The sequence below is a fragment of the Xiphophorus couchianus genome, chromosome 17 (assembly GCF_001444195.1).
Source record: "Xiphophorus couchianus chromosome 17, X_couchianus-1.0, whole genome shotgun sequence".
Lineage (NCBI taxonomy): Eukaryota > Metazoa > Chordata > Actinopteri > Cyprinodontiformes > Poeciliidae > Xiphophorus > Xiphophorus couchianus.
This window is the reverse complement of record NC_040244.1, coordinates 7827466-8115823: the sequence shown is the minus strand read 5'-3', so window position 1 is coordinate 8115823 and position 288358 is coordinate 7827466. Positions and strand designations below refer to the sequence as shown.

Genomic DNA, 288358 nt, shown 5'->3' with positions numbered 1-288358 from the left:
AATTTATTCCTTTAAATCACGTGTGTTGCGGCAGGTACACAGTGAAAACATGCACAATATTGAGTTTCAAAGGATAAAGAGCTGGTGAATAACTCTCTAGACAGTATTTGGGATTTACATAGAAATATTCAGGTGCATTCCACCAGAAAGTCAGAAATGTCTCCACATGCCTTTTTATTATTTACCCCCACAGTTAAAAGAAAATTGCAATTTCCATACAAATGAAACTACAACACAGGTAGTGCTAATGTGAAAAACTAACTAAACGTAACATGCTCATGGAAGTAGAACAGAAGCTCTTAGGCCATCATCTACAACGGATGTTAGGTAGAAATTGTCATGGATTTAAATATTTTATGGCTGTATTATATCTTCTTATCCATGTTCTAAAACTGGCAGATTCATTTAATGGTTTTTTTGCTTCAGATTTTTTCAGAACATAAAAAATGGGGCTAATTAAAACAAGACATTTATAGCCATCCATCCATCCGCTGTCTGAAGGCTGTTATCCTTATAGGGCTGCGGGATGACTGACCATGTACAGCGGTCATTGGCGAGTAGCTGGAAAAACTTACACAGGCATGGAGAAAATATGTAAACTCCATTCAGAACATCTAACGGTCAGGATTCAAACCAGGAGCAGGAAGGCAGCAATGATTTCAATGCAGAAGATTTACTGTGGTCAGAAAAATAATTTGATTATGACCTGACTATTTTCTATGAGACACAGGAATGTCTATGATTCATCCAGGCTGAGAGAGACAGTAAGACTTACAGCAGATAACAGGAAGGCTGAACCAGAAAAGCCACAATCTTCAGGTTAATTAGTGAGTCTGCCTGCCAGCTGGCTGCTTTGCGGACATGGTGTCTGACGTTTAGCAAGTAGTTATAAAATAGTTAGCTTAGGTATTATTGGTAGCGGTCCTTTAGTATTCATGCCATGGCTATCAGTTCTTGTCTGTCAGGTAAGAGAGGGAATGTGTTTTTTTTTTCCAGAAAGCTGACCAGCAGTATGCAGCAGCAGCTAGAAGGGAAGAAGTTTTACTGTGATATGCTATGGTAACAAAACTCCAGCAATATTTTTTGCATTTCCTTAAACACACGTTAACCATAGAATAAATTTTCTTTTAAGAAATTTAGGGAAAGTGAGGTGATAGTAAGTCAAATTTAGTAATGATTTACTATTATTTATCAAATAGTAAATGACTTTTGTCACTGATTTTATATTGTTTCTGTGCACCAAAGAAATCCACCTACTATCCTCATCTAGCAGTAACAATGGAAACAGAAAACAATAGTTATGGTGAAACAAATCATTTTCATGCAGATCCGAGGCCCACGCTTTAGAGGACAGTTCCTCCTTGACATTGAAGTGACACATAATGAAGTTCCCATTGTGGAGCCTCAGTGCGTGTACTCATGTGTGCCACTATGCTTGCCAAGCCATGAGATAATAATGTCAGTGAATCGATAACATGGGGAAACAATGCCATCTATTCAGAAATCCTGTAAGCTACAGTGTAATCTGTCTGCATTCACCAGCAAGGTAAAGGTCACAGGGAGCTGCTGGGGTTGAGATACAACAGGAAACAGGAGAGCAAGTTCAGGACTGCAGAGGCACAGATGGTTAAGTCGTGCATCAACTTGATGGTCGGTTCCTCGTTGGCCGAGACGTTTGGATCACCTGTGCGACGTAGTGTTCAAAGACAGATAGGAACTCTGCAGACTCAGTGGAACAGTTGCAGTTGGCATGTTTTCCTCTTGAGGTACAGAGGAACACAAAACATCTGAGGCTCGGGATAGAAAGCAAGTCCAACAATTTCCTTTTCAGGTAACGATAAAGAAATCCCAGCAGTTCCAGGGAACTCAGGATGGGCAAATGTTAGATTTTAATTGTATGGATAAAGTTGACTAAAAATATCACAATTTCACAGGAATAATAAGCAAATCTAAAATAAAAATGTATACCTTAATTTATTGTATTTGATTTGAAAGCTTGCCAGCCAGCTTGTTGCTTTCCAATGTTAGTTTTAAATGACGGCATCAACTTCAGAATGTTGTGCAGAGGGTGGAACCACTTCCACTCAATGGGTTTTTCACATATGGAATAATTCCCAAATGTGGAAAATAGTTTAGTAGTTTTGTTTCGGTCAGCTGCCTGGACATGTAAAATAACGGGTGAGAAAGGGAAAGTTGAGATCTCTGGTTAATCCAGTGGATTTTCTGGAAAACGAACAATTCTTCCAACAATACGAACAGAAAGATAACATCGTTTGTGGTTTTGAAATGAGCTGCAGCTGCTAAATATTTTAGCAAACAAATAGATAATTACTTTCTTTATACTAGAGTAATGTGATTTATGCATGCATCATCTACAGTAATGAGTTAACTTGTACATATCAGAAACATTTTCTAGGATATCTCCTTTACAAAACACAAACAGTCACCTTATTCTTGAATAACACTGTGCATAGAGGAATCTTACAAATGACTGTAGCAGTAAAAGCTATTTATAGTAAGGATAGAAAATGAGTATAACAATCAAGCAGCACATTATATCAAAGGTCTGGTATATAATTCATTTGATGTAAAAGATCCAACAACAGCATCTGACTGCTTTGTGTTTGTATCTTTAATTTTTTCAGTTCTTCAAACGTATTTGCATGATCTTATTCAAAGTTTGAGTGAATAAAAAATTATTTTGAAATTTTTCTTTTCTGTCCAGAATTTCACAACCGTGTACAAAGAGTTTACAGTTATCCCATCAGGGGGACAGAGGGGGATATAAAACATTTGGCTATAAACTGTTTACACTGCCAACAACTAAGCTTTTAAAAAAAATTAAATACTGAACTCTGTCAAAGCACATGTGCAAGGGGAGAAAATTATTTTTAAGGCATTTAAAGAGCAATAAAGAACCAATCAATATGAAATACCAGTCTGGAACAGTCGCTACAGTACTGCAAGAAAGATCTCAGTCAAACATGTACCCACCCAGACAATGAGTGCCCTTGTATGTGGAAACAGGATTACAGCAATCAGTTCAACAGCATCAGTCCAGTCAAGCCTTTATAGTAGAAAGGCCGGAAAGAATCAATTTTCTATCAAACGTCACACAGCAGCTCGGTGGGATATTGTAGAAAAAAAAAGAAGAAGTAACAACAGGAGCAATGAAACAGACTGAGAATCCCTTCCAACGTGCTCAGAGTCTTAATAAAAGGAGGGATGGCCCAACCATTTTTTACATTTCAAACAGATTCCTTTGCCTTTACAAATTCTAAATCATAACTGCTCTCTTTAAGAGCCATAAAGAGGTTTCTAACCTCTTTGCTGCTAAAGTATTACATGCAGCAAGGAGGTTAGAAACTCATCAAGCAACTTTTCTAAAAGACACAAAGAAATGTTAAGAAAAATAAATAAATAAAATAAAAGCAACCACAGAAAATAAACAGCCCATGTTGTCTTAGCTATTTTTGGCAGATAACAAGCGCTGATGACTCACAGGTACAACATTATGGAAATTAAATTCACTAATTGAAATTCAACTTCATTCAAATTCTTTTTAACCCTTAAAACTGTTTTATGTTTTTCTGAAACTACATTTAACTGAAACATATGTGAGTTTTTGGAGGGGGGAGGGAGCTGCAATCTGCACAATGTTGATTACACATCACATAACATGCAGAATTTTGAATAAGGAAATTAACAAATTTACTTGATGCAGCTGCAGAAAGTAAACTCAGGTACATCACATCATAACAAATACGTCTACTGATGGCTTAGAAAAGTTTTTAAAGGCATATCTACATATTTCCATTATGCTAGCTGCAGACAATATCATGATTTTTTAGATTTGTAAATAGACAACATAAAAAGAATATGATGATGAGCAAATTTCTTATATTTTGATATTTAGCTATGAACTATTTAACTATTGGCTCTGTAATATGAACAGCTTTTCATCAGACCCTTCAAGAGTAAAACTTATGATCTGCATGTCTATTTATCAATACTACAAATTAATGTTCTCGTAGACAAGCTCAATAATTCCAGCAGTAAAAATCTGGTTTATAAATTACACCTTTTACATCAATAAAACAGCTCAAACTGTGTAATGGAAAACCATCACTCTTGGGGTAAATGGATTCAAACTGATAGGTCGGCTTTAAATTGTTAATTAATGGTGGAACAAAACAGGGAGACGTCAAACCCGTGATCTCCTCGAGATCAACTTCACTGGTGTCACAATAAAGTCACTTCAAACGTGGAGAGTTTTTTCTCATCACATCAGAAGTGGAGCAGTGAACCTCCCTTTGCTTTGAAGCATTTCCGTCAAGTTCAAATGAGCAGCGACGGGATCTAATGAAGCTGGATGGAACTGAACATCTGGGAGCAAAACAGCCATGACAGGGTGCAAAAATAAAAGCTGCCCATGGATGCCATTGTGATCTGCAGAAAGCATGAACAGGGGAAGAAATCAAGAGAAGCTCACAGAAAAAGTGGAATGCCTGATATGAAAAACATATGACATGTTATTTCCTGTCAACCGGATAACATCACAGGGAACAAACAATGCCAACGTGAGAAAAAAAAAAATAATTTGTATGGAAATTAATACAGAGATGGCCACTCAGCTACAGAAGACCACATACCAATAACCTGCCATTCATCCAGACGTTTTATCTCAGCTCACATGTCGGGTTCACATCCGCTCCACCACATCTTTCTATAATGGGATACATGCAGTCCGGTATATGACAGTTCAGCTTCACAGGTGAAAGGATGACGATGATGATACACCCATTAAACACTGCTGATTGAAATACTTGCACCATAGAAAGTATAAGTTTAACCCTTTTCTCCTTTTCTCCAGTTTAACTCCTTTACTTTGATACCCCTAAATACAATCCAGTGCAAACAACTGTATTCGGAAGCACACTATACAGAAAACAGACCTGTGTGTAATGCATTCTCTATATGATTCTGAAGTCCTACATTTGTTAGCAAACTAAAAGCATCATGAACAGAAAAAAGGACACAACTGGGTTATGAGCAATTTTTGTCCTTCATGAAAGAGTGGGAAAATAAAAGTAATTATTGAAAGAAGTAATGCATAGTCAAAGTTGAACTTTCTCTATTTTGCAAAGAAAAAAAACAGTCTTCAGCTGAAATCACAGTAATAAGTGGTTCTACAAAGTATTGACTTACAATGCTGAACACAAAGACAAGTTGTTACTACAAAATAAATAGAAAACCAAGTTTCCTTCTTCATCAACCTCACAAATATCTGCTCCTTTGGTCCATCAAATAAAACACTGATGAGTTTTTTGAAGTTGGTGATTGCAACATGAAAAATATGAAAAACAAACTATGAATACTTTTTGCTTTAGCACTGTATCCTCGTGAGGAAGTACAAGTTTTCAAATCTTTTCAATGATATAATATTTAATACTTACTCTACTACAAGTTAGGTTAATGTTTCCCAATTTGTCACTTATTTGCCTCCAACTCTGTTGAAGTCTCACTTTTTAGTGTAAAAGCTCCACATAGTTAATCAGACACTATTAGATCAAATGTGTTCAAATGATTGAATGGATTTCAAAACGGAAATGGACACTACTAGAAAACATTTGTAAAATTAATCGTATGTTGTTGTTTTTTTATCATTCAAGAAAGCCTTCTTTACTTCAAACACCAAGTGTTCTCTGATCTTTCTTAGGGCAATGTTAACAAGTTATCCAAAAATACCAAGAAACAAACTGATTCCCAAATGGCATAACAGAAGCAAACATGAATGCTTCATTGTTTTGTTCTTTTTTCATAATGATCAAACTTTTTTCAGACTGTTGCCTCTGACAAATGTTTGAAATCAGATTTTAAGTAGCGAAACCTCTGAAAATTGGGTAAGTGTTAAAATACATCTAATGCGCTTTAAATAACCATTCGTCCAACTTAATTCCCATCATTTCAATTCTGAAAATCAAAAGCTTTCCTTTTAACATTCATTAGCTTTAGTGAAGGAGAAAATTATGTTTCCTCCGCTCACATCCAGTTGTAACCTTGTTTCAGAAGTTGCTCAAACCGAGTATATTAAATAAAATGTCTCGTGTCTTTGATTATATTATGAAACACATACTTGTCTGCATTTAAACAGTAATGGGATTGAGCAAAATAAAGGGAGCTTTTTTTTCCCCATTTTAAAAGGGGAAACACCGTAACCCTGTTAGCTAATTAGTGTGTTAAAGCAAATCCCATCATATGTACTTTTCTATTTCCAAAAGAAGATGTTCCCCCACCCCCAAGACAAAAAAAGGGTTTCACTGGTAGACTGGTGATAATCCTCACTTAACACTGATTCTGTTTGTATTGCTACAAGAAGCAACTATGGGTGCTGTTTTTTTTAAACCTAGTTAGTGCTTTTTTGTTTTCTGTTATCAATCATATTTGATTCATAATTATGTATTTTTGCAATGTCTTGTTTTCTTCCAATTTTAAAAACTAAACACTTTTTTAAATATTTCAAATGCTAGTTTCAAGTTACGAAACTTTGCAATGGTGCAAGACAACTGATTTTCATTCTAAAAAAAAAAGAAAAGAAAGTATTTTACTTTTCCCTCTACAAACCTTTTTTGTAAAATTGCTCTGAAGAAATTGTGTTTTTGATGATGCTTCCCTGGGCAAGGTACTTTAGTTTTCTTTCTGTTGATTAGATGAAAATGCATAAGATCATTAAAATTATTCTACTTTAAGAATGACATATTCTTGCTCAAAAACAGTTAATGATTAGTTAATTAAATCATCATTCTGTATTTCTTGTGGCAATTTTCCGCCAAAGCATTTCCAGTGATTATCCCAGACTGATTCCTATCAACCAATCAAGACAATATCCTTCTTCAAGGTTAAAGCGATGGTACATTAGTGTCAAGTCTCATCAAGAGTGCAGTGAGGAGAACTCTCTCTTCCATACACACACACATGAACGCAAAAATGCAGTTTAACACACCCAGAATTCAACAATACCACACTGAAGCATCCACAAAAAGTCTTTGACTCACTGCAAGGTGCAGCATGTCAAAGGAAAGAAGTGTTTTTTACAGAAGAGACAGAAAGAGTGACAGTACTTGTTAGAAGAGTTATCAACTAAAGACCTTCAGCAAGGTTTTCAGGAGGAAATGTGTGAAAGAGGGGAGAAAAGGTATCAGTTACAGCGACGAGTCCTCCAATGAAAGTGCAAAACCAAGCAGTTGGCTGAGGTCTATTCTGACTGAAATTCATGCTGTGCAACATTTATTTAAAATAATGAGCATCTGTTAATTTACAGGTAAATAAAGTTTCTTCTACAGTTTTCTACAATTTTCAGAGATGAGGTGCAATGTATGGTCAGGGATTTCACCTCGTCCCTCTGGGAGGTTAAAGTCCTGGAAGAAGATCTGAAACTGCTTTCAAGCAAAAACTTCACTGCAGGAGTACTCCGGAATACTTTGCAGAATACCAACGAGGTTTTGTCAGATTACATTGTGCCTGCAAACAAACTTTAAAGTGACACATAATCTCTAGTTTGGTATCAAGTAGCCATCGTGTTGTCCAAAAAAAAAAAAGAAAAAAGATATCTAAATATCATTGACAGCTCCCTTACAGCTAGCTTGTCAAACTAAAAGTTCAACAGTAAATGTTTGAGTGGAGCAAATCCCAAATCACTGTCTCAAGAAAGTGAAACAAGCACAAAGTAGTAAAAACATTAGGACTATTTTATATGTTAAGCTAGTGGGGTTTTTTTTGTTTGTTTTATTTTTTTTTTTGCACAGATGTTGGCGTTTTCCTGTCCTATATTATATGAATTTGCTGCCTTTTGCAGCTGCAAGCATAGAGACAGCAAAGCTCCCTATAAAAGGTCAGAAACAAAGCAAAGGAGCTTCCTGTTCTCGTCACACACTAAAAGCCTGGCCACTAATGCAGGAACACAACATACAATAAGCATTGTAACCGCAAGCTAAGCTCAGAGCAGATTTATGTTTTGAGGCTGTCACAGCACACATCTCAGGATTTTCAAGAGGCAGCACTTTGGTAAACATGGTCATCAATAATACAGTAGACTCTCCCAGACATAGGATGATCTGGGTCAGGTTCCTTGTCATTTGAATTCCAATAAGTGGCAGTAAAATATGATTTTATCAAACTTGGTCTTATGCAGCACAACCCTGAACTCCAATAAGGAGAAAACATACTGGTGAAACAGGAAGCTCCATTTGTTATACAAAGAAATTAACTACAATGAGCCACAGATACAAGCCGGAAGCTGTTTTGTTCAATCTGTTGGAGGAATATGGGTAAAAGCAAAATGCTTCTTTACTACAATGGTTGGATCAATAGATAATCTTGATAAGTCTCCCTAATAACAAATAAATGACTCAATATTCAAAAGAAAACGAGGATACATCCAAACTAGTTTATCCAGAAAGATTTGAAAAACCGTTTCTATTTCTTGTCTCATGGTTTTACAGAACTTCGAGATTTAAAACTGGGTTTTCCTAATCAATAAGTGTTTTTCACTTTATACAATGACATTCACAGTCAAGAAGAGACTGTATTAGCTGTTGCAGCTCTCTACCCATCTGTGTAACTGTTATGCTCTGACATTACCAGACAGTGAGCACAGAAGGGAGTTAAAACAGAAGGTATTTGATTTTATGATGTTCACAGCAAAGTGCAAAGTTTATTAACCAAAAGAATGACTTCTTCATGATAACTGGAACTAAAATGAAATGTGTTAAAGGCTGAATCATCAAGAAGTACAATCAAAACATAATGGAAACGGGACGTGCTGTGGTGGCGTAGGGGATAACGCGACCCACGTTTGGAGGCCTTGAGTCCTCGACGAGGTCGTCGCGAGCTCGATTCCCGGACCTTTGCCACATGTCTTGCTTGCTCCCTCTCCTTCCCCCTTTCCTGTCAGCCTACTTTCGTATAAGGGACACTAGAGCCCACAAAAAGACCCCCTGGAGGGGAGAAAAACAAAATGTTACTTTATGAAAAACTGCATATGTCTTGTTGGCTATGATTAAGTAATAAATATTTTTATGAGACAAGTTATATTATCAAGAAATTTCTTAACCTGTTACCTAAAGTAAATGGCAAATGGACTTTCCAAGTCATAATCAAATGACTTCACACTGGAGCCACATTCACCCAATTATACCCACATTTCTACATCAAAACTCAGGTCATTGTGCAACTTGTTGCAGGAGGAACCAGGAATCAAAATGTTCTACAAAAAGTCCAGCCGGGACAAACATCTGTTGCCATCAAGTGAAACAAATATTGCAGCGTCTGAAATGCTGTTAACGAGGCCCAAGTGTTGTACTTTTACTTCCCCATAAATCTACAAGCTTTCCAGCACAGAGTTTATTTCACTAAACTGAAGGTTGTATCGATTTTCAGAATAAAACAAAGTGATAAATCACTTAAAATTAAAAAACAACAACAAAAAAACACTGGTATAATTCTTCCAAGCTAATTTACCTTTAATAAAAGAAATACTTAGTTTAACGTAACACTGACAAGCCTCCAGAGGGTGAGGATCCTCTGTGTTTCATTGTGAGCAATAAAAATGATTTGACTGTGACAGTAGATTCCTGTTAAAAACACACCATCTTCTGTGAATGCTAGAAGACACTGTTCTGCTACATTAATATTGTAAAACTTTCTGTTACACAAACCACATATATCTTAGTTTTTAGCTGAATTGTATAAGGCAGAATAACAGAAAATTATACACTTGAAATCACCAAAGTTCACCAGGCTATTGGTTATTCCCCAAGTCCTCTCTACCCATACATTATATTTATATCAGTTTGGAATGTCAACAGTATAAAGACACTACCATTGCGGTTTGGCAATTCTACAGACAGTATAATTACAATCGCCAGCTTGAGCATGCATGCCTGCATGCTAGTTATGCAGCTTTTCCTCAGGCCAGGCCTCCTGGCAGAGTGAATAATGATCTGTGTTACAGTCGACTCCCAGCTGTAATAATTTAGCAACCTAAGGAATAATTGTGCTTTTCTTGGGCACCCACAGCAATCTGTTAATGACATGACCAAAGCCTGCAGTAACAATCCTAGCAATAACTGAAGAAAATACCTGAACAATCTATCCGAAAACGATCAAAACACAGAAAATGGAAATGAAGAATAAGTAAATTGCTTTTTAATTTAATGTGAAACAGGTATGAAGCAAAAAATAATAATCAAACAACATGCCTGTTCAAAATAGGTTTTCCATCCAAGTATAAATCTTACACATTATTCTTTCCCACTTTTCCTGTGAGCCCTCCTTCCTTTCCCTTCCCTTCCAGACACCCATGGGTGTGGCAAAACTCCTCCACCAGCTTGAGAGGGGATGAATCACGGCTGTCGTCTCCACAGCAACCAAGGGTGGATGCTGAAGTCTTTGCACGAAGGGATTCTCATGTGGCAGGTGGTGCTCCTTCCTCCAGTGAGAACTGGAATGGCCTGCAGGGCCTGACCCGAGCAACGCCACGGCTGGCAAGCTGTCAGCTCAACTTAGCATAGATCACAAAGCTGACATGAGTCAGTGGCGTGCTCTGTGTTGGTATCAGGGATATTAGATTGATGCAAAAGGCCCCAAGCCAAGGAAAGTTAGAAGAAAACGTTTCCTTTCCTTCATTTATTGTAACTTGCTTTAGAACAGATTGATTATTGCAATAATCATAAACTGAGATCTTCAGGAAGAACTCGTTTTGCATATTTGCAGGTTATGTTTGATGTTAAACATAAAGCAACTGCATCCTTTCAAGAAAGTGACAATTTAATTGGTAATGATTAGGTTTTTAGTCCAAAGAGCAAAGTAACAAGAGGCAGTTGATCATATGTTTGGATCATACTTTTCAGACAGAGGCACTAAAGCTAAACTGACACAGAGAGAAGCTCAATATCTGTGGCCTGCAGCATCAATCAAACTCTGAATAAAATAGGATTTATAACAGATGAAAAAAAGAGAGCTGTGATTTATAGTCAGACAGCACATCTGTTAGATCATTGTAAAAAAAACTAAAGTTCTGGCCATTTAATAATAATAATTATTATTAGCCAGTCTCGCTTCATACAATATTTTTTTAACACAAAATGCCCCTTAGAAGGTTGCAGATAAAGCACACATACTTTTTCTAGCAAACAGCAAGCTCGTGTCATAATTCTGGCTTAATGTTTGAATGTTCTCATCAGAAATTGTAAAGAAAATTGAAATGTAGATTCTGTCACACTTGACCCCAGGGCTCCCATTAAGCTCAAACCTGTCATGAACTGGAAAATGACATAACGCTTAAATAGGCATGGCCTGGGGCAAGGTATAGCAAGGTTTTAAAAATTTAACTTTTCAAAATCATAAAAGGAAATAAAAATTTATATCGCTCCTAACTTAGAAAGTCAGTCTAATAAAATTTCATTGAAAGTTTCAGAGTGGCCAGAGTTTTCTTTAGTTCACATCTCACAGGACAGAGGACAATATGTCCACAGTCACTCCATTAAAGTCTAGACGTCATTCATTACATGTAGCCACTTATGACAATGTTGTTCTGATTTAATGGTCTTCACACTAAACTTTAAGCTTAATTTTACAAAAAAAACAAAAATTTTACTTTACATTTAAATTCAATGTCAGATAAAATAAGTCGCTTAATTCGTTGGGGTTTTTTCCACTGATGCATCTAACAGGTAAAATTAACAGTCAGTTGAGAAGAGTTTCTAAGGAAACAATTATTTCTCTGAATATTTTCCCTCTTAATTATGCTGCTCTTTATGAAAAAAACAGTCTAATAAACCCAGCTTTCTATTCATGTAAAACATCCATTGCTCCTGAATCTTCTTGGTCCTTTTCTGTTTAATTTATATACGACTCCCCTCAGATCTATTATTAGACATCAAGACATCTCCCATCATTCTTACGCAGGTGACACACAGTTGTATTCATCCATTTTCTTCTGACATTAACCGTCTCTTTCAATGCCAAACTGATGTCAAGGAATTTTCCAGGAATTTACTAAAACAAATTCTTGTTTTAGAATCCTATAATCTGAAAAAAACTCACTCATCTTCCTTTGAATCTTTTGTTGGTTAAACCCTGTGAGGATTTTTAAAAAAGGTGTCACATCCATAATATACCAAGGTCTGAATCTTAGAATCATATTCAACAGATTTAGACAAACTAATTCATGTCTCTATTTCTAGTAGATTTGATTACTGTAATAAGTACATAATAGCCCCATGATAAAATTCAGCTGATTCAAAATCCTGCAGCAAAGCTTCTAACCAAAACCAAAAGATTTGAGCAAATCACTACAATCTCAAAATACCTTCACTAGAAGTAAATTGGAATAAAACTGTTGAGTTTTTAAAATATGGGCATTCATACCAGTAACAGGTCAAAGTTTTATTGGTAATTGGTTAGCGAAGATGTGCTACAATGGCAAGGTCTTCATCATAAATGTATTCTTTGAAGGTTTCTGTGCAGTTTGCATGCTTTCCTGTAGGTTTTCTTTGTTCTGTCTGGTTACTTTTTACAGCCAAAGAAATTCCTAAATCTTGACAACAGGAACAAGTGTGTAAATGCACAGATGTCTGTGTTAGCTGCCCAGGCACTGCTGTGCTTTCGCCTATTGAGTAAAAGGTTTTGGTAGCAGATCTGGTGCATAACATTACAGAAAAATAAGCAACAGCAGTCCTCTGCGTTTTCTAACTTATAGTGTGCTGGCTTGACACGGCAATTATATTTCCAGCAGGGAGCAGGATATGGCTTTGTAGCAGCTGGATGTATAAAATTGGATGTTATCCTTGGCCCAGACTAAAGACTTCACACTTTAAACCAGAAATAGATACACAAAGCCAGGAGGCAGGTTATAACGACTGAGAAGGTGAGCTAAACATGTTTTTATTGCCATAAGTCATACTCAGAAACATTTAAGTTGGTGATTCAGGTAGAATCAGAAGCTTTCTTAAAATAAAATACTTCCACAGTACAAAATAAAAAAAACTAGGTAAAACAATCCATCTCTTTGTAGGTTTATGCAGTAGTTTTCCCCTTAAAGATTTTGTCCAATAAAGCAGCTTTTCCATTAGTCAGAATGGGCAAATTTCATATCTGACTCCAACAGGCATTTTTTCAGGAAATTAGTTATATGACTTGTAATGACAATAGTAGTTTTATATTTAGTATTTAATTCCCATCATTCATTTCTACAGTTTTATTTTAAATCAACATGTTAAATCATCTCCCTCCACTTCCAAGTCACGTCAAGTTTATTTGTACAGCGCATTTCAGCAACAAGGCGCTTCAATTTACTCCACATCTTCAGGTCTCATTTATTCTTGATAACTAACTTTACCAGGACGCCTTGTATAAAGTGATGTCTGTTTCATTAAAATGAATATCGGTTGTTAAAGTAACTGCTTTGCCTTTATGCTTCTCAGAAAGGATTATTCTCCCAACTTTTTGTTCACAGTGTGTTCAGGAGCCATTAAATGTAAAATTCCCCGCCTTTTAAACGCTTTCCAATTATTCGGCAACACTACAGTTTTTCCTACCAACAAATAAATGCAGACTTGTAAACTTCAGGATGTGTGTGAAGTTGCATGTCTTTGAATGAAGGATGGTAAAGATCAGCAGAGCTCAAAGATTTTAAATGCGACAGCTGAAAAAGGGGAAAAAGGATCATATGTAGTGAACAGTAAATTACGTGTTAAATATAGCAGAGTTATTCTGAGTTTTTTTCAGGCTACATGAACTACTGTTTACAACCAATTTATTACTAGAGTTTCCTTCAATTTGACAGGAATTAGTCTGATGTTTGAGTCCACTACCTTCTTATATCAACACACACAATCTGACAAAGCTGCTAACAGAAACAGTAGCAGTAAAATAAGAAAACCACAGTTAGAGGTGTAACTTAATGTAAAGATTTTATTGCCACTTGAATATTAAAAAAGGCCTCTGCACTGAAATGTTTTATGAGCATGGCTATGAGGGACACTAACAGCACACTGTGTGGGTCAGAGAAACGCTTTTTAAAGACTAACATTTTCTGAGCTTTTCAATGAATGAGTTACTCTGACGGTAAAGTGGAAACAAACTATAAAATGCTGCCCTTTAATATATAAACTGATATAAATTGAAATGTATGTTCCAATGAGACAGAGGTTGTCTGCATCCACACACCCACTGCTTGAATTAGACAGCCTGTTTGAGCCAGACGATTTAAAGGGAAATAGAGGAGTGCCTTATGGACGACTGCTTCAGTTTCAGCACCATGGACAGGGGACAGCCATTTTCCACAAGGAGAAAAAAAGAGAAAAAGAAAAACTGGAAATCAATGACCTCAGTTACTGCACATGTAATGGGACTATTCTACAGAAAATAAGGAAAACAAGGCGAAATAAATGTGAGGATGACACAAGTAAGCAGCCCCCTTCTTTCCCAGGGAGTGTTCTTTTTTTTTCTTCCTAAAACTACAGTATGAAAAGGTCTCTGTCTACACCACAATGTATTTATAAACCCTACAATCAAAAGTTTCCCATAACAGTTTGAAACGATATTACATTGGCTGTTTAAAAAACATGAAAAACCAAATTGAAGATTTGTCTATTATCTGTAAACAGTAATATTCAAGCCTCATCTCATCAGATGTAGATCTAAACTTTACTCATTCTAATATGAACATGATTTGATATCAGGAATTCTACTGTAACTTAGAGTTAAAGCCATCACTACCAATTACTGGGAAAGATATGCAGATTTCTTATGTTGAACATTAATAACTACATCTGAAAGATTCTCATTATTTGTGGCATTTAGTAAATGCAACATGTTGGTAATTCAGACTGATCTAACCAAAAAAATCTTTCTGACTTAGTTTCAGTTAAAGAAAAAAAGGTGGGGATTTTTTAAAAACAGACATTAAAATTAGACTTGGTGTGTAAGGTGCGTGTGTGTGTTGAATCTTGTGGAAAGCATACAACATCAGTGGTGAAACATGAAATGAGAGTGGATGATCATTACTGTATTAGGAATTATTATATCAATTTCCTCTATGTATCTGTTCTGAGTAATTCCTCTCAACATAGCATGCTGGTGTTATTTCCCTTCGGTCTACTTCAGTTTTATCTACAGTATCACATTCTCAAAAACACCAGCATACAGTAATTAGCTTTGGTTCAAGTTCAGGTTTTACATATACATTCTGTCAAGCCACAGAGTGAAAAAGACCCAGACCTGAGCGTAACCATGCCTCTGCAGTGATCCAGGCAGAAAATTACATCATAATTGCACTAATGTTGGAGGTTTTTGCTTTCCTAGAGTCTCCTGAAGTGAGAGTTCTAGCCTGTGTGTACCCTGTTCAACTCTTTCTGGGACCAGGAGTGTGTATTTACACACATCTATGAAGGTTCACCAGATACCAGCTCAGGAACTTCTATTCTGTGCTCGCTCTCAAACAGATCAACATCTCCTTACATGCATGATGATTTAACATCTAGAACTGCACCACTGCATTCTGCTGGAAACGGAAAACCTTTTGACAAAACTCCTCAGCCACTGTAAAAAGGACAATTTACCCAGGATTATGAATTGAATTCATGGCTTCAAAGGAGGAAACAACCCAAGATAGACAGACAAGGACACACCTGGTCATGCCATGGTGATGACAGATTGCTCCAGCAGTAAACCAGAGCATTAAAGCAACCATGAATGTCAAATTTCAGTATATAGATATTTTATGTACTATGTAAAACACAATTTCAAATAAAAACACCACAGCTAATGTGAAAAGGATGTTGTCTTTCTGCCCTCATGCAGACACTAACCCACCACAGCATCCCCTGGTATACATGCAGGGGGCTCTTGCTTTCGAAAGCACGCTTATCCTTTTAATCGGAGATGAATCCATCAAAGTGGGTCAAAGTCTTCCCCATCTGCCCCGGTCAGATTTTAAATGCACAAGGGTTGATTAAAAAAAGACCAAGAAAATAGGCCATAAAGCAGAAGCGTACTCAAAACAATAAAAATAAATAAAAACGATCAGTCTAGAGAAAAAAAAATATTAAAGGTAAAGACTCAAAATAAAGATGTGCATGTTTAAAAAAAAATCCCACAAAATAAAACAAAATCTCTGATTTGAATGTGCAGTATGAAAAGAAACAGTTTGCAGTTTTTGTATAAATGAGCCAAACCAACTTTTTGTTATCCATCATATATACCCTTAAAAATGCACCGTGCAGCAGGCAGGGCAACATGGTGGGGAGGGGAGAGTGTGCAGCAGGGTGCTGGCTGCAAAACAGCTGGGAGGATGGGGGTGACGGGTGCTAAGCTTCCCCGTAGTTGTGTGTAAACTTTGCATGGCTCTCTGTGATATGTCCTAATTAGTCCTGAATGCCTTTTTTTCTTATTATTGTGTATTTTTAGCTATGGAAATGGTTACATGTAGTGTACTCTCTTGTTGTGGATCAAAAATGATGGAAAAAGAAAAGCTCTAGATAAAATTGCAGCGGGAAAGATTACAGAAGTCGGCTTCTCATCTGCAGATCAACCTACAGCAGCATTCTGATGTCATGTGATGAGCAAGCGTCGCTACGTTCTGCTTCGTACAGGCGTGGGGATCAAAGAAGAGGGCAGGCCCTCACATTTAGTCCATCACTATGCAACGCAGCGGGGGAATTTCCTAGATTAAGCATTGGCATGCACTGAACAGAGAAGGGTCACTTACAGTGCACGGTATGTTTTGCAAAAATAATTTTTAAAAAACTACAGTGAAAAATCCTGATACTATTTCGATTCAGAATTGAATTCATGCCAACTAGCAAGGGAGAAAAAATGGTCACAAGCTTATGACGATTGTAATATACAGCATCCCCTCTAGATGAGTGGGACAATAAAACGTTGCCTTTTTTATTATATTATTGCATCACTAAAACAGTCACTGATCTTCATTATACAAAGTTGTAAAAACCAACACTGTTGGTGCCAGTGACATTCCCCAGCAGAACAAAAACACTGAACAAGCAGCTCTGTTCTTCCTGAATTATGTTCCATCAGTTCAGCGTAGGCCTCAGTATAAATCTCACCATGTGGAGTGAATTACCAAAATAAATGAGAAGCAGCACATTTTAATCATCATGGTCAGGAACTCCATTTATCTTTTCTGTCAACTGCTTCACATCAACAGTTGAAGGAAGGAAAAAATGCACAGTTTTAATGTTAAATGGGTTAGGATATAGTTGGGTTTACAACATATAACTGCAAAAAGACTCTTTCTCAAATACATCCTGGTTTGATAGTACAGAATGACTGGGCAGTCATGTTTTACTGCAGTGCAGATAAATATAGACATATACTTTTATTCATCTAATGAATCTTTATAGAAGGTTACAGTCATACTGACGATTAATATGCATCTGACAATCTGAGCTGAAGTCGGCTCCTAACTTTGATTTGACTTTGCCTCGGCTGTAATTAGAGAAGATAGTGAAAGTTCCTCACATTATGGAAAGATTTTGCTTTTGTTTTCTTTCAAATTACATTTTCACTGTAATTGTGTTGCTGGCAGGCAGGCTAATATGTAGAGTATTTATAGAAAATGTTTTGAGATGCAATCACCCTTTATTTGACTGATGCAGAGTAATGTTAAAAAACATAGAAAATAACATTGAACAGTTTTCATTTAGATTTTTCTCCATATAATAAAAGCTAAAAACTAGAACTCCACCAACCGTCTTCAGAAAACTATGAATATCAAGGAAGCTATCCTATAGCAACCACTATTCTCTTTAGAGTTTCTTTGGCGATATGATAACATGAACACTTCCTGCTTTAAAGGAAAAACTTGCAGCAGATGTACTGAACTCATCTCTTGGACTTCATAAGGCAGCAGCGTCTCTGAACACTGAACTAGTGTCACATCAAAGAAACTAAGAAGTTAAGACTCTGCTCTGAGCCAGCTAATATGGCCCAGTGCCTTCAGAGCTTTGAGAACAAGCCTTCTCTCACATCCAGGATTTGAGTGAATGTCACTCTTTACCCAGACCAATTCAGACATAAGAGAGGTCTGAATAGAGCATGCCTTATTTCTTTTCCCAAATAGTCAGTGATGAAACTGTATATGTAAGTTGTGGTTCAGAAATGCAATTCTAACATATTTAGTATACAACTGTGGTTCCCAAAGAAACAAGAGAATAAGATCAGGACTGAATGAATTATCCAAACATTTTACTAATACTGTAAAGGTCAACACACACAGGGTTGATAACCCATATTTATCAAACTATCCACAACAGCATCTGCTCAGTTGGTTGCTGACAATATAAGATTCTGTGCTCAACTTGTTCTACCAAAAAGCCACAGCGGCTCAAATAAAACATCACAACTAAAGTCCAGTGATTGGTTTTCTTACAGCAGACTTCAGCAAGATGTATCCATTGTGATGCATGTAAATTGCTGATGTGTATCATATGTGCAATCCCTCAACTCAGTGCATTCCTTCAGAGCTGTTTCTTTAACCACAAGCCAGCAAGTAAAATGTTACATTTATTTATGGTTTAAAACCAATCACTAGATTCAACCTGTATCTGTTGCAGCTGAAGTAAAACTGTGTGCAATAATGTGGCAAAACAGTAAGATAAAATATCAGAAGAGGACACAAACACTTCCAGGGAGATGTTTACTAAAGAAATGCTAGTTTGTCTCGACTATGGTGGAGATGGGGGGAGCTCAAAGTTTGATTCATTGAATTATAAACAGACTTATAACTGCAAACTAGTCAAGAAATTGTGTATTCTTAAAATTACTTACTGTTTGAATAGCTATCTTACTTACAGAAAAAATTAATTAAATAATGTTTTGTGGACAAGACCTTATTACCAACTTTGAACATTAAGAACATCAATGGCAGCAGAAAATGTTGCTTTCACTGATGTTTACCTTAGAGGTATTTACTGAAACTACAAGATTCTTTTGATTGAGAAATGTCAAATAAGTTTACAGGAATTCAGGAAGTCTCTGTTCCTCACTTGACTTCAACCTAAGAGCTGTTCAAGAGACATCCAGATGCAGACAGACGTTAGAAACTATTTATTGTCTGAGCAATAAGACAAAGCCTGGTGAAAAGCTCACTTCCTTAAATTTTAAGCTCAGATTAAAACACAACAAAAACCTGCTTCAATATATTGTTTTGTTGTTGTTGTTTTTAAAGTAGCTTGCAGAACAGGCCTGTATCACTTTCATACTAGCATAGATTAAAAAAACACATTATAACAACCACTGATTATCCTTCCATCATTACACCTCTCAGTGGGTGGGATATATATGCTGACCCATGTCCACCACTGAAAACACCTATAACTGGCATGTGAAGATCTGAACTGGTCCATAAAGCAATAATCTACTGACTCATTATTTCTTTTAAATCAAGCATCTTGACTCTTTCATGGAGACAGTGCTCCACATTGGCTCTGGTCTCATTCAACTGGATTATACGACCTGCACAAAGCAAAAATGGTTCATGCATATTTTAAGAAGCACAACGACTTTGAGGTATTGACTAGGTTTCCAAATTCCCCAACTCTCCAACCCGGACTCTGATGTGCTGGGAAAACAAGTTCAATCCATAGAGGCCTAAACGCGCATTAAACTTGGTGCAGATACCACAGCACACATTCTGGGTTCTAGTGAAGTCCATCCCTCAATAGTTGTTTTAACAGCAAAAGGCGGCCCAAAACAGGCGGTCATAATGTTATGCCTGACTGGTATATATTGAGGACACTTTTTTTGCTCCATCGACACAATGAAGCAAAAAGTACTGTCCTGCTCACACGAGTAAGGCAGACAATCAATATCCCAACACAGCTTCATTGCCATGCATTCACTGGCTGAGCTAAAATATGCACAGGGGGTCCAAACACAAATCAATGTGGGGCTCTGCATGGGGTGTCCTTATTTTCCTATGAAAACAGGAAAACTGAACAGAATCCAAAACAGGACCAGCAGTAAAGATGGATAAAGGTGAATGTTAGAATAAACCACACAAAGATTCGTCCTTAAGCTGCAGATGATCATTATTTTCATTGTAATGAGTGTTTCATTTCTAAAACGGCAATGAGGCATCCCATTGTACTTTTCCATCTTAACATATCTGTAAACAATACACTGAACACTCAATCATTTCCTGTTTTACATTGGTGAATTCAAAGGCAATCAATGTTTCCGGCTTCCCTGAAGGGGAATCAAGTGAAATCCCGCAATCAAGAAAAAGCACCAATTACAATTCTGCAACAAAGTCTTGCATAATACCATATTAAAACTAGAATACACAATTTTCATTTTATATATATATATATATATATATATATATATATATATATATATATATAGAGCTAAATGAGCGTAACCAGAAAGAAGAAACAATTTAACGCACGAGCACCACAGGGACACAGGAACGAGCGGCTCCAATACCTGAAACGTGTAAAATCTCGTCCCATTCGGTGGATGGACCTTCGGGGAGTTTGTCCCCGTACTCACATCGGAGAAAATCATAATTCCTTCACGAAGAAAACAATCCAAAACTTATCCGTTTCCCCTCCTTTCTTCTGATCAGGCGAACTGAGAAATCGTTCGAAGGAAACTCGAAGAACAATCCGAGACAATGACTCGGATCAGCTGCTGACCCGACGCTGCGCTCCCGACATTACAAGGTGGAGAGCTCCGGTGAGATGCGCAACGCTCCTCAGAGGGAACCAACCCCCCGATCATGAAGGTGGCTGCGAGGAAATCCCTTGGTCTTTACACCTCGCCCCCTCCACCAGCAGGTGATTAATCTTGGTGGGCTTCTAGCGGGTTGAATGGAGAGAAGGACTGAGCGGAGCCATGCTCTCTCCACGCCCGCTGCAAGCTGCTCTGCTGGCGGCGCGGATGGCTCAGTCTGTGCGCGGATTATCGCCTCCCCCCTCCTCAGGCTTCACCAATAATCAGTCAGAGCATCACAGCCGCGCTCAGCTGACACAACACAGGGTGCTCAAATTAGGAGAACACACGTTCCTCGTTTATGCACTGTAAAGCTGTACTGTTGTTACAGAACAAATAAAATCCAGTTTGTTTGGGGGGTATTTTCCGTTATTTGGTAAAGTAGAGTAATATTTTTAAAGTCAGTATTAAGGTAGGAGGAAGAAGACAATCCTGGGTCACATTTCTGTTTGATTTGAGCCAATACATACAGTATTTTGCATGAGGGAATGGGTGCTTTAAATTTTTAGTTTGGTAAGGACCTCCAACACAACTTAACCATGATCCAGTTCTTAATTCCAAAAACAGTGACATGTGTTCACAGATAAACTATGAATGCTGATAGTTTGTTATTTTTGCACTTGTATTTGTGCTGCTGTATAAATCCTACATTTTTAAGAACTCAATTGTCCTGTTTGCTTATGGCTTGGGCCAGTTCTGTTTCAAACTTTTCATAAAAACACAAACTATAAATGTGTTTTTGTGTCACATGTTTTTTGTATGAGTAAGGGTGAAAATACATAAAGATTGACAAATTTTGTTGCGTTGAATAAAATATGGATTTCAAAGTGACTGAATTCTCATCATTTATATTTTGAGAGTGTAAAATGTCTTCAAACCATTCACTGGCCTCCATCCTAAATGTTTACATTTATTTTTGTTTTGTTAAGACACTTTCCGATTCTAGTCAAAGTCAAATGTTTAACCATTTTAGGGGAAGTTCACTGACCACGTGCAGTCCCACTTTAAAAATCCTTGAACGTTGTGCAGTAATTAAGTTTTCTTGAATCTGCACTATTATACATGTGTATGTCTGCAGTACATTACATTACACAGTTACATTATTTTCTTTGGTTTAATGAAGTATTCAAAGTAACTCAAGTATTCATATTAAATGCTGATGAGGAGGGATTTAACTATTTGATCAAATTAGTTGTGATTGAGTTATGAAATCCACTTTAGTCAGGAAAGGAAAGGAAAAACCCTTCAGTTCATGCTGTAGCTTGATTTCGTGTTGTTAGACACAGCTCAGATTAAGTGGTTTGAACTTGAAGCTAGCCCTGAACTCTTTGGATTAGACTTCAAAGAGATGGTCTTGATTTAGTGCCTTAACAACATTTTATAGTGGAGAAGCAAAAGTTTAGATGAAGTCACTCTCATAAGTTCATCCACACTGCTTTTCAAATGCACCTAAAGGTGCATAACCCTTTTACACCATTTGCAAGGTGTAAAAACATTTACAGAAAATTCCACACATTCACTCACATGCAAAATAATGAGCTAAAATCTGTTCATGAAACAGCTTGAACCACAAGAGGAAGGGTTGCTCTCACTTTAACAATGTTAAAAATCACTGCACCGATTTTTTGAGTCATTTAGCAGAGAGCAATGTTGGGATCTGTTGACGCCAGGAGAACGCCAGGAGACAGGCCGCAGATGGGCCTAACGCTGACTTTCTGATTGGCTTATGAAATCTGAGGACAGTACACTCAGAGGCATCCTCAGGGCAGCAAGGTCAGCTCAGTAACAACTGTCATAAACTTAAAGGACGGATCACAATTTGCAAAGTTAGGGGAAAAAAGCAGACAGGACTAAAAACTGTACATAAAAAGAATGTATATTAAAAAAAGTCAGGAAATGATTTCATTTTCTTTGAAAGAAGGAGAAGAATTGACTAAAGTCAGGTGAAAGGTCAAATATTTACAGCAGCTACAATATTCTAAACTGCATACCGTTCTAATTTGATGGCGATTTCGTGTTTATCTTTGTTTATCAACTTAAGATAAAGGTTGATAAATCTGAGAAAACAATTATTTTTTGTCAAATAAACTGTTTTTTTGTGTGTATTTAAGAGGCAATGATAGTATTATGGTTCAATTTAGAAAGATGAAAAACATCCAGATGTATTGCCTATAAATGTAAAAAACAACCTTGTTATGCTTTGAAAGCTTTTCAGGTGCAGTTTATAAGAAAACGTGTCCTCTTGCACATCAACTACATGAGGTTTTTTGTGCTTACAGTGTACTGGTCTATGACGTAATTATACAGATGTGCAGTGGGCGTGGCTTAGTCACTCATTGGTTGGAGGCTTTCAATCCTCTCAGTGTTTCCTCTGGCTCTCACTGCTTTGTGTTTTACGATTCCCAGAGCTGCCAAAACCTCACAGATAATAAATTACATTTGGCAAAAAAGACTGACACCATTAATGTAGCATTATGCAAAATAAAATATATTCCTATTTTAAAAAGTGAATGCAAATTCTGAGTAGAAATGTTCCATCTAAACGTTCCTCTTCATCTGGTCCAATCAGAGAAGTTTGTGCAAATACGGATGTGTTTTCATTCATTAAAATTCATATTGGTTACGTCACGCATGCCTACATCTCTCCTTCCATTTAAATCCTTAAAGAAAAAAAATCCGTACATGAGCCTTTCAACCTTTTGATTGAAAAGCCTGTGTTTGAGCCATTTGTGGGGCTAATCTGTATAGCCAACCTGCTATTCCTCTGACAGAGAAAGTGATAGTAAATTGGGAGAAGAGTGGTGTTTTTATCAAAACAAAATACGGTCAATGCTTTCTTTTTAATAACTCTCTGCAGTGACCCAGAACAATGAGGTGAGGCCACATATAAGCATGACGCTTGACTGCGGTTACCTGAGGAAATGCTGTTTATCTGGATCATGTGTTAATTTCTTCCATGCTGCATGTAAGTGTTTCTCAGAGCGTTTAGCTAGGAGCCTGTTTGGTCAAGAAACCACTTAAGCTGCAAATGGGCAGCAAACGACACAGAGAACAGCAACACTTAGAGACTCAGCGATCGCAGCTTCATCTCCCAAGAAAACACAAGTTGGAGTTATTTTCTTTCATAACCCTAATTCATTTTTATATCATCCCCAAATTCAACAAAGCACAAAGAGATACTGTACTTCCCTTTATTCTGTCTTTTACTTTTCTAAACTTCATTACTGAAGTTTAGTTCAACACAAGATGATATTTGTTTTAAAAAAGCACAGCGCCACTCTCTCCTGCACGGTTTAAAAGCCCCTAGGAATCCAAGTTATTCAGTGGAAAATGTGACATGTTACAATTAGAATACTTTGTTGTCAACGTAGATTGCACACAGTGTTGAACACAGCATGCTAACAAGCTGACTGGAGACGTACTTTAGGTGATGAGGCTGTGCAGTCATGAACTGTAGTTCCTCGAGATCACAAGAGAGTTTCACTGTCAGCGCAACCAAACGGTGACTCAACAACCTCCTTTAGCTGGTGTCAGATCAGAGAAAGAGACAAAAAACTCAGAGAATTTACAGAGACAGCAGTAGAAACTAATTGTGTTGATTTTTCAGTGGTAATCTTTGTTTTCTTTGCAAATAACTTGCATTGTAGTTCAGTCTCTCGCAGAAAATCCTTCCAGGCTCTGGAACATCGTCACCTTTCACTAACAGACATACATATTCCTAATTGGGTTTTATGTTCTGCTCTAAATTGGACAAACTGTTAATGATGTCAAGAATATTATTCATGCCAATTAGTATGCCAAATTGTTTTTGGCATCAAAATTCGTTGTGGTAAAACAACATTTTCCTGAAGGAACGTCATTCCGCAACACCAACTCTCTTTCCTTTAGTCAGCTATGGTTACTGCAATAAACCAAAGGAAAAACTTCCACTATATGCACAGCTTTCGGTAATAGACCTTCCCTGAAGTACAGGCTTCTGGAAACAAATGCCTGAAGCAGAGCAGCAGATGCATATTGATCGTGTCGGAAGGGATGTGTGGGCAGACAGCTGTAATGGATGCCATGCCTCCCCTGTCACAGCTGAAACATTGGGGAGGTATCGTCAAGGATACAGTTTGAGTGAACAAAATATCTGCTGCAGTCAATAAAATCCACCAAATGCAATAAAATACTGCTTGAGAAAAAAAGACAACACTTTAGAAGTTTTTCAAACTAAACACATGTGGTTTCCTGTAATAAAAAGGTATTTGGCCACAAAACACTGTAACTGGTGACTATAGAAAATGGATAAACTTTTTTGACTTTGGCTTTTGTGAGTGGTGCACTAATTTGTGAATAATCCTTCATAAAACTTTCTACTCTACAAAATGTTTATCTATATATCAGGACTTAAATTCACTGATAAATTAGAATAAAATGAGAAACATAATTGTGATGGATCATGGAAATAACATCAGCTCACCTAATAAGCAAGCAAGTATAAGCCATACATTATGATAAAACGTAACAAGCTGATTGAAGTTATAAATAACTCAAAATGTGAATAAAATCACAGTAAATATCCTAACTTATATTATTATCAAGGTTTGGCAATAAATAAGCAAATCCATAAATAATTAAATTAGAAAGAAGGTTGAGGTGAAATGCCAATGGGCATGAAATGGAAATTTAAATTACCAGAGAGGTGAATTGACCCAGAGTTTGTAAGCATGTGTGCCAATGGGGAAGGACAAAGACAAGCGGGAAAAAATTAAGAAGCCAATTTAGATGATTAAAATGAGAAAAACACATGAAACTAAAATTAGAGATATAGGCAAAGGGATTCTATTCTCCAAATACAACAGAAAGAAATAGTGAGAAACAACATTTCCTGCTAAGATTTAGCACAATTCAGCTGATACACTTTGTTGTTGTAGTTAGCTATGGTTTCAGGGTTTAAAGTTTATAGTTTGGAAACTGCTGGAATCTTTTCTACATACAGTTACTGTAGTTTGAAGTCCCTTTAAAGAAATGCCAAAGTCCAGGAATGATATTTGCTGGCTCCTCCATAATGTTGCATTTTGTAGTAAATGCACATTTACAAGCATATATTAGTATAGCTTCAATGTAAGTTGTAAATTTTCACTTCTAAGGAGATGTTTATATAAATCTGATGCCATTTACAGTTTCAATATAACCATTGCGCCATGAAAAGAAAGATAAATATTTATGTATTTCAGTCGTTGCCTGGATGTCATGGATTTGCTTGTTGCCTGTGGGAAATCCTAATATTCCCAACAGTCAAGTTGTTTCCATCAACTCCAGTAGAAGCTTGAACCACTGATGACATGTTCTCATTGAAATCTGGGCTCAACGAACAGATTTTGACAGTTGGCGGTCATTTGTAAACAACCTTCTTTTATTCTATAGCTTAGATGGAGACAGGTTTTGACAGGATTTAAAATCACTCAAAATGGGCCACAGGGAATCAAACTCACTGCTATATTTAGTGTTTAGGGTCATTTAAGGTTTTATCAGGCTTCATGGTCCCTGGTTGACACAAACCTGCAAACCTCACTCCTTCCATATCTGACTACAAATATCAAATGGATCTGACTCCTAATGCTTAAATGTTTCCCAGGGAGACTCAAACAGCCCCACTAAAAAAAGAAAACTGGAATAAAAAGGTTTCTAGCCAACGATTTAAAAAAAAATGTTGGCAAGTATCGAACAAACATATCGTGTCTGTTTTAAATTGGCTTCAGTATTTTTGAAGCACTTATATTTAGTTTAATAGGGCTGTATTTAGATTTCTAAGACTACCCACTGTGCTAGTGGCTCACTTATGCTTAAAATCACAAACATACATACAAGGACAATCTCCTGGAAAGTACTCTAACTCATAGTGAGTTTGGCAGTGAAAGTGTTGTAGAAGGTTTTCAATCATGTCTGAGTAAAATTACATGGCACTGGAAGCGAGCGGCTCTTGACTTTCCAGACCAAGCATGAGGTGTCGCTTAGCAGTTCCAAAGAAACATGCTGAGTCGAGAGAATAAGCTGTCATATCACTTTTTTAAATGTAGTTATTCATGAGTATGTGCTGACTTGTAATATCTGGAGGATGTTAAGTTATCTTCAGCATGGAGAAAGATTCTGAGTCACCGCTGCAGAGTGGATGTACATAAATTGGCTCTTTTCATCAGTTTTTTTCTTTTTAGTTGCAAAGTGGATCTGATTAAAGAGGGCCTAAATATTATACAGTGCCTATAAAAAGTATTCACATCGTTGGATGTTTTATCCTTTTTAAAATCTATTCATAATCAACAACATAATTTGGCTTTTTTTAATTTTACAACAAAAAAAAAACACATTATTGTCGCAATGAATACTGATTTCCACACAATTAATAATAATAAAAAAAAAGAACATCAAATAAATAATTGCTAAAATATTCAACCTGTTAAAAATGACTAATTCATCAGAGGTCCAGCCAATTGGTACTATGAGTGGAATGGATTTCACCTGAGTGCAGTGATTGTGTTTCAGGTGATTGCAGTATAAAGACAGCTGTGTCAAAAAGGTTCAGAAATTTCTGAATTTTGGTCCCATTGACCTAACCTGAATCAAAATGAAATTACATTAAATAAAATATGCCATTTGGTGTGATGAAGGTGGATGTAACAAAATAAAACTAAATCATGAATCTTGTCAAATTTAAAAGCAAATTGAGAAAAGTAATTACTGCACCAGTTATATTACAGCCACATGCTGAGTGCTATTAAAACCTGCAAAAAGGATGTTTGACTTAGTTGTTTTAGCTAAATGCACTTTTGCAATGACAGCTTAATGACAGTTTAAAAAGCTTGTCTGCTGTTGTTTACTTAAATTTTCATCCAAAATACACCCAAAAGGTTTGAAAAAAAAAATCATGCTTTTAAAAGCCAATTTGATTTATTTATAGGGGAGGACTTAAGAGAAAAAAAGCTTGAGAGCATTATGTAGAAGTCTAAAGTCTGCATACATAGAACCATGTGTTGTTTTTTCTTCAGAAATATGTAAATAAAGTATTATTTTTCCATCCATAAAGATCAGTTTATATTCAAGCCCTGAAATTGGTCTTGCGAGATGTTATAATTTACAGATTTCTCAAGTTGACTCCTTCTGCTGACCCAAATATGGCAGGAAACTAAATAAATACACCACTTTACATACTATTTCAAGCTGGTTGATAAGAAAAAAAAAGATTTTAATTAATACCTGAATGGAAAAACATTCTTGGAATGAACACAGACTCTAATTTGGTTATATATCTGGTTAAGATCACACACAAATTTAAATCTTTGATTCTGCCTGAATGAAGCTTCACACAGATAAGCCGGTAGCCTTCAGGGATCTGAGAGCCTGTGCTGTGCTGCAGCCAGTCAGGCTGCTCTGAGGGAGCCGACCCATCTTACATATTAAGTTTGAGTTCATTCCTCAGCATAGCTCTCCATACCTGAAAGCCCTGTCTGCAGCACTTCTGGGAATAACCACAGTGATGACAAGTTGGTTGGCAGGTTAACTGGAGACATTATAGAGCTTTAATGAGCATTTATAAATGCACAAACATGCAGTGTGCTGACAGCGCTCAGAGCTCTGAGGGGGCGGATGATACCTCCCACATGCTGTCTTGAGCAAAAATAACTAACTATAACACAACACTGTTCATGATGAGGAGGTATAATTGTTCTCAGATACTAGAAACTGAATCCAACTAAACTCCCAAGCAGCATCCACACATCACTCCTGCAGGCCGTAGGGCACTTCAGTTCTGCAAACGAGACCTGCAGAGGAGGCGCTGATTTACTTATTTAAATACATTTAATGTAGAATTTTACAAAAGTACATTTAGAAATTCAAGTGCTGAAAATGAGCCTCAAATAAATTTCTTTTACCACTTAAAAATTGTTCAATTTTAAAAATAGTTTTCATTTATTCATTGTGATTTTATTTTAAAATTGCCTTTACTTGGTTATTTTCTGGGAAAGTGCTCTCAACTGTTGAAAAACGGCTCTAAACAGATATCTTTTATTGTTTGAATCCTCAAACTGTTTATTTAATCTGAACACTGATGTATACTAACCTACCTTATTGTGGAGAATTGTCATTCTCTGATGTTAATTCTCATGTTTTTCTTGTTTATAGATGCCAAAATTATTTTTGCTTTTAATAAAGGTCCAACCAAGAAGTAGGTTTGCAAATTAGCCTGTCTCTAGAAAACCTGCACAAAACAACAATTGCTCCATTTTTCACATATAACATTGTTTAATGTGCTGTCATTTTTTGTAATTTAATTCAATCCAAATAAGACCAAACACCTGGACTGCAAACATCAATGAAGTCATTGACATCTTCTCTCAAAACACATTTTAATCCTCAATGCCATAAATCCTGATTTATTAGAGGTTCAAACTAAGTAAAAGAAACCCATTTGAGCCACTAGTGGAGATTTTGCTATCTACCTGGAAGCTGAGGGGCTGTAATAGGAACAAACCGCGCCACACAAATGACCTCGATATTGACACGATCAATCTTCCCAGCATTTACGAGCGCTTTTCTTTTTATTTGCTAGATGTGCGTCTTTTCTCACTCCCACCCGTTTTTCCCCTGATTGTTTTTACTTTATTTGCAAGTTCAAGCTCATCAGTCTTCTCCTGCCACGCAGGAGGAAGGAACAATCTCATAACTCTCTCATTACCGCCCCCAGCCTGGTGGAGAATCCTGCTGCCACCGCTGCTGCTCACGCTTAATGGCAAACCTCGCTTTTGGGACATACGATGCCACTTCTGCATCAGTCGTGTCTCTGAAACTCGTTAAGTAATGCAATAGGAGCGCAAAGAAAACAAGGTTAAAGTTCCGAAGATGATGAAAAAAAGGGTTTAAACTGAGCTCTTGTAATATTTAGGGGGTGTGCTTGATGAGGGCGGGAATAAAAGCAACTTTTATGAGAACTTTGAGAAGAATTCACACAAGCAAAACCAAAGTCTCACATCCGCGTTTAATTAAAAGTCTGTCCTTAAATAACGCAGACATCATTAGGAGGGAAGATAAATGCTGCAGAAATAATCACATCAGAGCTGAAGGATAGGAAACAAACCTGTCCTCACTGTTAGACAAAGAGGGAATCCAGTGTTTCTAAATGGACCATTCGTCCTGTGTAAGTTCTATATCTTCAGCCCTGTCCTACAGGTAATTACCAGCGTTAATTAGCAATCCTGACATTCCAACAATCTTATTCTAAAGCACAAAACATCGTTGGAGCCCCTTCTACCCATCAGCATTTTCCTGCAGTTTCAAAAACAATCACACCTCCAAACAATAGATGCAGAGAGGCATCTGTTTCCCTTCTTATTGACAGTGGCTGTTGCCGTTAACCTGATAACTATGGTTATGAATTCACAAAGAGTCCGCTCACACAAATGACCTGTGATTTATGGCTTTGATTTGCACAGTAGCGGAGAGGCAATTCATTTTCTGCAGCCGAAAGTGTCAAGAGAATTACTCTCAAGAATTATCACAGACTGTTTCCCTTTGACGAGATCAACAGATCTGCTTGATAAATGCTTGAGGAGACACAGACGGAGAGCGGCAGTATGTTGGGGAATAAAACAGCTCCTTTTATCGCATGAGAATCATAAATGAAGGTTAGTTGTGCAGAGTATCTGAGCAGATGTCTTGTTCAACACCACCACCTGCTGGGCAAGTTTTTACAGCAACTTTATGTAATCTGGAGAATGTGATGGCAAGGTCATCATTGCTAATGATTAACACAGAAGTTTTCCCTCATGTTTCGGGGATTTGTGATCTCCAAAGAAAAAAGGAAGATGATCAAAATTAAGAGCAAGTTGAATGTAGATTGTTCATCTCATTGTCCTAAAGTTAATGTCATTAAGACACTTTGAGGGGGGAAAGACAGCACAAGAATTAAATAAATAAATTGCAGCCACTGCAAATATGTCAAAATGTAATAAAATGAGTACATGTAGTTTTTCCTGTTGTATTAAATCAGAATATCACAAAACAGGCATTGCAGCAGTTTTTCTGGGACAACATACTTTAAAACGTGGCGCTAATGCCACTAAACACTATATTTATATTTGTGGGTCTAGTTTCATGTGCAGCTTCTGCTCCTGTGTTTCTAAATGTACCTGTAAATTTTCAAAACGCAACCTGCTAGAAAGTCTGTCTTTACTCTCTCCATGCTCAACAGAAACACTGGATCATCTCTTAGAATCAAGAAGCTAAGGGCTGAGAATTATGTAAAAGGACCTTAATGTTGCCAATCCAACTGTCTAATTTTAATTTTTAAACAAATGAAAACTTTTAAGTCAATTGAGCCCTCTCCAAAGCATCCTTTTATAAAACTTTGACAACTCCTTACTTGCTTCATATTTTACTTTCATGGAATAAGGTTCTCTTGTATTTGCTATTAGCTTGGGGAATTATAGATATTTCAGTTTCTGTCAAGCTGTAATTTTTTTTCTACTTTTTATTGATTCAATAGGAACAAATATCAGCTCTTTACAAACAGCTAAAAGATACAGTATAAAATTGCTTCCTAATTAGTAAGCTATGTGTAGGTATTGATTTATATTTATACCTTTGCCTTGGTATAAATATTTTTTTCTTAATTTTTCCATTTGATTTCTTTTGACTGTGATGCCCCTTTTGGTCACCAGATGGCGGAATTGCACAACAAGAAACAAATTTAACAAATTTGCTCAGATTGCAGCAGCAGACAAAAGCAGAATTAAGAGATTGCTAATTAAAAACAGTCAAAGATCTGAGGTTCATGATAACTGAATGTTATCATGAAGCTTATGGTTTTAGGTTGGTTGCAGCTGTTATAGGAACAGTTTAAAGCAAATATCACAGTTGATGACTTCAGATTTTCAACTGCTGTTTTATTTCTAAGTTTCACTTTTGCTGCTCGCTGCCTTGAGGATGTCTTCCAAAGCTTGAAACGTGACACACACATAAAATTAAGTTATACATCTATGGTCCTGCCTAGTATATCAAACAGGTCAACCTGCTAATGAATGAAATGCTATATGGTGTCATCTAAACTTACATTAGTAAGTTTAAATAGCTATCAGAGTTACCGACATCCTATCAGGAGCTGAAAATCACAGCATCTCCAATAATCCTGACCAGAAGATGGCTCTTGACTTTTATATTTGTGGGTGTATCGTTTTTGCCATAATTTGCCATCACAAAGAGAAAAAAAAAAAATAATCCAACAATCACAGTTAGAGAACTACAAAAATATATCAGTTATACCACAGTTAACTAATTAGAGATTAATTGATTTTTCTTTTATCCATCTTGGCCAGAAATGCCAATAACTGTAGACGGTGCTGAATGCAGGTCATTTGTGTAAATTGTTTTATAATACTTTTTATTTTTTTAAGAAGAGAAGGAAACAGGAATGATTGAAGCTTAGAGACTCAACACTTAACAGGAATGATAGAAGGTGAAAAGTTATTTACCTTTGATGAGAAATAACGTAGATCCACAGGAAGTGAATGGAGAAAAAGAGAGAGAAAAACGAAAACAAATGTTCAAAAATATTAAATTATAAAAAGATTTTAAAGTCTTAATTTGAATAAAATAATCTGAATAAATGTGCGATAAATGTAAGGCTTGGCAGCTGTTATGACTTACTAAGACTGGCAAAGTTTAACATCTATTTTCTATACAGAAGTATTCAGATATGATGAGGCCTGCAGATGTAGAGCTGTCACTGTTTCTAAGTGTCAAATATTCCACTCCTCTTAACTCCTCCAGCTCCTGATTGAGCCATGTCTTGATTATTCTGCACCATATCATCCACATTTGTTCTTTGAAACCATGCTTGAAACAAAAACAAATGGTGTTATAACTAACGGCATCCATCCAGCACTGAACTGATGTTACAGATTCTACAAATAAAATAGGAAAAAAGGTTTCTGTTTACTTTGAACAACAAATTACTGAAGTTTTTTTTTTTACAGCTTTAAACTTTGCACTTTAGTTTTCTTAAGAAAGGCTCCCAATCTGTCATCTTCTCCCTCTACGATCAGTTCTTGTCTTGTAAGTGCTTGTTTGTGAAGTTGGACATGAGCAGCCCGTCCACAGGGGACGGCGGGAGTGGGAAAATGGGAAGAAATAGAGAGGACGGAACCAGAAGCAAAGCACACACCTAAATAACTAAGGGCCAAAACCAGGCGTGTGTCATTTCTGTGTCAGTTTGTCACGCAACCTCTGAACCTTTCTGGACCTATAATGACTTAATGTCAGTACAATTCCAGCTTTTTGTTAAAGAACATCACTGTAAAAACAACGTCATGAAGACCAACACATTCCAGACACATTGGGAGTAAAGCTGTGGAGAAGTTTCAATAAGGTTTATATTCAGTGATGCAGCTTTAAACAAACATTTCTGGAGGAAAACCACTGATTTAAAATAAGTTAGACAGGACCAAAGTCTAGGTCAACATCCAAATGACTTTTTACAAACCACTCCATGTGTATATGTTCTTTCACAGTAAATGAAATCTTGTTCACTTTAGTACACTGAATTTTTATTTTTTTAACATTTCTGACTGGTGACGTAATCTGAAAGTAAACCTTTCATGTGGTCTTGTAACAAAAAATGTTATTAGTTTTAAAGTAAAATGACATACAATTAGATTAAAGAGAGGAAGTCCTGACCTCAACAGGATTTAGTCTGATATCACATGAAGACAAACAACTCAGCGAGAAAAGCTGTTGGAATCTTGGTTTAATGGTTAGAACAATCTTGAATGAGAATTGTTTAATAAAACTAAACAAAAACCCCTGAAGCACTGTTTATTTTTTCTTTTTTAAAGAAAATTACATAAATACTGATAAGCAGCACTAAACAATATTCCTGGAAAGAATTATAATATAATAAAAAGGATATTTATATAAACAGCACAATGAGCTTTTGACCAGAGGGATTAATTTTGACGTTTGCTCAGATGTGATATGCATGACTTCTGTACCTCATGATGCTACAGTTCTGTCACATGATGATTCTCATTAAGCACATTAACAAATCTGCACTTTCTTGGATCCGTTCACATGTTACTGAAACTCTACTGCTTAAAATTAACTATGAGAATTTTTCTAATCAGCAGCCACAAAAACAGCAATGTTCCCATAGTGTGGAAGATCCTTTATTCTACCATCTCTTCTCAGAAATGTCAGCCTTTTCACTGATACACTGCTTCACATACTTTAGACTATTTGGCATTTAAAAACGGTGTTGACATGGATACCTGAGCCTTCCAGACTCTTAGGATCCAGAGTTCACATGAAAGATTAAATGGCTGAAAAGAGCTAAAGTGAAGAGTTGTGGATTGCATGCATAATGTATCTGTAATAATGAGATGAATTTATAAAATGACCAATGTCAGCACAAAGATCAAGTTTCGCTTTTTACAACATTTACAAGCTATATATGTATAATATTGTAATATCTAACATTTCTAGTTGGTTGTGGGGATATTGAACAGCACTGGAAAAATAATTGTATAGTTACAAGTGTTTAGAACAGTACAAGTCTCACTAAAACAGAAATAAAATCTTAGTAGGAGACAAAATTTTATATGGTTTATAGGTTTTAACACAGTTCAATAGAAAATGTCATGTTTTATTAAGAAAGTAAAAATTTGTGGGTTGTAAAAGTGATTAATCCTTTCTGTTTAGGCGTCCCTATTATTCACTAACTGAACTGCAAGGACACCGGGGATGCAGAAGAGTTTCAGTGGCGCTAAAGAGGTCGACTTTATGGCGGGCCAATTCATCACATGTAGTTAAAACAGATATTTTCATACACTGCATTAAAAGACAATGGTTTCTCAGTGCCTGACAGTAAATCAGACCAAACGTTTCCTGTATTAGGTTAGCTAGGATTACCAAAATAATTTGTATTTGATAATGCTGGAATAATACAAGATAACTGAAAATATAAATTATCTTTCGCCTTGGTAGTTTTAAAAATATAAATGTTTTTAAAAATGTGTGTATTCTTTAAACTAAAGTATTAATCAAAATATGACTTCGATAACTTCTAAGTCATGATGGATGCAGCCATCGATGGCCAAGCTGAAGGAAATGGTAACAATAATGAGACCAAATCTGCTTCAATTCCTCCTTTCATGTTTTAATTGGTGCATATTTGCAAGTTTTAAAATTTGGATATGACGCATCCTGTTCGTACCACATGGCATCTCAACCCAAACATCTGTCTTTTTGACTACAGAGTGATGTGATGATTTTTCCTAATAAACTCAGGCTCTAGGAAATATTATTGGTGTAATCTTAAAAAGAATTAGAAAAGGAAAGGTAGTTGGATTTTTCAATGTTTATTCAAATACATGTTGGTGGGGCGAGATGAGGCAGAGATGAGTCATGAACCTCACCGCTCGCACGTCACTGATGCTCCGGCACCACAGCCTGCCACCGTTTTCTGACAAATAGTTTAGACAAATAAATTCAGTTTCCAAGTCCGACATGGTGCCATTTGGTCTAACCATTAACCTCTTAATATCGACTGACTGAAGTCGTGCTACTGACTATTTTAAACTTATTTTTTGGAATTCAAGCCATATCTGGGAGGCAGTAAGTGATACTGATCCACTAATCTTTAATGGGCAAAGCAGAAATGAGAATTTTTTAAGAATCATGTTGGAAAAATGAAAATCAAGCACATTCAAGAGAAAACACTCCTTCCAGTGTTCTTACATGCAACGTAAGCATATCCACACTGCTGCCAAGACAGCCACATCAGTGAGAATATACTGTCTGTGTGTGTGTGTGACAGAGACAAAGACAGCCTAGTGTGTTTGTGCTTTGCCCTTGTTAAAGGCAGAGATGAGAAATGTCTAAACAGAGATGGTGACATTACTTCTTGGCAGGAGGCTCCAGGGAGACCACAGCGCCTTGACCAGTTACACATGCTCATCCAATAGCGAGCCGCTATACTAGTGCTGTTCAGGCAGCACAGGCCTCCAAAAGCAACTCCTTCATCACTAAAGTGGAGGTCATGCTGTAGAAACCGGTGCCGTTTGCTGCCTCCCTGTTCCTTTTTTTGTCCTTAACCACAAACCACATGAGAGAGAAACGTTGCACTGTTTGATTATGGACATGAGTGTGTAAAAGAGATAAAAAGGTGTGTGTATTTGCAAGACAGAAATTGAGCACTGGTAAACAAATCGGCTCGAAACAGAACATCACAAAGGTCTTAGAGGAAGGCAGTTTGTTTTCTCGTTTTTTGGGTGTGTAAGTAGTGAGCATGCTTTCAAGCAAATGCACCGAAGAGAGTGCTTAATAGGTACATGTGTGAAAAAGAGCTGGAGGAGAGGTGAAAAGGATAAAGGCAAAGCAGAGTGAGGAAAGAAAAGCTGGTTAAAGCAGGGTCATAGTTGCATTATGTAATTTACAGGTCAGGCTATACTCATACTTTGTTGTCAGTGATTTTGGTGGTATTGGTGATATTACAGTCTGTTTAAACTCATTTAAATTGGTGGGAGGGGTTATGGCTTGGTGCAATAGGAGAAAAAAATCTGCAAATGATGCCAATCAAATATTTAGGAATGCAATTCCTCATGGAGCTATGCAGACCTCCTTCATAGCAGTTTAAGTCCCAAAACAAGCAAATATATATTCAGTTTGTATTTGCTTTACAAACTGAATTATTGTTTTGTCTCCTTTTTTGCCCCTCAAATCTTTCTCAAAATATGCCGCTACAATAATTGTAAAGTGTATGGTGGAAACAAACACCTATTGTTTTAAAGATTTCAGAGAATGTCTTGTTTTACTAAAGACTATTTAATATGCTGTGAATGACAAACGGAAAATGAATGGAAGTGAAATAAGATGAAAACCTATAGATACTGTTTTTAAAAGACCAAAATGATAAAAGCCAAGTCAAAATTGGCCTTTCACAACTGGCTATCATTGTGGGAGATGGTAGTTAATTGTTAATTTGTCAGTGTTGTGGTAGATAGGATAAAAAAGGATAAAAACAAAAACTTTTTGATGTGGAAACGGTTGAATGAGTGTCTGGCAAATTATTGGCGACAGAAAAACAATCAGAATGTGAAGCGTTACGTCTGGCTTCTGGGTTCAGAACAAAGTACAGAGAAAACATTGATTATGCTTTGGGAGAGAGCTTAAGCATGGAGTCAACAGCTGGATTACCAAGGCGACAACAAGTTTAAGTAAGAAAATGCATACTTTATACTTTTTATGTTAGTTTTCATTGATATATAACTTCTCCTGATGCAAAGACGTATGTGTATATAAGCGAGATTTGCAAAACCACTGCATTGGATTTTAATATAAATGCCATCGTGGTCAGAGCACAAACTGTTTTTTATTAGTTTGACTCAGAGGCTGTCATTGTCCAATGGTGTTTATTTCCATGTAGATCAGGCTCAGCTTTTAATTTACTGTTTTTAATTTACTGGGTGCAGGTTTGTCTCAAATCTTCTGCCCTCAAACAAAATGTTTTCTGACTTCATTCACCTCACTCATTAAATGCTTGGTGTTCACCATATGAAGTAAAATACTTTTCTATTGCTACTTTTGTTCAGGGAGGCTTTCTCTTCTGGATTTTTTGCTTACATTTTTTTAACACATTTCTCTGCCTAGTCTATTGACGCAATAAGTGCTTGTGCTCTTCAGTAAGTTAAAAGCACAAACACAACTGGAAAGAAAACATTGTAAATGCAGTCCAGTGGAAGAATCCAGGAGAAGCAGAGGGTGAGCAGCTGCAGCAATGCAAACTGTGTCAAAGGCAGGTTTCATTTCAATATTCATGAATCCACGCATATCAAATTCTACAAAGGTGCAGATCTGACATTTTTGATGTTAGGGTATAGATTTCATTAAAAAAAAAAACAACATTATTCTAATGAAGAGAAAGATTTTCTATGGGTTTAATAAATGCTCTTAAGGGATCATTCATAAGATCTGTTGCTAGAAAATTACTAAAATTATCACTATTGAATCATTGAGCAATCTGACTGATTAAGATAACCACATGTTCATCTTGTTACTTCTCCAAAAAGAGCTGTTTTTTACTGTCATGTTTAACAGCTAGGATAAAAAGGGATTTAAATTTCAAATAGCGCATTTTTTGATTAGCCTTTACTTAAGTTTGGAAATAAAACTCTGCTAATCTGAACTGTATCCAGGCTAAGAGCTGAAAGTTAAATGACTTCACCTCAGCCACTCCAGAGCTGTATTTTTTAAATTTGGTCTTAAGGCTGAACATGACATCAGATATAAAAGCCACAGTGGATTAGATCAACTTATGCTTTCACTATGACTCATCTCCACACAGTATGGAGACCCATATTTAATTAGAGAATATGTTCAGCCTCTGTTCGACTTTGGTCGCACCAAGACCTAAACAAATTGCCAACTGTAAGACTAAAATGACATAACTCACTTTTGTCTTGCATGTTACAATGGGATCTTCCTTTCAACTGGAGAGAATAAGTGAGAAAACACAACAAGCCCAGAGAGCTGATGGGGAGGCCAAACGAGAGCTCTGCTACAGCAATGTCCAAAAACCCCACATCTTTCTGTATAGCCTCCAGAAATAATACATGAGAGAATGACTTTGACAAAAAAAAAAAGACTTTTAAGCTTTAAGACATGAAGTCAGTTCAAAGCCGTCTGTGTGTGGGATGCAACTATTTTTAGACAATTCTGAAAGAACAAAAGTCAAAAGAAGAGAGGAAGAAGATTTACAACCTGAAAAGAAATGGACCAACATTGAGATGGCTGGTTTTCACATAATTACTTCACTTTAAGACTTTCTTGTTTCAGTTTTAAATCACAGGTAGGTAGGCTTGGTAAAACAGTATCAGTCTGAATTTAACATTCCGTCTTTAACTCATTTTTCCAGGATTTGACTCTGAACTTCAAGATCTCCAAAAAATGTGTTTTGCTGTCCTCTTTAGAAAAAGTACATCAAATATATTTTTGGAATCTGGATGAGATTAAGGATTTTGTTTTGGAGACAGAAGTGAGAAGACACCTAAAAAATAAGTTCTATTTCATGAACAATTATTTAGTCACATATATCTTTAATTTTCTCTTCTGTAAAATAAAATATTTTCCTCTAAGAGAAGAAATTCCACAAAAGATAAAATATCTCCACCAATAATTGTGTTCAAAGTTGTTGTTTTTTTTACATTTACAGTGGAACATTTTACTACTGCAATAAAAACGACTGATTGCGTTTTTATCCATGTTCACCAGAGAAACCTTGGTCGGCATGGTGCTTATTCATTTTTAACAATAAGCTTGTATGAGTGGATTCCTCACTGCATATTTCAGGGTTAAGTATGAGCATTAAAGCTAGCTACTTAAATGAGTACTGTCAAGTACAAATGTGCGACACAACGAGCAAGAGGAAGGAGGTTAAAGAGTGAATTACAGCCTGGCTTGTCTGAGTGCCGGGCAATAAAAGTCTGACCTCTGAATCATTTAAAGTACATTCGTCGCAAATACCCTCGAGTTCACTGGCATCAAGTCTCTAGCTGCCAAACTCATTCTTCCTTTTTTTCTTGGTCTTTAAAAATGTGTTCACTCTGCTGAAAAACTGGATATGAATACAGGGTTTTTGCCAGTGATTAGTAAATACAAACCTCTGGCCAACATTATATATTACCAGTGCATTGCATAGCACCAGCTTTTCTTTTTCTTTCTTCTTCTTCTTCTTGGATCAAGCCAACGTTCAAGCATTTGTGCCTTTTTATTTTGCTCTTTATGAAAAGTAAAACAATAACCTCCCTGATAACCTTTAGAATACAGAACTCATTAGAAGGCAAGCTTGTAGTTTTCATGTGAAATAAATAAATAACTGCAGCCTCTTGAGGCTTTATGACGGCAATCTTCACAACATATCAATAGCACTTATTTTGCTCAGAGGAGAGTCAGAGGTGAAACTAAATGTCTTCTTTATGAAGAGTAGAGGTGATTGGCTTATAGAAAACCTGATGCAAGTTGCAGATTTGGGGTTGGCTATGAAACTGTTGACACCGAGAGAGGCTGTCATGTCGAATACCATCGTGTCTTTTACATATAGCATCTATAAACACAAGAGATTTATACAGCAGCTGCAGCAATTGTTGGGGAAATTACAATCAATGCAGGGAGCAGGCAGCAATGTGTGTATATGTCCTATAATATGGTTGAAAAGGCTAATATATCCTGCAGGGGATCTCTGATCATGCATGCACCAATCTACATTTTACATCTGTAATGCTGTCAGAGATGGAGAAAGATTGCTTCAGACTGGCCAATCAAGTTGGTAATTAGTTGCATTAGACATTTCCGTAGGAAGGCAGAGTTAAAAGGCATGCAGATTAAAATGAGCTGCTGCTAATCTCAATTCTGTGAGCATTTTGAGAGGAGGGAATTATTATGCTCCCAGAAACAGAAAACCTCTAAAGAAAAGGTTCTGTAAAATCACATTTCAGATTCCCTGAAGACATTTTGAAGAATCCATAAAGCACAGGACCTGTGATTCTCACATGCTACAGAAGCACAGAACAGTTCTTTCAGACACACAGGAACCTGATTGTCGCAGCCAAAAGCTCCTTTGTTGGAAACGATGGAAACCTTTCACTATAAATGGATACATTCTGAGTAATTCAGTTAGCACTGCTTTGTATGAGCAGTTCCAGTTTCTCTCACACAACAGAACTATCTCCTCTTTACTGTAATATGGACAAATAAGCAGCAAGTGTTTGAAGACAAAGTGACTTAAATAACTTAATCACAATTTACTAGATTTTATTTTCTGCAAAAACGCACACACATAAAATCCCTACAAGAACTAACTGGTTTAAAATGTATTTGGATCAGGTCTAACCTGCTTTTTACTTTAATTATGAGAATATAGGGAACATAAGTAGTGTTCAAATTGGACCCCCAAGCACTGTACGTTTTTTCTGTTTACGACTTTAAACTACCAGTAAATGATGTGCATCCTGGGGTCCCACCATGGAGTCCTGATCTCTCTAAAATACTTTCAGTATACTTTCAGTTTGTTTGCTGGTTTCACACTATTATAATTCAGATTTATAACAATTAACATTGACAAAAAAGGACAACTAAACTAAAAAATCTGCAAATATCTGAGATGAACCAAGACATCATTTGTACCTCCATGACATAATCAGTTATTTAACAGTCAACTGGTGCATATTGCTGCTATAAAACTCCTTTGCAGCATTAAAAAATATGTAATTGTGATTGCAGAGCTGAGTGGCAATATTGATCATTTCATTTCTTTTTTTTGGTTCGTCATAATGTACTCAGAACTCTTTACCTTTAGCATCTTAGCAACCAACCTGAGCATCAAGTGAAAGCATTGGAGGCAGTGGAAGTCCATCCAAAAGGCCAAATTTTAAAATATAATATTATATCAAGTATTGCATTCAAGCTATATTAAAAAAAATTGGCTAACCATCCCTGAAATTTCAATGCCCTATGCTTTTTCCAATGACATTGTGTCATACGTAATACGATGGTAAAAAGCACAACAAAATTAAGACAATTAGAAAGACAACCTAATTCATAAATTGTGATATTTCAATCATTTCAGGCATTTTGTGGAACTTAGAATTTAGGCATGCTGCCGCCTACCCTTTAGACAGCAGTGAAATGGGTTCAGTCAGTTCTGTGAACCATTGGATACCTGTGAAAGAAGCTGGCTGGGTAGCAGCTGGCAACAAGAGGCGGACAGTAAATGACTCCTCAGCACTGGGAATAAAACAAGTAGCTGCTTGGGCGGTGGGTGGTTTGGCCTGTCTCTGAAAGAAGCTAGGCTGTGATTATCACACTGCCAACACAGGCTACACGGTGATGTTAACCAGAACAACTAGCTGACTCTTAGTGCAAATTAGCTACTGTCACCTATAGCATGGAACCCTAATAGAGGAGGGATAAAACAGTAGCATTTACATTCCAATGTTTCTGCATTGAATGTATGTTAGATGAAATGAAAATTAGCCAGTAGCTTCAAGGCTTCTATCCAGGTCGGCAGTTCATTTGAAAGTTAGTCTACATTTGTTATGTTTTGTTTGTTTGTTAATACCAACCTAATTCAGAGTAAAACATGTTTAACCTTTCAGAATTTCCTTGGGGATATGCCACACTTTAACTTTGGAATTACAAAGACAGAGCCACTTAGCTGACGAATGCTTGACTAAAAACAATAAAAATTGAAATTGAACTGTTTTATATTAGTTATGTTGCTTTACACAGTTCCCAAAGACCAAACAGAAACCCCCCTAAGAACCAAGAGTCTAACACGTTAAATTGCCCTTCTGAACCTGTTGAGTGATTTGCCAAGTTCTACAGGTTTGACAAGGCTGCTTTATACCAGATTGTAAGCTTCCCCTTGTAGATTATAGACCACAGTAGCTTCAGTGACAGTAACATGGAGTCAAAACATACAAGGTGCTTCTAGGAGAGATCAGCTTGTTACACAAGATAAAGTGGCTGTCAAGAGAGAAACTCATATCTGTGCTCCTTTGGGGAATCAATAATTGCACAATTTCCATTCAAAATTGCATGTGGCATTAATGGCTATGCTGCATTTGTGCAGCAGAATCTATTTTAACTGCACATGCACCTACAACAGCAACCTGAAACATGCAACTGTATGCTAAAATTCTTAATGAAAATTTATTATTCATGTCGTATCTCACAGCTGCTGAAATGGAGGTTTATTTTAGCCAACGCAGGACATTTGATGAAAAGATGCATGAAAATGCACCATACTGTGATGCACACTGTTGGCGCAGGCAGACATATGGCCCAGCAGGGGAGCTGAGTCATGTCAGTGGGCTGAATGTGGGCTCTTTGTAGGTCAGAGGTAAGTTGTTGCCATGTCTGCCAGAGAAATGACGAACATCCAGCAAGTCAATGAAAGAATAGAGATTTAAAGACGAGGGAAAACATTACAAAGGCATTGAAGATTTTAGTTCTCACTTTCATACATGTTGGAGTTCAAGAGAAAATTTCCTCCCAGGTCATGTGTTAACGCTGCTGTATGTTTTATATATAAAACCCTCTAACTGAATGCATATGTTGCCTTGGAGATAGCCCAGGGCAGAATTTGGTATGTGCTTCCATTCAGCAACTTGTTCCATTTTAACGGAAGCAGTATGAGAAATCAAAGTCATAGGGATCACTTCTTCTGGGCAACATTTATTTCTTATATATGGTCTTCATCAGGTTTAATCATGTGTCTGTTTTTTTTAATATATATTAATTATCACTACACTGATCACCCATCTATCTTTAGTAAAACAGATACATCTATTTTGTTGTTAATTAAACTTTACACTGTCTTCTCCTCTAACACAAACTACACAGATATCCCCGCAGACGCCTAAATCCACTGAGATGGAACAGAGACAATAACAGGTGCAGAGACAGGCTGGAAAGAATAATATTATGATGTTTATAAGAGAAAAGCAGTTTTAAAGAACAGAACAGGCAGAAAGACATTGTAAAATGATATTATAAACTATATGAACTGCTTAATTTGGTCCTATGGAATGGATGGTAGGGTCAATGACTGATCTTAACCTTTTTTGTGGCCCTAATCCCACGTTGGTGTTACAAATACAACTTATTACACTGATAGTTATAAAACTGTATAGGGACAAGCTGACTTTTCAGGCTGAAGGCGTTCTGAAGCAACTTTGGTGATTTAGATTTAGATATTTAATTCTAAGTCAGAATCCTTTGCTTTGATAACAGAATAGCTTTCAGAAATTCATTTGCCATTATTGTTTTGTAGAGAACAGTATGAGGAGATGAACGACTCAGATTTTATTCGTAGTGCTGATGTTGATGGTGTAGAACACCTCCATTCACATTTAGCATCCAGCTGAATGTTTTAACTCACAGCTGTGCAGGATATCATCGTATCCCCTACTGATTTATTAATGGTCAGAGGGAGCACATATGTGACTTGTCTTTGCAGGTTTATGACAAAAATGTTTTGCAAATGAGGCTATTGTTTTGGATTCAGGCACAACAGCAGCATGATGGGATGCATATAGCAGCTGCACTGGAATTAAATTGAACAATTGGTTGGAGAACTGGCAGCCTGGAGTGGGTGTGAAAAACCTCTGCAAGACACTGAAAGCTATCTATGATGGAAATGTAAGGTCATGGTGTGATTTTATTAAGTTTTGTGTGAAGAAGGCCTAAAGGAATGTTCATTTAAATTTTAGTTTTATATCAGTAGATATGATTTCACACCAAAGTCACAATAAAGCGCAAGATCCTGCAACTGTAGGAGGGGTTGTTCAAGTGTAGGCCTGCTTTAAAGCAAAATATGCACTTCCTATTGATATATCAAATAAAATAATAATTTTGTGGAAGATCTACTACTAACTACTGCTGTTGTTAGAGCTGTTAAACAGCTTTTTCACATGTTCTTCTACCAAGGGATGAACAGGTCTTAACCACGGTGTTTTCTTAATATCTGTTAGATAAGAGATGACACAAACGATACAGACAACATGCATCCCTGGAAGAGCCCTGCTAATCACAGAGAGGTCATTAGTGGCAATGAGCAAAATGATTTTAATGCTCACAGATGTGTAATGTGGCAGAGGTTTGTTTTATTTTCAGACTTGCCACACTGCGTATTAAAGCGTGCTATAAGTGTGAGCTTATCATGAGATTGGCTCTCTTAGGAGAGCTTCAACAAGCTTCTTAGTTGGTGCCAAGAGCTGGTGACATCATGCTCTATTTCTGGCTTTCAAATGGAGCATCAAGAAGCTAAAAGGTATCCATTAATGGGGAGCAGCTGCATTGTAAAGAAAAAGAAAAAAACACAACCAGTCAATACCAGAGTCCTGGCTGAGGACTCAGAGGAAGCTTTAAAATAACCCAAATCGAATTAGAACCTTTTTATTCGACATGCCATTGTTGGAAATTAATGTCTGAATCCCAGATAATCCTCAACCAGACAGAACTACTGGTTTACATTTTGAGATGCTGAAGTATACATCTTGTTAATACGCTGCACTTATCACAGCTGGAATCTAACTAACCAGGCTTTGGCTTTTGCGGGTAAAATTACATTTCCAGGTCAGCATAGTAAGGAGCATTAAGTATTGGTCTTAACCTCATTTCTTTCTGCTCACTTTAGAAGATCTCGGGGGACCAGTCCTCTAATTCATTCAGGAAAAGCCAGCAAAAAGAGTGTGTGTGTGAGGACAGGATAATGTATGTGTGTATGTGGACGAAGGTTTAAGAATTTCTTGCCTCAGGCTCTGAGTCATAACCAAGTTTTTTTCCCGCAGTGATGCAAACGCAACACCCCGCTCTGTTCCCACCTACACAAATATAGGCTCAAACACGTGCACTTCTGCTCACAGGAGGAGATGACATCAAAGAGTTCAGAGTGCGTCAAACTCAGCAATGTAGTTTCCAGTTATTCAGGCTTTTTGGGGAACTAATGCACATACAACATACTTATTGACATATAGTATTTTATTTCTAAAGTAATTAAAAAAAAAACTCATTAAAACACAAAGTTTTTTTTAATGGCCTTTTATCAAACTTATTAATCTCTCTTCATCTCTATTCACATTTGACACTGCAAATACTCAAGAGTTCTCTGTAACAGTTAAGAACAACTGCTTTTTTTTATTATTAATTTTTAGTACTATGTGAGACACAAACTTAAGCAGCTTAGGAGAGATAAATGAAATACAAGACACCCGACATCCTCGTAAGAGGAATTTACAAGGCAGGCTATGCTTAGCATGTCAGCTGGAGAATATTAATAAAAGCTGACGAGGGTGGCAAACAAATAACTGGCTGCTTATGAAGCTGAAAAAAAATACAAACTCCTAAAATTAGACAACAATCAGCCAGATGCAGTCTCTCCAGGGACAGCAAGAGGGACGAGACTTTCTGTTGTTAGATGGGGGTTTGATGAAACACAATGACAATTATAGCAGAGCAGTTGAGAGGTTAGGGTCAGATGAGAGAGCAATTTCTAAATTGTATTAAGTTGCTAACTGAGGTTCCTATCAGTGACTAGACACCACATTTGTTTTATTTGGTCACCTCTGATTTGGTCAGTTTTCTTCTACAGCTGTCAGTCAAAGTCCAATATTTTAGTTTTAGTTTACTCATTTATTTGATTTAATCTTTCTTTTTGCTTTCCATGTAGTCCAAGTCCTTCCCTACTTAGCAACAGCCCTCTCTGGTTCACAGTCATATCTTTCCAGTTGTCTCTTGTTTGAAGCTTAGTTCTATAAAGAGTTCTGTGTCTGCAGAGCCACAGTGTGTTTTCGGTTTTTCAACACAACAAATACAACCATGGTTAAAGGAAAAACTACCTCTGTCAATTCAAGGGTTTCATATTTTAGGAGACTTATCGTCATTGTAATCATCGTTGTTAAGGGTCATAAAGCACCATTTGGAATAATTGTTGGGTAATTCAAAGCGTTAAGAAGTTGAATTTTATATGCTAATGTAATGCTTAGCCAATTGAACAGAGTATAACAGACACATGACATTGCTTAAAATGTTAAAAGATCACAGGGTGATGGATGCAGTTTATCTCTTACATCTTTGGAGCTTTAAGATTTTAAGATTTAAGAGGGAAAAAACAGACTAACTGAAACCAAATGCACTGATCATCAATCTATAAAACATTTAGATTCATAAAATTGCAAGAGGCACAAAGTTTGACCGGATATACTGCAATAGTTGTCAAAGACTCATTATGCATGGGCCAACATTAGGCATCCAGGATTTGAAATCACAAAAACTTTACACCGCATTATTTCTATGATGCCACAGTGACCAGAGTTTTCTCCAGCTGTGCTGCAAAGATCCTGTGTTTTATTGTGGTTTTCACTTTTCTCTCATTTACAAGCAACAAAGCTGCTTAGAAAGAGGAGAAGAAAATATTGTGCACTATATTCCAGCTATAAGGCTAATACAAAATGTTGCTGGTGTTTGGTCTATGTTTTATCTTTGTATATATTTCAAAATAACTAAGCAAAAGGCAAATATATTTTTTAGAAGTGTACTGTGGTCCATTATTTTTGCAATGATATAAATAAATACAGATTTACTACTACAAAAGAAAGCAATTACATCCTGTCATATTCAGGTTTAATCCAATTTTAGGGTATCTAGCAGGATCTCACTGAAGCTATCGTTTTTTGAAGTATATACTGGTCCATACCTAATGCTGAAACATTACATAAAAATTTCTCAAAATCATTTTAAAAACACTACTGAAGCAGATTCAGTTTTCCAGAAATCTGACAACTGTTAGGTGCAAAATAGTCAACCTTATCTTGTCTTGGTACTAAAATCTTTGTGGTCATTTTTATTATAATATAACTGGAAAGAAATGCACAAAGTGCACTGATTATGTGTGAATAAATGTAGTCTAGTGTTACTCTGCTGCTGGCTTTAGTCTCAAATAGCCCCCTGTGTTTTGTTTCAACCTACAAAATTGATTCCTTCCCTCTTATGTGTAGTTTTATATCCAACTGATTTCTACAATTTAGGCTATGTGTTGAATATCTGAGGCCACAAGACAGAGCTGAAATAAATAAACACCCAGATGCTGCTGCCTTGTTAGGCTGATCTATGTTCCTGCTACTTAGCCACTTCACAGCACTATTACAGTCTAGTGCAAAGATCATCAGCGAGGTAATTACATCTGCTATATGGCCATGAACAGTCTCTTCCCAGATAACAGTCGACCAAAACCATATGTTGGACGCCGGTACCAGCAATGACCCACCCATAGGACTAGACCTGTCTCATCTTCTCATCTGACCCTGACCTTTGGAGAATATTGATCAAGTATCTCTGATGGACCCATTACAGTCACTCTGTATGGCTCTGCATAGCGTTTATGTGCCAAGAACCTGTCCATGTAACCTGCCGAAGATTAAAGGCAGACAGGAGTTAAAGGGGAAGACGAGAAACAAGGCTTTCTGGGTAAACTAAGCGGTAAAAAAAATAGACAGGTTCTACTTTTTAAATCAATATTTACAAGCAAGAGACATGGTTCAAATGTGTTAATGACAGTGTTAACATAGTGAATTGAAAAAGCATCAATAAAATGTTAACTTTTTACATTTGTAATTTTATAATATCTGGTTTTTAGTTTTTCTTAAGAAATATCTCAAAGTGGCTTGAATTTGGATTTGTATGACCTCCAATAAAATTCAATGTAAATAACTGCTTCCTAAAATCACCTAGTTCATATTTATACTCCAGCTGCGCACACATTATTAAAAATATAAGGGTAAAAATTCAGCTGTTCTACAATGACGTCAAAGGTTTGTTAGATAATAGTCAACATCATGAAGTTGAAACAACATAGAAAACAGAACAGAAATACAGTTGAAGTTGAGGTTATTAAATAAAAATCAAAACATTAAACATCTCATATTGCACTCATCCATCATCTGAAGTACCAACAAAAGTCCATCTAAACTGACAAGACAGGAAAGTCAAGTAAAATCTGTATGAAGCACATTAGCAGTTGTGGTTGTAACTTGAGAAATGCAGAAACAGTTCAGAGTATTAATCCTTAACAAAGCCACTGTGTATAGAACAAAAGATCACAGTGAATAGACAAATGTTATGTTTTTCTGCATGACATAGTCAGTCTCAGATTTATTGTATGTGTTCTGAAGACTGTCAGCACTTGACTTTAGAGGAGTTGGCCGTCATTGCTTTTCCTTTTTCAAGGCTTCTCCTCTCATCCTGAGGCGCATCAACCACACATCTAGCCTACAGGCGCCGTGAACTGGGGCACAAACAATAACAGTAATCATGGAAAATCATGTGCTGCTCCGGCGTAGAAGACTAGCTGACTGGCTGCTGAAGCCCTCGGGGTTTGCAGTTACAAGCAACAGTGAGAGAAACGGCGAGCAGAGAAATGAAGGGAAAACGGTGGATGGATCCAGCTCCCCATCCATCTTCTGGACAAGCTTAGTCATCTTTATTGCTACACACAGCTTTCGTCATACGCTCTTCCTCCTTCCTTTCACTGAACGGACATACACTCTGTATTCACTAATCACCACCAGAGAGATCCACAGATTATCACAATCTGTTATAATAAATGCTAATTTTTGGATGTAAGCATAAAAGGGCCTATATTAAATCCTTTTGAGGGATTGCATTGTATCTTTTTTTCTAAAATGTTTGCCAACTATAAAAGCAAGTATAATGAATTAAACTACAATTTTGCTGCCAAATTTAATCAGCAATCATGGCAGATATATGCAGAAAACAGACAGGACCAGTGCGTATTACAGCAGGTGCACAAGCTATGAATGAGAAAACCACAGATCGATTCTCTGTTCTATACAGCAATTTGGTCCAGTCTTAGCTTTCACTACAGCAGTGGTGTTGGCTGGTGTCTCATTACTGCATGGCTGGCCAGATAACAGCACTCAGATTAACATTTGGAGGCTGTAAGGTCATGCCGAAGGTGCTGAGAATCTCCATAAACAAGAGTTTTAAATCTTCTAAAATGCCAGCATTTTAGAAGATGTCCGAATCGAAAATTTTAAGGGACAGTTCCTTGGGAAAAAAAAAAATAAATAATTTTGTCACCTTACAAACATAATTCTCATAATATCTTATTGATATTTTTGTCTATTCTTTCCCTTCCACGTCAGCGGTCCATCAAATAAAACTGTTCTAAAATTAATCGAATTTTGTTTGTGTTTGTGTTTTCATCATCTCCTAAGATATAAATATCAGTCTTGGCTTGTCAGAACACCACACAAAGACAAACTCAGAGCCTGTACATGTTGCATTTACAGGTCAACGAGAGCCAGTATTCCTGCTCTAAAACATCTGTTCAATAGGTGATAAGACGTGTATTTCTGGAGGACTGCAGCTTGGTGGCAGTGAAGAGGATTAGCTGTAGCATAAGTCTTCATGAACTGTGTTTGGCAATAGGAAATAGCCAGCATGGGAAGCTGGCTGTGGCCTGCGGGGCCTTTCTACAGTAACGCACAGATGAGTGCTCCGGAGAATGTTGTTGGTCCGCCAGCTCGCTCGTCTGTGACACGACAGGGGTCACTGGGGGATGAAGGAGGGTTCCATCGTACTCCAGGCAACGGTTTATCTACACGCTCTGTGTCTCTTTTCCTTCCACTTTGTCAGAACCGAGTCCATCGAGTACAAGTGAGAATGAAATAATTAAAAGGAACAAGCTATGGGTAAAGAAGCGGCATCACAAGCATTTAAACAACCTTTAGCCATCACACAAATAGTTTTCAGTGCTCATTTTAAATTATTTCATCCAAATTTAATGCTATATTTAGCCTTTGATGATATATTAGCATTTTCTCTGATGCTATGGTCATCTGCTGTGTTTCACACTGAACCAAGGTCGCACTGTAACATCAATCAGAAGATTTTTCAAGTTTAGGTTAGTATATTACTAGATAGCTGTTTAGCTACTGAATGTAATAAAGGCAACTAAGGTGTCAGATTTTATGAAATATTGTTGAAAAAAGAAAATCCAGAGAGAAAGACATTGTGGATTTGTGTCATTAGGACATGCTTCCTTATCCGAGTAGGGTACAGAATGGCAGCCATATATTTTTTTAGCTATTAAACAATGCTTACATAAGGCAATGCGACTAAATATCATTACAAAGCAGCATTCGATTGGCCTTATAACTGATTCCTTCTATCACAAGATTCATAACACACCAATAAACTTGTTCTTTTTTTTTAAACAAGCACTACAATTTTGAGCAGAAATATGGCTCAACAGCCAAGAAGAGTAATTGTGAAAATGGGAGGTTACGGGTTCAAATTTGTTTCAGCTGGTGCTGCAATGTAATATCTCACATAGTTTTGCAATGTGTCTGTGTTGCTTTCAGATGCATTTGCAACTGCGGCTTTCTCAACATACCCAAAGTGTGCATTTAATTAAAGGGTTGATTATGCATGGAGATTGAATTTTAAGTAGACATTCACAACAGCTCTTCTGCAATAATTGCAGTGACTTGTAAAGCTAATGGTGCCTTCTGCCATTCCTCAGCTTGGTAAAAACAAAAACAGAAAATATAAAAGCATGAAGATGAGGAGGGGAATGGATGGGTACTGCTGGATTGTTATGCATGAAATTGAGGATGGGAGGGGAGTGTCCCTGGAAGTGTCTAGTGGGGATGGCAAATGTTACTCCCATCAGTCGAAAGTGTCACAGTGAGCTGGAGAGCCGTGACCTCTGTTGGAAAATGAAAAGAAAGAGACATAGGGCATAACAGAAAAGCCAAAGACGGCAGAAACAGAGAAATGAAGGCGAGGTGGGGAGACTGACAGGAAAAAAGGACGTTTATGGTACATCTAATCATGCTAGAGCTCTAGACTTTAGAAACAAGGGAGTGATATCAGTAAAAGCACATTTGCAGGCTGTCTACTGCCTAAATGAGACTGGTTCTGTCCCCTCCAAAAAATCTGCTTCTTCTCGTTCATCACCTCCCCTGCTACCAAATAAAAGAGAAGGACCGGAAAGCAATCTACTGGGCTCTAATTCAACAACAAGTCTACTAAAAATGTGCAATATACATCCATTTTAGTGATTTCCACACATAGAAAAAATCATTAGAGTTTAATTCTAAATCAAGATATTCACATAACACCCATGCAGTAGTGTTGGCTGCTTCCATCACATTTAAATAAAAAAAAAAGCAGAAAACTCTGTTGAAACATGTCCCTGGCATAAAGCCTCTGTATGATTACCAAGGTATAAAAAAATGGAAGCACAAACCATTTAACTAAGATGGAGATTATACAGGCCAATAAGAAAACAGCAGATTAATTAACAGAATGGTTTGTGCCAGGACATTTCTAGCAGGATCTCACTGACAGCTAATTTAAGCCAGACACCAGGACAGGCGCTTGAGCAGTATGTCAGCTCTGTCATTACACTATGACGAACAATACATCACAACAGTGATTTACTGCCAGAGGAGATCAGAGAAATTGTCTGATAATGGAAATGTTATTTCACTTTGACAGGATGGAGGACCTTGGCTGGGGTGTTAAGCTGTAGTAAATTCTTCAATGCTGCAGATCTGAATAAGCTATTTCAAAATAAAAACAGTGTCTCTGGGTTAATTTAACACAGATAGATATACTTTTCATGCTAAACAGATTAACTGTTTGAGGTCATGGATCTTTAAAACCATGTGGATTAAATGTGATGCATCAAAAGTGAACAGAGTCTATTCTCTGTCTACAAGAAAACTCCCAAGTGTCCAGGAATCAGAGTGAAAAGACTTACTGGATCTCTTTTTAAAAGTGCTAATCTCCACTTCCCAAAGGAAATATTATGTAAGATCTTTCTCTTTCCTCACATTGTGCAAAAATGAACTTAGTGCACACACATTTTCATCTTATCGCTATGCTCTACACAGATTTGATTCACAGCCTGAGCAACCAACCAACACAGTGATAGGTCTGTAACTGTCTAGTTGTATAAGGGTTAGCAAACTTCACAACTTTAGGGATTGACTACACTACTAGCTTAAACGCACTGGGATCACCCAATATAGAAACATCAAGTGTTGATGTTTCTTCTGTTAATGCAATGTTTTTGCTCTATATACAAGTAAGGCATATTTAATTTCTAAATAAACCCACATTTTAGTCATACATAGCAATAAATCTTACCCAATACATGAGAATAAATTAAAATACGAGTACTAAACTAAGTACATGACAATTCTTACTAAAGGTTTTTTCTGGATCTCTTTTTAAAAGTGCTAATCTCCACTTCCCAAAGGAAATATTATGTAAGAAGTCAAGATGCCTAAAGTCAAAACTTTAGGCATCTTGCAGATGAAGAAACGTGCTGACTAACCAAAGTCACAGAACTGATTCAGATTTCAGTTTTCCAAAACAAAAAAAAGCATTGCTGCCCGACCTGCATAGCATTTAGAAGTGAACAGTAAAGAGATGCAATGAGGGGTAAAAATCTTAAGAGTATAAACATATCTTTGGCTGACAATGTGGAAAGATGGAATTAAGGATGATTCTCACGAAGTAGAGGCATTGGTCAATTTACCAAACCAAGATTGTTTGCAAATGTTATTTAAGGCATAAAAAGGACAACGAGTATTTAAAAAATGACAGTATGCCCTTCATATGCAGTGATATAATCCTAATATTATTGCAACATTTAAACAGCAAATAACCTACCCCTGCTTAGAATGAATCTTGCTTCTCAGAGAATAAAAAATAATATAATATAAGGGACTATACTGCTGCAGTCACAGCAGCATTCAAACATAATATTATACATAACATGCTCATATATTTTGGAATGTCAACTATTTCATTTTAATAAACTAACTGAATTAGCTTGAAAAAGAGGGTCACCATTAGCTCAGAAGCATGTAGAAGTCAAAGAGAATGCTCTAGTCCAATAACGCAAAAAAGAAAACTCATCAATAAAAATATTCTTAAACAACATTTTAAAATACCTATATAAGATTAAGTATTTGGTAATAAAAATAAATAAATGACTCATTCATGCATGCACAACATTCAATAACAAATTTAAAATCTCCAGTCTTCTGTTCCATCGTTGTGACCTACCTGTGGCAGGGCAGAGCTGAGCTGGCGCTGCAGGGAGTCTCGGTCATAGATCACGTCCTGCAGATGCTGCTGAGCCAGTCCCAGGCTCTCCTGGGTCTCCCTCAGCGTATCCAGGAGTCGGTCCCTTTCGTCCAGCATGTTGACCATCAGCTGCTCGAAGTGGGAGTCCGGATCTGAGGCGCTGCTCTGTGAGCCGCGCTGGCTCAGCGCCGTGTCCTCGCTGATGGTGGGCATCACTTCGCACATCATCTTGGCTCTGGTCAGAAGAATAAAGAGTTGAGTTTAACCAAAGATTAAAGCACCTTCCATAGGAAATGTAACTTCAATTTGTTTTTTTCCCATTAATTATGCCAAAAATGTGTGTTTTTTTTTTTTACAAAAGGTAAAAACTCCACTACTGTTTGATATTTTCTGGTTCTTTTTTCACATGGTTAACATCATGAGTGCCCAACCCCAACAAAGAGCTCACATGACAGGAGACAAGTATGCACATTCGGTTCCGAGTAAAGCAAACATATGTGTGTGAGTTTGTGAGAATATCCACATGCTGTTGTTTAAACTGCTGTGCGTAATTGCTTGGGCCCGACACAGTTGGAGCTTGGCTCAGCATTACATCGGTATCTCAAAGCTCACAGAGACGTCTTGGGATGCTGGGCATTCTGCCCTAGATTTCACGCTTGTGCTGTTTATTGGGGCAGCTCAGATCATGTTACATAATACACTACATCTACGCTATAGCGGATATGGGAGTCCATATTCCGAGCTCCCTGCAGGGTCTTCCCATGCGCAGGGAGCCATTCTCACCGGCGGGTTGGTGAGTGAGACAAAACTATGTTTGCATCAGTGAACGTCATAATCATAAGATGAAGCAATGAGCCACAAAATGACACACATTATGAATAATTCAACAGTTTAAGAAAAAACATGGAGAGAGAACAAGTGGATGTTCTGCTTAATAAAGTGGAGCTAGTTTAGCTGGCTTACAACTGTAAAAGATTGGTTAATTTAAAACAAAATGAATATATGTTCTAACAGTAAATAAATGCATATTTGATCGTATTTATTTATATGAAGGAAATCCTCATATCGATATGTTTTTATGTTATGAACTTGCTAATACACTAAAATGAGAAAGGATTTAAGGAGGAAAATATTTTAGTTTTACATCCACTTTGCCCAGCTGAGTGGTGTTACACTAACGAGCCACTCACCAGCAGGTTAAAGGCACAGTGTCAAATGTTTCTGATACACAACTGTTAGCAGTGGTAGAAAAGATGTGACTTTAACAGAGGTAGTTATTTATCAACAGACATAAAACATTCCAAAGTGGAATATTGACCAGAGTTCACAGATTCGAAACTGCACACAACACTGGAAAACATGACAAAGCAAAAAACTCGTTGAATGTCATAATGATTATATTTTTCTAGCCCTTGAGGATTTAAGTCCTTTATTTCTGAAATTGAGGCAGTTTGTGCAAGGAGGTGGGACAACTTTACTCAAAATAATAAATAGTAAGCTTGCACATATCCTAAAATATGTTCCCACCAGAGCAATAATGCTTTAATTTCTTCTTAAAATGTATAGTTCTCCTTTACGGACATTTCAAATGTCTCATTTTTTTCTTTGGAAGCCAGACGTTCAGCACGCAGGCGACCATGTTCCTCAATGTCCAAATGAGCTGGATGAATTTAGCCTTACGTATTCCCTGTGATTTGACCTAAGCCAGGTGTATTTAGTGAAATTTCAATATCCAATTGAAGCGTCCTCGTTCCCTGTGGACGTGTTACAATGCCGGCTCTGTGCCTCAGCATGTTCTGGCATTAAGATGGGCTCTGCCATATCTTCTCAAGGCGACGGGCCAGGCTCCCGATGGCTCCCCATTCAGACACCATCCGCTACTGTTTAGCCCAGAGAGAGACTGTGTCTGCACGCTGTAGCTGGACCGGCTGCTCATGCAAGCCTTTCGCTTGGGGAGGAGACTTGTTGGCAGGGAGTCTAGGACATTGGTTCTTGAATTTTAAGTAGAACAAAGTGATTTATTCGTGTACATGACTCAGTGCTTGAAACGGTGTAAAACATTACTTCTTTTTAATCTGACATGCTTTAGTAAATTTCAAATGGAGGCATTTAAGGCACCAGCATGCGTAATAACACCCGGCATATAATAATAGTGGTATATTTGTGTACTTAAATCAGAGTGTTGTGCAGATGCTTATGTACAACTTAGCTCACACGGTTCCTTTATTCACATTCGTGCCCCTTTTGGTTTGATCTCAGTCACTCCAAACCTTTCAGTGCAGTGAATCCTAATGATTTTTTTTTTCAAAGCCTCAAAACCTATAACGTTTTTAGTTTATTTACTTAAATCAAAGATTCAGGAACAACCTCTACAAAAAAATGCCATTTTGTAAGAGCATTTGATTCATTTCCTGAATGGTTCTACTAAAACACTGAATATTAAGGACATGCTGGCAAATTCAATAAACCAGAATATCAATAAAAACAGTTATTTCACAAATTCAACTCAATAGAGAAGCTTATATTAACTATACACAAAAATAAATACTTATTTTCTAAGAAATTGTTTCTAATGAAACATGGGTCCCCAGGAGTCGTTTGGTTCTGTACTTTTCCTTCCACTTAACTCTACAGTGAAATTCTTTAAGACAGCCCTGGGTGAACAGTCCCCTAATTTAGGGAAGACCTTTTCTAGCTTATAGACCTTCCAGAATTAGACTCTGGATAATTATTAAATCAGCCATCTTCCCCTTGTTTGTGCCATAGGATTAGCAGAAATATATCTATCTGAATGTAATTAATGTACCTAGTGGGGTTTTACTTTTTGTATTGAATTATTGAAATACATTAACATTTGAATGATATTCTAACTTTGACACACCTACAGACACATGACAAGCAATAAACATGTGTGACTTTGTCATGTTCAATGGCTCATAAGAGCTGAAGGTGGAAAAAGAACTGCAAACGCATAAACATGCAAAATTATTGGGATTTTCACTGCATGCCATATGCCAATCAGTGAATTATTCAAAGGCGTAGGAGAGTTCCCCTCCCCAATCAGAGCGGCAGATCCAGAGAAACTTTCTAGCCTTGCAGCCTTATAAAACTCAGAAACCTGACACCAGAAGAAAGTTTGGGGATTAAATGAAAACTACTAAGCACACTTTGACTCAGCACCTACAAATTTCAATGCCATACACGTGAAGTGGTGCCATGGTTTTCTACATTAATTGCAGGTATAAATATAGAGAGTACAGCATGCATATGTCGTCAACTCACTTCTTTCTAATACCCCTAAATAAAATCCCATGCAAGCACTGAAAATGTGACTTTGATCCAAATCTACTGTAACTTTAAACTGTTTTTTTATTCACTATGATGGTATTTAGCATTATGTGTAATATTTGATTGGAAATTGACCACAAAGTCTCTGATATGTGCGCCTTCATTTTACACCAGGGCTGCATAAAATATTCTGAATATGTTGTCATTGAAATATCAGTATGCACAATATTATTAGCACAACAGCTGTTTGGAAGCTTAATATTTTTTAGCTATTACATTCATGTCATAAACACATTTTGAGTGTTAAGATACTCAGCTTGTTGGATGGATTCTCTCAGCGGTAGTTTCCCACACCTGGCACAGTTTTCAGCTTGTTGCATGCTAAAGGTCACAGACAGAGCTGGAAGTACAGAAGAATTTCAATCTATATCATCTTTGCATTTCACAATGATATCTAGTCATATGTTTTTCCAATATGCTGCAGCCCTACTTCAGGCTTTGCTAAGTTGTGCTTTGCTGCAGAAAAAACAAAAAGGGCTTATGTGCTGTTGAGACGTTTTCATTTAGAAACTTAAAGCTGCCTGGTTAAAACATGGATTCAGGAGAGTAGGCTGAGAAACTAAGAAGAAGATTAACAGAAGCATGCTGAGAATGATAGCTAAATTGTTCTCTTTCCTTGCTCAGACATTACATTTTGAACAAAAGTAGCACACAATGCATGGTTTCACAAATTTATGTCCCAAAATTCTTGTACAGCAAATGTTTTATAGCTTCTTTTTCGACTGATGCTCTTTCTTGCAGATGTGATAGTAAAAGTGGACTTTACTTGTGAAAAGTGCTGATTGATAACCTGAAATGTTGCTCTTTCAAACAACTCAGAGTAGAACTGCAGTTACAAGATAGTAATGCCTTTCAGAGATGTTCTGAAAAACCAAGCTGAGATACTTCGTTTCCTAAAATAAAACTCAAGCAGCCAGTGAAAAACAGATGTAAATTTAGCCAATAATAGCAGGAGCAAATCAGCGTGATGTGGTTAATTTCCCAAAACGACTTCAGTTCATCTCATTTATGTGACAATTGTGTGAGCAGATAAGTGGTGCACAAAAAACAGCTGTATATTCTTGAGCTTTCTATAACCAAGTGAGGCAAATTCAGCACAATTCACCACCTGGAGAACATCAAAAGATGTGCTAGCATGCGAGGGTGTGCAGAACAGAATGTAGGACTCTGTGGCTTTGGAGATAAGCTGTACTGCTGCATGCTTGTTGAGCTGACTTTGGAAAGACTAATATAAATCAAATGTGTTTAAGGGGTTCTTATTACAAAGAGGGGCATAATTAATGCCTTAGATTGATTAAGTAAGGGGATGGTCATTTAAAATTTTAATAGAATTACAGAAAATATAACCAAATGCCAATTATAGGACAAATTGTTATAAATTTGAAGTCTATCTTTAGAAAACATTTGCGAAAATCTTATGATTCAATCATTAATGTTAATATCCCCGCAACAGGACGAGAAATTGTTGGATATTAATCCGCTCAACTTGCATCAGTACAAGCTGATTACAAGCCCTGCATCAACGGGAGAGACTACGGGGAAATTCCACTTTTAAATAATACCCAATTTCTTGGCAAACAGTCAAGCACAAAGTGCATCCATTGATTTCATTTGTGAGCTCAAAGGGTAATGGGAAAATTGCTGCTTGTCTTTCCTTCCCAGCCTGGCATACATGTCAGGCTGGCAGGTGGGAGAAGACTTGTGCAGATTTTTTGTGAATGAAACTGGCCAGATTGGACGGTACAACTCATGGTGCTGTGAAATCTGATTCATATGGCATCCTGCACCACGGAAGCCTCTGACAACAAGGCCGACATGTCTGCCAAGAAAAAAAAAAAACAAAACACTATTCAGGTGTATTTTGTTTTAGAACTCCCACTGGAACACACTTCAGTGATTCAGCAAAGAAAAAGCTCATGTCTGCATCACAATACTGTCAAATGAACGATTACAGGCTGATATTAACACTGACTTATCTGTGCTTATTTAAAGAGCAGCCACATGCTAGAGGTGTTCTAATAATATGCCATCTTCTTCTATGAAAAATAACAAGCACATCTTTGTACTTTTGTCATTTTGGTATTCCAGACCCTGGGACAAAATAGTGAACCAAAATGTGAACAGAGTGAAAAATTTTCACATCTTTTTTTTGTAGAATTTTTTTTATTCTACATTACTCTCCGAACACCATTGCTTGTTGTCTTTTGTGTTTGAAGGGTGATATTCAAATAAGCTCACATATTCTTATGAACACTAATGGTTACATTGAATTACATTTTATTGAAATTAAGTAGTATCAGAGTGTAACAGGTTGAATACAAATGCATGTCACACTTTTTGTGAAAAATGCTCATTTAAAAAAAATAAAAAAATTAAAATAAAGATTTTTTTTACCTTCCATTAGGCAGAAATTTAATTTGGTTTTAAAGGTTAACATCTAAATAATACCCAATTGTGTATGTAATGTGCAAAAATTCACATTATAAATTATATTTTTTGTATAATGCTGTCTTAGAGTCAGATAGTCCATATGGTTTCAACTTAATCTCCCTCTGCAAAAACATAACACAGAGAAATAATATCTCTCTGATATTTTTAACATGAGGTCAGTTTGAGGCCAGAAAGCCATTTTTCCCAAAAACTAAAAAGGAACCTCAAAGGACAATGAATGATTTATGAATTTTCTCAAGTAAAAACGCAACCTCAAGTAAGATTCTCTTAGTATTTATTTTTTGTTTTTCTTTGGGGTTTGCACCTGGAATACATGTTTTTGGTTATTGTGGTTCAAGAAACATCAGAAGGTCATCTGAAGATATGAAAAAAAATTTAAAGATTTCTCTATCACTTGTGTATACATAAAGATAAATGTACTGGAAAGAAAAGATATAAATAAACAAAATAGGGCATCCATTTTTCAGATAGCTCCTGGGAATATTTTTTTTTAGATTCCCTAAATAGAATCATGACATTCTGTTCCTGAATGGATTGATTGTTGCTCTTAGGTGGAGGACTTGCTAGGTTTGCCACCCTAAGGTGACAACAGGACAGTTAGAGGTTTATTTTGAATGTTCGCTATTTAAGAGGGGATCTAAGAAGATTTGCTGGTTCTCCACATTATGTCTGGAGGGGTAGTTTGAGCCTTAAAGTACCCCAGGGGGAACTGCTTGAACATGTCCCACTAGGAACAAACTGCTGTGAATATCCGCTACATTTTGAATTATTCACTATTTTACGCTACATTTCACTGGCATTAGATTAAAAATAAAGTTACTGTACTTTAAAAAAAAATACATGTCTGATGATGAACTTTGCCTTCATGCTATATGTTTTATGTATGTTTCATAATGGAAGCAGAAGAGAGAATGGTTATTTTTTATGAACTAGTAAGAAATGTAATGTAATCATATTTTGATGCTCGGCACGTTTCATTTAAAACTGACAGAGTCAGCAAAGCAAATAAAAAGTACATAAGATGTAGAAGCACCAGAAGGAAAAGCACACCGCAAAGGCAAAAAATACAGAAAAAGTGTAAAGATTAATAACATTTTTACACATGTATTTGTATTTACTAAAGAAATATGAACTTTCATCTGTCCTGGTCATCTGTTTCATCACGATTCTCTGCAATCTGAAAACAGATGACATTCAGCTCGTCATAGGAGCATGTTTCCATGTTAGTGTGAACTTCCCCATTACATTCACTGTTAAAAACTGAATGAAGCAGCCCAGAAAGGTGCAGAAATATTTACGTCCAAAGGTAACTGGACTGGTAAAGATGTGTGTGTTTCCCCTCACTGACATGTTGCTTCCCACTTCTGGTCAGCTGGCTGAAAAAAAACGTTCCTATTTTATTTCATTTACTAACAGAAACATATAGGAGGGGGAAAAAACCTTCAGGTTCCTGGTAATTAAAACTTTAAAACAAGAAGGTTTAACTGGACCCACTACTGTCTTTTAAAACATAAAAGCAACAATTCTTCATTTTGCTGTAGACTGAATTGAAAATTTAGGAATCCACAACAAAAACTTATCAGTTCTCAAAAGCCAAAAGGAAATATTTCTTTTTATCTTTACTACATTCAGCAGACTATTAATATGTATATTTACTTAAATCTGTGTTTCATATTGTCGTCAGTGCTATTCTGAGTGGAGTTGTAAGATGTGAATGACATAGATGGGAGGAAGAGGATGGATGTGAATTTCCACCTGCTGCTAACGGAGACAGGAAAAGGGAGAGAAGTAACATTATGTGTGACCCTTTTTTTGTTGTTCTTAATAGAAGCCAGAGATCAAAATCTGATCATTTTCCATTGATCGGTTCTGATTGGTGCAGGTCAATCGTTGGAAAATCAGTTTTTCCTCTATTTATTAAATGCATCTAAACTGAAAATTCGATTTTCTATTTTAACTGTAAACACATAAACCAACAGCCTATCCTTAATGCATTTTTTTTATTTATTTAAATTTAGATAAAGGTTACAGACATACTTTTAAGAATTAGTGTCTTTTTTCTCTATCAGAGAACATTTTCTTGTATGTTATGTTGAACAAATCTAACAAGAAAAAAATAAATCATCAGGTCTGATCTGAAAGGAAAACGGTTATCAGCCTGGAAAAGCTGAATTGTTGCAGCTTTACTTCTGAGTGCACCTTGAAATCTACCTGCAGGGGAGCATCTGTGGGACTGATGAGGGCTGCATGTTCACTGATTGTGTGCTCATCTGTAAGTAAGTCTGCATGCACATGAAAGGATGAAGAGACCATGTGTAGCCTTTAATGCTGGCCACAATCTCAACCCTACAGCAAGGTCATGCAAAGCCTCAATCGATGGAGACTGAATAAGGTGAACATAAACGGCCAGTAAGGTCAACCTTGAACTTATTCCAACAAAACTGAATCATCAAGAGCATTTTCAATCAGCTTTGCTCTGAAAGTCTGAGCAGTAGTCACTAAACGTATAGAAGTCGTAAAAGCAAGAGCCACAGGTAGCCACTTCTCTACTTCAAGGCAATAAACATTTTCTGCGCTCCAGACAAATTAGGCAGTTTAGATTGTAAGGGGAGTGCAATCCTGACTTCACATAAAGCCTCTTTGAGCCATTTACACAGAACGTCCACGCTGCTACAAATCCCATGTACTCCCTGAGTGGTGCGCTTGCAAAAATAATAATAGCAAAGAGCAGATTTACCATTAACCTTCTAACAAGATGCCAACACCTGCAGGTGTGTGTTCTTCCATTTCTGCATTTGTTTAGTCAAACGTGGCCACCGAGAAACAGGTGGCTGAATTCAGTCTCCACTCCACCGCTCTCTCTGGCTTTGAATCACCATAATAGCCGGTAATAATGTGGTTTAAAGGAGGGGCAGCTGTGCCTCACATGACACCTCCTCATCATGCTGTCATTAGCCGCGCAAATACACACACACACACACACACACACACACACACACACACACACACACACACACACACACACACAGATAGGCCTGACTGCGGCGCTGATCACATCTTTACACCGCTGCAACAGCTCCGCCTCGCTCTCTGAAATGATAATTGGGGAGAATCCTTGGCCATTGTCTCAAGCACATTACATCATGCCAGCCTCTCAGTCTGCATCCCGCCCACCTTTAACTCTCTCCGCTGTCTCTCTGCTGTGTGACAGCCGCCGGTTCTGTTTCCCCCCTGCAGTGTCTTGCAATGCCATTAACCGCAGATATGAAAAATGATTGCTTCTAGAGCATCCCACACCTCCAGCGGAGCCAGGCTCCAGAGTTCGCGAAGCAAAGAGGGCACCAGAAAATCACCTTGAGCTTGCAAGAACAGGGGCAATGTAGGTCAGCACAACACCGGCTGCAACAGTGTGCATACTCACATTTGATCCCTTTACTATCAGCAGAGGCTCAGGCGGCGGATCAGTCACAACTGCAGTCCCTACGAGCTACAGCGTGAAGCGGACAATCCTAGGAGGCTTCCTCAGAGGGAGCAGGCAGCGGCGGCAGCGGCGCCGCGGATCCGGTGGTAGAAGAGGAGGTGCGGCTGGTCCCCGCCGCTGCTGGCATTGTCCACACAGAGAAACACCAAAGGAGAAGCAATAATCATCTAAAATTAGCCGCGTCGAGCGATGACATCTGATTTCCGGGGTCAAACGCGCGCGCACACACGCATGCACGCCGGCGAGGAAATTATGGCACGTTGCGAATTCTGCTGCGATAAGCGGAGCTGGAAAAGACCATTATGGGAGCTGACGGAGGGGGAGCAAGAGGATCTTAAAGTTGCAGCTGAGCTATTCTTCCTTCATTCCAAACAGACCAAAAGTAATAATAATAATAATAATAATAATAATAATAATAATAATAACAATTTCCTATATAGCAATGTTTCAAATGGCACATATGATATCCAGTGCTCGACTATAAATTTAAGATTTTATTTTACTTTTTTAAAGGTAATTTTTTACAGGACACCCATGAATGAATGCAAATTTAGGAGAAGGCTTAGTTTTTCCCAAAAAAACACCTGAGGTTTTATTTACCTTCTTCTGCTGCGTGATGGTCTCCAAGTTTCCAAATACTTCATATGAATTCAGTCATATTCACGAGTGATTTTCATTTATTTACTTTTGCTCATTTACAGCATATCTGTTATTAATTAGCTGATCTTTGTAGTATTTTTTTTATACTCCTAAAATCTGACTCAATTCTTTTTCTTAGATATAAACATAATATATAGATGCTTCTGAAAGTGTATTTACAAAAAAGATGATTTTTCTTATGTAATTCTTTTTTTAAAAGAACGTGTTTTGATTTATTTTCTGATATTCTAACTATTACGGCTGTGAGTCTTTGACCTGAATTATGATTTAATCTAAACCAGATTCCTGCAGTTTTGATGAAATGTTTAGCAGTGTTGTCTCGATATTCACCCTTTATTTATGTTTTACAGTCGGAATGGTGTGTTTTCAACAGTCTGTAACAATAATGGTCACATTTGACTGCAGTACCTTCAAATAACATATTTGTTCTTGTTCATTTAATCTGTTATGCCATTCAGCTGCAGGTTGTGTGCTTTCTTTTCTTGTAAATGCTTCCTTCTGTTCTTTGCATTAAAAGCGAAGAGTTGTTGTGATAATTTGATTCAAATAACCTCCTCTAGAATACAATATGCACTGTGAGCAGAAAGGTGAAGCAAGATAAGCAAGAGCAGCGCTCACACATTCAAAACAGACAAACACCACTAAAAGAAACAATATCTATCTCTTAATCTATCTCTTCATTTCTAACCATCTGTTTATTGTGTGTATACTGCCAAAGCAAATGATTTGCACTGCAAAGTCTAAAGATAAAAACCTAGACAGCAAATCTGAGTCACTCTTCTGGTTCTGGCCTGCGGGCAATAAAACGCTGAAGTGTCACCAACTAATGAGTCTATACTCAGTCTTGGCATTAAGAGCCGATTTCTTCCCCCAAGGGTTTCTGATGACTAAAAATATGACTCACTTTGTATGCAAAATAAAAACAAACCTTTTAAGAATCAACTTCATAAAATACTGTGAACAAACATAATTGAGAGAATACATAAAAAAAAATATATGTAAATGTGTTATTTTAATTTAGATTTTTATTCTCTAAAAATAGAAATAGTGAATCTGCATAATCTTGACCCCTGGGAGCACGCTGCCTTGTGACCGTTTCAGAGCTGAAAAAAATAATCCACTTTTCAGCTCATCAATTATTAAAGATCTTCAAGTGGTTTTGAATGTCACTGAGATCCGCATTGTGCTGATCAGCATAGCAGAGATTTATGGAGAACAGAGCATAAACGCTACATTTACTCATACAGTACAGCAACTGATAACACACCAGTGTGGGTGATCTTTCTATCTGACTTCTCTTTAATACTCAGCTTCAGATTCTTCTAATGAATGATGTGCTTTGATATGTCTTTCTTCTCGGCTGTCAGCTGAACTTTCCAATGAAGACGGAGCGAGCAAAAGGCCAAACAGTACACCCTCCCACACATCAGAATAAATAGAATGTCATTATGACTGCATCTTTGATTTAAGTCTCTTGTGTCAAGATTCTTAGAATAGTATTGATGTGGAGATATTTCTTCTTCTCAAATATTTACACAAAGCCCGGTTTTTCTTCGTATAATTTCCTGGTATGAATGGCGAGGTGAGAATCTGATGTCGAGTTCAACGCAGATACAATAATGCCTCGCAAGTGAACTCATGTCCCTTGGACATTTTCACTGTTTATCACATTACAACCAAAAAATTCAGTGTTAGTGTTATTACATGTTTTATGTGTATGAGACAGAACATAAAGTAGCCCAAAAAATATGAATTGCAAGGGAAATTGCGGAAGGCTTTCTGGTCAGATGAGACAAAAACTGAGTTCACCTTCTGTCAGAACCTGCAGTGGAATGTTTTACATCAAAGACACAAATCCATTTGAGAATCTGTGGCAAGAGATGGAAATGTTTGAGCAGCAATTTGAGCTTGAGATATTTTTCAAAGACGTTAAGCCCAAAAGTCAGCCCTCAGATGTGCCATATAGGAATTGTAGCACTGTAAACTGCAGCAAACAGTGGAAACGCACACCACACTTTACACATGTACTGTCGATGCAAAAATGACAAACAGGGCACATATGTCAGCACTTTTGATAAATATACTGTTAAAATGTAATGCAAACAAGGAAACACACCAGAAAAACAAGAAGGAAGCTCCCTCTTCCTGTCTTGTTGAGAATCTCTACAAATCAATGCTTCGTCCCAGTGATTGAATTCTCTCAGATTTATTTTATCACCGCCTCTTCTATCTTTAGCTTGAACAGTTTGCATCCTAACTTTATGACTTCTTCAAGTGTCAGCAGCAGCAGCAGGATCAATCAGAGGCTCTAAATAATTGCCGACTGTCCGGGGCTTGATGTCACTGTCCGTGGTGCTGAATCTGTTGTGTATTATTGCTCTGCGGTCTTTTGGAAAAGATTCGCTGTATTTTGAGATAAAATGAATTTCAATTGGTTCCTCTCAAATTTCTCTGCAAATGAAACTAAATTAACATCCATGAGCCACTGACTTTATCTTCTGCCTCATTTTTCTATCTCTGGGCTGTGTTTTATCTGACAAATAAGTAAAACCACTACAGTACAATGTGTTAAAATGCTCCATGTTTCAAGCTAACAGAAATAATGAGCCAGGAAAGAAACACTGTATTTGTAAAAACATGCACTGTACTTGATCCTCATTGCAAAGGAGCATCCTTCATTTGTGTGACAGTTTAATGCAGAGCAATTTGTTTATTATCATTTCATTATTCATAGATGAACAGAGCTCATTCCTTGCAGCCATTACAGTGACCACAATGTGATACACTTGCCTGGTTATAATGCAGATTACCGCTCATATTGCATCCCACCCACTATATTGACCCACCATGTGTCTGACTGCTACTACACTCCCATATCGCTGAGTCGTTCCATATTAATTTCCCCACAGGAGTGTGTGTAAGCCTCTGCATATGAATGGGTGCAACGTGGCCAAGTGATGAATATGAAAAGGCTTTCATATCTGAACGCCTTGAAGCTAAGGAGTCACATACTATATTGACTTTTCTTTCCACCAAGATGGCTGTGCAGGCCGATGTGGAAACCTCAGTCTGTTGTGACGGCTCATTTGACTGTTATCTCTAAAAACAATGCTAAAATTAGCTCAGGTCAAATAGCAGCGATCAAAGGAATAAATTGGAACTCATGAAACCAGATCTTTAAATAGAAGAACACCGTGCAGTCTTCTCCTTCTTATAATGTGGCACACTCCACGTCGTTCCCCCACCTCATCATGCAAATATCAGTAAACTAAAAACAGTCTATAGAGGAGGCAGGGGGTAATAATTACCTATACAGGCTAATTATGGAACTTTACACTCAGAAAATAATTCAGGTTATCTACAAGTCTAAATAACTTGTGAGCCTTTCCAAATTTTGGTCTTTTCACAACCAACATCTTTAATGTATTTTAAGAGGTTTTCCATAAACCAAAACAAACAGGTGCATAGTTGTGAAGTGGACGAAAACGATAAATGTTTTTTTACATTAATTAAATCCCACAGACCTGCTTCCCTGATGCTCCCAACTGAAAACTTTTTTGGCCCCCATGCAAAGCTTTGTGTGTTGGCGAAATAAACCCTGAACACAACATTCCCACACACAGTGTGCTCCCATTCAGTACAGCTGAGTGGGAGCATTGAATTAAAAACAGATTAAGCTAAAACCCTGAAAAACAAAACAATTGCAGGCTGCAAAAGCCAAATGACTGGGATGGAGATTCAACTTCTAACAGGCTAAACACGCAGCTCAACACAAAGTGCAAATTTTTAGCAAACAATGGCCAAGTCAAAGTCCAGACATCCATCCATTCATTTATAATATGTAGTAAGACTTCCATGTTTATGGATACTTATCAGTGTATATTTAAGCTATTCTTTAACAAAACACGTTTGACTTTTCTTTTTTAAGCTAACAGGAAAAAAAAGATGTTTTTGATAATGGCAATGCAAAATGAAGACAACCAGGAAAGGCATAAATTAAAAAAGGCATGGGAAAAGGAGGGCCTGAGAGAGACTGAGAGAAGATGGAGGGTTTACACACAAACTAGGAGGAGGTAATTACTGTAAAAACAACAGGTGTGACTAATTAACTTGATGCAGAGCAGCTGGGGGAGCTGAGAATAAAGCACAGGGATAGAAATGAGAAAAGTTTGTTTAATTAAACAAACTTTGTGAATGTGACTACATAAACAGAGTAGCTTTGTAAGGCCGTATAAAAAGCTTAAACAACCAGTCGGCTGTGGCAGAAGGGAAGCTGCTCCCATCACACCCAGGCAGAGACATGGAAGTGTTTAACAGGTCGCTCTGCTGCTCCTGGTTGTTTCACTGAAGATCAAAGCAAGTGTGCATCGCAAGCCTGACATTTCCAGCATCTGATAGCACGCTTTCTCCTTTGTTTTCATGTCTTTGCCGACATCACTATTTGACAGCCCATCACCTCTGTCTATATGCCGCCTGGTGCTACTCCTGCAGGGGTTTGAAACCCATCCTTATTAGTTGGCCCTCCCAGAAAATAGAAACCTGAATACATATCAGAGCAGCAGTCTGTTACCGTTTGAGGGCTGCCAGAGGCTCGCTATCGCTTTGACTCTTTTAAACCAGCGACTGTGTAGAATCCAAAGTAAAGCGGGCTGCCAAGCTCACGCTGCTTGATACACTGATAAACGAGATGAGTTTTGGTCGCACGGCGAGATGCAGCAGAAAGACAAAACTTAGAGGGATTACAGGTGGCTGGAGTTCCTCTCCTCCTCATATCTGGCTGGCCCACCATCACAGAAGTGAAGATACTGCATTTTATCACACAAATATTTGTCTGACATCATGAGCTGACAAAAAATAAAAACAAAACATCCATTTGGGATAATGAATGGGTTGAACCATTTACTGCTTTACTCAGATCTTTTCTGTGATACTCATTTAAAGACTCTTCATCCCTCCAATTAAAACCTGCTGTGTCTTTATTAAACATTCACATTGCAGCATATTATTGATTAGTTTGTTAATCTAATTAACAAACTAATTAGTTTGTTACAGATTAGTTTGTTAATCTAATTTTGTTTGGATATATTCCTGTTTCTTTCTCCAGATAGTTTTTCAGGATTGCCGTCAAGTAAGAAAACAGGGTTAGGAATTCAAAAGACTCTTCAGGTCCACTTTCAGGAATCTGGAGCATAAAATTCCCAACTGAGCCAACATAACTCAGAATTTAGTTGCAACTTTTTATTTTATGTCATGGTTAATTATAACCCTCATTAAAGCTCCAATTAAAGTAAATGCTAGACTAGCACATCTTGTGTTTTTTTTTTTGTTTCATTTTTTTTGTCTTTTTGCTGGAGCTCCCATATTAGAATACCATCAAAATATAAAGGATGTGATTTGCACAACATAAAACTAAAAAACAAAAATTATTTAATGAGATAATAGAGGGACTTTCTTGTTATATTAGGCTCATTAAAATAAATAACAACAACCAGAATGGACAGTCATGCAGAGTACAGTATTTTAAGGCAACTATAAGTAACTATGGTTAAATGAGTGTTAAACAATTTTAACATATAATTAAAGAATTGACTTTTTCTATAAGAAAAAAAGGCTTAAAAAATCAGTGTGGGGATGAAGTAAATAAGGATGAATTTACTTATAGACTTTTAAACCCTTTTCTGGGGTGTCAAATGTGGCTCACACCATGTTCAAAAACGTTTTTTATTGTGATTAGAAAATGTTTAATTAATTCTGCAGTACTGAATCTAGGCAATATTGAGCACTAAATGCTTTCAGAAGTTCAACCGTCTTATACTACTGATGTTCCTTGTATTTTTAAGGACTAAGCTACATGGGAAGTGATGATCATCTGGAATCAAGCTTTTGTTTTCCTGCCAGGTTAACAAGATGGAGGAAGAAGAATTGTGTTTCTCAGCATCAGAAGAGGCAGCTCCTGCTTGAAGTGCAGAGGCACCGAAGGAGCTTTGAGATAACAGCGGCCTCCTGGCACGGCGTAGCGTTTGCCAGAAGCAATTACAGTCTTTTATGCCACCGCATTTCTGTTCAAACTCTAATCTATTTTTAATGCTGCAGCGCTTAGAACACTGGAACATTTGTTCATGCAGCAAAGCGACTGTTCATGTCCTAAATGTATCATAGAAGAAGCGGAGCAACACGCTGGGAATAGATGTATAGAGAAAGATTTGAGCAAAGTTTAAAAAGAATCAAGAGAAACACCTACAGTGAGTCAGAGGAAGAAGAACAAATCTGTCAATGCTTTCACCTAAACCAGGCGTCTCCAAACTGGAATCATTTAATGCATTGATCGTCTGATCTCATAACATTTAGGTGGAATGTAAAATATTAGTCATTCATTTACTTTATTTTGCTTTAATTTTAATTCAGAAGTAAATAGAACCACAAATATCCAGTGACTTTTACTCAAAACCAGATTTGGGCTCACTTTTTCATTAAATGTGTTTCATACCAGAATGTCAATCAGAACCCAAACAACAAATATTTCCTTTTCCTGAGAACAATTTAGGAAACTGAATGCATGTCTTAATAAGACAAACATGGGTGTGCCGTGGTGGCGTAGGGGACAGCGCGACCCATGTTTGGAGGCCTTGAGTCCTCGACGCGGGTTCGACTTCCGGACCCGACGATATTTGCTGCATGTCTTTCCCCCTTTCCTGTCAGCCTACTTTCATATAAGGGACAGTAGAGCCCACAAAAGACCCAATGGAGGGTAAAAAAAAAATAAGACAAACATATCAGAGCCTTTTTATTTTGGGTCTACAGTGATTTCTGTGTCCCTTTTTAGACCAACAGCAAAAACTTTATTTGTTTCATTAAAATTTACAAAAATACAACAAATAATTCACAAGAAAGATTTTTTTTCAATTTCCTAAATCAATTTTAAAAAGTGGCATTTCAGTACTTTCATTTGCTGATTTTTGCTCATATTTGCACAACTCTGACCTAAACCATCACACTGTGGTTCACTGTGTGTTTTGGATTGTTGTCCTGCTGGACAGAGAATCTCCACCTCAGTCTCAAATAATCTGCAGCCTCTAACGGGTCTTCTTGCCGGATTGCCTTGCATTTCTCATTCCTTTGGTGATTGGAGCAGCAGGTGGCTCTACAGCTTTCTCTGCTCCGTTTGGGACAGAGCGGGTCATTTCCTGAAGGTTACGAGAGCCAACTTGGAAGGGAAGGTTCTCCTCAGCAGCTCGCTCATATCGACTGAGTCCCTGGCTCTGCTGTAGGACTCTGCATCTCTTTTGCCCTTGAAGAGAATAGCACTGAAGCGAAATCAATTGAAGTGGAGCACAAGTCTGTTTCTCTCTTTTATGTGTCAAGGAGAGAAGTCCTGTTGCACCCGGTCCTGATTGGCCAAATGAGGTCCCAGTTGCCAGGCAACCATCCAGCGGCCTTGCTGACAGACAGCTGCTAATGAAGCCTGGGTTGTAGGTAGAGGGAGCACGCTGCAGAAAAGGGCAACACAGCCTCTCTTTCTCATGCTTAACACATCCCTGGAACCTGCTGCTGCTCACATCCACGAGCCGCCACCCAAACACCCACTCCATGAATACAGTCATTTCTCACTGGCGTCCCCCCGAAACACCCCTCTGATTAATATGTATACAGTAAAACAAGGACGGATTACAGAAGGCTTCAGAGTAGGGGCTTTGCTTATTTTGGAAATGGAAGTGTAAAAAAACAGATGGCAGCGATGCAACCACAGCAGCCGCGCTGCAGAGTGGTGATGGCTGCGCATGACTCACACTCAGGTCACACATACAGATCCTGCGCAGTGTGAGCGTCCCACCCGATCTGTCTGGACACACTGAATGAAAGCCATGGCCATGTATTGTATGTCTACTTTTCCCCTCATTCTTTCACATTTAACAGTTGGGCTGTTTAAAAGAAAGGTAGAGCATGGCAATTTTCTGCTAAGTCGGGGCAGCTGGAGCATGTAGTCTTCCTGCTCTACATGTTGCTTTCGCACATTTTGGAGCTCCCTCATGAAATGGACCACTTATTCGCTCTTAATGTAGCTTCACAATGTCTCTCTGCTGAGCAGTTGAGCAGCTAATGTGCTGCCAGTGGAACAACTCCGCTGAGCTGAGCTGTAGAAGCAACTGGTTGCTCCGCCTGGCTGCGATACTTCCGAAGCAAAGGTTGTATCTCTCTCCAAACTGCTCTTTATTCAAGATTTTAAATGCTGTGTTTGTCAGTTTGTACTTGATAAACACATGCCTACATCATCATCAAATGTTTTAGCTTTTTTAGAAAAAGGCATATAGATAGTTTTGCTGGATTTTATTTAGGGTAATCATAGTAAAGGGGGCTGAATAAAAATGCACAACACTTTTCACATTTCTGTTTATGAATGTAAAAAAAATCTTTATTTTTCTGTAAAGCACTGTCACTTTAATAACTTTACTGCAGCAATGTATCCAGTGATGTGATCAACATATCAGTATATGATGATACATAAAGTACCAGTTATCTATGTTATTCCTGCCAGTGCTGCTGATAGATCATATCAGGTATGCCAGGTATGAAATTGGCAGCTGCAGTAAAGCTGTATGTTTTAGTATTCAGTCATAGTAATCTGTATTTTTTAAATAACTGGTCTAGCTTGTATTTTATAATAATCACACATTAAAGGACATGTCCTTTTGAAGCTTCAACATATCCTGAAATTATTACTTCCAGAGCTTGTTTCCTGTTTCAGCATTTATCAGACAAAATTTAATCTTTGGCCGCAGGTTGAGTTTGTTGATACACAAAGAGACATTGGGGTTATACCTGCAATCAGATGAGGAATTAGGACAACTGTGGCTAAAGAAGCCAAGTTAAAATCAACCACCAAAAGCCCTGCAGGTGTCCTGTTCTCACCTGTAAACTAACTTCCAGGGAGGAGGAAGACCCTTATTACACTTTGCTATGGCAACCACTGGAGAAGAAATGTCTGCTTCTGAATGGAAATATGATATGGAAGAAACATTTTGTCCTACTAAAGTTGGATGGTACGTTTCTGAGTAGTACGTGTATAATTTTTTATTCAGAAAGACGTTACAAATTCAGCTGATATACAATTGATTTTCATTTTAAAACCGCTACCATCCTGCAGTGTTGTATCATTTCTTCCTGAAGGTTCTTTTCTTTATATTTCCTGGGCCAAGTGCCTAAGCTTTGCTGAGGGGCCAAACAGGCAGAAGGCATTAATAATTTAGAGACATGGTTGCAAGAGCTGAATACTTATTGGATGATTGGAAACTCCCCCTAAAAAATATCTAAACAAACAAAAAGTACCAACGCTTGGCTGGTTATTAGGAAGCTAAACTACAGAAAAAGGGGAGACATGTTATGCTACCTTAGTGCAGTACAGGCTGTATTTCTAGTTGAAACTTGGTGGTAAAACAAAGCATGATAGAAAGCTTTGCTAACAAATACAAAATGTACTCAACAAAAGGATTTCCAGTACATGATTGAGAGCGCTGCGAGGAACTTTGAGCAGCATTCTGATGAAAGGCGTTTTCTAATTGAACCTCTGAAATTGAGTCTCTTTATTTTTCTAAGGGACAATTGAGAATGGTTTTCAAAGAAGGGTCAAGACATAAATCTTTGAAATAAGCCAACTGAAAGCACTAGGAAGTGAAAAAAACAAGGGAGAAATACTGAGTAATGACTTAATTACAAAATTCATTACATTAGGAGTGCGTCTATCAGAAAATCTGTTTTTAATGAGAATGTGAACCATTTAGTGAGCTGCTATCAGCATCTTGTTAGTAAACTGCTCACAATAGATGTGGACATTTGGCAAAAAGTGACAGTCTCTTACTCTCTGCATATGTTTTATATTGAATTTATAAACAGCCCTAAAAAAATGACATGCTTTTTAAGTAGTTCTAAAATGTTTTAAGTGTAACCTAGTGTTACACTTAAACAAAAATATTTTTGTTTCAATGCTTAAATTAAGCTAATCTAAATAAGCATCTGTTTGAAGGATTCATGTCTTCAATTTTTTTAAATTTTCTTGTTGGTTTGCACATCATACCTCCATAGTTGTGTGCAGAGATCACAGCTCATCATATGAAAACAAATGAGCTAAAAATCAACTTCCTTCTCATTAAAACTAGCATAACATATGGAGCAGCAAAGGTCAGCTGTTGCCACCAATTTGACTGACAATCTATCAGCATAAAGCTGCCAGCAGAACAATTCAGTATTACCAACAAAAACAGCAAAACAAAAACATATATAGCATAAGAATGAGTGAAAAGACAAATTCGGTCCCAGAGGAAACTATCTAACCAGCTGAGCCCATTGAAGAAACCAGAACAAAACATGGTGGTTTTTAGGAAGATCAATATTCTGTGCTCAAAGTCTTCTGTGAGCGTACCATAGAAGAAGATCTAGAGGTTTCTGCTCACCTGTAGATATTCAAATCCTCATTTCGATTTTCTTTTCATGCCTTGCTGCCCAATGGTTTATTCATGACTTCTTGCTGTTCTGAGCATCTTCATAGATATGCCTGGAAGAGAATCAATAGAGGCCAAATAAAAATCTCTCCAAACGAAAATATATTCTCTTTTTCATTCCTGTGTATGACTTAGTTTTGCGGGTTATCAATAAGGTTGAACAAGCATTTTAACAGTTTTTACAAGGAAACAAAATGTGTCCATCCCTTAATATTAGAAGAGTGGAATGAAGGAGATTTGAAATTGAACATGAAGTAATTGTTGTTTTTCTCCATAACTTTGTTAATCACATAGAGTTGTTGCATTTTGGCAAATTTGGCAACCTGACCCTGAATGTGCTGGATGATTATTGTAAATCATCACAAACAAAAAGCGAATCATTATTTTATGCTATGGGGCTGTATTTTATTTTTTATTATATATATAAAAAAAGTAAAGCAGGCCATTTGGTTTAATATTAAATAATTCAGTTCCTGAAAGACAACCTGTTCACATTTTAAATCTGTTGTGAATATTTTCAGTAATGAGTGCACTGGCAGGACGTTGGCCAGGAAGACAGCGATGAAGTTCAACACTGCTATCGATCTGAAACAGATCAATGACGGATGGTCGGTCTGTACGACCACCAGGTGGTTAAAGGCTGCTTTGAGGAAGGACCTCAGCCTTCTGCAAGTCTTATTTAATTATATTAAGGTGAGGAACTGAAACATTTACACTTTCACATTAAAGAGTGTTATAGTATGTAGAGTCTATCACAATTAATCAAGTTCCTCTCAACTCACATCTTCATTTACTCAACTTTGATTTGTTTTTTCACCATTTAATCTTTATAGAAATCCAATTGAACCTAATAATAACAAAAGGTTTTTGCAGTTTTTCTTGAGCAACAAAATCAGCTTTCCTCTAAAACATCTTAAATCTGGTGTTGTAAAGTAGTTTCTAGCACACACAGAAACATGTAATAATGTGCTTTAAAGAAAGATAAAACATGAATACAAATGATGCTTCCTCATCCTCCTAAGTCTGTCACACATTCACACTTGAGTGTGTCACCTTCCTTTCACAGATCACTTTCCTCCCTTTAGAATACACATCATATATAGAAACAAACAACATTCAAGGAGTCAAAACCTGACTCACTATTTTCCTGCTGAGTCTTCTGCACCAAACTCAAAAGATCTACCAGAGAAATGTTCATGCTGTAGCAAGTGGTTTATTTTCTAAATCAGAATAAATATATTTGCCTTGACTGTTTGTGGGGGGGGGGAAACAAAGAATAACGTCATGTTTGACGTAAAGACCAACTTCTCTCATCCCACTGATCACCTGATATTAATAGCATGTTAGCAAAAGAAGTGATGATTTCTCTTCAGCAGGGAAACCGATTGTAACTCAATAATGAAACATGTCTGATAAAGCTACTCTGTTTATGAGCAGAGTGCTCTTCGGCCACCTCTCACCAAAATATTACAACTTGCAAATTACATCAGAATGTAAATATGCTGCCTATACCTGCAATATGATATAGAAGCCACGCAGAACATGTATCAAATCTTTTTCTTGTTTATTCACATGTGGCTTTGTGTAGTTTTAGCCTTAAACTGTTGCCCTCAATTCAGAATATAAAGTAATTAAATCACTTCTTCATCTTAGGCGTGACATCATTATAATTGCCTGCAAATTGTAAAGGAAGACTGCTCTTGGTTCTTTATGGGCAGGGAATGACTCAAGAGGTCACTTACTGAATTCAACATTAACTGCCCACATGCGTCTCCTCCCTCTGCCCACACTTTCTTCAGGCAAGATCACTTTAAACTGTTCTGGCTGCAGGAAAACTTTTATTACAGTTCATTCTGCAGAGATCATCAACAGAATAAAAGGTAGCCTTACTGTTCACAAACAGAAACTGAGGCTGTGTACCTGGTCTTGACCTCAGGAAAGGTGAAGACATGGAGGGAGCAAGGTCACCACAGAGGAAAATAAATCTGTTTATCTACCAGATAAACTGATTTTCTGTGACATCCACACCTAGTTTAATTTCTTTTTTTAATAGTAAAAGATCAACTAACATTTGAAAAAAAAAATTATAAATTGGTGCTCTATGAGTTCTCACAACTGGTCAGATAATTACCTGGTCAGATTAGTCAACGAAATAGGTGATGCCTTCAGTGTCCTGAGGTGAAGAGATCCACCTTAAATCTTAAACCAATGATGTTTTTAAAAGCGTAAGTCAACCTTAGCTGCACGTTCACCCTTCAAAGATTAGCAAAATGTCATGAAGTAAGAACCTCTGATTATTTACACTAATATTTAGATGCTTCATTAACTCCACTGGTACAGAGGTTAAAACCAAACACAATTTAATTAGATATTGATCTGGCATTTTTAATTGGCAGATTTTTTTGTAGACTGAGAACACGTCAGGAAAAAAAAGATTATGCTGTCATACATTTATGAATTATTACAGAACATAAATCATTAAATTTGATGTTTATTTGAATGTAAAGTCATACCTGATCCTCTCTCAGCTGTGCCTTTAATCTTTTTCATCTTGTTTCTTCCCCAGTGGTTGGTAAAATCCCAATCAGGATGTAGAGTTTCTCTGTGGGCTCTTATTGACAAAATGAAAGAAACAAACATGCAGGATTTCAGTTGTTGCTTCAATTACAACCTCAATTTTCTTAAAACAAAATGGGCTACAAGAGTAAGGCAACTCATACTAGCAAGCTCAAATAAATTATTTATACAGCAATATAAATGACCTTATGTTTACAAAATCCTTGGGTGACATTGTTCAACCTACATTTTATGGTTAATTTTGTACGTTTCATGTTTTTTTTCCACATGTAGAAAAATTATCAGAATTAAAAATGAAAAGCATAAATAATTTAAAACAACATTTCTCTCAACTTGTTGTCTTTTGAAAACTGATGGAAAATACTCCACTGATTGGAGGAATAATCTTGATACCCTTTGGGTGCATGTTGAACACACGGCTACTTCAGCTCAAACTTTAGCTTTAGTCTGATTATAGGTACAGCAGTAGCACTGCTGGTCTTCTACATCAACACAAGTCAGCAAAGATCATTCACAAGGAAATGTTTCTGATCACATTTCACTTAACTCTAGGCAGAACTAGAACTTGCTTTAGTGACTACATGTCAGGGCCCTCCAAACTCAATGTTCCACAGTCTTTTTGGAAAGATATGAAAAGGAAAATAGCAAGCTGTTAAATTAACACATTTAACACCAGGTGGGTTTTAGCACATGAAATTAAACCAAATCTGTCAAATTACTATACACACACTCACATTTTTACAATGGACACTCCAGGTACCCAGTGGGCAGGGAGATGCTGTATCCTAGCAACTGCAACTGCATTTTTTCTCTACAGAATTTTGCCAGCTAGAGTTTTGTGGAGTAGTAGAGTAACTTGGCAGAGCATGGTGATGGATTTATGAACTAACATAAAACAGAGATTAATTTCACCGGTGTGTGTGTGGGGAAGTATGCGTGTATACGTAGTTAGTTGGGTATAAATCGAGCGTTTTTGAAAGGCATAATAAGATCAGCATTAGACCTTCCAAGTACAACAATTGGCAACAGAAACACTGGACAAAGTAATTTGGAATGACTTATGTCTCACTTCTTGATGGTGAAAATGGTGTCGCTGACTACATCATAGCCCTGACAAATTAATGCAGAGCAGTAAAGAAAAGCACTTCATCATGGGGGACATAAATTCCCTAGCTGGACAGATTTACATTGATTGAGCATACAGAGATGAGCAGAGCACGCCCCTTTAGGTAATAAAGTGCCACAGTCAATCACCCATCAGACTCTCAGTGCAGCTGTATTCCTACCACCTCGGCCTATCCAGCAGGTTCCTCAACAAGCTGTCCACTGATGAGTTGGCCTATGCAAAATGAGAGGAATACAAAGCCTGGGGGGAATGGATGCGAGGATGGAGGGCTGAGGTTGGGAAAATTGACCTATGTTTGAGGAAGATAGGATGCAGAGCTTCATTGAGCAATAATGGAAAATACACATCCGATGTCTTTGATGAGGTTCAGTTATAAAACACCATTTGAATCTCATAGAAGAGCTCGATATGTTATCAAAATCCACTTTTTATTCTAATATCAATAGAGCAAGTGAGAGAGTGCTCATAAAGATGCTAAATAGCAGCTATTGAAAATAACTTGTAGATTTTCACTCTAGAGATGATGATTTCTGTCTGGCTAGAGAAAGTTACTGCTTGACTTGTAGTTTCAGGTCATTATTTTTGCTGAATTTAGATTACAGCAATATTTTGTTTTAAACTTGTAGACAGTTTTTCTGCATGTAATCTAAGCAGAAATCAAAAAGGAGTCAGTCCAACTCGGCACATCCAAACTGAGGAGGATAGTACTTAACACGCAGATAATACAGCTAAAATTTTATTAAAATCTTTGATTTTAGACGGAAGAATAAAGATTCTATTTTTTTCCTTTTACAGACAGATTCAACAAAATGTTTACATACACACACTGAAAAGAAATGGAAGAGGGACTAATTTAATCTTTTCTTAGGGATGCAGAAAAAAATATAGGAGCACATAGTTTTGAAAATCAAAAATACGGTTTTTCTGCAGGTTTTCACACAGAAAAGACTCGTCCACAGACAACATAAACTGCAATAATAACACACTTTTTGAAACTTTAAAGCATCAAGGATTTGAAGTTGGAGCTCAAATTATTACTTATTCTAAAAGCTTTCTTGTCCAGTTCAGTTCATAATGTAGGAACAACAAACTGCAGAGCATCCAACTTCCATGTTTAATTGTTAAACGGGGGGACAGAGAAGAGGGTAGTACCTAGTATAAGGCCTTAACCCATGTACAGTTAACTTTAGAATATAGGTATGCACTATCAGGTATGCAAGACAATGGAGTGAAGCTTTCATATATATATATATATATATATATATATAGTACATCCCCATAATGGGTAACTAGATTGTTTCCACCACTTTCAGCTTCTCAAAAAATAAAAGCATGAACTTTGAATTTCTTGGTTTCCTAACCGTTACCTTTCCTCTCTAAACACACTGCTTACACTTTCAGTCAGTTTTTATTACGTTTTACTCTTGCAGCTCCCCACATTTTATTACAATGTAGGTTAATACATTACCATTAATGCTTCCCTTAGACTAAATCAATATCTGCTGAATGAGCCATTTATTGTGCTGTAATGAAATAGTCACTGTGGGTTCACAGTTGCTTTTAAAATGCTCTTGTAGAGTAATTAAGTAGTCTTATGAGAAATACTTTAAAGACTGACAACATTTAGTAAAAGCAGTAAAGTACAATTAGACCCATCTTCACTCATGCTGTATATTTGACGTAACAGTTTCTTAATAAGTTGTTAAAGAAGCCAAATGAATCGTTAATTTCTAACAACATAAGCATGTAATTTGGGAACAGCCAAACATTCACAAAATTCATTTACATTACCGTATTTTCCGGACTATGAATCGCAGTTTTTTTATAGTTTGGCCGGGGGTGCGACTTATACTCTGGAGCGACTTATGTGTGAAATTATTAACACAATATTGCGGTATATCATACCACATGTTATTTTCACACTAAACCGCAAGAGGGCGCTCTAGGCCTGTGTTGATAATATACAGTAACTAATAAAAACAACTGAGAAGGGCTTAACAAAAATGGCACCAAAAAGAAACTCATATTCTGTAGATTACAAGCAGAAAGTAGTAAAATATGCAGCCGAAAACGGTAATCGAGCAGCAGAAAGAAAGTTTGGAGCTAGCGAGAAACTTGTAAGGGACTGGCGAAAAGCGGAGGTTACTCTTACTGAAATTAAGAAAACAAACAAAGCCAATCGCGGGCTAAAAGCTAGGTGGCCCCAGCTAGAGGAACGAGTTCGCACATGGGTGCTTGAACAACGTGCCGCCGGGAGAGGCTGGTCAACAGCGCAGTCGCGTCTCCACGCCCAGGTATTTGCCAAGGAGATGAATATAAATGACTTTGCAGGAGGACCTTCTCGGTGTTATCGCTTCATGCAACGCAGTCGCCTCTCTATGTCCCAAAAACTGCCAGCAGACTTCCAAGTCAAGGTCGACAGTTTCCGTGAGTTTCCCCCCAAAATGCGACTTATATATGTCTTTTCCTTCTTTATTATGCATTTTATGACTGGTGCGACTTATAATCCAGAAAATACGGTACTTATTTTTTAATATGGAGCCAAAGACCAAATAAGAAAAAAATACCCTCAAATGCATGTAAATTTGGCTCGGTTTTGTTTTGACATTTAGGTTAGATGAAGACCAAATTGCAGAAAGGCAGACCGTTTGTTCCACTAAACTCGTTTTGATTTACGAAAACAAAACTTACCAGTGGGAGTTGAAGAGCAGCAGCAACAAATCCACAGAAAACTTAGAACCAGGTGTGATTGCATCAGCAAGTTCTGGAGATGCTTGAAGCAAGAGGCTCGACAACGGAAGGGTCTGACAAGGGAACGACCGGCTGAATAGAGAGGCTGGGAATGTTAATTATTGGAATGCAAACCAGGTAAGTGATTACTAACGCAGCTGTGGGGGAAATGGGAAGCTACAGAACCAAAAAGACTGGGTTTCCCTTCCGTAAATAACTCTGTTTCTATTGCAAATGTGCATGAAACTTTGTTAATGTTCCGCTAACAACAATCGCGGTGTTTACAATAAATAGGAGACTCAATTAAAAGCAGCCGTGAACAGGTTTGTTCGCAGATAAGAAATTAAAAACATGAAGAGCCAAGATCCTCCAACTACTTCCTGTTGTCTTCTTCTTCTTCGTGGTTTGCGCTAATTGCAACATCCGGTTGTTGATCATGTGACTTGTATGATGTGAAAAAAAAGTGTTACCGTTGTAGTTTTGCAAAAATAGATACGGCTAAAAACATCACTTCATCCTTGCGCAAAAACTTTTTAAAATCAAAAGTGTTTCAAAAATGGCGTGTTTCCATTTATTCTTGGAACATCAAATTGCGCAGGTATATACGGTCCATTGAAATGCAGTTAATGAATACGTAGGAATTTGTGAAGCTAGTAAATGTAAAACTCCAGATGAAAAGAAGGCTGTATTTTTAAAAAAAAAGTGTTTTATGATAAGTTGACCGTACATAGCTAAAGATGTTCTAAAGCGCTGTAATGGAAAGGGTTTTAAGGTTTTGTATATTTGCAGGTGTGGTGGCATAACAGAAGCCTTAAAGCGCACACTGAGAAGAGTGGCTGCTGAAAGTATCCTTTTAATTGTGAAATATTTTTGATGATTTTTCTTTTTCTATTTATAACACTGCATCATCATCAATTTTACTGTGAGAGCTCATGGTGTCTGTATTGTTCCTGTGATGTGCCCTGCCACTGGCCTGTTGAATGCTAGGGTTGGCTCCACCGATATATCAGTACAAAATGATCCTGAACAGCTGTCAGTGTCATACTATAGTGTCTTGACTGATTAAACAGGCTGATGGTGGCTCAAAACAGAGCAAACACTGACACAAGTAAATGCATAATTGATGGTGGATGTTCCATGGAAATAATTGCCGATTGTGAATGTGATTAACTGCTGTTTGTACTCATTATGTTTGATGCACACTGATTGCAGTCCACTCCAGTTACATTCTGGAGATTGTTGCTTAATCAGTGACTGAAAGATACTGATACTGCTTCACAGAGAAATGTTGCAAAAACTTCTATTGTGTTCACAGCAGTAAATAATCACTGGTATAATCACAATCCAATAATTGTGGGTGAATGCATATGTTTTTCTACAATGTACAATGTAATGCACATGGGAAGATTCAGAGACCTGTTAAAAATAGTCTTACACAGCTGAAGCCTTAGTGAGGTTTTATCACAGTACATTTGGAAAAATATATCATTGCTAGTTTTAACATCACTATTAACAAACTGAATAACTATTTTGACCCTTGTCACTTTTCTCTTGTTACTTTAAAGTAACAAGAATTACAGCTTCACTCAAATTAGGTCTCCTTTAAATTTGCTTCAAATAGACAGTTTTTAAATAATTGAATTTAAAAATGATTTAACATTCTTTAATTCAATTTGTGAATGTCTAAGACTCTATAGATCCAGAATGTGTCTGTATGCCCTAAAATAAAGGGAAGAAGTAAAGAATAAACAGAGAAAAAATTCAGAGCAGCAGACATTGTCTTCTGGGAGATCCTGAGTCAGACTAGCATGACGCATTGCTCTCCCCTCCATGCCCGCTTTCTTTTAAAGCAGGGTTTTTTGTGTGTCTTGGCTTCCAGACAGTAGGGTCTGTATCATCAAGCTGCAGAGCCGGGATTGTTTATTTACACTTCAAATAGTCTTAATACCTCAAGTCCCAAAGGCTTTGAGATCCTCCGAGCAGAGAAAAACCCCATGGCATCATAGTTGCATTTGGCCTCTTCCACATTCCTATGAATGGATGTCTTCCTCTCAGGAGCAGACATGTAATCTGAGAATGGGCCGTAAGACACTCAATCAAACTGCATGCTTGAGCACTCTGCCGTAACCTGTCGATTGGGTTTATCCATGTAGTATCAACCACCACTATCCATCAAGTGTAGTTCACTGGATTTTCATCTCATGTAATGATCTTGCTGGAACCTGCTGCACAAGTCATGGTTGAACGGCTCTGTGGGTTTTAGTGTGTGTTTCTTTCTCAGGTGGGTCAGAGTCAGTGGTAAAGGTCACTAAGGTCAGATCTGATCTAAATGCAAATGAAAAGTTATTTATTGTGAACCCTGACAGCTTTTTTTTTATATTCAAACAAGAAAAAAGTGAGGATGTGATTAGTCATTTGTATAAATATTGATATATACTGAACAGACTGCTGCTAAAGACTGTTCCATCAACAGTTATAGGCTGGCTAAAATCAAATTTGGGTGACTTTGAATGAACAATTGTTGTGAAAACAAATCTCTCCAGTTTCATTTGAATCATGTCCACCTTGTAGTTAAGTAGATACCAGAGAGCTTCACATTATTTTGCAGAATTATTAGCAAAATCAGTCAAATAACTTCTTGTTTTAGTAGTTCAAACATCAAATGTACAATTAATATGCATTAATACACATGAAGGAATACACACAGTTGAATATTTTAGATATGTTCTGTGAAAAAAAAAAAATCCATGAATAGTTTAGTTTTCCATGAATATTTTGGAATTCTGAGTTCCACAATAGAATTCAGTACAGAGGTGAATCTGCAAATAATGAAGTGTGAATAGCTGTAAACAGTTTAAAAAAATATCAAGGTAAAAAGAAAAGATAAAAGTAGCTTCTGAATGCATATTTAATCAAACTCGAGATGCAAATGGAGTACCTTATCTTCTGCCAGTAACATCTTTTACTGATCATAATCTACTGCAAGAATCCATTTTTAAAGTATAAAGAGTTACTGCCTTGAGCTTTGAGGATCTGTATTGGGAAAGGCTAATGGACTTTCCACACATTTTTCATGTACAAATACCATACATTTCCAGACTGAAGTTTCAAATGATCTCAATAAAAGTTTGCGTACAAAATCTCATCCTTCTACTGGATCAAATGAAGCCTTCATATCAAATTTCAGACTTTTTCCAGTCTCCTTAGGAGCCTTATGTAAATTAGTCGATTCCTTTGCAGCAGCTAAATACATCGTTCAAATCGAGTGAGTGTTGACTAAACCTGTAAGTTAATTTGTAATCTCGTTTAGATACTCTTTTTGTTTTCTTGTCTATTTAAAATTCAAATGATCCATCTTATCTTCCCCAACTTGTTCCCACCTTGGTCTGTGCGCTACCTGATGTGTGTATTTTGAGTAAACATGCACTTGTTTATGCGTGGATATTACACCCTTATGTGGTATATGTGCGCATCTGTGTGTGAAGGTTAATTAATTCCCAGGACAGCAGCACACACACATAAACAGGCCTTTCATAATAATAGGTTTGTAAATGGGGGATTCAAGCTGCCAGATCTTGTACTGCGCATGCAAAGACCTCAGCTGGTTGCCAAGGGCGATGTTTCTATGACGGCTACGTGGAGTATGACTTTCCTATATAATAATATAATAATCAACTCTATTTTAAGGAAAATTCTGAATCAAAACACTAAATTAAAAAAACAAAAAATACAAAATTTCTCAAAATCAGTTTTATCGTGTTATTGTTTCTGTTCTTTTAAAAAATATTTCTCTTGCTTAGTTTTTCTTTTACATCTTCAGTTTCATGCGAATGTCTCATGGGGAATACTATTTCATTCACTTTTTGTTATGTTCCGTGCAGGTTTAGCTTATGGGAGACATAGACTCTAAGGAAAGGTTAAGACCGGTTTGGCCTTGACATGCCAAGACATCTGAAGAAACACAAGGTGGAGATGGATTTTCATTCACTTTGTAGGATGCCTGCTTGTTTCAAAGTAAAAAGAGAAAAAGAGAGGCTCAACTGAGAGCTGTCCTGGGATTTCACACTGAGATACCAAATATGTCACCAGGCCTCATGGTCACAGAACTACAGCTTTATATATATATATATATATATATATATATAAATATATATATATATATATATGGCAACATGGCAATTCTGAACATGGCAACATTTCTTAGATGAGACTTTAGCTCCATCTGCTGGTCAAAGAGAGAAAGAGTAACAGTAATTTGACAGCAGAAAATTCTCTAAAGATGCAATACAATAAGTGACTAAATCATTTTGAATTCTCATTTTATAGCACACTTTAAAAAATAGAATGAAATAAATACAAATGGTATCTTGTTTCATGTTGCTCTGCCACAGCAAGGAGTTGAAAATGACAAAAGTGCAGGAACATGGACCAAAAAATAACTCATTTGCATTTTAAATGTAACCCAATAGGTTCAACTTTGGTCTTGTCTTTGTTGCATGACTTTCTCAAACTTCAAATGAGATTTTTCATTTATTCTTCTCTATTGGTTGCACTAGATTTTATTTAGGGGTATTAACATTATAGGGGGCTAAATGTGCACTATGCTTTCTGAAAGCCAAGTGTCTGTCATTATACTTGAAGACTTATACGTTTTCAAAGGAAAGGTCAGAAAACTCCCTTTGTCAGAATAAGTACTTTGTTTTATATCACTTTGAATTCAATAAAACGGATAAGCTATGTATCCCACCATGACAGTATATCGTCTTTTTCACTCTTGTTGCTTTCGTGTTCAAATAGCAGATAGCACTCCCTCCTCTGAAGGAGCCTCTGGGTTCATACTGTGCAGGAATTTTAACAAGCGGGCCTCCTGTTGATGAGATGAAGCTGACATCCATACAGTGTTCAATCGAGTGAAAAGAGGCAAAAACAAGCTAATCACGTGGCTTCTGTTTGTTTTTGTTTACCAGCTGAGCTGTTCTGAGGCCTCAACATGAAATCTGCATTGTATTTTTAGAGTTTGTCAGGGGAAAGAAAGTAATGGCATAAATGAAATCAGCTTTAAAACACTTTTTTGAATTAGGAAAATGTCACACGGTGTGAATGCTGTAAGAATTGGCTCTCCTGCTATCTGTGCCGTTGTTTTTACACCTTTTTTTCTCAGAGTCCAAAAGTGCACACTTACGTTAAAGCATATTTACCCAGACAAACATTACTCTACAGAAAAGTGTCAAGCACTTGAACCGCTTTAAATAATTCCTGGAGCTTGGAAGAGTGCCGGCTTTGTTTTCTGCACCCGGGGCGGGTGAGCCAAGAGCCAATGAGAGTAGAATGAGGGGGGGTAGAGTGGGAAAAGTTCTGGCCTACACAGTGTGCTCCCACTACAGTTTCGCTCAGTGACCTATAGACACACACAAAAATGGAGAGGACACCGATAAAGAAAGAGCAAGATAAGGAGAAGACGGAGGAGGAGGCGGTGCGCCTTCGGAGGGAGATTGGGCTGCTGCCTGCTGTGTCCTTCATCATCGGGACGGTGGTTGGCAGTGGGATCTTTATCGCTCCGAAGGGAGTGTTGATGAACAGTGGCAGCGTGGGGCTGTCTCTGCTGGTGTGGGCGCTGTGTGGCATCCTGTCCCTGTTTGGTAAGACCATGCTCTTCTATATCTATAATAATATACCTATAAGGAAACTATTGCATGAAAGTTAAGGTGTATTGTATTATTTTTTTGTATCCGAAATTGTTCGTCTTTGCATGCCAAATAATATCTAATGTCATATTGTCCTGCTTGTCCTTTGCACTAGTAATTTTGTCTGCATTTTACAAGTCATATGAAATTTTGAAGGAGCTGAATTAATCAGCAGTTTATATTTTCAGTGGGACAAAAGTAATTTATAGCAGGGAAACAAGCAGCAGAGCAAGATATTATCAAAATATCTACAATATAGAACATTTCAGCAACAAGGCAGTTCAAAGTTCTTTACATCACAAAAACACCAGACAGTCATCGGTTAACAGTCAATCAATATTGCATTTTGTCAAATGTCATCATTGAAATGATCAAATTAAATATGAAATATGCTGATCGATGTTCCACTTACTACTAGTCAAAGGCAACTCTAAACAGGTGGGTTTTAAGCACTGATTTAAAGGAGCTCAGTGTTTCAGCTGTTTTGCAGTTTTCTGGAGGTTTGTTCCAGACTAGTGGAGGATAGAAGCTGAATGCAGCTTCTCTATGTTTGGTTCTGGTTCTGGGATCCAGGGTAGAGCAGAACCAGAAGGCTTGAGTAAAAGATCAGCAGATCTTTCATATATTTTGGTGCTGAAGCGTTCAGTGATTTATAAACTAACACAAGTATTTTAAAATCTATTCTTTCTAAAAAAAAAAAAAGAAAAGATTAAATGAACTACAAGTAAATATGAATCTTTGTTTTCCTGTTTCCTCTCAGGGGCCTTATGTTATGCTGAACTAGGAACCACTTTCACAAAATCCGGAGGTCACTACACTTATCTGCTGGAGACACTGGGGCCCCTACCGGCCTTCTTAAGACTCTGGGTTGAGTTCCTCTTTATAAGGTATAAGTTTTTTTTTGCTTTCTTGGGGTAACTGAAGAAAAATCAGAATAACAGACGCCTTTAAGGTATAAGTACTCTTTTTGTTTTTTCAGACCAGCTGTGGCGTCCTATGTCTCCCTAGCTTTTGGACGTTACGTTGTTGAACCTTTATTTGCACCTTGTCCTGCTCCTTCAGCGCTAATCAAACTCGTCAGTATCCTCGGAGTGAGTGAGTGAGTGGTATTCCACGCCTTCTTGTCTACTTTATATTTGGATCATTATTTCCCATTCAGTAGAGACATCATTTGTGATTTGTGTTTCTGTAGCGTTTGTTGTTGCCGTTAACTGCTGGAGTGTAAGCATGGCCTCCCGCACTCAGATCACCTTGACCTTCATTAAGATGTTTGCGCTGGTACTCATAATTATTCCTGGGGTCATAGCTCTAGCAAAAGGTATGAAGATGGAAGCAGTAATACTGAATAAGATGGAGTTCCTGGGAACATTTTAACTTTTCAACTGGTCTTTGCAGGAAAGACAGAAAATTTCCAGAATGGATTTGAGTTGGAGTCCATAACTCTGGACAGGCTTCCACTGGCTTTCTATAATGGTTTATATGCATACGGCGGATGGTAAGTCAGCACAGTTTATATTTTGTCAAGTTATATATACAAATGTTAACATATTTGATGGGATTTTATGGGTTGGACTGACAGAAAGTAGCACATAACTGTGATGTGTTTCTTTCAGGATTGCTCTGCATTTCCTCCATCTGTTTTCCTATTAACCCTGCATATACTCCCCCTGCTGAAAAAAAAAACTTTCCCACAGCATGATACTGCCAACACTATGTTTCAACCTGCAGTGAATGTGTTGAGGGTGAAGTGCCAAAGTAGTTTTCCACCACACATAACAAGCAATAAAATTGTGCTCTCATTTGATCGAAGCAATGTCTTCCACATGTTTGCTGCATGGCCTGTGAGAAAACATGGGTGGGTTTCTTCCAGCAATGGTTTTCTTCTTGTCGCTTTAAAGGCCAGATTTATGTGGTGCACAAATAATGGTTGACTGTAGTAGTTTTTCTTTAGGGGTATCAGAGTAAAGTTCAGTTTCTCCTCCTTCTCCTAGGTTTTATCTGAACTTTGTCACAGAAGAAGTAATAAATCCCAATAGGTATTTTGTATATTTGCCTCAGATTGAGATAATTCCTTTGAGTGAGTTGAAAAGTAAACATTCATATGTTCTGTGTGAATCATATGCTTTCAGAAACATCCCTTTGGCAATAATCTGCTCCATGGTGACGGTGACAGTGTTTTACGTGCTTGTAAATGTGGCCTACTACACCGTGATGACGCCCGCTGAGCTGCTGCTGTCTGATGCAGTGGCTGTGGTCAGCAAAGAGCAAAATGTTCCACAGACGAAGAATGTAGAGAGAATATGTTAGCACAGCTGTGTTCTGATGTGACGTTTGTTTGCCTGCAGACGTTTGCAAACTGTGCTCTTCAGGGCCTGGCCTCAGTGATTCCCATTCTGGTCGCTCTATCTTGCCTTGGAGCTCTCAATGGCGGCTTCTTCGGGTCACCCAGGTATTATGAGAGCAAATGCTGGCTGTTCTTAATGCTTTCTGTGCAATTCTGAACTTATGAGATTTGTGGCTGCAGGATGCTGTTTGTGGGTGCCAGAGAAGGCCACTGGCCGCCGATCTTTTCCATGATTCATATCCGACAACGCACACCTTCACCTGCAGTGCTCCTCCTGGTCAGTACCGTCCAAAGACCACGAATCAAACAAAACTGTTCCACCATAACAGATGATGAACAGCAACAACTGCCTATTATCATTCTTCTATTTCTTTTACTCTGAAAAGTCTTGTTATATTTCTTGGTGTGGCGCTTTTAGAATGAATCTCATTTTAATTTATTAATCGTCATCAGCCAATATACATACAATGTGACATTTATTTACACGTCGTTTTTTGTCAAGCTTAAAATGAGATTTGATTGATTTTTTCTTATTATTAGTGACATGTTTTTTGACTTATTTCCTGTTGTTTTGCAGCACTTTGCTCCAATTAACATGCGTTACAATGTAAGCTCATCTTGAGTCTCTCCAGTTGTAAAACTCCTTCTCCTCCAAATACTTAAGTGTCTCTGATTTGGAATTTTTATTAGTTCATTCTGCAATTGCTGAAGCAAAAAGGGTATTTTTTTTTAAATAAGTAAAACTTTTTTCCTTTCCTGTCAACAAAGAAAGACAGTTTGCATTAATATGCATGCTTCATTGCACCGTCTGCACACCCTGGACAGAGCACTTAGAACTGAATCACCATTGGTGTTGTATGCTTGTCTTGGTCTGGCAGCTTTATCCTCCTATCAACACACAGCCACAGTGTGGCTTTACAATCTCCCTCTAGAAGACCTCTGATCTATCTTCTCTAAAAACAAAGGCAGACTCAATGTTAGTGTCTCAGCACCTAAGATATTTCACTAAACCATTGTGAAAGTTTGTACTAAACTGGAGTAGGAACATGTGAAGGGTCTGGAAAAAAGAAGTGCATCCCAGAGAGCTGTAGAAAGCTGGGTTGCTGACAGTCTTTGTGTGTTGGCCGCTGTAGCAGCATGCGATTAAAGCTGCATTGTGTGTGTCTCCAGTATCCATTGGTGGTGGTGATGTTAATCACTGGGGAAATCTACCAGCTCATCAACTTTGCCTCTTTTTCACGCTGGTTCTTCATCGCCCTGGCAACCTTGGGCATGCTCATCCATCGATACCGCTTCCCCCACCACCCAAGGCCCTTCAAGGTTAGTGTGTTTTTCTGAGTCTTTCAGCTTTTCTTCTTTCACATTACATGACTCTGATCATCTATCCTGCTTGCTCACCCACCTTAAGGTCCCTTTGGTCATTGCGGTCACCTTCACAGTGGTTTGCTTCTTCATTGTGGGTTTCTCGCTTTATTCGGACCCCTGGAACACGGGGCGGAGCTGTGCCCTCACTCTAACAGGAGTTCCAGTTTACTACATGACTGTCCATCGCTTTCGGGTGCCACATAGATTAACGCACATTTTCAGTAAGTTATGCCATTTGTAGGTCACAGTGACTCAACTTTGAATATATGTGACTTGAAATAAGAGTGTTTAGCATGTCAGACTTTAATAAAAAAGATCTGACTGGTGCATATGTCTAATTTTCCCAGATTATTGCAGTAAGCAGCTGCAGATCCTACTGGAAGTGGCTCAACAAGACGTCCAGACATACTGAAGACAGTTAAGACATTTAAGTTTCCACTGACAATCTTTGTGGATTACACCTTTCTGAGAGAGTCCAAACTAACTAATTAAATACTTCTTTTTGTACAAGAAAACATTAAAAAGAATATTTGTAACAGATATATGTGCATTTGTCTGCTGCTTTACCAAGATACATTTTCTTCCAGTATGAAGAACATTGAAAAAGCATCAACAACCCCTAAGAAATCTTAAAAAATGTTTATGCTGAAATCAAAAATTTGCAGAATTTTATAAGCACGGTAAGCCAAACAAAAACCTTTGCTGACCTTAGAATTAGTAATAAAACAATGGCGTATCTTTAAAAAACATCTTGCCCAAGATGGCAATGTTTTACATTTCTACAACATGAAATAAAGCTTAGGTTACAAAAAGAGTTGTATTTAAAACAAAGGTTATCCATCCACACCTTGCAAATGCCATGTTATAAAGACCACACAGTTACAGCAATAAAATTAAATAGAAAAATCCTTCAATTTTATGAGGATCTAAGGAATTTATTGTAGTCTTACTTCAGAAAACAACCTTTCTTCATAAACAGATGGATTCATAGTGCTGAGATTAAAAAGCTGAGACAACAGAAGGACCTGTTCTTAAAAACACACATTATTCAGTGGTACAGAAATAGGTCACATCTCAACCTCAAAGATGATACTGCAAATAATCTTTTTTACTGAAGACATATACTAAATATTCTGTATTTTCTGCCTTAAGAGGTAAAAAGAACAGTTCGCAAAAATTCCTCTGTTCAGATAAAGTGCCCTTCAGTTGACAATGGCACGTCCAATAATTACAGTGAAGATTTCTGAAAACAGTTTTACAATCAGAAAATCCTATTGTTGTTAGTGCTACTTGTAATACTTTTTTTTTAATTGCTAGTAAGACTTTGGGATCCGACAACAGAGTTTACCAAGTGATCAAATAATCTATTGTACAACTGTAAGTCATATATTATAATGTGCAAATCAACATATGTATACACTTAAATATTTCTCTTCTCATGCAGCTCCTATAAATGACAGCGATGCAGAGCGGCTGAAAGATGAGACAAAAGAGGAGAGCCACATGCAAGAGAAGAATTTGACACAGAACAGTAAAAGCAAGTGCAAACATGAGAAAGTTACAAAAAAAAAAAACAGGCAAATACAAAGTGGAAGATGAATGAGTACAGTCTCTTTGCCAATTAAAGCATCATGTGAGACCTTGGTGAAGCCTTCTGAATATCCTACTTTGTTATTTGTGCTGGAGTGAAATTAATAAATTATATTCAGACAGAAATCAAACTAACCACAAACTGAGATTGATCACACACCTCCAGCAATAACCATCAAAAACACACAACAGGTGGATCATGACCAGACGAGAAATATGTCTGTTTTGCTGAGTCGGTGCGTGCGTGCTTTAGTGTTCAACAACGGATTTCTAGCGTTTTAGCCTTCGGGCTACATGAACTGACCGAGGAACTCTGACAGGCTGATGTTAGCGATGCCCAGGTCTTCGTCGTCCAGCGCGGAGAAGCTGATGTCCACCAGAATCTTGCTCAGGCTGTCATTCATGGTGTCCAGGATGAGGCCCTCCGTGATGGAGCGGTTGGACGGCGAAGCGGCGGGCGCATCTGCCAGCTGCGCCTCGGTGGGGGAATCCGTCGACGGGGCTCTGCAGGGGGCCGGTGTGAGCAGCTCCCTGGGGGAGCTGAACAGCGGCAGCTCTTTGAAGGGAGTGCTGCTGAAGCTGAAGGTGGTGTACTCCTGTCGGGGCGTGACAACGGGACCGCCCGGCGTGCGGATAGGACTGAAGTCCAGGACGCTTTGGCTGTCTTTACCGACGGGCGTCACCTTCCAGGGTTCAAGTGTGATGCTGGGAGGTGGCTTGCTCGGCGTGGAGGAGCTCAAGTGGCTATGACTCTTTATGGGCGTCTTAAAGTAGAGTTCCCGCTCAGGGCTGCCCTGGAAGTGCTGCTGCTGCTCTGTGCTGTCAGCTTCTCTCACGTCCTGGGAGGTGGACGCGTCCGAGACGACGCCAGAGTCAAAGAAGCTGTTGTCGGGGCAGAGGAGGATGGGCTCGTCCTGCAGAGAGTTCACCAGGCTCTGCTTACGGCGGGAGCTGCTGGACTGCCTCTTCGGAGGAGGTTTACGTGTCTCGCGTTTTGTCGGAACATTTACGGGTTCGACCTTCAGGTCGACCTGAGGAGCCAGAGCCACGGCTGGACTGTCGCCCTCCGTCACCTGGGAGACGACAAGAACAGTAGAAGAATCCCAAACTTTTCACGTGAAAAATTCGATATGTCACATTTTTTATGTAGAAGACGTTTCAACTATAGTTTACTGTGAGTGTAAGGAAAAAAAGGGAAGGAATTAAGGAAAATCCAGAAGAAATTATTCAAATAAAAGTAGGTTTTTTAAAGATATATTCTATCATTTGTATTTTTTTAAGAAAAAAAGCAAAGAAAAAAACAATTACTTAAAATTGGAGATCAAATTTTGCATTAAAAACCTGAAATGTTATTTTTAAGTCATATGGTCCAGTATCTATGTTCAGCATGACTTGAAGTAGTTTTTCAGGTACACCTGACCGAATGTGTACCTTGGGGGCAATGCGGACTCTCTTGGTCCCGCGTGAAGCATTTTGTTTGTGCTTGGAGCCAGATGGGCAATAAGAACCAGACAACGACGGCAGATACGCAGAGGAGGCAATGGGCAGCTGGATAGGAACCAAGTAAGAGTCTGTACGGGGCAGCAGTGGTTTTATCCTCCTCTCTGAAAACAAACAGAAAAACACTTTAAGAAACATACAGTTACACTAAAAAACAAACATTTCTGTTAAGTTGTGTGGAACTCACCAGTGGAAGCTGGCACTTTTCTTACAGCAGATATATTCTTCTTTTCATGCTGCGAAAGCAACACAGAGGATCACTTTAGACAATACAGCTTTAGTTTGACAGAAAAACACTCAACATTTCAATCGGTGCATGCAGTGCCTCACAAAAGCTTTAAGATCTCTTGAACTTTTTCAGTTTGTCACATCACAACTACGAATATCTATGAAATGTGTTCGAATTTTATTTTATGATAGAACAACATATCTGAAAAGTGTGGCATGCATTTCTTTACTGAGCAGCCAGAGTACACAGTTCAGTCTGTGAAGGGAGCTGCATTTTAAAAGGGCTTTTTTCAAATGCATGCCACACTTTTCAGAGATTTATTGGTAATAAATGTTGAAAACCAACCGTCCTTCAACATGTCTATCAAACAGTACTTAATTTTGGTCTAGGACAATAAAATATAGAGGTATGTCATGGTAACAAGACAAAACATGAAGTGTTCAGATGACTTCAGTTTTTTCTTCTGCTTATAAAACAAGATCTCAGTTCTTCAGCTGCAGCTATACTTTGAACCTAAAAACACAAGTTGTTAATCAGGTCTCAGAAGATATTAAACATTTGACTTTCCATGCTGTTTAGCCCTCTGCGGCCTAACTGTGGGATGAAAATAGTTCTTCAACAAGAGGTGAATCGGTCTTACTTGGTGGGGACATGGAAGCAACGGCACAGGAGAAGAAACGGTCCCCGGATCACAACAAGGCTACAGAAAGAACAGAAACTCAACGAATCAGACAGCAGTCGTATTACAAAATCACAGAGGACTATGAGGAAAGAAGAAAAAAGGCAAAAGAAGATGAGAAAAAGAGCGTTATGTATTTAATAAAAGCAACATGTACGTGAAAATAGCGATGCTCACCCTGTAAACCTGATCAAGGGTCAGGCATCGATTGATATCTGGTCGAATTGTCCAGAAAGAGGTTTTACCATCTGGCGACCGCTCACGGATGAACATGTCATGCAGAGAAAGATTGTGGCGGATTGAATTCTGCAAAGGAACAAAACCAGTGAAATCCTTCATAGTTTTGCTTTGAGAATCTAATCTAATTTACTCTCTTAGTTTTCTGACTCACCTTCCATCCTGGTTTGGCCACTTCTCTGTAATAAGGGAAATGGTCCTCAATCCATGTGTAAATTTCTTTCAGCGTCATGCCTCGGTTCTTCCTGCTGTTGATGGCGAACTGGATCATGGCCGTGTAGGAGTACGGCGGTCTCTGTAACGTGGGCTGATGAGAACCTTCTGGGTTTGAATTTGTATTGTGGGTCTGGAAGAAGGCAAAGAGAATGATAGACAGATCCAATAACTACTGAAGGATAATAATTCCAGACTTAAACATGTACATTTGAGTCCATTTTTGTCATATTGTTAAGACTTTAATAAAAACATTGATTGTTGTTGCTAAGTTTTAAAATGAACATGTTGTGCGAAAAACCCGAATGTAAAAGGATGAAATTCAGAATGCAATCCCAAAAAACCCCAAAAGATCTTTGCTTTTCTTATTAGTAAAAGGACCGGTTTAAGGTGTTCGTCTGTGCAGGATATTCCTTTTGCAAAGGTTTATGTCCATTTATTGAAGATACTTAGCGGCTAATTTGTGAGCTTGAACCTCTCAGCCACTAAAAATACACTCATATACTTCCAGACTGTTTTTTGTGATGACGATATTGCATTCACTGATGTCAGATCGATGTTTGCAATTTGGTATGTTGTGCAGCTCTAATGAAATGCAACTAAAATCAAAATTTAAAATGAATTTCAAATCAAACACCATAATCTGGACCTTGATCCTGTAGTTATATAGTATAAGTCATAGTAAAAATATTTTTAATTACACAGATGTGTTGCTTTTGCAAGTTTCTAAAAATGTAAGACATTTTGAACTCTTTTAAAGACCAGTATGAATAAAAATAAACTTATAAGCTTAGTTAAAAACCTTAGCAAGTCAAAGATAGTCACATTTGTGTTTTGTGGCATTTGACTTATGTGCTTTTACATCTAGGTTTCCTAACAATTGCTCGGTTTGCACTTCAACAGTGAAAAAGTAAATAACAGAAACAAGGCTGACCTGTAAAATCTGTGGTGCTTGAAGCTTCTTCTCCTTGTCAATTGTCTGATTTGCAAGGTGTGGCTCCAAGGCACTGGTATTCATTTTGCCCAGCCACTGGATATTGGTGAGGCTGTCATCTAGAGGACTGCAACTTGCACCTATGTTCATTGATGCGTAAAGGAGAGAGAACGCTTTGACACCTTAAAACGGAATATTAATGGGGGGGGGGGAGCTATTGATGAGGGCGAAGCTACAGCTCTTAATTCATACATACTTGACTGATTTCCAGTGAGAGGTTTAGCATCTGGCATATTGTGGATAGTATCTGACTTCACTGGTTGTGTAGCTGTACTTCCTGCAGGAGATGACTCCTCTTTGACAGTAGCCTGGCAGAAAGATCCATTGCCCCTGCTGCCACTCTCACTGAGAAGGATGAACTTGTTTGGGCCTTGGACGCCACTCTCTTTGCCCTTTGCAGTGAGCACACCGATGATGCTTTGCAGATCTGCCTCTTTAGGGATGACAACCACCTGAGTGTCAGACATGGAGGGGTGATTCATGATGGGGATGCCATGAGGAAGGCACTGGCTGGCTGCTGGTTTAGTCGGCTCCCCGGTGCCTGCTGCACCGTGCTGGGTTTGCTTGTCAGCCTGAGTTGGTTCATTTTGCAGAAATGGAAGTTTTCTTCTTTTCAGAATCAGGGGTCTCCTTGGGCTCCGTCTCATGGTCAGATCGCTAAAATTACCCTTCACAGGATTGCTGTGCAAAAACAGCACACAGTAAATTAGACATGTCAATAAAAACATACATAAAACACGATCAGTATGTTTTCTACAAATAAACATTTCATTTTTTAAATATTACTCCTACCTAAAATCACCGCTAGATCAACGTTCAATACTACCGGAAGAAAACTGACAACATCGAGGTAGTCAGTGGGCTTAGTTCAATAACCGTTCCACATTAATAAAACAAAAAAAAAAAAAAAAAAGCACTTTCGTAAATACGCTAGGAGTCACAATAATTAAACAAGATATGTGTTTTTTGTGTGAAATTCAAACCCCTTTTGTCGCTATGTTCACTCAGTCGCTCAATAACTGCTCAGTTGCAATCGCTGTTTCCTTAGCGACCTGGGCCTTCTAGAACAGCCGTTTCTTAATTTCACTTTTTTTTTTACCGTTTAATTGGAATACATTTAAAGTTTATGTTCATTAGTTAATAGTTTATGCACATACAATTAAATTTTCGGAGGATGTGTCTCTTTTTAAAGCACCGATTATCACAACTCCCAGGGTAGCGGAGCATTAAATAGGCTATTTTCATAAAATGAATCCAAACCTTCATATTACTGCAAAGTCTCAGGCGATCCCACTTGGCTGAACCCCGAGTCGAAGCTGAAACATTGCGTTCATAGTTGTTGTTTTTGATTAATCCACTGTAACTGATACAAAACCATATAATGAAGTGTTATTTACATATCTTCAGCTCGTTTTAGAGACGTTTTTGAATTTTGGCGCTGTGGGCGCTGCCTCCTTCCGTCACTTTGATCACGTGGTAAATATTGACCAATAAGGAGCCAGGGGATACCATCGCTAGGTGGCAGTAATGTAACTGCAGGTTGGCGTTCTAATCGAACCAGAGGAAGAAAAAGAAGAAAACCGGGAAATACAACAATGCCTATCAAGACAACAAGCAAAAAGAGCAGGACAGATAAATTGTATAACTGAGGTTTATTTGCATATGTTAATTATGAAGACGATGTCTTACGCAAAGAACAACGTGACAGAAAGAAGACTATAGAAAGTAGGCGCTTGAAATGAAAACATTTGAATGTATACTTCTTAATTGATACTCTAAAACGTTAACTTTTCGTATTTCCGTGTGGACTTTTACTCAGGCTTACTTTCTGTGACATATCTTCCTCCAGATGTTCAGGAATGATTTATATTAATGCCCCGCAAAGCCATAAAGGCGGATAAGCCTGCCCTGCAATTTATCGAACGGCCTGTAGGAGGAAGCAAACTTCAACATGCGCCTGAAGTCCGAGCTGCAGTCAACCCCAAGGGATTTATTCCGGAGTCACTAACACATAACAGCTCAGATCTTAATTCGTGGGTAAGTTCTGTTGTTTATTCTTTTAAAAGATGCACTTTTTGTGATGGAAAAAATGCATCCAAATCAAAGTCAATTGCTTTGTTATGAACTCTCACTAATATCACTTTTTTTTTCTCTGCATAGTTTGTAGTTAAACAATTCATTTTGTGTAACTACAAATGATCATATGGGGCCACAGGGGATTTGATTTGTTAAATCAATATAAAAAGCAGATTGATCCTGGAGATTGCAAAATAAAGCTAAATATATTTATAGCTGCCTGGGTTTTTACATTGCCTGCACAGGTATGGAAAAGTCTGGGATATTTTAGATCTAGACACATTTTTTTTTATACGTTTTCATATTTAAATCTTCACCACTGCTGAAATATCCACCATAAATTCATAGTGAATTTGGTTCTCTGGTAATTTGAGTTTGGACACAGAATTTTGATGTAGAACCCATGGCCATGTTAGTACTAGCTGTATAAGATTACTGCGACTCTTATTGTATCATTCATTTAACTTGGTGTTTCAAAATTTCAGGTAAACCCACAGTTTGACTGCTCATCTGCAGCTGCACCTCCAAAGAGACGAGGGAAGAGAAACGGGCAGAAAACCTCAAGTTTACTTGACCGATGTAGTCAGTTGTCCAGAAAAAACAACACACGCAAATACCCCTCATTGTCATTTTGCATTCGGTTAAAGGACCAGTCTCAGAAACAGTCAAGGACCACAACCACAACAAAAGGTGCAGTATCAAAAGTCAAAAATCAACCTCCTGCATCCGTTTGCCACAGCAAAACGACTGTAAATTCGGCTTACTCAGACAGTCCAAAAAAGCAGTTGGTCACAGCTGGAAAAAGGAATGCTGAAGCACGTCCTGATGGCACTGCCTCCCACAGTAGAAGTTTGGATAAGCTTGGAATTCAATCTAAAGAAGTGACAAGTAGATGCAGAATTCCAGCAGAGGGAGCTTCGATGCCTACCTCCACCAAGTTGATAACCACAGAAGTCAGCAGTGTTTGCCCACCACCTGATGTGGACACTACGGAAAGGATGTGGGAAGAGGTAAACCGTTCCTCTTCTTCCCCTAGATTTTTACTGTTTGCTCAGCCATGTACATCACCATGCAGCGGCCCACCTGAAACCTTGGTGGCTGACACACCACAGAGGGACTATGGGGTGAAGGTGACATGGAGGAGGAGAAAAGGGCTGATGTTGATGTTAAAAGAAAGGGGACTCCTTTCTGACTCAGATGTACTAATTCATTGATAATTTTTTTTGTCATTTTTTAATACATTCTGATTTATTGTATAGATTACTGTTGTACATTACTGTAATAAATCAAGATAAAGCATACTCTTATTTTACAAACTGCAAAATACACACAGCACTGATTAAATCTATTATCTACATATAACTGTTTACTTTCAAATTTTACTGTCAAATATACCAATATTTTGCCCACTCCAAATATAACTCATAATACATAATTTTTTAAAGAACATTTTTCTTTGGTGACTGTCATAAATCTTATTCAACTGTTGCAGAACAGAATATAAAATAAAGGGGTACAAGTGAAAGACACAGCTTTATTTTCCATTTTAGGCAATGTATCATTAAATTAATTATGATTTTAATTATATAAAATATATATTTTATTTAAGGCATTGTTGATTTAAAATGCATTATAACGGCTATTAAATGTGCAAAGCTACAGTATTAAAATCGGTATGAAATATACAGTTTTGATACGAATAAAATTCTACTCATTGTTTTCAAAAGTACGGATAAAATTGTTACTTATTTTTGAATGATCCCAAATTATTAATCTTGCTGTTATTTGGTTATTCTAATGTATGCGTGTAGTCTAACGATTTTGTAAACATTTCAGAGATAAAGTTTTTAAAACTGCACTTGTTCCTCCAACAACCCAACTCACGCTAAAATGATCATTTCCTTAGGAGACATCTTTTTTTTTTGAGTTCGTGACTCACCTTTGACTTGTCTGTCGAATATTTCATAATAAAATCAAAATAAGAAACCAGGCATGACGTTGCGCCCCTCTTCAGAATGTCATCCAATTAAATCCCACCTAAAGAAAGCGCGGACCAATAAGAAGGCAGGTTCTTGTTATGGTCGGTAACTAAGGACAGGGTAACTGCTCTCGACAACAGCGTCCAAGAAAAAGTGCAGTTTCTCCGGATGGTCTTCCCTTAGCAACAGTGCTCAAACATGAGTTACTACAGTATAAGGTGAGCAGAATTCATAATGTTGCTTTCGGGTTGGTGTTCGGAGGCCTTAAGTGTTTTCAAATGTAAGATCTGAATCCGAGTGTTGGTAACACATTTGCATCGGCACAAAAAACTTAATAGTCGCCTTCAACTTTTCCATAAACAGCACCGCGTATAGTGGAGACAGAAACAGCTAACGTTAGCTTGTAACGGTAACCAGCAATATCTAACATCCTGCCACTGGCTTTTTAAGACAGTCGCGTTTTTTTTTTCTGTGTGAATATATCTTGTTTTAATCAATAGTTGTAGTCAATAGAGGGATGTGAACCGTAGCAATACTTACCCGTAAAATCGCTCCTGTAGCATTATTGACAAGAAAGAAGAGAAGAAAAAAAAACCTCGTTATTGTACAAAATGAAGGAAGAACTATAAAAAGTGCAAACATTGTGGTACATACCCTACTGTACATTGTGTTTTGATTGTTGAATTACTTGACAAAAGTAAAAAAGCAAGAATGTTGTTACTAGTTTGTTTAAACCAAAGGGTGGATCTATTTTTTATTTTTGGGAAGACATTTTGATTCACAGCTTCATATTTCAGTCACTTTCTGATTACCTACTGCGTGTAAATGCATTTTACAAGAGATGATATGAAAATATCCTCAAAGTTCTTCATAGCTTTGATTTCGAGAGAAAAGAATCTTGTCATGTCTGAACATGCCTATGAGTACAGCAGGGTTTTCTTAGTTTTTTTTTTCTTTGTTGTAAACAACAGTAAGCTGTTAAATTCACAAATTATTATCTAGGTCAATTTTGTTTTGATAGTTTGTGTGGTTGATATTAAAATTATTTAATTAGGATTAATTAGGCTGCACAATATGATTGCTAAACACTACATTGATAATATTGTTTACATTTAAGCCACTTTTTTGTCCCTCCTCCCTTTCCTTTCCATTGTTTCGATGTCCACAAACTCTTGCTGAGTTTTTGGCATCTCTGTTGGTGAAGTCTATCAGATGTGGGCGTAAAGGTCATTGAAAGTTCATTCAACTGGCTAAATATATTATTGGCTAGACAAGTTTGAATGCAAGGCATCTGAAATTTTAAAATCTAACAAATATCCCATCCAAGGACTTCTTTGCAGTTGTGATGATAATGCACAGATTGATACTGTGATGATTTTGATTAAAATTATTGTGCAGTTCTAATATGAACCTGATCAGATTGAAGGGAAGTTTTGGGATGAGTTAGAAAGTTTGTGATGAGAGCTTGGTTTTGTTTTGAGAGCTGTATGCAATTAAAGCTGTGGAGCACAAGCCTCACATCTTTTATTTTCCTGATAGAAATCAAAGTAATTTCAAATCGTTTTCTGTTGCAATGTCAGTCCAGTTTAGGATTCAAACAAGTTTGTAATTTAATCTCTTCAGGAATACTTTTGCTATATGCCTGACATACAGACGCTACCATCTTGCATATTATTTTCTGTTTTTTGCATAGCATCAGCATACCAGCTGGATCGCTCAGAGCGTCACACCGCTCTGCGGACTCACCCAAACTAGTCAGCTTGTGTGATGATTCACAAATTGCCAATTCAGTATTTCCAGAAGAAGAGGATGGATGTTGCTTTTTATTCCAACTCTTGCATACCAGTCATAGAGTCTCAAAACAAGCGCGCCATCGATGGTTCTCTGATATTCAGTGTGAAATATTTGACTCTGAATCTGGGGTTCTTACGTTTAAGCTGCTGAATGCTGAGAAACTTGGCAGATTTTCTGCTGTTACAGATCCCACGCTGTGCATGCTGGTATGAGCTGGTTAAAGAGCGACAGTTTTCATAACAGCATGCCTATGCATCTCTTACATCAGTCAAGAGATGAAAGTGGAAGGTTGGTGTAGTTTGTTTGTGTTGTTGGTTAGATTGCAGTTTAAGAAGAAAAAAAAGAAGTAAAAAGGCCTCTGCATTGAATCCTGAACAGTTTCTTCCATTTATCCTCAAAATTTAAACTGCAGCACTGTGTAAATCATTTTGAAATATCTGAACTCGAACAGTGGTGTACCTCGGCAGCTGGAACTATGACTTGTGGTCGAGTGGTTTATTTATGCAAACCCCACACACATTTAACCCGATGAAGCTCATTATCAAATGCCTGGGGAGTTGTGTAAATTTGGGGTATTTTTCTTATGCATACTGCTGGAAAACTATGTAAATTTTGTTAAACATTTTTGGTTCCCTGCGGCGGTGAGTCACTGTTCCAGGAAGGACTTTGCAAAGAGCGCCGTCGGTAATCAGCAGCTTACATTTCTTGGGTTTCGCTGAAACACAGCAAAGGATCGCTGCTGGAGAGTCGGTGGTGGAAGGTGATGCTTCTGGGTTCCCGTGGGAACCGGTATTTCTATCAGCTCTTGCAGCTTCTTTCCATCGTTTGTTTGGAGCTCAATAATTACTCCCTCTGGTGAAAGAGTCCCACGCTTATCATCACTAGACGTATATACAGTTTTAGACAAACACACACAACGTACTCCCATTTTCTTACTTTGGTAAATAGATGTCAAAATAGGGAGACTCTGGTTTCCTAGCAACTAGATTATGGTTATACATCATGTTTTTTAGAAAAGGGGAATCTGTCAGTTGCATTCCCTTTAAAAACCATGCATGCACTTTTCCAGCGTCACAATGACCGACCTGAAAACCTTCTGCAGGCAGTTGAGCTATAAAAATATTAAAAGGGGAAACATTTTTTGGAGACATTTGTAGTTTTAAAGTGCCACAACTTTCCAATAGTGCTGCAGTTAATCAATTTATTCTGACGACTGACTGGATAAAAAATTATCAATTTCTGCAGATTTTTCATTAAACCACCAAAGCTTATTTTGTAAAGGATTAAAAATGCTAATTTCAATTCCTTATTTAAATAAGAAAATAAATGTTTTGCTTCCTAAAATGCAAATAATTTAGCATTCCTCTAGTATGGGTTGGTCATGTGTCGAACTTTAAGCAAATTCCATGTTTTCAGAGTTTTTATAATCCAGTTAATGATTACTTGATCACTAAATTAGTTGACAAATATTTCAGTAATCAATTAATCATGATTCATGCAATTAATTGTTCCAGCCCGACTTTCAAATATAGCATTTTTAAAAGATGCCAGACAGACTCAGAATCTGTTCTTTGATAGATGCACTAGAATCTGTCAGAAACTTACAGTATCTATACTTTTCCTTTCTCTTCACAATTATAAGCTAATTTATGTTTTTATCTTTTTATAGGCAACTATACTTGAAAGAATTTTGCTGAGGCACTTTCTATCTTTTGTTTTTTTTTTTGTTTTTTTCAGTACATTGACATTTAGCGCTGTCACTTCTGTACAAATTCCATCTTGGCTTCTTGTGCATTGTCTGAAGTGTGAAGCCATGGTAACAGCACAAGCCTCACAACCTCAGTCTACCTTAGTGCTGGGTAACTGTCACTCCCATGGGTGGAAGATAGCAGAGCTGCTGTTTCTTTGTAATATCTGCCAGAGATCTCGGAGCGTGGAGGTCGAGTGTGTGTGTGTGTGTGTGTGTGTGTGTGTATGCGGGTTGGGCAGAGCAGAAAGTTTAACCACAAGTTTGAGGGAAAGTTTCTTCACCATTGGAGGAAAATACCTGAATTAGCATTCAGACATTTGCCACCATGGAGTCTATGAAGACTGAAGAATCTCATCCGGTCTACAGCCGCTGGTCGTACAGGTAGCTGCTCATACTGACAGATAAAAGAGCGACTCTTAGCTTTGTTTTCCATTTGAAATTTCTGTTTCTATAGAGATGTGGTAGAAGTGACATTCTAACCACTCTCCTGTCCAACTAATTTGTTTTCTGTCTTTTGTAACAGACGACTAGAATACAAAGTAGCCTTTAGCAGAGCTAAAGCATTGTTTTGTCCATGCGTTGCCTTATCTTCCTGACCAATCAGCTGGCAGGTGGTCAGAGCACCTTGCAGTTCGCTCTTGTACTTCTTGCTCGTGTTTCTGCCACCATGTCGTTACTTATTCAAAGCATCAGCTTGTGACTGTGCTTGTTGTAACTAGAGTTGGTGATTTGTGTCTGTCCAGTCGTCGGGTGTGTGTGTGTGTGTGTGTGTGCTGTTGGCTGGCTGGTTTGAACTGGCATGTAACTAACAACATCCTCAGTGTCCTTTAAATGTGTCTTCAAAGAAATGGTGGATGCTAGTAATGCAGCAAAGATTAGCTCCTGTTCCAGTTATAATACCATGTAAAAATCTGATTATTGAACTAATTTATTATTAATTTGACATCTTTGTTCACAGCAATTTAGACTGCTTGTATTAAACTACTTTGCTTTTCATGTGGGGAAAGATTTTATATCACATTTTTCTAGTCCACAGTCACAGTCTGTGGTGACAGCATATGGAAATGGGTGCAAGTACTGCTAGAAATTTCTGAAGAAAATCAATTATGCATTTATTTGTCTATTAGACAGTGCAGTGAATTGTACACCCCTATTTAGATTACATGTTTATTTACCAGTTTGTTAAAGATATATTTCCAGACTTCACTCTCAATGCCATTTGTTTACATTTAATATTTAATTAAAAGTCGTCTTGCTACAGGTTGCCTGGTTACGCGTTTCGTTTCTGGACACATCCTCACAACTCAAGTCTGTAAGTCTTTACAGCAAAGTGCTAAAGGCCTCCAATTACTGTAAAGTACAAGATGTGACCTGAGGTTTTAGTCAATGCTGCTGGAGGTGTTCTGATGATGGAGCTACAATCTCCATGGTTACCGTGGTCTGACACATGATGAAGGTACAAGAGTTGCTTGTCCTTCTCCTGTCACCCAAGCTGTGAGAGACTAATGAAACATTGATCACTTCCCGCGCTGATGAGGCTCCGTCTGACTTTGTATGGATAAGAGATTTTTACTAAATGTCAACCAGTTTAACTTGTAATAAAAACAATGCTGAGGAAGGTTGTACTTCTTGGCCTTTTTGGAAAGACATTTCTAAATTAATATTTTTTTTAAATTGTAAAACAGTGAAAGGATGTGTTACATCCCCAAGGCAGTGTATGGGTTTTGGAGGGGGGCTGTAACAATAGATAAACCAGGGAAAAATGAAGAGACAAAACCAGGAGGATAAAGTTAAAGGTTTATTCTTTAAGTGGGATCGGAAGAAGTCCCAAAGGTGAAAATGAGAACCTAAAAGAAAAGAAAGGGGAGAATAACAACAAAAAACAGGGTTTCTAGCAGACAAATCCTCTATCACAGCACCACAAAGCTGCAGCACACATGCTGCCCAATAGGCCAAGAGGCCCTGAAAGTCAGTTTCCCAGCTAGCCTCATACTCTGCTAATCAAGAGGCAGCGTGAAACCAGCTGGGCCTGCTTAACCCGCCGGAGCTCAGCAGCAACCTGAATTGGGGGGGAAATCCTACATGCAGCCACCATGGCATGTAACAGGATGTATGTCTTTAAATGATTGAATTAAAGATAAAACGTATGATATTTACTGTTTTGTGTATTTAGTCATTATCTGCTTTCCCTTTCCCCCTTTGCTCCTTCATCAAAATGACCAGTTTTAGCAGACGTATCGATTTCACAGATTATCACAAACAGTCCTAGTCTTTCGAAATGGAATGGTCTTTGCTCTGGCTGACAGATATAAATATACTCGTAGAGTATTTTCCTCTAATTATACGCACAACACATTTAAGTGTTTGCCAGGTAGTGTCCTTTAGGAGAGTTAGACTCATTTAATGCCAATTACTTTGTGAATTTGGCCTTTTATTCACTTTTCTAGAATTATTTTTTACTATGTTGTTGAACTGACTTGTGTATTTTTCTCTTCACATAATCCTTTCTTCCCTTTTTCGCTGAAGACCTTCCAGCTCTACCAGCTTCTCTTCCAACTCCACATCCAGGTAAACCACAATCCACATGGCAAACTTTTAACATAAGCCTTTATCTTTAACAGCTTTCAGTATGAAACAAGAAATTAGGATTATGGATATCCAGAGCAGACATGGCTAAACGTTTTTGGTTCTTTCCAGAAATCAAAATTACTTGAGAAATGGCTTCAAATAATGTTTTGCCGTAATTGTTAGAAGAGATCAAATTTGTTGGCCTAAATGGATTGAGCAATTAAATTTGTTGTGAAAACTGTGTTTTTTAAAATCTAACCTTTAGTAATTATTATTATGTGACACTTCTACTGTTTTGTTGGTCAAAAGCTGAAAAGGTATCAGAGCATCTAATATTAGAAACCACTTAAAATGCTCTTCAGAGATATCGAATTACACATTTGGAACCCAGAAATTTGTTAATACTCGTTACTACAGGAAACAAGTTTCACAGACAGTCGTAATGACTTGCTAATGAGTTGGCCAACATCTCACTACTTTGTCTCCTTGCAGGTCTTAATCCCGACTCCTTCCCTTTAAATAGTATTCTCATATGTGTAATTAAGAACTACTATCAGTCTCCACTCCCTTCCCTCCGTCTCAGATGCCAGATGGACCTCCCAGGTGACCCATCTGCTTACCTGTAACAACACTGAGGGATTTATTAGTCAATACATGGCACTCACTTGTGCAAGATGATCAATTTTGGCAAAGGGTAGCATAATGACTGTATGAGTCATGCTTGTGCTGACGAGGCTCCACGTTGTGCTGAGGGAGACAGCCTCATCAAAGCACTCATGTCTGTTTTGTGCGTTCAGAAATGGCCATCCAGAGCCCTTCTGTGATGTCAGTCATCAGCTGAAATCTGCAGCTGGAGGAAATATATGAAAATGACAAAAATAGTTGGAAATTCAGTGTATCTGATGAGTTCACATCATGCTGTATTTGAACATGTGGCTTTGATCCCTCTCTACAAACAAAGTCATTTCACTCCACAAGAACGTGTGATATTTAAAGGTTTACTCAACAGGAACAGATGAAAGAGAAATGAGCGTCATAGGACATCAGCCTGATTTGTGAATCACTCTTGTGAGTTTGACTGAGTTTTGATTTGGGTCTGTTTAGGTCTTAGAGTTGGGGTTGACAGTAGTGACTTCTACTATTGTTCTGCTCTCTTACCACTGTAGCTTAGCAACATGTCCCTTTAGAAAGGTGCTGAATGTAAATGCACACCAGCTCCTACATTGCAGGTTGTCCTCACTTTCTCTTCATTCAGATTCCTCTTTTCAGGATTAGATTTTTCAGAACATGATAAATGTCTTTCTGCTCAGTAATTTTAAATAATGCTTAATTAATAAAAGTAAGTCTTACTTTGCAAAAAAAGCTGCTTAAGTAGGACATTACATTCATTCTTTTTCTGTTGAAAAATGTGTAAATCATTCATGTTTGCTTTTCTTCTACAGTGGCATTGAAGATGACGGCAGCAGTTTAATGCAACAGAAGCTGGAAAGACAGGTGGGAACTGGAATTTTCTTCATAAAATAACGATTGACCAGTCACATGATTTCTGTTTGTTGTTTTCTTGCAGTGTAGCTCATATTGTATGTCGCGTTGATGGTGGCTGTGATTCTAGCTGAGTAGAAAAACAGATTCTGGCAGCATTCAGGTTGACGTTGGGATTTCTGATCTGGTTCTGACCAGCATTGTGACTCACAAAGCTGTGCTCTGATGTGAACAGGTTTGATCAGAGCTCTCATTTCTCAAACAACTGTCTCGCCAGGATAACTGATTTACAGTTTTATGCATTACCTAAACGTCAGCAGAAATGCTGTAGTTACAAAGGGCAAATAGAAAGTGACACATTTCCCACTTGAAACACTTTATTGCCCACAGACTAACTCCACCAGAGCTTTCTGCTCACTGTGGCATTACTGGTGGCAGCCTATCCGTCGTGTGTTAGCTTCTTCTTTTGAAGGAATGTTTTCTGTGTCAGTTGTTTGGCAAGAAATGTTTTAGATAAAAACACGGCTTTTGGTGGCTAAGGAAAGATTTTCTTTTGTTTCACAAATATCACAAAACCTTTTCCTACATATTTATGTCATGATGGGTTAAAGGTTTCTAGCCCACATGCAGAACACAAGACAGGAGAGTAAGAATCAGTTTAAATGATTTATTTAGGTACACAATTATCAGTGTGGGAAGGTGGTCTGGTCCTGGGAATCAACTGTAACGGGCAGCAGTGGTTCACTGCGAGGGGAAAAAGCAGAACTGGTGAGTTCAGGGGTCGTGGGAATATGGAAAACTCAAATGAAACACAGGTTGTTCTTACTTGGTGGTGGCTGGATCTGAATCTTGGAGGGTTACTGAGTATGTCCAGGGTCTCGGTCTCTTAGTGGGTCCAGGAACAAACGGAGGAGTGCGGCGGAGAACGGACAGGTAGGCTCGGGTGCAACGGAGACACAGCGGAGTGGTTCGACCGCCAGCCGTGGGGTCCAGGAGATACTTGCAAAACAACGGAGAGGTGAGTCTGGGAACTCGGGCAACCAGTGGGTATCTTCCACGGCGTCACGAGGGAGGTTCTGAAACCAGGAAAGCTGCCAGGCTCTGGTCCACGGGTCCAGAGTGTCAAAGGGATCTCCTGAGGGCAACAGAGGAACACAAAGAGAATCACTAGAAGGCTCAAGGCAACGAGGAACACAGAGACAGGGCTCAAGGGGGCTCAGAGGTACCGTGACTGGCAAACACTCAAGCGACGCTGGACTGGCGGTCAACTCCTTAAGTATGCTCCGCTGATGAGGGTAATAGATGACAGCTGTGGCTGATGACACCACCGCACTCCAACCGGAACCTGTCGCCATCTGGTGGTAAGAGGTGGACAGGAAAACCCCACCAAGAGAACCAGAGAACCCCGGAACATAACAATTTAGGGATTGTGGGAATGTTAAGAGAGTTCACTCAGTTCTTTACTGTGTGGAAAATGATTGGATTCATCCTCTGCACGTTCTCTTTAGAACAACGTTTTCGACTGGCAGAGATTGCCTTCCTGTGTTCTGTAATACTGTATTGAATATGGTAAAGCATATTGACATGCTTTACAATAATTTTCTTACTTTGAGATATTTCACTTTGTTTCTTTAAACTTTTAATGCTTCCTCATTCCTGGAAATGCATTGTGTCCCTTCACAAACATTTCATACAAATGTAACTATTCCTTTTTCTTCTTTCCCTTCTGAGCCACTGCCAAAGTCTTCATAACAAACCAAACTGTAAAGTTACAGTTCAGAGATTTTATTTAACACGGAATCTGCTCTCTGCTTTCTCAGACTTTGCCCTGAGCATACAGTTCAAAACGAATGAAGGATTTCATTTCATTGACCCACTGCAGACCAGTTCTGGTCTACAGACTTGTATAAGGAAACATATGAACTGCTTTGCTTAAATGTGAATACATGAAAATTATGATAAATGAATGATATGTAAAAAAAAAAAGGTACTTGTCAGATACATGTTATGTGAAAAAGTCCTGAATCCATTTTCATATAGACAAAACTAAGAAAGCATTTTTCACTCAGAGCCCCCTTTATCTGTCTCCTCCTTCCAACCCTAATGACCGCTCATTCAGTTAGCAACGGTGACTGCACAGACACACTCTGCTGCTTGTCATAGTGAGATAGGCCTTTTCTGTCAGAGGAGCACATTATGCAGACGAGGCCATCAACTTTTCGATTGTGAGCTTCAGAAAAGGAGACAAAGAAAAGCCAGCATTCATTTGGTCTCCTTCCTTTATTGTCTGACCTTCTGGAAAAAATGGACTCTGTGTCATTTTTTGCTCTAAAGGATCAATAAGTTTGGCAAAATGGAACAGGTTTGTACATTTAATCTTTGTTTTTGCTTATCTGTGTCAAACAGGAGAAGGCTGCGCTTTGCAGGCAGCAATTTTACCAACATTACTTTAGTGTTTCATTGTGGGGTTTTGAACAGTCTCCTCTTTTATCCAGAAAAGCTTAGGCAAGTGTGTTCCTTGAATTGGACTTAAAAAAAAAAAAACTAAACTCATGCTCAGTATCTGCTTTAAACTCTGTCCAGTGTTTTCATTTTCCTGATGTTTTGATTCGCACAGGGAGGACTGTGAACGCCTTAAGTCACTTCCTGATCTGTAAATGCCCAGTTCTGAGTCATGACAAAAGAATTGGACCTCACTATGGATTAGTTCAAAATAGCTCCAGAATGGCAAAATAAACTACTGAGTCTTTATCGCTTCTTTAAAACGCTTTACTGTTGTTGAATAACAAGCACAGTGACAGATTGATTTATAATAATAGTTTTTGAGATTTATTTTCATATTGATTTCTTAAATAAACTGTAGAATCCTTGACATTTTCTGTAGTAAGAGGATCTTATGAGGAGGTAAGATCTTCCACACATTTAAAAACATTTTTTGAATGTAACTGTGCTAAAGTAACAAAACATCACAAACCGTTATGAACAACTTTGTTGGTACCTGGTGTGTAAAATGTATTTAGGAAATATTGGTGATTCCAATATTTTAGTAGTTCTTAGTGAACTTTGGCAGTTTCTTTTTACTTCCTTTAAAATCCTATCGAATTGTTCGTAGTGCCGAAATAAACTTGAATCCTCCAGCCTATAGTGGCCAGTGGCTGAAAAAACTATAATTTTTATAAATCTGTACAAAATAATAAAATGCTTCTGTAGATTTATTCTAAATGAAATTTTATTATTAAATTTTACAATTTTGTTACCCTAATGAACACGTGAGATGTGTAACTGATGCCTTTTTAGTTCACTAAAAAGGAAAACGGTTAAACAGATGTCGTCTAGTTTTTGACTGATGAATTATGAAAGCCCTGTTTTTGGTTAGCCAAATCTGACAAAAGGCTTCCTGGTGTCGTCCAGCTCACTGAACAGCATCCCTCATCAGGATGTGTTGTTGTGCGTTTGGCACACTAATTAATCTGCTTGCGTAATCCCATTGGCTGCTTTGATCACAGTTGGGTTAGGAGAGCAGAGGTTCTGTATGTACATCATAATCACAAGGAGTTTTCAGGAGCACTCTCATCTGCATTAAATATCTCTATTTTCCATCACAGACAAGTAGCAGGTGCAATGCAGACCAGTTTTAATTTTTTTTTATTAGGCAGACTATTTGCAGCACTTACTGGGAGACACAGGTTGCATCTCATCATGCATGTAGATGTAATTACCTTCCACTGTGTAATGTTTTCCACCACAACTGCATTCAACCTCTTCACATCAAACATTGAATAATTAGTTGGGTTTTTTTTATGAGCACGTGATCAGCTGTTTGGGGAAGGTCATGCTGAATGTTATCTGAAAGCCTGAGGTTCCGTGATGCCTTGCGTTCACAGCGGGCGCTGTTGGAGCAGAAGCAGCGGCGGAAACGACAGGAGCCCATGATGGTCCAGCCCAACACCGAGAATCGGCCCCGCCGCAACAGGACGCAGCACTGCGATGAGCAGGACCCACTGGTGGAGTCTCAACTCAGCGTCAGCAACGATGTCATCCTTGATGGTGAGAGAATCAAACGCAGGAATCTCTTAAGTGGCGTTTTTATGTGGTCAGTGTCGCATAAGAGTGTTTTTTTTAAAAATAAAAAGCAGCATAAATTACATAAACTTCTTTCAAGCTATTCAATCATTAAGGACATAAAGTAATGCTAGCTTCCATTTTATATTTACATGCACCGACTTGATGATTCAGATTATTTTTTCCTAGGGACTACGCCACATTCCAAACTCAATTTCGTTAGTTTTATTGTAATTCAACAAATGCATATTCCAAATGTCAAAAGAAAATAAATCTTGCAGGTTCTTTAAATCCAATATAAAATGAAAGGATTACAAAATAACCCTGTCATTCATCAATAAATACAAAATAAAGTGATGTTCGTACTGGTTGTTGATGCCAGTACGATTATCCAGTTTCTGTTTTGATGCATTAAAAAAATAAATGAACCATTTTTTAGTATTTGACCTGCAGATTATTGGTTAGATTAATTCAATTTATTTGTATAATCACACATATATTCCAATTGATCGAATCAAGAAGTCCAGTGAAAAGTTATCTTTTAATCATTGATTAAAACAGAGAATAGAGTTTCCCTCTATTCTCTATAAACAGAGAATAGAGTCTCTCGATGTAAAAATAACAGAATAATAATAACGTTCCCCTGTTGTAGGTATTGATGGACCAGCAGCTTTCCTGGGATCAGAAGCCGGCGATCTGGGAACGAAAATCCAAGTTCGGTCAGTGAGCAAGCCCTCGTCGCCGCAGTCCCGTCATCAGTCTCCGCCTCAGCTGCAGAGTCCTGCAGCCGAAGAAACGGAACAAGACGGCGACACCGCCACTCTGCTGGAGCCCAAGACAGACATCCACCAGCTGCTACAGAAAGAAGGTCAGCTTGGTGCCAAAAGGTCTCCTTTCATTCAGTTTTCTCAGTAAAACAATGGATTTTGTTTGGTTGGTTACTTTTTTGAAAGATTTGAACTATTATATATTTTTTACGTTGTTAGCTCTTTGTGTGTGATGTTTTAATCTGAATTCATAGCCAGTGTTTAGAAGTGATCCTTGAACCAGGTCTTCCATTAACCAGATCGTATCGCAGACTCCAATGCTTCTCTGCCATGAGACTGTCATACAGCAGCAGTCTTAAGTCAGAGGATTCTTCAGATTTGTTGGAAGACAGACTGCTACTACAGACCCTTCCAGCCCAAATCCACAAAGATTCTTTATATCTTCTTTGATTATATAAATTATGACATTTAATTTCCCTTTGGGATAAATAAGATATTTTTGAACTGAATTGAGCAAACTTATTTATCACTTTGTAATGCTATAGCGAGTTAGAATATTCGCTGAGCTACAAGTACTGTATCTGTCTGTATTATAATTGCTGTCCTTTCCTGAGATGCTTTAGCACCAGTGGACCACCACTTCTTTCTAGCAGTGTATTAAAGTTGGGTCTAGAAGCAGCCAAGAGATACATCTTGGCTGATAAATCCAATTATCAATGAGCAGACAGATGCCTGAGGCCTTCCGTCTGCTGGAATCATTTTACATCTGCATGACTGCCTGGCTCCCAGTGTTAAGCCTCATAACAAAAAACTCTGGCATTTGCAGAGTAAGCAGAGCTGAGTCATATTCATCCTGTTTGTGATTTGAAATGATTCAGTAATTATTTGAATTTTTAGATTTTTTTTTGCATAGAAGAGCAGGCAGCCATCTCTCTGTGGAAGAAGAAATGCCCAGTAGATCATTCCAGAGAAACAAGTCAGTCATTTCCCAAGTGTTGCATAATACATAGAAATATTTTTTTATATATCGAAGAGCAGAACAAACCGTCTTCTTTAATCCTCTCCAGAGATTTATTTAAAAAGAAATCTTGTGCTGGAGGATTTCCACCACATTTTCTGCCTTCATGTCTTGGGTGAAAAAGCTTCCCAATAGGAATTCCCGTTTTACCGATTTGTGCTGATGCTTTTTCCCTCATGTCGTTCAACAGGTCTGTGTGGAAGCATGAACTTTGATGAAGCCAGCGAACACGGAGACGAGGCAAATGAGGAACGGACGGGTTCTCTGTTCTCCAACGCCGACGCACTCAGACCCGCATCGGCTTCCAGTGGCAAAAACATTCCTGTGAATTTTTCACCAACTTATACCACTCACTTACCATCTCATTCAGATAATTCCAGGAAATTTAAGTGCTGCATTGCTCCCTTTTTATCCCAGGAGGCAGTAATCCCCGGATCACTTTCTGCAGAAAGTGTCCTTGCAGATGCTGCCAACCTGGAGGAGTTTGTGCTGCTGCCGGCTCCTCGTGGCGTCATCTTTAAATGCAGGATTACTCGGGACAAGAAGGGCATGGACCGCGGCCTCTACCCCACCTACTATATGCACATGGAGCGAGACGAAGAAAGAAAGGTGAAATCCAGACAAATTTGCTTATTTCTGTTACTCATGAAGTCGGGTCCCTATTTTTAATCTTACAATATCTTTGTCTCTGCAGGCGTTTTTGTTGGCTGGAAGAAAGAGAAAGAAGAGCAAAACATCCAACTACTTGATTTCAGTGGATGCCACGGATCTGTCACGAGACGGAGAGAGCTTCATCGGCAAACTGAGGTGAGCTGCATTCTTTTTCTTAGTTTTCACAAATAGAGTATATAGTTTTAAATTGTTTCTAAGATAGCCAAATAGATGTAGATTGATAAAAGTCAGGTATGTGTTTTTTTAGTCCATTTAATTTTAAGATGCTGCTTATTGATTTGGAATTAAGAGGGAATGAATTTAAAAAAATTTCTAAAAAATTTGGGAATCATTCTGTTCAGGTTTGTTCTCTCTGAATGCACAACTGCAGTCCTGATTTCTTATAAAGGTGAAATGACCCTTTAGCGATTGAGTCAACAATTAAATGCTCCAAAAGCACATAAACAATTTTACCAGGAAGTCTCAAAACATCCCAGAATAACATCCAAAGCTCTAAAGTTAAGGTCAGAGTTCATGATCTAACAATAAAAGAGCAACTGGGCAAAATGGCCGCCACGGGAAAGTTTCAAGGCTAGAACCACTGCTGACCTAAAAGAACACATTTGCTAAAAACATCTTGATGATTCTTGACACTTTAGGGAAAATATTATGTGGACTGATACAATAAAAGTGTTACACCACATGCAACTGCTTTTAGTATTGATCTGAAACAAGTGTGATGAAAAAGCTGTAACATAGAGGGAGAAGTAGGGAAGGTCTAAACAATAAAATGAATGAGGGAGGATGAGACCAGAACATGAAGACAATGTTACATAAATTTTTATTTTTTTAAATGTGGGCATATTGGTTTAACAGGAATAGTTTTAAAATATAAGAAGTAAATCTGCAAACCATTCATAAAAGTTGCATATATATGTGCGTGTTTTCTCCTTAATCAGGTCCAACTACACGGGCACTAAATTCACAGTGTACGACAACGGCATCAATCCTGGCAAAAACCTCGGGACGCTGCTGGAAGAAAGCAACACACGACAGGAGCTGGCTGCAATCTGCTATGTGAGCCAGTGGCAAAAAACCAAGATGCTGTTGAGCGTGTCCTTTATGGTGAAATTATCACATTCTTTTTCCAATCTTTTTTTGTGTCAGGATACCAACCTGCTGGGATTCAAGGGGCCACGTAAAATGACCGTTGTCCTTCCAGGGATGAACATGAACCATGAGCGGATCCCTGTAAGGCCTCAAAATGTGAGTCCAACAGAAAAAAGTATTTCCTCTGAACTCTGAAGTGTTGGCTGTGTTGTTAATCATCTTCAATTCTCCTCGCCTGACCTGTTACTTTAGGTGGACGACCACCTAAAGTATCTTACTAAATTTGCAGTTGTGTCATACATACTGAATTGAGGATGTTGTTTTATAACAATGCTTTTAACATTTGAATCAGCTGCTCCCACTTTTAAAAACACTTGTTACCATGGATATGCATTATGACAACTGTCTGAAAGTAAAAAAAAAAGTGAGAGCAACAATTCTTCCATCCAGCATCCGAAACTGAGGAAATAACTGCCCATTAAAGCAACGCCTCAACCAAAAAGAACAGATCAGAATGAACTACCTAAAGGAGTTCTGTTATGTTGCCACCATGCTGCAACCATGAACGGTGCAATTCTAGAACAATTTGCTGATTAGATGTCTTCTAAAGACAAATTGCTGCACAGGATATTATTTATAAATTCATGATAGTGAGGGGTATGCATATTTTCTAAGGCTCTGAAGCATGTTTGTGTTTGTGTGGCAGGAACAAGAGAGCCTGGTGAACAGGTGGCAGAGCAACGTGATGGAAAACCTGATTGAGTTGCACAACAAGGCCCCTGTTTGGAACGAAGACACCCAGTCTTATGTTCTGAACTTCCACGGTCGCGTAACACAAGCTTCAGTGAAAAACTTCCAGATAGTACACGACAACGACTGTGAGTGTTTACTTCAATACGTGTCATCCCTGTTGAGTCGTTTTTTGTGACCGTCGACTGAACACGTTGTTTCCTCTAACCACAGCTGACTACATCATTATGCAGTTTGGAAGAGTTGCCGAAGACATCTTCACCCTTGACTACAACTATCCCATGTGTGCTCTTCAAGCTTTTGCCATTGGTCTGTCGAGCTTTGACAACAAGCTGGCCTGTGAGTAATTGGAGGGTGTCCTGCAAGCAAACCACCTGGTGTGTTTCACTCGTCTTTCTTTTTGTTTTTCATGCTGTAAAATAGCTTTACACGGGTAGTTTCATATGATTTGAACCATCTGTGTTCAGCTGCTGTTAATATGTAAAAAATGTACAGGCTACAGGAGAAAACTCATTCCATCTTATGAGACACCATGTACAAGAAGAGCTGATGTCATGCTTATAACCTCATGTAAAGATATATGAACTGATCTTTCGTTTCTGGTTCTGTTTTACTCTATTTAATCATGTTTCCTCTGGCGCCATCTGCTGGTACAAAGTTTAATCCCCTAAATAGAAGAGTGGTCAGTTATTTTTTGTTTGCTTTTATATTGTTTACAAATTCAAACATTATAATTAATATTATTATTACCACCTATTTTAATCTCCCCCCCATTGTGTCTAAAGTGCATTTTTACGCATGGATGTTTTATTTTTGTGACTGAAATGTTAGTCTTGGCGTCACAAACACCTAAATGCAACATTGCACATTTTAAAACATACTGTACAATACACATGAATAGTTTTTGTGTTGTTTTTTTGGGGGATTGATTTACACCTTTAAACAGAATAGACTATAAAGACAATATTTTTTTTATTATTCCTGTTAAAACACTGGTGAGCTGTTATTTTGGCGAACAGATGCACAAACTGTGATTTTTTTTATTTTGTATTAATTAGAAAAGCCAAACAGAAGTTAAATGAAAATTTCTACTGCCCATATATAATTTCTCTCTACATGGTAAACAGCCATGTGTAGGTGCCTCACTTATTTCTGAAAAAGAAATAAGAATTTCACACAAATCCACAAAGATTATCGAAACTACACATACAGGCTCAAATATATACATACATCTCGACTTCATATTTGACAGCTCTGCTCAGCAGAATTTTAAGTTTACTTTAAATGGCTAATTAGTCAAGACTAATTTAGCTAATATTATTGGGGTGTACAGTTATATTTGAGCATATATTTACAATTTTAATCGCGGACCACAGAAGACTTTTTAAGAAGTTCAAACTTTAATTATTTGTTTAAAAATGTTAGGTCTATATTGTATTATTTTCTCCTGAAATAATGTCTCAAATGGCCTACTGGAACTCTCCACCTCTTGCACTCCTCATGTGCTACATAGTTTGTTACAAATATTTCAAAAATCACTTTTGTCCAAACTCTCTAAATGGTGGATTGTGCAATAAACTGTTGGAGGAATATAGATTTCCATAAAAATTTACAATTATGTTTCTCTGTTCCTGCAAAGTGAGTTTAGTGAAACATTTTCCAGTCTGAAATATTTGACAAACGCAGTCAGATATACGGTTTTATTAGAACCAATACAAATATAACAATTGCTCAATTCCTGTTTTTATATTTAATTATGTGTGAAAAAGAATTTTATTGACTGAAAACTTTTCAGAAACATTTCAATTTGATTCTGGAGAATTTGAAAAGGAAACTCAAAAGTGCTTATTTCCACTGATGTACGGTCTTTTAAAGAAGACGAAATAAAGAACTTGTAAAAACAAATCAAAGGTTTCTAAAGATGCTTTTTGTCAATCCTTTTTGGTGAAAACTTCATTGCAGAACTGTATAGTGTATGTTAACCAGAACATTTTCTAACATTTCAAAATGCTGCATATTATCATGAACACTTTCTGACAGACTATTTCTGATTTAATTGTCATCAGTCATGAATATTAATCTCTTCAGATAACTTTTTGTACTTGATCAGGTAGTATGGGTAGCACTGGCAGTTGTCAAACACTATAAACATCCGAGGGCTTTGCTTGTTGTCGACGCAGGCATCGTAGAGACTGACCTTGGTGTTGGGTGGTCGCCGGTAGTAATGTTTTCCCAAGCAAACTCTTCCCACCAGGACTTTGGCCAGAAACATGTAACCAACCTCATCGGACTCGTTTGCTTCTGTGTATTCGTGGGACATGAGCGCGTTGGTAGCGAAGTAAGAGCCAAACCCGTGAGAGTGTCCGTTGAGGCCGGCCACTCGGGGGTCAAACCCGTGGAGGCAGATGCTCTCTGAGGCGACCTTCCTGGTCCCATGGAAGAGATGTCTCTCCAGAGGTCCCTCGGCTTTGGTGTGTTTCTGCATGTGTGTTTTCTGTCTGTGATGACAACGCAGGTTTGTTACTTTTTTATTTAAATATTAATTGAGTACAGTTTTGATCAGTACCTTTGGTACTTGTCCCAGTGCAGCAGGTTCTGGATCTGCTGGAGGCTGATGATGTCGATCTTGGTCTCTGGCAGGTTTTCGTGGAAGAACTTTTTGATGCTCCGGTAAGCCTGAGTCCCGGCCGGAACATCAACCAGGCGGTAATCCTCCTCTGAGCCTTGAAGCCAGACCGGAGGGTACCAGGAGCTGAACTCCTGTAGAGGATCTATGGTGAAGTTAGCTGCAGCAGCGTTGGGGTCACAATTAGCAAAGTCAGACTGGATTCCACTCCTAAAAGCAAGAAAAGATTTGGAAAATATAAATATATTTCAAATTTCCTTACTTTCAGCTCCTGGAATTTTCAAAACAGACATGATGGCAAGCGGAGCTAAGCACCAGGAGGATTCTCTGATCTTTAACCAGTTTTGATCAGTAAATCGACTTTTTTTTTACACTTAAATTTCCTTATTGGGAACAATTAATACTTTTTCGTATCATAGACAATCTGGATCTATGAGAAAAAGCACTTTTCCTTAAACTCAATAGCATTACCGATCAAAAAAACATTTTTTTAAGAAGGCCATTTTTATCATCATTTATCATTTTGTCAAATCAGAGACCAAGCATTGTGTTTTAGGATTTGTGGAACATGCAGAAGGTTGTAAAGATTTCGTGCTGAAATATTTAGTGTTTGGAAAATTAAGTGGAAACTTACGAATGGCAAGTATACAGGAAGAATTACTACATTTATGGTTCCTTCTTAACTCTAATTGTTGCATTAATAGTTTGTTTCTACATCTGTGAAACAGTAAAATATAGTAAGACAAGTATAAGAAAGTACTTCCAAACTCATCTCCATTTTAGCTTGTATTTTGCTGGTATTTTTAAATCAAATGTAATGCTTTGTCTATGAAAAAACAAAGATGCCGTAGACGGAAAGGGAAGGATCCAAAATACAAACTTTAGGTGAGGATACATGGACTCTGGTGAGCGGTAGGCAGGCCTGCAACAAATTTGTCTCTGGTAGCCAGAGATGATTCTGGTCTGGGTCATATTGGTGAAGTCCACCTCGTACTTCTGCACACCGATGTTGAAGAAAAATTTTAGCTCCTTTTCACTCATCTTTTTCAGGAGTAGGGCAGACAAATCCTAGAAAGAGAGGAACATGAGCATACTTCAAGTTCAGTCACTCACACAGCGACGGGGAAATTAAGCTGTAGTTGAAACAGCTGTAACTCAAAACTGGAGCAGGTCAGAGGTGAAAATCTACAGCAGAAAAACCTGCTGCTATGCTTTAAATGTTCTGCTCTTAAGAGCGTCCAATCATATCTGTGTACATATGTACAAGTCAGTGCTTTTCAGCAGCAGTTGGATTACAACACGACATCCCTCAGGATTCTATTTTAGGCCCTTTGGGTTTTCTGGATATACTCTACCCCTGGTGTAATTTTTTTTTAAGTATGTTTCTTTTCATTTTCTTGTTGAGGACTTTCAAATTTACATCCCTCTGTAAATGAATAAAATTGCATTCAAAATCTTGAAAAGCTGACTTTAAAAAGACAAATACTGAATGGAAATTAATGTCGCAATCTTCAGGAAGGCAGTGACACTAACAGGAAGGTTAGTGTCCTTCTCTGCTAACCTTATGCTGTAGCTCCTTTAATGAGGATTTTATCTTCCAAAGTGGGTTCCTCATATTGATCAATCCACAAATTGTCACTTCAACTACAGCAAGCTGTGACAAATACATGTTTATTTTACCTGTTACTTGTAAAATAAGAGCCATTCCCACATCCAAGTTGCGACTTCAGAGGTAAATGAATGGCAGCTCAACGTTTCCCTACCTCATGCACAGCTGTTTTGGACAGCCATTAACTGTTTGAAAGTCTACTGTATCAATGTGGTTTTGATACACTGCAAACTTAAATCAAATGAGAATTAATGAAACAAATAAAGCAAAAGTTACCGCACTGTACTCTTTGTAGTTGATGCCCTCACACCAGTAGATTTTGCTCCTGCTTGGAAAGTGAGGATTTTTTTCTATGCTCTCCGAGTTAGTAAGTCGCCTAACTGCATCATACTCTGAGAGATCATCCAAGTCCATTGTATCAAAGTCCAGGACGCAGCATGTTTGCCTAAACGGAAATTCAAAACAATCACATTCATTAGAATCCATAAATTGATGTCTTAATTATTGGTAATTGAACTAAAACTCTGTGACAGACTGGCGACCTGTTGTTGAATGTTAGCTGGAGAAAGGCACCAGTACCCTTCCCGACCCCTCTAAGGGATAAAGGTGTACAGAAAATGGATGGATGAACTAAAACTCACTTGTCTATGAGGGTAACATTGCTCTGTTCAGCACAACAGTAGCTCCTCTCTAGTAAGACTTGAGCACGAGGTGATAGGTCGATCCATTGGTGGGTCTTTATAGACCGCAGCTGCCAGTGAAATGGGTAAGGTGTGTGGTGCATCTTACACTTTACCCCTGCATCACATGTACCCAGAAGGAAGTTGTCACAGATGAGGATGTCATGGGAGACCTTTGTGTGAAATGATGAGAGATTAGGTTTCTTGGGTTCAACATCTAGGTCACCGGAAACACTTGTAGGTGCTTGGACAGCAGGTGGGAGCTTTATGGTTGCCATGGTGCCAGGCTGATATCCTTGTGGAGAATGAGTGATGATGAGAGGCAGTGACACAGAAATCGGGTTGACAAGACTCTGGTTTGGTTGATATGTGTGGGGCAGTGTTGGCAGGGAGTTGTGGAAGAAAGTCAGCAACGCACAGGAGGTGTTCTGGATCTGTGGCTGAAGGCTGGAGGTTTCCGCCACGCTGGATGTGTTTTCTCTCTCACAGGAAGCGGTGATGTCTTCCTGCTTCACAGTAAGAGGTGTTATGTTGATACTGATGCCATAAGGTTTGACCGTCCAGGTGACGCCGACTTTCAGGGATCTCAGGGCATCCCACACCGGGAGGCTGGTGTTGGTATCTGCAGGTACTTCCAGGAGGAGAAGGGATGAATTGAGCATTATGGCTTTGGGACTGTCAGATGGGCCCTTTGGGGCTTTGGGTGCCAACTTTCTTTTTTTTCTTCTTCCACTTGAAACATCAGTCATCTTGTATTTCCTATTTGACACTGGAGAAATTCATTTTGGAATAAACAGTAGAAATAGTTAAAAGATGTGATGAATAATTTAGGAAGAGTTCTTGGATAAATATAAAACACATTTTTATCTTGTTTTGCAGTGAATGACTTCGAGTTAGCTCATGAAATAATATAAATGTAGCATCAGCAAAATAAATGTATGCGCTGCACTAATTTCTAATTAAGCTAATAGCTACAATGTAGCACTAGCTGTTGCTGGAGATAGCTAAATAAGACACAAACGCGGTAATAATTAATTAACCTACCGTTAGCACCTTGTCGTGGATGAAGTATTGAGAAGTCAACGCGTCTCTGTTAAGAAAAAACTCCCGAGGTTTTTATTGTTGAAAGGTAACTTTCCAGAAGGTTAATGACGACGACCTTTATTCTAATCAGGCGAGTATGGAAAAACTTTTTCACAAAAAAGACGTAAAATGAACAAGTCTACAAAATAATATGAAACGGTGGAAAATTAGAAATGATTATCTGCGCGTTCTGGTAATTAAATTTTTCAGTACGTGTAATGAAAAACAACAAAAAAAAGAACAAGTTGTGGGTTTGTTTTTGTTTCAAAATATAAAGTAAAAGTAAAGCATGGAAATACACGTTGTTTTTCTTTTTTGTGTTATCAAACTGTTGGGAAGGCACTTAAGTTTATTTTGAGTTTGGTTTTTAGCGTTGAAATCAGAATAAAAACACACAATTGCCGGCAAAAAGTAATTAAATATAGACTCTTAAAACCTCAGCATGTTCTATAGAAGAGATTTTTATATAAGAAAAGGCGCCTCCTACGTTCATATTGCATGTCTGCCATAGAATTAGGTCACTGCCTGAGATAATTTCTTTAAAAAGGGCGCATTTTTCTTTTTCTTTTAAATGTGATTATTTTTATTATTTTGAAAATAAAATAAAAAATAATTAAAAAATTTATTTATCCAAATTTAGACACAGAATAGGTAAATTACTTGCATTTTATTTGTTGGTCATTATAAAGTAAAAAAAAAATCCAACCTCCTTAATAATAAACATTTACTAACTTTATTCAGTTTTCCCTTTAAAAGTAAATGCAACATCAAATAAAGCAGTATTATTTTAAGAATTTTATTGATAAATATATGATTAGCATTTGCAAATGAAGTTTGATTGGCGTTAACACATACCCAAATATGATTTTCCATCTGACTAATGGTAGCATAATTACATTTCAGTCATACATACATGAACTGTAATCTTTCAGGTGATTTATTTCCACATGACACTATCACCATCGTTAGAAAGAGAAATCCAAATCATCGTTTCTTTGAAAACACTGTTACGAAATTAGTTTTTTGAGTAAATTTACTCTGAAAACATTAAACTGAATGACAGACAGTTTAGATCAACAAAAGTTAGAGTTAAAAAAACTGTCACCTAAGTTGAGATCTTAACAAAAATCAGCAAGTTTCAGGAAAACATCCACTGGTTCAACCGTCAAAGGGCACTTCTGACAGCCTACCCAGAGGTAAGGAAACACCGCCTCAGTGATGGTGTGTTTGAAGGTGTAGATGTGTGTGTTGTTATGCGGGTCATAGAACGACACTTTGCCCTTTTCACAATCCAGCTGCACTCTGATCCTCTGCGGATTTCTTTTCAGATTCAGCCGAGTCAAAGGAGAAGTACCGGCAAAGTACATTTTGTGGTAAAAGTACACACACAGGTAGCCATTGTTCAGGACCGAAGACACTTTCTCCTTCCTTTTGATGAACTCCTTTGCAACGCCGACGACCCACGCCGTGTTGTCTCCCACGTTCACCTCCCAGGCGTGTTTGCCTGAGGTCAGGCCGTTTCGGCCCAGAACGGCAGTGTCCGGGTCAAACCTCTCCGGATTGTTGGGCAGCCTCTGTTTCTCATCGCTGTCATGGACCGTGGTGAGGTCATCTGACAGGACAAGCCATGGGGCCGCCGTGTTGGGATCCAGGGTGACTGGAGCTGAAGAGAACATGGCAGAGTTCAGGTAATAGTCCCACCTCAGGAATATATCCAAAGGAAGCTGCTTTTCCAAGAGTAGTGTCAGAATGGTTTAATACATCTGCATAGACTCACTGTACTTGGCGATTTTATGCATCTTCTCCCACACCTGGAATGTTAAAGAGCCGACGTATTTGGCCACATCTATTAGTGCTGCTGGAGCCATGACTGGCTCTTCTACTGGAACATTTGCCCTGCAAAAGATACAATTAGAATTAGTTGTTTTTTTATGCGAATGTAGTGCAATAACAGAAAGGGAAACATTTAAGCAGAAAATGTTTCTTTTTACCTTGCAAGTGTACGTTTGCATTTCTGAAAAAAGAAAAAAAGTCATTTAGGATTTGTAAGCAATACGCATGCATGCCTGCACACCTATTCTTATCATAAACTAGCTTACATGAAGGACAGAGAGGTCCTCCAGAGCCATCTCCTCCTCCAAAACTCTGATAGTTTCAGACATGGACGATATACTTCTCTCGATTTCCTCCATCATCTGCCTCATCTGTCCTGTCTTCTGCTCTTCCTCCCTCCGCAGCATCTCCATCCGGGATTCCTCCTCCACATGAAGGAAGTTGTGGAGTTTTTCAAACTCTTCATGAGTCCGTCTTTCCACGAATCGAGCCTGAACCTGAAAGAAAATATTCCGTCACTACAGCGGCACAAGTACTTAAAAAGGTTTTTTTACATTTTCACTCTACAACCACAAGCTTGAGTGTAATTTGGGGCTTCTATATAGTTTTGGATTTTTTGTTTTTCAAAAAAAATCAAAAATATCTGTTCAGCTACAGTTAGCCTGACACCAGTACAACCATTTTTGTTAATCAAAAGTAGAAATCTGACTGCTAAGGAAGAATTGCAAGAAGTAGTTATTTAAAGAAACCCATTGGTAATTTACCACAACCCAGATAGGATATAAACTTTACATGGAGAAAAACTAAGAATGTGCATTATCATATCATGTTAATGCATGAAATTATCATATCATGGTGGTGGCAGCATCATGCTGAGAGAATATCTTCAGCTGGGAAGATGAGGTACTGCACCTGAATGTGTGTGACTGTGTCCTCACAGTTTTTCTTCATTTTGTCAAATGCTTCCCTCTTCTCCTGCAGTGAGCTAATAGCCGTCTTCATTTTCTCCTGCATGAATAATTAAAATAGCAATAATGAAGCTTCTAATGGGTTCCTTAAGCAATACCTTATAATATTAGGAGGAAACATGTTTGCAGTGGAACCTAAAGCCAGTATTTACCTTCACATCCAGAACTGCTTCGCTGATAGGACAGCAGTCGTGCTGCTTGTGTTTCCTTGAGGTGTGGCAGACCACACAGATGGGCTCTTTGTCCAACAAGCAATACAGCTTGAGCTTCTCGTTGTGGGCAGGGCACATCTCTCCTGGATCACAGTACAGCTCCCCTCCTGTCTCCTCCACAGGGAGGCTCTCCTCCTGCACACACGACTCACACAGGTTCTTCAGGGTCAGACTGGGCACGGGGTCGTCCAGGTTCTGGGTTCTACACAGCGGGCAGTCCCGTCTTCGTCCCCTTCCAGTCCAGTACTGTTGCAGGCAGGGAGCACAGAAGCTGTGGGTGCACTTGAGGACCACCGGGTCCCTGAAGATGGCGCAGCATATGGGACAGGTCAGGTCCTCCTCGGGCAGAGACAGCCTGCCTGCCATTCTGACTCTCTACTCCTTGTTTACCCTGAAAGAGAAAGTAGGGCAAAGGTGCAGAAAGTGATCAAACACAGGAGAGTCAGAGGCAGCAGCTGCAAAGTGTTAGCTGTCTGCAGGGAGAAGAGATGAAGCTACGTCAGAGGCAGTAGCCCTTACAGAGAAAATGAAGATTCACAAACAGGCAAAAACAAATCAAGAAAAAAGAAAAACTGACAGAAGTACGAGTCTGACTGTAAGCACTTCCTGCTTCCTGTTGTGCTGAGTCACCCCAGAAGGTGGAGTCAGATAGAGCGAGGAGGCAGTTTAACCCTTTACTACCTTATCTCATTCTGTTCAGTCTCAACAGGAAAAAATGAAACACCTAGAAGCTGATCTTACATTCATTATCTCTGGGTTTATGCATAATCTTGAAAAATATGGAATTCAATGTATGTCCATTTCCTTCCTTCTTATTTTTTTCCTCCAATCTTGTTTTCATCCTCCCTTTTAACCTTTCTAAACATTGCACCCTCCTGAAATGTAAAATATTGTGTGTATATTTTTTAAAAAGTCTGAAATTTTAAACATGGAAAATATGTAGACGGTGACAAGCAGAACGTTCTCAGCGTTTAGCAATCAAATCATGCCGTAAGGAGGGAAGATTCAGCATGAGCTTAAGTCACCTGTTTTTCCACCTGCTTTGTCCCACTGTTGGTAATGGGAAGGTTGAAGCCTATTCCAGCTGTCACCCAGTAAGAGGCACGGCGCACTCTGGAGGCAACTTGTCAGTCAGTCACAGAGTTGTCAAGGAGACAGAAAAAAGAACTGTGTGCCAGGCATGGATCGGTTACTGGTATGAAGAGATACTAAGATGGGAAAAATTTCAGTTTTTTGTCATACTGTTTCTAAATTCATTTTAATGAGATGCCAGGAAGTGTGTTTAGTTCACAGGATTTTCCCCATAACTACATGGTTTGTCAGCTGACTGAAAAAAGGCTTTTACATTCTCACTTTGCTTATAAGACAACCACAAATTTCAGGTTTCCTGAAACACAGTAAGATTCTTACTCTAGATCATCCTGCCATGACATTCTGATATCAGCCTATTAATATTTGTTTTAGACTTTTGAAGGAAAACTGTTTGCAGAAAAGACATGCAGGCATGAGCAGTAAAAAACAGCAAAATCCAAACATAAAGGCTGAGAGAATACTATCCAAACATGTTGTAAGACTGCACATGTACTCTGTTTCTTTCCCTGGCTGATCTCATTATTGCAACAATGGAGCATAAATAACTGCTACCACTTTACAATCAGACTCTCCTTATAAATAATTCATGATAAATAATTCATGATTTTGCTACCGAATAAACTGTTGAGACATTTAAAAAAAAATCATTAATAGATTCTGGTGAAGCTTTCCACAAATATGGAGAGAGCAGACATTACTTCTGAACAGTAAGTCTGCTGTAGAGAGTTCAGTCTCTTCAGACTTTCTCTGATTTTACAAAGAATTATTCTTCATAAAATGAGCATCCGTGTTATGACTTTGTCAAGCAACAACAGAGTGTCTTCAGTCAGAAGCTTTTTCAGACTTGCTGTAATACTGACTGCTATCCTTCCTACTTACAGCCAACACCATCTACAGTGACTCTCTAAAGGAACTTGTAAAATTTGAGTAAAAATGTTTACTTTCCTGTTATTATTAATAATATGCCAATGAATAATTAGTGATAAATGTAGATATAACTGTCTTCTCATGTCACTGACAAGGCTTTAGTCCCTTTTCATTTCTTTCTCCCTCATTCTCCAAATAATACTCTCTAGCTCCATTTTAATGTTTGATAAAGTTTTTACAACTTCAGCAATTACTGGTTTACTCCTTAGAAGAAACATCATGTCATAAATTGGTACCAAATAGCTTTGTGTAGTTAAAGCCTGATAAATGTGTGGTAAAATCTCAGAGCTGAATGTGTCTGTCTTTATTTTAAATTTTCCTCAGGTAGGAGTCCAGTTTCACTTCCCCCACCCATCAGTGAAAGCAGAAGGAACTCCTTCTGATTGCCACCGTCGCTGAGTTGAGGCCTGATGAACCTGCTGTGCTGCGTTCCCGTTTTCCCTCACAGGCGTCTGATTAGCGCCGCTCACTCCTCAACAGGTAAGCCCCACAATCACTTGAGTTACAGTGAACGGTCTTACAGCGAATATGTGCCAATATTTGCTGAAATATAAGAGCTGGCTTTGTGTTTTAGAGGTCCAGGTTCTACAGGGGTCTGGCCGAATAAGTTGCAGGATAAATCTGAGGTGTAAATAACTTATTCAGGCTCCATATGATTTAAACAATCATGATACTGAATTTTTTAGCAGTTCAGATGTTTCATCTCTCAATTCATGTTTTATTCAACATGTCCAGAGCAATAGAAACCTACTGGATGACAAAGTTATGATAACATTCCATTATTTACTGTAATCCAAACTTAGTAAAGTTAAAAACACAAATAAGTGATGAATTGAAATGAAATTGCAAGTGTTTGTTTTAATTTCAAGAACCACAAAGAATAGCAATGAGTAGATAGCAAATTTTGGTGTTTTGTTGCTATTTTTCATGTGAAACTTTGATCCAAATATGCAGACCATAACCTACCATTTCCCTTAAACTTGTCTATGAAGGAGCTCTCTTTGCAGTAAAGTAAAACTCTGCCATCACATTCAGCTCACCAGAAGTTCTGTTAACTATGCTTTGTTGGTTCAGTTGGCGATGATGGGAAATATGTGGTTTTTGGACTTGAAACAAGCAGCACAGATGGCTTGTTTGTCACCGTACAGGAGAGTTTGATTTTTGCAGCAGATGTTCTGCTTCCCGTTCTCCCTCCAAGTATGACTTTTTTTTTTTTTTTTTTTTGCTTTTGAGACAGACTGAGCTTAACTTCATCTGGCCACTAAAACTGGTAACTTTATTGGTAGGCTGTCTAAGATTTGGATGCGACAAGCAAACTGTCATGTCTTTACAACCCTATTTGCATTATCTTATGAAGATGACAGAAAACTTTAGCAAATCTTTTATTACATATAGTAAATAAGGTTATAGTTATCTTTATGAGCCATATGTCAAGTGCAACATAATATTTTCTCTGATGTGTCAACTACATCCTTTCATATTAGTGTGAAATGAATTCATCTTTAATCAAACAAACATCATTAGACAGTGCCATAATTATTAAATTTTTTTATCACATTACAGTCACAAATGCTATTGTCTTTCATAAGGAGAGGAGTGGAAGAAAATTGAGAAATGGTTTTATTTATTTATTTTACCAATAATACAAAAACATGTGCTGTTTGCTTGAATCACACCCCTTTTTGCTATGATACCCCTAAATAAAAACAAGCAAACCCATTTGCTCTGCCCCTCAATATGTGCCAAACGTCTGAGGATGTTTCCCAATTGGCCGCTAACACCAACTCTAAATAGCCATCTAGTGTCGGTTTAAAGTGCTAGAGATAATGAGCACACATCCCCTCTTTCTATTGACCCTGGCCTGGAGATAAATACCCAGCAGTCCTGGAAAGAAACCTGTTAAATGCTGCAAAAACTTTAGACTGTATTTAAATGACCTAGTCAAAGTCCAGACCTACTTTTAATCAATGAACTGCTTTGAAAGTGATCATTTACAGACAATATACATCCAATCTGATTCAGCCATCTTGCAAAAAATGATAGGAAGAAGTTTCAGTCTAGATGTAAATAACTTTCAGCTTTCCTCACTAGTTTGTTTTGATCTATGACATTAAGACATGGATGTCATATATCTATGACATTTTTTCTCTTTTGTTTCTGGTCAAAAGAGAAAAAAGATTCAAGGAGAATGAATAATTGGTTGTAAAAACTGTTTTAAGCATTTAACACCACTAGGTGTCAGAATGTTCTCACTTGTGGCAAAAGCGTCAAACAGTGAGAAAGAGTAGATTGTGTTGCTGAAGTTATTTGAAGGATTTATGCTGAGGGCTTCTTAATAGCCTGAGGTGAAGGTAAATATGGAGAGATGAAATCTTCACCTCTTATCTGAACTTACTTTAAAAATGCATCTGCATCACCTCAGGATGAAGTGCTTAAACCCCAACATTTATCTGGAGGTCAAGCTTCTTCTACCCCATAAATTGGTTGTCAGCTGGTTTGACCTGCGCTAATAGTGATTCATTATTGCCTACGCCGAGTCGGAGAGGTCCGTCTCAGTTGTGGGGAGTGGGTGAGCCGAACGGGAGGGGATGGGGGCGTAGGGGATGACCGTGTCAATCTCTCAGCATCTAATGAGGACAGGCAGGAAAACAAACAAGATGGACAACCTGTGTGAGACCTGCCTCTCCACCTGAAGGTCCACAAGGAGGGAGGAGCAGCACCAGCATAGCTGCTAATCTTCTCATTCCAACTAAAAAAAGCACATTTTCAAAGTCAAAACACTTTAATGTTTTTAGTCTCTCGCCAACAAACTGTTGTCCTATTGTCTTGATGAGTACACGTGGTTTGTGTCAACATGGTATCTCAGTCCTGCACATTTAGATTTCCTCTAATTTTAATAAATAAATAAATCAGCTTTTGTAATTCCTGCAGTGACCTCTTGGGGGCACCAGGTAACCTTGTTTCTCTAACTAAATATTATTTACTTTAAAGCAACATAATCAACTCCAGCCAACTTAAAAACATAGTCATTCTGATATCTAGTTTTTTCTAAGAACATGTTTTAATTGAACGTTTTCTCCAGATTATTTTATACGCTCTAAGCTAACTGTTTCCTGTTTATACCATCTGTTCACATTCGACAGCAGCAGCTGATTGGTTATCACCAGGTGCCTCTAGATGAAAACTTTATATGTCGAGCATAATAAATAAAGCAGAGCTTAGGATAATACTTAAAGGTAAAGAAAAGAAATATAGGAAGAGTTTCATACCACCCTGGGCTATTGCCTTATTGTTTTTGCCTGCCTCATGTCGTTAGTCTGTTTCGTGTTTCTCTGGTTACATTAATAAATGTCTTGGATGACATGTGAATAAATCTAAATTTACCAATTTGCATCCATTAACAATTTTCACAAAACCATTCTCGGAGGGGCTTAGGCGCGTTTTAGCATCTGTGTGTGTTTCCTGATAGGACTGAAGCAGTGAGGAGGAGGAGGCTGCCGTGTCGCTCACTTGCCAAGTCAGGTTTTCTCAGCTCCATATGAGCAGCTCTGTGTGAGGATCAATGCTTGTTGCAGCTCGAGTGTGTGACATGGCTGCTACCAGCTAGCAGTGGGACTTATGGAGGTCCAAAAGGGGCGCAACATAATAAATGGGTAATATGTGAAATAAATATTATGCTGTAGCCTAAAAAATCAGGAATAAATGTAGGAAAAATGTATCAACATTCATTTAAACTGTTTATGGAGGCAGGAACGAACTGGCTTATGCTACTGAGGTCAAATGTTTTCCAAAGCAGTTTTTTATATTCAGTATTAGTGCTAACTTGTTGCAAATTAATGTCAATTTATTTTTAATCGTTGACCAACTTTTTCAACTTTTTTCACCTAGCGACACCTAGCCAGAAATCTTACAAATGAACACTTCTTATAATTTTTTAAAATGTATTTATTAAGAGTCACAATCATTGCTTTTTGTAATAATCTATATTTCACACAGCGCCACAAGTTATTCCCAAACAGTGCCGCTTGAGGAAATTAGATTCACAAATATGTGTTAGATATTAACATTTCACCGAACACTGAAACACTGCAGTGCAAACAATTACAGCCAGTAGGCATCAGCTGAGTCAGAGCGGAGTGTAGAGAAGACTTTATAAGATTAATCTCAGATTTTAGTCACAACTGTAATTGCCACCCGCGAGAGAAGAATTTATTTTTCATATATTTGATCCTTTCAGATTAAAATGTGACAGACCTAAGTCATTTACATGCTCTTCACAACATGACTCATGAGCTGCGAGCCTCTTCACTGCACATCCATTTCATCAGAGGAGGCTTTCATTTTGTCTCTGCTTTCACACTTTAATTGAGTTCCCGGTACAAATTGGATTAAATGCACAATTTCACAAAAGCTTGAAAACCAGGTAATGTTTTTTTTTTTTTTTTATGTTTGGGCACATTGATTTCCCCCTTAGTTAAGGCTCATGCAGTCGCTGCCAGGCATGTGTGATGAAGTATGAGAGTTTAGGCCTTTTTCCTCCAAGCTATTTTCAGCATCTATTTGGAGGCATGTGGGAGCCTGAAAAGACACACTTTGCATGTTGCTCAAACACACACCCACACGTGAAAGTACACACGTCGATACACACACACGCAGAAATACCCTGACATTTCCACAAACGCAAATGTGTACTGAATTGGAGGTAAATTTGATCTTTTTGGAGAGGCTGCTGGGGTCTTTGAAGGCTCCTTGAGTCTCTGGAAGGTCGCCAAGCCCTCCAGATTTTGCAGGAAAACCTCTGCTAAGTCGTACCCACACCGCTAACAAACATAAACACCTGCACACAATAGGCCAGCCCACTGAAATTTTCAGGAGTGACATCAATCCAATAAGCCCAGCCTATCAGGGACAGAGCAGCGCACCACAACACAGCTGCTCCCAGCATCTCTTTGCTAACCCATTTCCCTTCCTGGCTTCCTTCTTAACGCCAACTCAGCAAAGCAAAGTGATGACAATTATGTTTTAGCCGGATGAATCTGTTGATGAGGATGACCCAAATTTTTGTTATTTATTTTTTTCTGGTGGTATATTTCGAAGAATATTTCTAGTGATAGTCGAGAAAGTGTCTGTTCTCAGTATTTTTTTGTTATCTTGGTGAAGCAGTCGGTTTTAACTTTTAACTTGAATATTTTCAGAACCACACAAGGCAGTGCTGAACACATGAAAATTGTGCTGATTATATGGGTTTATGAGGATCATAAGGCTCAGATCGGGGTAGACTTGTCAACATTGATGTGAAAAATGAGTCATCATAAAATCAAAGCAACCTAACATCCTGACATCCCTGGTTCCCTCTGTGTTTCTATCATTCATTTCCTTCATCTCCTCAGCTGAACTTCAGTTACCTGCCTTCCCTCCCAGCTGCACCCGATTCCTAATCAACCACCTGCTCCTTGTTCAGTCATCACTCTCCCAAGTGCTTAAATTCCCCACTTTTCTGTCATTCTCTGCTGAATGTGACTGCTGATTTTAAATTCCATCTTCTCATGTGCTGTAAGTTTTTAACTTTTTATCCATTTGACTTTTTCTGATCCATGTGTATCTCTTAGTACAGCTGTAATTTGAGTCCATAAATGACACAAATATCCATCCACATTAAACTCACAAACTTGTTGATTTCCACAAAATTCTGTGAGGGTTTCTAGTATGGATGTGCTTCCTTTCCAAGCAACATAGCGAAAGGTGCTCTGTCACATGATTATAAGATCATTTATGGGATGGATTCCCATCTCCACATAGCACCGTGCGGTGTAAATTATAAGATATGGATTGCTGGCTGGAGGCCACACACTCCCACTGTCGACTGACCCCTTGTAGTCCACTATGAGTGAACATATGCTCACATGTCAGTATGTGACACTGATGGGGAGAAGGAAAAGCACGTGGCAACATACTGAAGAGCATGTGATGCACATCATTGTGTCAATAAGTGACCTAATGGTCACGAAATCCACATGGAGAGAGGACAGAGAGCTCTTCAAAATAAATCAAACATCTGTCTTGGTTGGCATTGGATGACAACATTTCTGAGAAGCGACACACATCAGAAGGATTTCTGCCAATGTCACGTCTATGAGATTATATTTACGTATTTTATCTGAGCCGCAAGGAGGATTTGGCTAATATAAATCTCCATTGCCAGAAATAGGATTGGAGCTTTCCCCCCCTGACTTAAAGGTGTCAAACAGTCCACGACAGAAGTAATCCTGTAATCTGGGCAGTCAGCAGCACTGTAAAGATCCTTATTGCTGTACAAGACGGACCTAACAGAGAAGTAATGCCGCCTCACTGACCTGCCATTAAGGCCACAGCTGCCACCAGCAGCTCCACCACCCACATCTCATCTGTCATCAGATCCCACCTACTCACATTTCACACCTTGATCCCAGCAACCTTTTGTTTGCAGCCAAAATCATATTTTATTACACTGAGAGGTTAGTAAAAAAAAAAAAGTCTGCCTTTTTAAAAAGGACTACACGACTTTTCACCCATATTTATTTATAATACGCTACATGCCTTTCGTTTTCTTAAATGGATACAACACCCTCCATATTTATTGCTGTTTAACATAAATTCCTTTTTGAAGTGTAGCATCACAAACACACACTAATATATTTAGAAAAAAAACATTACTTCCTATAGAATTATTGGAATTGCTGAAACATTTTAAACATACATTGTTTTTAGGTTGATCAGAGTGTCTTGGTACTTTTCATTTGCAAACCATGACCTGCTGTTTTCCTAGAGTATTATTAAACCATCAGACAGGACAATAATTGAAATGTTAAAACTTAAACTGTGACAATAAAAGATGGGCAATAACCCTGTATGTTCCTTGAATGTTTAAAATACCTAGAACGTGTTGTGAAACTTCCAAAAATTATATTTGGTAAGTTCTGAAAATTAGTTGGTAAGTTTTAGGAAAGTCCCTGGTAATCTCCTTAAAAATACTCAGCTGTAAGTTACCACAGAGAACAATCCAGTTCTTGAATGCACATAATCAGTTCCAGGAAAGTAACCAGCAAGTTCCATGAATGTCCAGAAAAGTAGCAGGAAAATTTTCTAAGGCAATAGTTGAATCCTGGAATGTCACTTCAAAGTCCCAGAGGGTAGCTAGTGATTTCTGTAAACGTGCTAGGAAGGTTTCAGAAAGTACTTGGCAGTTATGGAAAGTAATCTCTAACAGCCAGAAAATATGTGCAGTAATTGAGCACTGGACATGGATACATGTTTTCAACCAGGTATTTAAGGATACTGCAGTGAAAGTAAGATACAATTGGTACATCAAATTTGCCATCATAGACGTAGCACTGAAAACTGCTACAAACAAACAGCCAAAAGGTTATGTAATCTTTTAAGTCTCATAATGCGTACAACGTACCTTTTTCTGAGTGAGTTTTGACTTATTTTCTTGTCTGGCCTTGACTTCCTAAAGCAACCCAGTAATTTCTAAACAGTTCTGCTTTAAAGTGTTTTGATATAAATAAAGAAATGTTTTCCCCAGCAACCAACAAATACACAAAAACCATTTGAAGACACAAGACAAGAAGTTTGTTGTTGTGATACGAATGTCCTGAATGTATTGATTGCATCCTTTGCTTAAAGATGAGCACTAAATTGGATTACAGTGGCTCTTTGTGCCTTATTAGTCTGACATTTCGACAAGAAGAAGACGGTGTCCTTGGCTGACTCAGAGAACTCGCTGCATTTAAATATCAGACAGCAAGAGCTAATGATTTTCATGTCTTGACATCTTTTAATACGCTTATGAAACAGTGAAAAAGAATGGTTTCGGAAATCATGGATTATAGAGCAAGCGGAGAAGCTGATGAGACTTTTGGTTTTTTTAATGCGGTTTCTTTCAAGGCAAAGAGAAACAGCAAGTCTTTAACAGAAGCCCTGACTGAGAGCATTTGATGAAATAAATTGCATAATGAGGCTATCCTGAGGCTTTCCTGAGAGCTCGGCTTGAAAAATCACAGGTTTATCATGGGCGAGGTGGAACAATTGAAAGTCTTTGAGGTTCCTCTTTTTTTTCTTCTCTTCAAAGATTATTAACAGCATGGCAGCCTAAGCCTAATGAATGTCACATCTAGTTGAAGGAGGCTTCTCTGTTCTGCATTACATCTTTCTAAAAATACCACCACAGCAGTTTACCTGGCATCTTTTAAAGTGAAATAGCCATTGATAGACCTACAGCTGCATTAATATTGTAGCTTTAGTTTAGTCTATAATACACACAATCTACTCATGACTCTTACAGCAAGGAGTGGACTTGTCGTCCAGGGAGAGGTGCTTAAACCACAGCAGGGTCTGTAATTGTCCATTGATCCACGGACAAAGGAGATATTTGCGGCTGTATTCATTTTGATGAAACTGTAAGGCATGATGAGCGACCAAGTGGAATCAATGTGTTGGTTTCCCCGCTTCAGGACGATACACTTAGGACATGTGTCATGACTTATTGAGTGTTTGGTTGACTGCAGCTCTGCAACAGCAGTGCTGCAGTGCTATTGATCATGGCTGAATGTGGTGCTCCAGCTGTGAATTTTGCATGTGTCTGCATGTACTATACTTAAGAAGTATCTTATTTTGAAATAAATGGGGGGAAGACAATGGAGGACTGGTAAATTTTATAACCTAAATCTATTGCAATCTGAATTACCGTACTTTGTTTTTGTCCAGCTGCAACGTTTGTTAAATTAGCTCAGAACTATTTGCTAATAAAACTATCTGCAAACAAAGCTGCAATTTTTTTTGTCTATTTCATTTGAATATAAACGGATAATAAAACAGATTTGTATGGATTTTATGTCTAAGAATAAACAGATTATTCTTGCAAGTTTTATGTTAAACTTAAATTAAGTTTGATAACTTTATATCACTTAGATGTTCTTTTTAGTTTTCAGACTTGGTACAACAGTGTCAGAGTTGGGTTTTATTTTTTCCTGTTTAATAACTTGGAGACGTTTTCAGTTAAAAGAATATTAATCTTTTTCTGTTGGTTCCCTTATTGCAAAAATGCATTTTTTATTCTACCATAAACAGTAAATTTTTCACTTTAGCTAAAAGTTTTGCGAATATTTTTATCCCAATTTAAAACGGGGAGGAAAAATGCTTACTGATCTGTTTATCTTGATAAGTTTATTTTATCAGCACCATTACAGTCACGGATTTTAGAAAAAGCCGAAAAAAATATTTACTTTTAAAAGTGAGCCTTAGAGCTAAAACTCTGCAACTGAACATGACATAATTAAGCAGAATCTGGGATCAATGTGGAGGCATCGTCTCTGCCTTGAGAACCGATTTGCTCCATTTAAGTGAAATGTGGAAAGCACAAACAAATTTAGCTTCTTTTCCTCCATTACCGTGACAGCCATCTTCAGTAACTCTGTGTTCCTTGTTTGTGTCTGCTCTATCCCCTCAGCAGCTGTCCACTTGTCTGTGTTGTTCATTGTCATTTGGACATGTGATGTGCATGAATTGTTTTGTATCTTAGTCATTTTATTTTCTCTGTACATTTTGGTTTATTCTCTTATGTTGGTGTCTCAGTCCAGCTCCTTCTGTCTTCCTGCTTTTCTCTCTTCCACAGCTGTTTTGCATCTCTGGATCATATTCACCTCGTTTTCATATAAATTATAAGCTCATTTGTTTCCCGTTTCTCCTTTTAGACTTTCCTGGTCTGATGTCTTTTATCTAGTTTTTATTATTAAATCCTCTTTAACATAACACCACTTCTGGTCTTCCTACAATTGGGTTTAACTAGGAAACCAAAGACAAAATTATTTACTTAACAACAGCAACATTAGGATGAAACATGGCAATGTGCAAAATCCAATAAATGGTTGCTTTTGCACAACTATAGACAGTGCAAAAGATTTATCAATACCGACCCCAGTAAGGATTAGAGTATCTGCACCATGACTGGGGTCATGGACTACCACTTGCACAAACATCAGTCAGATAAAGAATCAATGAATGAGGCAGTCTAGACTAATACTTTCAACTACATAACCCTTCAGACCTTCATTCCTGCTCACTGATTTCACCATAAATCCCAGAGTTGGAAAAGTGTCTATGTTTTTGTTTTTAAAGACGTTTGACGGTATTTGTTGTTTTAAACATTTGTGAAGAAAAATATTCATCAAAAATGATACTAAAGGGATTCTTTAATTATTGATTACAGTTTAGAACTAGACTGTTTCTAGTGTATACATTTCTATCCTGGGAATGCATAAAGTAACATTATCAATGACTATTCATCAGACTGGCAGATTAAACACAGACTAATGCTAAAGCGAACTTCGAAATAAAAATAATTCTTTGCAGGTTTCTGTGATGATTTACATAAATAAAAGGACAACATAGGATCACATGTCTAAAGATGTGAACATTTTATTCAGACATTTCTATGCAAAGGGAGGAAATGAAAGAGGTTGACTGACAGAAAAGCTAAGCAGACTCGCATGCTGTTCAGACTAATTTACTTCAGGCCTGGTGTTGCTTCTTCTCAGTCTATTCACAGAGGAAACACTCTACAAAAACTAAACTCAGATGACATCAGTTCACAGCTGTTTCAGGTTTGTCATGATAGGTAGAGGTTCAATTTTCACCGCTTTTAATTACCAGCTGTGGGAGGTCCATCAGATAGGAATAACAGAAGCATTGGGAGGCAGGTTTTATTATTTAAATGCTTTATTTTCAATACAGACCATGAGAAAAGGACATCAGTTAGGACTGCACATTTCTGCTATTAGTTATTTCATTCTATTTACTTATTTCTTCTCGTTGTTGCAGCAGCGCCCCCTCCATCAGTCGACGCCTGAGGCAGCCGTCTGTGTGGACTGCGCCTGAGCAAATCGTAGATGCTGAGGTGAGAATGGAAGACTACAAGTTTGTCAAGGCATTGCACCAGAATTGAGAGGCTTACTTCAATGAATTTCTATCTAATCAACCATCATGTGATTCATTTGCTAAACAGAGAGAACTGCAAGATAAAAACTCAATGCACATTAATCAACATGTCAGCAATGTAAATATGTAAGAGTTAGTTCAACAGCTAATTTCCATCCGTTGTCTTAAGGCACGTAAAAGAACAAGAAACGTCCCACAAAGGAAAGCAAAGACTATAATACAGACGTCACCCATATAGCATAACACAAACATAAAGTTACAATAAGAATAAGAAACCATAACAATCCAAAGTAACCTCTCTTTGGTTTTCAGTCCATATATCAGAGTGCTTTTAAAGGTACCACAGTTCCTGATTTAAGCTGGCAATGTAATTAAAATGAAAGTTGGTTTTACAAAGTACTGACCCAGGGAAGATGGAAAAAACATTCACACCACAGTTTTCAGGTTTTTATTTGCAGGAAAAAACTTAAGGCGTATGAAAACTGTAAAATCCAATGGAATCTGGGTTATCCTCAAATCAGCACAATTAAGCCTCTGGACAGAGCGGTCTGGAGCGTTGGTCTGCTCTTTGCAGTCTGTCAGGCTGCAGTGACTGATGGTTATGAGGTGTAAAGGTCAACAAGACCAGCTTAACCTGCTTGGACTTGGGCTTTGCTGAACCTCATTAAGAGAGAATCACAGAGCTCCTGCTCAGACCAGACACATTCTCATCTGTATGCTGGGAGGCGTTGATGTGGCTGCCGCTCCCCTCTTTCTGCTCAGCTGAAAATCCAGCTAACTAAAACATGACTGAAACATAGATCCCTGCAGCTGCTTTGTTTGGGCCATTTTTCATATATAGGCAATCAGAAAATGTCACGTCTGAATGCAAGTAGCGTACAGTGGTTAATTTTTCATCCTGGGATCAATATTCATGTGCATGACAGAACTTAGAAATAAGACTTACGAACTAAACACATGCACACATTCAGGCAGAAACAAATAAAGAAACGGAAAATGACCAAAATGCTTTTGTTGCCAGATGAGGCAATTCAATAACATAAGCTACATTTAGGAGGAATAGCTTTAACATGCACCACTACATTAGCTTGAATTAACTTTGCAGTCAAAGCCAAATCACCACTAAAATGACCATTTTAAGACGTCCACTTCAAATGATGATGAACCCCCTTAGTGCAGGGCTAAATTCTCTTCAGGAGGACCCATTAAAAATGGAAGACTTTGGAATCTGACCCCCCATTAAATTAAACTTGGTCTGTTCTACCCTCTATTCTGAACAAGACTTTAATTTCTCCACTTAAGGCAGTAAGGTGGCAGAGCACCTTCTGTTTCTCTTTAGAAATTTGGTCAATCTGTTTGAACTTGTCTGAGAAGCTTCTGCATCATTACAGAAAGCTGTTCTTACTTCAAAGCTGACTGCTTTCTTCTTTAAGGAGTGAAGAAAGCTGTAGATGTTTATCATTTACCAAGAGTTCACAGGTTTGTTACCCGCCACACATTTTGTATCTTTTCTGAATTTTAACTTTTTGTTTGAAAATCAATTACTTTTGGTCAAGTATGACTTTATCTATATATTTTAATCCCTTAATTGTTGCCCAAAACTATGCTTTATAATTCTTCTTTGCATTTTCTTTCTATATGAAATAAAAAAAGCCCAAACTTAAGGTTTTCAGGGGAATTTCCAAGTTGACTCTGTCTTTCTGGTACAGGTTCAAGTAAACTTTCAGGTTTTGTGTGATCACTTAAATAAGCAGGATTAGTTCAACACTAGTCACTTTCATCAGTGTAACACTGTTTTAAAATGCAGTTAGCAAGCTACAAGTAGCATGCCTGTTAAGGGGCTGACTACAGACCGGTTACTCAAACACTGTGCAGATGCAACACGCATCTTATGTGATGGGCTTATCAGAAAAGTGACGGTATCCAGTCTGAATCTCCAGCCTCCATCGCAGTTCACAGGGTACTCTGGCTTCCTCTTGCAGCGTCATATTTTATATTACCTAGTTCATTCATGTCTTCCAGAATTTTTCTTGTTTTCTCAAATGTTCATGCATGTGCTCACTTGTTTGAAGTTTTCTGAAATGTTGCCTGGGTAGTTATTTGGTGATCATTTTTGTGCTGCTTTAGGGCCTCCTCTTTGCATCATCATTAAGCCTTGTGAGCTGATAAACATACTCCTAATTAACAAACAAGAAAACAACATTCAATCAAGACTGATTATATTTTATCAACTAGAGGAAATCATTTGAAATGCTGCAGGTAGACGTGACGTGCATGCATTGTGGAATTTTAATAGCTTGCGACACTTCCCTGCTGTTTTTGTTTTCTAATCATGCACTTCACTTGATGATGACGCGCTATGTCATCATGCATGTAGCTAAGGACGAACAGTAAGGCTTCAGTCTGCAGAGTGCTGGCTGCAGATGGTCTGAGCTCTGTTGTCATGTGGACTTTTATTTACTTTACCTCTTCCTGAACTGACAGTGAGCACCTGCAAAGGGCAGGACAAGCGCCTGCTAAGCTGATGTGTGTTTAAACGCTTGGATGATTTGCAGAGAAGCGCACAAGTGGAGAAATGAGGCAGAGGGCCCCCTGCCATTCACAAACCTTTAAGCTGTCTCACTAAATGTTTCTTACAAGAGAAAGTCAAAATTTGAGACAAATGTTTAAAGTTCCTATCAGTCAAACACTTTCTGATACAAAACTGAGTTATTTTTCTTCAAAGTTGCGAATGTGTGTGCGAAGATTGAGCTGCAGTTATAGTTGATCTTCAGCCCTCTGCTCAGGGTGTCGCTGGTAATTTATTTTCCAATCGATTGAGGTTGCATGGCTGTCCTTGCACTTAAAAAATGAGATCAGGGTGAGTGAGAGAGGTATTTTACTCTGACGTTATTTGCTGCTTCTTTAATTCACAAAAGAAAGCCACAGTAAGAACAAGTTCCATCCCACAGGACTGGGTATAAAGTGCTCACAGAAGTATTTATACTCCTTTAACTTAAGATTTTATCAAGTTTCAACCACAATTATCTCTGTGAGAGGCAAACATAAACTAGAGACGTGTTGTGAAGTCTAAGGAAAATTTTCTGCAAATAAAAACGATAAATGTTTGTGTGCATTATTAACTCAGATACCCCTAAATAAATCCACTTGTGTGTAATTTAGGGTACATTCACACCAGCCCTGTTTAGTCTGCTTTAATCAAACTCGAGTTTGTTTGTGTGGAAAGTCTGTTTTTTTTTAAGGAGGTGTAAATGTGTATTGATGCAGATCCAAAAGAACAAACTCTGGTCCGCCAAACTCAATTTGGTTGATATGAACTCTGGTGGGATTAGAATGGATATCTGGATGTCAAGCAGAAAAGAGACTGGGAAATGGACTGTAGTGCAGGGAATTCTGGGCAAATACAACTAAAACAAGCGTGCGATTCCAGCACTTGTGAGAGAAATGACTCATGAAAATTGGACAATTGCTAAAAGTCAATGCCACTCCTTTATTGTATACATTTTGTGTAGAAGGGAGTTGCGTTCAAAGGTTTTCATGTCGTTTCCTTCAGTGGTTTTTGTTGCTGTGTCATGAATGAGGTACTACTTGTGTTGATTTACTGCAAAAATCCCCAAAAGATACACAGAAATATGACAAAATGCAAATGGTTTCGAAGGGATACAAACACAAAGCGCTGCATGTGTGAGAGGAAAAACTCCCATCATCATCACAAAGGTTCAGGAACATCAGATTTGTAGCAACCAAACTGGATCTCTTGTCAGAGCCACTTTGGACAAAGCAGGTTCAGTGCATGGTCACAGAGCTATTTGTCTTACTTCTGTCTCTCAATCGGCAGATAAAAGGCCGGAGCCAGTGCCAAGCAAACATATCGCAGCCCACTGGCTACAGACTGGATGACAAGAAAACAAATCAAAAAGAGAGAGAAGAGCACCCTGAGGGGCTCAGGCTCCATCAGTGATAGCAGTGATCCCTGGCCCTTTTCTTCATCCTCGACTCCCCTGCCTTTTTATTTTTTTTCCCCCACTATCCAGCTTGGCACTAATCCTATTGTTAAAGGTGACTGCCGAGAACACACAAAGCGCTTTGAGCTTAAGAACAGAGCCCCATGTTTTTTTTCTTATTTTTGAATGACATAAAGTTACTCTTAAAGAGCTGGGAAAATGATATGTCACTTAGGTTTTTCTTCACCTCCCTCTTAGTGTCGCCCACGTCATGCCGTCTGTGTAGTGTTTTCTTTCACAGCGATTCCCTCGCTAATAGGCCTCAAAGCCATTGTGCACCTGCCATCTGAGATCCATTCAAGTACACGCACTTTCTTTCATTTTTGAGGCGCCGGGTTGTTTTGACAACTGAAATTCTGAATTGGACAGAATGAAATAAAATATGGAATACAGAAAGAAAAAAAAAACATGCCACACAGGTCAGTTAGGATCCATATTCCCAACAACAGTTGAGGACAAGACTATAACTGTGTGTCACATAAAAATGTCCTATTATGTTCTCCAATAACTCCTGTTAAACAGTAAGAATGTAATATTTATAATATGGTCCTACTTTTCAAATTTTTCATTTTTTTTCTACAAGGCTACTAAATCACACTGATTATCTTCATTTCTGCAACATCATCATTATGTCCAAGAAACCTCGCATACAGAACAAACTCTCTTTAGACAGAATGACTTTATAAAATAAAATTTAAAAAAGACATTTTCTAATCTTGCCTCTGCTCCACACCGTAAGATTGAAAAGTCATTAATGAAAACATACGCAAGCCATACTGGGAACACGAAATTAAGCCATTAGAGATTAATGAGTTTTTCGAGGAAGCGTATGGAGGCAGATAAATGCTGGGCGACGGGGCCAGAGCGTTGGCTTGGAGACGAATCGGGTAAGGGGCGTTTTCGCCGGCGCCGTCATGCTCCATCGCCCGTGCTGGAGTGTTTTTTGGGTCCTTCAGATTAATTGTCAGTCATAAATTAAGTTCTGTGTTCTTTTAATGGGGCTTCACCAGGACAGGGTTTCTTCCCTGACATTCTTACACACAAGTACAGGGAGAGTCTGAGTTTGATTTATCTGGTCTGAGCTGCATTATTATTCAGCTAAGAAAGTCCTGAGGCGTGGACTGAAAATTGAACCATGAATTGATTTTGTATTAGTTTGACTGGTACAAGTTTTCAGACTCTGACATTTAAAAAGAAACGTTTTTGTACTCAAGAAACAGTCGTTTAGTTTCAGTCTGATTGTCTTTCTAAGCACTAGTGTTCACCATTGCAAACCTGTTGCAAGTGTGTCATTGCTAATAACCATTAAATTGTTTTTAAATGAGGTTAAATATCCCATAAAGATTTTAATATAAATGTACGTGCAGTTCTGAATGAACAAAAGGTGATTCATTGCGTCATAGTTTGCAACATCTAATTGTCTTTGACTTTGCAAAATATAGTGATGCATGTAAAAAAAACAGAAAAGATTATTTGGAAAAACAATCAATTTGCTGTTATTTGCAAGGGTCCAACAAAGATGCATGTTTTTAATCAAAAGCTTGTGATTTATTAATGAAATTCAGGATTTTGTGAAGTTGAATGAACACAATGGAATGGATTTATTACTGATTAGATGAAGGTGTTAGACTATAGATGGAGATAAAGAGTGTGAACTCAGAATTATTATGCTGTGATGGATATTTCATTTACTGAGGTGTTTGTTAGTTATTATGCATTATTAGTTGAAGAAATCAAGTCAAATTATAAATCATAGGCATAAAACTGTAATTGTTATGAAACTGTACAAAAGTAAAATATCACTAAAGGGTTTAATGAGTAGGAAATTAGTTACTGGCACAACAAACACTGAGGCTGATACAGTTTGATTGCACACTTCTCAATACATCTATAGTTCCTTGAAAGACCTGATCATTCCCCCCCAATTTTAAATGCAATTAAATTTTTTAATAGTTTAGCTAAAGACAATAATAAAAACAATTTCTGGAGAAATTTTAAGAAAATAAATGCAACCTCTTACATCCTCAAACTAATACTTTGACAGATAATCAGTTGAGTTTATGTGTGCCATCAAATCTAGTGAATCTCATTAACCTGAAATAAAAATTAATCCCTTCATCAGTCAGTTCATGATTTCTTATTTCCATCATTTTAATTAATTTCATGCATGACTGAGCTGTTCAGTTTTCTTTTAATGAATGGAATATACATTTAAAAATGACATTGCTTATTTACTTAGTCTATCTTTGTTTAATATAAAAAAATAGTCTGATTTGGAACATTGAAGTGTACTTTAAATAAAGCAAAAACTGTAGAAATCTGTAAGGTGGCATGTACATTATCACAGTACTGTTCATACATAATATGAAAACAATTTTTTCCATTTAGAAAGACTCAGTGGTACATAATCTACATAAACTTCTTGAATCCTTTCTCACTACATGTCATAATAAAGCAGGTAGACGTTTCCAGTTTTTTTCCCCTGTAAGTGTGCCTTGAAAATAAAGCTTGAATTTGATTTGGGTCCAGATTGAAGTCTGAACTTTGAGAATTGCTTTTCCATCCTTTAAACCAGTGGTTCCCAACCCCTGGGCCGCGGACTGGTGCCGGTCCGTGGACCAATTGGTACCGGGCCACACAAGAAATAATTAAATATTTGCGTTTAATGTATTATCAGAGTCTGAAGGATCTTTTATTTTGAAAATCCTTTAACCAGCAAGACGTACGCCAACATTGAGCCCGCAAGCAGCAAAATGAGTAAGAAACAGATCAGATTTCCTTGGAAAGTTTATTTGCGAAAGGGAAACGGCCCAGAGAAGAGACAGGAGAATGGATTTATCCCGGTAGGCGATTCCCACATTCCAACCCCGTTCTGCATGATATGGTGACCGGCTCCTTAATGAGGCAATGAAGCTTCAAACTGCTTCGCTATGTAGAGACCAAATACCCTGTGCTCAAGCAACACACCTCGGGTGTCATCGTCTCTCATCACTCCCAGATGGGTCCGTCTCTTTGCAGACAAATAAGCTCAGGGTTCCCATTGGTTTGTCGTTATCGACAGTTAAAATTTTCATGAAAGTAAAATGTTCGTTTTTGTGGCGCATCTGTATCTTATTTTGAAGGGATGTGTAAATGTTACCATAGCGACCAGAGTCAGAGAGCGTTAGGGCAGTGGTCCAGACGAGAGGAGAGGAGTAGAGCTTGTGAGTCTTAAGTCTGGTTGTTGCACTAGACCAGGCTCTCAGTTGCACCATGTCAGCTGTTTGGGATTCCCCTCCGTTCTTACATCACTGCGCTGTCTGATTGGCTACCTGTCACATTTAACAGGCTGCGTTCACTGTCAGGGAAAACCCCACAGGCTGCGATAGTCGGGCCTTGAATAAGATTTGATTTTATTGAAGCCCGATTTTAGATCGGAGCGGTCCCAACGTTCAACCGACTGGACCAGATCAGTCGTGACACTCCGCACAGTACAGGAGGATCAGTTGGTCGCTTGCGATAATGCCCCCTCCCCCCCGGACCGCAGTAAAATTGCCAACCCTTGACCGGTCCGTAGTGGTAAAAAGGTCGGTGTAATGAAGAGATCTTCATTACTGGGACTATTTTACTGAAATCACTGTATTGCATTTTTAAAGTATTTTTGCACTTTATTAACAAGCACTTTATTTAGCACTGCACTTTAAGCATAGATTTGCACATCAGTAACAATTTGCACACAAGAAGTTTTAATTGTATTTATTGAGTATTTTTAGACATTAGCATGTAGCCTTTTGTTCTGGGCTCTGCACAGCTGCTCCTCATTGACGAGTGAGGTGGTTGCCTGTGGAGGGAGGATAATTGTTACTCGGAGCAATGAGCTACTAGTGGGTAAAACTGAGCAAATGTGTTGTGCATAATCTGTTGGGTGTGGAGTGCTAATGTAGAGTGACTCACCTGTCTTTTCTGTGTCCTCTCCAGGGTGTTTGGACAAATACTGCCCCGGGGGTCCAGACACCATATATAGTCTCCGGGAGAGGCCATTGAAAAGTGTGGGGGGGGGGAATTGTTTATGGGTTTTGTGGTGTTTCATTTGGTGTAATGATAAAACATAAAATATTTATAAAAAGTAAATAGAAATGTTTATATTTAGTAAAAGGTATTTTAATTAAGTAAGTGGATATTGATGAATTGAGATTCCCCTGTGAATTAAAGGTGGTTTGATCCGTCACAGCTGGGACTATTTAAGACTGCAGTTTTCACCTGTGAAGTGTTGGTTGATGTTGTGTGAAGAATAAAACCACTGCTGTTTTCCACCTGACTCTGCCTCAACGCTTCATCGTCACTGTAAAATCCTACCACGAACGGCTACCTTGTTACAGTCGGGGACCACTGCTTTAAATGTTACAAGTCAGAAACTCCCTTCAATATTAACTTTCTATCAAAGTCAAAATAAATGCGTTTGACTCGTCTTATTAAGCCAGAATATGGTTGACCTATGATTTAAATGCCGGTTAGGGCACTGCAGATAATCAGTGTGTGTGTTTGTGTGTGTGTCAGCATCTGTACTTTGAAGCGCAGCATGTTACTTTCTTTGAGGCAAACTATCAAGACATTTGCTGCTCTATTTGTTGCTTGTGCACAATGTTCTTACGGTGAATGAATCCCACAGAAGCATGATATTATAAGAGGTGCCAATATGCTGTGTTTGATTGTCTCACAACGGAACATTTTTTTGATTCTCAACCAGTTATTTTTCCTTTCTCTTGAAGTCATAAATTCAATCTTCATTTCCTCCCAGACATGTTGCACAAATTGAATACTTGCTTTTTTTTTTCTTTAAAAAAGGGTACAGAAAAATGACTTTTCTGCCAATTCCTGGCACTCTCATCTGTGTGTTGTGTTAGGGAAGGATGGGATGAAGAGGGAGAGCCGTCGGAATCTGTAGTTGGAATGTGGTGAGCGACTTTGACAGGCTGATTTCATTCTGTTTCATCAGACTCGTACCAAAGAGGAGCCCAGTCACTGCCATTCCTGTTATTGAACTGCCAGTGGACATGTACTGGATGAAAGGCGCTTCTGAAGCCTAACAGACGCTCCGTCCTCCGCTCTGTTCAGACTCATAATGACAGCAGCCAGTTAGAGTGAATAAAAGTGAGGCAGCAGTTGGACTTAATATAAAGATTGTTTCTGTATTTAGTTTTATTTCTAAAGCGTCTGGTGGAACTTTCTTTGATCTTTTGTTACAAGAAAAACACTAAAAAAGGCAGATAATGGTAACTATTCATGAATTTACTGTCATTTCCATGCAGTGCCCAGCATACATATTCATAAACAGTGTGAACTTTTTCGCATTGTCATTCTGTGACTAAAAAGGAAAACCCTTTCACAGAAATCAAATCTAATTTTATTGATAGAAGATTTCAGCAAGAGGCATTTCAAAGTGCTTTGCATCATAAAAACACAAAAATGCAAAGTTTTAGAACACAGTCAACAATTGAAACATTACATTTAGTTAAGAGTCATCATTAAATTTTTCATTGATTATATTTCAAAAGCAACTTTAAACAGCTGGGTTTTTAATCTAGATTTAAATATTAAGTAGTGCATATTTGCAAAAGGAAATGAAAATAATATAACTACAAGTCTTATGTTTCTGTCACTGTCACACAACCAGAGACTGAACGTTTACACCATTGTTTGAAAAATTGATAGCTAAATTTGAAGTGCTCTCAAGACTCTTTAGTTTGGGCTTTGATTGTTCCATTTTCATGGTCATTCTAACATTTGCTTTGATTTGAACCACTGCATTGCAGCTTCAGGATTGTTGTCCTTCCAGAAAATGAAGTTCTGTTTTAAGTTGTTTATACAACTTAAAACTAGTTTCTTCTGAAATTACCTTATATTTAGCTCCATTAGTTTCCCAATCATTCCAAGCACCTCTGCCCCTGCTGAAGAAAAGCTTTCCCATAGGTACACTTTATAGTGTGTGGTGTTAAAATTAAACTCTGTTCAAATTTAGTTGAATGTAATGACTATTGTTGGTAATTTATGAAGTGATCCATCAGAAACTGATTTGGAAAAGATGGTTGAATTCTTGCTTCTGGTGCATCTTTGCCACCTTAGCAGTGTCATTTTGATATAATGCTCTGATTTTTTTGTTTTGCCTTTCTTTTCTCTTTGGACCTGGATATATCAAACCTCTTTATCTGAGATATATACTGCATATTCTCTATGATTTACTTTGTAAGCCTCATGATATACTGGTGCCAGGAACCTACATTAGCTAAGTTAATTATCATAAAAGATAGAATCCAAGCAATTGCATAACTGCAGGCCTGAGAGGGTAAGTGGTTGGTTTTTGAGTCTGTGTGAAATCAGCCCACTTTCTACAACCTCAAAAAGTACATTTAAGTTTGTGTTTGTAATTTACCTTGGTCTGAAAAGGTTTAAGCGGCGTGAATATAAAGCAGGGATTCCCAGTCGGGTAAAATATCGCCTGAGATGCTCTGTGTATGTTGGTGGGGCTGAGTGGGGTTTTAAAATCTATAATGTATGAGTTGACAGGAAGTGTGGATGATTGTGGGTTTATCAGCAGGAGGGTATGAGTCATACTAATTACTGACCATCATGGAGTTGATGGTGGAATCTCCAGCAGTGCAATATGATTCTCCACTTCCCAACACTTTTCACAGCTCAACTTCACAATTTACACCCAACAAAAATCTTTTGTAATGATTTTAGAGATGGACGTAAACAGTTATGGATTTTGTAGCTAGACAGCAAGTAGCTGCCATTCTGTATTTCAGGAAGCTCTGAAAATGTCCTTTTTGTTGCCATTTGATCATCTGTGTCATCTTGTCAGAAGCTGTTTCAGTTTAACCCTGGTTTCTGCTTTCATTTTATATTTAGTTAAGGGCAGTCTTGTTTGGATGCACCTTCTTACTCACCATTTTTGTGACACTGACCTTTTGCCAAGTAATTAAACTTTTTTTCAACTTTGCACCTGTTTTGCTCTCTTTCAAAATTACATTTTATTTCTGAGGGGGGGAAAGGCTGGTGTGACTCATGTTTTTTTTTTTACTTAATGTTTTATTTTTATTTTTATGTGTGAGTCCAAGCTTCTTGAAATACATGGCGTCAACTTTCACCGCAAACATCCTCATACTTTTTTATAGTAAAAGCAGCAAAATTACATAGCAGAAAATAGGACTTGGAAAGAGAAATAGAATCCACTTTAATGCGATCATATTTTAAATCCTTTTCACATTAAATAATCACAAAAAAAAAAAAATAAACATGGGAAAAAACTGATTTAAATACTGATTTAAATAAAGCTGAAAAGTTTCACTGACAATCTGTTTGCTGTAGGTTATGTGATGGGAACTTACATTTTATTTTACAGTGTATTGGCTTAGTTGGATCTTTTTGTTCAGAAGTTTTTTAAACAAAGTTGAGAAGTGGTTAAAACTCAGTATCTTTGATGCCCGATGGAATAGGTGACACAAAGTGTACACTAACAGAAATATTGTCATAAACTATTATCAAGGCTTCAGAATATTCTCACCTGAGTTTGCTAAAAAAAAAAAAATGCAGTGTCTTCACAATTATTGACACCCTTGAAAAAAAAAATGACTAAAGATTTGGTGATATCCTAGATGCCACTCTTTGCTGCACTGTAATTGTTACAGACAGCAGCAATAAAATATCTGGATGTTTTTAGATCTAACATGGCAGAAACTGAAAAGAAACTCCATAGGGGCATAAATTCTGTTGCAGGACTTTGTAGAAACATCAACACACTAATGCCTTACATTTTCTCTTTCCTATTATGAAGAGTGAGCAGAATAAATGGACCTGTACATCATGGTACTTTTTACCAAGTTTATTAAGAATTACCCAACTCTAAATCACTTTAATAACAACACACAGGAAATGCTTCCATTACACGTTTTTTTTTTTTTTTAGGAGCTACCAGAATTGCTACACTTGAGGCTTTTAAAAAAATTATCTTCTATTGTGTTTTTCTCACTTAATAAATATATTATATTTCAACTGTAAGATTATTGTTTTAAAATAACAATCCATTTTTAATTGTGATGTATGGGGAGTGATGTACGTCTCAAATCTCAGACCAACTTCAGTAAATATTACAACAAATTCCAATAGTGATCAATATTTACATTATGAACAGCTGTGCATAGCTTCTAAAGAGCAATCTTAGCCAGTATTGATTTTTCAGTCCTAAAGAGGTGTGTTTTATGACTCTTGGAGGCATCCTAATCCACTACAGAATTAAAACATCCAAAGCACTCAATCAATACCCCAAGGGTGGCGAGACAGCCTTATCATGCCGTATACGAGGCCGTTCCTCTTTGTGTGGACTTCAGAGAGTTTATGAAGGCAAACCGACATCAGTATACTGGGCTCTGTGGACAGAGCTAATGGCACATGTTATTGATTGGGTGTGTCGTAATCTGTCAATCAAGGCTTTCACAGCTGTAACAAAAAGCTCTATAGGGCCATTTCCAGCCATCTGCTGTTCCCAACACCTTGAGAGCATCCTGTATTTATTGACATGCTTCTTTTACAAGATCTTTGGGAAGGAATAAGAGAGGAAATATATGAAAGCAGCAAATTTAGATCATTTAATAAGCAGCTCAAAGTATGAGACTAACTGAATGAACACGATTTCACTTAATTAACTGATTTAAGTTGCTAACATCTGCTAGATCTAAATCACATCTAATGCTAGATTTCTGTTTAATCACCTGCTCACTTATTGCTTATATGAGGCCTGTCCCAACAGTCAACACCTGAGAGCCGAGCTTCGCCATCAACGAGGAATGTAATGAGAAAGTGGGACAAAACTTTGCAGGATATGTGCCTGTAAGAGACTTGATGTAAAATTCAAAATGATGAATCTGTATTTTAAGAAAAAGACTAGAAATGATATGACTTGACAAAGTATTTGTTTCGTGCTGACCATCCATAGACAAACCCAGAGATTTGCTCAGTTTTTTTTTTCTTTGTTTGGTCAATATTCTATTGATTGACTGGCACCCACTTGTCCATGGATCAACACCATATTTTATGTAAGCGCGGTTTGACTCCACTGGTTCGTGCAGCATTTTGTTGTGTTTGCTCACGCCTGCTGACAATCTGCCCTCTCCATTGGCATTTGGATCAGTGTCGCTCATTGTCTCACTTTTCCCTCTGCTTATCTGCGTCTCTTCTCTGCCAGCTCCTTCTTCCTGGTCCCCATGGATCTCCCTGTGCACCCGGGCTCATAGCTGCCCTTTTTCTCTCGCTGCCATTTTTACTCTCATCCTGCCTCTCCCGTCTTCTCTCCGGTGTCTCGGTGAGTGTCAGGCAGGGTGTCCCTGGGGGTATTGAGCTCTTGATCACGAGTCAGGAAACCCAGAGTTTAACACCCCACACCAGAACCCTCCCCTCAACCCAAGCAGTACTAACCAAAAAAAAGAAAAAAAGACTGCACAGCCATCGTGTGCTCAGCCCACAAAGGGAAATAGTATTGGAGAGAAAGGACAGCAGGACAGAGGTGCAGATAAAGAGTCTTGAGAAGCTATTGCTTTAAAACCCTGACATACAACGACAGACCTCTAGAGCAAAGTAAGTGGATTCTGTTTTTCTTTTAGATGCACACAGAGAGATGTTGCTTTTACAGGTATGATGAGCTGGTGAGATTGTTACTTGACAAGCCACAGAAGCAGAAAAGTTCTAAGTGTAAGAGTTTGTGCAAGTCTTGGTTCTTGCAAATGGTTTCAAGGCTCCCCATCTGGATCTTGGTGTTCAAACTTTTAGATTTTCAATGTTCCAACCGTGTCCGTAATTACTTAAAAAAAAACTTTAACCAAATCTAAACAAGGAAAGTTTCTCTTGTGGATCTGTACTGATGTCTCGCCTTTTGGTCAACTGTGTGGACATGCTGCTAATTGGTTTTTGCTGTTAGTCCGTGCTTAATTTATCCTTGAGGCTGTTGATACAAGATAATAAACACATGAAAATAAAAGATTATTAAGCTTAAATGTTGAGAATTACGGTCGCAGATGGAGAATGGCTTGTAGACAAACTGGGTAAACAATTGGAAAGAGCTAATAATCCGGCAGCCATGGGCTAAAGAGTGTTGTGTTAAATCATTAACAGGCCCTTTTTCTCAGTGATTAGACTTCAAACATCCATATGTTTGTTTATTATTGCTATCAGCCAAAAAATATGCAAACCCAATTAAGTCGGTTTGTGCATGTAAGCTGGTAGATGAAGACCACTTTTATTTTCTCAGGATATTGTAATTTGGGTCAGGCCTGACTAGAATGACAAACCCTTCTCTTCTGAATTGCATCAGCGCCATGTGATCCAGGAGACCTTCTGCTTACGTTGCCATGGCGTTATTCAGTGCCTTGTAAAACAACCAAAGTCAGACCAAACAGGGTTCCTCTCTGTCAAAAGCTTTCTCTTGTTCATTCTTGCTTAAAATGAAGTGTTCGCTTCATTTCTTTACAATCAACACATGGTGTGGTCCTAATGAAAGGCCAGGGAGAGATTAAACATGAAGTGGAGATGAGATTGAGAAACCTGCTTTGGTCCACAGGAAGTTGGAGCACAATGTGGATTAAGCTGGATGACAACCAGCAGGTTCTACCTTCTAAAACCGCTTTACTACCAAGAAGGTCCTGGCATTTTTCCTCCATGATGGTCTCTCAGAGCCCTTTAAGTGACATTTTGCACATTCTTGTCTATTCTCTTGTTAATAGCTTGCCCCACATACCTCACCACATGATCTTGCCTATATGTCAATGTGTTTAAGCACAAAGTCAGTTCATTTCCTTCTGTGTTCTCACAACCCCTTTGATTGAACTGGTCTTCATGGAGGAGCTGGAGCAATAAGGCATAGAATTGTGCTGTTAGGGCCCAAAGAAGGCCACTCCAGGGGGGAGGGAGGCACCATGAAAGGAGCCAGTTCTTCTCTATAGGGCATAAGTAAGTGAAAAAGAGAGAGGAAGAAGGGTAGGCGGACTCCACACATACACAAAGGTCCTCACATTGAGAGACTGGTTTATTTTTTTGTGAGGTAAGCGCTGACCCTTCACATGTGAGATGAACAGAATGGGGTGTAGAGGGCCTCCACCGAAAAGGAGGATGGGAAAAAGAGAGAAATGGAAGAAAGGAGGAGGTGAAAAAATCCAAAGAAGAGACCTGTCAATGAGCCATCCATCTAGCACCCTGTTCCCAAAGACATGCTGCAGAAATGACAGAATAGCAGGGTTGGAAAAGCAAGCTTTGTGAACTAAAAGAATATTTGACAATATATTTCAGCTCTTTGCTTTTTTGTGTTCATTTGGCCAAAATAAAAGCAAATTCTCCAATTGTAAAAGGGTAAAAATTAAAAAGGATTGCTAAGTGCTAGCTAAGTGTTCTTATAAAGGGGTTTTAAAAACAGAGTTGTGGTTCATTAGCATGTTCAAATTTTTAATGTCTGCACTTTATCTTCTTTCCTGTGCTTTTAAAAGTGCTTTTAAGAATAAACAGCTGAACTGTTTTGAAGAACATTTGTTAAAGCATTTAACAATTATGTCAAAATTAGACGTTCTCAGAGATGAATTAAGCAGCTGACCATTACGATCAAGTGTGACACAATGAGTGTCTTGAACCACAAAAGCTGTCTTGTTGATCTCCTATTGTCTTAAGCTGTAATGTGAGAATGCTCTGACATTTTTAAAAAATCACATGAAGTAGGTGTTTGTAAAGGGTATCTGTTGAAGTAAGTCCCTGCTATCTCTCAACTTAATTTTTTTTGTAGAATATCTCCAGTTTTTCCACTTTTCCCATTTTTTAATCATACCTAGCGTTTTATCATAGGTTTTCACCTATTAGAATAGATGCATTCTACTGAGTATGTGTAATCAACCTTCACCAACTCACCCACAGCTAACCCCCTCACCTCTCTGGATTAGCTCCAGGGTGCTTTTTCTCCCCCTGTCATGTCTCCTGTCCTCTGTAATGAGTCAGCTCATTAGTGGTTCATTCTGCAACCCCATACCTATACACATGCCCAGATCCAGGCAAACACTTCCCAGACCTCCCAATAAATGACTAAAAAAGAGAGAGGGTAAAAGTCTCAAGACTGCATGTAAGGTTCGGTACTACCAAAGAAGTGCACATATTGCTGCAATGTAATATTTAGTTAATATGTTAGATTTTTCTGTTACATTAGAACGCTCATTTCCAACAATATCAGACAAACCTAGTTTAAGACTGGTATAATTTCATTTAATGGAAGGACTTCTCTCAGACTTCTCATTTTTGAGAGCAAGCTTTAAGACCAGGATAATAGATTCCCTTTGTTGGTATTTCTTGCAACTCAAAACAGAGGTCGACTGATATAAGCTTTCAATCTGGAAAGACAATGGCTTGTAGTCCACACATTATCTTTTTTGATTGATATTTTTCATTGGGGTGATTTGGGATTGCAATTTTGTATTTCTTTTTGCCAGAAGATGGATGAAGTAAAGGTTTCTGTCTCATTCTTTGCTTCTATAGATTTTGTGGTGGAGACATTTATAGAAAGCTAGATCAGTGGCTACTGCACTGGTGAAATGTACAGTTTCTCTCTCACTCCTTGTCTTTATAAACCTGGTGGAGACATTTTGGAAGACTTGCATGCATTATATTTACAGGTTTGCATAACTTTTAAAGGAGTGATTCCTTGTTAGAATTTAAAAATCAGTTACTTGCTCTAGGCACTGACATCGGTCTCAACACAAAATACTCATTCAGCTACAACTGACTGTGTGTTGAAAGATTTTTAAAGGGTTTTTAGAGATTCCCCATGTGGGGTCCATCTGTAGCTGCTTGAAGTGAATTGGGAAAGTTTAATTTGTTTTAACCAGAGAAACACTGTGCTGGTCGAAAATTCATGCTTTTGCAGTATGCTCTATTGAGCGTAATCTCCTATTGAGCATACTGAAAAGTGAGCTCAAGTGAGCATACTGAAAAAGCAGTATTTAAAAAATTGTAAACACGATCTGAATGTATTGGATGGTTGAGGGAGTGGCTGTCGTTTAGTTTGAAATGAGGTGATTACGTCGTCTCTCTGTTCTTAAAAACAGAAAACCAATAATGAGGCTGCAACCTAGGAGCATTGAAAAGTGTTGTTGGAAGAGCAACTAGATAGCACTAAAGTATTCTATATTTATTCATTCCTACATCTTGACAAGTTTGATAAAAGAAAGAATGGTAGGACTGTATCTGAACTGTCTGTACTTTATATCAGAACATGCAGAAATATTGTATGTCCAAAGTTTAAGCTTTGGAATCAAATATAAAGTTGCAAACTGCTATTTGGGCTTTTTGGACTTACTTTTCTTTGTGTTGTTTGGTTGTGGCAAAATAACTGGCAGGCAGAGGTAGGGGTTCAGAGACTATTTTGTTGAATACTTGTTACTGCTGAAAATAAGACTAGTGAGGTCAAACAGAAGTGCTGTAAAAACAAAACGGTGAGCCTGCACAGGTGAAGCTCTGCAATCGAACACAGCAGGGCATACTTGACTCTTGACATATTCACTGATCCATGTTTTTAATAATATATGCTGAATTTCTACTTAGATATCAGCCAAAGATGTGATATTGTTCATGTGGGCACATATCCAAACTGTTTGAGATAAGCAAACGTGCAGTATGAGTACCGCACATGGATGTAATAGGGTAATATTTTTAGCAAAACTGTCCTGGGGGTAATATAAGTACTGAAGGGGCTGCCATATTGTTTGTGAGGGTTAAGACTTAGTGTGGGAAACACCTGGGATACAGAAGGTACCAAAGAATACAGTCAGAGATCACTTTTAAAACATCTGTATTCCAAGAGTAAGAGTAAATTAACTGCAACAGTTTAATGGGACACGTGACCTCTCCTCTGTGAATACAGCTCTTGTTAAAATGCTGCAAAGACATTGACTTGGAAGCATGCAGCAATTCCTAATGCAGAACCCTGCTAAATTGTTCACAAGTAAACCCTAAAGGTATTAAATCTCATAAAGCCAATATGCTGCCAAAGCTCCGCATAGCTGCTGCACTCTATCGGCACAATCAATGCACCCTTGTTTAATTTGGAGAATGTGACTGCTTTTTAGGTGGGAGTGAGCAGCAGCCCACCAGCAGAGTTTTAGTGATATTATAATTGTTTCTGCAGAGAGATTTTTAACCTCACAAGGCATCAAAATTTGTGTGGGCTATAAAAGAGGCAAAAAACAAAACGGAGCTATTCACATTGAAGCTGTTCAGACTGAGATGCAGTGCCTACTGATAGAATTCAACCTCTTGAGCTTCTAGACAGACAGATTAAAAATCACAAAAATGACCAGATTGTATTAAGTATTTTCCAGATATGTAGTGCCATTTTATAGCATAATCAAGTAACTGTTATCTTGAGTTGTGTTGTTTACAACCGTTCTTACAGAAGCAGTTTGTATGATGAGCACAGCAGATGTGCAGTTCCACCAATTGCTGCTGCCGCTAGTCTGAAGGAGCTGACAGGGGAATGCATGGGTGAGAGGTGTTTTGTGTGGTAAAAGCTCAGTTGGAGACTGCAACTAGAAGGAAGATCTTTGTGGAAATAGGTGGTGCTTTGTGAGAGCAAGTGTTTAGGTACATTTCAATGGTTGCCATGGCAGATTCAAGAATTTCTCAAACTTGTAGGAAAAAATCAAAGCAAGACTCCATGTATTTTTGATCATGCAATAACAATTCTGTAAATAATTCTGTGTTTTCCTCCAACTCTTTTAGCCATTTGCATGCTTGTATATACACACGCGCACACACAAAGAGCACATGCGCACGAAGCTGAGGTTAAAGGAAATGACAATTATTACATGATATAAATAGTTCCTCTTTAACCAATAATGTTCCACTCTACTGCAACATTTTTCTTGTCACAATTAACACATGTAATGTAAATATGATTGCTAATTTGACAAAAATTCAAACCTTTCTTTCCCTTCTTTTACTTTTTTAAAATAATCTGGACAGTTTTTTCAAGGCACATTCAAGGGGCAAATCTGAAGTAGTTAATAACAAAAAGATTAAAAACAGTTCATTCCTCCTCTCTGGGGTGTAATACTTGTTTAAGTCTCAGCAGGTTTTAATCATCCCTGTTGGGGGAATTGCTGTTGCTGTGGGATGTTTTCTTATTCCTGTGGGGCAGCACAGATAATGAGGCACCAGGATTTGATTAGTTAAACACCTATGATGGATGCAGAGAGGATTAGATGGGCCATTGATTCCAGACAGAAAGGATTGCTTCATGTCCACCCACCAGTGAGTGATCAGAGAACAGGACCATCTAGCAGAAGTGTGTTATCGGCTTGGACTAAATACCCTTAAATGTGCGTGCATGTCACAACATAGTCATGGGTAAGTTATGTATTTTGAGTTCTTCACTTGTAAACACTTTATTCATGAGAAAGAAAAAGGTAAAAAGAAAGAGAGTAGTATGAGAGGAAAGGCAAATAAGATTTTGGAGAAATGGAGAGCGAATCATTACTCATGTGCATTAGTATTCCTTCCACAGCTTGTGCTGTGAGACAGCCGGTCTGTCCAAACAAACAGCAAACAGAGGGGGGATGCCTCATTATAACTTCTCCGTTTTGTTTCACCCAGAGTTCACATTCCATCTGACCATAAACACTGGGCCGGAACTTCGACCTTGCTCTGTGTCTATGCTGGAGCTTAGAGTTGTACGGAGCAAGGAAAGCTGCGGTTCACATGCTGTTGAGTCCATGCCGTCGGCTGTGCAGCAGCCTGGGAGAGGGAAGCAAAAACATATTATAAATTTCTATTATTGAGTCCTTGAATCATTTTAGGTCTGCACTCGGCGGGGGTAACCAAAAGGGATGATAAATGAATCTGACCACAATATTCCCATAGGTAATAGCTTAAATGTCCATTTGGACCTGACTCAAAAACCAAGTAATTTCTATAAGCTACTACCATCAAAATTGGGCTTTTAAAACTTATTCCCATTTAGTAAAACTTTGGAGGAGTTGCATTCCCTTGCAAAAATATTCGTACCTGAAAGTAGTACACATGTCACAGTTCAGGGGTGTTTGGGTTTCAGCAGTGTTTGAATTTTGATTATTTCCTTATTTACTCCAGTCATTAGCTCATTTGTCTCTTCTGGATGTAGTTCCAACTGTTCCTCATCCCCTTCATTAGTCCTGTGTGTATTTGTTCTCACCTTTGTGACTGTTCTATTGAGTCCTCTCCTTCATCTAGTCATGCTTTACCCTTCATGTGTTTAAACTTTATCAAATCATCATGCATCTGCCAAGCTATTGCTTGTGCTTCGATCTGCCTTAAGAGCTTTAGAAAACAGCAGGATATATACTGAAATATCCACAAAGGTGACTTCTAATATTACATTTTTGTAAAAGTAAAAAAAAAGTTCTAAATTTATTTTCATAATTAACAAATAATATCACACTAAATACATTGACGTAACATGCTAACATGTGACTGTGGCATCAATACTTTTACAGGGCACTGTATGTAGTTTTACTTTCAGACCAGTTCCTAATGTGTATGAGGAGCATATTAGTTAAAAAAATGAAAAAAAAAAAAAAAAATCACAAACACACTCACAAACCTCAGGAGAGATGATTAAAAATAGACTCCAGAAATCAACAAACTGACACATAAAGCCAGGAATAATGGCTGCAATGAAACCAAGCATTTTTACATTTATGGCCATGAGGAGATGGAAAAAAGAGTGAAAAATAAAAGGAAAAATTGATGAGATTTTTTTGTAGGTTTCTGTTCGAATGCTGGTGTTTGAACTTGGGCTTTCATTGATCTCGCCATTTTAGATTTTTCTCTTGTGTTTCATCTCTTCTGTTTTGCATTTGCTTCCTTAGTTTAGCATTTCTTTCTGTTATTAAAGTTAGTTTGAGACCTTTTATATTTCTTTACCTCATCTGTTCGACCTTTCACCTTTCAGTTTAGTACTTTGTATATCTTAACTGTGATTTATGTTGCACAGCACTTTGGGACCTTTGTGAACTCAGTGAAAAGTGTTTTATAAATGAACTTTACTTCGCTGCACAGCTGTTATTCATCTCCTCATTTGCCTCTGACTGCATTCTTCCTCAGCTGTGCACTATTTTCTCTGACTAGTCTGGTTCTCATTTCATTCTCCAATCCTCCCTCAATATTAAAGCTTGTCTATCCTCTTTACTGCTTCACTGTTTCCTTCTGCCATGTTGCCTTTCTTCCAGTCGTCCATTTTGGTCGCATCTTTGCTAATCTTTTCATTAAACTTCCTGCTTTTACTGTACAAAGCTAATATGCACATTTATCTTGAAGATGGACTATGCAAGAATGCTTCTGATTGAACAATTTTGCTATTACTGAAGGACATGGAATCCTTAGCACATCCTTACTCAAAAGGTCATTTTCTCGTGTTCATCCTAAAACGAAGATGTAAACAGCCAAATGTCAGATTTCACTGCCGCTTCATTTATAGTTAAAATATATTTAAAACACTGCATCCCCAGCAGTGTAATATGTTATCTGATGGTGATGACATCTTTCCACCTTTAAGGAGTTGTATAAAGTTTCTACATAAACTTTGACAGTATTTGCAGATGTTATACTGAAAAGGCCTGCAGAGAAAAATGTTAATCAATTGGCCTTTGGTGCTTTTACATGAAAATGTACATGAGACCACGACAAGTATTTGTTTGGCATCCCTCCAATCTCTGATAGCATTTGTGTCTAAAAGGACAAGTGTCCCTTCTGCCCTGCTTTAGCGTTTTCACATAAACATGGATTCTCCCCTCTGGGACTGAACTGCTCATGTTGTGGTGAAAGTCGTCCACTTAAGTTTGATTATTTTTTACAAAGATTTGTGCAGAAAATACATGTGAACATTGGAACAAATATCACTAAATGAGGAGCAACATTACAGCTCTTTTTTCCACCAAAGTGAACTTTTTTAAAAAAATCTTCATTTGTAGAATTAAAAAGTTCAATTTAGTAGCAAAGTGACCTTATCATCTGAAAATACAGAAGCTAATCTGAGTTCAGCATAAATCTGAAGGGCTCCCAGCCCTTGTGGTCCTTCTTTCTTCCATGTTTGGCTTCAGGAGACAATAAACTGACCAACCAGAAGAACATGTCAGTACTGTGACAAGGACATCAATGCTCTCCAGCTACCAGCATGCAAACTGCATTCCTGTGGGGAATTGAACCCGGTGACTTTACTGCGTGAACCCCCCTCTGTTCATGATGCATTATTCAAAGATTTACTGACTTAATGCTTTTTAATGACTTTGCTGGTTTATTGGGGCAGATTGAAATGTTTTCTCTCCACTCTGAGTTATTGGCAAATTGACTGAATTTATTCAGCTCTTTTCTGGTCACACCGATCACTCTCAGCTCTCTACACCAGAGCCACTTTATCCCAGTTACACACACATTCATTCACAGATCAGTTGGACAGTTGGGGTTCAGTGCCATGTGGCAGGAGGAAACTGCAATCAAATCCACAACTTTTTGGACTGCAAGACAAACTACCCCCTCTCGAGACTTTATATAAAAAAAAATTGCCTGTGCTAAAATTATACTTTATTACACTTTAGCTCCAAGGGGTCAGGTTTTGCTGCAGGCATTCAAAGTGGGCTTGATCAATAGTAATTTAGATTTACTGGTTGTGGTTTGGCTGCTTTTTCACTTATTTTTGTGGACAAAAGAAGTACTGAAATAATACACAAAGATCTGACACATGGACATCATCATTGTCCTGATTATCTACTGGATGCTAGGTTTTATAATAAAACTACCATCCAGACTACCATTTGAACCCCCATCCAGTGCGTGTCAGGGTTTGAAACTCCTCAGAGTTTCCACACAGTGAAACTGCTGCTTTTACTATGAAAATGATTGGATCTGTCCCTGCTGCAAAGTAAGCTCCCCAACTTATTTAGATTTTCTGTCACATTCAACATGAGCTCACTGATGGTCTGGTAAATAAAGCTGGAGCAAATATATTTTTTGGACAGATGAATATGGCCATTAGTGTTACTTATGAGAGGAAATGGGCTTTTCCAGAGGAAAGGTAATGGTGAATAGTTTCTATCTGTGAGGTGTAATTTTCCAAACAATGAAATGGACTGTGTGAGCAAAGTAGTTGGCTCACAGAGAATAAGCCATGCCTCATTGTGCATGCTAATTTTAAAGGTTCAGAATTACAATGTAAAATGGGGTTTAAAGATTAGACTTTTTAACTCTTAAATGCTTAATAGGCTCTTTAAGTGGAGGAATAATTATTTGGGAGAATTAAAAGAGATACAGTGCCTTCGAAAATCATTTTATCCTCTTTTCCAGCATAAGATTTTAAACTTTCATCTGAATTTTATGTGATGGTTAAATAGAAAGAGGCACATGGATTGGAGTTGATATATCATTTTTAAATTTATTTACAAGGAAAAATTTGAAAAGATTGACAATTTGTGTACAACTCCTTTATCTTAAAATCTTGAGGGTTATTGATTCACTTCAGTAGTCAGTAAGTATTTAAACTCCACCAAGAAAGAAATTAAAAATGCCTTAGTTTGCTTCCGCCCTGCGACAGACTGGCGACCTGTCCAGGGTGTACCCCGCCTCCCGCCTGGAACGTAGCTGGAGATGGGCACCAGCAACCCTCCCGACCCCATTAGGGACAAGGGTGAACAGACAATGGATGGATGGATGGATGGATAGTTTGCTTCCATTTCACAATTATGCACTTAGTTTGGGTTTATCCAATACAGTTCCATTAAAGTCCACTGAGTTTTGTGGTTCTAATCTACAAAGTGATATAAAGTTCAGGAGCCAGGAATACTCTTCTTCCTCCAAAATCTTATTTGCCTAACCTGTTGTTAAATTTATCACCTCTAGCAATCAGTGTAATGGCAAGCAAAAATGAGGCAGGCAATTTCATTGTTGAATATATTAGGCAGTGTGGAGGCATTGTATTGGATTCCCATCAGCCGGTCCAGCTGACGTCAGAAGACCTCAGGCGGCGGATGTCTGTGGTGCTGCACATGCCCTCCTGGGTGACCGCTCCGACCACTTCCACACGCTCACAAACACGCAGACACACAGACAGCGCCGCGTTTTAAAGCAGTGTGTTAAGGTCGTTTGTAGATTTGATGAGTGCATTGTCGCTCACTGGTTGTTTTAGTCGGCGTTAGCAGCTTCCTTGCAGATCCTGTTGGCATTTGTGACTTTTCAGGTTATAAAGTGGACGGCAGGAAAAGTCTGAGAGCGAGGCAACAGGCCATGCTGGCATCTGAGTTTGATGCTGCTGGTTTAAACAGAACAAAAGAAAATGCGCTAGTGGGGGATTTTCTTTGTCCAAAAACTGAAAAAGTAAAAATAATTAATGCCCTTGACATTTGTGATGATCAGTCTCAATTGATGAAAAAACGGAAAAGTGCCTGTTTTAATAGTTCAAACTACCTTAATATGCATTAATATGGACAGTGGAAACCTTCAGAAGACAATATATACAGTCATCCATGTTAGACATGCAACCAATCAGAGCCTAGGAGCAAAATGCAGCTCCTGGATTGGCTGCTTTGCAAATGCCGGCTAATGGCAATAAAGTATCTCACCTTTTCCAAGCTACATTTTCCTTTTAGTATTTCAGATTTCCTCTATGAAAAGAATCATAGAGGATTTCAGTCTATTCACAGACTGAACTGTGAATAGATGAGGATGATTGTACCTCCTTGTCCATCTGTCCGTTCGTCCCTCAATCAACTCTATTTATCGGTGAGCTACTTGTCCATCTATGTCTCCATCCATTGGTCAATACCCAACAGAAACATCAGCCAAAAAAAAAAAATAGTAACGATGGGGCTGGAGAAAATGAACTTTGACATAAAAATATACATCACTTTGATAATCTCTTGATAAGTTGGTTATGATGCTCCAGCTGGAAACTAAACAATATAAATTAGAATCCAAAACAAAACCTATAATACATGAAACATTAAGTGACTTAATTTAAATAATTTGATGTATAATTTGTGATTTCTGGAATTTTAGTTTGAGAATAAAGATTAAGTGAAGTGGAGGCTTCTTGCCTCAAATATAAGTTTTGACACCATTTGTGAAAGAGTCTGGATTGTTGACATTTGAGAGGTTTTTGCACTTTGCAGATGTTTCATGTCTTTCATGGAATAAATTGTGATGGGCTGCTGTGGTCTGGGCATCTTTAACACCGCCAGGAAGCCTTTGTTCTTTCTCTGTTTTCATGTCTGATCTCCGCCAGCCCATTGAGGAAACTCTGCTGGCTGTGTGCTCCAAAAAAACCTGTTTCTGTTTGATCAACTTCTAACATATTTTAGCAATTTAGGCAGGGATGAGTGTAGATAATTCAAAGCCTGCCAAAAGGGGTGTTTTGGGGGAAGATGAGAAGATGCACAGGTTCACAAGCAGTAACGGAGGATCTCGGTTTTCTCATTTCTGTGCAAATGCACACCCTAAAACTACCTGTCAACATGGAGGAGACTTTCAAATGAAGCCCTACTATGGCTGACATCTTCCATCGACAAAGACCAGATGAAATTACCTTTTAAAATCTCCCTTAAAAATCAGTTCTGCATTTCCTCTGCTTTTCACCCTCAGGCAGTAACTATTTTCCCCCAGTGGAGGCCAGTATGTAGCTGATGAGGTCACTGAGTGAGTTTGATTTCGACACTTCAACCAAACTAAGATTTAGCACACCTGAAGCAGAATGACATAAAGCTGCAAAAAATATTGTAACCATTGGGACTTTTATCAACAGAACAGACTCCAAATATAGACAAAAAGAAAACGGACAGTACGTCTGAGTACGTAGGAGCCTTATGGGTTAAGAACTTGTTAGCTGTTAAACTTACTAGCATGCTAACATGTTCAAGCTTTAGCATCGCTGCTGTAGCTAAGCAATTAAAACTGGACACAAACTCATAATAATAAATTATTCTTATACCTGGCAGATTTAATTTGGAGTAGCAACAGATCAGGGTTGTGGTCAGTCCAATACAATTTTTAAAATACCAGTGAATGTTTGCAAACAAATAACTCAGTAAATATAAGAAATATCATCCCCACTGCCCAACAACACACAAAATGAATGGAATTTTTTTTGTGACTAAACCAACATGTTAAAATATGATAAAAAATGTTTAGACAGGATTTGTTACAAAATTAAACCAGCTATGTTTTAACTATTTTTGAACCTTTCATGTCAAATAAAACCAAAATGATTAATACTCTTAGAAATTACTTTTTATAGTGCTCTGTATGAGCAGGGACAGGGAAAGTGTGCATGTTGGACGGTGTGTGCTGTTCAATACTCTTACTACAGAAGAGGTCAGAGGCATTACAGATAGATCATGAGAGCCCTCTGCTGACAGCTAAATCTAAGGAGACCAGTGCAGTGAACATCCCAACCAGCTCCCCTCATAGTAAAAGGCCTGCTCTACATTAATAAGAAAAGTAGATTTTACTCGACATGTGTGATAATTCTGCATCAAGTTGTCTAAAGTTAGTTGCTTTTTCACCTTTCATCAGAAGAATTGGGGGTAGGACTGCGAAGTTATTAACTTCCCCCACCCAGTGTTGTAAAGGAAATGAAATAATGATTTACTGATCTGGAGAGGTGTGGAGGTGATGAAGATAACAGGATGAAGGAACAGGCTAAAATTTTTTATTTTGTCTTCACAAGTGACCAGTTAGTCATTTCTTACCATTTATTAGCTGAACCTGAGCAGCTTTACAGCTTTCATTTCAAATGTTTTCTGCTATAAAAAAATGTCTCTGCCTTAAAATTAGACCCTTATCTACTGAAGGTTTCCTTTAACTTTGAGAGTCCTTACATATTTAGTATTCAGTTTGAGTAAAACTCGGTAGAAGTTTTAAATAAAATTCTTTGCTGACCTTGAAGCACCAAAGAGTGTGCACTTCTGAAAAGAGGCCAGTTTTGATACAGACTTATGTGAATGGATTCAACTGTTCTGAGAGTTTGTCAGAACAGATTTAGTCTAAATGAATCTGTTAGCTACATATTACTAAGTCCAAACAGATGTTAATTATCTTGATACCAGAAAATGCAAAGGGAGATTAAAACCAGTGAATAATGGAGCTAATATCATGTTGTACAGAGCAGTAGGACATTGTACTTTAACCCAGAGGAGTCCAACTGCAGTCTTTAACATCAATTTGACAAGCCACCTTAACTTATCCTTAACCATTTACTTATACTTAACTGTGCTACAGTTAAAAAATAGACTATTTAAATAAATATTGAAATGGTTACTCATGATTGCAACACGATTCTATGTATTTAATACATTTTATTTATTTTATATATTTGCTGAAATATCTTTCACCTGCACCTAATTTTTCCTCTAGTTGTGCTGGTGTGCCCAATATTTAACATAACTTGTCCTTTTTAAGGCAATTTAAAACAAAGATTTATAACACAGGACTGATTTTTACTTCTGATTGGCTCTCACCTTGCCTCACTATATACCAGTTTTAGTTAGGACCAGGATCCTAACAAACCATGTGGTATTTTAACTCAGTTATTTTTATAGCATTAGCATGTTTTTTTGTCACTTTCTTTTTCTTTTAGAATTCAAAACAGCCCCTGACATTTTACCCAGGTTATGACTTCTTTCTATCTGTACAAAAATCTGAACAGAAGAGGACAAAAGTGCAAATGTAAAAAGAAAAAGCTCCTCTCACCAAATCACTGAAGTTAGTCATTAAAAGGTTTTACTCGGCAGCGGCCATCCCTGAAATGTAACGGATTTTCAGATAATGTAGCTTGTCACGCCGCTGCAGAGAGCATGCATCGCTGTACTTTTAAAATCAATAGGGTGTTTTCGACTCCACATGCAGGGCGTCCGACAGGTCAGGCATGTGTGACGTGCATTTCACAGATGTTGAGCTGTAAGTTTTTTGGATTTTTTTCTCCCCCCTCTTCCTGCTTGTGCTGTGTGATCTGAGGTGAGCCTTAGCCTGGAGGAAAGTTTACTCCTGTTTGCCAATGTCCAGGTTTTGTAATGCTCAGTCAGGCTTTGTTCTGCTACCACATGATCTAAAAGCGGGCCACGAGGTTATGGTGCTTCAGTAAAAAAGAGCAAAGAATACAGAATGATAGTCACTGTAGAAGACCGTCCGATTAAACCTGTGAGGATGTAAAGAAACACTTCCAACACGCACCACAGTGTGTCTCAGAAGAAAATTGTCTTAATGATAGATATATGAAGCACAACACCCACGTTCTCTAAAGTCTTTCCCTGCAGTGACAATAATATTGTCAACATTTCTTCTCCTTGACACAGCTGGAAGAGCTGTCAAATCTGTCCAACAGCATTTGTTTTGCTAAAGTGAACGAGCGTAATCCACCCTCACCTTTTCTCTCTTTTTTTTCCCCTCCTCTCGCGTCACGACGTAGAAAAAAAAGCGTCTCATCAAGTACACGTCTCCGTTTAGCCTCATCGACTGTCTGCCTGGCTTCACTGCAAACACACGAGAAGTTTTGCAGTCAAATTGCAACATTTTTGAATTCTTTGACAGTTTTGCATTGTAGGTTTTTTTGCGTAACTGTACGACAAACTATATTTTTTCCCAGATAATGAGATGGAAAAACAAAACATATCACTCAGTATGAATGAGTCTACCCAGGTGTAGTGACTTAAGATGTTTTGGTGAAACGTCCTGCATTTATAGGTTATTTACTGACTGCAGAGAGATAAGCGTGAATAACTCCTTGGCATAAAACCCAAATAAATCAAATTTTGATTGGTTTTATAAGAGGCAAATCCAAAAGTTTGTAACAGAATAAATTATAGCAAAGTTGTTTTCTTTAGATTAAATGACAAATCCCACTAACCCTACAAGAACAAGTAGGTATAGATAATGCTATGCAAAAGAATTCAGAAACTGTAGCAAAACCTGCTTTATCTGCCACTGTTTTCCAGCCCAGTATTTCATTAAACTGATGCAAGTTGTGATAGTTTGATATAACCACTGAGAGTGTGTACTCTCCTGGGGCCACACACACCTCTGTGGCTAATGATCTACCAAAGATCTGAGTAATCCTTACTTTTGATCTCTGTCAGCTTCATCTAAACAGGTTTTCATCTCCAGGTCAAATCCAGAGGAATGTTTTTCACAAAATTTCCAAGCTGGGAGTTATATAATTTGCGTCAGCACATTCCCATGCAAAGACTTACATGTTAGCTTCAAAAGTGCTGTAATGAATGAAATAACAGCTTATTATGATGTGTGGCAGTGCTGCGTCGGCTGCTAGCGCCGAGTTTCATTGAGACCAATTTGAAATCTGAACGTGGAAAAAAGTGAAGCCTGTTGGAACGAGGTGACACAAACTGGAGGTAATCACATAAACCTCCATTCTCCGTAAAGCGTAGGAGTGAGGCAGAACATTAGACCTCGGACGGCAGCAGCCGGGGATTGAGGCACGCTTCAGCCGTTTGAAACAAAGCTTTTGTTTTCTGCGGAGCCGAGCAAATCCTTCTATGGATGATGAAATCAGGAAATTTGACAGAAATCGTGATTCTAAAATTTACTGAATGAAAATCTCAGCTCAGTGGCCTTTTCTTCCTCTCATGCTCCTGCTGAGGTTTTACTCAGATACTTGAAATTGACCTCTTCAAATGAACAGTCAGACTGTTGACGGCTGCTGGAAAAATGCAGAGCTGAACACATGCATTTGCAGTACTTGTAAAGATATGTAAAAAAACAAATTGCATTGCAGTTCCTTTTTTTATTACAATAGTATGGTACCATTGTAAACACTTTGAAACACTTGACTGTACTACATTAAAACATGTTTTACATAATATTGCTCTTGAACAGGTTTTGATACATTCCAGTTCTTTATTTTGACTTTTTTTGTAGATTTTGCAGTTTAGTCATATTGCTTGTGTTTGTCTTTTAGTCTTTGTTTTTAAGTTTTACATTTGGTAATTTCTGTTTTGGCCATGTTTTGTTATTGCTTTAGTTTTTTCATATCTCTGTGTTTTCCCTTTATGTTTTTCTCCTCAGTTGTCTGCCATTAGCTCTTTAGCCACATTCACCACTTCATACCAATAATCAATCATTCATTTTCTTTAAGGTCATTCATTCAATGGTCTGTTCCTCTTATTATGTACGACTCCTGTTTATTTTAACCTTACTATATGGTAGCTTGTTTGGATTTTTTATTTCCTGGAATTTATGCATGTTTTTATTTAATCAGCTACTTTCCACCTTTGCAATGTCTCTTCCTGTTTGTGCCCTTCACCAAATCTCAGCATGACATTTACTGGCAGGCAACCAGAGATTTATTTAAAATGTAGAGTACATAATGTAAGTTTCCTAAGGATGGAAGAGAAACTAACCCATGACACAAATCTTCCACCATGCAGACAGAGTTGAGGTGTTTTCCTATCACTCATTACCCAGTTTTACACATAATCAACCCTTTAGTGTTGATTAAAATCCAAAAGTTTACATTTGTGATAATAGGACAGAAACCATTTTTCTACACCAGGTAGATGACATTTAGTTGTGCAGTCTGGAAAAGTCTGAATGTTAAATTAATTATTGTTTAAGTGTGGTTTAGTGATCTTAATTCTCATGATACTATGATTTCTATTTTCCACTGCATACATGTACACCTCCTAAACCTTAGATTTTAACTTTTTCCCCATGTTTACCAGGGATGCCAATAAATATGCCTGCCACTGTCTTTATTCATGGGAGAAATGTTCGCAGCCGCAATTGGTCTGTTCCAGCCTTCAAGAGGACTATGAATAACATGAGTGTATTTACTGGTAGCATTTATTAGACATCTGCATTGCAGCGCCCAAGTGGAGAAGGCGACAGCTGATGTATGATTCTCAGCTAAATTTGTTCCCAAGATTTGAGGAACTGAAGAGGCAGAAGCCGGAGAGGGGGAGGCAGACATGAGGAGAGGGAGGTCGGACGGCTTAATCAAAAGGCGGACAGGACTGCCCACGCTGTGTGAAAAAGCTTTCTTGTCCAGCATTCTTTAATGAACAAGTGACTCAAGGTGCTTTCAGTTGGTTCCTGGGAGGAACGTGCACACATACACTTAAGGATAAACGTTGCCCACTCAATTAAACAGACACCTCTAAATTGGCGCCTTTGGAGAACAGGCAGGAGAGAGCGTCTCGGAGAGGAGAGACGGGGGTGGTGACTGTTGATGCTAACAGCGAGGGGGCTTTAGGAAAAGAGTGGGATGGAGTTCTGTTTCTGGGCTGTCAGCGCGCTGCCAGGGGGGATCAAGGCTGCGCAGGTCCACCAGCCGGCCTGCCAGCATCTGAAGGGAACAAGCCCGGCTATTTCTAGCAAACAAAGAGCATCCAAATGGTGAGGGAGACGGGGCGGAGGGCGGAAAGAGGACAAAGAGCGGTGATAAGACGTCCCCTGAAGCCAGGTGCTACACAGGTGTCTCTCTGTGGCTGTCTTCACTGAGAGGAATGCAGATTAATAGATAGGATGAAAATAGGCGACTGTGAAAAGCGGCACATCTATGTCAGTTATCTAACATCGTCAAAGTTTCAGGCAGAAACGCTGCAGTGGCTCCATGCAGCATCATGTGTGCAGAGGGAAGAACTTGTGAGTAGCTTTTAAATTTTATGTGTTGATTGTGACTGAATCCTGTTTGTTTTTTTAAAAATAAATCTCCAACTGAGGTGTGTTGATTGCACAATGAATACTTTTCCTTGAGGACAAATAGTGGAGGAATATTTGCATTTTTTAAATTAGTTCAAGAAATTGAAACTCTTAACATTTCCCACAAGGACATTTGGACAGTGGTCCTTTGTGCCAGTCTTAGATGAACTTCGTGCATGATGTGCATGGAGCCAGTAGAAGCAGCAGCGTCTACAATGTAACAGAAACTGCCAATGCCTGGCTAACAAGTTTTTATCATCTTTACTTAATGATCTTCTTCTTAAATTTATTTGATGCCTTGTATTTAAAGTGAAGTAGATTACAGTCACAAATGTATTCGTTTCTTTTTCGGTGCATTTCATGGACATTTTCTGTGACGGAAAATAAAGAGTTGGCGAAAGAAGGTGCTCTGATCAGATCAGATCAATGCCCTACATGCACCACTGCTAACGTTAAACATCGTCTCCATGGTGAAACGTGGCAGCATCGACAAAAGAAAAAAATGGGTCAGAGGTCATGAATGTAGCTGAATATAGGTTGGAAAATTATAGGATGCAAAAGACTCGAGTGGAACAGAATTTGACAAAAACTGGACTAGCCAAGGTCAGACAGAAATTCAGATCAGAGTATCAGAATAAACCTTTACGGTTTAAAAAAGTGTGTTCACAGACAGCATGTGTCATAGATGTGACACATTTGGATAAAACATACAACCAAAGTGGTTACAAAATGTCTAAAGAACAGCAAAGTAAATGTTTAGGCTTCACCATGACAAAATCCTGATGTCAATCCCAGACAATTTATGAACAGATCTGACAAGGCGTGTGTGTGTGTGACTGAGGTGGCCTGCAGACTCACCCAGTTAGTCCAGTTTTGGCAGCAGGAATTGTCCAGAACTCCAACAAACAAATATGAGAAGCTTTTATGAGGAAATCTTAAACACTTGACCCAAGTCATATAGCTCAAAGGCAATTCTAAATACTGAGGAAAGGTATGTAAACTTCTGATTCTGAAGACATTATTAAATAAATCTTTGATAAAATTGTGGCATTTAGCAAATAGAAATAATTTTGGTATTTTTACTTGACCTAAAACAAAAGAAATGGGTCTAAATAAACTTTTGTTTCAACTGTATGATATGGCATTCACAATACAAAATTAGACAAAGTGCAAGTTTAAAAACTTGATAGAGCTGGGAATAAAAAAATGCATTGAGATGAGTGTGAGGATAAACAAACAAGAGGTTTGGAGTTTTGAATAATGTGATAAGCGAAATGGAGGCATTCATGTTTAAACCCAGCTCTTTTCAATTTCAGCCGTTTCAGCTCCGATGCTCTCACAGACCGACTGCTTTTCGTCATTATTATTATTATGTTTTCATCATTATAGAGGCCCAGCATTGCTGTTCAAACTTAGTTCTGTTCTCAGCACCTGGCCTTCTTAAACACACTCACACACACCGATACACGCCGTGCCACACACAGCGTGCCACACATGGTGTTTTTGTTCCGGAGCGTGACTCCCTGGGGGCTCCTCAGGGGCTGTTCTGAGAGATAGCGGGGACCCACTCCACACATCCATCCCCCCACTGTCTGACCTTTACAAAACACAAGTCAGAAATGTGTGGCATTTTGCTCTAATCATCTGCACCTAAACACATGAGAAATGGTGCTGCGCCTCAATTAAGGAATCCCTCGGCCCCATGTGGGATCGTTTTCTTCAATGACAGTCATTATGAAGCCTGGAGGCATTATTGGACTCAGCAGCGTTTTCTTTGCTTTCTCTCACATGATGATACATATGATTATTTATATTTCTGCCCTATGCCTCTGCATGTAACTGTTTATATTTTATTTTGCTCTTTTTTTCTGTTTTTTTTCCCCCCAACTTTACTCGCCTCTGCTTCTTTCAAAAGACCCTCCACGTTTCTGTCGTCAATATTCTTTCCGTTTCATCTGAGCTGGCTCTGTTCAGAAAAGACGCAGGCAGAAAAAACTGCCGAATAAGTCTCATAAGTGTTCCTGCTGCTGTACATCTTTGAGACTTTTTCTTTCTTCTTCTGAGTCACAACAGCTGAGATGGGAGAGCTGTTCATAACTAGATGTTTCTGCCTGACTTTTCCCTGAGAACTTACTGTTGTCTTCCTTGTAAATGAAGATAAACAATGAACCACAGAAAAACACGAGTTAGCATGAATGATTTCTTTTCATTTTGATTTTTCAGCACGTCAGAGGTGACTTTACAAGATGCTGGGGTCCAAAAACAAATCATCGCCATCCAAAGAAATAACTTTTCCTTTTTGTCCCCCCCCAAAGTTATCCACATTAATTTAATCATCACTCTCTAAAGGTCGAAAAATCCCCACAAAAGAAGATAAATGCTTGTCCAGTTGACATTTTAATGAGCCCCGGCAACACTAACATACAAAAAAAAAAAAAATAGCTTAAATAGACGATGTGTAACAATTATCACATCTAGCAGTCAGCTTGGAGATAACAACCATCTCAAATGTCAACCACCATCTTGCTACAAATTGAATCAATATTGTTTGGCTAAATTACCTGTCGAGGAGAAAACAATCAACTCCCGCGTCAATCCAAAGACCTTTGTTTTTCAACAGCAATAAAAGCTACGCCAACATTTCTATTTTGCCTTTTACTAATCCATCTTCTGATCGTAAGCACCCTTAGGCAAGTGTAATTTCTCATGTGACACACGGGCGTCATAAAACAAGGGAATTCTGCAATTTATTCAGCAAATTAACAGCCGTGCATTAAGTAAAGCATTAAGATCCTTTTTACCAGATCAAATTTTACACACATCAAATCTATTATTAATCTTTTTCTGTTGCTATGCACTGTAATTAAAACTGTTATAGCAGAGACAAAAGTAGACAGTGATTATGCTGAATTATTGCACACTAAACATATAACAAACATTTTTATATTAAAATTGTTTATTTCAATGTTTGCATTATTTAGAAGACTTGCATTTAGATTCCTAAATGGTGAATAAGAATGTTTTAGAAAATGAGAGTGGAGAATTTTAGAGCAAAAGCAAATAAGTTGGTCGATTAATTTCTCGTTCAAGTAGGAGACAAAACAAAATGCAGGTTACTCACATCCTATAAAGGTACAACACTTACAGTCACTGAGTTTGTAGAAGCGTTTTGCATTCAGGGTATAACTTTTATACCTCTGGCCATTGAATTGATTGGATCACAAAAGTTAAATGATTTGGAGGGATGCCTCAGTAAATCATGTTGGTTGATTGGTTTGCCACATTTGGTTTTATGCCATCAGAAGATGCAACCTTCTTTTCTGTTTAGAAGGCCAATGCCCGCCTGAGTGTAACAAATGTGCAGCTGTTACCCTAACAGTTTATGCATTTTTGCCTCATTACTTCTTTTTCTAAACACTTTGGAAAGGTTTACAGTAGCTTGTTAGAAAGCAGGATTCAGGAGGAGCAGTGAACTTCACATGCTTCCTGTGGGAAAATGATCCTGATCTTTAACCCCCAAGAGATTATGGAAGGTGATGGAAGTTTATATTCATCTGGTTCACAAAAATCACACCAGAAAATGTAGACTGGTCCTTCCTGGTCGGGGGTGAACATTTACCTCAAGTCAAGTTCCAGTATCCTGGATCTTTGTTCACACTCAGCCTAGGATTAAGTGAGAAGTGGGTGAATGGATGAGAATCTTGTCTACCGAAATGCAGGCACTGCAATCTCTGTTACAATGAAGCAGAAGCTGGTAGTCTGGCTGAAGCTTTGCAGATAAGGGAGGGAGCTTGATCATCCAGGATGTGTTTGGAGCAGAACTGTTGCTCCTCTGCATCCGAAGGAATAAGCTAAATGGTTTTAGTCTCTGATCATGATGACCTCTGGATGTCACCCGTTGGAGGCGGCCCAGCCTTTTACACTGACGGTGACAGGGAGGTTTCTTCAGAACTCACTGGAGGTACTAAATATTCTGACACGAGAGCGCCTCGGGTTCCTCAGAATGAGCCGGAGCGTCTCTGGTAATCCTCTTAATAGTGACTCTTTAGGCAAGACTCCAGGTTACCTACAACTTAAAAACAAAGACAATGGATGGATGGACAATGACTGGCCAAGTGTACCTGAAACATCTATACAGACTTAAGTTGGTGGAAAACATTGCTGCTGTTTTCAAGTGAAATGCTTTCACTGATGACTAGATCTATTAGTGCTTGAAGTTTTAGATTTTGTGCCCAAAATATTATTTACCTGGGTTTTGTCAAAGAAATGGTTTGTAAAAATCTACTGTGGAGTATTTTTGTGGTTTAATTTGGGTGTAAGACTTATTGTTAGGTTATTTTGCAGACATACATTCCAAAGGTAAATGAAGGCGAACAGACGAGGCTCTGCTATTAAAATACATGTGAATATGATGATTCTGTCCAAGTCTGCCGAGAACACCCACCAAAAATGTTAAAGAAAATTCAGTCATCAAACAAATATATACTTATATTTAAGATCTAAAACAGTTGCATGTTTTAATGATCAAGATAATGAGACAGTAACAGACATGGACACAAACACATTGTTGAAATTCTTGATTTCCCAAAGAGAATATATTCCCCACTACTGTTATCCATTTAAAAGCTTTAAAGCCTGACAACAAATCATAAAGATTTGCTTGGCAGGAATAAAATATGATCCACTGAGTGACTTAATATCATAAAACCTCAGCACACTAGTTTCCTAAAGTTAAGAACTAGTGTGGAGATCTGCCATCCAGGATTTCTTAATAAGAAAAACAGGATGTTTAACTTTAGATTTGTCATAAACAGAAGATTTTATGAGCTTTTGTTAAATTGCTGCAGCATTTCTTGACACCTGTCACTGATCATTTGGAATGATTTATCTATTGTGCTAAATAAAAAGAATCTGGCCTGTTTTATCAGTTTTATTGCTTTATTTTAGTGATGCATCAGAACTGTGAATTAGCAGGTGACTCATGTATTTCGCTTTTTTCCCCAACTCTTCAATCAATTATCGTGTCTCGAGTCATAACGTCGCGTAAATCAGATCAGTGTACTATCTATTGCTGTTGGCAGTCCTTGTTCATTTTGAAGAGTTTGGCTTGTGAGTTGTCCCTCTTGTCGTTTTCCATGTTCCCTAAAGCAACGCTGAGAATGATCCAGGAGGAGAGAAGACACTTTGATGAGCAACGACCTAATGATCACTGAATATGACATTTTGATTCTGTTCAGTTTTAGAACGATGACTTTGCTTTCCTCAGAGCAACAGAGACATTTCAGTCTTTACTGATTGTTGTCTCTTCAGACATTGCTAATAATATCTAATATTACATTGTTGCACTGCATCAACGCAGCTGTTGTAGTGAAGAAGCCAGGTGGTTGAGGGCGTTCTTTTCAAGCTGGATCTTAGCAGATTTCAGAATAGTAATGGTGCCGATCCTGTAGGTTGTTCACCATATGCACAGCTTGCTAAGCAGCAAACAGAATTTTTAAAATTAGGGGAAAATGGTCAAACCAACACAGAAGTGATTCACCAGACAGAAAAAGAACAGTTTTCTTTCACGGGCATCTCAATTTTGATCTGAAGTCACTAAAATGGCAAAATATGGTCAAGATTTTTGCATTGGGAGCAAGTGTCAGCCAAAATCCACCTCCTGTAATTTAGAGCTCTGTTGTACTGAAAGCCTCACGAAAATGTTTTAGATTAGGTTCAAAAGGCGAGAAAGAAAAATAGAATGAACTTCTGCAGAGGGAGCATATAACTCAGATGTGCAAGTGTGCTTTTTCTCCTGCAAGTCCGGTCGATTGGCCACAGATGAACAGCGCAAAACTAATGTCTCAGCCTCTGGTGCTTGTGGCATGTAAACACTATTTATTAGGTTTCAGACTGTGGCTCCTACTTTCAGAGTTAGCAGGAGAGGCAACATTTTGTTTTTCTTTCCTTTTTTTTTTTAGTTTTTGCAATTTGTTTTGCAACAGATTGTGATCAGAACATCCCCAGGAGTCATGCTATCAGTGTTTCCTTTAAGGAGCTCTGGGTTTTTGCTTGGATCTGCCTCAGACCATCGTAATGTGTAATATATATACACCTGAATACAGAGTGTCTTATCTTTCTGAACAAAAGGTTGACTTTCTGAAAATCTTTTGAAGAAAAAAAAAATCTACATAAACTCTGTGAAAATTCTTCCAAAGTTTTCTCTCTTCCTGCAATCTTCAGGAAACTCAATGACATTTACTTATGAGTGTTTCACTTTGCTACACCTTCAGCTGCAGCAATTTCCTATATTTTTTTGGGATCCACGGAAAGCTTAGTCATGATTAATGAGTGTGGTTATCTTGTGTCATGCTTGTTGGGTATCAAATAAGGCAGGTCATTAGGATATCTTAGCAAGTTATGATTTAGATCAGAATCTTGGCTGAAACTCTGGACAAACTAAAAAAAAACAAAAAAAAACTTCCAGCCATAAATCAGGAAAATGTCTTCGGTGTTTATTTAGGTTTTTCAGAATAAACAAATTATTCTTCCTCTTTTAGGTACCATTCAGCATCAATCATAATTTGATTTTTCTTGTTTACTATTAAAAACATAATTTTGTGTAGATTACAGGAAATATCTTATAGGTTCATCTGTACACACAGTTTGGTTTCTTGCCTTTTTCCTTTCTGAGAGCCATTTCGATATATTTCAGCACATTGTGTGATCCGAACACCAACTTTGTTAAATGCTTTAGAAAAACTGCCTTTTTTCACTAAAGTGGCTATAATAACAGCAGTGAGAGCAGCCTGATGCCACCTGCTTGACAGGTAGTAGGAGTTTCTGATGGTGAAGTAAAATTTAAATAAACATTTATTGTTTACGTCCTTTAAATCCACCTTCTCGTGTCTCTTGTCAAAGATTTATAACTAGGTGAATGTCCGCTCACTCACTCATCCTTTATTGCGGTGGTAAAGCTGCAGATGGAAACTATCTGGTGACTTTCACCTAATTGAGAAGGAGACCTTGTAACCTTGAGGGACTCTCCAGCTGCAGCAGTAATATGCAGAACTCACTCTCTTCATTTAAAGTCATTATTTGTCGTCCCTTACTGTTCCTCCTCTGTCGCTCTGCTTGTGACTAACTGAGGAAAAGCTTTCTTATCTTCTGAAAGACTAAATTCCTTTTTCATAGAAATGGATCCTTATCTGGAGTCTTTTATTGGATTTTTTTATATGAAACTCTTAGAAGTCATTTTATATACTTCTTTCCACTGGAGTTTAATGCTTCCTTTTTTTGTTGTTGCTTATGAAGAAGAACAGTTTGGACTACGTTACAGTCAATATTAAAGTAAGAGCAGGAGACAGAGCCTGAGTATTTAATCAAAGCTGGATTTTCCTGTGAGCTGCCAAAAATAGAAAAGAATAAATTCCATCATACGGAGGATTCAAATGGCTTTTCAGGAGCAGAAAAAGTCCCGGCGCCACCTTACAGTGCAATATGAGTTTCTTGAGTTCTAATGAGAATGTGTGCTTAAAGAACTGGCAATAATTGAATTTGAGGTTTAATATATGCATAGTCAGACTAAAACCTTGAAACAAAAAGTCAAATGTCTATTCAAAGTGCTAGAATGAAATCACAAAGGACTGAGACCCAGCTCTTGACGGATTAAAAATGACAAATGCACATTATTTCCCTGCAAGGCTCAACTGTTCTACAAGAACATGAAAGGAAAAGAGCATTTTTGGTGTCAGACTCTTGGTAATTGCCCGAGTCCCATGCTGTCTCCCTCTCAGAGAGCCCTGTCTGCCGGAGAATCTTACTAAGAAAAGAACAAATAAGGAAAAAGGAAAGGGCAGTACGTACAGAGGCAGCAGATTCTTTCTGGCAGTCCCGTTTAGCAGCTTCCTGGCGTTCTCAAAATCAACAGAAGAATCAAGAAAGGTAAGGGATTTACTGCAGTTTTCATTTCTGTATCCTTAATTGGCAGATTGTAAATGAGTTATCCTGGCTGATGGATAACTAGGGGACATAAATCCAAATGCGTTCTGCTTTTTCCTCGATGTTTCTGGTTCTGTCGTCATCGCCGTGGCAGTAGAATTTTTCCTGGAGCAAAATCAGAACGGGTCAGTGAGCCTTTTGGACGCCAAACCTGTAAAATCTCCCGACATACTTAAACCTTACGGCTACTTTGCACTTTGTTGTATGCAATAAGCCAAGACGGGCAAGTCATTAGGTTTGATTATTGGTAAAGGAATATACATATTAAATGTACCATATCTTAAACTACCACAACAATAATTCACACTCCTGTTTAATGGTTGTGTCTCTACCAGCTACAGAGTCGCATTTTGTCTCATTTTTCTTTGCAAAACACCTCAAACTCAGTCAGACTGGATAGATGGCATTTGTGAAGTCTTAGCTAAAGATTTTTGATCAAATTTAAGTCCGAGCTTTAACTGGACCATTCTAACACATGAATATATTTCGATCTAAAGCATTGCACAGTAGCTGTTGCTGTATGTTTAGGTGCTGGAAGTTGAAACTCTGCCACAAACTGAAATCTTTTGAAGCTTCTAACATCTCTGAAGTCTTTCTTTCACATTAAAAATCATCGTAATGGTCAGAAAGCTCATATTCTTTTAAACAGCAAGATTACTCACCTGGCCTGCGATGCGATTGTGCAAATGTTGCACACAAAACTAGGCAGGGCTTTTAAATAATACAGTTGTATGTCTAAGTGACTGACAGCAGTAGGAGGAACAAGGATTGAGAGTTTTCTGAGTTCTTTTAAAAAACTGATTTACCAATCAGTTTAAAGAATGCTGTGGTTAGAAACTTGATCTTACGCTTGTGATCAGCCCAGAATATAATTTTGTCAGTGAGGGAAAGGAAGTGTATTTCTGTTAGTTGAATATTCCGTAATAACACATCTTCGATTTGAATTGGTTGTACAAAGACCTAAAAGTTTTTGGTTCTGGTACTGAAAATAGTTCATTATTGTTTTTATTTCCATCCATCAGCAAGACTGATGGATGGAAATATCAGCAGCACTGATTGACCAATCAGTGGCAGATCAATAGAAAATCTGGAAATACATTCATGCTTAAGTTGAACCTAAATAAATAGATTAAAAAACGATGAGAGCTTTAATAACTTAGTTGAAATGCATTTTTAAACTCTTCAATTGCTCTATAGGATGAAAAACAAAAAGTAAAACACTATTAATATTCTTGTCTTTGTAAAATGGTTAAATGGTTCATGTCTGTGTAAAATGTTCCACTACGCTAACTGGTTAGCTTAGCCGTTGTGTTTCCGGGCTGTGCGAGGAGCTCAGGTACATGGAGAGAGCATGTTAGGTCCCTGCAGAATCAGTCCTGCTGTAAGGCAGTAGTGCTAACCACCGAGCCTCCACCCAGCCGCCTCCAACATCACCGGATTAAAACCGATACAATCCAAAGCTTCATGCAGTTTTTAAACTCTTACATTCCATTTAGCCTGAGGGCAGGCGAAGGTTTGTAATGGGACTGGTGTGATGGCTTTATTTGACAGCGACAAGCTCGGATCGACAGCACACACACACAAACACGCACATGTGACTGTCATTGCGACTGCTGTGCAGACAATCAAAATGTTGATGTTAGAGGCTGGCACAGTGACGGTGGCTCCAGATAAGATGGAGAGCTGGAAACGCTCCAGGCTTTCCTCTGATCTCTAAAGACTTTGGACAACCATCGCTTCTCTGCTCACCTCCATGTTCCTCCAAAACATCGACCCTCTAAAGTCCATGTTTGTCTTTGGGGAGGCTGTTAAAATACTTTTTATGTATCTGTTTTCAAGAATGCCTGGACAGAAGCTGTGGACACGGGTGGCTGTACTGGCCCTCCTGGTGCTAACGGTGATGGCAGCCGTAGGAGGGAAAGCAGAAAAACAAGGTGATTACTGCAACCTGTCAGCACACTTGTGTTATAACGAAGCAATTTGGACCGAGCAACTTCAAATTAAGAAATACACATGCAGGGCTTCCACTTCCTGGGTGATTAATTTACCAGGGCACAACTTAAAAAAAAAAAAATCCCCAAAAAGTTTTAGGTTGAAGTAATTGGTCTCTTGTGAAAGTTTACAATAAATCGTAATTTGCAACAAAGCGGAAATAAGTCTGAAACGTTCCTCCTGGGAAAGGAAATAAATTTAAGCTGGTTTAAATTAGAGGGAAAAAGTTTATTTGCATTGGAAATTAGTGCAAAAACCTGAAGCAATTACAAAAATACAACAGAGGAAATTAATGTTGTTTTTATTTTCATTTTAAAACATGAGCATTAAAAACATTGTCTTAAGAAGAAAGTTAGAGATGAACAAGGAGAACTTCAATCTTGGATAACTTTTTGTAAAAAAAAAAAAGTCAAAGAACATCTTTTTTTTGCTAAAAATAAACAAATTAAAAGCTGAAATAAGTGCATTTATTTGGAAGGGATATGGACAAAAATATAAAAATATACAATTTAAAAACTACTTACTTCAAAACTATAAATGAGACTTGAATCTGATTTCTCCTGCTTTGTTGCACTGTGCCACAAAATAATTCAGACGAGAAGCCACTCAGAGTTTAGAATATCTGCGTCTCCAAAATCTGTTATTCGTACAGGAAAGAAGGAACGCAAATCTGACTGTGGGGATTGGCAGTGGAGCGTGTGCGTCGCCAACGAGGGCGACTGCGGCTTGGGCACCAGGGAAGGAACGCGCACAGGAACCGACTGCAAGCAGACCATCAAGACCCAACGCTGCAAGATCCCCTGCAACTGGAAGAAGAAGTTTGGAGGTGAAATATTTCTTCTTCAGAGTCTAGAAATGTGGACAGTTTTGTTAGCATCAGTGGAAAAGACATGTAAAGCCCTACAATGGATTAATCTTTAATTGCAGAAATGTTATCTCACGCCAATACATTTAGAAAAATGCAATTATTACTTTGCGCACATTTATTCAGTTCTTTGCTGAGAAATAATTGCTTTTAAAAAAATAATTGCTTACAATTCTGCTGTTACTACAAGGACAGGGAATAGTGGATCCAAATCTAATAAGATTATGAAAAAAGGCCCTTAAAAGAGGGCCTGAAGTGCTTTCCCACAAAATTATTCGTTTTACCTGAGCAAAGAAATCAATTTGCAGTCCCAGCAGAGTTTTTTTTTAGACCTTATAATATTTACAGTTATAAATCAGAATATGTTCTGACAGGCTGGGGAAATTGTAAAAATCATAGGCTACCTTGGGAAATTTGGATCAACTTAGTTAAAGTAAAATATAAATTTAAAAATGCCTCAGTAAGAATTATACTTTAAATTAACTTTTGATATTCAGCTATTTATTTCAAGTATTTTGGTTTTTGTATTTTATTGTGTCTGTTTTTTCTTTACTCCTTTTTGTATATTCCTTAGATTCCCTTTTTGTTCATTCTTGTCATCCATTTGTTTTGTTGCTTGTTGGTTTTTTACCTCTCACTCAGCTGCAGCCGTCCTGGTGAATAAACTCAACTGGTTCTAGTTTTTCTAATTACCTCCACAGCTTTTATGAACTTCCTCTTCCTCAGTTCCTGCTGTTTGCTATTGCACGTGTTGTCCTATATGCGCCTAATCGCTGGGTCCTTTCATGTTTATGTCTGTAAATAGTAATAATAATCATCATAATAATCTGCTGTTATCTTGACTTATTGTTCATCATTCAGAACCTACTATGACATTATTAAGAATACTAACACATTGGCCACAAGGGATTTTTGTTTGTATTTTCTGCTGAATTAATTTTCTGTTGATTTTTATTTAGAGAAAATACAAGCAAAATATAAGATTTTTTCTTTTAAAGGCTTTTTTCCACAACCTTTTACTTGTGTTGGCATCAAATCTAAAAATTGTGGAGAAAAAACCAGCTTAATATTCATAGTATTTTAGTTATTGACTACCGTACCCAGAGAATTCCACCCTTGTACAAGTACATGATTTCCATTTGTTGCTCCACTCCTCCTCATAATCCATTGTTGCGTGTCATTCAGACAAACAATGGCCTCATTTTCAGAACAGGAATGCATAAGCTAGCTAATTAGAGGTAGAACAGAAATGTCTGCTGAGAATATGATACATTGTCATGGAAATAACCATCCAACATCGTCATTGCCAGCACAACAGAGTAGCAGGCATTGTTTTTACCTTGTTTGTGGGGGCGTGTAAATGGAACCACCATGAATAGGGTTTGGCAGGTTCATAAATCTCTGGACAAATTTTGTCAATCCACAAGTGTCGCCGCTGTGGAAGGCACATTCATTCACCTTTTCATAGTTCTAGCTCATCTAAACAGCAGTTTCTAAAGCGGAATTTGTCCAACACATCGTTTTTACACCAAGGGAGATCTCGGTGTGAGATTTCTGAAGCTGAAATCTCTTAACAGTGACAACCTTGGGGTGACTTTTGTTCCCAAAGTAAAACCTGTAAGGCTTTGCAAGCAAACCATCAGAAATGAACAGAGTAGCAAATGTTTTGAAAGGATAGCACGAAGTTACATAGATCCAGACTTCAGAGGAAGGTTGCTTGAGAAAATGAAGTGGATGTAGATCAACATTCCCATGTTTGTGGTAAAGTCGCTGCAGTTACTGGATCTATGATAAAAACCAGTGTGTGGCACTGGGGTCACCCCAGCTGGAAGGCCTGTCAACATGGCAGCATCCTGACCTGGAACGTTTGCAGCTCTGTTCAACACAGCTCTGATGCTGTCACTTTGACAAAGTTTGTCCACAGACACATTTGGATTTTAAAGGTTTTTTAAAACAACTTGGCCTGAACTGGAAGTGCCTGCAGGGTCAGGATTTACCATTATGTTAACGCCACACACATACAGAAGGTGAAACTATCACCACTTACTCTGATATACTACAACATTCCAGTCCTGCTTGCACAAAAAAAATACATTTGGAGTCAGCAATTCCACCGTGGAGCCTGGAGCAGCATTTAGATTCTGTGCTGCTAAGCAAATTATTCTCGTCAGAGTGTAATATGTGCAAAAGTTTTAAACCATCATAATTTCTTTTCATTGTGCCTTCAAGGGGTGGTGGTTTCCTAGATGAATGAACCCCTAGGAAAGTCTTATTTCAGATGGGCTTCGGCCTTTTAAGGCTAACGCTAGTCACTTTAAGTTCTTCTGCATGCATAATCAGATACGACAGAATGAAAAGCAAAAAAAAAACTTGTCTTTAACCTGTCTGACAATGAAAATCTGAACTTAATTTATTAAACAGGATCTCCAAAACTGCAGTTTAACCTGCATTTTCCGAGATACTGACCAGCTGTCAGGCCATTGACATTTACCTTTTGTCAAAATCACTCCAATGCAAAGGCTGGTTAATTTTTTTATTTTAACATATCAGCTTTGAGGAAAAGTCGTTTACAAAGGAGCAGCGGCAAAAATATAATCAGTTTTATTGACTTTCTGTCCGTTTTAATCAACATATTTACCATTTAAAACAAGCAGAACATCTCATCTTACCCCTGTTGGCCTATTTGTTATAAATATCCACTTTAATGTTTTTGCTTTTCTTTTATTAGATATTTTATTGCCTTTTTTATTGCCTGCTGTATGGCTGCTGTTTTTTATTTTTAAGCTACAATTGACATTTAAAGTTTTTAAAAGTACAACACGACATAAAGTCAAAAGAGGTAGCTGTTAATAATTCTGCAGAGTCATTGTTTTCACTAAGTGAACCCAAAGTAAGGAGTCACCTTTGGGACTACTGACAGAGGTTACAAACACTCTCATTGCATCGTACAGAGAGAAACCGCTCACACAATGCACCGCAGCCACTCTATGAATTTTAAGAACAAAGTTTAAACTTAATGATATTTATGTATTCCTGGTTTGTATTTTTTTGTTAGATATCTATGAATATAAAGTGAACACAAACTTCCTAACCCCAACATTTAATTATATACATATAACAAACATTCATTCATAGACTTCAATTTCACTTTTTATGATATATAATAGTTAAAAGAAGATAATGGAATTCTTTTTAATTTGAGATTAGATCAGCAAAGCTAAATAATTACATGCAGAGAAAAGGTTTATTACTCACTGATTTAGAGGCAGAGGTATAGAAACTCTTTGGCACAACAGAAATATTAAAGTACTTGTCAGAAAACTGTAGAAAAACATTTGCATTCATATTTCACATTCATGAAGGTAAAATAAAGAACTATACGGGCATGTAAAGTACAACAAAAGTACTCAACAAATCATATTTAATAATTTTCAAACCTTTAATTCATTTCTTCATTGAAAAAACAGGCAGCGTTATGAAGCATATATTCAGAAATAGTAGTGTATCTTTGGCAATATCTTTGATTTAAATGATGGGTATATGATACAAAAAGGGTGTAAAGTATTTCTGATTTCTTTTCTTAGAAACTGAGCATGATCCTGCCACCACAAAGTTTTTATAAATGGTAATATGACAAAGCAAATGTATGACAGAAGATGCCTCGCTTAGTAGAGACCATAATTATGATGCTGCCTCCACCCTATCTCTATGGTGACACTGGTGGTGGCAGCGTCATGCTGTGGGGAGGATTTTCATCGGCAGAGACAGGGAAGCTGTTCAGAGTTCAAGTGAAAGCTTTTACAAGATCTAAAAGACTTGAGCTTCGGAAGGACGCCATCTTTCAGTCGTAAAATGACTGTAAATAAATTACTCTCTTTTCAATTCATGTCTTATTGTGGCTCTGTGAAAGTTCAGAGCTAAATGAATTTGAGAATCTAGACTAGGACTTGAAAACTGATTTCTCCTGAGATAGTCTTCTGAGCTATTATGCAAAAAAAATAATAATACATAAATAAAATAGGAAGAAAAACCTCTGTGTCAAAATGTGCAAAGCTTATAGAGACAAACCCAGAAGAACGGCAGGGGCATCTAAACGAAAATTAAACGATTTACAGATTTCCTCTCAGTGTACATTTTTGCACTATTTAAAAAAAAAGTCAAAAAGTTCTAGAGGTGTGAATACCTTTACAACCCAGCATTTTGCACGTGGCACTTCAGAATGTCGCACAGCTTCCTGATAAATTCGGTACAAGTGGGATATCTCTGTCTGTCTCTGACATAAATTATGGTTGTGAGGGGAACACGGCTTTCAAAGTTGGTTGCTCAGGAAGTCCCTGTTGGATTCCTGCAACAAAGGCCCTGTCACTCCCTCTCTCTGCTCTCCTGCCCTGCGCTGCCTCGCCTCTCCTCTCCTCCCGCCTGCCCCCCGCTCTGATGAGCACTCTGGGATTTCGGCTGCGGTGACACGGCCTTTCATGTGAGAGGAAGCTGACGAATGAGTGTCACAGCCTCAAGGGAGCCTGGCTGGACTGGCAGCAAAATAATGCAAGAGGAGAGATGAGAAGCTTGGCCTTATAGAACACAAACACTTATGTGCACACTGCGCACACACACATCCTCTGTAAGCCCACTTTTACAACACACAGCAGCTAATGGCATTTTCAGAAGCAATCTTGCATCTTTAAATGGTCCCTCAAATATTTGCTTTCATAGAAAGAGGCTTTCACAGGGCTGTAGCTATAGATTTCATCTGTGTTATTTCTCCAGGTGGAGCCAGATTGCTTTTGATTACATCCATCTGTTGTTAGGTTTCATCATATAGCAAATGTAAGATCAAAACACAGAGGTCCCGTCTGCTTCTGCACTGGGAATCATCTTTTGTTGTCGAGAAGAGCTCCACGAGGTCACTCTGGACCAGTTACTCATTAAGCAGCCATTAAACACAAATCCATGAGCTCTGAGAGGTTCTTTCAATCAAATTCATTTTATTTTACCAGATTTTCTCCCTTACTTGCTCTTTGAAATGTTGAGATCCGATTCCTGCGTTTTTGCTTCAGGGGAATGCAAGTACGAGTTCCAGGACTGGGGGGAGTGTGACCTGGCGTCGGGGAAGAAGAACAGGACCGGGGTACTGAAGCGAGCGCTCATGGATGCGACCTGCACTGCCACCGTCACGGCGACCAAGCCATGCGGAAAAATTTCCAAGCCCAAGCTGCAAGGTAAGCTGGGGAAGCGAAGAAATGATTGCTGGATAAAATGGGAGCCCTCGCTGGACACGATGAGCCTGTCAGAAGCTATAATGATTCTCAGAAATCATGTGGAACAAATGTCTGTCTCTGGCAGAAAAGAAAATTAGGTTACTGCTGAGTTTCAAAAGCAAAAACGAAGCTTGGGTGGAATCTAAATGAATGTATTAATGGAGGAACTTTTGCAGAAACCTGACTTGGCAAAACAATTGATCAAACTGTGCAAGATTAGCTTTTATTTGCATTTCTTCTATAGCATCTTGCAGGTCTTCAGTCTCCAGTGATATAAAAATTACAGGCATCTTGTACAAGTAGGAAAAGTATGGAGAAGTATGGGATTGTCCAGAGCTGGATAATTCTGGTTCTGTTTTATTGAGAGCTAATCAAGAGGTAACACAATTGGAATGAACCTCTGAAGTTTTATCATGCTACTTTTTAAATGGATCAAAAATATGTGCTGGTAGCATCAGTTGTCAACACGAGCGGTCCTGGATGGGGGCTGACAGGGGCCACTATCCCCTGTAGAATCTGTCCTGATCCAACTTACAGCCTCTGTACTGAAGAGATTAAACTAAATCATTCTCTTGTGATTACTTGCGCTGGCACAGAAACCATAATCCCATGGATCAATTTCATTTTTAGCTTCACAGTTCTAATTTAACATCAAATTAAAATTGACGTTGTTGCACTTTTAGCTGCAGCTGTATTGAGATTTTACCAGTGAGATCAGAACCTACAGCTCTGGTAGTTTTTTTTATTATTATTCTTTTTTCCTATGAATAATAGGAAAGATTATTGCTGGCCCCTGCTTGTAAATTTGGTCTAGAAGCGACACTGGTTGTCAACTTACAGTGGACCACATGAAAAAGGTTGTTCCGCAATAAAGCAAATTTGCACCTTTTTAAAAAGAGTGAAAGTCCAGCATTGTGTTTAATCTGAACGAGAATCTATTTCTTAAATTACATTTATTCATTTTATCAAAAAGGGTTAAATCATAAGAGTAGCAAACAGATCATTTGGAAGTTGTTTAAAATCTGTGAACTTCAATAGACATAGTCAATGTTGAAACTAAGAAATTTTCTTGTTTTTCTTGTGAAAATATTTTTCTACTCTATATTTTTGTCAACACATTAAAAAATATGAGACTGTTCCATGTTTACCACAGTGTTACATCACTCTTACTTTGAGCAACACTTCAAATAGGAACAAAGGACACTGCCTGACTGAAGCTGTTTTGACATATAGGATAATACATAACTATATAAATCTCTTTTTTCATTGAATTAGATTCTACAGGTGAATATATCAATACAATGAATGAATCTCTATTAAGTTTCAATATAGTGGATTTTCCACATTTTGTAGTTGATTTTAAATGTTAGGTCAGTGGGTTTACCGTTTGTTTTTCTCTCTTTCTTCTACCAAAGTGCTGAGCAACGGCTGCTGATGACGTGTTTATGACGAGGTTTTGTTTTGCTCATCACACGTCGGTCAAAAGGTTCCTGGATTTCTTTTTAATTAGAATGATTATGCATCAGAATATGTAGCAACTTGCATCAGGACTGAACCTCCATCATCTCTCCTGATAATTACTGTGCGAGTTCAGTAGATTCTCGCCTTGTCTCCTCAGACATCGCATGCTGATTGCATCTTTGCTAAATCCAACAAACCCTTGCAAATGATTTAATCTCAGGCAATGTCATGTGTGATTTGCATTCACATTCAATTCTCCGTCACGCAGAAGGAAATCCTCCTTCTTTACTGTGAAGCTGAAGCTTTGAGTGACAGGATTAAACCCGGACTGAGATAGTTAACTCACTATTCAGCTGTAATTACAGGCTTTTAACTTTCCTCAGCCATGTCAAAGTCACTGAACTCTGGAACAATGTGAGTTTCTACTTGTGATTTTCTGTGGTAAATGGAGAGTAATCAAAAAAACTTAAGTAGCAACAAGTATTGACCTAATGGGTAAAAATGCAATCATGTGAACACTCGTAGGAAACATTACTGTCTGGTAAGAAGCAGTTGATTCACTGTGGGTCAGTGCTGCTTGTAAATTCTGCAAACAAGGATGTAAATTAGCCACTGCCAATGCCCCATTGTCTAAACAGAATTATTATGAGTCTGGAAATGTTGCCAACGGCAATAAGCCGGGTTTATCACGCTCAGCAGCTGACGAGAGTGGACACAAAGTTTGCACAAAGAGTTTGCCTAACCTTACTGTCGCTTCATCAAATAACCACAATCAGGGAGGTTCATTTCAAATCCGAGGTGATGTGAAATCTTCTGTGGCAGTTTGCAGAGCTGTGAGCCATTTAACGTCTGTCCTCTTTGGGTTCAGATGGGTTGGGTTTTATGGCCATGTTGTTTGAGATGCTTTTGAGGAAATTTGATCTACTTGCCATCTGTGTAAGTTCCCTTTTTCTTTTCATAAAAGTTTTTTTACAAACTTTAGCATGAAAAAGTTTCTGTGGAAAACCTCCCCAAAAACTAAGTACACCCACGGATTAAGTAGCTTGTAGAATCCTGGTTTGACTTTGTAAGCCTTATTTTATTTTTTCATGCAGTCCCAAAATACTGTTACTTTTCCTTCTCGCCAAGTTCTCAATGATCTCATAACTTGTCACAGATTGGTGGAAAGTTTTTTCTATTGCTTTTCTGAGATCATTGCTGATTGGTAACAGTTTCTCAAACTGCGAAAAAAAAAAAAGAAACAACAAAAAAATGTTTTTAGGGTTACTACGTCCTTTCATAAGCATTACCTGACTGCTATTTTTTTACTTAAAGCCAATGGGAGCAAGGAGGTTCTTAGTTTCTCCAATGTATCTCTGTAAATAGATTGATCCGAAGTGGAACACAGAGTTAGATTTAATACATGAATTGAGAATGCACCTATTTTTCCATCTAAATTACAGAGGAGCATGTTCAGGATATTGTAATGCACTGGAACTTGGGAAAAGAAAAGGTAAACCTTTCTTTATGCCCGTAAGTGTGACTGAAGATCAGACTGAGTTTGAGTTTGTGTTGCACTCCAGATTCACCTGTTTACATCACTTCTTGTGAGGGCCGACTGCCTGGATGCAAAGTGACAATCTTAGAGGTGTAAGAGCGGAGGTGAAAGGAGAAGCAAAGCAGGGATGACAGAGGTCCAGACAAAGAGATGCAGTTGGTGGGAAGCTGTCTGCAGGAAGTGTGATTTCTTGTAACTGCCTGTTGGAAGATAAGCTGTGGGAAGCGGAAAGGCTACTTGTTTAAAAAAGAAGAAAAAAAAAGAGAGTGTGACGATATTACAAATATAATCTTTGGCAGTGGGATCAGAAAAAGAAAATGAAATGTTTGGCTTCCCACAGCTGGACAGATCCGCTGCGCAAAACCCGCGATTCTAAGCATCAACTTTGGGGTTTTTGAGATAGCAGCAGGTTGCTGTGAAAGGGGGCAAAATTTGTCATTTGCACACTCCAAAGGAGAATATGCTCGAGTGTCCCACGGGGGTCGTATGAGACCCAGAGTGGCACATCTTTCCTGTCCGTTCCAGGTGAAAGAAAGACCACATGGAGAAAAAACAAAGAACAGACACTGACAGAAATGAGACATGAGTTCCTGAAGAAATTTCTTCTCATTCAGCTGAACAGGAGAGCACACAGCATGGGGCGGGCGAGAACATTTGGACACCAGATTTGGTTTTAGATTTAACTAAAGTCTTTGTTTGGATAACTATGGCAATCTTAAAAATTGTGCAGAGCACACTTGTGCCTCCTTCTGAATAAGCAGGTGGTGCTCAGACTTTAAAAGTCAAAGACATGCTTTTACAACCAATGCACATTGTATCATTGCTTACAGAGCACCTGGTTACAGAAGGTAGTGAGCCATGGCCCTGGAAACCGCCAAGAGGGGGAATAAAAGCTCTAGTTTAATTGTAATCAATTTTAGAAAACTTCTTTTTACATCATTTAAAGCATTTTTATTGTAACGAATAGATGTGATGTTCCAGTTACAGAGCCAAGGAACCATTGGGGGGGAAATAAAGCTCCTGTTAAGGCAAAGTTCAGGCTCAAATGTTTCCACTTTACATTTATAAATCAGTTAAATTGGCCTTTAATTATAGTTGGCACTTAGGTTTAGCTCTAATCTCCTGCCTCACTGTGACAGCCTAGTGGTGATCAACATAAAATACAGCAACTGCAGCTATAGCACGTGTCTGCTCATTTAAATGGTTCATGTTATCTTAAATAAATCTTTTTTAGCACTTCAACTGGGTTTATAGGAAAAGAAATGGCCAACAGATGAGAATGGACATTTAATATCCCCAGAACACTGCATAATTTTATCTTTGAATGTTCATACTTTAAACTGTCTATAATCTGAATGGATGATTGGTTTAAAGTTATGAAAATCAACACTCTATAAAAAAAAATCTGTAAGTTTAAATATTGAAAATGAATAGATTTCCATGATTCAAAAAGTGGAACATATTAAATCAGTATACAAAAAGTGACACGTTAAGGGTTTATTTTTTCTCAATTTAGTTGATTAGTAGCTCGCACGTCAACAAAAATATTGTTTATTACCAATAAAGAAGCTATGAATATAGGAAGGTTTTGTTGTAGCACACAGTAATTTTGAAAACTGTTCAATATGTGTGTTCCAGCAGACAAACTCCATTAAAACAAGGGCTTCAGATTGCTGAGCCAAGGAAAGTTAGGTGGAAGAAAAAGGTGCAAAGATAACATTTAGCCTTGAGAGGATTAGGAAAGACAAGAGTCAAGAAGCACAGAATCTAATTTGCTTGAGGTTGTCAGTAATTTCAGAGTCACTGACAATTTCTGGAGGTGTTGGCACATGTTGTTTTATCAGTCCAATCAAAGTTAATCAAGATTTTATAAAGAACTTTATAAGATATTTCTCAAAAACCATTTGAATAAGACAGAGCCACTTTTCAAAGAATTTTAGTCTACATAAAATAGTTTGTATTCAAGTAAACAATGTCCAGTTTTTACTTTTGTCTTTCTGAAACGACAGGAGGAAAATGTCTGGCTTCGGACATGTTTGAGCTGTAAAAGGTAACACCATCTTGACTCCCACTTTGAAAAGCAAAGAGGAGCTGTGACATCCGACTTGCAAATGTGGCAGAATGCACTCGAGCCTCCTGAGTGAGAGTCCCTATCTCACACGGAGTGGAGAGAACGAGTGAGAGCGAATCCTTTCCCTCTCCGGGGAGCAGAATATCCTGACACAAAAAAACGAGAGGGGGGAAGAAAGGTACTGAAAACATTCCAACAAATTAAAGCAAGCAATCAAACGGGACACCGTAACAATTTCAGTATTTGCATGCTCCAGAGCACCTTGTACATCTAAATTCTGCTCCCCGCGGAAAGTTGGCAGCCGAAAAGAAAAGATTTCCTGGAGATTTTCTGAGCGACGCAGGCTGAGAATGTTAAAAGGTGGAGGCACCACTGCTTAAATCTCACTGACGGAGCATAAGTTGTTGCAGTTCCAAACTGCCTGCTAGCATGTTATGAAAGGATTTGCTAGTTGTGAAGGTGTCCTTTCAACGTAATCCCTGCATATGAAAATTAATTTAGGATTTAAGTATTTATATATTATGACCATGTTTCCAGATGATTCCATACATCATCATCTTTCATTAGTGATTGAAACTCATTAATTAGATCCGCTCAATTTATTCCACTGCCGGTTGGAACTTTAAAAGACCTTAATGGAAGTACTACACAGTGACTCATTTGGCATTTCACTCATCTGCCAGTGGTTTGTGCTAGCTTTGGAAAAAAATTATTAAAGAGGGAAGATGCGATTTAAGGATGAATCATTATAAAAAAAATGTTAGTATGGTGAAGGAATTCAAACAGATTGTGGTGTGAAGCTGCAGTGTTCTCCGTGTTTTATAAACCACTTCAAACTTTGATTTAAATGGCTGCAGGAACTTCTCAGCCATTTAAATCATCAAGTTCTGCAGGGAACTGCTAATGACCCAGACCATAGAAACCACTGAAACATCCAGCACACCGACCCAGGACTGACTTTGGACGTCTCTGAAGTCGATCGAAGAGCATTAACACGGCGGATCTTTATGAGGCGACAGTCTTGACACCAAAAGCTTCCAAACAGAAATCTGATGACACCTGTGTTAGGAGAGGCAGCCTCAGCGACGCCATGACAGTTTCTGAAGTAGAAGGTCTTTCTCACTGGCTTTGTCATAAGTTAATGTTGTTTCAAGTAGCTGCTTTGTGCAACAACCGTAACCAAACTTGCCTAAAGTCGTATCCAGATCTCCAAATGGAGAACGTCAGTGTTTTTTTTTCATTTGCTTTTGTCCCGTCTTTGTCTCTGTGCTTGACTTTCTTGCTGCATTCAGTTTACAAAGTGACACTCTGTTGCAGTGATGGTCCTGAACGAGGGCAATATTACTCGCCATCTCACTTCTCACGGGTGATGTGAGTGCTGGGAAAAAGAAAATAAACTGTTCAACGTGATTTATGACTCGCCCTTAATTGAACAAGTTTTCCGTTGCTTATTTGCATGTTAGTCCAGAACTAGTGCGCACCTTCTGGTGTGCGAAGATGCCCTTCTTCCCTGTGGAAGGAGAAAGAGGGGAGAGGATGCAGAAACAATTTCCATGATGCTGCGCAGTAGCACAGTTGTTATCACTGTTTCCTCGCAGCAGGAAGGTCTTCCGTTCTCAGAGTGCTAGCTGAGACCTTTCAGGCTCTCTCACCTGAGCTGCTCTCAGTCCAAAAACATGACAGTCGGGTCAGACCACTCTAAATCCCCATTGGTGTCCTCATAGTTGCTGGTCCTATTTGTTATTTGTCTGTTGTTGCCTGATGATTAGTTCAGAGTGTAGCTACTGGATACAGACACCAGTCCTTCCTTAACGTTGCAATGCCGACATTGCAGTAGAAAATGTATAGATTAATGTTGTAAATGGGGATTTCACAAAGTTCTATGTTGTATTTTAGCTTTCCAATTAATGAGTTCTTACTACTGGTGGAAACTCAGGAATGCATAGAAAAATTCACTGCCTTTTGTTTTCCAAAATAAACTCTTTGAGTTTGCTGATAAAACTGCCAATTTATTTAAATCAGTTGAACTACAAATATTTTTTTGACCATTTTGAATTTTTTATTTGCGCCACTAACAAAACAGAGAGCACTCTTCAAGCACCACTCAACAGTGTTTATAATATTTTACTTAATTTTACTGATGTATTGTGGTAAAACCTTTGTACTGCAGCCAGGTATTTTTGTTGCATGAGATCAGAACCAGTAAACTTAAAAAAAGTGGATTTATTTTTAATGCACGTCATTTTGCCATCCTTAAAATGTCTGTGTGTTTTTTAAGATTGGACGTACAGGACTTAAACTTTTTACATATCCCTTTTTATATTTCCCTGGTAATAAAGTCACTTGCCTCTAGATAAACTAATTTTTAGAAATTGGAATAAGATGACATGCAAAAAACTTCATATAGTAACAAACTTAAAGGTAATGACTCGAAGGTCGCTATCTATTTACTTGAACAGAGAGCTCACAAAGTAAAAGACATGGCTGCCAGGTGCCACTCAACACTAAACCTCTATTTTACATAAACCCAGTAGATCCGTCTCATCAGTGTAAAGTGGGTCACAGTACAAACATTCACAGAGGCAAACTAGCTGATTAAAACCTGTATGGTTATTACGATCAGAGACGGAGCATGGCTTCTCTTCATGGAGACAATAGGATTTTTCTCATTTCAAAGGTGTCACCTCTGGCAGTGAAGCTGTTATGGGAAGGACTATAACTACATTTACTCTATTTGTCTTTTCTTGCAGATGCAAAGAAGCAAAAGAAGGAAGGGAAGAAGCGAGAGAGCACCCCAATGGACTGAGATTTGTTTTTATTTCATGCCAGCAAAATGGAAGAAGACTGTGGGAAGACGTCCACTGCCCCATTCCAACCTGCTTCCTGTTTATCTGTACTGTAGGCTGACTTTAGGACACTCTGTAGTTTTGATGAAACCAGTAAAAACATGAATTTTAGAGCCATATTGTACTTTTTTTTTCTTTTCTAGCACCCAATAAGAATCATATTGCTGTAGTAGACATAATACAATGTGCTAGGGACGGATAATGAGATGATTTGTTTACTAGTGCTTACACCTAATTATGTTATCTCTTGGATTACTTTCTGATGTACAAATTGCCCACAATTTGTTTTACTGTTCCACACCCCAACTCTAATTTGAATTTAAAAAAAACAAAAGAACAACTTTGTTCTGTGCTCTAATGAGGCAGTTTGTTAAAGAAAGTCCTCAAACATTTTCACCTAATTAATTTGAGTTGCCAAAAAATAAATAAATCAGCTTTTTCAATGTTTAGCAATCCCAATTTAACTGAATGTCTTTTAGTCTGTGGTAAATTTCCATCTATAATTTAGTCTAAGAACTTCGCCATGAGCATATAAAATGTATTTTTCCTCTATTGTACCTTAATTCACATATATTACTAACGCTCTCCTCTAATATATCGGGTCTGCTTGAGGTTATCCCTTCGTTTGCTTCCTGGTACATTTCCAATACTAAAAAAGTGAATAAAATGTAGAGAAAAAAAAAATACCAAAAGCTTTTAAACTTCCTGATGTCACCTCTGTCAACATAATGCAAATAAAAAATAAACATCTCAAAACACGCATATTTTACCCAGATTTTATTTAAACTCAAAATCATATGTCAGATGAGATCAGTTGAAATTTGTGATAAATAAGGCTTTATTTCGTCCCCACTGTAAGGTGTGGTAGTGGCAGCATCATGGAGAAGATGCCTGGTGTAGCATACATGCAATACTGGGAAAAAAAAAAGAAAGGAGGTTCAACGTTCCAGCAGCACGACGAGCCTGAACATCAGGATACAGCTAAAATGAAATGTTTCTGATTGAAGTATGTTGATGTGTCAGAATGGCCAAGTCAAAGTCTGGGCCTAAATCCAACAGAGAACATGTGGGAGGATTTACGAACATTGTTAGCTCAGTCCTGAATGCATAATTGCTGCTTATAAAAAAACAAAACAAAAAAGCAAAATCTGAGAAGCACCAATGGCATTACATCTTTATAAAGTAACTTTCAAATTAGAATCTCTTAAGGAATGCATACATGGTTCATTTTGACCTATCTGAAGAGCTTGTTGTACATTGTGATATTTGGTCAGATTAGACATGCTTGTAAAATGCAATGTGTGTACAGGTTAACTTGAATTCCCACTGTGAAGCACGATGGTGGCAACGTCATGCTGTGGAAATCAGCTCAGCGCTGATGTCAAATTGTCTGAAAATCAGCCTATCACAGGCTGCAGGCCTTTTTATTCATTTCCTTTTATTATTAACATTAATTGAATGCAAATTGCATTAAATACTGATAATATCCCTTCTTCTAGAGAATTTTAAAATAAATAAAAAAATAAACATACAAGCATTACACGTTCACAGTGTGGCTGTTTGTAAGTCAAACGGAACTTTAAAAAACAACTGTCTTGAGAACATAAATATTTTAATGTCAATTTTATTTGAAGAGGTTATTATACAATGTAACCACTTAATGCAGTTCATCTTACAGTTTTATAGGTGGCGAGTGATTAAAAACACTCCAGATTCATTGTTCAGAACAAATAATCAAGAATGCATTAAAACAGAAATCAATACCAATGTTACTGTACAGAAAGTATTAATAGCGAAGGGGAGGGGGACATTCAGATAGTAGCTATACCACGTGTATGTACATATAAAATGTACCGCATCAGAGTTACATATAATGTACTGTCATAAAGATATATATATATACAAGGCAGACTACAAACTGCTGAATTATTTTTTCCTATTGCAATAGAAGCCACGAGCCACAGTGATTGAATACACAATGAACATCCAAATATGTAAGAAAAATGTAAAATTAACACTTGAATGTGTGCTGAGCATCTGCAGCAGGCTATGGATTTATTTGATAAGTTTTATTTGAAACGCAGGTGGGTTCTGTCACCCCCTCCCCCTTGAAGTTCAGACCAGGGCACACAACCACTTATGGAAAAAAAAAAGGTTGTGAAATTGCAAAAAGTTATATAGTGTGTCCATTGAGTGAACCGGCTTCTTCCCAGGGTGAGGGTGAAGACTCATAAATTTACAGGTGAAAATCAAAATGAAAGCCATCGCCTCTGGGCTTTTCAGCCACACTGAAACTAGTTTTAGCTTCTGTCATCCTCCAGGGTTTTCTCTCGCTCTCACACTTCTTTTCTGACTGCAGAAATCATTCTTCAAATCCCCTGGACTCCTGCGCTCACATGTGGAAAAGTTACGGTACAGTTTTCATATTGCACAGCAAGAATGTTTTTTTTTTTTCTTTGCAAGTCATGAAACTCTAGAAATGCACATATAATTATACCCTCTGTCTTTATATCGCTCATATTTCACAATATTCATAAATTCAAAATAACATTCTCTAAAAAAAAACAAAAAAAAACAGAAGCAACAAACGGGTTGTACACAGATATTATTTCAATACTACAATTTCACTCTATACAATGATAAAAGTCGCAGATTTACAAAATGTGATATAAAATGTACAATATTGTGTAACTACATGTAACACAGAAAATTGAGTCTTTGGAAGCTTTTTTACTGCGACATTATTTTACAGCGGAAAAGAATGAGGACAAATTGGAGATCTTTCTTGATTTGTGTCTTATTTTATCCAATCTGATGTTTTCATACAGAGGGTGCCATTTATGAAAAAATGACCAAAACTGAAGAAATCTAAAAATATTTTACAGCAAACAATTTTCACACCCAACCACAAACATCTCAAAGGGATCTGTAATGATGACACACACACACACACACACACACACACACACACACACACACACACACACACACCCTGACTAACCTGCACATTTTCAAGTGCACCCCTTGTGAACACGACCAAACCAGCCCAGTATATTACTGATATTCTTCACCCCCATGACTGTTTATAGTTTTAATGATGATAAATCTAAATCCATTGCGATTATTATTCTAGTTCAGTTTCATCTTTTCATTTCCTCAGCATTGACTTAAATTAACACTAAATAATAGGAGCTCAGAGCTGGAACAGGAAAAAAAACAAACTCTTTAGGTTATATTCAGGAAGACTGGATTTGATTTTTCCTAAATGCTCAGCAAACGTCTCAGCAAACTCTCACTAAAAAATGCCACAACAATTGGAAGATAAAAGGAGCAATTTATTCTTGTCACTCTTGATAAGGCACTTGAAATTGCTCTGTACAATCCGGCGATATACCATTGTTAAACGTAAAAAAAAAAAAAAAGAAATCTCCAAATTTGGAGAAAGTGCTTCTCTATCCAAGATTGTTGAGGATATTCTCAGCAACACCCACTTCTTCTAGAACAAAAGCCAGAGAAAGTTGTCTCTGATTAACGCTAGTGTCACAGGTTCTCCATAAAAGGGGTGCAGTAGCCCTTTGACATAAGCCGTACGAACAGGAGCCCAGCTAGCTCTCACGGCACATTATGATCTGATGACTACACACACTATGTTTATTTCAGTACTATTTGACAGACAAACGAATGTATGGACATTTTTATGGAATCATAAAATGCGAAGCTTGTGACCATAAAACCACAAAAAAGGAAATTCTGTTTGCAGGAGCCTCAGTAAAAAGAGGAGGAGGGACGGTAAACAACTGTGTAACATACGCCAGATGGAAGAATTTGCCTGGAACATTAAAATTCTTGGCTGACCCCTCCAAAGGCAGAGCTAAGGCTTCTCCAAACATGGTCCACTTGCCTTTAGAGTTGGAAAAAGTTTCTGACAAACTGCACTTCTCTACACATTTCCTGCTCATCTGTGCCTTGCAAAAGTATTCACATCCCATTTTCACAATTTGTCATTTCATAACTCCGGTCTCCCGTGTACTTTGTTTCACTTTACTAGGATTTTATGTGGTAGACCAGCACAATGTAGTTCATAACTGAAGTAAAAGAAAGCATACAAAGGATTTTGGATTTTTTTAGCAAAATAAAATTCCAAAAATTGTAATCAACATATCTATTTTATCAACTATCTCTGAACAAAAATCTAACCCATTGCATTGAGAAGTCACCTAATTCATCAAAAGAGTCTGCTTGTGTGTAATTTGTTACACAGGCAGGGGTACAGCCAATCTGCACCCAGGAAAATAACTGCCTCTTCTGGATTGGCTGCTTTGCAAATGTCAGTTGCACCTAAATTTGGCTCTTTACTTTTTATCCTGATCATCTTGGATATGTTCTATGAAAAGATCCACAGATCATTTAGAGTTCCACAGACAAATCTGCAAATTGGTGAATTTGCAAACTGAACTCCGATTCAAGGGTCCACAGGACATCCTGGAAGAAAACCTGTTTGGACATTTGCCTTTTATAAGTAACAAAACCCCAAACGTACCGCCATGTTTTCCAATTCAGCTAAGCACTACTTTGTGTTCGTTGGCCCCCAAACAGTAATAAAATATATTACAGTTTGTAATTATAATACAACAAAATATTATAAACATAGTTTCTCCTTTGCATGGATGGGAGCCATTTTTACCGTCGCCAAACATCTACTCTCATCTTTTGCCATCAGAGCACGTCTTTCAAAGTCAGTTCGACACAAGACCTCTTTGTCTTCACCTTCACCACAAAGTGAACAAAATAGTTTACAAGAGTGTCGGTCCCTGCTGTGAGCATTGCTATTTTTTTGATGCAGCCTGGCCCCCTTACACCGTCGCAGGAAGTGATAAAATGCCATCGCTTTTCATCACGCGTCCCTCAGACCGAGACCCTTCGACCACCACTTACTCTCCTGCTGGTATCTGTCAAGCAACAGCTAGGCTGAGATTAATCGAATGTTTTCGGAAAGCTTTTTAGTCTCTATTTGGATGTGTGACAGATGACAGACAGAAAGACAGAGCTCCACTCCTCCATGTGAAGGATGTAAATTCACAGGGGAATTTATTTAACATCTCCTTTCCATCCACTTGAATAACCAATAATCATGGTTTTGAAACTAATGAGTCACTTTCTCAGTCAGTAATTAACAATCTAGCAAAGTTGCTCCGTTCTATGTTTTCCAAGGAGGAAGTAACTCAGTTATACTCAGTTGAAATCAAGCCATCTTCTTCCCAAGATCAGTAAGACTGGCAATACACTTGTGTGTAATTCGTCAACATCGCTATAGATATTTTTGAAACAGTGGAGGCAAACGGAAATATAAAATTTGTAAAAGAAAAAGACAAAATAATTCCCTCTCCGACCCCTTTCATTCATCTTGATGCATAAAGCTAAAATAATCCTCTCATTCTCTTATATGACATTATACGTAATTTTTCACATTTTGTCAGATTACAACCACAAACTTCTATTTATTTATTTGAACAAAATTTATATGGATGTGAATTTTTGTCAAATAAATAATAAAATTATTCTGATACACCCGAATAAAATCATTTTTAGAGTTCACTCAATTAGTAAAAAAAAAAAAGTCCACCTGTGTGTAAATTTGAAATGTTTACAGTGAAAAGCCCAGTGGTATTTCACGAGGAGCCGCAGCAGTGAGGAAATCCTTTTTATAGCACAACTATACCTACACTTCAGTCATCTGGCCTTTTATAAGAACATCATAACAAGTGACTATCTGCAGTGTGCCATAAGCCATGCAGGGGACACAGCAAATATGGAGGAAGGTGCTCTAGTTAGATAAGGCCAAGCAGAGCTGTTTAAGATAGTCAGAGTTGACAGGAAGGTGGACGGAGCTAAATACAGAGTAAACCTACTTCAGGTCGCAACCAACTAGCCGCTGAATCAGAGGTTCGCCTTTCAGCAGCACAACGACCCTAAACATGCAGTCAGGAGTTCAACAGAATGAGTTGGATCAAAGCATGTTCATGTGTTTGAATAGTCGAGTCACGACCAGAGCAAAATCTAACTGAGAATCTGAAGCAAGACTTGGAAATCGATGTTCTCCATGTTGCTCTCCATTCAGTCTGATTACGCTTAAATGTTTTATTTTGTTCTATGGGTAGCCATTTCTCTTGATGTTCAAAACATACATTCTCCTCTTTAACAACAGTTTGTGGTTGTAATGTAAAAGAAGTAACAAAAACTAAAGCGTAATATTTATTGTGCCATGCAATATGCTGGAGTTGACTTGAAAATATAAATGGACTGAACCTCAATGAAAAGCTCAGACTAAACACTTACGCTAGAAATAGTATTTCTAGTGTTATCTAGCTGGGAGAGGGATTTTAGGGGCAAAGCATTAACAAGTAACAGGGTGCTCAACACAATTGTACATGTGATATTTATGTTACACTCGTGACCTTATGGAAATTAGAGACCATACAAAGATAATGTCTGAGAAGAACCATGCTATAAGTGGGGCACTGGATTGCAGCATGCAACCACAAGCTGAGCGTGTAATGGGCAGCCTTTAATCTAAAATGTAGGTGTTCCACATCGGCCCGTAATCTGATCAGCCTCATGGTGAGTTTTCATTATAGGATCTGTCCCAGATCTCTCTTTAAAGCCGACAGCCTCAAGGAGCTATCCGGTGCAGGCGTAAATCTCAGCAAAGCCCCCCTACCAGCCACTGTGGCAACCTCCTGATGGCAAACGCTGCTGCATATTCATCACTCCAATGAGCAAGCCGCATTACTGTAACTGAGAATGGTCTAATAGGCTGAAATGATGGATGACATGCATGAAAACACGGAACATGCCTCTTGGTAAATTGATATTTTGCTCATTTCTTCTGGCGCTAAAGTAAACACAGCAACTTATCACTTTTAATTTAACTACGATGACTCGGAATCAGTTACAAGATCAAATGGAGAGGAGTCGCAACAAGCGTATGGAGACGTAAAAATAGCCCTTTTTGAAATCACGAGGCTGAGGCCTGTGATCAGAAGTAAACTCCACACTTGGAGCACACAAGCATACATCAGCAGGTTTACCCACACGCATCCAGAAGTTCACGAATTTCATCCTTGCGATACGTGCTGCGACGTCCATCAATGAATCAGAAAGATCAAATAAAGTTATCCACTCCTCTGCACGCTCACACACATCACACACCACAAAATGCCCTCCCACAGACCCTAATACAGGACAGCTCTGAGCTCCTACCTCCTGTTTGACTCACTGAGTTCTTAGCAAACTGACAGCAAACATAAATATCTTAATAGCTGCCATAAAAATCAACACCTGACATCCTGTCAGCAGTAAAAGCTGAAGTGACGAGGACTGCGGCAAATGAAAAAGTGCGACTGAACGATTTCATGCCGTATATAAATATTATTTTTTTCCTCTTCGGTTGTCTGGTCAATATGTTTTCATTTATTCACTTTGACTTTCACTTTAATAGTACATGACAAGTTGTATTAGCTAGATTCTTTGCAGGAAATATGATGAGGCGGTAATATAATCATAATCTCTTACTATAATCCTCACTATACTTAATTTGATAGGTCCAAATTGTGAGATTTGGTTGAGTATGCCCTAAATGGCGGATCATGCAAATAAGAACTTCATATGTTTTTATCCACAGTTCACACATTTTCAGTAGGATACAGAAATTCGGGACTTCACTTTACAAATGGCATATTTTACAGGTGTGCATGCTGTGCCCATCTAGAGATAACATCCCAGATAACCTTTAGGGCAGATTGGCCATTTCCAGTCGCTTAGCTCCAGCAGTGTTGCATCTTTTAGATGTTTTCCTACTTCAACATGTGATTGAACCAATTGGGTCATTACTGGACCAATACAGAACCTGATATCATGCTAAGAAGGTCATCTAGCCATGTGATTTTGCTGTGTTAGAGCATTTCTAACATGCTGGGCTCCTTGCCCCCGGGATGGGATTTGAACAGCGGTCAAATAAAAAAATGTTCAAATTTCAGTCACTGGCTGATTTCTTGCTGCATCCCTAATGTTGATTGTCTTGAACCATCATCAGAAAGTGGTTTTGAAACCATAAAATTTGATGTTTTTGTACCACCCACAATTCTCAAGATGTCCCTTTAAAGTGGCAAAATGCTTAGTGTCATTTTAACAACGAAAATGAGATAAAAGTTAGGAGACTTATTAGGAACTTTGTATAGTAATCTTCCAAACACCTCACAAATGTGAACAATATTGATTAAATGTTGAAGTGAAATAGACTTATTTTCAGCTATTCTGAAATCACAATAGCTATTTGAAGCAATATTTTCAGTTCTTCTCTTTTGTGTGCAAATTTGACAAGTGAAACTTTATTGCATTAATATTTCATGAAGTTTTGCCTATTGATTTTTACTGAGGCTTTTTGTTAAATTGGACGACTACCAATCAGGATGAGAACCTGTCAGTGAAAACCTAAACAAAACACTCAGTTTTCTATATATTGCTGGTAGGAAGAGCTGTGATGAGGATGATCACACATCGAAAGAAGGCAAGCAAAGAAGCACAAGTGGGTGTGAACACAGACACTAAGCTAGCACACACCCACATGTGCACGCAGAAATAGAATATACACCATTTATATACAGATATCTACAAATATCTTTACTGAATTTCAAATTGGAAAGGTTTGGAAATTCAGTCAGCCCTATTTTCCCATTTTGAAGCGTTTTCCATACGGCACAGATCGTCTTCTGCCTTTTAGCCTGCTTTCTTTTCAATCAGCTCAGCATCCCTCTCTGTTACACTCCTTATGTTAGCTGATCTTTTTTTCAAGGTTTCAAATCTAAATACGTTTTTACAACCCTCGTTTTATACATTGCTCCTGCACAACACAAGTGACAGCAACTGAATTCAGTTGAATAAGAGTAAAGTGCTACAACAGCTTATTGAGAGAAATAGGAAAACGAATGATGAAATGGTAGAAAGTGATTTTGAAATGTTCTTGTCTCATTCTCACACATTTTTCACATAAACATGTATACATGGATAACACGCAACACCCATACGTATGACATATACACATTTCAGTGCTTCCTCCAGTGGGGGCTTGTATTTATCTGGCTGATCGAATGTTTCTGTATTGGCAGAGGAGGAGATGTTTGAATGTCTTTTTGAACGTGACATTACACAGAGCATAGCAGGCTGGATTGATGGTGCTGTTGATGTAGCATAGCCAGTAACCAATAGTCCAAACAGTGTTGGGAATGCAACTGGAACAAAAAGTATTAATGAGCACCATCACGTTATACGGAGTCCAGGTAGCTACGAAAGCCACCAGGATGGCCATTATCGTGCGGGTAACTTTTTTCTCCCGCGACGGGGCTCCTTTCTTCTTCTTGTTTGGTGGTTGCTTCGTCATCTTCACGATCTTCCTTGCCACGTGGTTCTGACGTTCTGTGGTTGGCACAATCTCAACTGTGGCATTTGATGGTGTGTAGTAGTCACCCTTTGGGGACTTTGTCTTGATCTTGATGCAGGTCAGTTTGGAGCCCCCAGCTTTGGCTCGTTGCCGTGGAAGCTGCTGTGTAGCCTCAGAACAGGAGTTTACTGCAGAGGCGACTGGTTCTTCATCCTTCTGGTTGGAAGCCGCCACACTGCCGGATGTGGAGTCATTTGAGCTGTCCTTCTCTTCTGCAGGAGCACAGTTCTCCTTTGCAACACTGTCACCCTCCATTTCTACGTCGGCAGTAGATGATGAAGGCCCTTTTCCATTCTGCAGTTTTCCATCATGCTGGTTGGCTCCATCATCTGCACTCTGGTTCTGGGAATGCGCCCCATCTTCCCCAGGAACATTGTTATTGTTGGGTTTCGGAGTGCTCTCTCTCCTCTGGCCCGGTAACAAAGGTTCTGGGTTTGATCCTGATGGCTTGCGGTTGTCCTTCTTCACTCGACTTTTGCTCGCTCGCGAGATTTGCCAGTACAGCTGAATCATGATAATGACAGGCAGGTAAAAGGCGGCAATGGCAGTTCCAAAAGTAACAGCGGCATTGGAAAAGAACTGAATGTAGCACTCTTTCTCAGGCACAGTCCGCCCACCAACAATGAACTGCCAGAAGAGGATAGCAGGTGCCCAGAGGATGAAAGAAAGGACCCAGGCAGCAGCAATCATCATTCCTGCCATTTTGGTGGTTCTCTTTACAGGGTAGCTCAGGGGCTTGGTGACACAGAAGTATCTGTCGAAGCTTATTATGAGGAGATTCATGACAGACGCATTACTGACAACATAGTCCAAAGCCAACCACAAGTCGCACACGACTGGCCCCAGGGGCCAGTAGCCTATTACTATATATACTGTGTACAAGTTCATAGAGCACAGTCCAATAATTAGGTCAGCACATGCAAGGCTAAATAAAAAATAGTTGTTGACAGTTTGTAGGTTCCTGTTCACTTTGATGGAAAGCATGACCAGGATATTGCCGATAATGGTGACCAAACTCAGGGAACCAGCCACCAGCACGATGAACACTACCTCCACGGTCTTGTAAGGACTGTCTCTCTCTTCCACGACTTCTGTCTCATTGCCTTCAGAGGCATTCCAGGATGTAAAATTAAAGACATCCATGGCATTTGGTTTCTTTGTTGCCACGTACAACTCGGATGGAACCTGAAAGAGAGCAACAGACACAAGAATTTCTTAGAAAAAGCTAAAGACTGTGACACAACCCACAAAATTCTACATATAGCTAAAATGTTGAGGTTAAGATGAAACAACAATATGAGCTTTTCTAACTGGGAATACTTGTAGTGAATCTATTCATAGTAACATATGACAGGAAATGGTGTAAGTAAAATCATCTTCAACAAAAGGGCAAAAATACAAAAAAAACCTAGAGTTACATCAATCCACTTGAATCAGCATTGTACCTTGTTCTGCATTGGGCTTTTAGTCATTTAATTCACCAAATAACAATAATAAATTTGGCCTTTAAATTGGTAATGACGATGATGATTAGAGGCACCTTTATCTGGCACATTTTTAGAATCACTGCAATCAACATCTCACCATTAGGCAGCTGCGTCATTTTAAACAAAAACAAATTAAAGGAAACTAAAAACTAAAAGGTTATCATCTAAACAGATAACAGATAATTACATGATTTTTAAAAAAAGTCATGTAAAACAATTTAAAACATCCGGTCATATTTAAATTAATGGTCTTGACATTTTACATCACATCTGAACACAAAATGTATTTCATCCTTCTAGAAAATCTAGTTTTTCATATATTGGACAATTGGATAAATTAGAAAATGGGTATAATTGGGCTTGTTTGTCAGATATTAGATTACAACACTGGAAGCCAATTGATGTATAAAAGGAGAGTGATCACTGCAGGTTTACTTGAAACCCTACAGATAGTCTGTGTAATAAGCCTTCAGTTTATGAAGTACTGCTGTGTTTATTTGCCACTGACTTCTTTGATGTAAGCAGTGATGCTTTTGATGTGGTTTGCCCTGAGTATGGTCAAAACGCTGAGCTATTTAGTTGTTGTGGAGACTTATCACACTCCAACTTGCCATAAATGTCATCTTGTTGAAAGATTAGTTATTTTCATTTCGCTCCTTTCACTCCTAGATAAGCTTTATTCTGTTAAGAGAGCCGTTCAACATGAGCTCAAAGTGAACATAAATTCCTGTAAGGTCGTGTTCCGACAGGGATTTATTTCTCAAATACAACAATCTGAGTTACTTGCAGAGGTCCAGACCAGATTTGTGATTTTAGGTTGTGGCTCACATCTAAAGACCAAATATTTGGGCTTGAAACTTAAAAAAGATAAACAAAAACATAATTTTTAATCAAAATGTAATCCTGTCACTCAAGTATAACTGTTTTGATTATGTCTTATCTTCTACCTTTCTGGTAATAATCTGTAGCATGCCCTTTTAAATATAAAGAAAGATGTGATTCAACAGATTATACATATAATCCTATTTAGTAAACTACAATATGTCTTCCAATGAAGCTTGTTTATCAAATTAAAGGTACCTTTAACCAGGTATTAAGCCTACTTTTCACTAAACCCAAATTATTATATCATTTTCATTGGTTTTATGCAATATTCGAATCTTGAATATTGTGTTTTCATTAACTGTAAACAGAAGATCCTTGTAATTAACAGAAAAAAATGGCCTGAAAACATCAGTCTGTGTGTAAATAATCTATATAATCTGTTTCTCTTAGTAAATTGAATGATTACTCTAAATTAACTTTCTAATAACATTCTAATTTGTTTATTATGATGGTATTGCAGCAACATCTGCATAAAAAAGGAATGAAGAGAAAATCATTTGCATACAAGATGAAATGGAGGAGGACTCAGAAACAATCTGTGGGAAACTCCTCTAGTAACTTAGAGAAAACTGCAAGTCACGTCTTTGAAAAGACAGTTTTCAAAGCAGAGCATCACATGGCCGGGTCTTCTGGTGATTTTGCATATTTCTCCAAGATTACCTTTATTTTAAATTATTTGATTTAAAAGTAATGATACTTCCAGAGTGATATTAGCTTCCCAGTGAACATTTCATGAAATCAAAGTAAAAGAAGGATTGTTCTGTGGCTTGGTTTTGCCATTTTGACACAAAGTCTTAAACCAAAGAGGCTAGTTGCTGAGTAACTAGTGAGCATTCACTTATCTGCTGAGCCAGAAATCCCTTATCATTGCATTAGCCATGGAGCTAAACTGGCCTAATCCCCATAAAAAAGCATAAATCCACTGATTAACATACAAAAACATGAATAATACCAATGAGACGCATGGATTAGAGAAGTGAAGTGGATCATTTTGTCCCTTAACAGCTCTTCGTCCAAGTCTGACTTCCATAAGCTTTGTCCCACACCTGAGATTTCTGCCACAAGTCAGAGAAAGCTTTAACACGCCAATCCTATTTAAGCTAACTGTAGGCAGCTGTAAATGTGCAAAAAGTGTGGAGAATATTTACTCTATGTTTCATTGATGTAACAGGAAAATACAAGTAGTCGACATGGGAAGTCAGTGCTTTGATTTTCCATAGCCGTCAAGCCCTGTTTTGCCTATGATTCTGCAAGTTGCAAAGCTGTTTTACTGGCGCTAAACAAAATCATCCTCACTTTAAATCTGGCACTGAAACCTGCTGAGCTTGAGTGCAATTGTAATCACCTGCAGAGAGCAGCAGCAGAGGCATTCTTAGTGTAGCTATCAATCATGAAGCTGAAAGTTTTAGGACAACTGCAGTCGGTGCCTCTGCATCTGGCAGAGCACTACCAGAGAATGAGTGGCGTCACCATTAATATTCACCTTTCATTGAATAATACAGAATTCAGTAGAGTTTATGAAACACAAACAGTTGAATGTTTTCCTTAACCATCCATCCTACAAACATTTCACTCCAAAAAAAATCATTTAATTGAATTTAAGACCCTCCATACAGTAATCCTAAATTCAGCTTTTTTGTTTTGAGTAAAAATTGTGACAGTCAGTCTCTGCCATGGGAGGATGTGAATAAATGAGCTTGAATATTGTTCTGTGTTCAGTGTTGGGTATTGCTGGAGCAGGCTCACTAGAGCTGAAAATTGCCTATGCCCTCAGGGAAACGGAGAAGGCCAACTTCACCATTTTTCACGACTTCTGTCCTGACTCTGTCTATTGCAATGGATTCCAGGCTGGTCAGATGGACAAGAACATCCAGCAAGCTCACTTTTTTAAAAGTCACATATCAGCAGTTGAGTCAAAAAACTAGACGTTTCAAATGATGTTGCTTTAAGTATGTATAGGTGTTACATTTTCACTAGTGGCATCTGTGTTTTTTCACTTTGCTGTGTGCACTTCACTGCCTTTCATATCCTATCTGTCATTGTTGAACAGGTAACGCCCAAAGCACCTGCCAGTGCTTTTGATGATTACATGCATTTTCCCTGCTGGCAGGCTCCACAGGAGTGTGCAGGCTTAGGGCCCTCATCTAGCTTGTGTTTGTGATGCAAAACAAATCATTGCTGCTGCACAGGATCTCTGTAGGGGAACCTCTGAATGATTTTTACATTTCACTTGAATGGCGTTAATCATTACTTACACAACATTGGCTCAATACTTACATGTAATACCAAAAGTATGTATTTCAGTTTGGTGTCCAATGAAGAGAGTGTCTTGGAAAACATTTTCCATTTTTAAGAATTTAATTCATTAGACAAAGCAGAATAGTGCATTGTTTCAAAGTTAAAATTAAATTAGATGTATAATAATAATAATAAGAAGAAGAAGAATAAGAATAATAAGAATAATGGGTTGTAAACAATTGATGTAACTATTTTTGGCACAATAACCTAAAACCTTTTACATTCCCGCTTGCAGGATATTGTTCATTATTTTTAAAATGCTTATAAGCTACGCTGCTGTTGGCCTGTCATCCAGACAGGGATTGTAACAAAATCCTAAAGGAGCGGCGCTGAGGCATCCAAGTTTGTGCAAATATTCTGAAAAAAAAAACAAAAAAAAACGTGACAGGAAATTAAAACTGTCCTGACAACCATCAAAGCAGAGAGAGATTCTTACGTACACAACCAATACTCTACCCATCTCTGTGAGGTGATGAAACATGGCTAAACAATCTGAGTCTTGAGGTGGAGACTAATTGTGAATTTGCATTAATTTCCTCGAGCTCTCTCTTCTGTGAGGCGTGGATTATTTTTACCGTTTAGTGCGCCCAGTTATCAGTTAGAGTTTCTGCAACTGGAGCCTTTAGCTTCTTAATTTCTTTTCTTTTTATTTAAATTTTGTATGTACTTATATTAGTGAAAGCACAACATTTTAAGCTCACCCTTACTAAAAGAAGTTGGATGAAGCGGGTCCTAAAGACTATATATTGGTGCAAAACCATTTACTTAAACTACTGTCAGAGAGATGCACACAAATAATGTGACACACTATCGATGTGAGCTCTCAGAAATGAATGTCACAGTGGACTTTAATCAACATTTCGGATGGAAACCTTCTGCCTGACATGACATAATTAATGGTAAAACCTCTCTTGCGCAGGTGTGACAAATCCTTGAAAAAGCCTGAGCTCTCTTTCGTGCTCGTGTCAAGTGGGTATGAGGTAACAGACGATAATGGAGAGTTAACAAGCAGGAAATGACATTCAAGCAGGTGGAGAAAAACAAGCTTTAATCCGCAGAGCCAAAGAGTTGGATTCCCTTGAGAGCCTGTAGGTGGCCATGTGTCACTGTGCCCCAAGTGCAAACAATGACACTGTCATAAAAATAAAATTATATTGCTAGAACATATGAACGCAGATCATCTTTTCACCATTAGATGCCACCATACATGAATTATATATATAAAAAAAATGTCTGTCAAAAGTGATTTATGTAACTCTTGAAGTTTTCAGAGCATTGTGAAGTGGAAGATAATAGTACAGTTTTCATCCCGATTTATTCTGCTACCACTATTGGTAACCTCTGAAAGGCTTTCTTTTCATCTCAGCCTGTAATTTTATTCATTTCTTTAAGTTTAGCTTCTTAATTCTGATGTTCTGTTTGTGCATTTAAATTATTCTCTGTTAGTTTCAGTTTTGTCATTTCTTTGTGTTTTGGTTTAGATATCTTAGTATTTTAGTTCCCTCCCCTCAGTCTCCACTGCTTAGCTCTTGCTCAACATTGTCCAAAATAAGACTCACCTGTTTATGTCATTAATCCCATCTCTTGTGAATGCAAGGACTGGGAGCTTCCAGTTCCTAGTTCTGTTTTCCTCGTGCTCTAATTTTCTGTTGTCTTCGTTACCAAACCCTCTAACATACAGTTCCCAAGCTCTTGTTTGAATTTTTGTCCAGCTTCAAAGTCACAATATCTGACAGTGCCACACATTTGAGTGTTTTATGTCGGAAATTGTGAACACCGTGCATAATTTTACTTTCATTTCACAAACTTGTGAATTAAACAAATTTAAATCTTTACTTTAAAAAATGTGGAAAAATTGCAAGGAGCATTGATAGCCATGCTAAAGAGTACTTTTCTATGGAGGCCCTGAAGGGACATTGAAAAAAAACCCCTAACTTTCTGCTGCACACCAGATACTATCTCATGTGCACCTGATAGTATCTTGTGCGCACCACATACTATCTTGTGAGCACCAGATACACTTTCTGCACTAGATACTTTTCTGTGCACAGCAGATAGTTACTTTTCATTTATGTCAATCTCTGCACCTCAGTCACCTCTGATAATTCAGCAATCGAGCAATTTGTTGGGCAAGTATACTACATATTTCCATTTCAGTAAACACAGCTAGTCCCAAATAATCTGAAAGATCCCATGAGTTACCTAGTGTACACGCGGACGTTTATCTGGTGAACACAAGACAGTTTATTTATTTATTTATCCTTCAGTGTCCATTTAGGGGATCCACACTTTTTCCAGTGACTGTGCATGCTTATTTAAATTCAGTTAACTTAAGATCCCCAGGAATATCATTTTAAAGTCCCTCTTATAAACCTTTAGAGAATGTTGATCAAATTCTCTATTAATTTTTGAGTTTTGTAATGGTGAACTCTACACATCTTAAGTGTTGCATTCAACTGCTGCTGTTCTAGAAAGCTGTTGTATAAACATGTCTAAAGATATGTTCTAGCTATCTGTGGAGGAGAGATTAAAATAGCCACGTGGGCCAACTTGTTTTTGAACAGATCCAGCTCAACGAAAAGATCATATATTGTCGTAACTGCAGCTGACAGTTCAGAAACCTCCCTGTCTGGAAAACATCACAGGCCTTCTGGGATGCAAAAATTAAAGAAAAAAAAGGAAAACTGGAGTTCAGCCAGTAATGAATGTACGATGTCCTCAAGCTAGCTGGGATAAGGTAAAGTGGGGACGAGTCAATTTTCCCTTGACAAGGAAGAGAGAGCCTGCAGCTTCTATATGACTTGACAAACGCCTTCATGCTGCCTCCTCAAAGTGCACACTTTTCCCTCTCACTTCACATTAAAGACTTTATTTCATACACATAAAAACACATTTTCTGATCCTGTTCATATTCATTGGCCTTTTTTTTTTTTTTTTAGCAGATTTTCATTTTTCTATCTGAACTGTTTCTCAAACTAAAGCTAAGTGGTATGACCTTATAACCTTCTGATTAGTGTGGATCTTTTTATAGATTTTTTAAAAAGTATTTCAGATGTATTTCTAACATTATCCATGTCTCCTGCTTATCAAAACATATATTTTTTTCTTCTTTTTTTTTAGCTTTGAGGAATTTATCCAAGCTGATATATGACAAATGTTTTTCTTACTTGGCACGCAAGGACATTTGCAGCAACCTTGAAGCATGTTCATGATCAGACAAACACATTGAGCAACATCTGCTCGTCAGAGTAACGTCTCTGGAGAAATTCTTCGGAACAACGGCAGTTTGCAACAGCCTGCATATTAGTGTGAGCCTAAAGGCATTTAAATGATCTGATCAGGTTAAAAAAAGTCTCCAGTCCTCTCTGTCTGAATTACTATTTTCCATTATTCTTTATAGTGCATACAAAAATCCTTTGAGCATGAATAAGTGTATTGGCATTTCCATTTGTTGTACCATAAAGACGTGCCCACTTTTGATTATCTAATCTAAGTCTTGTGGGAAAAAATAGAACAGCAACAATTGTTGTTGCACAGTGCAGCGCATGCCTTACTGTCCATGGTGCAACACTCAAAGCTCTGACTCACAATACTTTTAAGAAACCTTAGTAATTCGTTTCTGGCGTTTCTTGGCCAGGAGAACAACTGTAAGCATGATAGTATAGCATAATGCATTTCTTGCTGTTTCTGCAGACCAAGATTTTTTTCCAAGTTTTGAAAACAGTAAACCAGGTTGTATGGACTCAGTAAGAGCTCTTTTTTTGTCCTCATTTCATTAATCTGTCCATGAAGAGAAGAGGACTGGCTTGTTTCATCTGGCGGTTTCTGGCACTCCACCAACTTCCCATGAAACTGAATGCATAAAAGTGCTCTTCAGAGTTGGCTAATTTAAATAATGCTTCATTAATCGTCTTAGTTGGATCATGTTGAGGCACAATGTACACTGCGGCTGCATTTGGACATTTCGTTTAATTAAAATCTGCTTGTAAAGTGGCACCAGTAAACTGGAGTAGTTGTGTTTCTATGTGACTTAAGAAGGTCTCATTTGTGTAAATTTATTGCACATTTGACCCAGTCTTGGGTGATAGACTCACCAGTCATAACATAATGACCAAAATGGGTATCCTGACATGTGTTGCTACAAAGCGCCATGCGCACATATTACTCAGAAAGAGCTTTAGCTTCTCCAATGGTTTCAGTCTGTTGGTGCAAACCACTAGCCCATCAGCATGTCATGAATTGTGCAAACAGAAACATCTTACAAGCCAAGACAGCCTATGTCCCTGTCACTGGTCCATCATTGTTGCTTTGTTGGTCTGCTTCTGATACACAATGACTGACCACAGGCTGGAAATACCAAACAAAATAAAGTTTTGGAGATGCTATGATCCAGTCAACTTGCAGTCACACTTTGTGTCTTGACACAACCAGCTCAGCTCGTTATTCTTGGCCATTTTTTTCTGCTTCTACCACAGCAACTTTGAGGACACCATGTTCACTTGCTGTCACATAAGATTCCCTCACAAACAGTTGTCAGAATGAAGAGATAATCCCAAAGAAAAAATAAATCCTCCATTTTGTTTTAAACATGTAAATATTCCCTTCAAATGAATGTTTTCTGTGGAACTCTTGTCTGTTAGTTTTTAAGTTTTTAAGGTTTCTGTTTTGGAGCTTTTAGGGAACACTACTTCAGCTGCAGTTATTTAAATCAAAGAAAAGGACGGATATGCACACTTCTGTTTTAATCTGTTGGAGATTTTGAGACTGCATGAATGAATTAGAGAAATTATGCCAGGCTGAATCATCTGCAAACAAATGGAAAGGTCACCTTTTATTAATGTAGTGCGATGTCGCCTCTGAGTAATGAGATCGCATTATGCAAGTGAACACTCAGACTTTGGGCAGTGAGTGGTTCTGACTTTATGACCAGACAATTTTAACTCCGGCCAATAGGCAATTATAGCCAACTCTACCACTAAAGTGTACTCAGCTGTATAAACATAATGTCACTCATGTCACTCTCAATAGTTTAGAGGGTCATATGTCGTACAAATTGGGTAGTTGAGGATATTCCATGTGATGATACAAAGGCTATTCAACTTTGAGTGTGTGTGATAAGTGTGAATATTTATGAAGACGCTTATTTTATATGATATATTTTGTCCTTTTGTAGAAATAATTTTTCGCTTTCACATTAAATGTTTATTTTTTAATAAAGCCATATTTCGTTGATCATGACTGTTTTGTAAAAGCAATTAAAAGGATAAAACATCCAAGAGAATGGATGCTTCTTATAGACATTGTTAAATATACCCATTGATTTTGTTTCAAGCTGTGTCTCTAACGTGTGTGGAGGCAGACAAAGCATATTCTGACAGTCCTTGTGTGTTTTCCACAAGATAGAAAGTACTTCTGATGTAATATGTCTTTGTTTAGCCTTGTCTCCTTTCTGTCTCTGACAGATGATTACTTTCTTTGTGTCCTCTTTATGTTTCTGCCCTTTAGCAAGTATCTTGTGTCGTTGTTTTGGCCGAAGCAACGACACTAGAAGAACATTGCTTAGACCGATAGTAGCTTTGGAAGGGCTTAGAAGTACCCATGCCATTTACTTGTTGTATTCTCCCTACTTTATATTTTTCCATAGACATTACCCCTGGTCCTGTTCTCTTTCAAAATAGAATAAAATAGAATAGAAATAGGATTTATTGTCCTACAGAGCAGAAATTGAAGTGCAACAGCAGCAACAAGATTTGTAGGTTCACACAAAAGTTCCAATGGTGTTAAAATACATAATAATAATAATAATAATAATAATAATAATAATAATAACAACATAGGGTTTCATACTCATGATCCAAGGAATGTGCTACTGAGTGTAGCCTTGTCCCTTTTGAAGATGTAATTACTGGTGTAGCAAGTGCTCACATTAACTTTGTTTACTCTGTTTTTTTGTTGTTGCCTCATAGAAAGCGCTCCTGCCTTTTCCCTAGAAAACCTGCTAACCCTGTGTTTTTTTCATATATCTCCTTCCACTCATCTCCATTCCCAGCTGGATTTTCCAGATGGTCATTGAATCTGAGCCTGAAGTTCCTTCCTTTAGAACAATTAAATGTTTTCGCTACACTACTGTTTTCCCAAAGTGAGGGATGGCAGCCATGTCAATGTCTCAATGCAATTAACTGAGCGTCCTTGGACAGGCCAACCTTTTATTTTTGGGATGGCTTGGTGTTATTGTATTGTGATTAAAAAGAATTAGACAGTTTGTCGGTGGATCCGAATTGAGATTGGAATTTAAATTAATTGACTTTACATAATTGAATGTGTACTAAATTGATTTTTTCTTTTTTTATATATACAAATTATAAGCTTGTGATGACATTTGTTCTAAATTGGTGCAATGTGTAAACTAATTCATCGAATTTAACCAGTACGTTCATAAAAGATAAAAAAGAATGTTTGTAGTGGTTAGGTGTCAGTTTAGTTTGCGGTTTTTCATAACACCAAGCCTCCTTGGCTTTCTCATTTTTATTCAGTCAGTCTTTTGTCTTTATAATTGTTTTTCTGAACACGCATGCACTCCACGTTTTCGACAAAAGAACGTTCACCTCTGCCATTTCGGTAAGCATTATGGTGCTCTTTTGCCCTCACTGAATCAGTGGGACTACCTAAGCACTCTTAATCGCCATGGCACCATCACTGTCACCCTGCTACTGTCCTGTCCTCGCTCCTCTGTATGTGTCCCGCCTGTGATGTATCACACTGGCACCATCCCTAGATAGAAAGCTGTGGTGCTCATTAAGATAAGGAAAGATAGCAAAAATGAAAAAAAGGCGGCAAAAGCGGAGGGAATGAGATAAAGCCGTGTGCCTGTTGGATTTGTTCCACTTCATTGTTTTTGTATTCCTCTGTCCTCTCCTTCCTGCATTCCCCATTCTGTCCCTCTTTCTCCTGTGATTCAGGGTTTATCAATAAAAAAGCAGAACCTTGTCACTCTTGGACAGGTTGTTCAATTTACAGTTAGTGTTTTAGATTTTCACCTTACGCCATTTACATAAAGATACATTCATTTGAGCACCAACAATTAAATGGGAGATGAGTATTTCTCCACATTTCTGTGTTTCTGAAATGAAGCGCTGAGCAAAAAGCCACAAGGCTCTAACAAACTGTCAAATTCAGGGGGGTGTTATGGGACTTGCAGTCCTCGAACCACTGATGTATGAAGACACTATGTGGTTTTTCACTTGCCTGTAAAAGAGGCAACTTCAGCTCTGTCAGATGAGACAAGGATGCCAGAGCCAGTCACAAGAGGCCATCAGCATCGCAGGCAGTAATCGGGGTTCTGAAGCCTCATGGTGTCGCTCAAAATAAAGCTGACAGATGCTAATCCATGAAAGTCAACCTTGATCCCAGTAACAGATGCATCATGGCCAAAACTGGTGGTGTTCAAACCTGACAACCTGTCAAACCAGGCTGTTATAGAGACAGGGAATTTCAACAGGATTCACTTATGTGGCTTTCCTGATTAGATGAGGATGTCAGCTTCTTTCATTTGTATGCTGATGGAAGGGGATTAGTGTTCGATGTAATATGATATCTGACTTGTGATATTTCATCTCTTGTCTCACCCTAATATCCTCTCTAAAGAGAGTCTATGCTATTCTGACAGCTTTTCACATTACCTTTGTGATTGAAGTGCTCTACCTATTGACTGGCAGACCAATGTAGTGCTCCAGAATTTTTAAGAAAGGGGACTTAAATATTTGATTCAACTATTCTTAACATTTCTGGGTAAGCTCTGACTGTGGTCTACAACTTCAGACCTTGAGAGGCTTTAGCCAAGAAGGGAGTCAAGACCGGTTCTTCCAAGACCGAAACAAAGGCCGGCGCCTAATGTTGAACTTCAACAAATATTTCAGGACATTTGGTACACTAATTCTTGGCAAAGAAATCAAGCTAGTCCCTTTTGTAGGTTGGATTCCACTAGCGCTGAATCTTGTCACCAATCCTATTTTGGTATTTATGAACAGGACCTCAAGGCACATAGCTTCTGCCATGCAAGGTTAGTCCATGCCTCAAGTGGAAGAGTTCAAGTTTCTTGGATATGAGCAATGGCATGATGGAACTGCAAGACAGATAGAATGATTGGAGCAAAGAAAGAGTTTTACCCCAAAACAGGTGTGGCACGATGTCGGATAAGAAGATAACAATAGATGGATGAATGTTATTATAAACCCGTAGTTTCTATCAAAATGGAAATTGTAATACTCTCACATTCACTTACTTCTTTCCATGCAGTAGACATCCATTATACATTCTGTATTGTATGTTAAATACTCCTGACTGACTCTTTCATTTGCTTTACCATAGGAAGACGTCCCACCTGGAGTCATGAGTGTAGCTGCTCACTTAAATTATGTCAGTGATGTTTAAAATAATAATTAATGTTCTGAGGGTTTCATTTTCCTACTAAAGGACCACAATAAGTGCTGCTGGCATGTTGTCAAAGATTTGTATTTTTTTAGAGAGAAAATTAATGAGGCAATCTTAAAGATGTTTTAGCAGGTCTTGAAATGGGATTGATCACGCATTGATCCTTTTTGCATTGTTCTCAAAGGAAATAGCTTAACTTTGCATTGTTTGTTAAATATCACATACTTTTTTGAAAATCCAAACAAAAACACTGTTGTGGATTTACTGAGGAAAAAAAATGTGGAAAAATTGCTTTGCAAAGGGATGTGTGAAGGGAAGAAATGTCAGCTATGCAATTAGCCCTGCTTAGTATGTCCTCCCTGTACTTCCAGCGTTTTATTCCCATGCGCCCTGACTGACAGCTTTATTTTTTGTGGAAAGCATGCCGCTGGACTTTTCTTCTCAAAAGCTATTCTCTCTGCCATTAAAACATGGCTAATTGGTGTTTCTCATCTACTGTAGTTCAGCAGAAACACTGCACCTCACCCCGCATCTCATGAAAACACTGCGCCTTGAGCAAATCAGATCCCCTCAAATAAGCATTCATTAGCAGACCTGCCACCATAATGGCTATTTGGTTGATAATAACTTATGAAAAGGAAAGAAGCCCCCCAAAAATCTGGTATCTGTTTCGACTTCATTATGTTTTGAATTCCATCTCTTGCCTGTAACCAAAATCTATGTAAACATAAAATGTCTGAAAATCTTCATCCATTATAATATGATAAAACTGAACAGACAATATTTTAATCAAACTGTAAAATAAAAAGTTAGAATATAAATGTGTCTTGACTTTTGTAAAAGAAAATGTTTTTCTTTACCATTTTATTTCTAGTTTACGTGATCTTTAAGCACTTTGTATTGTCACCATTAAAATAATACAATCACATGACAAACACGTTAAAATTCAATGTTTCAGTACAAATGATAATTTTTTTTGGGTCGATAGCTTAAAAATACAGTATATCTATTTATTCGTTGAAGCTAAAGCTGCAAATTGTGCATTTATTTTCTGACTCTCACCAAAGCATCTTCTCAGAACAAGAGAACAACTCTCCATGTAGTCATTGTGTCAAAATGGGTCAAAAAGAGTTTAATGGTTGACTGGAAATACATTTTAATGCTGATGTATTTGTAAAGGGGTGAAGACAAGTTATAAGTAAATAAAAATACTAAACATAAATAGTCTCCCCAACATTATTTTTCTTTTTCTGTCCTTAATTTATCATTGTAATAAGTTCTTTAGTGTCATTTCAGTTATTTAGTGTGATTCCACACATAGCCACTAGGGGCACCGGTCGAATTGGTGGCCTATAGAATGTTGGGCACACAGAGGAAGAATAAACCTTCCTGTTAGGTGCTAATGGAAGCTTGTCTTTTCTCTATCACAGGTCAGTAAAAATGTATTATGATTAATATTTATTGATTATCTTTTAGAGATGAAGAGGTTGTAGACTGGAGAGTTAACTAGTGAGTCACCTCATACTGTTTCTGATCAGTATTGTGCAGAAAACAGGAGATATTTCTGGAGACTAGTTAATGCTAATGCTAGCGGACTTTGCACATGTGTGCTAAGCTAGCTGAGAAACAGCTGAACGACTTTGCACATGTATGCTATGCTAGCTGAGAAACAGCTGAACGACTACTGAATTCATTTTGAACTTACTGGGTTTTTTTGTGCACATTTTGAAGTTGTTCTCACACCAAGGACATTGTTTTGGTCTCTTTATTTGTAAAATGGACATATCTTTGTGGGTTATTGCAAAAACCAGAGGAACCATATGTGAGCATCTTAGTAAAGAGACCTAGCAGTAAAGGAGCATTGCATATATTTCAGTTTTGTCCTCAGTTTTTGTGTGAAGGGTAAAATATTTCTTTGTTAAAACAGTGACACAAATAAAAGCTAAAATGCTTAAAAAATAAAGTATATTTTATTTGTGAAGAATAAACATTTTTAAAGCTATTGAAAATAGCTATAAACAAATTCATATATTTTTATTTTGAAAAAATAAAAATCTATCTAAATTTATCTCAGAAAAATATCTGCGATAAAGGAACAATGTATTTTTGTTAAAGCACTAACTACAAAACCTACTGTAGTTTAAAGAATTAAAAACCACTTGTGAACAGATTTGTCATTTGATAAAATTCATAATGTTAAATGGAGCATGTTAAGAGAATTCTTTTTTTGGTTTAAACAAATAATATGGCCATTTGTGATGCAATAGATCTAAGGGCTCTATTGAAGTTACCTGAAGTATTTGATTGTGTATGAAGTATTGTATATTGAGCCTGTTCACTACACAGAAGTATAGTGAACGTCTGTGTAAAGTCGGGTGTGTTTGAACATGATTGCTAGTTGCACTGTTTGAAGTTGGACCGACAGCCAAGCAAAGTTTAACTTGCTTGGCTGTTGGTCAGGTGTTAAATGCTAATGGAAGCTCAACATGTGTGTCTCATCTTTTCTGTATCACAGCACCACACGTTGAGAGGACCAACAATATTGCCCTCAGCCCATCCAACGTTGCCAGGTAACATGTTACTTTTCTTCCACAGGTGAGAAAGACTGTAGAAGTCCGTGGGTCTCTGGAGTATGACTTGTTTTGGTTCCCTGCATGGACAAATTTTCTTTAAAACATGGAAATTTCAATAGATTAATAGTAAGATTAGTGGATTAGTGGATTTAAGATTTATAGGTATTTTCCTCATGAAAATGGAGTTTTGCTCAAATCAACCAATTTATTTGTGCTTAAAATGTTGGTCATCCACTTTATTATTAAAATCAATTATAAATTGTGTGAAATATGAATGCAGTCTTTGAACCAGCTTTCTTAGATTTACAGAAATGGTATTTGAAATGACAAATAAGGATCAAAATATGTCAGATTACTATCATAAAAGAATATAACTACATTCCCCATTACTTCAAAAATCATGATTGGTCTACTCTCAGTAGGGCTGCTATTTCTCAATAGAGTTAGATTTTTACTCTTGTGGTCATTAACACCTCAACCACAACTTGGGCAAATGATTTTTCTTCTCTGTACAGTTTTTGTTGACACTGAATTGGAGTAAGCACGCAATGTTTAGATGTAGATTCTTCAGCCACATCCATCTTGATTCAACAACATCACAGGAACAGTTTCACTTTGGGTGGATGTTCGACACACACCTGTTCAACTCACAAGTTAAACTTTGCTTGGATATCGACTACACGTTGCATTGCCAGTTGCTAGTGTTTACATATTTAAACACACCCAACTTTACAGCAATGTCCTCTGTCTTAAAATAAATTTCATATGCAATGCTTAATGGTAACACCTGGAACAAGGTGGATAAACCTGGCATCGTTTCTCAAGGTGTCTGTGAACAGTAACTATCTCCGGTCTGTGTGTTGGATTCAGCCTCTGATGTAGTCAAATGGGTGCATATAAAAGCATCATTGTAAAGCAGTTACAAATTGATCATCTACATAAAAAAAATCAACCTAATTAAAACACTCATTCTGCCAGTGCACCTTACTTTTCAGAAACACCTTCTCAGAATCTGGCAGAATCCACTTCTACCCACCCAATTACATTAGGTTCGGAATTATTTAATAGCAAATCCAATTACTCCTTTAAATTTAAAATTGACTGGATTTTCTTTAATATTGCAGCTTTCTGTAGTCATTAAAATATAATTGCTAAGTTCTAAGCTTACACACTGATGACTAAATTGCAAAAAGGACTTTGTTGCAGCACTCTTGTTTGTTTTGATCCAACAGAGCAATTCCCCTTATCTTGATTGGACATGTCCAACTTAATGAAGCAAGTGAGGATATATTGAAGGGATTATTTGCCAAAAAAAGAGAGAACTGCTTAACAATCCATGTTGTTTCCAGCCAGCAGGAAAAAGCCTCATGAAGAGCCAGGCATACGCAAAATTGATCCTCACAAAACGCACTTAGCAGATTTAGAATTGATATGGCCATAATGATGTCTCAAATCTGTTGTCAGAAAGAATTTAAAACTCCACTATAATTGTAGAGATGTGGGCAAACATCGTAAGGATCATCATAAGGATCAGAAACACCATTCTGGTTGTAATCTGAGTCCTAAAATACAAAAAGACGAATGTGACTGCAGAGACATCCTCTGTTCCTTATCGAGCCATTGTCTCAATTTCATTCAATTGTTTTCCTACTTTCATATATTATAAATCTTGTTATAGTTCAGATTGATTTACATTTAATCAAAGATTAAGTCACTGCATGAATCTGCCAAGTGGTCTCAAGAAAACCTTATAAATCTCTCTGATTTTTTTTTTAATTCGCCTGGGTAATGCATAACATTTTGATTTTTTAAATGTCGTTTTTTCATTAGCTATACACAGAAAATTGTCATAGTTCACAAAATCAAAGCTTAAAAGCAACACTGTGTATAGTTAATCTATGACTTAGTGAACCGAGTCACTGAAATAAATGAACTTCTCAAGAACAATCTATTTTTTTTTAGCAGGCTCATTTTGCCAAAGGTTAAACTGACCCTGATTCAAATGAGAGAGGGGATTTGCTAGGGACATCATCACCTTTAAATAACGGTCTGATTTTAATGGATGCAACTTTCAGATCTCTGCTCTAATACATGAACCAAATATCTGAATTTGCTCATCAACAGTCATTCAACTCTGCAGAGGCCTGGTAACGAGCCATTCATTCATTCAGGTGTGTTGGAGAAGAGATGAATCTAAAAGTTGCAGTATAATAACTCAGTCTGTCACCACTGACTTAGGAGGCTCAGGTTTGCTTATAATGTCTGGCACAAATTTTATACATAAATTTTACCTTTTATTGCAGTAAGAAACACTTAATTGCTAGTAGTTATGTGAAAACAATTTTCCACATAAAAGGGCTTTTAAAAGCCTCTGCATGAATAATAAATGCAAATGTTTGTCTTATACAAATAAGATAAACTAATGGAATAAATCTAATCATAAAACCAGAAGAAGTCATTTCAAATTCCAGACAAAGAGTTGGCTGAGACTCCAAGTACTTAAATGTCCAGGTTTGACAGCGGCAATAAAAAATTCTGATGAACTTCCGTGAGCTCATCCTAGTTTTTTAAAAAACAATTATTCTTCATGTTTGGGTTTTTTTACAGGACTGAGGTTCATTCTTATTCCCTTTGTGGTATTTTTTTTTTCCAGACTGCTACCAGATTCCTCCTCTCTCATTCACACACACATTCAAAAGATAATTGATCAAAGTGAAAGGCCAAGAATATTCCCATCTCTGGAGAATAGATTCCAAACTGTCAGCTCATCAGAGTGCTGCAATCACAATGTCGATCAAATTGAAAAGGTAAGTGCAAAGGAGTAGAAGCAGTCATAGAAAAATGTTCCAGCATTACCACTGAAATCAAACTCTCTGAACTTGTGTCCATGTGTTTTTGCACTTTTTTCATGGTATTTAAAGTAAAACCATTTTAGTTAGTCTTATTCATTTTGTCTTGTTTTGCAGAACTTTCACATAAACTAACAATAATGAAGTGAAAGGGTTTAGAAAGCAGAATATAACGCAATTGGGTCAGTGTTGCAGCCTGTTACATTTAATAATTATAAGCCATTTCTTTATTAGTTGTAAAAGAGAAAAGTTGTTAGCAGCAAGAAATGATGAAACTCTGAGAAAGTGACTGTTGAGAATTGAGTTCTATTGAAATATTTCAGCAATATTTTTGCCCCAGTAAATCTTTTACAAGAATGGATCTTAATTAATTTTTACCATCGCCTTGCATTTACTTTGTCACAATTTATTTGTTGTTTCATTGATTGTAAGTATTCTTAGTTACAATCAAAAATAAACTACAGTTGTGATTTAATGTGTTAACTGACTTTTGCACTTTGCTCATCTTCCACAATCTGGATTGAGAGCTTTTCTTATTTATTTTTAGAGTAACCTTCACATTTTCTATGGTCGTTTTCAGTCTATTCATTTGAAATGTCATCCTAGAATATCACATCTGTGCTGCACTCTGCTTTCTGACAGAAGCATACAAACAACTCAGCCTTAGGTTTCTGGTTTGCGTGCAACAGCAGAATATATTCGTCATGCCGATACAAAATATAACTTTAGAGTAAAAATGACTAACAATAACAAAGAAGGAAAAACTCATTCTTTAAGGTATGTTTTTAATTCAGTAAGAATTAAATTTGTCAAATGTCTTTCAAGCTTTTTCTTTGTGCAACTTGCATCTGATCTGATCCCACCCACCATTTCACAGCTGCAGCCACTCAGTCATTAGATAACCCAGCTGAACATGAAAGCGTGAGACAACATAAATGCACCTGAGCTACTCAGCCACAGCTTCACTTTCCCACAGAACAGAAACGTAACATAGACTGCACATGCTCCATGTTATTGAAGCTAAAAGATAGATTTTTTAAAAAGATTTCCTTTTCAAAATATATTCTACGTTGTGGAGACTCAGTAGTGAAACAGATTGCTGTAAAACTCATCCGTCTGCAGAGAGTCTTCCTTCCACACACTTATTTAGCTGTAAGTTAAACTGAGGCCAAATTATACTTAAAAATCAACATTCGCTCAAATATTAAAATATTCAGATCAGATCTCAGGGCAATAGCTTCTATTTGGAAATAAATTTAGACAGTATAGTATAAAAATGTTAGCAATGAAATCATAAGCTACAATCTTAGAACGACCAACTTTCTAATATTGGGGGTAAAATCTGGGCAAAAAAAAGTAGCGTGAACTATTGCATCAGGTAGTCGATGTGCCTGTCTTCTCTATTTAAATCTAATTATTACTGAAGGGCAACATAATATATAGACTTCATAATCTGCACTCTTTTGGTTGAATGCAGTATTTATTTCCACTTTGGCTTTATGTTGTTTAGTTTTTATTCAAGTACATTTCTTATTAATGGAGACTGAGAATCCATTTTATTTATTTTTTTTGTTTTGTTTATTTTGTTTATCAGTTCCAGTGTTAAATGTTCTTTTGAAAATAAAGTGTATCTATCTTTGGCAGGAAATCGCATGAATTATTACATCATTTCCATTAAATAAGTGTAAAAAGGTCTTCAAACAATATTATCGTTTATCGCAATAATTTTTGAGACAATTAATCGCTCAGCAAAATTTGTTATTGTGACAGGCCTACATACAAGTTCATTGTTGATAAATGCTGCAAGTTAATTAAAAGCTGACAAAGCCAGGACAGAACTTCCCAAATGTTTGAAAGACATGGATTTTTGTGACTTTTTCTCTTTGAAAAAGTGCTAATCATCTAAAAAAAGAATTATTTTAGGTGGAAGTAGACTGTCGTTAAAGTGTTTAAATGCTAAAGTGTTCTGGTTACAGCTAGCACAAGCAAATGAATAAATACTTAAGTGCTTAGAGTGGAGAGATTGTTTTTTAAAAGTAAATGACCAGACATTTTCTGCATTACCTTGAAAGCAAAACAAGGGTTTTGCAGAATAACATCGTTGTCGATACTCTCACATTCTAATTTGAAACCTGAACTCAGTACACCTCCGAAACAGGAGTCGACTGAAAAAGAGATTTAATTTCAGGCGGATAATGGAGGTTTAACGGTCCCTAAAAAAGCCTCCTATGTTGTGTTTGCTTGGTTTAATGCTTTTGATTTGTTTGTTTATTCTCTCTCCGTGTCTCTCTGTGATTTTCCATGGCTCCCCTGTGGTGCAGTGCTAAATGAAGTGAGATCTCCACACACAGACATATACACGCCCGCACACACACAAAGTGGCACTCTTGTCTCACAGCAAGGCGTGGGGGGGAGGATGGTATCCATCACTGCAGCTTCCATCTCTGGGGAGAGGATTGATTTTTGGGCTGGTCTGCATCATATAAATGTCACAGCCGAGGTGCAATATTTTATATTTCTTTTGGTTTGAAAGAATCTGAAAACATGACATCCACTTTTTGAAAGTGATGCAGAAATCAACATAATCAGAATTCACTTTGGGCCTAAATTTTAGTAGCAAATACTAAAATGCACACATTTGAGGACAATTTTCCTGACCATCAAAATGGCTGGACATCCAGATCATTCCAATTTGAACTCTGGATTTACAAGCCCCTCCATGCCCTTCTCCCACTTATCTGTGTCCATCTCTTAATCAGATTAGAACATTATATTTGAGGTTGCTGGCTTAATCACTGTAATAAAGGGTCACTTGGGACCATTGCTGCCCATTAGTGTCATTATGGCTACAGCTGAAAGGAGGGGGATTTACAGATATTGCTTGATCACTGCTGTTAGGAGAAGGTGAGCATCTACATCTCAGGTGAGACTATTGATCTGTTTACTCCCATATGAGACGGCGGGACATAATGGAGCTTGCCAGCATACAAGAGCTGTTAAAGGGTACAAGTATTCACTGAAAAGGTTGGAGTCCTGTTGTGTAACTGATTAGCTTCTTCTGCTGTAGTTCTCAAGAGCACTTTGCTAACGTGATTTGTCTTGTAACTCTTAAGAACAAGTCTAAGCTACAGTTGGACAGATTCACAGTTCAGATGTAAGACTTTTATAACAAAATCACTATTAGTCAAACAAATTGCCATTTATGGACGAGGTAGGTGGTAGCAGCATCATGCAAAAGGGACTCTTTCCACCAACAGTGATGGTGAACCAAGTCAGAGTTTATTGGAAAATATAAAGGGTCAGAGAAAGCTGTTAACTCTTATGATAACAACCTCAAACGTACAGCCAGAGCTGCAATGCAATGGTTTAGACCAAAGGATAACCATCAGTGTGAATGGCCCAGTCAAAATCCAAACTCAACTGAGAATCTGTGGAAAGATTTAAATATTGATATTCAAACAAACGATCCATCAAGTTTTCTTACGTGAGGTTTTTGTGCAAAGTTGCGGTTTTAAAAAGTAAGTTTACAGGAAGGCTGAGAAAAATGCCCATCTTACTTTTCAGATTTTTATTTTGCAAAAAATTTGATAACTGTAGTTTTTCCACCTTACAGTTATATGCTAGTTTGCATTGGTCCATATGCACATTAGATTGTGGTTCTAATCTCAGAAAATGTGAAAGTTCAAATAATGAATGCTCACAGAGAACTTTAGCTCTGGCTGTCCAATAAATGGGTAATGCTACAAGTAGAACTTATCAAATATGGATGAGAGCTCACTGTTTCGAGAACAGATATTATTTCCGTTTGGTTATTTCTTTGAGTTCAGTCGTGCAAACAGACCGGCCATGGCCCAGAAAGATGATTTTTGTTAAATCTTTGGTTGTGGAGTGCGTTTGGTCTTCTTTTGCGACGTCAGAGCGCTGAGTGGTTTTAATCTACAGGCCTCACGCTGTCATCTTTTCACAGCACAGTGGGTTTGATGAGCCGCTGCTAAGCCCTCTGTGCCTGCGATGGCAGGAAGCGTCCAGAAGCACTGCTAGGCGTTGGTCCAGTTGGACGACTGTTAACACACTCCAGGGGCTGGCATCAATATGCTTCACTCAGCTATGCTGCTTTTATGTGGGACGGAGGATGAGAGGGAGTGGCTCTGCCAATTTGATTTACAGCTCCAGATTAGCAGCTGCATCGAATGCTGGAGGCTGTCTTCCTCTTGTACATCTGAAGAGATGCTGTTAAAGAAGGACTTGTGCGAAGTTGCAACTAAGTTTTTAGCTAAGAGCCAGGATGATATTTAAAGCCTCATTATGCATGTCAAATCCCTCCCCTATGTGTTAGCAAGTAAAGTGAAATGAACAACCACATTGTCTGTGAGCATTAGGCAGATCTCAAAAAGTCATGAAAGGGCTGTTATCTATGACCCCTTCGGTAATAACAGAAGCAGCGTTGTGCCTCAGACAGTAGAGGCTGCTCTGTGCAGAAAGTGAGGCCAAACTTTAGTAATGGGTCAATGCACAGCCTTAGCAGAGCGCTCCTCAGTGCATTCTCTCTTCCGTTCTGCCTTCATCTAATGATGGTTTTTCCTTGCTACCAAGTTCACGCCTGTATTTGGTTCTGAAAGCTAAATTTGATATGTTTAAAAATTGCTCTGGCAAAGGGGAATTTAAGTAGGAAGCCATTCTGAAATGTTAGAGATGTGGGCTTTCTTTATGTTATTTGCTTTCAGGGTCAGTTGCTTTATACTGGCAATCATCTTTAGTTGGACTAAAGATCTGCACTTCCAAACCAGCTGATATGCATTTCTGTCTTCTGTTATCATATTTTCATTAGAAAAGAGATAAGTACACTTATAGAGACAGTCTGTAATATAGCTATATGAAATATACCCAGGATTTAGATAAATCTGCTGAGGGAGGTGAGATTGTTTTTCTTTCAAACAACATTTTTTCTGGTTACAAAAATGTGTCCTAACACGCTGATCTGTACCTGCTCTCAAAACTATTCTCATTTTTAGTAGTACGTCTGCTGTCCCAGTAGGTGGTGTTAAATCAATTTTGACCTCAACATTCAAAAGGGCATTGCTAAAGCAGTGTTAGGCTAGATTTATAGGACTCTACTAAAACAACTTTACCTCTTAGCGAGGTAACCTTTTTTTGACTTGTATTTTCATTTTTCAGACGGCCATGGACAAGTCACGTTAGCTGTAGGAAAAAACCCACAAAAATACTGCTGTCATAGTTTCTGGCACAAAATGTGATGGTTAGCATCCATGATGTGGATCTATATGACTTTGCTTTGACTGATCTCTGAATATCAAGGTCACATGGACACAAAAAAGTTTTTTTTGCATATAAACATAATGTGCCCATAATGTGACCAGTAAATCCATATTCAAAAGTAACACATTAATTTAAGTCATTTTTAAAACTATACTGGATGCTGTGTAGTATTAAAAGACTAGAATTTATGATGGTTAACACAGATTTTGCAGTAGAACAGTAATAACTTTCTCCTTGGTCATTTATGCACCTGCTGTGTTTGAGGCTGCTACAAGAGCAATCCTGAGTCCAATTTAGAAATAAAACTGAGAGCTTATGTAAAACCTTGAGCAAAAGTTTTTAAACTTATTACACTAACCAAATATTCATCTTTGGAATCCATTTTATTTATTATTCTACATCCACATAGTTGAAACACAACAGCATGGGGTCTCTCTCAAAGCAATATCCTCTCTAAACCTTTGTGTCAAACCCAAGTACACATAAGGAATAAAAGTATACTTAAATGATGTATTACCACTAATAACATTTCATCCCCTTTGGTGCTATTTTGTCACAGACAGAAGGCAATTTTACAGTTCCATTTAGGATCATAATTTGCAATTATGCTGTGGTTCTGGTGTTATGATTCTGTCTGTGGCCTCTGATACTAATTTGACAGAAATGGAATGATTAAAGTCACCAATCAGCTTGTGGTTTGAATTATTCACCCCAAAGACAGCTAAAGTAAGAAAAGGAGGACTTCATGTTTTAAAACAGAGGCTGGGTGACAGTGAAATGTTCATTATCTGAACTGTTGGTAACAAAGTGATGTGAAATATGCTCCACTTTTGGCTTGTTGACAGGAGCGTAATCAGGGTTTATAATGGGGGTTGTAATTTTAGCTGAAATGAAGGCCGGTGGATTAATCACCGTAAGCAATAATTCTGGCTTCTGTTTGAAACTCTGAACTCAACAATCACTTTATCAGAATTTTTTTTTGAACTCTAGCTTATTAAATATCCAGAGAATTAAATTCTGAAAATGGGAATTAAAGGTGATGCAGTGATGATCATGTTTAATTCCTCTGAAGGAAAGGACACAAAGTCAGGCTAGGTTATTCTGACAAATGTCTGAGATGTGGACATGTGACAGCACTCTCTGCCTCCCTTGGAATATTGATTAGATAGGAGATTCTTCTCTTTGCTGGCCCTTAAATTGGCTGAGATGAATGGGAGTGTAAGGATAATGGCCAGGGAAACCGTAATTTACATTATGCTGAAGGAAAGAGACGGGAGGAAGGCCTGTGAGAAATGACCAAGCTGGGCAACGTTGATCACATCTAATTAATGCAGCATGCTTGTTCGTTTAGTATAGGCAAAACCTTAAAAGCCTCCTACTGCAGCAGAAATCTAAACGGCACCAAGAAATACCTTATCCTCTGCAGCATAAGAATACTGCAGTATTATTATTCTCATGCTAAACAACACAAATGTTTTAGGCAGTGATTTAAGTGTTAAACTCTCCATTAAGATATACCCAATTTAGCTGGTAATGTTAGCATCAGATTTAATGATTCTAACAATCAGCATAATTAAGTCTGTCGGAGACTAAAATGTGCTTCATTGTCCAGATTCACCTTTGGTTTTTTTTATGTAAGCATTTAGCTTAGAATTAGCACATGAATAGAGCAAGGTTCTTTCTCATTTATGTAGGTTTGATCTCTCAATTTCTTATTTTATACTCAGGAGTCACTTTATTAGGTTTACGAGCCAGACTGTAAGGTCCACAAGTTTCAGAAATGGCTTATTTAATTGGTTTTCATGCACAACATTCTATCAGATTGATAATGAATGGTCTGAAAAGAGAAAATATCCGGTGAGCCAGAGTGGTGTTGATGAAAATGCCAAAGGTGAACGGAGAACGGACAGACTAGGCCGAGTTGATAGGAAGGCAACTGTGTCTCAAATAACCACTCCTTAAAAGTAAGATATCAGGAAAAATTGTATTTATGAACGAATAAGTCCAGCCTTGAAGCACATTGGCCACTTGAACAACAGACCAATCTTCTCAGCTAAGAACAGGAAACTGAGGCTACACTTGGAATCAGTAACAGACTGGAATAATGTTGCCCCGTCAGTTGAATCTTGATTAGGGCCACAACATTCAGATGCATAGGTAATAATTGTGGCTTAATAACATGAAAGCATGGATCCATTCAAGTTCAGGCTGCAGGGAATGATAGTTTAATGGGATGGAGTAATTCTTTGGCATACTTTGGGCTCTTTATGAAAGTGGACCGTGATATTCCTGGGACCATGTCAATTTGTTTATGACTAATCTTTGTCTGTCTGTTGATGGTCACTTCCAGCAGGACAATTCGCCATGTCACAACGCTCAAATCTATAAAGCTGGTTCCTTGAACATGAAAATGAGTTTTGTGTACTTTTATAGCCGATCTCAGTGGGATGTTTTGTGGATGACCAGCGATATGTTACAAACGGGCTGTTTGTGAGTAAAATTGTGATTTGGAAGGTGGTAATGTAACTTGTTCCACTCACAAACAAATCAGCAAACAAAGGATACAGGGTTCCTATTAGATTATACATTTGAAAAAATGTTAATTAGCAGATGAACTCGTGCTAATAATAGCTATTATATTATATTAATTATTATATTAATAATAGCTAATAATAACTACCGTAATAGCATTTCCCTATGAATGGAAATGCTTCTTGTGTTTTTAGACATCAAGGTTTAATGCCATAAAGGCACTTGTCATACACTTCAGACCCGACACACTATCCAATGCTCATTCAACCAAGAAGTTTGTTTCTTCTAAGAAATTATACAGATTTCTCTCAAAAGAAAATAAAATGTGCATTAATGACAACATTTTAGTCACATTTTATTATTAAATGACAAAGTTTAAAAGCAAAAAGCAAAGTTTAGTGAGGTTAAGGAGCTTCCTTATTTATTACACTGCAGTGCTGTTTCATGTGAGTCTTTCTGAAATGGCTGAAGAAAGCTCCCTTTTCTGTTTTTTTAAAACATTGTCCCGATGAAAAGGCCATGCATTTTCACACAAGCTGTCAACTTGCTCAGACCTGATCAAGGTGAACTGACATTGAGTACCAAAAATGAGGATATTAAAAAGCTTGAATAGGATCATATGTGGCGTGTTGCCAGCCAAAGCGTCTCTGAAAACCTTCCTGAACAATGCCCTGCTGCAGTTGTGGGATTGCTTAACACGATTACCAGCAAATCAAGCTGTCTGAATGTAGCTCATAATTTTACACTGAGCAGATGAGAAAGGTGTGCGACAGAGATTAAGGGGAGGAGAACTGTGGTGAGCCGTGCACAAATAAAGCCCTAAACATACCCACTGTGCTTATTTTCATAATGAGCCTTCAGACTGTGGCCATAACCTACAGCACATTACATTTGTCCAAGAATTTTCACTAAAATTGGGACTATCGATCGCTTTTTTGTGTGTTTTTCTTTTCGTCAGTCAAGTCTCTAAAAAAATAAATACAGAGATCCCATACTTGCATGGCTGACTTGCTGTTTCACCAAACATGACAGTCAACTAAGATATTACTATATCCCCATACCCTGACTCTCTGAGCTTTTCTTAACGTGACACATTCACGTTGACAGTTAATTTGTTCAGTTTCACCAGGAATCACTATAAATCAGTTGCAAGTACCAGCACAATGAGGTAAATCTTCCTCACGGGCGTGCCCTTGGGGTAAATGAAAGTGACAGTAAGTTCTCTTGAGAGAAATTTGTGCTGACTGGAATGTGTAGAGGGGTGGGAATGGCAACCCAAATATGTTTTAGTTTTTATAGATCAACATAAAAATCAGATTTGGAAATTTCTCACAGTTAGGCTGAAAAATGTAAGTTAGGAGATGTCAATCCCAATTTTAGCCAAGTATAAGCACCATTTATCAGCCCCCTAAATTGTATTGTTTGACCAATATTGATGTATTAAATGGGTGAGGTTATGTATGTTTGATTTAACTTCCCATCGGACTATAGGGGGGTTTAAGTCTTCTGTCATAAAGAACAGTAGATCACCTTTTTTTGACTATAAAAAGTCCCCAAGTATCTTGAAACATGGCTTACGCTAAGGCTCATGGTTATTGTATGCAAACATTTAAACAAGACCTTGCCCATTTGTCTTGTACTAATTAGTTGTTTAATTTTGACTCTCGTCCAGTCTTTGTTGTTCCATGAAAATGTAATGTGAAATAGATACCAAGACATTGGGCGTAATACACATAAAAGTTTAATGTCCAAATCAATCTGCAGGACGTTTCAGGATTACCTGAATGCTCAGATGAGAAATGGGATCTATCATGGAGGAAGGTAGCCAGTAATCTCTCACAGTTTAGCTGCTTACTCAAGTTGAAATGTATTATGATGTCAGACATTAATCAAATCCTGACACCTTACATTCATAACAGAGACATGTATCCTTTATTCCCCAACCAAACCCAGCCATTGTCCTGATGTAGCTCATTGTCTGTGTGTTGAAGCTTCTTATCAAACTGCAACATTAGCCATTTCACTGCAGGTATTTTTATTTTTTTTTTTACAAATGCATTAATGAAGTGCTTTTATAAGTTTTCCTTTCTCACAAGAAAGAAAGTTACATTTTACTGTATTGCTCCGTCAGAAATAATCGTGTTGCAGAAATGCAACAGGATGTGCGGCGAGAAAGCTTATTGTGACTTTAACTCTTGTTCTAGACTCCCCACTCTCCACTCATTCATTCTGTTTAGAAATTTACTGAGTAGCATTGATGTGTGGAATCGAAACCCTCATAGGGGTGAGAGCTGTCATAAATTTTAACATCTTGGACATAGTGTGGCTGACTGCAACTCTCTGTGGGTATCCGTATCAAAACATTGATCTAACACGAGCAGCCAGAAAGACTTGTCGGCACCAAGAACAGAGTCTGTCACTGATGTAAATGTATTGTAATTCAGTGAAAGAAGGGGCCTTCATTTACGGGGTTGTCATGAACACTTTGAAGTGTGTGAATTTTTCATATGGTTGAGTATCTGGACACATCGAAAGACAGATGTGACTCTGGTCTAATTCCAGTCATTTTCTCTTGACTTCTCTTGACTTTTTGCTGTTATTTGAACCCTTTTTTTATTTGTTTGGCAATCACTGCAAGAACATAATTGAAACAGGAAAGAGTTAGAGGACAGGAAGTGAAAGGGTAAAGAGCAACAATCTATTCTTTACTGAAGGGCATCAGTTTAGCAAGACAATAAGTAAGTTAAAGCAGGAAATGCAGGGTTAATACAAAAAATGTAATTTAAATTGACATTTTTAAATGATGTAATAAAAAAGTTGTTTTATTGAAGGAGCATGATTAAGTTAGGTTTGCCTTAAAACTTTGAGAAAACAGAGTGAACTAAATAAACAAGTATGTCAAAGTGTGAAAAGGAAATGTCTAGGACAGCAGGATGACAAATCAAGACAAAAGTAACAATAATGTCACCAATTCTAATGTAAGTTCAGAAAAATAAAGATTTAAATGATTATCTGTTCTTTGATAATCATTCAAAACTCTTTCTGTGGTGAACTAATCTACCTGTAATTCACCACAGTGGTGAAAGACAGCTTTTGACAGTAATAACAAAAATGTCCACATTCAAGTACATGTCATATCGTTGGTATTTTTCAATTTTGGGTCATTCTGCTTTCTTTCATTGTCTTGTTGCAAAAGTGTTTCAATTAGAGACACTGTTAAAGTAATAGTGCTCAGTCTATTTTTTTTCTGTGCTTCCATTAAGCTGCTACACATCCATTCCATATATTTCCATTAGATTTTTTTTTTGTCAGGAAAACAATCTGTTTTATGTTTACAACAGCCGGTTTCATTCTGTGGTTCCAGATGGCATGCCATCATTTATATATAGTAATGTCTTTCCATTATAGTGACTCTAATGGCTAGTTTTGTGTCACCAAAGTGGTATTTTGAAATCATGTACCTATAGTTGTGATTTATGTAATTCTTTCAGAGATTAAGTTTTCTTCCTATAAAATATGCTTTCCCAATTGACAATGACTCTATAACTAGAATATCAGGCATACAAGTGCTCTGGAAGAAAAAAGGAAGATGGAAGAATGTAAAACTTCTTATTCACGAAAACAAACTTTGAAGAAAAACTGTCTTTTCAACTGAGGTTTGACCCATTTTAAAAAGCAAATTTAAATCTTTACCACCAACAGTAAAAATTATAGGCTTTGTCGGCAGCAGTGCAATTACAGCTGGAGTGGCACGCACTCTGATATCGAGTTCTTGTAGAGCAGAAAATTGCATTTTTACACTTTACTCGCATACCAACTCCCTGCAACATGTATGCAAATAATGCCGTTTGGGAAGCAACTCATTTCAAATTTGTAAATAGGTTGCTTCTACCATTGGCTGGTAGTAAATGAGTGTTGGTTGTTTTTATATATGTATAGTATACATAATAATGTATGTACACTGAAATGTAACGTGTGCCTCTTCCTGAGAATATCTATTTGACTGATAATAGCCCCCATGAATGGTAATGATCTGAGACAGCAACCTTATTTTCTTTCTACTGCTAATGCTCAGATGACTAGTCACACATTATGTGATTCTTAACCCTCCTGCAGGCAAATGGTGTATGAGCATAATACCTTTTGTCATTATACTACAAGAATGCAGTGCAGATTGATGGGCTGCTAATGTCCTCTCCTGGTTGATGCTCATGGAGCATTTCTCACAGGAGTGGCTCTGGACATTGTAGGAAATTTGATGTCTGGTAAATTTATTTTACAGATATAAACAGGGCCAAAAGAAAAGGACATTTGTTACATCACACCAGCTGAAATTTGATCAACAATATTACCTTTTCTATTGAGGTATAAGTCTCCTTTTTAAGGTTCTGCCATATTGTTAATCTGATGAGTGTGGACTCCAGTTGGGCCATTGCAATAGTGAATCCTTTCTTTTTTAGCCACTCTGTGTTAGGTTTGGTGGTATGCTCAGGATTGTCCTGCTGCATGATCCAGCTTGCTTTAGCTGTCAAACAGATGGCTTCAAATTTGATTCTGGAATACAAAGGATGTCACGCTCGGGGATCTCAGTAACTTCAAGGTGCCCTTCATGGTGCCTAGATGCAGAGTTTGTTTTTTCCCCAAACATGGCACTGTGCATTATGGCCAAACATCTCTATTGTAATCCCTCCTGTCCAAAAGGTATTGTTCCCTAAGTCTCCTGATTCAGATTCAGCCTTTCAAAGGTAATCTGTGCAGCAATTTTATTTTAAGGAAAATAGGCTTTTCCTGGCAACCATTTAAAACAAGCCATACTTGTGCAGTCTGTGTCATTGTTCTGTCTGAATGCTTATTTCCAGCTGTCTTTGGGCAACAGGCGGGGTACATCCTGGACAGATCATCAGTCACACATGACAAACACAAGCAAAAGTGCTCACACACTCACGTCAAAGAGTAATTAGGTGAACAGGAAGACAAAATAACCTGGTAGTAAAGATTTTTTGTGCTGTGGGAGGAAGCCAGAGTTTCTGAACATAACATGAAAACTCTATGACGAAAGTACCCAGGACAATAGATCAGTTCCTCTTTAAATCTTATTTTGCACTTGGGTGTAAGCCATGGGGATCCAGCTGCAGTCCTCAAGGGCGAATATCCTGCCAGTAGGTCCAACTACCTCCTGAGCATACCAAAGTTCTATAGAGTCTAATAATGCTATTGAATTCAGGTGTGTTGGACCAGGGAAAGAACTAAAACATGCAGAATATCGGCCTTTGAGGACCAGTTTTGGTCACCACCTGTATAAGTCGGATTCCACTTTGGAAACTTGAAAAAGGACAAACTGTCTTCAAAATTGTGGTGGCAGCAACTTCCAGTTATGATTTTTTTTCCCTCTTTCCTCATCCCCCCCAATCAATTTAAGAGTAGAGCTGAAGAGAATATATTAGCAACAAGACATGATGAAAAAGTGTATGTCGTCATTGCCCTTGCACCACAGTTGTCTAAAATAGAACTGCTCAAAAATTACATATGAACATTCCATATGAAGCTACACTGGAGCTTCATATGTAAGCTCCAGTGTAGCTACACTGGAGTTTTAAAGCAACTCAAAGCAATCATACTGGGTTTATTAATTGTGTAATTAAGATAATGTACTGTTCACTAGTAGACTTGAATGTTTTTCCAATTGAGAACCATCATTGTGTTCTTCTTCTTGTGTTACCATCTTGTATAGTGATGCTTTTAGCATTTTTCTAACAAAAAGGGCAATATTATATGACACGAATAATTCACATTGCTTTTGTAACCTATTCATTAGACTTGTTGCAACACAATTCACACAGATCTGGGAAAATACAAAATGCATCGGTCTGGATAAAGCAGGATTAGGCAACACATTTCCAGCTGAAAGCACAATGAATACAGCCTGATGACAATTCAAACTTGATTAATCACATCACAGTAGTTTCATGCTACTATTATATCAGGATTTCTGCAATGGAAACTCACATGGCCATGATTACCAGGTGATATAGTCCTAACTGCTGGTTGCCACGACAAGCCTTTGCCACTTCTGTTGCAATGCGCTCAGGCAGTGATAAAGGTCAGGAAGTGAGGATCGCCTCAGGTAGCTATTCTTGGCCTTAGCTTTGGGCCATCCACATTCTCTAATTGTCCGAGTCAACATGTGACAAAGGCTTAGAAACAGCAGTCCTTCACCCATGCTGCATATGGCGGAAGAGAAGCGTTCATATGTTGACATTTACAACCTAATTAAAAGCAAGAAAGGAAATGACCTATAAGGGGTCAGATTCTCGCTAGACACAGGTTGTTAAACTCAACTAAAATAATGCAACAGCATCACCAGAGTTGAAAATCTGCTAATTTTCATGTCTACTTGAATTTGGAGATGTCAGAGCTCTCCCAAAAATACATGATCATAGCTGGATTTGAACCAGAACATACAGACAGTATAGTACATGTATATTTGCACATCAGGGTGTTATTTGTTCAGCAGCCCAGATTGTGGTACCCAGGGCTGAACAAGCTGCTGTCACATTGAACTCATCAAACACAGATGTGCCTTTTAGCAAAGTATTTCACTTTTGCTGGCAAACAGTGGACATGAGCGGTGCTGTTTCAGAGTAAAGGACTTTTTAGAGGATGAGCTGTTTTGCACATCTCATTTGTCATTTTCTTTCACAGACAGTGTGCTGACTAATTTCGCAAAAAAACATGCAAATGATAGATTACAGATACAGTGAAGCTGCAGAGGATTTTAGCATGATTTATTAATTGTTTGCTCTATAGATAATCACTATTGTATAATAACAGATCTGCCTTAGAGAGCAAGAAAGCATTCTGTAAGCGTAAATGTTATTTGTGATTGTATTTCAGTAAAGATTACAAAAGTTGTCCTACTTACAAAATTTGTTTGTTGATTCTCGACCGCTGCAAATGAATAAATACAATGAAATTATTAACCAACAAAACAACATATGAGCTTATCAAAGCTAGCAAGACATTGCTATTCACCTAAATTGGCAGACTGGGCAAGAAAACAATAATCAGTGAAGCATACAAGAGGTCCATGGTAGCTGTTTGATGCACACAATATGTTCTCCACTTTGCTGAGGCAGCCACTCCATTTTGTAATCTTTATTTATTCAAATGTCCTTTTGTGTCCTTCCTTGCAAAGCCCAAGATCTCACAATACAATCAACGCGTCTGTAACTGCATGTGCAAATATTGTACTTGTTGAGATAAGCTACACAGGTCCTTCTTTTGTGGCAATCTGAACGTTCGGTGGAGAAAAGTAATTTCCAATAAAGCCGTTACCTGGTTTATTGTTGCTCTCATATTCTTTCCATTTACCATTATGAAAATTCATTTACTACCCGTCTTTTCAAGTGCTGCCCCATTTCTGTGACCAGTGTACTTGTTTTTTTGTGTGTATTAATAATTTGCAGCCGAGTTTTCCCATCTTATTTTCATGGGTAATTGGTTATGCAGCCCATGGAATCAGGGACCTGCAGGCAACACGGGGATGGAAGAAACTGCAATCACTGAAGCATGTCAGACCTTTTTTCCCCTCTCTCCTTCATTCAGTGACTGCATCTGATTTATTTATTAATTTTTGTGCTTTCTTTCCATTCAAAAATGCATCATGATCTCCCGAACCATCTCTCTCTCTCTTTTTTGTGTGGCGGTATAGTCGCTTTCCTCCCTTCAGTCTTGCCATTCTTTAATTTCCCTCCTCGTTCTAACTTCTAACTCGGCGGGACCCATATCTCGATTACACCAAGAAAAAGCCGGTGCAATTTCCTGCAAGATTATAGTGATGGATTTAAACAATATCAATCAGAGCAAATGTGGGTCTCGAAATGCTCCTCTGATACCGGGATGTTGCGGGGGAAAGGATGGTTTGGACTAGTGGTCAAAAAGTTTAAATGACAGCCTTGGATAATTTCCTAAAAATCACTATTTTTAGTTAAATGAAACATGGAAAAACTGATTTTGCAGCCTGACTGACAGCCAGCTGGATAAAGACGATGGAGAAATCCATCGTCTTATTCAGAGAATATTTTCACTTGCTGCTGAGAAGCAGGTCACATCCCTCTGACCTCAGGACATTATTACCCTGTAATCATGTGTTGCTCTGCAAGGCTACATTTGTTATTTCCCTTTGACAGCCTAATGTAAGAAGAAAGCAATTTTACCTGATGGATGATCATAAGACCAGGGGAGGCTATATCAGCTTCATGCCTCACCGCTGAGTTATGCACAACAAAATCCCAGAGACGCCTGAATCGACTTGCCCTGCAATACCTGCCGTCTCAAATAAACTACCACTTTGTGTGCTTCACACGCTGGGTATAATTGCCAGAGCTGCGAGGACTCCTCTGCTTGTCAGATGGTACACGAGGCCGATTCATTACCGTAGCATTTACTTGTCATCTTAAATCAAATAGGCTGTCAGTCCTTATCACAGCGCTATGAAAAATTGGTGACTTATTTTTCGAGCTGCATTGGCTTGAATGACTGATTCACGGGTTTCGGGCCATTCATGATCACAGAAATCAATCGGTCCGGCTCCTCGGGCCCACGCTTTGTCTGTTGGCGGCAGCAGGGATAACGTGTCAAAGTGGGCCTCCTCGATCTTGTCACTTTAAGTGCGATCAATACCGCTTCCCCACCAACCGAATGCCTCTGAATATCAGCCCCTCGCCCTCACTGCATCTCTCTCCTCACACCGGGGCTGAACGTTTTGATCAATATTTGACTGTAGGCTCAAACACATCAGCAGAGGCAACAACAACAAAAAAAGTGAGGAAGAATTAAATGCTTTTCAATTTACTGAAGACAACAACAAACTCTGCGGGAGCAGCAAAGCAAGAAAACAGAAATGAATTGTATGCCTTTCAGAAGTAATTAGACAGTATAAACGTTTTCCACACTCCAGCTACAGACATCATGGTATTTTACTAATATTTAATGCAGCAGACTAAGAGAGAAGGGTGGATAATGGTGAAGTAGAAGGAAAATAATATTTTTTTAAGTTTTTGAAGGCTCAAACAAAAACTTTATGCAAAACTGTTATGAGAATAGTCAGTCTTCAAAATCACTAGTCGGGAAAGAACACAGCAAACTTGTGGAGGACGATGCTCTGGGCACAACAAAACTTGCACTTTCCTCTGAAGACACCATAATGACGGTTAAACATAGAGGTGGTAGTATCTTATTGTAAGAATACCTTTTTTTAAATGGAGATAATAAGGCTGCTTGGAGCTAACGGGACGATTGCCTGACCTAAATCAGGGCAATATAGGAAGAAAACCTGTTTGCGGATACACACTAAAAATACACCAAAAGCTACAATGGAATTATTTAGATCAAAGAATATTTATATGCTTAAGTGACTTTGTCTTAATCTGAACCTAAATGAACTGGGGAAACTGTGACAAGATTGACAAATAAATGACTACAGACATTCTCCATCTAATCAGTGTTAGTGACTGCTATGAAAGGTGGACTGGAATATTTCTGAAGAGGTACAAAGAGAATTCTAAGCAAATTTTTTTCAATTTGCCCAATATTGTTTTATGTTTTTGAGCATGTTTCTCCTGCAACAAATATAACTCCCAGAAGCTTTGTACATCAGTGAGGAGAAATCCCAAAGACCCATCGTTGACTTCAAGAGAGCCAATCCATAAAAGCAAGCCTCTGACTAACGTGCCTGAAAATTAATGCACCTTAACATCCAAGAAGCCTGTAGAGAGCGTCGACCGAGTTGAATTCAGGAGCTTGGCTCAGAAAACGATTGTATTAATTGCCCTGGAGATTTAGGACATGTATATTTATTAATTCTAGGAGTGTACTTAGCTCCCTCATGCTGCAATAGGCCCATGTTTGGTGAAATGGAGCATATGCATTGGCTACCAGATAAAGAGTGAGTGTGCAGTGAACCTATTCTGAGACATTTCTGTGTCTCTTCTCTTGAGTACTTAGCCCCATCATCATAGTTTCTGACTGTTTTCTCTCCACTCTTGCCTTCATTTGCAGTCACTGCTCTCTTGTGTTAGTCCTTGCCTGGAGTTTCTATTTGCTAGATGCTGAACTGGCCAGACAGTTCATTGGGGTATCACTGAAAAGAAAAAATCTATATATAAATATGGTAAAAAATTAGATTAATCTTTTCACTCAGATTCAACAGCACATACACAAGTGACATTATCCCTACTGCAAATGAGACACAGATATGCAGTGAGAAAAAAACACTGACACACACACATCTACATAAAATCTCAGTTCAAAGAGCAGCAGCTCCATTTGAGATATGACTCTGGACAGCATTAGTATGATGAAGAGGGAGCGCTCTTGACAGTGTTGTTGGTGGAACAGCTTCAAACGGTGGTGTGAGAGTGTGTGTGTGTGCGTGTACGTGCAGATGCCACATGTGCTGATAAAGTCCACACACGACACGATCCTCCAGTGAGAAGTGAGGTTGTTCATATCAAGTGTTTGCTCATAGCTATACATGGTGTTCCTTTTTGTCTGCAGAGATTGTCTGGTGTAGCAGAGTGACATCTGATCTGATGGCTTTTGAAACATCTGAACCTGATGCACAGTGTCAGGAACATATTTATGTCATGTCAGATATGCAAAAATGCTAAATGATCCAGGCTGGCAGAAATATAGTCTTTGAGGTTTTTGCGAATTAATATCGACATCAATGGGAACCTGTCGATTTTGAATAAAAATATGTAACTGAAAGCAGTCAAAAGAATATACATCACTAGAAATGCTCTTGGCATATTCTATTCTTGCTTTTAAAGGGACTATTTTTCTTTCAGGTGTTTTTTTAAAATGCAAGTTGTTCTGCAGAAACCGTGAATGTAACAAAACCCAAATCGAGAAGGGAGTCTTATCCCCCATACACCAGTGAAACCACACCCGGTGAGTCTAAAATAGCTTGTTTGTTTGCTGGACTTTTCCACTCTCACTTGCTAACATCAGCAAGTAACAGTTTTGAAACGTTTTCCCACTGGAAATGTTTGGCTCTTCTTAAAATAAGTACAAGTAGATCTCTGAACCATCAACTGACTAATTAAAGCAGAACTTTGGGAGAGGCCCCAGCTGACCTCCAGAGAGAAGGTAACAAAATGTTCGGGAGCTGCTTACTTTATTAGTATATGTTATATTGGGAATATTACACTCATTTTAACAGCACTCAGGATGAAAATCTGTACCTGAGTGGTAATCTGTACCTGAGTGGTAAGCAGCAATTTGTCATGTTTTGTGGAAGAAAGTTAACAGTAAAAAGGAAAATATCTGATGTGAGTTGCATTCTCACATCAAGCTTTGGCTCAGTTTAGCACATAATAAACCTTTAGGATTTCCACCTCACTTTTACACCTAATGATAAAGAGCTCATTTGCATCTACTGATCGGGATGAGCTCTTGTAACAGCTTTTAAGTGCCAGGTTGATGTGACACACACATGACTTAATAGTGATTCCAGGAAACCATTTACAGGCTAAGTGCATAAAAGAGCAGAATTGGAAGGAAAGAAGCTGAAGTACAAAACTACATCTATGATTCTTGAAATTAACTGTGCATCTTCACCCACTGTAGCAAAGATTATTCATCATCAAAAACATGTTGCTATTTTAGAACTAAAATCTTGCATGATTGTGTATGTAGAGATGTTGTGGATGCCTTAAATATTTTGAGAAATAAGAGCCTAATGGGGAAAAGATTCATTTAAAAATTAAAAATGAGGTTGAGTTGATCTCTAGTGGGACTTGACTTGGTCTGAGTGTCATGAGTAAACAGACTGTTGGTGTGAAGTGTTTGTACTTACAGAGAGCATTAAGCAGTCCGCAGGATTTTCGTGTGCTTCGCTGGCACATTCAGAGGGCCTGCGCTGCGAGTAGCACCAAAGAGACTTTTCTCTGACAGACGGAAACGATGGGCGTATCTGGCTCCAGCCGCATGGTTAATAGCCATGGCCACTGTGAGAAAAGGAGATAAAGCAGCATGAGCAATGGACACATGGACATTAGTGCTACCTTATCAGCTCTTACTAAAATGTAGATGAAAAGGTTGATACCGCTCTTTTATCTAGCCTCTGAATAATAAACAGCCAGCAGATGGTTAGTTCAGCCTACTATAAACACTAGAAATGAGGACATGGTGAAGTAAGACAATTCTGAGAGGGCAAAAAGTAGGAATTGTATCATCTGTCTCACAGATGATTACAAAAAGCGCTTTCATTTAGGGACCCGTGGAACACAGCTGTGCAAACTCTAGAAATGCAGTTATTGTTAATTACATTTTCTGAAATGATTCAGCATGAGTTAGTCTATGTAAATAAGCAGATAGACGTAGATAATAAAAAAAAATGAACAGGGCTGCACAGCCAAAATGTAAACTGAAATTGGTTTTCACTTTTTAATAACTTTAGTAATTTATTGTTTTATTATTGAAAAAAAAAGAGAGTGTATATAGATGAAATAGTTTATTTCATTAGATGTAGAAAATTATTTCTAGCATATCTAGCAAAGACACACAAGTGGTGATAATTAAGAGAAAGTGACGGCAAATAAATATTGACAGTAAAAAGTCCAAAGTGTTTGTAAAACAAGTAATCTTCTTGACCCAAACAAAGTATTATGCTGCAGGATTGGACTGTCTGATACCGCTCTAGATGGTTAAGATTGTAGTTGCCAATTTTTAAATTTTTTTTGCTTTCGGGCAATTATACATTTGAGAAAATAAAACTAATGTGGGATTCCTCAAGGCTCTATTCTTTCACCACTTTTTTTCAATGTCATTTTATTCCTCCTACTTGAAATTATGAAGTACTAAAGTATCCCTTTAATACATACACTGGTGACACAACTTTAGTGTATATTTCTATGGACACAATATGCTACAGTGACTGAGTCAATGTCTCCTAAATATAATCGTGCTCTCAATATACTGCAAGTTTCATGTGAAAGCTTCCACTTGTGGGCCAGGTTCACTGTAAGCACACACCATGCATGATGGGAAACAGCCATCTAACTGTAATGCCGGAGAGCTGCAGCCCTCCATCTTCACAGAGGAAGCACCAACAGGCGATGTTGATGTATTAGAGCTATTTTAAGTCATTTGCAAGAGCTTAATAAATCTTTGACACGTTTTTTTCCCCCCCGTTATTAAAAAACACTACTAGCAAACAGACGCAACAAACAAGTAATAATAAATTGATGTTGCAGCTGCTTTTGAGCACAAACTGAGAAATAAGCTGAGGAGGGAGAGACAGGAGTAGGTGATAATGGGATAAATCCCTAACCCTAAGGCCACACAGCGTTGCACTGCATTAAGCTGGCCTGTGCTGGCGAACAGATCTACTGCCATGATAACAACTTCTCATGACATGTTGCTCTGTGTAGGCACAGGAGCTGTTGGCTCTTTACACAATGTAACTCACTACTGGGTGGTCGAAAAAGTAAAAAAGTTACAGAACACCAACAAAAACATGCGTCAATAGTATTAAAGGTTTTGTAGAAACCTGGAATTGTACTAAACACTAGTACAATTGTACTAAACAGTAGTACAATTCCAGGTTAAACACATTCAGACTTTGAAGAACTTAACTTTAGTCTCACATAGCTAGACTGCACATTGTCCATATGATTTCCTCTTGGACAAAATTTGACTAATGATCTTTGTCTCTGGCGGGCTAAATCATTTATTATCCCAAAGCTGCCAGTCTAATCAGACACTGCATAAACTTAAGTGTACTTCAGAGTTTTAATCATGTAGGAGGATGATGTAGAAGCTCCCAGCAATTCTGTTGCAAGATGATGAAAATTATTCATCAAGTTTTCTAAAGATAAGCACTTAAAATATCTAATAGGTAGCTTCGGATGTAAATCTCCTTTTCCAACCGACTGTTAATTCCCTCACGACCGAATGTGCTGCATTTACTCCTAATTCTCATAGATATCCTTCAGACCGATTGGCTGTTGGGCAGCACGGCCTGAGATGAGTATCTTCTGTGCTGCAAGCAGTGGATTTACTCTGGATTTAGTGTGTGTGTGATGGTAAGGGAAAACATAAGATCAAGTTTAGAAAAAAAAAAAAGCTGCTCTCAGATGGCACAGCCAGGCCCAAGAGTCTGTCTTTATCTGCACTCTATCACCTTAATCTCCTACGAGGAGGGCCTCTGGGGAGAGGAAGTCTTATTTAATAAAGTGTCCAGTCTGCACTGTGGACTGTCATCACTAAAGAGCACTAAATGTTTGGCGAGAAGCATGCTAACAAACTTGCTGAAGATGTTTTATACTTTCAATGTTTCTCGGAGGAAAAAATGAGAAAGAAATGCTTTATTAGCTTTCGTTGGACTAAAGAAAAAAAGACTATGGCTTTAGATTAATTTTGCTTTAGAATCTTAATCAAATTTTACATGGATATTACAAAAATATTGTTTTTTATTTGTATTCAAATGTTCTTTTATATTTTCGTTTTTTAAATGATAGTACCTTTTAAATATTTTAATATTTAACTGAATACTGAGTTTGTACTCAGAGAGGAAGAAGCTATTCATCCAAAAATAATATAAAGGCCAGACTGTAGATTGGGCAAAGATCTTAATATCTGGAGGAATGTCTCCCAGTGTAGTTTGGACAAAGACCTTAGTATTTGTAGACATATTTCTGGTTTGATGAAAATAAAATTTAAGTTTCTTTTTACCGCAATGACAACTTCTACATTTAGGAGAAATGGGAGAAGTTTGGAAGCTTAAGAACACAATCGCACACAGGTGTGATCATGTTGTGGATGTGTTTTCCTGCAGGAGGGACGGGTGCGCTTCATAAAATAATTGAAATGAGGAAAGCACTTATTTAAATATTGAAGTTTGGCTAGTGTTTGATGCTGGTGTTAATAGATTATATTACTGGATCATTAATTTCAGCCATTTATTAGAAGTAGTCAGATTTTTAGTTGGATGTCAGCAAAACTAAAATTCAGCTATATTTCTGGATTTTTTTTAATGAATATGTCACACTTTTGTGCACAGAAATCTAATATAACTCCATTAAGCAGAGAGCTGAGCAGAAGGACGTGGCATGCAGGTAATGGAAAATGAGGAAAGGTGTTTGCTAGCTCTATGTGATATCCACAGAGATGAAACCAGTCCTACCATTTTTTTCTTTCACGTATCACAACTTCCCCTCAGAATACTCCTCTGTGAAATGGCTGTTTTATGTATGATGACTTCTGCATCTCCTAAGGATCTCCCAAGGAGCGCTGTTTTAACCGTCTAATAACAAATACATGTTCACACTGCTGCGAACTGTCGAAAGCGTTTGGAGAGAGCTCATCGAGAGCATAGGCAATAACGGGCCTTCCACTGTTTCCATTTTTAAAACTCCGAAGGGAGCGTCTGTAATGCAGTTTCCTCGTAGTCTTTGTCTCTTGACTGCAACTGCTTTGCCCCCCTCCGCCGTTCAAGAGTGGGCCGCTGCTTTATTGCAACATCAGCATCATGACAGGAGGCGGGAGGGATTGCTGATACAAGCCTGAACCTGGTCATAGATCTCAGTGGACATCGGTTCTGGCTTTTCATTATCCGCTCCCAGCTAACATCCCAGCAGGGGGACGTGTGTCTGGATAAAAAATCTGGATTATGTAACCGTCTGAGTGGCTGCCCATGTAAGAGTCTGCAGCTCTGCTGCTTCTGCGTCTCTTTGGAGTGTGAGAATTATGGTTCCAATATTGCGGATTGATCTATCGACAGGATCTTCTTCTATGTTTCTTCTTGTGACAAGAAATCTAAACACCGACACATGCATGGACAAGTGCCAGCATGCATTAAATCAATATCTTGACTATTGTGGTTATCACTCGTGTTTTTAGTGGGTTGACATTTGAAGACGTTTTGCTTGAACGCTCTAAGTAATCCTCATATGGATTCACAGCCTCAAATGAACACGCGAGAGATTAGTGGATCTGTTTAACCTCAGATCAGAGCGACCAGGAATTAAATCAGAATTTGTTTAGCGATATCTTCCTCTTGTCCTTTCCCCCCAGCAGTTCTGAACATTGTGTCCCAACAGAGCGACTCTGAGCTTACAAGCCTCATTATTCGGCTCTGAATGAAAGCGAATTTTGATGAATTGCTTGAAGGGTTTTGTCCTCGCAACTCAAACTTAAGGAAGCTTCATAAGTCATTCTTTTAAATCTGGAATTTGTTCTTACTCCACACCAATTTTCCTATTTTTATATCTATTAAAATATGCTTTCATCTTACATCTACAAACATTCCTGTATTTGCTGAGATACCATGAGACCAATAGAAAGTTGAAACTGATTCTCAGTTGGATTCAGAGTCAAACTTTGACTAGGCCATTCAAACACAAGGATAGGCTTTGTTGTAAATCCTTATATTGTTGCTGTGGGTTCATGGTAAACCTTCACCTAAGTCTTCTGCAGCCTCTCCTCCAGGATTTTCTTGAAATAATGCATGCATAAATTTCCAGTATAATACACTGAGGCTTGTGTTTGTAATCTAAAAATTTTAATTTGAGGTTGACAACTTTTGCAGGTCAGTTTAAAAGTAGAAGTTTCATTTTTGTTCGGAGTTGTGAATGTTATTACATCCTTTGTGAAAGTGTCGCTGCTCACACTTTCCTTTTCTCTTGAGAACAGAAGACTGTCCTCGTGCCATAAAACAGACTTGCAGTATCTGCTGTGATAAATTACTTCTGGAACCTCAGAGGCAAAACGAAAAAGGGAGTTTGAACCGAGTCTCCAAGACAAGTGGATCCTACACTAAATTAAGAAGCAAATTTTACTGCTCATTGTAGCCAAATTAAGTTTTTAACATTTACACAAAAAGAGGGTAAGGTGAAATTCAAATGACTTGTAGTCCAATTGTATGTAAGAAAATTAGTTTTGGTCCAAAATCTTAGTAAAAATGAAATAAATGTTATCTGATGTTTGCAAGGGGGGGAGAATATTTTAGAAGATGTTAAAATCTTCCCAAGGTGTTTGTGTGTACTTTCACAAACACCCTGGGTATGTTTGCAGTTATTTATAATACAAACTTGTCCAAATTCTGCTCAGATCTCCTGATCAAATTAAACTGTAAGGACGACATAACTGGATACTAAATTATTTGGACTGACTGGAGCTGAATTTGAACCAAACAGCTCTTTAAAGGTCTTTCAGCAACTACTGTTATTCCTGCATGAACTATAGGGTCAGTAGTCTAATTGTCAATGTTTATGAGTGTATTGTCTGTGTAAACAGTTTTTATGAGCTTGCATAGGGTTTCCCAGTGGAACCATCATCCTCAGTTCTTCCTCCACCTGCATCTCTTGCCAACTGGATTTATTTTTAATTCTGCCAGCTCATTTTAACTTCACCTCTAGATATACCAACTTTGTTCAACAATCCCATTGTTTCATCTCCTCTTTCATTTATTTAAAAATAAAAGGCAAGCAAATGGGCACCATCACATCTTGGGACATGAGAACATTATCTTTCTACATCTCTAGACAAAAATGTCGCTTTTACTCGACTCAAAAAGTCCATGTACACGTTTCACTGTATTTTTATCACAGCAGTTTTCCTTAGGAGATTAAATGTTAAGTTGGCAATGCCCTGTTGCTAATTTCTTCCAATGACCTAGCTTGACCTGTGTACAGAGATTTAAATTAAAGGTCAAATTGCAGGAAAAACACCAATATAATATGTAAAGATGTTTAATTTTGTCAAAAGGCTAAGTGAAAAGAGTAAAAATATCATTTATTCTTATATAGGAATCCACAGAGTCAATTCCTTAAATCTATAGTTCATCTTCCTTCTGGTCAAGGACAAAATTCTATCAAAGGAGGAGAATTATTTCTGTGGAAAAAAGTGCAGGGCAATGTTTCAAAGTAAACAGAGCAAGACTTCTGAGAACAGGCAGGCTCATATTAGACGGAGGCAGGGATCAAAGCAAGGCTTGCTTAGATAAAAGGTTCACAGTAAAATGCCCCTAAGAAACAGGGATCAGATGAAACTCAACAGTTCTTTGATTTAACAATAATCCTGCAGACGACTGACTGGACCTTTTCATATGGGGCCACTGAACGTTGGAGTCATACATTTCTGGTAATATACTGGAAAACCCAGAGCATCAAAAAGTGGCTTTGCAAGAGACTTTATTGCAAAAAGAAAACAAATCTGAACTTATGGAGAGTATTAAGAAGGAAATAAACAAGACTAGCTGGAATAATAATAATTTCCATTAACTACTCAAAAGAAGGCTGTTTTCTTTGACAATTATGGTTTTTACCATTTTTATATCTGAGCTTCAATATGACACTGTGGCTAAGAGAAACTCTCCAACACATTTTAACTCTCTGAATTCTCTCTGCAAATGTTCTGCTACTTCTTAACAAAGGCTGTTGTGCAAACTAACTACATGCTAAATAAATCATAAATGCCATTTTTAGCTCAGTTGTTTTGTATTAATGTTTTACTTCCTCAGCATTTGCCAAATGGCAGCACTTCAGCACTTATTGCAGTGCAGAGGCTTTTTAGGCATCAAAACAACTGCTGCTAGGTTTTATTGAAAAGGAACAGAGCCATTATCGATAGAAAGGTGTGGTAGTATTTACTTTCACTGGGTTCCTTTCTGTGTTTGTCTTTTGTTAGAGTTGCAGTGTTACATTTTCAGATCTTTTGGTACATTATTAAGGGATTTAAAAAAACTACAGTTAAGCATTGTGTGCTTGTAAAGATGCAATCCTTTCATATCCTTTTAATCCTAAGTTAATACACTGCCTCTATTGAATAGAGTGAGTGTTCTGATATCTTTATGCTGTAATGGCAGCCAGGATTCCTGATTAACCAGTGAATGCATATTCCAGACATCTGTCTGCATACTACAATCACTTGAGACACATTCACTGCACTCAGGTAAAATCCATTCCACTCACTGTGAGAATACTACCATCAATTGGCTGGACCTCTGATGAATTAGGTCAGTCACCATAAAGTGGTTGAATATTTATGCAATCACTTATTTTATGTCACATATTTTTATTTCTGATTATTTTGTAAGAATAAGTTTGTATTTTTCTGTCTCACTTTAAAGTTTTGCCATTTTTTGTGAAAAAAATGTTGCTCATGATTAATTTATAAAATTATCAAAAAGGATAAACTATCTAAGGGGGTGAACATGTTTTATAGGAACAATGCAGTTAAAATGTATATGCACTATGGAAAAAGCTGGTCTTAACTGACATTTTGATCAAATTAATCCCTAATTAAATGAATCCACTGGACAAGCTGATTAAAATGCAGTTTCAGAAACTGAGGCAACATGTATATATTGTAATTGGAAAAGATTAAATAGGACACAAACCTTCATAAGTGAAACATTTTTGCAATAACTTTTTTTATTTGTTTATTTTTGCTATAGTTCTTACACTCTGGGTTAGTGAAAAACAACTTGCATGTAAAATTCTGACTTCAAGAAAGTGTTAATACTTGCTAATAAAAAGTTGAACAATAATTCCATATAAACTTGGATTTGTGAAACCTTACTTTTAAAAACAAAACAGATGTGATATATATATATTCAAAAATAAATATTTTTTTTGCCTTTTTCTTGTGAACCCAATATGACATGTTGGCTTTTCCTTTAAGGTCAGTGTATAATTAACCCCCAAGTCGTTGTCACTATGCTAAAGTAGACTCGCTTCACCATACCATTTTTATGTTGATGCTGAGTAGATTCCACTTAAATGCCACTATAAAATCTATTTTTGCCTTGTTCTAAATGAGAGAACTCATCTAATAATAATGGTGTAACTAAATATGTGCTTGTTAGCACAGCAGAAGAGTTTGTAGCTGAAGTGGAGGCTTCTTTATTTTTACAGTTGTTTCACTTGAAAAGCCTCAGGGCTCATCTGTAATTGCACAAGTTTAACAATGAAGTAAAAAGAAATAATTTTAAAGAACATTGTAGCTTTTTACAGGCCATGAATCATCTCAGAAATCCCGCTGCAAATCATTTTGCAATCCCCTTGGCGGCACCATTCTGTGGTCTGCTCTAGATTAATACCCAGGCGTTTCTTTGGAATTGATTATTTAGCTTTTTTTCTTTTTCCAGCGTTACATTTTATCTCAACCCAGCAGAATAGTTGTCACAGAAGTCTTTTGCCGATGAGCTGAAATCCTTCAGAGCAGGTATGAATAGAGGAAAGTGGTGGAGGGGCTCCTTCACTCCTGCACTCCACTGATAACTTCAGCATTTGACCACGCATTGTGCTCAGGCAGCTGGTTTTATGAAAGCATGCAGCGATGTTTCCGCCCAAACAGATATTTGTTCTAAATTGACTTTGAGTTTCTTTTTTCAAAGGAGTGAAAACTCTTGGAAAGGAAAATAAACGGCATGCGGCTTACAATGACCCTGATTGATGAGCTTTCCTTATCGGCGATCTTATTTTGTTGCTACCTTTAAACAAATTGAAGCGGTCATGCTGAATTGGAGCTGAGTGAATTCTTAACCAGAGCTTACCTCCAATTTGGGACAGATTATTATTCTAGATTGTCAGCAGATTCTAGGTTTTAGAAGAACAGGGAACATTGTGGTGCTCAAATGGCTTTATTATAAATTAGTCATGATTGAAAATAAACATTTCCACTGCCTGTTGGATGGCACACAGACCTGCTGCTACCAGAAGAAAAAAGATGAAGTGCTTGCATGCTGATTTTCTAAGTAGGTTATTGGTCACTTTTCCTGGCTTTCTTGCTCTCCTTTCTTCTATTCCCCAATCTTCCTCTGAGCCATAAGCATGTTAGTATTTGTTGGATGCCATTTTCATTATGTATTTCCATTTCTCTGAGAGACAACCTTTCAAAATAGAAAATAGAAAACTGGTGCTCTATAACCTAACTCAGACCTTGTTTCTGTTATCAGTGGTAACAACTAATGAACCATTTCAATACATCCATCCAAACCCTGTGAACATTTTTTTCCCTTCCATTTTTCTCAGCAAAGCTATTTTGTAGTTAAATTTCATAAAAAAATGCTTCTAATAAATCATCTGCTTTGTAGTGAAAATTATAAAGTTGATGATTCACTTCAGAACGGAATCGGCTTGTTTCATTACCTCCTTGTCTCTATATTTATGTGTAACTAATACACAGTACAACCTGCAGAAACTTAATGAACCTCTGCAAGAAAAAATGCCATTTATATATGCAATGTTTGCAGGCTGGAAAAAAGTGCAAAAGGATGTGAAATTGTCAGAACTGATTGCTTTGGGCTAAATTTGATGGAACAAGAGAAGAGTTCACTCATTGTAACTGATTTTGATATTATCAGTAGCTTTGTTTTCCTTGACCATAGAAGAGCGGAAAATAAATTTTCTTAATGGAAACAGGCCAATTTCACATTTTTACAGAATAGGATTAGGTGTTTTTTTTTTTTTTTTTGGCATTTTCAAATGTGATCAACAACCGGATGTTACTACAGATGGGAAATACGGGAAATACGAAGAAGAAGACAGGAAGTGGTACAAGGATTGGCATGTTTTAATGGCTTGTCATGTAGACAATCTTATTCACTATCTGTTACTACAGATGGGAAATACAAAGAAGAAGACAGGAAGTGGTACAAGGATTGGCATTTTTTAATGGCTTGTCATGTAGACAATCTTATTCACACATCTTATTTTCATTGCATTATTTAAAAGAGACACTGAAATAGTGAAATTGTAATTTTTTGACATTAGGGAATATTGACAAACCTTTGCGCAGCTACTGCTGTTTTTGTTTTTCATATATACATGGTTTGGCTTTTAAATCGCCTAAATATTAGCTCCCAGTAGCTACTGCTACAGTTTATTTGTTTGTTTTCCTGCATTTGTGACCACCTTCCTGTTGAACGCAAAATGTTAATCCCAAAGACATGTTCGTCTGGATGAATAAAGGATTTTCCTGCAATGTGTCTGAGCAGCACTCAGAAATATCCAGTCCTCAAAAGAAGAGAACAAACTTGGAGGCAGCAAAGACAAAAAAAGTGCCTGTAAGACTCCACTGGGAGTCGGTTAGGCTTTGTACGAGAATTGAGTCATAAATTATGAACGTGGGCAAGTGAAGGGACACAATGAGTCTCTGGAGTTTGGTTACAGTAAATGAGTGGAATGGATGTTAGTGAAAGAGTCAGTAATTTTTTACCATGAAGATTACATTATAATACATTAACTCTATACTTTGAAAAGAGAAAATCAGCATTATCCATTTGACATTTTGCCTCTTTTAATTAATTCGTCCTGCACCCGCTGACCTTTTACACTGAGCCACTATGGGTTAAGTACCTCTCCTGTATAAAAAGCCACTTGCTAAAAAGAATTATAGGTGACTGAGTAGCTTGGCATAATTGGAAACTGATTGAATTGGCCATGTTACACCTGGTTTCATAACATTTTACATTCCCCTTGCACAGGGACGTATATACAGTAAGCAGCTCCAGAGGAGCAGAACCTTTTCATGCTTGTGTTTTTTTCTGAGGTAGAAAATGGTGTGGCTGAAGTCGTGTTGCCACAGCAGATCTGAACCGTTACTTCAAAGAGACAGGGTAGAGATGATCTTTGCATGATGGATGCAGCTCTCTTGGCTGTGGATGCCACGCAACGTCAGGCCGCTCCTATCTACGTTTCATGCTTCGCTGCCAAGCAAACTGCTACTCAATACCGACAGCTCTTTTATCCACGATGGATTCCTGGTTCTCCATTATATCTATAAAAAGTGTTGGCAATTGATTTCTAAAATGTTACCCATGTGTCGGCCAGGTTTAGAATAAAGCATTCCCATTGAAGCCAAAGGACTGATAAATTATGCAGAAGCTATGTGTCTCAAACTGGGGTTAGTCTAGTAGTTAGTTGAAAATGTTATCACTTTTCAACTAGAATGTACAGTGTACTGTAATTTCTTTAGATTTTATGTAATAGATTAACACAAAAAAAAGCATAATGGTGGCAGCATTGTGCTGTTTTCTTATGAATAAAAATGAAAAAAAGTGGGGGATATGTTTGTATTTAGACCCCTTTACTTTGAAAGCACCAAATAAAACCAAATTCAATCAAATACACTCCTTTAAAAATAACAAAGTATGAGATATTGTGTCACATCTACCAAACTACAAATGCAGGTAGGCACAACAAGAAGCTCTTAATTAGAAAAGAACCACACTTTTCTAATCTCTTTCTAAAACTAAACCATTTTTATCCACTTCCCATTTGTGCACTGCTTTGTGTTTTTCATTTTTTCAATGCAGGTAATGAAAACAGGACATATTAGAATAAGGCCAATAAAAATATATTGTAATACAGAAATGTTGGCTCAATTGAAAACATGCTAAATACCTGCTTAAAAGTTATTTTCAAAAAGTACTTATAATCTCGCAAACAAGCCTTTGTGGAACACGCATCCTAATTTACTGAATATGTTTATCAATTTAGGTCAGCATAATGTTTTATATATATTTTCCTATAATATAAGTTTCATGTGTCTGGATTGCATTTGATTGGGTTTTCTTACATCCGCTTTCATAATAACTAGGTTGCCAGCTCTTGTGAGAGTGAACCGCTGAGACAGAGACGGCGAAGTCTGCATACAGAATTTAGGACGATACTCTTGGCTGGCATTTCTTTTTCATGTCCCCAAAAATCATTTTCTTTGTCATACAGCGTGCTGCTTTTCTGCATCAGCAAGTTTCATTTCTTTTTTTTTTCCCAGCACAATAAACTACTGGCTTCAGTTTTTTTCAGTTATTCTGTTAATTTGAGTGTTTTAATGTGAATAATTACACAACTGGTGCACAACGCTTTAAATGTTTTTTGTTTTGTTTTTTGGAAATTGTCCAGGACCAAGTAATAGTTGCAGTTCTGGGTAACCTCTTTCAAAGACAAAAGGTGGAGCTTTGACTGCTTATCTGCCACTCATCTCCTTTGTTTTAAACAGTAAAAATATTGCTAATCCTTTTATCTGACATTCCAAAGAAAGACATCTGGAATCTAAGGCAGCAGCTAGAAATAACTCAATATCGTTTTGGGCTCATGACAGCTGGCACCAAACTCGGGTGCAACTTCTGCTTAGGTATTCTTCTCCCTAAAATTTTAAGAATGAACATTAAAAGTTTAGCAATAATTTGTAAATATAAATGTATTGGTTTATTTTAGGAAATTACCAGCAATTCCTTACATGACATTTTTCATAATGTTTTGCCTTAAAATGAAAACAGTTGCTAACCAAACTGTTCGCTTACACTTTTCAAGCCACTGTCGGAATATCAGTTGACACTTTGCTGCGCACTTGCAAATAAAAGGTAAATTCACACCTCCCAGTCTGCTGTAACACAAAGTCTACGTGAAGTACAGTAAATTTTGTCATCTACTCGGATCGCATCTATGTCTCTTAGTGAAAACACACAGAAGGCAACCGCAGTGTGTATCGGCATTTCAGTTTGCCTTTCTTCTTTCCTGAGGCGAAGTATCAGAAGCCAGCACATTATCACCTCCTGGAGTGGAACATGTACATCTCAGAACATTTAGTTTAACTAACCAAAAAATAGAGCAAGGTTCAAATGCAGTACATCTGCAGACTTTGAGACCTTACGAGTGGTTTCAGCAAGTCAATACTGATTTAAATGGTCAACATACGCTGCTTAGGAACCAATCCTGAGAGCTGTTTGGATAAGGCACCATCCAAAACAAACCATGTGCAAACATGAAGGCCAGGCTAAACGTCCTTTGTTCAGGTGATATTACCTTTTGAATCTATCCACATTTTCTTATGGTACAACCACAAACTTTAATTTACTAGATTGATTTTGTTCTATTCTAACTTCAGCATTTTATCCTCACATTTGCTGCGAGTCAACTTGTGACTAAGTTTAAAACAGGACAGTGTATTGCTTTTTTTTTTACAACATAATGTATATTTGTTCTAGCCACACTTCCATTTGGGGAGCGCAGAACTAGTTTGTCTTTTCAATTTAATCTATGTGAGGTGTGTGTCTTTACACCTCCAGAGTTACTGGGACTCTTGCCTACTTTTCTGATGAATGCCATTCTTGTCAGTTTAGGTAGACAATCATGTCTTGGTACTCTTTGTCTTCAGATGATGGATGGGTTGGTACTTAATTAGATGTTCAGAAGTTGGAGTATTACTTTACAACCTAAGTTTATGGTGAATTTCTTCGCAACTTTCTCCCTGATTTGTCTGCTGTGTTCTTTGGTTTTCATGATGCTGTTTGGTCACTAAAGCTTTCAACAAACAGCTGGATTTATACTGAGATTAAATTACTCACAGATAGACTCTATTTGCTAATTAGGTGACTTCTGAAGGCAGTTAGTTGCTCTGGGTGGCATTTAGTTAGAGTGAGAGGAGTGAATAGAAATGCACATCACTCTTTTCAGATTTTCATTCGTAAAAATATTTGAAAATGTGTGTATAATTTTCATTCCACTTCAGAGTTTCCTATTTTATGTTGGTCTTTGACATGAAATCCCAATAAATTTCAATAACATTTGTGGCTGTAATGGAATAAAATGTGAAAACCCCCTAAAAGGACATTGTAGTTTTCCAAACAGCCATTATGGTGGAGCTTTGCATTAGGGTTTGCCTTAGGAGCTGCATTTCCAACAGCCCTAATTCAGTTTCAAAGCACTTACAATTGGTTACACATTTAGTTACAGAGACATGAGTGGGCAAAGAAGATAGCAACTATCTCTGCGATGGGGGTAAGACATGCACGGCTGCTCAGCGGTCTTTGGATAGGCCCAGACTGATAGCAGGAACGTGGGAACAACAGAATCGGGAATCTCCTCTTCTTCTTCTATGTACGTCAACCTGGGTCATTGGCACGCCAATCCGCACTCGGCCGACGGACAGACGCGCACACCTCTTTATGAACAGAGCACATCTCTTCCTGTCAGATCAGACCATGGGGGTCAATGGAGGTCAGAGTGGCAGAGTAGGAGCAGGCAGACAGCTTGTCAGTGCTGCTGACAATCAGATGGATGGACCAATACTTCAGGGATCCAGCATTTTACTTTTATTATTATTAACACGCTGTACTACAGCAGTTGGACATGTCCTAATATGCTCATTCTGGTTGCATATTCACAACAAACATGAAAACAGCTCCGTCAGAAATTCCCTGATGGGTAAATTAGAGGTTTTTTTTGTTTTTGTGACACTAATCGGTCTGCAAACCATTTCAGCTCCCAAGTCTCATTTGGGGTTCTCTCCCTGTTATTTATTTGACTCTATTGGCTCAAGCTGATGCATCCATTTGTCACTTGTCTGTATCTTGCTGCACAATCTGATCCCACAGTCCACATTAACATGGCTTTTCTAGGACAGCAGCTTCATTACCAAGGCCCGGCATGGTGAACCACGCCATTACCACTCCAGAGATAGAGACCAAACATGGTGAGCAGAGAGGAGATGGGGAGATGAGAGGGGCAAGGGTATGGGATAAGTAGAATGATAAAGCAGAGGGAGGGAATATGGAAGAGTGAATGACGGATGCCAGTGTGGGAAGTGAGGGGAAAACGAGGTGACCAGATGAATCACCGGCCGGCAGATAATTGGACGAGCTGCACTCAAGGGAGGATTGCTGCACCATGAAAAGTGACACCATGATTTGCAATTAACTGCAAGATGTGGAATGGGGATTTTGTTCCCTTTGGATTTCTTCCAGGAATTTCATATCTGACAAGATGTTTGCTGTAATGAATCTGTTGGGCTGGAGGAAACATAATTATCGTTTAACTTATGTGACGGTGCTGCTCTGTAAGGACTAAATTTCCCATTTCAAGAGGCTGAAATTAGTGGGCAGCATCAAGAGGGGCAGCACTTCAGCGATCTACCTGGTCATTGCATCATCTTAACATCTGAGAGAGCTGAATACCTAATGACACAGACCAATTAACATTTATGACTGCAACAGGACTGCTCTCACAATTTGGGCAGCTTTGACAACTGTCTGGTGAGCTGTTCTCAAAGTGAACAACATGCAGAAGTGAGTTACGGTGCCTCTCGTGTGTTTTGCTGAACATTCTCTGACTTGTATGTTCATTGGGATTACATGACTTAAATTATGTATTAGATGAGAAGTTTGAGGTAGTCTTTGTTCTGTTTTTGCTCCAGCTTCTTTGGCATGGAAGAATATTTTGAGAACAGAGTGCAAGTTAGATCTGATTTATGTAAAGCTCAACTGTTTTGCAATGCTTAATTAGCAAGTGTTATTCATTTAGAGACGACTAGATTAATTATAGAATTCCATATATTGTCAATTAACTATCCAAACTATCCCTTCAATGCTTTTTTTATTTATTTTTTGTCTGACAGGAATGTACACATTTTAAAGAATGTTGAGCAACAAAGCATGTTCTAATGCCAAACCTTAATTATATATTGTAGTTATTCCTGAAATAATAAAGGCAGCTCCTCTTCCTCTACAGCAGCAGTCGGTGGTGAAAAGCCTTGGCCATGTGTGACACTCATTTTTGCCAGGAAGATAATGTACCCTGAAATTTGATGGAATTCAGAATGGGATCTCGAAGCCATCCAGAACTGTGTGAGACTGATAGCCGCTTGCAGTTTCTCACATACATGCAACCTATTTAGTTCCTCCACTGGCAGCAGCTCTGGCGCTCAGTAGGGCAACTTTCATGAAATGGTAACAGATTCAGCCAGAGACATGCACAAACTATTTAAATTCTACAAAATTTGTGTTTTTATTCACAATATTTAGATTTTATTCAAATGTTGAAACAGACTTGTTTCAAAATCTTTGATCCATAAACTAGAGTGCATGATTTCATGTTATCGTAAGTTTCATATGTTATAGTTTTTTTGTTTTACTTTGATACTTTGTCTTTTATTTTTTATACATGTTGTGACATACTGTAAATTGCCCATTTAGGACACAAATAAAATCTGAATCAGAAGAGACGGTAACTCAACAAGCATTGAATTTTGTTTTGTGTCCTCAATAGGGCTCACATTCTTTTTAATGTCAATGATGCAAGTGAAACTTTAGCAATTACTGTTAACTGTGCTAACTGTGCTAGATGAAGGCAGTGAAGATGCCCCTGCATTTATTTCCAACCTCATTAAGATTTCACATTCTTCATAAAGCCTACGCAAGTGTTTTAAAGCAGGTATTCATCAAGCTTTTTAAATGTTCTCAAATTGTGAGCTCTGAAAGTGCTCAAACCACTTCCCCTTGTAATTAAAAATCATAAAACCATGCATAAACGCTGTTGATATTGTCAGTTTTCATAACAGAGTAATTCCTGTTTGAAGCGTTGCCGGTAAAAGACATTAAAACTGTATTTAGTCAGGACTGTAAGGAGCATCTATAAACATGCCTATCATTTAAGCAGCGTTTATAAAAAGCTTAGTGCTATTCAGGCATCTGTTTGCAGAGGTACTGAGTTAAATAGTGTGATTTGTGCAGTTTAACAGTTTAATTGCACTTAGATGAACATGAGGAAGATCAAATATTTACTAGATGAGATGTTTTAAGAGGGATAATGAAGCAGCTTCAAGCTGTTTTTTGAGAAAAACCAAACTCCACTCTACCATCGTCAAAACTTTTTTGACTCGGCATCTTCTTTGGTGTAGTTGGTTGGATCTGTAGTAAAATAGCATCAGTGTTGGACAATGTCTCCCATCCCGTGCAAGAAACAGTGACAAACTGCTGCATCTTAGATGCCCAAAAAATTGCTACCGCATATCCTTCCTCCTATAACTACCACTCCTCCAAACAAACTTGCGCAGTTTATTTTTTTTATTTCAAATAATACCCCTGTTGTTATGTGCAATTTTTTAAACTTCTTGTAATAGTTTTTTATGCACTAATACACCTTCTACATGTTTAATGATCCTACTCAGTGGCACATTCTAATCAGGATGTTATTTTAAAAAGCTGTACTTTTTTGTCTTGTGTTGCAAATGTGCCCACACTGTACAATCTCTTACTGTTATTTTTGGTTTTTATATTTCTTACCAGTATGAATGTGAATAGAATACCTAATTTTCCCCACTGTGGGAAAATAGAGCATTTAAAATTTTATTCTATGCTTTATAGAATTAGCTCAAGTCCTGGTTTTAGCACAAAAACTGCTTTATTAAAGAATAGGTGTTTAAGGGATGTAGGCAAATCTCCTTTTTGTCATGCATACTGAATTAGGGAGTGGATTAAGGAAAATAAATGTAAATATGCACAGTGACTTATGCTTTCCAACACCATAAGGTTTCTATAACCCTCTGATACACTCAGAGGAAACAATTGAAGCCATTTAGAGTAACTTTAAAATAAAAAAAAGGCTCCTTTGACCTTTACTGACAATGTAATGCTAATTGCTATGTGACATTTCCAAGCACTCTGTCCTGGAATCATTGTTATCATTATACCTTTTTTTTACCAACCAATTGTAAATTGGTCGTTGTAGAGTTTTCTATATTAGGATTTTTAGACAGTCAACACGTCCTTTTGTGTAAAATCAAAGCATATGATAATATTTAACATGAGGTGTCATTCTTTAGAAGGGCATAAAATCTTTTTAGAGGACACTGGGTCACAGATTTAAATGATTTAAACTGCTCTGGAGTCTTCAAGTGACATTTTCCTTCTTTGTAAGTTATTATTTAATTGTACTTAATCAAGGACAAACAATGTCACAATATGTAGGATGATCTGCATGACCTCTAAAAATTATTTCAACAAATGCCTTTTTCATCAAGCTACCCCTGTCTGCTGTCAATTTTCCACTTAATCTTAAATGCAACAAGAAAAACAATGACCCACTTTCTTTAAAAAATAGATTTCACTCCTTAATTTTAGCAAATCTCTTGTGTAACAATATTTTAGAAAAAGCAGAAAATGAACTCAGAAACTGTAAAATATGTTGGACATTTAAGCGTGAAAAGCAGCTCAATATCTTTCTTTCTCCACCTATTTTTAACGGTATTGATCGAACCAGAAAAGTGTGTAACACTGAGGAGAAGTGGGACGACCTTGTACGCTGGTCCTGATTGACAAAGTCGAGACTGATGTACCTGCATAGCAATGCAGGCTGTTTGAGCTGTCAGGCTGTCAAGTTAAAAGCGTTAAAGACAAAATGAACCAGGAGTTGGAGAATCTGTCTGGAGAGGGAGACTTTGGCACATCTCTGTCTTTACTAACATTCAGTAACAGACATCTAAACTCATAAGACGGCCCCATATCACTTTAATCAATGAGGCAACCGTTTTAGCTGAAATTTGCACAGAACATTTGCTGTAACTTTATAACCAATTATGTCAACGGCTTACACTCAAATAGACGTCACAAAATTAAATCTAAAGTACCACAAATGGCTGACAGGTCATAGATTTTCCTTCAAGTACAGTTTCCCCTAATAATAATGCCAGCATGCATGTTCTGTTGTCCATACAAGCCCAAAGTACCATTTCTAGCTTTTAAATGGGTTATTTTAGGAGCACCTTCACTTTTTAGCTGTTAATTTAGAAGATTTAATTCAGATGTTAACTTTATTTCTGTATTTTCCTCATGAAACAGCTTTATATGTATCCTTCAGCTTGTTGGACAATATTTTCTCTCTAAATCAGCTAAAGAGAACTGCTGCCAGGCCTAAACTGAATAAAATATTATTTTCAAAGAGCTCAGAAGTGTCTGTTTACTCCAGATCAGGCTCCTTAATATTAATATTTTATTTATTTAGATGCCAATGTATTATATACAACTTTCAATTCATCTTAATGTGTTCATGTGTTCAGTTTTAAAAGAATGTGACTTTCGGAGTGCATTTGTTGCTGGGGATTGCATGTCCATCTTTGTCATGTTTGAGTTTTTTGAATGTTGCATAATGTGCAGCTCTGTTTTGGTTAAACACCAAGGTGTAGTTTTTGCTTTATGAACGGCTGAGCAAGAAACGGCTCATTCCAACATATATAAATGTTTTGGGGGTTTTTTTCACATCAACTCCACCGTGAATGGAGACGATAATGCTGAATAGTAAAACAGCTTCAGACTGACCACTGACAGTTTTTAGGATATTTTAAAATGCTCAAAATCAAAAGTACCAGATTAACTGAGATGCACCTGGAGCAGTGTTATGGAGACCACATTTTATCCAAAATAAAGATCCATATGAGGGGAAGATTGATTGGACTCAGAGCTTCTCTCCTGGAAGTAAATATTGGTTACTTCCAGTTAACCAATATTTAATAACTCCCTACCCCTCAGAGCACCTGAAGTCATTTATTAAAGAACTGGGAGTCCATTAAAATGTAAACAAATAAATCAGACATGCAAAGTAAAAAACTGTGAGAGTATGCCATGAGAGTAGAACAAGGTGCACACAAGAATTTTGTCCAAAGCCCCAGCAGGGAAAACAAATGGTTACAAGCATGTATGCATAGGGAAGGAAGAGCACACTTTCCTGCATGATTTATTCATTTTTCCTACTTCGACACTTTAGATGTAACTCAACCCATCAATGAGGGTCCTCTGCAGACCATAATGAGATGGAAACATTTTAACCACATGTTGCAGCAGAGAGTAGAGCAACAGTACAGACCGCAGTGGATGCATGGCATCACAGATCATGTATGTGGTAAAGACATACAACTGAAACAAGTTGTTTTTTTTATGTTTCTAATTTTCTTGTACAAGCACTTTGAATTGTCTTTGGCTGAAAGGTGCTATATAAATAAAGTTGCCTTGCCTTTAAAACCTAAAAAATAATATTAACAGCATTTACATGACATAAAATGCACTAAGCACATGTGCATATAGTTCAAATTGTGCTTTAATTTTATGAAAAGAATAAGACTTCAGGAAGGAACAGAGTGCTGTTTGGCTGCTTTTTCTATGCCTTCAACACGGTCACACCCAGCTTGATGACATCATATGAAAATGTTTTATAAGTATGCTTTCACGTTTTACAAAAAAAAAAAAAAAAAAATTATCCATGCAGTGATTCTGGAAGTATAAATTAAACCAATACATTGAAAGTCAAATAGGAACCAGTTTTGAAAACTGTACATTTGTAAAACCTTTGTATGCATTGACTGCATTAACTACCAGATGCCTATTATTGCTTAAAAATTGTGCATGACAAGGGATCTCAACTCCAGTTTTCCAGTTCCTTTGATACATTCCTGCTCCAACACACCTGAATCAAATGAATGGTTGATGGCCAGACCTTTGGAAGTTTGGAAGACATGCCAAAGAGGTGTCTTTGGAGCAGGGATGGATCCAAAGGTTTTAGGGCAGCAGCACTAGAGAACGAGAGCTGGAGACCCCTGGTGTGTGATAATGTATGGGAATCAAAATGTTGCACACTTGGGTAATGTAGTGTAGAGTGTAATTAAAAAACAGTCTTCCAGTGAAATGTTACAAGTACCAAAAACACAATAGGACATTGAAAATGTTATTTAATACATTTATGTTGAACAGCATCCTGATGTTGCCTTCATAATTTCATTGCACTTGTAGCTGGGCTTGTTGTGTGCAATGACAATCAAGCTCTCCATTTCGATAGTGCGGGTACAGAAAAAAAAAGTGGGAAATTGTTTTGTTTTCCAACCTTTGAGATGTTTCATATGATCAGACTCGTTTCTGCTTTGCTTTGTTTGTGACAAGGCTGTCAAAAAAGGCCATCAGAGAGTGTGAACACAGGGGAGGCGGGTGCCTCACACAGTGATTCCATCCCACAGTCTGTTTGTGTTCCACTGATACAGCTCTGTCTCTGGACTCTGTCAGGAGTCCTGTTCCTGTCAAGTCAAATAAAAGCATTTCTCTCTCTGACACGGTGAACAGAGGGCCAAAGGGGTTCAAAAAGAGCTTGTAAAATGCACCAAACCTAAGCGTATGTCCGCAGCAGAATGCAAATAGAAACCCTGCAAGTTCAACAGCTCACAAGCAAGTCCAGGCTCAGACAATATAAAAAATAAAAAAAAAAGTGCACACTTTCCTTTCTTGCTGGCATTTCTTCTAAATGTCAAATCATTCACCTGGAAAGAGTTCCACAGACCTTCAGGGATTGTCTTTGAGAATGTCAGACTAAACAACGTCTATGTACAAAGCTTCGGATTGAGTACAGTGTCTACAGACTTCTTACAGTGAAGCCTGAGGGAAGGTGAGACATCCAGGTCTCAGATGACTTCGTCGCATTGCCTTAGCAAGTGTGCAAGTAATCTCAGGCTATGTTTTGTCTTGTAAACAATGCAGTGCTGTTTATCCTGTGGACGAGTTGCTTGACCCTATTTCCTGCGCATTATTAAATAACACTCTACATCTTCTTATTCCAGTGATGTCTACAACTGTCCCTAGGGAACCTCAAATAAGGGGAAAAAAGGCAGACTTCCACCAAATGCCATCAAACAAGTCAGTGGTATTTACTACCATCATCTGGATTTTGTCTCAAGTTTACTTTAAAAGGACAGACCTGACAGAGTCAATGAATTAAACCGGCCAACCACATAAAAGGTAACTATAGTTTATAAAACCTGAGACTATTAAACAAACACTGGGTGAACTTGGTTACACCTGGGGCATAAACAGGTCCTTGATTTGCAAAAGAAGAGCTGAGCCAGTTTGCAATAACAGTGACAGTGATTGTTGCTGGACTAATTAATGTTAACCCCATCTCTCCTCCACCAGATGTCTAAGATTATGCACCAAAGTCTCAAGGTGACAGGAATGTTTGCCGTTTGATTTTATCCACAATAACCAAGGTCAGAGCGGGAGTTAATCTGATGTGTGTGTACACAGTACTAAGCTTTGTGTCAAGTCATCTGCCTTGTAGGCAGCAGCTCTATTTCAGCTTTGATATCACACATGCTCCATTGTTTCACTGGAGATGTGAAAAGCATAACTGTTTCACACTGTGTTGGGCGATTTCTAAACGCCTGGAAAAATTTCAACTGTGTGTTTTTTTTCTCTCACGCTTATTTTGAACTTCAAAGACACAAACTTTTTTGGATTAATGATCATCTAAAGCAGCGAGAAACAAATTACAGTGGATATAAAAAGTGTGCACAGCCCAGTCAAATGCCAGGTTTTAGTCAAAAGATGAATTATTTTAGAATTTTCACACCTTTACTGTGGCCTGCTGTATCTTGTACAACTGAAATGAAAAACAAATAAATCTGTTGGAGCAAGATGGCGCAACTTAAAATGACCCAATTACATAAATGTGCACACCCTTAAGCTAATACTCTGATAATTCAACTTCTGATACAGTTTGTGCTTTCAGTCTTCTTGTTACACAATTATTTAAATTAAAGAGAATCTGATCAACCTCAAATCAAGTTCATCTGTTATAATAGGGTCTTCTTGAGTGTTATGTGGTATTGTATCAGTGACTAACCAAAAATCCCCAGCTTTATTTCATTCAGTGGTTTTGATGTACATGGTTTCATTGCACATAGAGCTTTTGCGACTAACTACTTTTACTACTCCCCTTTTTAGTGTTTTCATGTTTTCAATAAGATGCTAGCACAAAACCTTCATGAACATACATTCCTACAGAAATTCATGACAATTTATCCAAAAGACACTTAAATTACCAGTCTGAAAGAAAGAAATTAAGAAATCAAGAGAATCCAGGCAGAACAAGCGAATCTACCTAGAAATGCATTAAAAACATAAAGTGCCTTCATTGGGTGATCATTCCTATTTATCGGCTTCTGCCAGGCCGGTAATTACAACAGCAATACCTCCAGGAAGACAGTTTGACTGTTATTGCCTTTTCAAAAGAAATCAATTCATTGGTTGCACTTAAAAGTAAATTGATTGATGTTGGTTTAATTGCAATGCGTCATAAATACTGTCAGGCAATCTGTGGTAAATCATCAAAACGTATTTGTAAATCGAATGTTATGTGCAACAAGATTCCTTGCTGCCTTGTTTTTCTTTCTGAATCATCTTTTGTATCTGATGTCATTTCTTGCTTCCAAGATCAACTCCAAAGTTTCTGTCAAATCGGAACGAAAAGTAACCAAAGTCTTTTTATGATTGGCTTTCGTCCCCTGAAATACCGAGCTCGTTCCCTGTTGGCTAATTGCTTGTTAGTGCTCCTGGGCAACAAGAAGCAAAAGTCACACAGGGCTACTTCAGAAACGCCCACGCACGCAGCATCTGCAGCGGCTCACTGAGATATTAAGGCGCTCTGTCATGTTTGTGCCATTTACGTTACAAGAGTCTGCGACAACCAGTTGGGGTTTCTGTTGTTGAAATTTAAACGGAAAAAAATTAGACATCAGAAAAACATCCCAATCTTAACCCAATCCTCTTCTTGAGTTTGTGTCCTCATTTCCAAACTCTTGTCGAACTGTTAAAAAAAAAAACTTTTTGTGTGAATGCAGCCTAAGTGAGTTTAAATTCTTTGTTTAAAAACTGTGCTGTTATTTTGGTCCCAAATGTTCTGCGTGGAGGTAGTTGGCTCTCTGGCAATTTGTAATCGCATCTCCCTGTCAAGCACAGGTGACAGTAGATTGGTCTAGTGAAATCTGAATGCTTCATGGAACAAATGATAACAGTCCAGCCAAACACTTGAAGTGGCCGTCTGGAGTTTTCTGGCAGTGAGGCTCCGAGTAATTGGGAACTGGGAATGGAGGCCCAACATTAATGCCGGATGAGCGGCAAGACTGAGGAACACCTGAGGTTTTTGGAGTGTGCATCACATTTGGAGGAACCTCCAGAGATCTTTAGAGCGTTGCTATGAATCCTGCCTCTGCTGCTGCTTCGATGCTGTGTAGATACAGAAAATAAATGCTGCAGAGAAAGGACGATCCAGTTCAGCAAAGTTCCTCCGCCAAGGACGATCTGCATCAAGTTTGATTAAAAAGAAAACCCGGCTCTGTGATGTGAATAATAAGGACAAACAGATTATAATGTTTTGAAGCTCTGGGACATTTTTACATTCTTGTCTAAGAGGCACTGCTAAAGAATCTTCATTAAATGTCCTGCAATTCAATATCACAGCACAGTCATGCACTAGCCATTGCCAAACCTACAATTTTTTATACACGTACACACACACAAATATGATGTGTGTTTCATAATAAATGTTTCAGCTGTAATTTATAACTACAAAAATCTATACTGTAACCTATCTGAAATGTAAACAGTTCTCTCAAAATATTGCCACACTGATTTGTTTAAATATATATGCATGCATTTATAAACCCACTCTAGAAATATAAACAGTTTGTATGAGTTGTTTTATCAAACATTAATGGATGATTAAACCATTTAAATTCCTCTTTAGATGCGAAACCTTTACATTTATAAACATTTGGTTGAATTTAACAATGTGTTTCTATTTTATTACAGCTGTTTATGGAATTATCATTTATTTACAATATATACATTCTGAGTAAAATTTGAGTTTGACTTGTATTGTAATAAAATATGTTGAGCTTTCATATTACAGCTCCAGAATCAATTAGTGTAAGGGACTTGGGTAGTTTTGGTCATGTGTTTATTTCTACGTTCCTTTGATTAGATCAGCCTTGTTTCTGTTTTCCTTTCATTAAGTTTTATGATGATCCTTTGAATATTTATTCGTTGTTAATGTTCAATTCATTTCCTAATCTTCTGTTTACTCTCTCTCGCACCCTGGTGTCATTCTCCCTCTCTTTCTGCTTTCTGCTCTCTCCCTCCGCACCTGCAATCCATTAGCTAATCAGCACTTGTCCTTTGGTCTGTTGTATTTATACTCCTCTTCTGTTTTCCTTGCTGGTTCCTCCTGTTACATCCTGTCATTTTCCTCCTGGTACCCAGGCTGTATGTAAGTTCTTGTAAAAAATAATTTTTTTTCTTTAAATATATCACCATCTACTCACTACTCCATTCTCTCTGCATTTGGGTCCACCATAACCTCCACAAATCATGAGAATTAGTGAAATCACAGTGTCAACATTGGTCTTTTCTTTAGCTTTACTGAAACAAAATGGAGCTGGAACTGATTTATCCTGCAGATGGTGGTAAAATCAAATAAAGAATGTGCCAAAAAATGTAAAATATCCACTAATGTTTTTATCCACAGTGATCCATAAATGTGAATGTGGGCTTAATAGCAGATTTTCTAGACACCCTAGGAAGAAACTGAATCAGCAATTGGAGGTAATATAGTATAAAATAAGTATTACTGTAGAATGTAATTTTCTTGAAGTTAAGTTTTATTATCAAATCTGAATCTACAAGTTGGACAGAATTACTACCTCTAAATGTATTCAGTGTGTCCATATGGTCTCTTTTTTGCAAGAATATTCTGAAAGTGCAACATTAAGGCTTAAAATGGGCCACTTTGTTTACAACTTGCTGCTGTTGCTCTCATGTGGAATTAGTATCTGCTAACGCGGGTCTGAATTAATGAGAAAGTATTGATTTACGACGTCTGAATTGGTTCCAGAGCCATGAATGCCAGTTTAATCACAGAGCCAGTTCCTTATCTGTAAATTTATTCACAGACTGATGGTGAATCATGTCTTAAGCACCATTTTGCAAACATGCTTCTACATGTTGCATTTGAAATGTGAGCTTCATGTATTTGGGGATTTGTCTTTTCGCATGAGCTCATCCTGACAGCAAACTTCATCAGATGATGAAAAGGTTTTATGAGCAATTCTTACGCCACTGAAACCATTCATATGAAGGTGAAATGTGCTGACTGAGTCCTTAAGTACTTCTTATTCCTCCAATCCCAAGTCCTTTGTTCCAGATGCAATTACTTGGGTTTGTTTCATCTAACGCTCTCTGTCTACAAGATAATGACCTTAAGGAAGAATCGCCCTCCTCCCATCCTTCCCAATCAATGCCACTTCATGCAGTGGTGTAGCGGCACCTCATATAGCATAGCTCTGCAGTCATTCAGCATCTGATAAGGAGGATAACAAAGGGTACAGTGGCCACTTGTCCTTCCAGCTGAAAAAACGGCCTCAGCATACAGAAATCTGAATGCTTTGAAGTGAGGAAATTTCACCATGTGAATATTTAGGGTTAAAAAACCATTTACAGTTCTGACATTTATCATTGAAGCATATTAAATTGTGGTTTTGAAATTATGTATTTGACATTTATTTTACACTGATAACAGCAGACAATGCAGTTTAATCTTAAAAGTTGCAATTAATTGCAAGAATGAACATGTGAACATAAATATACAGCGATATGAAAACGTTTTGGCACTTAAATGTTTGAAATCATCAAAGAAATGTTAAAATAAAATACAATTTATAGATGAGGCCATAACCTGTAGCATCAAGAATTGACGTAAACTTTACTGGCAACGTGCTAAATGATCTCAAAATGAAACGCATAAAAACTTCAAAGGAAATTAAAGACCAAAATAAAAACAATGTTTTTGACATGCTGTATATCTGTCAAAAAAAAGTGCAACAAAGTAATTCTGGAACTGCAGTGAAACGCAATGCGAGCTATTATCCACAAAAACAGAAAAACTAATGGAACGGTGGCGAACCACTCCAAGAGTGACAGGCATATCAAAATGACTCAACTCAGCCAGAAGGCCATAAAAGGAAACCAGCACAACATCCAAAGCACTGCAGGCTTCATTTGCTCCAGTTAAACTCAGTGTTTATGATTCAACAATAAGAAACAGAAACCAGGCAGAAATCACATCAATGGGAGAGACCTAAGGCAAAAACAATTGCTTACCAAAAAAATTAATAAAAGAAACAAAAGACATGTCCCAAGATTTGCCAAAAATATACTGGTGAAATTCCAGACTTTTTGGAAAGTATGTAGACTGGTGAGATAAAATTGGGACTTTTTGGCAGGTCGTAACATCTGATGCAAACCTAACACGGTAATTCCAAAAAATATTGTGCCCCCAATCAAATGATGGAGATAATGTCATGATTTTAGACTGATTTGCTGTTCCTGACCTGGAACACTTGATGTAATAGATGGATTAGCAGAAAATGTGAGTAAAAACAATTATTTGCAGAAGAATCGGTGAAACTTTCATGGTGATTTAAAACACCCTTCATCTTTGAGGCAGTTGTTGCAACCAAGTTGGCATAATCATCTAAAATATTTAGTGAGGCATTACTTTTTCACAGAGTCAAGTAGACTGGAGCACACTCAATATGCTCAAAAATACACAACATCCCAGCGAGTCGAATACTCTTCAGCAACTTGCACCTCAAACATGAACTTTTTGTACCCCTCAAAAAACTATTGAGATATTAATTATCCTTCTTGGCAGAATTTGTAAATTTCATTCCCACAGTTGGTTCCTCTATCACTGATCTGACTTTAAAGCATTGTACACAAGTTAGAGCTTCTAAAAACCTTATTCTAGTTGTGTTTTTCTGCTCCAAATCCAGTTTTGTTACATTTTTCTGTTTAGAATAACAGAAAAGTTACTTATATAGACAGGCTAAAAGTCTTCTGGATGATCAGACAAAACCAAGACTGAGTTATTTGGTGAAAATAAGGAGAAGAGTGTATGAAGAAGTCAATAGAAGGCAGTTCACACCTGTTGACGTCTAATCAAGCATGGTGGTGGCAGCATCATTCTGTGGGACTGTGTTATTGCCAGTGATACTTCATAATTACAAAAACTAGGTGAAATAATGAATATAAAAGGATTGCTGGCTAATTTATTAACTTTACCTCAAATCTACCTCTCTCCAGCTGGAACTTGGACAAAACTGGACTCTCCAACAGAACAATGGTTGTTTTTGAAACGATAAAGTAAGGGAACATTAAGCCTTTAGAAATTCTTGATCTCAAATATAATAGTCATGTGATCTAAGTACACTTTTTAAAGGGTCATTTAACCAAATAATAATAGAAAAATATGTCTGTATTTGAGCTTGTATGTACCTCACTCTGTGAGGTCTTCTGCATCTATTTATTTCTTTTAGGATTTATTTTGGAATTTATTAAACGTGTGTTTGATCATAACCTCTGCATGCAAACGAGTGGAACTGCAGATAGATATTCATCATCCTCATCCAGTTCTCCACATATATGTGAATGGTATGTTTACTGTTACGTAAACCACTTCACAGAATTGCCTTTCATCTCTCCCTTTGAATTTCCATACATTAGTCAAGCCATTCTTCTGCTTCTGCTAAAGTGAATCTTCATTCAACACCCAGTCGACAGCGAACAGACCCCCCCCCCCCCCCCCCCCCCCCCCCCCCCACCCCACCCCCCAACTCATCCACACAAGGCAAAAATAACATTTTAATTATGTAAAAAAATAAAACAGGGGTGTAATGACAGGAAAAGAAAGCGATTAGAGCAGGAGCTCGGTAGCGAATAGAGAAGCCTGCTGTGGTTGAAAGCGTGATAATTAGACATTCCTTTCTGTGAGTGCCAGATACAAAGATTCGCTAATGTGCACTGAGCACAACCGGGATGCCCGTGTCCATGGAATAATGTCTAAATTTAACTTTTGCAAAAAGCAACCTGGTCTCAAACACTGATTCCACAGCTGCCAAAAACACAGATTTAGAAATATGTGCTCAATGTGCATTCATGGTAAGTAGCAGCTTTGGCATGAGCCTCCTCCTTCTGTCTCTTTTCTCTGTATTCCATATGAATGTTGCCAAGAAAGCAAGTAATTTGCACTCTTTACACGTTTGGCTATTATGAAGCACAATGACGGCTGACGTCTTCATATGATAAGAACTGCATAAAACTGAACTCAAACCTGCCAACATGTGTTCTGTCCACAAGGGGCAATGTGCTCCACATTTAGGCTCTGTTCATGTTTGGCTCATAAACAGGCAGATGATGACAGTCGTCACCTTACTTTGATCAATGATGACCAAAATATTTTTAACACAGGAATCTTCAGAGTAGAACATCTGTTTAGTGATATGAGTTGAGTCGGTGGAGGAGGTTTGAATTGGGGCAAATCACACAGCTGTCCTTGGAAAACCTGAGTAGGTTTACAAAGTCTGTAACAACAAAGACAGAAAACTAATCGAACAGCTCTACAGTCACGCAGCAAGCAAACCTAATCGATCACTATCAGCGTGGAAGACAGGACGATAAGTGAAAAATAGACAGCAGAAAGTCCAGAATACGTATTGGAAGATACACAGAGAGAAAGCAGCAGAGATGAAATGCAGTGGTGAGACGTGGGTTGGAGTTTAGCAAAGGCTTACAGAAGTAATAGATCACAGCCAAGAGGCAATTTTGTTAATGATGTCAAAGCCCTTCCTCTAACCCAACCAAAGCAAAGCTAAATTTTTCTTGAACATACCCAGAAAAGATCCAAAACATCCAAAGATATCAACCAATGTCTGAGATTAAAAGTTGATTGGGAATGATCAAATTTCCTGGTACAGTTGCATCAACATTTTTGGGTAATTCTTTTTAAAGAAAGATGAAAACATTTCTAAAATATGTTGGAGTTAGGATGAAAAAAAAAAGTTAAACATAAAAAAACTATATTTTAGGTGACCAATGTCTTCCAGCTATAGATAATTATAAATCTATTTGATTGTAAATATAGGAACTTGGTTTAGGAAGAGCAGCAACCTTAACGAGTCCCTTGGTGCTAGCTCGTAAAGCTAATCCTCGCTAGGCTAATAGGCTTTGAAATTACGATATGAAGTCATTTTGGTTACAAATTTAACTTGTATAAAGTAAGTGGATAAGTTTACTTGTTTTGCACTTAAATGACCTTTAAGGAAATTAAAAATTGTGGCTGACAATTTGAGTATTAACCAAATAGTACAGAAAAGTACATTTACATTCTCACCATACCATTACTCAGAAATTTATAAATCCTGGATTTATCAATTTCTTAAAACTTTAAAGTACATTAAAACTTTATTTGTGCTGCACCCAACTTAAAGTAATAAGTATCAGATTTTATATGATTTCTTGTGAACCTAGTTCAAACACAAAAATACCTGAAGTTGATTATTCTAAGCTTGCTACAAATTCTTGAAAACAGAATTAGAAATTTTAGACACTTTAATTCTATTTGTTGAAACACATAAAAGTGATCACGTTTAGTATTTCTTTTTTTTTTACAACTACTTTTTTAGAATTTATTTAGCTAAGTGCAGATTTTTTTTTACTATATATTTACTTTTGTAAAAACAAACACTTTCTGTCATCTCATGTTTGTATTTGGTACAAATTCTGAGGAGGATCCTAGGACCCCAAACTTGTTGATTCATGACCCATAATTGGCCCCCCGACCCCAACTTTAGAACCATTGTATAAAATTTGTATTCCAATCACAAATGTCTTATTCCTTTCATGAAATTGCAGAACTGAAACTCAGAATCGACCTTCCCACATTACATGCATCCGTAAGACACCAAGGCGACACCAGCCCACTCTTCAAATAAGTCCAATTACAGCTGGGAACTCAAAGTCAAGCCAGAGAGCTCATTTAAACACACAGCACTGAATAAAAGTGAACATACTGTGTTGCTTCTGCTGTACAGCTCTTCTAAGCAAAGCATTATAACCTCAAATTATTCAAATTTACATTTCGTCAGATGCACCAGCAGCTGTTGGAGTAACAGAATAATTGTCCTTCTTATCAGTAGAAGCAGAAATGATTTCCTCTCCACATCCATCCATCCATACAGCAACAAGGGTCATCAATTCCATACAAACCGCTGAATCATGCAAATTCAATTTTCTTTTAGCATCTCAGAGAAATAAAATGGTCAGACTCTAAAACCTACCTCAGCCATCACTAGTTACCCCACCGCTCTGATGATCGCAGCCAACACTGAAAACGAGAAATCTGCCCCCTTCCGCCAGAAACCACCAAGCTGCTCTAAGTTGATGTTTTGTTTAGAAAAGAAGTGAAACGCGGTGGAGCCAAACACGATGACGCTACGAAGAAAACATACATCTAAGTGAAAATGAATATTGCTCCCTATTAGATTCATTAAAAAAATACATGTTATCTATTTCAGTGCATGACTTTAAAGATCCGAGCATAAGAAATTATATTTATGATAAACAAGTACAACCGAATGTGAAAGACATGTTGTTACAAATCCAGTCTGTGGCACCGTTTTACGCACATCTGGCGCTGCTGCGACGCAAATCTTTCGTATTTATCCCATCTTTAAAAGAAAAAAAAAAAAAACGAGCTTAACGATTCTTGGTACAAAATTTACCATCACTGCCGAACATTTGGCGGATTTAATCAATTGCATAAACGGAAACTATAATGTCTGCGCGTCTCTTTGAAGCGTCTGTTTGGAATTATATATATATATCTATATATATATAGATATATATATATCTTATTAAACACCACTAAGCTTTCTGTGTCTGTGTTCGGCTGCTGTACATTAATGGGTTTAGGTGTAATGACACGGCGGACAACAAAAAGATGAAAACTTGATTCTGATCCAATTGGTTCAGGACAAAATAAGTTGGTTTTTCTTGGAGATGCGAGGGCGCGTGTATCCAGAGCGCATTGAGAGCGCAAAGGCATAATAAGCAAAGAAAATTCGCATTTGCACAGATTCACAAAATGCACCACGTCCATCACTGGAGTCCCGGAGATGCTCCGAATGGCACAGTCAGGCAGCTGAGGATCAGGCATCAAATATTTCACTTACATCACCGCTAAACAAACAGCCGCGTTTTTTCTGATCATCTGATCAATAAAATGATCAGGAAAAACTTGCACACCTTTGTGTATTTTTTTAGGTAAGTTACAACCGAGAGACGGAGAAGAACAACAACTTTATGAAATTCTGCAAGATTTCTTCACGACATTGTTACCATGGATGCTAATTAAACTAGAAATGTGGCGGTCAGCATCTAAAAAGTCTGAGCTTCAACCCTTAAATCCTCCTGTAGAAATGATCCACGCAATCTGTCAGAAAGGGGGGGAAAAACGCTCAATTTGGAGCTTTTAGATGAACCAGTTACTGGCTGCGTCAGGATGCAGGTCGGCTGTTGCACATGAGTGAGGGGGAATAAATCGAAGCTTACCCGCGCATATGCTGTCCCGATGGCGTCTTTTGGGTCGCTTCATGCCACGGTGGCTGCATGTCTGAGGACATGCTTGTGGAGACGAGGTTCTGGAGACGAGAAGCGCGTCGGCTGCGCAGGAGAGAGTAGTGAGGAGGAGGAGGGGGGGCGGGAGTGTTGGAGGCAGAGAGAGAGCGCAATGGAAAAGAGGGGAGATGTGAAAAGTGAGGAGGCATTTCCAAGACTGCGATGAGTCAGTTATTATGTTAAGGAAGTAGAGACGGCGCGTCATTAAAATAAACCAATTCAAAGGTGAAGTAGATTTGGTCAAAATCCTGCCCGCAAAATCACAATTTAATAGAAATTAAACTTGTAGAAAAAAAAACTGCACCCAACAAGAAAGCTCTTAAATCTAATGCTTTATTATTTCTATTCCATAGTGGATATTGTTCCCTCTGGTTTGATTAAACACATTGCTTTTAATTAATTAAGTTGTTATGACAAAGTCAAATATATACAGACACACACACACACACATATAAATATATATATATATATATGGTGACACCGAATGTTATAAACATGACAAAAAGACCTGTCTGCTCGCGTTCGGAAACCTGAAGACCAGAGCCAAAAACACAGCAAATTCACCCACCACATCCATATATATATAGTTTTTGATTTTTTTATTCCCGCTTACTTGTCATTATTTTAAAAACTGCTCAAATCGAGATTAGTAGTGAAAAAATAATCAGAATGTTTTACTGACATCTACTGGGGGAGAACTTAATGCTGTTGTTTCCCCTATGCGTGCCAAACAGAAACAGCAGTGGAGGAGTGGGCACGTGCGCTAGGTCAGCCGAGAGATCCCCATAGCATGATGCTGTCACCACTATGTTTCACCCTATGTAAAGATGAAAGCCACTGATCAGTTCCTGCCTCAAGTTTTCTGAACAGCTGAAACATTATGTTCTCATTTGGGAGCTCCAACCTCCATTAACTTATGCAACAACAACAAAAAAAGCAATAGGAAACTTTCTAGGCTCACAATGAGCAGATAACTTTTTTATTGAGCTCTGTGATGACCTCTGGCTTTGCCTTCCTGAGCACAATATTCACCTTTCACAGTTAGTCAGTTTCAAGCAACAGAACTAATAATCTCTCAGTCGGAGCTCATCTGAGGGACATTTCTGTTTTATTCTAATGAATGTGCTCCAAAATATAGACAAATATACATTCATATGCATTCAGATTTGAGAAAAAAAAGTGTCTTTTGAAACGTGCCATTCTGTGTCAGCAGTAAAAGAAAATGCATTAAGTGGAAGTTGTTTAAGTTTTGCAAGTATACTTTAGTTCAACTATTTAACAATGTAGCTGCAAAATCTAAGTCTTCAGTTTTCTGAAATGAAGACAGCTTGGATGTAAAACGGGAAAAATGAGGAATTAAATAATGCACAAAGTACAGGTTGTTCTCATCTTGTCACAGATGTTTGACGCATTTTGACGTGTTTTCACAGCGTTAGAGCAGCTCCAGGAAGGGTGACGCCGAATGTTATAAACATGACAAAAAGACCTGTCTGCTCGCGTTCGGAAACCTGAAGACCAGAGCCAAAAACACAGCAAATTCACCCACCACATCCTATTCACAATACATCTGCAGCACATGACTCACTGTTTAGGCACACAAAATGTTCATTGCTCATATAAGTGTGTGTATGTGTGCATGTTGGTACTGAAAACAGTCACCTGATTGGCCGTGGATGGATCATGTGCTCCTGTGTTATGCTGATGAACATGACGGCCTCAAAGGCCGGCTTGAGTGCACTGCAATTAGTTAGAGAAAATCACAGTTTTAATGGACTCTATTTTTTCTAAATTAAGGGACACGGTGAACAAAGAGTCATCTTGCGCACTATCATGTAAATGGGAAATACATCGGATATGTGCATATGTAAAAGTAAGTGCTAATGTACTTTTCTTTTATGGCATCAGAATTGTTGAGGCTACTGTTTCATCTGATCCGATGACATTTGTTTTAAACTCTGACAGCAGCATTTAATTTATTTATTTTTTTGCTCAACTTGTAGATTTTGATCTTTTCCAGCCGTTCCATCCTGGATGAAGTGATGTCTTTATTGTTCATCAACGCAGAGATGGAGATTTGTCTTTGACAGAAATCATCTTTACATTTGCAAATTGAAACACCGCAAATAGACGCTAAAGATAAAACAATAAGTTTACAGGCTTGGAACTAATAAAGACATCCAAACCTTTGCTAAAATTACTGTAAAACAGAAAAAAATTCTGAGGTTTGATTCTGGAAATAAGATGATTCATGAGGAACAAAAAGCTAAACAAAATGAACAGATTTCTTTTGATATGGAACCACATTTTCACAATAAATTACTAGCCAAGCAGTTTAAAATCTCTTTATATTATTGCCATAATAAGCCACATAACGGTTCCCATCAAAAAGATACTCTGCACAAGTCAAAAATCTGAAAAACCAGAACACTCTTAATATGTTAAAACACATTTTTTGTGGATGTTTGAGCTGTTTGTAATAATTACTTTTAGTTTTATTAGAAGACGAGTCGAGAGAAGACCGAACACTTCTTTTGTCTGTTGTTTTCAAAAAACGTTTGTGTCTTATTAACAATAAATAATGCAACCTGGTTTATGGAAGATTTCTCAAAGCATTGGGAAATGTCAAACAAACGGAGAGCCGTTTGTTTGACATTTCATGAAGCGGTCATGAAGAGAATCACATGATGGATAAAAAGACAACAGGCTTCAGCAGCTCTCCAGAACACCGACGATTTTTCTTTTAATTTTGAAAAAGTATTTTCAACAGATCTCTGGCACCAACGTCACATCATCAGCAGTTCTGTCAGCATTACAGTTTTTTACAAAAACAAAACGTTTTAGTTCAATAGATGTGGAAAATACCTCTGATAAAGTTTAGTTTCAAGACCTGAATAGTGTATTTACAAATAAAGAAATACAATGAGCCACTGTAATTATTTTACACAAACAATATCTACTGACTACAAATTAATACAGATAATAATAATTATAAAAAAAAACAAAGTGAGTGAAATCAAACCAAAGATTCAGTTCACCTCCACCCTCATAATTAGCTGACTGGTCTGAACCAATCAGGTGGATGTTAGAGGAATCCCTCAGGTGAACTCGTTTCCTGTCATCATGTCTGCTCTCTGTGAATGTTGCCTTCAGGAAGTTGACTTGAACGAGAAAGAGGTTAGTGGATAAAGAATAAAATAGGAAAGTTAGCATTGGGTGTGTCGTGAAATTTAAGCCTCATTTTATGGTTTTAAATGTGATAAAACATGATGTGGTGTAAAAGCTACCTGCATTTGAGCACCTGATTTGTTTGTTTTTTTTTAACTACAACCAAATTTCAAACTTATTTTCTCATTTTGTTCTTTTTCGTCCGTCTCCCAGTGTTTCCATTTAAGCTGTTACACTTCAAATCTGCATTAACGTCACTGATCTTTGAGCTTAACTACTTGAAGTGAAGTTAAAGTCTGCTGCCAGTCACAACGAGCAATTTAGAGCGCTTATTGATTACTGGGCTGTCCATCAATGCACAGCCGTCAAGGGGCTCCGACTTGAGGCTGAAAAGCATGAAGTGCCAGTTTATTAAATGCCAGGAAATAATCCTCATGATGTCTTGGAGCAGCTCTCCAACAGTAATGGTATAGTGTCCTGAAGTCTGGCAAGGAGCATCTTTGGTTGGAGAAAAAAAAAAATCAGACTGGTCAGTAATTGTCCTCATTGTATCAATAAATGTACGTTAGAAATTGGACTTATATCCTTTCCAAATTTTGCTTGAATTAAAATATTAAGTTGGACTTGATTTTTCCATTTCACGTCGTCCAGTTTCAGCCCAAACAGCTCTGGAGAATTTTCCAACCAGAATTTGATGTGCTTAGTGTTCTGGGTTGTTTTGTGTTTCCTCTGTGTTTGTATTTTTTTAATTTTTTTATTTATTTTCCTCTCGGTCTTGTCCTTCACCTGTAATTAGTTCCAGCTGTTTGTTATCTCCTTGATTGCTCCAGTGTGTATATATGTTCTTGCCTTTGTCACTACTATGTGCATTTCCATTGACCATATGATTGCACAATTTGACATTTGAAAAATAAATTTGCATATTGGAAACATTCTAATTTTGGAAAAGGTTTTGATGCTTAGATGAGGTATTTTATTTATTTATTTATATTTATTTTTTTGGCCGTAATGAAATTGCAATGGAAACCCGTTTTTCGTGCTACATGTGGTCAGCAACCGGGCAACCAGCATCCGGCTGCATGTTGCGTCGTCACAACAACTTAGCAAATTATGACACATGGATATCAAAGATATATTTTTATCTTTTTGTTTGACATTTACATACTATTAAGGTCTCGGTAAATGTTAAATTTTAGCAACCAGAAAATAGTGCGTTAAACTTTGAAACACATTCGCTTGAAAATTTTGCTGGATGTAAAATTATACAATACACTCCTAATGGATCTATTTAAATAGTTTTTCATCCATCCACTCAGCGGATGGACAGGTCATGAGGAGCAGCTCTGAGGAACAAGCTGGACTTTGTGCTGAGGAGTTCTGCTCTGGTTACACAACGACCAGATGGCCTTTTAAAATATCTGTGGCGGTCCACACACTCGCAGCGTCCATTCAAAACTACCAAACTCTCAGGGGAACTTTAGCTTCAAGGGATTCAGAAGAAAAGTTGCTTTATTTCTCAGCTGCTGAACAGTTAAAATCAATTTCATTATGCTTACTAAAGCTGAGAGGTTCAAATAGAAATGGATCTTTTTAACTTCACCAGCACTCAAAGCACACGTTTTCAATAAATATTCTTCTCTGATCTATTAAAAAAAGGTAGGATTTTTTGTTATAAGGCCATCTTGTTCTCTTTGGTTTTTGGCAAATCACTTTTGTTGTTATTTTTAATCCTTTCTGGATAAAAGTAACAAAAAACAGATGCAGAAAAGAGAGGACATATTGGAGGTGAAATACAATAAACAAAACCAATTGAGACGACAGAAGAGCCAATCCAAGCAACTGTCACACAATTTGACGCGCAAGCTAATTAATTACCCTCCTGATTCAACAATGAAATGACAGTCTTCATTTTTCTGAATCATAATCATCGTTGTTCGCTCTCAGAAATTACATGTTTTCCTCGTCATTGGGTGCAAATCTTCCCTCTTACCTCCGTTTCCTGTTTCAGTCCTTTGAGTGAAGGGAGTGTTGTATACGCATCAGCCATTTTGAAGTATGGTGACTTGTCTCCTGCTTGTCTAAGATTTGCTGAGCTTTTGAATGTTTGTGTTTGGCAGGTCCATTAGCATGGGAAATGCTCCACTTCATCAGGACCCGACACCCCAGACACGCCCAGGAATCCTAAAAACGTTGTTCGTTGCATTTTTTCCCTCCGTTTTTCCTTTCAATACCAAAACTAATTTAGCCCACTATTGCACATTACTCAAGTTTGTAATACACGACTGTATATACATTTGAAATTTGTCATTTATAACTAGCATGAGAGATGACTTTTAACCCCTCTTATTTCTTTCCTTTTTAGTTTTCAACCAACAGGGTTGCTGCTGCTTTGGCTAAATAACACAGAAGTGCTATCTTTAGCTTGAAATATTAGTCAAAGACTTCTTATTGTCTCTAACTGGGTAAAAACACCTGCAAGGTGGCAGCAAACTGTTCAAATTAAACAACCTGGTCTGTCACTTTTAAACCAAATATGGTGTAAAAAACACTTTAGAACTTTTTAATATAAAAAAAAATCCAGAAAAAGTACTTTGCTGTGAAAAAAAAAATTACCTTCTTACAGATTTCTTTTCTGGTTTTATGTCACACCTAAATGTTTCAGATAATAAAATCTAATTTATCTCTGAATACAGATAAGTTTTTATGATCCCAAATTTAGAAAAACTGTTGGGGGTTTTTCAGTCTTGGTGGCAACAATTGTAATCAATTATTTACAGTACTTGGCAGTAAATCACTCCATTTTCCATTCTAGCTTTAGTTCAGCCACATTGGATGATTCTTGAGTTTGAAGAGCATGACGAAACATCTCAGTTGGGTTTCAATCTGAAGTCAGAGTGGGGTCTTCTTGAGGTCCATCAGATCGTTTTCCTGCTGCATAACCCATGTGTGTCTGACATTCAGGTTCTTCTTCATGTTTGTCTCACCAAGAGAGAATTCACAGTTCCTTCAAATAGGGCAAGCCGCAGAAAAGCAGCGCCACACGGTCACAATGAAACTGGGTTTGAGTACTTTCTCACACCACTGTACTATATTTCTAACCAGAGGTCTGTTCAAATAACAGACGACGGTGGAATTTCTCGATTTGTGGGTATTCCTCTTCAGCTGAACCGTGTCAGTACAGCTTGTTATGACTTCTGCTGTTAATCTCATGAAGTCTTTTGACGGTTTGCACAGAGCGCGTCGTGTCTACCCAGCTTTCAGTTCCTACATCAAGCTGATTGGTTTCCTGGTCAGCTTTTGTCCAAATGTCTGTGGTTGTGTCTCGTTTTGTAGCAGAGAAATCTGTTGGAAAACTTCTGGAGAAAGGGTTTCCTTCTCCTCTCTTTTTCGATGCTATTCTTCAACTTTTAGATGCATTTCTGATTATAATTTGGTCATTAGACAGAGTCTGTAGAACTTGATTGCAGGCTAAGGAGGAGAACAATTCATTTGATTCGATTGTTTTGGACCTAAGACCATCCTAAGGCACTGTGAGTTTCTTAGGGCCCTCACACCACCAGGGGGCCCCTATGAGCACAAAGCTAGTATAATAAAAATATTTCTATATTTAAATAACATTGAATATTATCAAACATGAAAAAACTATTAAAATTCAAAGAAATGGGATTGTTTGCAAAAGGAAAACCCTTTGTAAAAAAAAAAAAAAACATGAGATACAGCAACCTTGAACTCCTGTATTTGTGCATCACAATTGTTTATAAAGTCTCAGTATAATCTGTTTTAAAGGACAAGTTTGCACTGATTGATCAGCTGAAGTATAAAAAAGTGGGAGAGGGTGAGACGTTGTTTTGAGTTGAATGAGAGTGACCACTGCAGTGAAATGTGTGGAGTGATATAGATCTGTGAAAGTCCTTAAAATCTGATCACCTTGAATTGTAATGGGCCAACAATATCTCATAATAAGAGGTAACAGTATTTTACAAAACGTATGATCTGGTACCGCCTTTCTGTCACTCTGAGTTCTGGGTTTTCCCTTATTCTTCTCTTCTGCTCTTTCCAAAGGGATTCGGTTGGATTTACATGGAGGAATGTTGATTTTGTGCTGCATTGATTCCGCGAGGTGCTTTGGATCACTTGGAACAAAGATCCCAGGTATGTAGAAGAGAAACAACACCACAGACCTCCTGCACCTAAAGGTCGGTACCAAGTTCTTTCTTTGCCACATATTAATTTTTTGTTTCATACTAAACTCACCTGAAGTATTGGAGACAGAAACATTTGACAAACTCTACCTATTTAAACTTGTGACATTAAAGCAGTTTTCTTTCTTTTGGCATCAACTACTGACATTATGATGCAAAACTATGTAACTAACATGCTCTTTTATTATATGTGTTGGTGAAATGAAGTATGAGTTAAAATATTGATTCAGTTCCATTCATGTAATAGGAATTGTTGTCTTTGCCAGTAAAAATTGACTATTTGATGGTAATGAAGCTAAAGAGTTTTCTGGAATGTTTTTTTTTTTTTGTGCACCACTTCTTAGTCAGTGTGTTTGTTTCAGAGCAAATAAGATCAAATTATTTCCACTTTGGTCTCATGAAATAGTCACTGTTATTATAAAAGAAAGATGGAATCTGAAAATGGAAATGAGATCATGACTTACACTTACAGAATAAATCGGATTCCCCAAACAGTAATATGTAACTGTAAATAGAAGTACAAATCTGTTACTTTTAATCCACTGGGCATTTTATATGCTCATTACAACAGATGTATTTTTCTATCTTTGAGTGAGGAAGGTGTTTTCTATGTGTGTGTTTTTTTTTTAAAACTCACCTTTTCTCTATAAAGAAAGGGGCAAAGGGATTGAAGTGGTTTATCTAAAATGCCTGGGGTTAATTGCTCTCAATCCAGGATCTGCTTTTGAATGTTTCCACGTCTCCAAATTAGTTCATTAGCAATTCTTTGCAATTCTTTTATAGTGTCTTAATTGAGGGTAATTAAGTGAAGTGATGGTATTAGTGGATTGGTGAACAAAGCATCAAAACCTTTGCACAGGGTGTAGCATACATGAATATGTCATTAATGGTGACACTCAAGGAAAAAGAAAAGCCTCCAACCCCTCTTTGTGCAAAGGCTTCAGATGGGCACCACACATTTGCCTGAAACGCTTTTTGTTATTTAGATAAGTGGGATAATTGCGACGTCGCTGAATACAGTTGCAGAGTGCAGATGTGCAGCAAAGCTGTGGCAAAATTGTGCAAACTAGCAAGATTTGACTTGGTGTGTCACGCCTCAGAGACCCAAACCTTTCTGCTGAACCAGCTTCATTCACAGGGAGACGGGAGTTAACCGCAGACAAAATGACATGCAGAGTGTAAAAGAAACAGAAACGTAGTGTCAAGAAATATTAAGATTACTATCTCTTCAATTATTTTAACCTCAGCATAGGTAAATTAATCGAATACTTTTGGTAGGTAAGTATTTCTGACCAATTATCAAATGGAAAAGTATCACAAATTACTTTCTGTAATAATGTTACAATCTCAAATTTTGTTTAATTTTGGTGGCAGTTCCTGCTTTAGCTGGTCGGACCTTATTAAATATGATAAATTAGGATCCTGTACCATAACCTTGTAATGGTGAATATAATCTGATTCATATTTGTAAAGTGTTTCTGCGCACTCGAAGCCAAATATTTATAAAAGTACCAAGAATCAATAGTTATAAAAGAACTGAACTAAAAAGACGCATTAATGCTGCTGCGCCGTCTAGAAGAGGATAATAATTATTTACTACTCCAATATGCAATCACACTAATGCATGACGTGTTGTTTCTATGGTGCATCTTCATACTCCATTGAAATATAAGGACATTTTCTGTTTCTATGGTTTATGTATCTTCATAACCGCCTTACGATTTATGGTGCATTAATATACGAAGCGATTACTCTCCTATTGTCTTCAGGTCAAACTGACACAAATTAATCTTTAACTGCTATGACTGCTGGACTTTTTCTTAAGTTATTTGTGGATTTGTCACTATTGAAATTCTTTTTATTTGTGTTGTATTTTAAGTTTTTCTTATCTGTCTTGCCGTCTGTTGTTTTCAACAAATATTAGTTATTGTTTCGTTTTCAAACAGTTTTTGTTTATTGCTGCAACTTTTGGTAGCATCTCTTGGTTTATTGCTGTTTTGGGTTGTTTTATGTCTATAGTTTGTAAACTGTTCTGGTTTCTGTGTCGTCGTTTCCCTAAAAAAGCCTAATGTCATGAATTTTGCTTCATGTAATTTGAATAACTTAAGTTAGACTGGTTTTAACGCCATTAGATTAAAATTATGACAGTGAAGATGTGTCCATATGTGGGAACAAAAAAAATTAAGACATGAAGGTAGAAAGTGATGTATATATTTTTTCCTCATTAGATTTCTAAAACTGAATAAGATTTTCCTTGTGAGTCATTTAGTGTAAAATGTGTTGTCAGCCAGTCTGTCACTCAGCCCATTTAGACCAAAGATTTTTTCGCAACAAAAGATTTTGCCTACAAAAGCCGAAAACTGCAGTCTGAATATTTCAATGCATCTCTGGAGCTTTTTGTGACGGGCAACATTCATGAATTCAGCGTTCAAAGAAGTCTGGACTCAACTGTGCAATAATTTGATGATATTTTCCATCACAATCAGAGAATCGCTAAATAAAATTTGAAAGAAAATGCTTGAAAGGAAAGAGAAGCTCAAGATCAGCCAATTAAAACATAAATAGTGCTAAAACTTGGTCTGAGTCAGAAAGTGGCATACCTCTGGATTTATTCTTGCAAGACAAATTGCCTTCACTTGTAGTGGTGACAACTCTGAATGGGAACAAAATTAACATCAATTATGGGCATTGATGCTTAAAGCACACGCCGCTTTGATCTGTAACCTTTGAGCTGAAAAAGCGGCTCCCTGTGAATGGACGTGGTCAGTCATCCCTCTCTTGGAACCCATCCAACCTTCTCGTTGCTCTCACAACAAAGGCTAGCAAAGAAAACAGGACACACTTGTCTTAGCTGCACAGGCTGCTGGTTTGGCTCTCCTCCAGGTCTGCGCTGTCGAAGATACTCTGGTTCCTTTTCCCAGCGTGTCCACCTGTGACTGCAAAGCACCGGCCATAAGCCGGTACATTTTGTTTCTGCTGATGGTTTTTGTAGCATCTGAAAACCTTTTGCAGCAATAACTCATCAGGATAGTTGCTTTGATTTAAAAGGAAAATGTGCCTTAAGAGGCAATTTGACCTTTTGTTACCTCTAGCTAAGAGGTACGAAAATACTCGTATTAAAAGTTATAAATCTTTTGAGCGAACAGAAACACATTCCCTGTGAGCAGACGGATGATATTTAAAAGTTAAACACTTGTTTCTTTAAGTATCATTCATCTTATCCCCCTCAGTGTTTTACAAACTTACATTTTTTCTTGCCTAAGCTTTTTCACATCTGCAAATTGCAGCTCCACCCCTGTATCCCCAATGAAGTGTAATTTGCTGAAAAAGCAAGTCTAGCTGTTTGATTGTGACAGGAGCCTTCTCTTATCATTTAGAGTATGATTATAGTTAAAACTCTGTGGGTATGAGCTGTGAAGTCATCAGAATGGAAAACAGTCGCAAGGTTGCAGACGTTTTTGTCTCCATAAAATCTGTGAATGCAGCATTACCCTGTAAGAACTTCTCTGCTTTTCTCCAGCCATATTCCTATCTGAATATTAAGTCATTAATATTGTGGGTAAATACAGTTTTATGAATTTGCTTTCATGTCGGAGACTTTGCTGTCAGGACGTTTTTGATGAGCAGCCATTAAAGCTCACAGTTTGGTGTTTTGGTACATAAAATTATCATTCTTCTGCAACTTCTGGCTTCTGTTGTGAGCTACAACTCAGAACACAATTGAAAAAATAACTCATAAAAATGACATGTCGGTTTAGGGAGGATTATATGAGACATGGCAGCTTGAGCAATAACAAATGTATGTTTTCTGAGTTTTTTTCTTTCCTTTCTCTTGTGCTAATAACGAGTTTGGAAATTAGGCTTGCACATCATATTTCCAAAAGGCTGGCTTGTGTATGCCGCTTTGTTCACAAAATGAGATCTCAGCTAATAGAAGTCCTCTCATTCTTGTAATCAAATCGGCCCTGTGATGAGCGCCGTCAGCTGGCGCGACAAAATGAGGAGAGCGACGGAGCCGGGAGGCCGGTCTTCATAATTTGGTGCAAATTATGAAGGACTGCGCAGTAAACTGGTACCAGATCAAAGATTATCAGTCGAGCGCGGATCCCTTTGTTTATGAATAATAAGAAATTGAAATTGATTATGCCAAGTGGAGCAAGACCTTTATATAACAATGGTGAAGTTTACCAATCTGAAAAGAAGCCATGTAACTGAGAACAGCTGATGAATGTCTGGCTGAACTTCCTGTGATTATGATACCAAAAAAAGAAAACCCAAGGGAGAATTAAAAATGATGACAATAAATATTTGTTTTACACAAATAACTCTGTAAACCTAAAAGAGAATGTAGAATTTTGATGGGGACTACTTTCATGACTTTACAATCTTTTGCAAAAATATAAATATATATATGAAAAAGTATGATGTATTTTTAAAGATCTTATCTCAAACTGATAAGATCTGATAGATGTCAAATTCTATCCCCTAAATGTCCCTGAAAATGACATTGTTGGGTGTTTAAAATAAACTGTAAGTGCGATCTCCTTTAGATGTGGAAGGTACGCAGTAGGAGTCCACTGAAGGCCTTTCAAGGCTCAATTGAGGTTCCTGTGAAAGGAGAAGAGGAAAGGCAGCGGTGCAAAGTGCTGGCTGGCAAACGGCCAATACAGCGACTGCAACACAGGGGAAGAAAAGGAACTTGAATTTTTGGCAGAGAGGACAGATGTAGCAATTGAATGGCTCTTCCAGCTGCTGAAAGTGCTGTATCTCTAAAGAGGTGATAGTTTAAACATGTCGTTTTGAATTTGAATATTAAAACAATTATCAATTGAAAGGAAAACTGCTAACCAGGGCTAGGAACAGGAGTGATGTCCAAAGCCTCCTGGAGTTTTCCCAGGGTAGAAGTGACGCATAGAATCCTGAATCAACCCTGTGGGATGTTTAACAACCTGAGAAGGGAGGACACCAGGATCTGCATGCAGGTCAGGGGTCTTAATGCACATGCCTGAGCTGACTCCCTCCGATCCAGAGGAGCCCCGGACTCACAGCTTCTGATCGGCGCTTTCTGAGGCTAAACCCAAATATCCTCTGAACGGGGCTCCAGCAAAGACAAAAACTACAAATACAAAAAGGGATGGGGGTGAGGGATGGATAGCTTAAAAAAATGTAGGAAAAATTATAAATATTTTTCCATTGTCAAACTGAAGTCAACTGCCAGACTTCCTATACTTTTTCAGAACCCCAAAATTCAGTTTATCCTATTCTCACACTCACAGGATAAAAAGTGAACCAGCAGCCTGACCGACTGGACGTCACTGTAGACTCAATTCAGTAGCATCTCTATTACCAATGTGCACAAATATTCTGGCAGTTCTTCCATTAAATAAGAAATTCAATTAAAATCGCATCGAAATCGCAATGTCATTAAACAACACGTTTTTTCCTGATCCTCCAGCCACTTCCCGTTGTCTTCTTCGTGGTTTGCGCCAGTAGTAACATCTGGTTGTTGATCATGTAACTCCTGTGATACAAAAAATGTCTTTTCATTTCAGTTTTGCAAAATAAACCAATCTTAATTCAGCCAAAAAGAACCACCCCGTCTTAGCGCCAAACTTTTTTAATGGAAAAAAAAAAGAGTTTCCCTTAAATAAATTGATTTTTGAAATATCAAATTGTTAAATTTTTTCGGTCAACAGAAACTCTGCTAGAGTGAAACTCTCAAGCTGACTGCATTTTGCTGCAAATGTTGAGAAGAAACTCTGAAAGAAGGTGAATCTTTGTTGGGTTCAGTCCAGAATTGCCAAGGAACTCCAGCAAAGGTGGTTTGGGTGTAAGAAATCCAACTTTGGCATTGCACATCAATAAGTTAAAGTTTGCAGATGGGAAACATACCTGATGCCTTTTGCAAAGCTCTAAAGGGAGTTAATCAGCTAAAAATACAGACAAGCTGTTCAGTATAAAATATGCTGGGGAGGAAATGGTGATTAATTTTTACTCTTCCTTGCAGGCAAATATTGCCTCCGTTAAACTGCAGCTTTTCTTTTAATATGTTACAATATTAATAGTAGTATTATAAATCATTTACTAGATGTAACTGTTAAATAGTCGAGGCATGATTTAAGACAGCTGTAATGAAAGGTTAATGAAAGGTTTTACTTTAAAGTTGCAAAAGTCAACCTTTTTGTGGTTCTGAAAGGGAAGAAATTTTACTCGTTACTGAATATTGGATGGTTTTGTAGTTTTATTTTAGGACATGTCAGACTTTCTGTTTACATAGAAAACTTTAGCCTTCTGATAGTTTGCATCAATTCAAATGGATACATTTATGAATCCAAATCCAGATTGAAGCTTTCAAAGTCCTTTCAGGGGAGGAGGGATGGGCCAGCAAGTGTTTTTGTTGGGATTGTAGATAATAGATCAGCCTCAAGTAATTGTCAGAAAAATTAAAAACTGAAGGACCATGTTGGTAAAAATATCCAAGGGAGATTTTCACAAATATCACCATGCCTCCATTTCCTAATCGGACTAAATGTAAGAAAAAAAATCAGATTCTGATTTAAGATGAGAAGAATATCTGAAGAATCAACATAAAAAATTAGTTGTGACGTAACTTCTCACGTTGCTCTGCACATGTTAACGTTTCAAAACTTCTCCTGAGAGATGATTCACCAGGACTGTAGTCTGTTTACATCCCACGTCCATCACTAAGTATTTGTGCCAAAGCTAGCAGTTGGGAACCTCTACTTCTGTAGATCAGACATAAAAAAGTGTCTACCTACCCTATGGCTGTTTTTAGAAGCCAACCACAATGAATATTTCAGAATAATGAGGGTGAGATAAAGGGAGGCTCTCTGTAGTTAGGTACTTAATGGCTTCTAAGTTATAGATGAGCGGCCGAAAGGTTGAAGCCGATGTGAAAACTCAAGAGAAAGGCATTTTTCTTACAGCGAGCTAATTGGTGCTGCCTGTTGTCTCTGGGTGTATTTTCAGCACTTGTGCTTCCAGACTTAATTCTGGCTTTCCATCATCACAGCAGTCTATGTCTTTGGCAAACTCTTATTCGTTTTCATGTTTTTCCAGCTTTATCTTTCTTCATTCTAAAAGACACTCAGATCAGGTTATAATGACCAAAACACTTTGGTTAAAAAAAACAAAAAAACACAAAATACAGGCAATAAAACGAGAACAGTGTATGAAATCCCTCTAAGAGAAAAACAAATACTGACAAAAGAATAACACACGAACCTGCTCTTTAATCTGCTGACAGATATATTTACTGGCATCTTTAAACTGTTGGACAAGAACACAACATATTTAGAAGCTGCTTCCTGCTGGCTGAGAATAAATACTTTGATACCATCCCGGTCTGCGCACTGTTTGCTTGGCCCACATGCAGCATTATGCAATCCTCCATGTTCCTTATTTATTTGAAACCATGAATTGTCGTCTCAGTCTGTCTATTTGAGCTCTGATCTTCATTAACTCCAGCAGGATTTATCAGCTTATTGTGCAAACATTTTGACACAGATACAAGATCGATGGGAAAGCTGCGAGCTTCAATGGAAGAGAGTCAGAGGTGCAGGAGACTACTGCCAAACACAACTTTTAAGATTTACTTGAAGTAGGACAAAAAATGGTTTGCATCACTTCACTTTTTGTTTGAAAAAAATAAAACAACACTCAATGAATTAGAATCTCATCACAATAAATTTAATTCAGTAATTTAGTCTTGAATACTGAACTATAAATAGACACAGGTTCACTTTATGCTGTTGCATTCCTGCTTTGCTTTTCAATGGTAAATGTGAGGAAGTAGCTTCAAGTAAATGACGTTTCTGTATTCGTTTTCTATTTTTCTGAATCTGAATGTAATTTAATCTCCCTCTCAGCAGGGCTGCCTCAGTTTGTGACATGTCATCGTAATCCAAGAGATTAACAGAGCAGTAAGGAGACGCTTCATATGGTGAACATGTCCACCACTGCTTTGAAATGCAAGGCAATGGCCCAAACGTATTAGCCAATCTCATGCTAAGTCATGCAGATGTTCTGTTTACTATTAGGAAACAATCATTTCTAATT

At 37.8% G+C, this 288358-nt stretch overlaps 10 protein-coding genes and 2 long non-coding RNA genes across 31 annotated transcripts in view; 4 read left to right on the top strand and 8 right to left on the bottom strand.

Moving 5' to 3' along the window:
• Nucleotides 1–63093, bottom strand: part of ppfia2 (PTPRF interacting protein alpha 2) — a 120055-nt gene extending 56962 nt beyond the window's left edge. For 4 of the 10 annotated variants that reach the window (XM_028043411.1, XM_028043409.1, XM_028043416.1 and 1 more), the window contains exons 1-3: nt 62735–63092; nt 57120–57202; nt 53494–53749 (exon numbers count right to left, since the gene is read on the bottom strand). In XM_028043411.1, coding sequence (XP_027899212.1) covers nt 53494–53742 — 249 coding nt within the window. In that variant the 5' untranslated portion in view covers nt 53743–53749; nt 57120–57202; nt 62735–63092. Of the gene's footprint in view, nt 1–20511; nt 20963–53493; nt 53750–57119; nt 57203–62734 lie in introns of those variants that run through there. The other 6 variants (XM_028043407.1, XM_028043410.1, XM_028043412.1 and 3 more) reach the window with 4 other exon arrangements.
• An 8749-nt stretch (nt 63094–71842) lies between these two features.
• On the bottom strand, nt 71843–80748 carry LOC114160716 (uncharacterized). Its single transcript, XR_003598839.1, has 5 exons — nt 80342–80748; nt 76461–76558; nt 73900–74000; nt 72362–72440; nt 71843–72271 (listed from the first exon to the last, which is right to left on the bottom strand). It is a non-coding gene; the product is annotated as an uncharacterized LOC114160716 (long non-coding RNA).
• A 4266-nt stretch (nt 80749–85014) lies between these two features.
• Nucleotides 85015–91347, top strand: LOC114161207 (cystine/glutamate transporter). 2 transcript variants are annotated; one of them, XM_028044371.1, is made up of 13 exons: nt 85015–86019; nt 86825–86951; nt 87044–87159; nt 87257–87382; nt 87460–87559; nt 88056–88100; nt 88194–88317; nt 88410–88513; nt 88589–88685; nt 89579–89728; nt 89817–89994; nt 90121–90190; nt 91218–91347. In XM_028044371.1, exons 1-12 carry the CDS (start codon nt 85797–85799, stop codon nt 90183–90185), a joined length of 1455 nt encoding a protein of 484 aa, XP_027900172.1. In that variant the 5' UTR covers nt 85015–85796; the 3' UTR covers nt 90186–90190; nt 91218–91347. The 2 variants fall into 2 exon arrangements, with proteins under 2 accessions (XP_027900172.1, XP_027900171.1); XM_028044370.1 differs by lacking the exon at nt 91218–91347 and having other exon boundaries at nt 85019–86019; nt 90121–90313.
• Nucleotides 90662–96669, bottom strand: foxm1 (forkhead box M1). 3 transcript variants are annotated; one of them, XM_028044367.1, is made up of 9 exons: nt 96476–96669; nt 95412–95896; nt 95156–95295; nt 94163–94354; nt 93949–94077; nt 93733–93792; nt 93051–93099; nt 92795–92967; nt 90662–92436 (listed from the first exon to the last, which is right to left on the bottom strand). In XM_028044367.1, exons 2-9 carry the CDS (start codon nt 95860–95862, stop codon nt 91654–91656), a joined length of 1977 nt encoding a protein of 658 aa, XP_027900168.1. In that variant the 5' UTR covers nt 95863–95896; nt 96476–96669; the 3' UTR covers nt 90662–91653. The 3 variants fall into 3 exon arrangements, with proteins under 3 accessions (XP_027900168.1, XP_027900170.1, XP_027900169.1); XM_028044369.1 differs by lacking the exon at nt 96476–96669 and adding an exon at nt 96199–96300; XM_028044368.1 differs by lacking the exon at nt 96476–96669 and adding an exon at nt 96008–96182.
• An 86-nt stretch (nt 96670–96755) lies between these two features.
• On the top strand, nt 96756–98707 carry rhno1 (RAD9-HUS1-RAD1 interacting nuclear orphan 1). Of its 2 annotated transcripts, none has more exons than XM_028044373.1 (3): nt 96756–96940; nt 97065–97252; nt 97777–98707. In XM_028044373.1, exons 2-3 carry the CDS (start codon nt 97088–97090, stop codon nt 98503–98505), a joined length of 894 nt encoding a protein of 297 aa, XP_027900174.1. In that variant the 5' UTR covers nt 96756–96940; nt 97065–97087; the 3' UTR covers nt 98506–98707. The 2 variants fall into 2 exon arrangements, with proteins under 2 accessions (XP_027900174.1, XP_027900175.1); XM_028044374.1 differs by having other exon boundaries at nt 96775–96940; nt 97035–97252.
• A 635-nt stretch (nt 98708–99342) lies between these two features.
• Nucleotides 99343–115812, top strand: tulp3 (TUB like protein 3). 4 transcript variants are annotated; one of them, XM_028044218.1, is made up of 13 exons: nt 99390–99488; nt 105341–105382; nt 105875–105985; nt 106825–106876; nt 110749–110911; nt 111579–111794; nt 112902–113035; nt 113129–113320; nt 113406–113518; nt 114322–114439; nt 114530–114628; nt 115179–115350; nt 115436–115812. In XM_028044218.1, exons 3-13 carry the CDS (start codon nt 105966–105968, stop codon nt 115567–115569), a joined length of 1413 nt encoding a protein of 470 aa, XP_027900019.1. In that variant the 5' UTR covers nt 99390–99488; nt 105341–105382; nt 105875–105965; the 3' UTR covers nt 115570–115812. The 4 variants fall into 4 exon arrangements, with proteins under 4 accessions (XP_027900018.1, XP_027900019.1, XP_027900020.1 ...); XM_028044219.1 differs by lacking the exon at nt 105875–105985 and adding an exon at nt 106392–106450 and having other exon boundaries at nt 99420–99488; XM_028044217.1 differs by lacking the exon at nt 105875–105985 and having other exon boundaries at nt 99343–99488.
• Nucleotides 115813–116144: 332 nt separating this feature from the next.
• LOC114161124 (protein mono-ADP-ribosyltransferase TIPARP) lies at nt 116145–119193 on the bottom strand. Its single transcript, XM_028044220.1, has 3 exons — nt 118729–119193; nt 117789–118058; nt 116145–117720 (listed from the first exon to the last, which is right to left on the bottom strand). The coding sequence occupies exons 1-3, from the start codon at nt 118887–118889 to the stop codon at nt 117285–117287; spliced, it is 867 nt and encodes a 288-aa protein (XP_027900021.1). The 5' UTR covers nt 118890–119193; the 3' UTR covers nt 116145–117284.
• Nucleotides 119194–119694: 501 nt separating this feature from the next.
• Nucleotides 119695–121878, bottom strand: LOC114161276 (protein mono-ADP-ribosyltransferase TIPARP-like). The gene is made up of 2 exons (XM_028044494.1): nt 120099–121878; nt 119695–119902 (listed from the first exon to the last, which is right to left on the bottom strand). Exons 1-2 carry the CDS (start codon nt 120884–120886, stop codon nt 119695–119697), a joined length of 996 nt encoding a protein of 331 aa, XP_027900295.1. The 5' UTR covers nt 120887–121878.
• Nucleotides 121879–122002: 124 nt separating this feature from the next.
• Nucleotides 122003–124876, bottom strand: trim35-14 (tripartite motif containing 35-14). 2 transcript variants are annotated; one of them, XM_028044441.1, is made up of 7 exons: nt 124753–124876; nt 124174–124624; nt 123966–124061; nt 123320–123550; nt 123212–123234; nt 122998–123116; nt 122003–122883 (listed from the first exon to the last, which is right to left on the bottom strand). In XM_028044441.1, exons 2-7 carry the CDS (start codon nt 124597–124599, stop codon nt 122339–122341), a joined length of 1440 nt encoding a protein of 479 aa, XP_027900242.1. In that variant the 5' UTR covers nt 124600–124624; nt 124753–124876; the 3' UTR covers nt 122003–122338. The 2 variants fall into 2 exon arrangements, with proteins under 2 accessions (XP_027900242.1, XP_027900243.1); XM_028044442.1 differs by having other exon boundaries at nt 124811–124855.
• Nucleotides 124877–144950: 20074 nt separating this feature from the next.
• Nucleotides 144951–145560, bottom strand: LOC114161077 (uncharacterized). Its single transcript, XR_003598932.1, has 2 exons — nt 145164–145560; nt 144951–145050 (listed from the first exon to the last, which is right to left on the bottom strand). It is a non-coding gene; the product is annotated as an uncharacterized LOC114161077 (long non-coding RNA).
• Nucleotides 145561–150668: 5108 nt separating this feature from the next.
• ptn (pleiotrophin) lies at nt 150669–193731 on the top strand. 2 transcript variants are annotated; one of them, XM_028043526.1, is made up of 5 exons: nt 150669–150839; nt 178782–178876; nt 179587–179760; nt 184857–185018; nt 192877–193731. In XM_028043526.1, exons 2-5 carry the CDS (start codon nt 178783–178785, stop codon nt 192930–192932), a joined length of 486 nt encoding a protein of 161 aa, XP_027899327.1. In that variant the 5' UTR covers nt 150669–150839; nt 178782; the 3' UTR covers nt 192933–193731. The 2 variants fall into 2 exon arrangements, with proteins under 2 accessions (XP_027899327.1, XP_027899328.1); XM_028043527.1 differs by lacking the exon at nt 150669–150839 and adding an exon at nt 176862–176885.
• Nucleotides 193732–194578: 847 nt separating this feature from the next.
• Nucleotides 194579–273073, bottom strand: chrm2a (cholinergic receptor, muscarinic 2a). 2 transcript variants are annotated; one of them, XM_028043523.1, is made up of 4 exons: nt 272847–273073; nt 240660–240810; nt 235722–235747; nt 194579–203653 (listed from the first exon to the last, which is right to left on the bottom strand). In XM_028043523.1, the coding sequence occupies exons 2-4, from the start codon at nt 240706–240708 to the stop codon at nt 202103–202105; spliced, it is 1626 nt and encodes a 541-aa protein (XP_027899324.1). In that variant the 5' UTR covers nt 240709–240810; nt 272847–273073; the 3' UTR covers nt 194579–202102. The 2 variants fall into 2 exon arrangements, with proteins under 2 accessions (XP_027899324.1, XP_027899326.1); XM_028043525.1 differs by lacking the exon at nt 235722–235747 and having other exon boundaries at nt 272847–273071.
• Between the last annotated feature and the right edge of the window lie 15285 nt (nt 273074–288358).

Coding starts and splice junctions, on each gene's coding strand:
- LOC114161207 (XM_028044371.1), top strand. CDS start 85,797: ATGGAGAGGACACCGATAAAGAAAGAGCAAGATAAGGAGAAGACGGAG. Junction 86,020..86,824: donor TGGCATCCTGTCCCTGTTTG/GTAAGACCATGC, acceptor GTTTCCTCTCAG/GGGCCTTATGTTATGCTGAA. Junction 89,995..90,120: donor TAGATTAACGCACATTTTCA/GTAAGTTATGCC, acceptor TAATTTTCCCAG/ATTATTGCAGTAAGCAGCTG.
- foxm1 (XM_028044367.1), bottom strand. CDS start 95,862: ATGAGACGGAGCCCAAGGAGACCCCTGATTCTGAAAAGAAGAAAACTT. Junction 93,793..93,948: donor CCCTTGATCAGGTTTACAGG/GTGAGCATCGCT, acceptor TTCTTTCTGTAG/CCTTGTTGTGATCCGGGGAC. Junction 93,100..93,732: donor TGCTTCCATGTCCCCACCAA/GTAAGACCGATT, acceptor TTGCTTTCGCAG/CATGAAAAGAAGAATATATC.
- rhno1 (XM_028044373.1), top strand. CDS start 97,088: ATGCCCCGCAAAGCCATAAAGGCGGATAAGCCTGCCCTGCAATTTATC. Junction 97,253..97,776: donor GCTCAGATCTTAATTCGTGG/GTAAGTTCTGTT, acceptor TCAAAATTTCAG/GTAAACCCACAGTTTGACTG.
- tulp3 (XM_028044216.1), top strand. CDS start 103,140: ATGGAGTCTATGAAGACTGAAGAATCTCATCCGGTCTACAGCCGCTGG. Junction 110,912..111,578: donor CAACGATGTCATCCTTGATG/GTGAGAGAATCA, acceptor CCCCTGTTGTAG/GTATTGATGGACCAGCAGCT. Junction 115,351..115,435: donor GATAGTACACGACAACGACT/GTGAGTGTTTAC, acceptor CTCTAACCACAG/CTGACTACATCATTATGCAG.
- LOC114161124 (XM_028044220.1), bottom strand. CDS start 118,889: ATGAGTGAAAAGGAGCTAAAATTTTTCTTCAACATCGGTGTGCAGAAG. Junction 118,059..118,728: donor TCCATGTATCCTCACCTAAA/GTTTGTATTTTG, acceptor TCTTGCTTTTAG/GAGTGGAATCCAGTCTGACT. Junction 117,721..117,788: donor CACTGGGACAAGTACCAAAG/GTACTGATCAAA, acceptor TTGTCATCACAG/ACAGAAAACACACATGCAGA.
- LOC114161276 (XM_028044494.1), bottom strand. CDS start 120,886: ATGACTGATGTTTCAAGTGGAAGAAGAAAAAAAAGAAAGTTGGCACCC. Junction 119,903..120,098: donor AATGTTACCCTCATAGACAA/GTGAGTTTTAGT, acceptor ATTTCCGTTTAG/GCAAACATGCTGCGTCCTGG.
- trim35-14 (XM_028044441.1), bottom strand. CDS start 124,599: ATGGCAGGCAGGCTGTCTCTGCCCGAGGAGGACCTGACCTGTCCCATA. Junction 123,235..123,319: donor AGGACCTCTCTGTCCTTCAT/GTAAGCTAGTTT, acceptor TTCTTTTTTCAG/AAATGCAAACGTACACTTGC. Junction 122,884..122,997: donor GCATAAAATCGCCAAGTACA/GTGAGTCTATGC, acceptor TGTTCTCTTCAG/CTCCAGTCACCCTGGATCCC.
- ptn (XM_028043526.1), top strand. CDS start 178,783: ATGCCTGGACAGAAGCTGTGGACACGGGTGGCTGTACTGGCCCTCCTG. Junction 179,761..184,856: donor CTGGAAGAAGAAGTTTGGAG/GTGAAATATTTC, acceptor TTTTTGCTTCAG/GGGAATGCAAGTACGAGTTC. Junction 185,019..192,876: donor TTCCAAGCCCAAGCTGCAAG/GTAAGCTGGGGA, acceptor CTTTTCTTGCAG/ATGCAAAGAAGCAAAAGAAG.
- chrm2a (XM_028043523.1), bottom strand. CDS start 240,708: ATGTGCCAGCGAAGCACACGAAAATCCTGCGGACTGCTTAATGCTCTC. Junction 235,748..240,659: donor CGGACTGCTTAATGCTCTCT/GTAAGTACAAAC, acceptor ATTCATTTGCAG/CGGTCGAGAATCAACAAACA. Junction 203,654..235,721: donor AGAATCAACAAACAAATTTT/GTAAGTAGGACA, acceptor GCTCTCTTTCAG/GTTCCATCCGAGTTGTACGT.